The following is a 244,371-nucleotide window of genomic DNA, read 5'->3' as shown; positions in this document are numbered from 1 at the left end:
GGGAGGGACTGTAAAAGCCACCTCATGATGGGAGGAATGTCAACATCCATTGCTAGAAGAGCATACAGGATGGTAGATGCTGCTGTGGTCATCTTGTAAAGTAAGATGCACCACATTCCCCCTCTGGCAACAATAATTTACATTCTCCCTACATACAAAATGCATCCATCCCTTCCCCCAAAGACCCCAAAATTCATCCCACTCCGGCCTCAGGTTGAAGTCCAGCATCTTGTCAACTAAATCAAATCCGGGTGCAGATGGGGCTCCTCAGATGCAATTCCTTGTGTACAGCTCCTTGAGTACCATCCCTCTGGATCTGCAGATCCGTGAACTAAAGATACAAGTTATCTTCAAATGCACAACTTACAATGATGGAACAGGCATCAGATAACCACTATAGATGTTTCTGTTCAAAATGCTGGAAAATGAGTCATCAACCCAGTGACATAAGTCATCCCCTGGAAAAGTTTTCCCTCTGAATCAACTAATAAAAGGAGAAATCCCACTTGCTCAGGACTCTGGAGTATGAGAGACACTGGACAAGGACTCCACAAATGCTGAATCAAAGAAAAAGAAAAATAATCTCCAAGATCAGGTAGGAAATTTCTGTCCCAGACCCACCAGTCCAGATCCCTCCCCCTTACTCAGTTCCCTGCAGCTTGGGAGTCACACAGAGGCAGTACACCCAGATCCCTCCTGCCACAGATGCAGACTGTAGAGCCACTGATAGCAGTGGTTAGAACCCCACACACATCCAGGCTCAGGGACCTAAGTCCATAGAGATCCAGGGTAGAACACAAGCTGCTATAAGTCATGCTGCATACAAAACAGCCCCCAGGGCAGGAGGAGAAAGAGACTTGGCAGAACTGTTGGCAGGAGGTGTGCATGCTCAATCCAGTTTCTTTTGGCTGTACTACCTAAATGCAAAATGGACTTTTCTGGAGTGACCCACCTTTCAGGATTGACCCCATCTCACTCCATGGGGCAGGATAACCTAACAGGGGAGAAACTGGAAGCAGAAAAGCCTCAAAGAAAAAAAAGATGGGGGGGGGGGGGGTTTAAACTGAACTGCTAGACAGGACAGGTCCCAGAGCTGGAAAGTGTAAGGAAATGGGGCACTGAGTGAGGGAGAGAATTTAAACAAATCACAGGACCTGGGGAGAAAATTCTGCACAAGAACTAATAGAACAGATCAAGATTCCCAGAGAAGAACAGAGAAAAGAAAGCTTTCTCATGGAGGTGAAATGATTGCACAAAAAGTGCAGTCTTAAAAATTAGACCACACATCCAGGGCAAGAATCAGTTAAAGAGCTGAGAATATCTGAACAGTCAAACACAGACTATTCTAAAGGTCTAGAATAAGTTGTCTGAAGCATCTAAGAAGAGCCTTAATACAAAGCCAATCAACAATAAAATCCAAGACAAGAGGGAGAAATGGAACTTCAGAGTTAACTCATCAAGATAATCAGATGCCCAGATATCAGAAAAAATTACAAGCCATACTAAAACAGGAAGATATGGCTCAGTCAAGGGAACAAATTAAAACTTCAAAGGAGACAAAGAATTTGGAATAACTAATCAAAGAAGTTCAAACAAATCTAAATGAATTCAAAGAGATAAAGGAAAATATGGATATGGAGTTAAAGAATATTAAGAAGACAATGTTTGAGCATAAAGAAGAATTTGGAAATACAATAAGAAACATAACAAAAACAGAAGAAAGATAGAGAAAAGAATAGGAAAAAAATTGAGCAGTGTCTCAGGGAGTTGACTGTCAGCATGAAATGCACAAAAATATGTTTCGTGGTGTCCCAGAAGAAGAGAAAGGAAAAGGGGCAGAAAGAATAGTTAAGGAAATAATGGCTGAAAATTTCCTAACTCTTATGAAAGACATAAATATACATGTCCAAGAAGCACAACATACTTCAAACAAGATAAATCCTGACAGACCTACTGTGAGACACATACTAATCAGAGAGAGAATTCTGAGAGCAAGAGAAAATGATTTGTCACATACAAGGGATCATCAATGACTAAGTTCCGATTTATCATCAGAAACCATGGACGCAAGAAAGCAGTGGTATAATATATTCAAGGTACTGAAAGAGAAAACTGCCAACCAAAAATTTATTATTCAGCAAAACTGTCCTTCAAAAATGAGGGAAAGTTTAAAATATTCATAGATAAACAGAAGTTGAAAGAGTTCATCAACAAAAGACCTGCCCTACAAGAATTATTAAAGGGAGTTCTGCGGGTTGAAAGAAAAAGGCAGGAAAGAGTGGCTTGGAATAGTGTAAAGAAATGAAGGTATTCAGTTAGGATAGAAAATGGTAAATGCAAAACCCAATACTGAAAAAAATTGGAGGAGGACGGCAAAATGGTGGCATAGAGAAGAGTGGAATTTAGTTAGTCCCCTGGAACAACTCTGTCCACACATCATACACCAACCTGGATTGGGAGGAATACCTGAGATGGCAGCATAAAATCTCTAAGTAGAAACTGAGGAATTGTACCATGAGTCCCCTCCCCCCCATGGCAGGCTTAGCTGCAAAAGCTCGCTGTAGTAGAGAGTGGCACTCTCCCAGAAAGCAACTATAGCTCAACCAAGCTCCAACTGGGGTTTTAATTAACAAATGTGGACTGCTGAATACAAGCTACAAACCCATGACAAGCAGAGAGAGGCTTTTAGCGATGACTGAGCTTAAAGAACCAGAAGACTCATCAGTGCTGGGAAGGGAAGCCCAGAAGACCAGGTGTTACCTCTGGCCAACAAGTGAAACTGGAGGGCTGTGTACTGGCTCTAAAAGGGGGCTTTCTGTTCCTTTTTCTCTCTCTCAACCTGACGGGTCAGTGGAGAGAGCCGCAGCCATTTACAGTTTGCAGCACTCTGACCCAGACAGGAGTGGAGATGACAGAGTCAGAGAATCTGTTCAAATGCAAATGATAACTCCCTAGGGGGTGTATCTTCCCTAAGATTAAGGAGGTGGGGCCCAGCTTTCCCTTCAGAACCAGACCCCAGAGCCTGGGGGAAAACAGCAAAAACAGAAACTGAAGGGGCCACATCTCCTTACACCAGTCGGGAGCGACAGGCTGACAGGCTCCACCTGCTGAGCAGGTTAGGAAAAGCACAGCAACTGGAGACCTCACAGGAAAGTCTGTCAAAACTTTAAGATACACCCTGAATATAACCCCATTCTGAGATCTGAACCCATTCTGGTCTGGGAAAATCTGACTGGGGTGGCCAGGGAGGCCAGATGCCTAGACAAGAGAAGGCTGCAATCTATACTGGGAGGGGCGAGGATGTGGCCTAGTCGAAGAAACAGACTTACACCTCAATCAAGATATAGTTGAGATATTGTTTCACTTTAATGAAACAATCTATTAAAGATTTTCAAAGAAATGTGCTGGATCAAATCAAAAACCAAATTGGTGAGTTCAGGAAGGATGTAACAAAAGAGATGAAGGCTATGGAGAGAACACTGGGTGAACATGGGGTGGAAATCGGAAGTTTGAAAGAGCAGCTGGCATAATCTGTGGGAATGAGGGGCACAAGACGAGGTGGAGGGCATGAGATATACAACAGCAGATTTAAGAGGCAGGGGAAAACACTCAGGGGCTAGAGGGCAGGACACCTGAAATCCTACGCACGGGAGCAGATGGGGAGAAGAATGGAAAGGTATGGGTGACACCTCGGGGAATTGGGTGACAGCATGGGATGCATGAATGTGCATGTTGTGGGTATCCCAGAGGGAGGGGAGAGATGCAGGGGGCAGAAGCAATAATAGAGGAAATAATCAATGAAAATTACCCATCTTTTCTGAAAGACGTAAAATTAGAGATCCAAGAAGCTCAGAATAGATATAGATAGACCTATGCCAAGACACTTAGTAATCAGATTATCAAACATCAAAGATAAAGACAGAATCCTGAAAGCAGCAAGAGCAAAGTGATCCATCACATACAAAGGAAGCTTGATAAGACTAGGTGCAGATTTCTCAGTGGAAACCATGGAGGCAAGAAGGAAGTAGTGTGATTTATTTAAGATACTGAAAGAGAAAAACTGCCAACCAAGAATCCTTCAAAAATGAGGGAGAGTTTAAAATATTCTCTTGTAAACAGACAATGAGAGAGTTTGTGAACAAGATACCTGCTCTATAGGAAATACTAAAGGGAGCACTACAGACTGATAGGAAAAGATAGAAGAGACAGGTTTGGAGCACAATATTGGGTGATGGTAGCACAATAATATAAGTACACTGAACAAAGATGACTGTGAGTACGGATTGAAAGAGGAAGGTTAGGGGCATATAGGACACCATAAGGAGAGATAGAAGATAAGGACTGGGACTGTATAACTTAGTAAAACCTAGAGTGGTCGATGATTGTGATTAAATGTACAAATATGTCTTTACACGAGGGAGAACAAGCGAATGTCAATGATCCTGAGTTGTAAGCTCTTGCAGCAGTCACATCTATTCCTGAGTTGCGATGGTTATTTCTAAATTCTAAGATGCTGAGCTCTTTGTGTATAACCTGGTCAGTTCCTGGAACTTTGGGTATATTTTTGACACTTGAGATTCAGCATTACCCCATATGGCAAATATTGAGGAGTCTAAAAAGGGAGATCAGACTTCAATTAGAGATACAAATGAAACAGACTTGGTTAGGACTAAGGTAAATCACACTAAAGGATAAAGGACAATAGTGATGGTGTTTTTAAAACTTCACCTTCTGTGTGAGACCAAAGCAAGAGATGTTTATTAGGTACAAAATCTATATTTTTTGTAACACACTATACAATTTAACTTGTATGGCCAGTTTATTCAAACAACATAATTACATGGAACGTTGAATAGGGAGTGAAATCTGGTTGGTTTGTACAGGTTAGTGTGAAGCTTCAATACATCCAGAGTAATTTGGGCAGAGAATAAAAATGTATTTACAAAGCCCCATTGAGGGATTGGGGGGAAATGTGGAAATATTAAACTTCCCCACCTGGGGAATTAATGACATTCTCACAAGCATTGGGGTATACCAATTTAAAAGGCCGAGCCCTCAATCTTGGGGCTTACTCTTAGGAAGTTTGTTACTACAAAGGAGAGCCTAAGCCTACTTATAATGGTGCCTAAGAGTCATTCCCAGAGAACAACTTTTGTTGCTCAGATGTAGTCTCTCTCTCTAAGCCAACTCTGCAGGTAAAGTCACTGTCCTCCCCCCTACATGGGACATAACTCCCAAGGGTGTAAATCTCTATATAGTGTTACTGTGAACAATTGATTGTACCCTGTGGATGACTTGTGGGGTTGAGCTTGGCCCTGGCATCATGTGATTGAGGAGAAAGCTTTCTTGGACCAAAAGGGGGAAGAGAAATGAAACAAAGTTTCAATGGCTGCGAGATCTCAAATAGAGTTGAGAAGTCATTCTGGAGGTAATTCTTATGCATTATATAGCTATCTCTTTTTAGTGTTTAGCATACTGGAATAGATAAGAAGGAAATACCTGAAATGATTGAACTGCAAGCCAGTAGCCTTTATTCTTGAAGACAATTGTATAACTATATAGCTTACACTGTGTGACCATGTGATTGTGAAAACTTTGTGACTCCCACTCCCTTTAGACAGTGTATGGACAGATGAATAGAAAAATGAGGACAAAAAGTAAATGAATAATATGGAAGGACGGGGGTGTGGGGTGTTTTGGGTGTTCTCTTTAACTTTTATTCTTATTCTTTTTTGTATGTGGTAATGAAAATGTTCAAAAATTGATTGTGGTGATGAATGCGCAACTATATAAAGGTACCGTGAACAATTGATTGTACCCATGGATGATTGAATAGTATGTGAATATATCTCAATAAAATTGAATTTAAAAGGAAGAAAAAAAAATATCAAAGACCTAAATATGAGAACTAGGACTATCAAACTCCTAGAAGAAAATGTAGGGAAGCATCTTCAGGATCTTAAGTCAAGCAATGGTTTCTTAGACCTTACACTTAAAGCACAAGCAACAAAAGAAAAAATAGATAAATGGGACCTCCTCAAAATTAAAAAAAAAAATTGTATCAAAGGACTTTATCATGAAAGTGAAAAGACAACCTATTCAGTGGGAGAAAATATTTGGAAACCACATATCCAGTAAAGGTTTAATATACAGAATATATAAAGAAATCATACAACTCCACAATAAAAGACAAGCAACTCAAAAAATGGGCAAAAGACTTGAATAGACAGTGCCCCAAAGAGGATATACAAATGACTAAAAACATACGAAAAGATACTCAACATCACTAGCTATTTGGGAAATGCAAATGAAAACCATTTCACACCCACTAAAATGTCTACTATTAAAAAAACAAAAAATTACAAGTATTTGAGAGGATGTTGAGAAATAGGAACACTCATTCACTGCTGGTGGGAATGTAAAATGGCACAGCCACTGTGGAAGATAGTTTGGTAGTTCCTCAGAAAGCCAAGTATAGAATTACTATATGAGCCGGCAATCCTTCTACTAGGTATATATGCAAAGGAGTTGAAAGCAAAGAGCTCGAACAGATATTTGCATACTGATGTTCATAGTGAAATTATTTACAATTGCCAAAAGATGGAAACAGCCCAATTGTCCATCAGTTGAAGAATGGATAAACAAAATGTGGTATATACATACCATGGAATATTATTTAGCCATAAAAAGGAATGAAGTCCTGATATATGCGAAAACATGAATGAAACTTGAAGACTGAATGAAATAAGCTAGACAGAAAAAGGCAAATATTGTATTTGTTACTAATATTAAATAATTTGAATAAGCAAAATCATGGAATTAGAATCTAGAATATAGGTGACCAGGGGCTGAGTTGGGGGTAGAGAATGGGGAATTAATCCTTAATTGGTTCAGAATTTCTATTTTGGTTGAGTGTAAAGTTTTGGAAATGGATGGTGATGGTAGCACATTATTGTGAATGTAATTAACAGCACTGAATTATATACGTGAATGTGGTTAAAAAGTGAAATTTTAGGTCATATATATGTTACTACAATAAAAATTAAAATACAAAACATAGGAATGTACTACACAATGAACCCTATTGTAAACAATGGACTATAATTAACAGTACAAGTATAAAAATGTTTTTATGAATTATAACAAATGCACCACACTAATACAAGGTGTTAATAATAGGGTGGCACATGGAAAAAATACACCTAATGTAAACTGGACTATAGTCACTAGTACAATTTTTTTAATGTAATTTTATTCAGATCTATTCACACACCATACAATCTATCCAAACTGTACAATCAGTGGTTCACAGTATCATCACATATTTGTGTATTCATCAGCATGATCATTTTTAGAAAATAGTCCAATTTTAATATTCTTTCATCATTTTTAACAAAGGTACCACACTAATGCAAAGTGTCAACAATGGTGGAGTATATGAAAACACTATATTTTTAAAATGATTTTTCTGTAAACCTGCTACTTGTCTAATTTTTTTTTAAATGCTTTTAAACTAAAGAACTTGGAAGATGAGAGACACACAAGAATCACTGGTCCATTCGATTCTGAAATCCAGCCAAGCACATGTGGCAAATTCCTTGCTTAGTGCTCAGTCCTACAGCCTGGGAATTGTTCACCAAGGCTCTTGTCTCCATCCGCTGAGCTCTTGGTTCTTGCCTCTGAATCTTTCTTCCTGTTCCATAAGAAAACTGAGTTTGAAACCAAGTAGACTTCTTAGTTTATTTCCAGTTCTTAAAAATTGGTTGGAGTCCCAAAACTCTTTTTTTGTGTTTTACTTTCTCTGTTCCTTTTCATTTAAGCAGAGGTACTTTCACCAAAACAATTCTCTTAAAATTTTATTGGTTTTCTATGAATCTTACTGGAGTTTACTCTATTGGGACAAAAGCCACAACCACAAATCTCTTCAAGACAAGCCATTCTCTATTCTGGGTTTCCTGCAAAGCTGCTGAGAAACACCTTCAAGAACCTCATAATTACTCGTCCAGTTGAAAGGCACCACCTTCAGTCTTTCTGACGTCTTAATAAAGGGTTTCACACATACGTTCTTGGCTTTCATCTTTAGACTATATTCTCCTGACAGTGCTCTATACTTGCTTGCTGCCCAGAAGCCCTTTCTTAATTTTCTAATCATTTGCCAGCTGTTTGTTCTCACATTTTTTCATGGACAGTGAGAAGAAGCCAAGTAGCACTTTCATTTTTCTGACCTGAAAACTCCTTAGCTAGGTCACTTGTCCAAAAGCCAATGCCACATGTCTTAGGCTTTTGTTTCACAGCACCCACTTCCAGGACCTATATCTTGCTGCTAAACAGGTCTCCCAGATTTAGTGGCATCAAACAGCAACTATCATTTATTTGTTCATTTTTTAAAAAGCATTAACAGGGTGTTCTAGTTTGCTAATGCTGCAGAATGCAAAACACCAAAGATAGATTGGCTTTTATAAAAAGGGGGTTTATTTGGCTACACAGTTACAGTCTTAAGGCCATAAAGTGTCCAAGGTAACACATCAGTAATCAGGTACCTTCACTGGAGGATGGCCAATGGCATCTGGAAAACCTCTGTTAGCTGGGAAGGCACATGGCTGGCGTCTGCTCCAAAGTTCTGGTTTCAAAATGGCTTTCTCCCAGGACGTTCCTCTCTAGCAAGCTAGCTCCTCTTCAAAACATCACTCACAGCTGCACTGAGTTCCATCTCTTTGAGTCAGCTCATTTATATGGCTCCACTGATCAAGGCCCACCCTGAATGGGTGGGGCCACGTCTCCATGGAAATATCCCATCAGTTATCATCTACAGTTGGGTGGGGCGCATCTCCATGCAAACAACCTAATCCAAACGTTCCAACTTAATCCCCACTATTATGTCTGCCCCACAAGATTGCATCAAATAATATGGCTTTTTCTGGGGGACATAATACATTCAAACCAGCACACAGGGTTTCTCTTGTTCACAAGCAGGGGGATCTCAAACAGAAAAGGAGCAGGAGTCTCCACCACCATTTTATTATCGTCTTGTGTAGTTCTGGGGTTGACTCAGCTCAGGGCAGTAGTCTCCACTCTGGTCTCCTGGGTGGTTGCAGTTAGTTTGGTGGCTGCAGCTGGAGCCATCTGGAAGGCTTCCTCACTCACGGCTGGCTGTTGGCTGGGACCTCAGCTGGAGCTGGCCGCTGGCACTCCACCATGAGGCCTCTCCATGCTGCTTGGCTTCCCATTGTATGGTGCCTGGGTTTCCCGGAGCTAGCACCCCAAGAGGACCAGGCTGAGGCAGATCCCCTTTTATGACCTGGCAGCCTCAACAGTCACCTTGCATCACTTCTGCTGCCCAGATTTTAGAGGAGGGGACATAGACCCCAATTCTCAATGGGAAGCATGTCAACATTGCTTTGTAAGAAGAGAAGGTAAGAAGGGCTCCTTGCAGCCATCCTAGAAAACAATCTGCCACACAGGTTTCTCCCATCTGTAAATTACCTGACCTTATCTATTGGGTTTCCTGCTCTTTTTCTTGCTGTTTTGTAAGCATTCTTTTGTACTTTCTTAACTCAATCTATAATCAGTTTCAGATGTTGTGAATATCTTGTCCCAATCTGTTATCACCTGATAGCTTTGTAGTGATCTCCTTTTTTGAAAAGAAATTCTGAATTTTAATTTTGTTATATCTAATTATATTTTTACTTGTGGATGTGGTTTGAGGAACTTACTGTTTTGTATTTAATCTTTTGAATAGGGACTATGTTCATGTAGTTCAAAATTTAAGACTTACCAAAGAGTATCAAGAGAAAAAATTGCCTCCTCCTTCCCACCCCTGACCCCAGACTCCCAGTTCCCCATCTTAGATACAATCCCCATTACCAGTTTCCTTTTACAACAGAAATGGTAGTACTATACTGTCTGCACCTTCTTTTTTGCACATGAAAATATACCTTGGGATTTGTTTTTGCTTTTTCAGCAGCACATTCACCTAGAGATCACACGTTGGCTGATTCCAATCTTGGTCACCTCCAACAGCACCACAGCAAATAGCCTTGTAAATAAGCATGTGTCCAAATAGATGTTAAAATAAACTCCTAGCAGTAGAGTATATGGAATGGTAATTTTGCTATATTCCCAAATTGCCCTCCACTGGGGTTGTGCCATTTACATTCTCACCAGCAGTGTATGAGAACCTCTTCTGGGGGTGTCAGGGAAGGTTTCTGAAAAGTGTCATTTCAACCTCAAGGAAGTAAAGGAGATCCGTGGGAGGGATCGTCCAGGCAGTGGAAACAGTGAATGCAAAAGCCCCACAGCAGGAGTGCTCCTGTTATGTTGGATGGCAGCCATTCTTACTGGTGTGAGATGGTATCTCATTGTGGTCTTGATTTGTATCTCCCTAACAGCTGGCGAAGATGAACATTTTTTCATGTGTTTTTTAGCCATTTGTATTTCCTTTTCAGAAAAATGTCTTTTCATATTTTTTGCCCATTTGGTAATTGGGCTGTTTGTACTATTGTTGTTGAGTTGTAGGATTTCTTTATATATGAAAGATATCAGTCTCTTATCAGATACATGATTTCCAAATATTTTATCCCATTGAGTTGGCTACCTCTGTACCTTTTTGACAAATTCCTTTGAGGTACAGAAGATTTTAAGTTTGAGGAGTTCTCATTTATCTATTTTTTCTTTCGTTGCTTGTGCTTTGAGTGTAAGGTCTAACTAAGAAGTGACCTCCTAATACTAGGTCTTGAAGATGTTTTCCTACATTATCTTTGAGGAGTTTTATGGTACCGTCTCTTATATTGAGGTCTTTAATCCACTTTGAGTTAATTTTTGTGTAGGGTGTGAGGTAGGGGTCCTCTTTCTTTCTTTTCGTTATGGCTATCCAGTTCTACCAGTCCCATTTTTTGAAGATACTGTTATGTTCCAGCTTGGTGGATTGGGGGGCCTTATCAAAAATCAGTCAACTCTCTAGGGCATTGAGTTATGTTGAGTGATTCAATGCATTGGCAGAAATAGCCACCTCAAGAGGGAGGTATATTTTGTGGGGAAGAGCACAACTTTGGGTTTGGACATGTTAGATTTGAAGAACTGGTGAGACATGTGGATGGGAATACAAATTGGGAGTAAAGAATATTAGAACCAGAGGTAAAGAACTGGGAATCATCTTCATAATATTGAGAATTGAAGCTGTAGAAATGGATATTACTGAGGGAAAGATTGTAGAGAGAGAAAACCAGATGGCTAAGGCATAGCCTTGGGGAAGTTATGTTGTGGAAAGCAAAAGTGGGGATGTAGTGAAAAAGACAAAGGAGTGGCCAGAAAACTAAAAGGAGCTTGAGAATAATATAGGATTTTAACCAAAAAGTTAGGATTTAAGGACTGATTATGATTACTGAATCATTTATATATAAATACTCCTTTTTACTTTCTGGTATATTAGAGTAGACAGAGGAAAGTACCTGAAACCTGAACAGTCATCCAGCTGCCTTGATCTCTGATAATGATTGTGTACCCTTTATCTTGTGCCCTTGGTATTGTAAAAACCTTGTGACTTTAAACCTACAAGTCACCTATACCTCATTATACTACTAAAAATCACGCCCATCATCATATTAAGGCCACCATTTGCTTACACATGTTCTGTGACTGAGCATGTAATCAATCTGTGCATGCTCAATAAAAAAAAAAATCAGTTGACTGTAGATGGGGGTCTTTGGTACGTTTAAAGAACAGCAAGGAGGCCAGTGTTGCTGGAAGGAAGTGAGCAAGGCAGCCAGTGGTAGGAGATGAGGTTTCAGAAATTGGGAAGAAAGGAGAGGTGATGGCTACACATTGTATACCTTTATATGACTTTCATTTAATGTGATCAATTCTGGCTACTGTAGAGAATGGATTGAAAGGCAGTGGGCAGGAGTGGAGACATGGAAGTAAGAAGACTGTCAACTGAGAAATTAAAACTAGGCTGCCAGGCAACAAAGGATTTATTTGGGGTCTTAGACTTGCACCTCGGGGGGTACAGATTCAGATCACAATCCCAATTGTGTCTGTCTTGGCATTTCCAGGCAAGGGTTTTTAAAAGATTAGTTAAGTCCTTTGTAGTTGGTTGGTATTTGGGGTAGTCCAGGTGTCCTTCTGGTTAGATAGTGAACTGACTCCTTTATCTTGTGGTCTGTTTTATGGTATCCCAATGTCGGGTTTTGAGGAATATTGTTGCTTGACACTTTGTATACTTTTGCAGTTTGTGATATCTGGCTGTTATTTGCCCAAGAATAATCTCCAGAATGATCTCCCAACTCCATTTTAAATCTCTTAGTCATAGTAACTCCATTTTGTTCTCTTTCTTTTTACAAGACCAACTGGAAGGCTACTGTGGAGAGCCAGGAAAGAGAAAGTAGAAGCTGAGACAGCTGAGACCTGAGCAGTGGTGGCAGAGGTGGTGAGATGTGGTTGCATTCTGGGTAGAATTTGAAGGTAGAGCCTAAAGAATGTACTGATTGATTACACATGGAGGATGAGACAAAGAAAAGGATTAATATCGACCCTAAAACTTTTTGGCTTGAACAATGGGAGAGATGGAGTTGCCATTTACTGAGATGGGGAAGACTGAAGGAAGAGTAATTTGGGGTAGGGGAATTCAGTTGCTTCATTTTGTTCATTTTAAATTGAAGATGATTTTAATCATCCAAGTGGCCATGTGGAGGTTTGTGGGAGATAGTACTTTTCAAGTTATGGAAGCCTTTTTCTATTACTGAATTTAAGAAAGGTTCCATGTTAAATAGATATTGAAATTTATCAAAGATGTTTTCTTCAACTATTGAATTAATCATGTGATTTTCACCCCTAGACTATTATTCTTGAAAACTATGCTGTCAAACAGTTTTAATATTTAACCATTCTTGCATTCCTACATTACTGGTTTCAGTTGGTCAATATTTTTTTTAGGATTTAAAATTTTTTTAAAATTCAGTTCTATTGAGATATAAAAAAAATTTTTTAATTCAATTTTATTGAAATTTTTCACATACCATACAGTCATCCAAAGTGCACAATCAATTGCCCACAATACCATTAAACAGCTGTACATCCATCAACACAATTAATTATTTTTCAATTTTTAGGACATTTTCATTACTCCAGAAAAGAAATAAAAACAAAAAAAGAAAACTCAAATCCTCCCATACCCCTAACCACACCCCCTCCATTATTAACTCTTAGTATTGGTATAGTACATTTGTTACTATTGATGAAAGAATGTTAAAATACTAACTGTAGTACATAGTTTGCAATAGGTATGTTTTTCCCAATATACCCCTCTATTATTAACTTCTAGTTATAATGTCATACATTTGTTCTAGTTCATGAAAGAGATTTCTAATATTTGCACAGTTAATCATGGAGATTGTCCACCACAAGATTCACTGTTTTATACATTCCCATATTTTAATCTCCAGCTTTCCTTCTGGTGACATACATGACTCTAAGCTTCCCTTTTCTACCACATTCACAAATCATTCAGCACTGTTAGCTATTCTCACAATAACATGCTACCATCGCCTCTGTCCATTTCCAAACACTTAAGTTCAACCTAGTTAAACATTCTGCTCATAATAAGCAACTGATTCCCATTCTTTAGCTTTGTTCCATTTCCTGGTAACTTACATTTCATGTCTATGACTTTACATAATATAATTAGTTTATATCAGTGAGACCATACAATATTTGTCCTTATGTGTCTGACTTATTTCACTCAATACAGTGCCCTCAAGGTTTCTTCATCAACTCATTTTTTTTAAGATGGTTTTGTTCACCCACCATACATTCCATTCTAAGTGGACAATTGATGGTTCCCTGTATAATCATGTATTTATGCATTCACCACAATCACCACTATCCATATAAGAACATCTCCATTTCTTCCACAAAGAAAGAGGAAGAGTCAAAGAACATAGAGAGACGAAACAAAAAGGAAAAGAAAAAAAAATTACAGCTAAAACACAACAAAAGGAAAGACAAATTAAACTAAAGTACAATAAAAAAGTCAGGCAACATCACCAATGCCAAGAGCCCCATATCCCTCCCTTACATCCCCCTCTTATAGACGTTTAGCTTTGGTATATTGTCTTTGTTACATTAAAGGAAGCATAATACAATGTTTCTGTTAACTATAGTTTCTAGTTGGCATTGATTGTATTTTTGCCACAATACCACCCCATATTTAACACCTTACAAGGTTGACATTCATTTGTTCTCCCTCATGAAAAAAAAAATGTATTTGTACATTTTATCACAATGGTTGAGCACTCTAGGTTTCACTGACTTACACAGTCCCAGTCTTTGTCTTTCCTCTTTCCTTCTGGTGTCCCACATGCTCCTAACCTTCCTCTTTAAACCATACTCATAGTCATCTTTGTTCAGTGTACTTATGTTGTTGTGCTACCGCCACCCAAAATTGTTTTCCAAACCTCTCACTCCTGTCTTTTCCTTTCTTTCTGTAGTTCTCCCTTTAGTATTTCCTGTAGAGCAGGTATCTTGTTCACAAACTCTCTCATTGCCTGTTTGTCAGAGAATATTTTAAACTATCCCTCATATCTGAAGGACAGTTTTGCCAGATATAGGATTCTTAGTTGGCAGTTTTTATCCTTCAGTATCTTAAATATATCATCCCACTTCCTTCTTGCCTCCATGGTTTCTGCTGAGAAATCTGCACATAGTCTTATCAAGCTTCCTTTATATGTGATGGATTGCTTTTCTCTTGCTGCTTTCAGGATTCTCTCTTTGTCTTTGATATTTAATAATCTGATTACTAACTCTCTTGGTGTATGTCTATTCAGTTCTATTCTGTTTGGGGTATGCTGTGCTTCTTGGATCTGCAATTTTATGTCTTTCATAAGAGATGGGAAATTTTCATTTAGTATTTTCTCTACTATTGCTTCTGCCCCTTTTTTCCTTCTCTTCTCCTTTTGGGACACCCATGGCATATACATTCATGCACTTCTTGTTGTCATTCAATTCACTGAGACATTGCTCACATTTTTCCATCCTTTTCCCTATCTGTTCTTTTGTGTGTAAGCTTTCAGGTGTCTTGTTCTCCAGTTCCTGAGTGTTTTCTTCTGTCTCTTGTGATCTGCTGTTGTATGTCTCCATTGTGTTTTTCATCTCTTGTGTTGTGCCTTTCATTTCCATAGATTCTGCCAGTGGTTTTTTTCAAACTTTCAATTTCTAACTTATGTTCACCCAGTGTTTTCTTTATACCCTTCATTTCTTTTGCCATATCTTCCCTGAACTCATTGACTTGGTTTCTGAATTTATTTAGCATATTTCTTTGAAAATCTTTAATTGTTTGTTTTATTAAAGTGAAACAGTATTTCTACTGTATATATATATATATGTATATATATATATATGTGTATATATATATATATATATATATATATTAATTTTCATGCCTCCATGTTCATCTGTATTTTAATAAGGTGTAAGTTATTTCCTTTGACTGGGCCATATCTTCATTTTTCCTAGTGTAATTTGTGGTTTGCTGTTGTCTACACATCTGGTTCCTTGGCTACCCCAGTCAGATTTCCCAGACGAGAACGGGTTCAAGTCTCAGAATGGGGCTATATTCAGTGTCATATCTCCCTGAGGGTGTGTCTTAGAAGATTGACAGACTTTCCTTTGAGGTCTCTAGTTGCTGTGCTTTTCCTAACCTGCCCAGCAGGTGGCACATGTCAGCTTGTCGCTTCCAACTGGTATAAGGAGGTGTGGCCCCTTTAGTTTCTGTTTTGGCTGTTTTACCCCAGGCCCTGGGGTCTGAATTCTGAAGGGAGAGTCGGCACTAGAGCTGGGCCCCACCTCCCCCATCTTAGGGAAGATACAGCCCTCTGGGGAGTTATCTTCTGCATTTGAATTACTCCTTTGTCCCTCTGACTCTGTTAACTCCACCCCTGTCTGGGTCAGAGCCCTGAGAAAATGGATGGAGTTTTCCCCACTGAGTCACTCAGGTTGACAGCGAGAAAAAGGGAACGAAAACCCCCTTTCAGAGCCAGTTCACAGCACCCCTGTTTCGCCTGTTGGTCAGAGAGAGCACTTGGTCTTCTGGGCTCCCTTTTCCAGGGCGCAGGCATTTTCTGGCTCTCTAAGGTCAGTTGTCTTTAAAAGACTCTGTATTTTTCCTTCTTTTTTTAAATTAATTTTTTCCCCATCAGCCCTACCTCCTCTCCTCAGGGTACTTTGCTGCTTGTTAGGGGTTTATCTATGTTTGGAGCTTGTATTCAGCAGTCCACATTTGTTAATTAAAATCCCAGTTGGAGCTGGGCTGAGCTATATTCGCTTGCTCCGGGACTGCTGCTTTCTCCTACAGCGAGGTCTTGCAGCTCAGCCTGCCATGGGGGGAGGGAGCTCTCAGCATGGTCCTGCAGTATTTACTTACAGATTTTATGCTGCGACCTCAGGCATTCCACCCAATCCAGGTTTGTTTACGATGTGTGAACAGTCATGGTTGTCCCCCAGCAGTTGTTGTGATTATTTGCTAGTTGTTCCTGGTAGTTTATTAGTTGCTACAGGAGACTAACTAAATTCCACACCTCTCTATGCCACCATCTTGCCCCTCCTTTTTATTTAGGATTCTTGCTCTCATGAGTGAGGGTAAAATGAGCCCAGGTTTTCCTTTTCCAGTTTGGAATCAGAGTTTTTACTAGTTGAGAAGCTAGTTTGCTAAAGTTGCTGAAATGCAATATACCAGAAATGGGCTGGCTTTTTTTAATCATATTTTTTATTGTAGAATATAACATATATACATAAAAGTGATAACTGTCCAAGTGCTATTTAACAAGTACTTACAGAGTAAATTTCAAAGAATATTATAGGTTACAATTCCACAGTTTCAGTTATTTCCTTATTATGAAATATAACATATATACAAAAAGGTAATATCTTTCAAAGTATGATTTAACTAGTAGATATATAGGAAATTTCCAAAATTATTATGAGTTGTAGTATCATAATTTCAGTCATTTCCTTATCGTGAAATCTAACATATATACAAAAAGTATAGCTTTCCAATTACAATTTTAACAAATAGCTATAGAACAAATTTCAAAGGATGCTATGGGTTACAGTTCCACCATTTCAATTCTTTCCTTCTAGCTATTCTAATACCCTAGCAACTAAGAAAGAGAAAATTGTATAAAGACTCAGTATTCATAATCCTTTGTTAAATTCCGTCTTGTCTGCTGCTACCCCTTCCTCTAGTTTAATCACTTTCCCAATCTTCAGGGATGTCTAGGCAGTGACCACCGTAACCTGTCATGTTGAAAAGGGTGTCAACGTTCTGAGCAAAGGAAATACATCTAGTCGATGTTCTTGAAGAGGATATTACCTCTGGGTTTTGGGACTTAGCTGGCATAGGGGCATTCTGAAGAATTTAAGTTTCTGACAAATAAACTTAGTGAGTGAAACTTTTATAGAGTATGGTATTCCTATTAATTATAGTCCCTTGTATGCAATGTATAGATTTTTCCCAGGTACCCTTCTGTTGTCAACTCTCTGTGCCAGTGTCATACCTTAGAAGTATATCATGCAAGCACCTGTCTATATTTGTGGTGCTGATCTGTGGGAAACATGCCTGTAAACAACCCCATTGATTCCTGTTTACCTTCAGTACAGCTCTGATACTTATAATCCTAGTAACAAACACACCTTACTGAACATATTAGACTATCATTCCCCCTCACTAGCTACTGTCTAAAAAATATGGAATGTTTCATGAATTTGCATGTCATCCTTAAGTAGGGGCCATGCTAATCTTCTCTGTATTGTTCCAATTTTAGTATATGTGCTGCCGAAGTGAGCACTGGGCTGGCTTTTAACAATGGGGTTCGTTAGCTTACAAACTTACAGTTCTGAGACCGTGAAGATGTCCAGATCAAGGCATCAATAGGTGATACTTTCTCCCGGAAGACTGGCTACCAGAGATCCTCAGCTCCTCTGCCACATGGCCAGGCACATGGCGATGTCCGCTGGTCTCTCCCTTCTCTCCCAGGTTTCGTTGCTTCCAGCTTCTAACTTCAGTGGCTTCCTCTCTGTTTCTGTGATTTTCCTCTGTTTTCTGTGTGTGGTCTCTCAGCTTCTCTGGCTTTCTCTTTGAGCTTCTCTGGTGTTTTTCTGTATCTTCCCTCTGTCTTTTATCCTTTTATAAAGGTCTCCAGTAAGAGGATTAAGACCCACCCTGAATGAAGTGAGTCACATCTCAAGTTAAGATCCTACTCACCAAAAGATCCAATTACAATGGGTCCACACCCAGAGGAATGGATTAGCTTTAAGAACATGACTTTTCTTGGGTACACACAGCCTCCAACCATCACAATCACAACTAGCTTTCAAAAAATTAGATGAAGATCTTTTATTCAATGAACAAATAAAAAAAATTTATTGAGAACATTCTATGCAAAACTATTCCAGGTGCTGGAAGACAAGCAAAAATGCTGTCCTCATGGAATTTAAGGGAGGAGACAGACCATAAACAAGAAAAATAAGTACAATATATAGTATGGTGGATGGTGATAAATGCTAAGGAGAAAAATAAAACAGAGAAAAGGAAGAAGCATGCTGGGAAGGTGGATGAGTTTCAAGTTTCTTTAGGGTGGGCAGGCAGGACCCAACTGAGAAGATGACAGTTGATCTTTCCCCTTTTTTGATTTTTGGAATATCTTGTAGATGATAGGGATCATTTAGGCTTTGAAAGCTTGATAGAAAATTTCTTGTAAAGCAATCTGAGCCTGGGGCTTTTTGTTGTGGGATAGTTCCAGTCAGTGGAAAGATCTAAGGACCATTTCGTTTTCCATAATGGTTATTATAGATGAATAGTTGGGCATAATAGTCCCTTCATTATATTATGCCCAGTTATTTTCCTTTTTTTCATTATGAATTGTATTTATTTCCATCTTTTCTCCTTTTCCTTATTATTCATGAATGATGTTTCTCTAGGTCATTAGTTTTTTTTTAAGGACCCAGCTATTTATTTCATATTGAAGCATCACATGCCTACAGAAAAGCGTGCATATGCTAAATGTACAGCTCAGTGATTTTGCATGGACATAACCAGGTAATCAGCACCCAGATCCAGAAGGAATATTCCTGGCATCCCAGAAGCCCCCTCCTGCTCATTTCCAGTTACCATCCCCTCAAGACCTCAAGATTTCCCTCTATCCTGACAAAAACCAACTTTTGATTTGGTTAATTTTATTTATTATAGTCTTTGTTCTCTGTATAGTCAATTTCTGTTTTTAACCTTATTCCTTCATTTTTGTTCTTTGGGCTTACTCTTGCTCTTTATCTTAGTTCTTGAGTTGAATACTTACCTCATTTGTTTTGTCCTGTTTTATGATAAGTATTTTAGACTTATATAAATTTTCCTCTAAGTGCTGCTTTAGCTGTATTCTACCAATTTAGACATATAGGTTTACATTATTATTCATGTCTATGTCTTTCATAATCCCCCTTAGCATTTCACTTTTAAGTACTATTCAGTGCTATTTTAAAAATTTCATTATGCACATGTATAATTGTACATTTATTCATTTAAAATTGATTTCTAATTTGAATGCATTGTGCTCTGAGAATAATTGTCAGAATGATGTTGATTCTTTGGAATCTTTCAAGCCTTCCCTGTGGCCTCATACATGATTTAGTTTTGTTAACTGTTCCGTGTCTCCAAACTGAGGTGTATTCTCTGTTTATCAGGTGTAAATGTCTACATGTATTTATTAATTATAGCTTATTAATTGTGTTATTTAAATTGTCTCATTTTTGCTTACTTTTTTGCCTGGCTTCTGGCTGAGCTATTCATTTCCAAGAGTGTATGATAAAATCTTGTATCCAATTGTTGATTTTTCAATTTCTCTCTGGTTTTACCAGTAGTTGCTTTATACCTTTTGAAGTTATGTTGTAAGGAGAATATATTCAACATTGCTACATTTTCTTGATTATCTTTCTTTTTGCCAGAATATTAACACTAATTTGCCAGAATATTAACACTAATTTGCCAGAAAATTAACACTTCTTTTTTGTCTCCTATGAAATTTTTCATATTAATTTCTATCTTGTCTAATATTAAAATTGCTACCCTGGCATTGTTTAGGTTGATATTTGCCTAGTATACATTTATTTTTCCTTGTTTTTTTCCCCACCTTTTTATTATGACATATAACACCTATTCAGAAAAAATACATAAAACATAGATGTACAATTTGATAAGTTATTTTAAAGCTAATACTTGTGTGACCACCACTCAGGCAAAGAAACAACTTTTCCAGGATCCTGAAGCCCACTGAGAGATTGTTCCCAATCCCAATCTACAAGCCGCATCCAAAGGTAAGTATTTTCCTGATTTCTGTGGTATGGTGGTTAGGTTCATGTGTCAACTTGGCCAGGTGATGGTGCCCAGCTGTCTGAAGCAAACACTGGCCTATCTGTTGCTGTGAGGACATTTCATGGACTTAAATCATCAGTACGTTGATTGCATTTGTGGCTAATTACATCTGCAGTCAGTCAAGGGGAGTGTCTTCCGCAGAGAGAGATGTTTAATCTAATTAGTTGAAGGCTTTTAAGGGGGAGGTGATAGCTTCAGCAGACAGAAGAGAGAACTTTTGTCTCTACTTCTGCTAGCCATCCTCTCCTGGAGAATTCATCGAACACCTTCATCAGAGTTGCCAGCTCACAGCCTACCCAACGGAATTTGGGTTTGTGCATCCCCACAATTGTGTGAGACACCTTTATAAAATCTCATACTGTTTACAGATATCTCCTGTTGGTTTGTTTCCCTAGAGAACCCTAACTAATACATTTGGTAATCACTGTCTTACTTTTACTTATAGTTTTGTCATCTACGTATACATCCCTAAATACTGTTTTGCCTGTTGAAAAATTATATATTAATGAACTTAAATCTGACTTTTCTTGCTCAATATTACATTATAAGAGTGAGAGTACTTAGTATTGCTGCATGTACCTGTGGTTCATTCATTTTCATTGTTGTTTGTATCCCGGTTGCATAAATATACCAAAATATTTTTCATCCATTTTACTGTAGACGGACATTTGGACTGTTTCCCATTTGGAACTATTACAGACAATGTGGCTGTGAACCTTCTTGAATTTGTTTCAAGGTCCATAAGTGCATGAATTCTTTTGGTTCTATACCCAGGAATAGAAATACTGGGCCATAAGATACTCATATCTTCAGTTTTCGTAGATAATGCCAAAATGTTTTCCAAAGTGGTTGTTTCAGTCTACACTTCCCCCAGCAGTGTTTGAGAGTCCCCATCCCTGTTAGCACTGTGTACTGTCAGCCTTTTAAATTTTAGCCAATCTAGTAAGTATGTAGTGGTGGCTCATTTTATTCTTAATTTGCATTTCCATCATTACTAATGAAGTTGAGCACTTTTTCATGTCTTTACCTATCTGCTTTAATAGAATGTCTGTTCAAGTTTCTTGACTATTTTTCTATTGTGTTTATATCTCTTATTGAATTATAGGAGTTATTTATACAAAGTGGATATGAGCCCTTTATCAGTAATATGTATTGCAAATATCTTCTACTCTGTGGCTTATCTTTTCACTCCTATAATGTATATTTTGATCAATAAAAGATTTTTTTTAATTTTCTAAAAATTTAATAGATCACATACCATACAGTTCACACACTTAAAGTGTAAAATTCAATGGTTTTTAGTACATTTATAGAGTTGGACAACCATCACCACAGTTAATTTTAGAATATTTTCATCACCTCAAAAAGAAACCCTGCACCTTTTAGCTGTCATTCCCCTGTTTACCCTTTAGCTATACCCCCCTCCCCAGCCCTAAGAAACCACTAATCTACTTTCTGTCTCTATAGTTTACCCTATTCTGGACTTTCATATGAACAGAGTCATTTAATATGTGGCCTTTTGTGACTGGCTTCTCTCACTTAGCACAATGTTTTTGGATTCATCCATGTTGTAGTGTGGATCAGTACTTCATTCTTTTTCACAGCTGAATAATACCCATTGTACAGATATACCACATTTTCTTTATCCATTCATCCACTGATAGATATTTTGCATTGTTTCCATTTTTTTAACTATTATGAATAATGCTACTATAAACATTCATGTACAAGTTTTTGTCTGGACATATGCTTTTATTTCTCTTAGGTATCTAGAGAATAGATTGTTGGGTCATATATTTGTATAAACACCTTATAGGTTACCTCTGGCCCATGAGCCACCTTTTTTTAAAAACATGGTAATATAAATACACCATAACATTTCTTATTTTAAACATGTTCCAGCATACAATTCAAGGATGTTAATTACATTAAAAATATTGTGCACCATCCATTTCCTAAACTTTTTCATCACACCAAATGGAAACTCTGTACCCATGAAGCATTGACTCCCCATTTCCCACCCCCCACTCCTCCCAGTAACCTGTAATCTACTCTCCGTCTCTGTGAATTTGCACAATCTAATTATTTCATCTAAGTGAACTCATACAGTATTTGTCATTTTGTGTCTGGCTTATTTCACTCAGTGTGATGTCTTCAGGTTTACCCCTGTTGTAGCAGGTATTGAACTTTCTTTTTAGGGCTGAGTAATATTCCATTGTGTGCCGTATGTGTGTTTGAGAGAGAGAGAGATGGAGAGAAAGTGTTGTCACAGCTTTCCTGGTGACTAGGTCCCTCTACTCGCCTTGTTGGTGGGTTGTTGGTCTCTTTGGAGACTTCTGGTCTCTTTGTAAAGTGATCATGATCCCCGTTAACCTTAGAGGAGTGGAGAAAATTACTGATGTTATGAGTCTTTTTGTTAACTTTGAACTCTTTTAAAGAAAAGCACATTTTAAACAAAAAGGGTTAACATTTGGTTATAAACACAGAGTCGGTTGTTTAAATTCTGTAGACCTATACGCTTAGCTCCTTCCTTGGAGAGGCCCTATCCTACAAAGCTGTCATGTATCACTCTTTCAAACCACTGCCTACTGAGGCTGTCACCAGTGATGTGAAAGCAGTTTTCTTTTCCAGTAGATTTCTTTAGGGTGATTCAGAAATACCATGGCAGCTGGGGGTGCCTCGTCCTCAGTTCTCTTCATGCTAATATATTGCTTTGGCAGATGATATTTTATTTAGAGCATTGCAGACCATCCATGTTTAGAACAACAGAACATCATAAAGGCTATTATCTTGCCATCACAAAACTTCATGCATATCCATTTAAATGCCAAATAAAAGGAAGAAAAGTTGAATGAAGTTGGTGGATGGTGGGGGGAAGGGGCACTGATGAATGTAAGAGGCTCCAAGAAAGTTTAATGAGTGTTGAGTTTGAACCGAAGGTCCCTTTCCTACAGAGAAAAATATGGACTAATTTATAGATTAGGATTAAATTCAAGCCCCAAATTCTGTTTTTCCCGTTAGTTGACCTGCTTGAGAATTCAGACAGTTAAGACAGTAGTAAGTGAGGGGAATAAAAATAAAGTTTCTTAGTCCTTACTCATTTTCTTCTTGAGAGAACTGAGGACAGAGTTCTGATTAAAGAAAAGAGGGAAACATACCCTTTAAAAAGATAAGCAGCTTTTGTTTCTCTGATTACCCAGAATGGAATAAGTTTAAAGTTGCTGCCAAGTAACCTCTTTAGCTGTAAACCAAATACATCATCTTTTTTCTTTTTACAAACTGTGTCTTCTAATTGAAGTGCACACATTCTTGGCTGTGATGCAGGTATGACCCCTGATTTCATGTAAAGTATGTGGGAGAAGAAACTTTTAAAGTAACCTTTCTGAAGATATGTTTGTGATAGAGGGAATAAATTTGGTTGAACCAACCACTTAGGATGCTGCCTTGCAGATGATGGAATTTCAGATGTTTCTTCCTTCTTCTTTTTGTCAGCAAACAGTCGATTTCTGTTTGTTTCACGTGTTATAAGGAGAATGCAATGTTGTCTTAAGATCCTGGAGTTTGGAGTGAGACATTCCCCTATTTGAATCCTGGCTCCACCACCACTTATTGACCAGGTGCACAAATCACTTAACCTCTGGATTAGTTTTCTGTGGCTGAGCTAACCAATTACTACACATTTAGTGGCTTAAAGCAACAGAAACTTATTCTCTCACAGGTCAGAGGCAGAAGACCTAAATCAGTAATGCACTGGGTCAAAGCCAAGGTGTCAGCAGGGCCACCGTCCCTCTGGAGGCTCTAGGGGAGGCTCCTTTGGGCCTCTTCCGGGTTTAAGTGGCTGCTGGCATTTCTTGGCTTGTGGCCACATCACTCCCATTTCCACATCTGTGTGTGTAGTCAATTCTCCCTCTGCCTCCCTCCTACAAAAACACAGAATTGCCTCCTGATAATCCAGGATAATGTCCCCATCTCAGGATCATCCATTTAACCACATCTGCAAAGAGCTTATTTCTATATAAGGCAACATTTACAGGTTCTAGGGATATGACCTAGTATCTTCGGGGAGCTGTTTTTCAGGCTTCCACCTCTTTGAGTTTCCTTCTACGTGGATTGGGGACAATGAGGGCACCTACTTTATAGGACTATTGTGAGGATTGAACGAGAATTAATGTGAAGTGTTCAGTACACTTCTTGATGCATAGCAAGAACTCAAAAAATACCAGCTGCCTGAAATAAACCAGACACAAAACGACAAATACTGTGTGATTTCTCTTATATGAAATACTTAGGATAAGCAAATTCATGGTATTTGGTTACTGGGGTGGGGGAAGAAGCGAATAGAGAGTTATTGCCAAATAAGCATGCATTTTGAATTGACATGATGAAACTAGTCTGAAAATAGATAATGGTGAAAGTTACATAGTATTGTCAAGGTACTTAATATCAAAGCACTGTCCACTTAAATATTGGTTAAAATGGTTTTTAAATTATGTATACATTACCACAATTAAAAATAAATAATTTTTAAAAAGAAAAAAAAAAACCCAGCTGCTATTGTTACTACCATCTTCATTATCACGATAATCCATCCTCACTGTCATTATCATCATCTATTTAAGTTCTTCCTCTTTCTGGAAAGGAAGACAAAAAAATCCAGCAAGTACAGAAGGCTAAGATATTAGAACCTGAAGATACTCTTGAACTCGTCTCTCTGCTTTATTAGATGAAAATATTAAGCCTAAAGGCGTTAATTGACTAGCCCATGGGTTAAGACAATAACAGATTCAGTTCATCATAACATTGTAGCTATTGTGTCTCTGTAATCTGTGGGTAGGGAAAGGAGGGAGGGGGGAGAAAGAGAGAGAGAGAAAAGGGAGAGAAAGTAAAAATTCAACGAGCTTCAGTCCCCTGACTTGAATGAATCCATGGCTTTCTTACTAACGTGACAGGTGCACTGGACACTCACGCTCTCACTTAATTTTTTTTTTTTAATCTTCATTTTATTGAGATATATTCACATACCACACAGTCATACAAAACAAATCGTACTTTCGATTGTTCACATTACCATTACATAGTTGTACATTCATCACCTAAATCAATCCCTGACACCTTCATTAGCACACACACAAAAATAACAAGAATAATAATTAGAGTGAAAAAGAGCAATTGAAGTAAAAAAGAACACTGGGTACCTTTGTCTGTTTATTTCCTTCCCCTATTTTTCTACTCATCCATCCATAAACTAGACAAAGTGGAGTGTGGTCCTTATGGCTTTCCCAATCCCATTGTCACCCCTCATAAGCTACATTTTGATACAACTGTCTTCGAGATTCATGGGTTCTGGGTTGTAGTTTGATAGTTTCAGGTATCCACCACCAGCTACCCCAGTGTGCGTAAGAGTGCCCACCAGAGTGACCTCTCGGCTCCTTTTGGAATCTCTCTGCTACTGAAGCTTATTTCAATTCCTTTCACATCCCCCTTTTGTTCAAGAAGATGTTCTCCATCCCACGATGCCAGGTCTACATTCCTCCCCGGGAGTCATATTCCACGTTGCCAGGGAGATTCACTCCCCTGGGTGTCTGATCCCACGTAGAGGGGAGGGCAGTGATTTCACCTTTCAAGTTGGCTTAGCCAGAGAGAGAGGGCCACATCTGTCTCACTTAATTTTCACAATATGAGCAGGGAGGTGGGTATGGCCTTCAACCCCATAGAGATAAGAAATTGAGGATTATGGAGGTTATGCAACTTCCTCAAGGGCATATAGCAAGGGACAGAATTAGAATCCAAATAGTCTGAGAGTAAAGGCCAGATACTCTTAACCCCTCTGTGCCCCCTCCTTCCCAGCAGATGCTTTCTCTTGGCATGAATTATAGAATCATCTCAAGCGCCTGTGCTCTAAGCACATAAAGTGCATTCCTGGGAGGCCCTGTCTGAGAGTGGGAGCTGTGGGGCAAGGGATCTCTTGAGGAGCGCCTCCACTGAGCGGGGATTTTGGGGATGGTTGAGGGGATGGGGCCAGCTGGCATCAGGGAGCATTCTGCTCCCAGCCTCCATTTTGTCTGGAATGTCCCCATGATTCCGTCCCAGGCTGGTGGCAGGGATCCCTGCTGGCCTCTGGACTCGCGGGGCTGGAGGGAGCTCATTTCAGGCACCGACTCCTGCCCATGTGTTGCAGGGCCATCTGTTACTGGCACAGCAATTCCCATAAACAACAATTTGGTTTCTTTAATCACAGCTTTAAGACCCAAGTTAATGGACTCAAGGTTGTTCCTAATCAGTAAAAATGCCTGTTACAGGAAAATCATGCACAAACTGCAATTCAGAAAAGGGGAAACTATGCAAGAGAATTCTTATTCAACCAAAATAATGGAATTACAGTAATACCCAGGGGAAGTGGCAACACACACTGATTACAGGGCCGACTGCGTGTGCAAAGAGCCAGGACCTGATTCAAATGAAATCTCGTATTAATTATTGGGAATTAAGAGAATACCAAATTCAATAGTTATTACAAAAAGATCAGTGTTTGGTTCTTGATTCTTGACTTCTGCATGGGTTGTTTGTTGTTTGTTGTGTGAGCCTCAGGGACCTGGTGATCTTGTTGATTGTGCTAATTTGCAGTGTGATGTGTTTGTTGCTTGTTAAACTGATATTCATTGAAATATAATTGAATGTTGGAAGAAAATTGGGGGGGGGGGGACAAGAATTGATTTTGCTCCTGTCTTAGGGACTTTAGAAAATGTGGTCCAGGCAGAATTTTTTTTTCTTGGCAAAGCTTTGGGAAATTAGAAACTTATTTTCAAAGGTGTCACCTTTGCCCTTTACTCAAGATGTTTTTGAAATTATTTTTCTAGAAATGTGTTCACATCCTGCAGTATTATTTTTTAACTATCCTAGCCTGTATCGGACATTTATTTATAAATTAATTTGATTTTTGAAAATAGCCAAAAGCCATTTGGATTAAATGTTCTCAGAGAGCTGTTTTTTGAGACCTTATATATGCTTTTTTTTAAAAAAATCTTTGTTAGAATAAGCCTAACTTCTTTTAGCATTGCACTCCCCCATTTCCAATTTGTTCCTACCAATTTTGTTGGCTAAGAATTCAGACAATTGAGCTTGTTAGAATTAGTGGTAGAATATAAATATAAAGAACTATTGCATGCAGGCCTAAGGAAATCGCCAGGGTGCATGAGTTTTTTAATGTCTGTTTTAATAATTTTCTTTTTCTTCCTTCTGGATTCTGGGTCGTTTAAGTCAGACCTCAGCATTCTAGAGATTTGCTCTGTTCATCGGTTTCCTGACTGGATGGACTAAACACTTCTAAAGTATCTTCTAATTTTGATTCTCTGGTTCCAAATAACCTCAGCATAAGTGGTATCACTGTATATTAATATTAATGACTTAAATTGCATCCTGCTTGTTAAAGGATTCAGTGGGAAAACCAAAACCTTCATCGATTTGTCTCAAGCTTTGTATTAAATGATGTCTATACATTCTGTACACACATATATAAAATAGACATCAGTTAATTAATATTTATAAGGACTTTCTGTAGAAAAATGTTATGTCCCACCCTTAACTGTGTAGCCTGCTAGTTCCAAAAATATAAGCAGTTCCTATTTTTAAATGTGCAACATGATCCAAGACTTCAGTACATCTGTTACCCGACCTTGGTTAAAATGACCAGAAAATAATTCCCTTTGAGGACAGGGATTGTCTTGCACAGGTTTGTCCTTCAGGAAACAAAAATGGGCTCTTCCTACATTTCTGTTTGCGCAAGTGGTGGGAGGCAGCAATTTTAAGTGTTGTTAGACTCGGAGTCGGGGAGGGATTCTGTTACTCAGTCACCCAACGTTTGGCCAAGACGCGGTGGCCTTTCACAGAGCAAGGTGTGGGTTTAGGGTCTGGTAAAACTAGGTCAGAGTGGGGATTATGGCTGACCATCTGCTGCCTGCTCAGCCCCCACGCTTGGCCCAGCTGCCAGGGGGCTGTCCCCGTCCCCTCTGACCCAGCTGCTGACCCCGCCTGCAGAGGATTATGGCAAGATCACAGCTGGGATGCTTTGGACAAATATATATAGTTTTCCATGTGAAATATTTTTTTAATAGGCAGTAGAGTATAGGAAATAATATAATAGTATCTGCCCATGTACCCACCACCCAACTTGATCAACATTTCTTTCTGTCCTTGTTTCATGTTTTTTTTAAAGAAACAAAATATTACAGCTCCAGTTGAAGCTCCCTATGCCCTGCTCCTTCCTTTCTTTCCTCTCTCCTGGGGTAACCTCTACTGCGAAATTGGTGACTGTCGTTCCCACACCTGTTTTCATACTTTGCTGTACATCAGTGTCATCCTAGACAGAAGAATGTTCTTCATGTTTTCAAGCTTTGTGTCCAAATGGCATTATACCATCATTCTGTATATACATATATTTTTTTCTCAGCATTATGATGTCAAGATTTTTGAACCCTGGAGTCACCCTTATGCTCTGCATTTCTCAGGCTCCGATGCCAGTTAGTTTCCCTTTGGGTTCTGCCAGTAGGAGATACTGAGAACAGAAGGAAGAATGCGGAGAAGCATCTTAGTTCTTTCAGTTTTGCTCTTTCCCTTCTCATGTTGGTTGTTTCGGAGGCAGCAGTCTCTCCCACTCACCCCCATCTCCAGTGGTGGCCCCTCCTCAGCTCTCTAAGCTTCAGTAACACCCCCTCCTCATTTCTTCTGCCAACCCTAGAGATGGAGCGCCTTGCTGTGGTTTCTAATTTCTGTTATCGTCTTTTCTCCTTAAGCTTTGAAACACCTGGGTAATCAATTCCTGTATTGAATCACCTGCATTTGTAATACCACCATGGTTTCTGTTTTCTGACTGCATCATGACTGTTACAGCCATGTCGTTAAATGTAGCTCCTATTTATTCATTTTTAGCTGCTGTATAATCTTCCATTGTGTGACCATATCACAACATATTCATCCGTTTTCTTGATCATGATGGAAATTTCAGTTTTCCCTATTACAAACAATATAGCAAAGGCCATTCTTGTACTTGTCTTCTTATCCATCTATGCAAGAGTTTCTCTAGGATATATAGCTAGAAGAAGAATTGCTGGGTCAGAGGGCTGTGCTTATCTTCCACTTGTCTAGTCTCTAAAAAAAGTTTCAAAGTGGTTGTACCATTCACGCACACACCCTCCCCCAGCCCTCTGCTTCATCATTTGCTATTTTCAGGCTTTCATTTCTGACAATCTCATGGAAGGGGCATAGTATCTCATATCCAGTGAGTTGTGCCTTTTCATACCTTTCCTCTGTGAATTGCCTGTTCATATCTTTTGCACGTTTATTTTTTCTATTAGGTTGTTTGTATTTTTCATATTCATTTGAATTATGTTGATATATTTATAAATTCTGAATGCTTTGCTGGTTAAATGTGTTGCAAATATGTTTGTCCAGTTATGTGGCTTGTTGTTTGCTTTGTTTATAATATCTTTTGTTGTTCAGAAGTGTTTTTTAACTATTTATTTTGAAATAATTTCAAACTTTCAGGACAATATAATAAAATAATAAAACCCCATACAGAGAACTCCAACATACCCCACACCCACCCCTAAATATGCAGATCCATCAATTTTAACATTTTGCCAGGTTTGCCTGCCTTTCCCTCCTTCCTGTTCTAGTTTGCTAAAGCTGCTGGGATGCAAAATACCAAAAATAGATTGGTTTTTACACTGGGGATTTATTAGTTCACAAATTTACAGTTCTAAGGGCATGAAAATGTCCTAATTAAGGCATCAAAAGGTAGATCCCTTCTCTGAAGAAAGGCTGATAGCATCTGGGTTCCTCTGTCACATCAGAAGGCACATGGCTGGCTCTGCTGAAACTTCTTTCCTGGGTTTAGCTTTTGGTTTCAGAGGCTTTCTCCAAGGTATCTTTGGACTTCTGTCTTAGCTTCTCTCTTAGCTTCTCCCGGGGGCAAAATTTGGATTACATATCTTAGCTTCTCTCCAAAATGTCTCTCTCAGCTTCTCTGAGCTCTCTCTGTCTATGAGCTCTCTTAAAGTACCCCAGTAAAGGATGAAGACCCACCTTGAATGGGTGGGGTCACATCTCCATGGAAACAATCTAACCAAAAGGTCCCACCCACAATAGGTCTGCCCCCACAAGATTGAATTAAAATAACCTGGTTTTTCTGGGATACATAATAGATTCAAACTAGCATACTTCCTTCCTTCCTGCCTTCCTTTATCCCTCCCTCCCTCTTTCCTTCCTTTATTCCTTCTTTCCTTCCTTCCTTCCTTTATTTCTGTCTATCCATCATCTATCTATCATCATCAATCGAATCTCTATTTACTAATCTATTTTTTATTTTTGGAAAAAATATTGATTTTATCTATAGTCAGATAAAAACTATTTTTTGTTTATTAAAAAAATAAAATTTTTAATTTTTATCACAGGTTTCACACATCATACCTCTTGAACTTATACTACTTCCACGTATATTTCCTATGAACAAGGATATTCACTTATGTAATCATCTTAAGTGTGGTTATTAAGGTCAAGAAATTTAACATTGGTATAAAACTTCCATTCTATATACCAATTTTTTTCTTATATCCCAATAATGTCTTTTTGAGCATTTTCTCCTTGTTTGTAACATTGGTATAAAACTTCCATTCTATATACCAATTTTTTTCTTATATCCCAATAATGTCTTTTTGAGCATTTTCTCCTTGTTTGTATCATGTATTGCCTTTAATTGTCATTATTTCTTTAGTTTCTTGTTTTGTTTTTTTTTTATAAATTGTGGAAACATATACACAATATAAATCTTCCCATCCTGATCCTCCTGTACATACCATTCAGTGGGATTATTCACATTCACAGTGTTGCAATATCCTCACCATTATCCATGACTAGAACTTTTCCTTCACACCAAACAGAAACCTTACACTCATTTTACATTAACTCCCCATTACCCCTGCTCCCCACCTCTGGTAACCTGTACTCTACTTTGTATCCCTATATATATTCCCTGACATTTTCTTTATAGTTACCATGGGGCTTAAAGTTAACACTTCAAATCTATAGCATTTTCATATGCTTTGATAACTTAACTTTAGTAGTATATACAAACTATGTTCCTATATCCCTCTGCCCTCTGACTTTTATGTAGTTCTTGTCACAAATTATATTTATACATTATGAGTCCAAAACCACTGATTTATCATTATACATTTTTTGCGTTTGCCTTTTAGATCCTGTAGGTGGTAAAAAGTGGAGTTACTAATAAAAAATACAATAGCACTGACATATTTATCCATGTCATTTTCTTTATTGAAGATTTTTATTTCTACATGTGCCTTCAGTTGTTTAGTGTCCTTTCCTTTTAACCTGCAGAACTCTCTATAGCATTTCTTGTAGGGTCAGTCTAGTGGAGATGAAGTTCCTCCGCTTTTACTTACCTGGGAATGTCTTAATCTCTCCCTCATTTTTGAAAAACAGTTTTGCCAGATATAGAATTCTTGGTTGGCAATTTTTTTTTTTTTACTTTCAGGACTTTAAATAAATCATCCCACTGCCTTCTCCATGGTTTCTGATGAGAAATTGGCACTTAATCCTATTAAGACTCCCTTGTATGTGATATGTTGCTTCTCCCTTGTGGCTTTCACAATTATCGCTTTGTCTTTGGCAGTCAACCATTTGATTGTAACATGGCACAGTGTGGGTCTATTTGGGTTAATCCTGTTTGGAGTTTGTTGAGCATCTTAGATGTGTATTTTCATCTCTTTCATTAAATTTGGGTAGTTTTCAGCCATTATTTCTTTGAATATTTTAAGAATTCTCTTTCATATAGGTGAATATTCTCTCTTCTCTTTCTGGGATTCCCAAAGGGCATATATTGGCATGCAAGATAGTATCTATCCCACAGGTTCCTCAGGCTCTGTTCACTTTTCTTCATTCTTTCTTCTTTCTGTTCCTCAGACTGGATGATTTCAATTGTCTTATCTTCAAGTTCACTGATTGTTTCTTCTGCCAGCTCCAATCACCTGTAGAAAACCTCTAGGGAATTTAAAATTTCTGTTACTGTGCTCTTCAGCTCTGTTTGGTTTAATTTCATAATTGTCACCTCTCTATTGATGTTCTCTTTGTGTTCCTCTATCATTTTCCTGATATCCTTTAGTAATTTGTCCATGTTTTCCTTTATCTTTGAGCATATTTAGGACCTTTTTTAGAAAGTCTTTGTCCGGGACTTCAGGGAAGATGGCAGAAAAGATGAAGCAAAGCAGACTTCTCCTCCATGAAAAAATCTAGAGAAAAGGCAGAAAATGCCTGGGACAGTGGTTCCAGGGTCCAAGCAGCCGGAGAAGGACCTCTGCAATACGTGGTGTGAACTTGGATGAAAAAGTGGAGAAATTATGACTGAAAGGAAAGGGAGAGTTTATTCAGCTGGGACCTCTGCTGGGGACTGCCAGCTGTGAGCTGGCCACTAAGCAAGGGAGGGAGCAGCTCTCCACTCCTGTGCACCCACCTCAGCAATTAGTTGGGGAGATAATCCTCCTCAGCCCCATGACTGGGAGCTCCCATGAGGCAACACAGGAAACAGCAGACCTGTGTTGATCCCAATTTACTATTCACAGTGTGCATGGGAAAGAGAAACTGCTACACAGAAGCACCTGGAGCCCCCCCACGCCACCCCAGAGGGTCACGGAAGAAGGCAGGCAGGGACCAGGGCCCATTTGAGCTGGAGGGTGTGACACACACAGACCCACAGCCTGAGAGTGATCCACTCAGGGACCTGGGAATCACCAGAGCCACTGTGCCCATATGCAGACTCCCTGCCAAACTGCACAGGGCCCATCCACACCTCAGGGCTGGCAGTCCCCAATTAACATGGAGAACTGGTGCACTGATTGGATTGCCACCTGGTTTGGACCCTGCTTAGCAGGTAGTGCATTTGGGGAAAGGCTGGCTTGAGGATAAGAGGTGGCTCAAGGGCTCCATCTGCTGGGATGACAGGGAAAGTGCACTTTGGCATGAAGTGGTTCTGCCAAATTTTAAATAAATGTCCAGGTAGTCCTGCATTTCCCAAAATAACCATATCAATATAAGCAAATGCCCCAAAGTCAACAGAAAATCACAAAGCACACGAAGACCCAAGAAGATGTGGACAAGCTGAAGGACCAAATTAAAAAGGCAGAGGAGACACAGAATTTGGAGGAATTAATCAAAGAAGTACATACAAATCTCCAAAACAATTTCAGTGGGTTGGCTAAAGACATAAAGGACATCAAGAAGACTCTAGAAGAGCATAAAGAAGAATTTGAAAAAGCAAATGAAAAATAGCAGATCTTATGGAAATAAAAGATACTGTAGAACAAATTAAAAATATACTAGAGAAATACAATAGCAGATTTGAAGAGGTGGAAGAGAGCATAAGTGAACTAGAGGACAGACCAATTGAATGCAAATGCACAAAAGAACAAATGGTGAAAAAAATTAAAAAATTTGAAATGGATCTCAGGGAAATGATGGCATGAAGCGCACAAATAAAGAATCATTCGTGTCCTAGAAGGAGAAGAGAAGAATAAAGGGCTAGGAAGAGTATTGGAAGACATAGTTGGGGGAAACTTCCCAACCCTTATAAATGACAAAAATATGCAAATCAAAGAAGCCCAGTGAACTCCAAATAGAATAAATCAAAATAGTCCCACCCCAAGCCATATAATAATCAGATTGTCAAATGATGAAAAGAAGGAGAAAGTCCTTAAAGCAGCAAGAGAGAAGCAATTCACCACATACAAAGGAAAACACATAAGACCAAGTACTGACTACTCAGCAGGCACCATGGAGGTGAGAAGGCAGTGCTATGACATTTAAGATTCTGAAAGAGAAAAATTGCCAGCTAAGAATTCTTTATCCAGCAAAGCTCTCCTTCAAAATTGTGGGAGAGCTTAAAATTTTCACAAACAACTGCTGAGAGAATTTGTTAACAAGAGATCTGACCAGCAAGAAATGTCAAAGGGAGTTCTACCAGCTGAGAAAAACCCACAGCCAGCATGGTACTCAATGGTGAGACTGAAAGCCTTCCCCCTAAGATTGGGAATGTGACAAGGATGCCCACTGTCACCACTATTATTCAACATTGTGCTAGAAGTTCTAGCCAGAGCAATTCAGCAAGACAAAGAAGTAAAAGTCATCCAAATTGGGAAGGAATAAGTAACTGTCATTATTTGCAGATGATATGATCTTGTATTTGGAAAATCCTGAGAAATTGAAGACAAAGCTACTTGAGCTAATAAACAAATTAAACAAAGTGGCAAGATACAAGATGAATGCACAAAAGTCAGTGATGTTCCTGAACACTAGTAATGTCCTAACTGAAGAGGCAATCAAGAAGAAAATTTCCATTCACAATTGCAACTAAAAAAAAAAAATCAAAATACCTAGGAATAAACTTAACCAAGGATGTAAAAGACCTCTACACAGAAAATTACAAAACTTTACTAAAATAAATCAATGAGGACCAAAATAGGAGGGAAAATATTCCATGTTCATGGATAGGAAGGCTAAAGATTGTTAAAATGTGAATTCTCTCCAAATTGATCAACAGATTCAACACAATTCCAATCAAAATTCCAACAACCTACTTTGCAGACTTGGAAAAGCTAGTTATCAAATTCATTTGGAAAGGAAACGGGCCTCAAATTGACAAGAACATTCTAAAAAAGAAGAAGTGGGAGGACTTATACTTCCTGACTTTAAAGCCTACTATAAAGCCACAGTGGTCAAAACAGCAAATGGAGCTGGGAGAACTGGATATCCATATTCAAAGGAATGAAAGAGAACCCATACCTCACACCCTATACAAAAAATTCACTCAAAGTGGATCAAAGACCTCAATATAAGAGACAGTACCAAAAAACTCCTAGAAGATAATGTAGAGAAACATCTTCAAGAACTAGTATTAGGAGGTAGCTTCTTAGACCTTACACCCAAAGCACAACCAATGAAAGAAAAACTAGATAAATGGGAACTCCTCATAAAAAGCTTCTGTACCTGAAAGGACTTTGTCAAAAAGGTGAAGAGGCAGCTAACTCAATGGGAGAAAGTATTTGGAAACCATATGTTCTAGTTTGCTAATGCTGCCAGAATGCAAAACACCAGAAATGGATTGGCTTTTATAAAAGGGGGTTTATTTGGTTACAAAGTTACAGTCTTAAGGCCATAAAGTGTCCATCAACAAAGGGTACCTTCACTGGAGGATGGCCAATGATGTCCGGAAAATCTCTGTTAGCTGGGAAGGCTCGTGGCTGGCGTCTGCTCCAAAGTTCTGGTTTCAAAATGGCTTTCTCCCAGGATGTTCCTCTCTAGGCTGCAGTCCCTCAAAAATGTCACTGTTAGTTGCTCTTGGGGTGTTTGTCCTCTCTTAGCTTCACCGTAGCAAGAGTCCGCTTTCAATGGCTGTCTTCAAACTGTCTCTCATCTGTAGCTACTCTCTCAGCTTCTGTGCATTCTTCAAAGTGTCTATCTTGGCTGTAGCAAGCTGGCTCCTTCTGTCTGAGCTTATATACTGCTCCAGTAATCAAGGCCTACTCCGAATGGGTGGGGCCACGCCTCCATGGAAATTATCTCATCAGAGTTATCACCTCAGTTGGGTGGGTCACATCTCCATGGAAACACTCAAAGGATTCCAAAATCTAGTCAACACTAATATGTCTGCCCACACAAGATTGCATCAAAGATAATGGCGTTTTGGGGGACATAATACATCGAACTGGCACACCATATATCTGATAAAAGACTGATATCCAGCATATATAAAGAAATCCAATAACTCAACAACAGTAGTACAAACAGCCGAATTATAAAATGGGTAAAGATATAAAGGCATTTTTCTGTAGAGGAAATATAAATGGCTAAAAAAAATGAACAACTGTTCATCTTCACTAGCTATCAGGGAAATGGAAATAAAAACCACAATGAGATATCATCTCACACCGATAAGAACGGCTGCCATTAAACAAACAGGAAAATACAAATGCTGGAGAGGAAGTGGAGAAATTGGAACTCTTATTCATTGCTGGTGGGAATGTATAATGGTACAGCCACTGTGGAAGACAGCTTGATGGTTTCTCAGAAAACTATAGAATTACCCTATGATCAGGCAATTTCACTTCTTAGTATATACCCAGAAGATCTGAAAGCAGTGACATGAACAGACATTTGCACACTGGTGTTCATAGCAGCATTGTTCACATTTGCCAAGAGAAGGAAACAATCCAAGTGTCCTTTAACAGATGAGTGGATAAACAAAATGTGGTATATACACACGATGGAATACTATGCAAAACTAATGAGGAATAGATAGAAGGAACAAAGTCCTGAAAAACATGACATGAATGAACCTTGAAGACAATGCTGGGTGGAATAAGACACAAAAGGAGAGATATTTTATGTTATCACTAATACGAACTCCTGGAACTATGTAAAATCAGTTTCTTATAATGTAGAATATAGGGGACCTAGAGACAGACAGAAGATAGTGAAAGAGGAATGGTAATGAAGGTGAACTTAAAGGTATAGGAATGAACAGGTGCGATGACAGTTCGTTAATGAGATTATAAGTAACAGTGCCACATTGAAGGCAAACCTGATTGAAAGGGGTTGTTTAAAGGCATGTATCCCACAGATCAGCACTACATGTATAGATAGGTGCTTGCATCATCTACTTCTAAGGTATGACACTGTACAAATGGCAACAGAGTGGTATATGCAAAAAATTACCTATTGCATATTATAGACTATATTTAATAGAATACCTTGCTGGTACCACACTAATACTAGGGATAAATAATTAGGGGCTGATGAGTGCTTTGGTGTGTTTTGGGTTATGATAATTGTTTAAAATTGAGACTAATGATGATTGTACAACTAAGTGAACATAATGTGAGACATTGATTGTTTATCTTGGACAGAATATACCCTATGTGAAATTAGGAACCCCCTACTTAATAAGTCAAGTCCTCGATCTTGAGGCTTGCTCTTGTGAAACTTATGACTGTAACTATAATTATGCCTAAGAGGCACCTCCATAGAACCTCTTTCATTGCTCAGATGTGGCCTTTCTCTCGCTAAGCTAAGCCCAACTCTGCAAATAAGTTCATCACCCTCTCCCCTACATAGGACATGACTCCCAGAGGAGTGAGTCTCCCTCGCAACATGGGACACGACTCCCAGGAATGAGCCTGGCCCTGGCATCGAGGCATTGAGAATACAGAAAAGGGGGAAAAGAAAGATAACAAAATAAGGTTTTGGTGGCTAAGAGATTTCAAATATAGTTAAGAGGCTATCCTGGAGGTTACTCTTATGCAAGCTCCAGCTAGATATTCCAAATGACCACAGTATGCCAAGTCCTAATCAACAGTAGTCCCCCAAATACTAAGGAATACCTAAGTCCCTATCTGAGACTCTATAAATGTTTCACTTATTAAGTTTATTTTTCAGAAACTTAAATCCTCCAGATTGTTACTATTCCAGATAAGTCTGAAAACCAGAGGCAACAGCCTCTCCAAGAACATCAACCAGATGCATTCCCCTTCCCCTAACATCGACACGCCTTTTCAATATGAACAAGTTAGGGTCATTACTGCCTAGATATCCCTGAAGGCTGAGACAGTGATCAAACAGGAGGGAGGGTAGCAACAGACAAGATAGGACTTAGCAAAGTTATTACGAATACTGAATCTTTATATAAATATATATTTTAGTTTCTAGGGTACTAGAACAGCTAGAAGGAAATAACTGACATGGTGGAACTGTAATCCATAACATTCTTTGAATTTTGCTCTATAGCTGCTTGTTAAATTATACTTTGAAAGTTATCACCTTTCTGTGTATATGTTATATTTCACAACAAGGAAATAACTGAAATTGTGGAACTGTAACCCATAACATTCTTTGAAATTTGCTAAGCATTTGTTAAATCATACTTTGAAAGTTACCAATTTTCTGTATGTATGTTATATTTCACAATAAAAAAATGTAAAAAAAAAAAAGAAAGAAAAAGAATATTTGTCTGGAATGTCCCAGGTCCGATCCTCTTCACTGATGGTTTCTAATGCTTTCATCTTCTCCTTTGCCATCACTACCTGCTTTGTTAGATATTTTGTTATCATTTGTTGAAACCTGGACATTTTGATATTTTAATGTGCTGTTGCTGGAGGTATCTGTTCTTAAGGTTGTATGCACATAGTGTTACATCAGAGCTTTCCTTGAATGCAAAGAAATAAAAAAACATAAGAAGGAAAAAAAGAAAACACCATTCCTAGTCTTTGCAGATTGACCCGTACCTGTGCAAGTGCTCCACTTCAGAGCTCATCCACACGATGAGTTTAGACAACAGCTTGAGGCCAAAATGCAGGGGCCTCCCTAGTCCTCTCTGTGCATGGGCTTGTGCGTTTGGAATTCCTCTGATTACACAGATCCATTTACTGCTTGATAGACAATTGGGTTGTTTCCACCTTTTGGCTATTGCGAATAATGCTGTTATTAACATTGGTGTGTAAATATCTGTTTATGTCCCTGTTTTCAATTTAAGAAATCTTTCTTTACCTTCAGGTCATAAAGTATTCTCTACTTTGTACTAAAATTGTTGAAGCTTTGGTTTTCTTTTTTAGGTTTTTAATTGACCTGAAATTTATTTATTTATTTTTTTATATGGTGTGAGATAAGTGTCAAATTTTTACCATAGTTAATTTTTCTAGCACAATTTGTTGTTTATCATTTCCCCACTGTTTTGCAATGCCAGAGCTGTCATATGTCACATTCTCATACATGTGTAGGTCTGTTTCTGGGCTCTATTCTGTTCCAGTCCTACATTTGTATATTCTTCTGCCAAAATTATAGAATTATAATTAGTACAACGGGCAAGTTCCTGCACCTTATTCTTCAAAGTTGCCTTTGATATTCCTGACTTCATTCTATCATATGACTTTTTTTAATGGACATGAAATAAACTTATATGAATTTTAAAATCACCTTTTCAAATTTCATGAAAACCTCTATAATTGCATAAAGTTTATAGATTAATTTAGGAGTAGTTGACATCTTTATAATTTTTTTTCTGGTCAAAAAATATCTCTTCATTTGTTTAGGTCTTCTTTAATGTGTTTCAATACAATTGCATAATTTTTTTCCATACAGGTGTTGCTCATCTTTTGTCCAATTTATCCTTAGATAGTTTATGGTTTTTATTAAAATCACTGTTTTTAATTGCCTAGTCCTAGAGAAAGGAGATGCTTTGGATATTTGTATGTTGATCCTGTATCCAGAAACCTTAATATTTCTAGTACTGTGGCTGCATGTACCACATTAATAGATCTTCTGACATTATTTTCTCCTTGCATTGCTGGGACGACTCTAACGGCCATGACTGAATTCAATTTTCTAGTTCTTTATTTAGGATTTTTAAGAAATGCTCTGTACAAAATCTGTAATCAGAGAAAGTCAATGGCTGTGCAAAGTGACTTCATCTGTCAGAGGGGCAAAAGGCTTATTTATGCAGGGTGAGCCACTTTGGCCTTGAAACTCAGAGTAAGTTTATCTTTCTGTATGGACTGGCCCTTTTCTCTGTGTGCTTTTGCTTAATTGCCTAGTGCTGATTACCACCACCATCCTTTCCTAAGCATCCTTTTTAAATGGAGATCCTTTGAGAGCTCAAACCATCCAGTTTTGGGTAACTATTCATGGTGCTCATCATAGTGCTTTTGCAAGGATCTGCAAGTTAGGAGTAAAGCTTGTGTCCACTGATGAATGGAGGACGTCCAGTTTATTAACCCATGGTAGTTTCATCTTTGCCCTGTCCTTCAGGAAGATGAACACTGAGTTTTGTGCTCAGAGGTTGCACCTTACGTTGACATGGTTTCATTAACATTATTTTTCTTTCAGTGTGCTCCTTTTCTTCATAAGGCCTTGTCTTTCATTACTTGTTTTGTATTATTATTAATTTTACTCCTATTTTAATGCTATACAGTTTTATTGCTTGTATGCTTTCCTGTAAGCTATGTCAAATCCTTTTGCAGGTAGGTGGAATTTAAATTTTAAATAAAACTAGGACTGTTGAGTGCATGGGAGTATGAGGATTTTAGCATGGGTGGAGAATTTCAAAATCATTAGTGTAGAAAATTAATTTCCAGCTATTAGTGCCTACGCTTATAAATAAGGCCTCTTATACCCAATAATACTATATTGTGTTCAGGAGGAAAACCTGATTTTGTTTCTCTGCTAGTAAATCTAAACGCGTTTCACAACCATATAAAATAATGGTGCTTGGCATGATAATTGCACATATTACCGTTGAATATTATATTTTATTAAATACTGAATTCAACTACTCATGAACGGTTGTGGGTTTTTTCTTTTGAGCTGCATCTAATCTGATTTATAAAAATCGCTACAAGAGCTCTTGTGTTCTCCGGGTTTCTGTATTCGAGCAACCCTCTTTCAAGGGCATCTCCCAGAGCGGAGCTCGGCTCATTAACTCACGGGCTAAACAAAACATTTTGTTCCTTTACTCACAGCCCTTACGCGGCACCCAAAGGAGACAAGTTGAATGCCCACTAAGTCATGCTTTTCCATTACTCATTCCGCCTTTTTTTTTTCCCAAGGTGGCGTGTGGGAGGTGTTGTGATCGGGTTCGATAAGAATAGGACAGGGTGCCTTCTGCGGGATACACTCATCCCTTTGCGTGTTTCAGACCCCACTGCGCCGCGCTGGGTGGGTTGAGCCGGTGAGAGGCTTTCCAAACAGACAATGACTCCACACCCTGCCGCCTCCCATATTAAATCACAGCTCCTCCGCCACCATCTAGGACGCTCCACAGTTCTGCCCCACCCCACTTGGCCAACCTTTTGTCATCCTACAAGGAAGATTATCGGGTTGGCTAGGCGAGGCTGTCGCCGACTAACGCCCTTTGCGGGGGTCACTCGGAAGGGAACTCCCTCGCACCCCCACAACCCCCGCACCCGCGCAAGCTTCACCGCCCCCAGGGGGCGCTGCATTATCTTCGCAGCTCCTCGCAGCATTCCCCGCCCCCCGCTCCCTGCCTCCACCTGCGATTGGCCGCCCACCTGAACTCTGCGTCTCGATTGGCCGCCGCCAGCGTCAGTCGCGGGCGCCGAGGCGGGCTGAGGTGACGCGCGGCGGTCGGGCTCCGGGCGGTGTCCGGCGCCGGCAGCTGCGGGCGGGGTTTCGCGAGGACCGACGCGGGGCAGTCAGACGGCGGCGGACCCGGGAGGCGTCAGTACGCGGCCGAGCCGCTCTCCGCCCGCTGCAGCCGCCGCCGCCGTCGGCGGCCAGTCTCCGCGCTCGGTCTCCTGCCCTCCCGCCCTTCGCCCGCCGCGGTCCTCGATGCGGGGTCGGGCCGCTGCGTGATGGGGCTGCGGAGCGGCGTCTTGCGGCTCGCGGCGGCCGCTGTTCGCGCTGAGGTGCGTCGGTGCCGGGCCCCGCGCGCCCCCGCGCGTCGCAGCTCCTGCTGACCCGGCCCGTCCGCCCGCCGGTCCGCAGCGCGGCTGAGGTAAGGCGGCGGGGCGGGCGGCGGTTGGCGTTGCGGCAGCCGGGCTGGGGAGGGGCCGGCCGGGTCGGGGTCCGGGTGGGGTTCGAGTGGGGCTCGAGGGGAGGAAGCCCCGGGAGCTGCTCCGCCGGCCCTTGGGGTGCGGTGAGGTGGGAGAGGCTTTTCCTGAGGGGCGGGGTGGTGGGGGCTGAGTCGTGTTCAGGGCTGGGGATCGGGGCTCTCCGGGCCCGCCCCGAGCTCCTCGCCGAGGTGCCGCGGCCCCTCACCAGCCCTGCTTTCCCCGCTAGTGGCCAGGCTCCGGCTGTGCCCAGCGGGCGGTCGACCCGCCGCTGTCTGCTCCGTGGGCTCTCTGCGCAGTTTGCAGCCCCGTGGAGACAGGCTGCCCGGTCTTGAAGCCATCCTTTCTTGATTCCCCCATCCCCTCTCCCATCATGGATGGTTTCGGGGCTCAGGCTGGGAATGTGATTGCGCCTTTTTGCCAGGTGAAGGTAGGGAAGCGCATCGCAGGGCAGCGGGGAAGCCGATGGCGCGAGGACTGGAAAGAAGAGCGCAATGGAAAGGGAGGGGGCTTCTTGGATGTCGGCCAGCGGTGGGGAAGGCTGGCGTGGTCTCGGCGTTGAGCGGAGCAGGATTACTATGGCAGCCATATTGGGAGGATGATCTGACAAATCCTTTAGGAGCCAAGTCCGGTTGCTGGAAGGCACCGAGTGACAGCCCTGGCAGCTTTCAGGGTGACGGGCCTCACCAGAAGGAAGCCAAGTTGTGGGGGTTGGGAGCCTGCTCGAGCAAGCTAGTTATTGTTCATGCAGCACAACACATTCCCGGCTCTAAAACCAGAGTTGAGCCCCCAAAATACTTTTTTCTGCTTGGTGAATTGCTAAATTAGCTTCCAGAGTAAACTGCCTTCAGGATTCCCTTCATGTTGGTGTGAGATGTGTTTTGGCGTTCGCAGAAGGCCTCATGGTGCCTTACATGTACATAGGCGGGTCTGAGGATTGCTAAGGCCAGTTTGCTAGTATGGGGGCCTTGAATTAGAAAATTGCAGTGGATGGATAGCTTTTCAAATAACATGCGGGGATTCAGTAAGCCGGAATATTCTGATAGTGATGAAGGCTTGCAGCAATATTTCTGAAGACGCAGGTTGTCATCTTTGTGGAATCTCGAGATAGCTGAAATTAGATAGTCAACACATCCCCTGCTCGCGTATCTCTTACTGCCCCAGGCAGCTGTTCTGCCGTCACCCAACATGCTGCTCTGTATCATAGATGTGTCTTTCTGAGTCCCATGGAAGTGCTGCGATTGGATTAGAATCTCTCTTATGAAGTGATATCATGGTGGAGATTTATTTAAAGTCTGGCATGTTGTCAGCTTAGCTTAGTCGTAATAAAATTTTAGCTTCTATTCTCTAAGAAGTAAGGTGGTGTTTTCTAATTAAGGTGTTGGATTAGGAAACAAGTGAAATTGTTCATTCCTGTTTTAGGATGGAATATGTAACACATTGGCATTGTCTAGTAGATCTCGAAATGATCAAAAACTGAGTTCAGTTTGAGGCTGTAAATCTGTATTTTCTTCCATGCTAGACCTGGAAAGGTCCTGCAGAGATGGAAAACCCTCATTCTTTGTGCCCTTTGCTCTCATTCAAACTCCATTTCTTAATGAATGAATTCCTGTAACTCTTAAGTTGAATTACTTAAACAATTTTCTGAGGATTTTATAAGAAAAGTTTTAACACACTTCGTTTTTGTTAATTTTACCCTGAAGCTTTTCTTCTAAAACTTGGTTGAATCAAATGTGACTTCAACAGAAACTAGTGTGCTTTATTTTGAATTATTTACTGTGAGAGAAATACAGAATGTCTATTGTAAAATTCATGCCCCAATTAAGAAATATTTCTATTTTAAAAAATTTTAAACTTAACTTTATTAGTAAAAAGATTTGAAGAATTGTGATTAAGTATAATTTCAACATTTGGTAAAAATACAGCCTGATTGTAAATCTGATATGGAGGCAGTATTTGTGCAGCTCTGCTGTGATGAATTTTTCCAAAATTTATCCAATTAAAAACAGCTTCTAAGGCTTAAAACTATTTTTTATTTTCAAGACCAGATATGAATACAGTTTTCCTTTTTTCCTTTTCTTTCCTCCTTCCCACTTGGAATTTGTGCAGGAAATAACACCCAAAAGAGTCTGCCACCAAGGCCAAAGCATTCTAGCCCATTTCCCTCAGTCTTGCCCCTAGTATAAAGTATAGGACAACAAGGGGCCCCTGCCTTCTTGTTTGTAAACCCTGTTCCAGGATGAAAATCACAGTGGGTTTTTTCCAGTAGTAAGCATATCCCTTTGGTCTTGTAAACATGACTTAATTTCACCAGGCTCTGATGTTAAATGTATATCCTGTCTACTTCTAGAGTTCTCCTTGAAAGATGGCCTTGTTTGAACAGATACTGGTGAATTTTTGGACTCCATAAAAGAATGTGAATAAAGATACATACATGGGGTAGAAGAAAATTAAACAAACGTGATTTGTGATAGGAAAAACCTGCAACAGGTACCTTGGACTTCTCTCTGAGTTAAATTTTCTGGTTAGTGACCCAGTGATTCATTTATGCTCACTTTTACCACAGTCATTACCAATTAATTGAGAATACACATGGAGTTTTAGTTCTTTACCCTCAAGAATTTAGAGTTAATCATTTGTATATAGATATGGTGAGGTAAGATTATCCCTAACTTCTTTCTATTTTAGTACAACTTAGTATACTGGAGCAAATGCCACAGTGGTTTCCATGGTATTCACAAGCAGAGCCTTTTTCCTTTGTACAATGCCTTATATATCTTATTACTTATTACTCAGTTGGTGCTTTTATGATTGTTTTGTGATTGTTTACATTTATGTTTTAAGTCACAAGACTGTAAATGTTTAATGGATTTTAAAATATGTTCCCTATTTAATATTACATTGTTTACCCCAAAGCATGTAATTCAATTATACCATTCTCTACATTGCTGTATTTCCTTTCAAGCTTTGATATAATAGCTTCCTTGAGCACAATTTTCTAAGATCTTTACATATATTAACTTTACATATATTTGCATGTTGTTATTAGTCCTTATAACAAACATGAAAAGATACTATTATCCCTATTTTACGGATGAATAAATTGAGACAGAGGCTAATTGATTCCCCCAAGGTCACTAGATTGTTCTTTTCCACTGTCTCAGTTTTGTGGCCACATCTTCTAACATGTCATCACTTTCAGGTCTCAAATTCCTTGAACATGCCAATCTCAAAAGCCTTTACTCAGCCTCTTTCTTCTGCCTGGAACACTCTTCTGAAGTTTACTCAGCTAACTCTACTTCATTCTTCAAGTCTGCTTAACTCTCATCACTCCAGAGGCCTACCCTGACAACCTCAATTATGCACCTGCCCAGCACCCTCCCCACCACACTTCCTTTCCCCTAACTGCTGTTTTTCCCCCTCTTAGTGCCTATTATCACCTACCTTGAGAAACTGACTTCTTTCTATATAAATTATTATTTTCGGTGGCCCCCTCTCCTACTGAAATGTGAGTTGCTCTGTGATAAGGATATTCATCTGTTTTGTTCATTGATTTATCCCAGTTTCCTGGAACACTGCCTGTCCCATCATAGGCACCCAATAAATAGCTGTTGAGTAAAGCATAGAAACGTGCAAGTCTCCTGCTTTGTTCCCATTTCCTCCTAGCTGCCTCTCTCCTGCCCCTCTCAACCAGGTTCTAGAAATCGTGTGGATACTTCTATTTTTACTCTTTGCTTCCCAAGCACTCCACTACAGTTTTACTATTGTCATTACAAATTAATTGAGAGTACACATGGAGATTTAGTTCTTTACCCTCAAGGAACTTACAGTTAATCATTTGTATATAGATATGGTGAGATAAGATTACCCCCAACTCTTTCTAGTTTAGTACAATTTAGTATTTCCATCATTTCACTGACTTTGCTCCTGCTCTGGTTTCCAACCCTTTATTGCTGAAACCAGGCTACACGTTTCCACCTCACCCTGCTTGCTGCCTTTCCAGAACTGTAAGTATTGCTCACTTCACTCCCTTCATTGGACTTCTGTGTGCTTCTGTTTGGGTGGGGCTGGTTTCAGTCTCCTGGGACTCCCGCTTTTCTGGCCACCCACACAGTCCTCATTCATTCAGTGCAAATTTTTGAGTACTTTTGCCCATTTTAATAATTTAATTTTGTATAACTTTTAAAGGCTTGCTGCATTATTTGGTTTTGATTGTTTTTAGGAATCACAAATTTGACTACGTATTTCTAATGTTAAATAGAAGACTAGGCTATTACAGGGAAGTTTTATTTATTTATAATTTATACTGCTACTGCTTCTAAAAGGATTTGGGTAGCTTGCCACATATACCATATATATAGGAAGGTTGTTGAAATATAAATAAACAAAAATCTGTGTAACGGGGAAAAAATTGTCTAGGCTAATCTGGTTACCGTAATTTAGTTTTTTACCTTTTGGAAATCAAAGCAAAAAGGGAAAGATAAAATATACAATTTTCTTTCTAGTAAAAGAAAGTCTCATGGTTTGTCAAGAGAGAAGCTTTTTTTTGATAAATTATTAAAAAAAGATGTTATAGGCATCCTATTAGAAAGTTCACGTTGTGTATGCTATGTATGTACAACAGGTCTTTAAATAAAATGAAGAAATGTCCTTCAAAGACCTTTTTAAAAAAAGTAGTACATCTGCTTTACAAACTGAGACTTTAGCATTAAAATATAACTTAAGTCATTTCCATGAGGGATTTAACTAATGGGGTTCAGGTACGTAACATGATATAAAGATAAACCCAGTATCCTAGTAGAAAACTAACACTGATGAGAGCCTGAAATACTTGTATTCTATGTTGTCATCTGAAAGAAAACATACATATTAAATTTTGAATGCTGGTGTATCATGTGGCAAGATTTACACATGACTGACACACTGAAAAGTCTGACTTGCGTTCTTGCCCAGGCAGTGAGCTACCTCCCAAGTATGTAGTTGCAAAGGTGTGGTCAGGTGCCAATTTCAGAAAGAAGGAACCTTGACTCAATCGAAAACTTGAATTAACCTCTGATTGTAACTTAACCATTTCTACACCATGGCTGAATTGAGTTCACTTTATCACGGATAACTTCTGGAGCAGGTGTCATTTGTTACTCACTTTGACATTAAGAGAACTTTAGTGGAATGTTGGGATTTGAGTGGCAGAGGTTCCGGTGGTCCTCTCAAAGAGAATCTGTAGGATGCACCTTCAGATACTGGAATTACTTGGTTTAATAAATTGAGTTTAGTATTAACTATTCCAGCATTGGTGATTCAGCCACATCCAAAAAGAAGAAAGAAAAGAAAAATGAAAAAATCACTTTCATTTGGTATAGTTTATTTTAAGCCATGGGCCACAGGAACTGTTTTTCCATGCACCTCCTGAATGAGAATAAAATCATTTCACCAGTGAAAAGGAGAATACTTGATTTCTTAATTGCAGTGGCAGAAGGACATATATCTAATAAATATAAAATTTGTATCAGATTATTTTAGATAGAGGTTAAAAGAGAACAATTGGGGAAGCTGACTGAGCTTGTTTAGCCACATTTGAGATTGAAATTCAGCCTGAAGACTTCCTGTACATCCTGGCTCTTGACTTTGGATTAGAATGCAGAAAGAAGCTTTTCTAACATTTGAGCTGTGTTGAGCTTACACAGCTTGGCCCATGGCTGCATTTTATCCAAAGAATCAAAGGCCAAGAATAGTTAATATATATATACACACATAAAAGATTGTTTTTGGCCATTTTATCATTAAAATGGTGACATAGCGTTGAGCCTTAAAACCTGCTTTGTCTTCATTGAAAATATTAGACTGAGAAATGCGAAACCTTTACAATAAGGAAATTGTCATGGCACTCTGGCTACAGAGATTTACTTTTGGGTACCCATTTCTTCTTTAAATTATAATTCAGTTTTTAAAATGTGGAAAAGTTTATCTTTTTAAAAAAACTATTTGTTGATACTGTAAATTTGTTGCTGCACAGCAAATTGTGCTAATATTGAACCTACAAGACTGCATTTCTTGGTTAAAATCTATTCTTAATTTTAGCAAATAATGAACTGAATGAAGCATCAACCATGATAGTTAAATGAACCCCTAACTGTAGCAGGGCAGAATGAAGTAGGAAAATGAGGTGTCAACAGAAGAAGAAATAGGTATGACTTTTGACGCTGACAGAGGGATATCAGGGAACCTCTGGCTTTGTGCTTCTGGCCTCATGGTGACATTTGACTTTGTTCTTGAAAGATTCAGACTTGGGAAGGGAAATTGGGCCTCCAGGAGTCCAAGTGTATTGTGCAGTAAGAGGCGAAGAACACTTAGAGTTGGGCAGTGAAAACTGAGGTGGAGAAGGGAGGTTGGATTGTGGAGGCCCTTGAAGTTTTAGGTTATGTTCTAAAGTGATGGAAACCAGTTGAAGTTTCTTGAGAGAGAATGACATGAAATTACCTTTGTTTTATAAATATAATCTTGATCGTTTTCTGTAGAAAAGGAGATATTACAGAAACAAACCAACCACTAGACAGAGAGAGAGTGATACAACAAATGTGGCAAAGTGTGAATAGTGGGGTATTTGGGTGGAAGGGACATTACAAGTTCTCTCTGTTGTTTGTATATTGTTTTTGCCACTTTACGTTTGAAATTATTTCAAAATAAAAAATTCAAAAAGAAACGAACCAACCAAAAACTAGTATTTTATTGTTTATTCACTTTGCTGATCAATCAGTTTGAGAATTAATCTTCTCCTTAGACTCCTAATATTCCTGTCTACTTCTGACAGCAAGTGAGAATTTTGCAATATCACTATCAAGCAAATGGGCAAAAATTAGTTGAGCAAAATTTAAATGAATTAGATTTAAATGTTTTATTATCCCTTTAATGTTAGTGAATGCTTCTGGAATTTTTGCTCCATTCCGATTTCCTAATGCTTCTAATTGTATGTCATAAGGAAGGACAGCTGGTCAGAGGAACAGTCTAGAACTGAGGCTCACAGCTTCAGTTAGTGTAAGTGATTTGAGTACATATGGTTTCCTTTCCTACTGCTTTGTTTCCTGTCTCTTTAAAACTTGGAAAATGTATTTTATGCTAATTATTTAAAATGTTTTTCTGTAACTTATTAAAATACTAATTATTGTTTCTTATTAGATTTAACTTGATTTCAGCTTTATATAATGAAATAATTTTTTTAAAGGAGCAAGGAGTTTTGAAGCTTTAATGGCCAGCTGTTATAAGGGAGATACTTACATGGTAGAGAAGTAGCAAAGTTAACTCTGTATTCCACTTAACTGTAGTTCCTATTAATATGTGAAATTTTAGCTCATTTTTGAAAATAGTTGCAGTTTTGTCACAGGACCGTTAAATCAGAAAAAACTTATTTAGGTCCAGGTTGTTTTGGAAAAGTAATTGAAAAATGTATATGTCACTTCTCAAAATGATGGCTATTAGCTTTTTTAATTAGGAATGAATTTTAAATTAATCTTAATCCCTTTTCCTCTTGATAAATGATCCTTCTCTTCTGGAACAACTTATGTTTTTTAATTACTACCATTCAAATACTAGTCTCTCGATACACAGTAACTAGGAGTTCAATCAAAAATTTAAAACTTTTTAAATTCAAGACCCTGTAATGTAGGGGATTAGAAATATGAGTAACAAAAGTAAATAACTTCTGGCCTGGGCGAGGTCAGTGAGTTGAGAAATGTTGGATGGAGAACATTTGGTGTGGAGAGTGGGTAAAGTCTATGAAGACTTTAGAGGTAGCATGTGAGAAGGACCTGGAAAAATAAATTAGATTTTGGGACATACAGGAGAGAAGAAAGGGCACCGTGAGTAGAGGACAGTGGAACAAAGGCCAAGAAACAGGAAAACATGAGATGTGTTCAGGAAATCCTTCAGTGGGTGGTTGTTAAGGAATGTGGATGGAAGGCAGTGTTTTGTGGGCTTGTAAAATAGGTAGTTTTTGTTTCAAAACACCTTGAATGCAGGTGTGGGGAGTTAAGTCATTGGTAGATAGTAGGGAAACTTTGAAGGTTTTTAAGTGGGGCAGTGATGGGAATAGAGTTGTGCTTCAGGAAGATGAATCTGGCAGTATTGTGTTTTATGGATGGAGTAAGAGGCAGAAAGAGAAAACTGGTAGGAAGGTTGGCACCTCCGGTGAGAAGTGCTGAAGGCCTGCTGGGTGGAGGAGGTAGAAATAGAGAGATTCCATTAGTAGAAGCTGGAAGCCTGTGCTGGAACAGGAGAATGGTGGGAACTTTAAAAGAAACAGAGAAGAGGCAGAAGAGCTGGTATTGTTTGGGGGAGGTGGAGAGACATTTTGGTTTTGGCTGTGTTAGGTTGAATGAAATGCTCGCAGGGTACCTAGGCAGAGGAATCAAATCTTCTGTTGAAAATGTATGTTTGGGGACATTCAGTAATAGAGATGTTAGTGTTTTGGTTCATGGTTACAAATGCATGGTACTTTATATCTGAAACCCAGCAAAGAGGCTTCCGCCTTTGTTGTTTTGTTTGTAAGTCAATCAGCAGCATTTAACACTTTGCTGAACCCTGGGTAGAACACAAAAGAAAAAAGTGTGTGTGTGTGTGTGTGTGTGTGTGTGTGTGTGTGTGTTTAAATTTAAACATTCACAATATTCAGTACTTATCAACATTTTGTCAGTATTGTTTGCTCTTTCCTTTCCTAACAAATTCCTTAACATCATCTAATACCCATTTATAGTTAAATTTCCCCGATTATCTGGAAAACGTCTCATTACAGATTTTCTTGATTGAAAAATCTTTGCATTTGGTTAATAAGTAACATATCTCTTTTCTGTTTCCCTCATCCCCATTATGCCATTTATTTGAAGAAACTGAGTGATTTGTCTTGTAGATTTTTCCATAATTTGGTTTGAACTGATTACCTCTTTGAGATGTCTTTAAAATTGTGTCTTTGTTCCCTATATGTCCTGTAAACTAGTAGTGAGGTCTGAGGTTTGATTTGATTCGGGGTTACTTAATAGGTGATACTGTATGTTTCCTATTGTAGCACATTAGGAGGCAGGTACTGCTTAGGTGTCCCACCTCTTAGTGATGCTAAAATTGACCATTTGGTTCAGGTATTGCCAAAACGTAAGAATTTCAAACAGTGATAATGCTCTTAAGAACGTAAGACAGTGACTTTGGTGTTCTGTTTTATTTTTTGCTTTTTCCTGGGAAAACATTGGTAGCTGTCCAGTTGAAGATTAGCTTTCTGATCTCTTCTTCAGTATGTGGAAAAAAATGAGTCAGATGTAAGTTGGGGCTCCCTGGTAATGGGACTCAAACCATAGCACTCTTTTTAAAGTATTTTCTTTTGTTTGGTTCTTTTGAAGATTTTATATAATGGATATAATTTCTTCCCCTGTCTAGAGGGATCTGTTGTTTCTTGTGGAAATTATTACATGGGCTCTTTACACAGAGTAGTATTGGTTTTGTTCTTTTGGGGAGAAAACTATTCCTCTAAAAAATTTTCACTTTTTTTTCCCGTGGCTTTCTTAGTGGTAGAATGTAGTGATTTGATTCTGCTATGAGTCAGTGGCACATTTGAGGATAGAACCTGAGTCTCGGATCCTTCTCTACTTATTTTACAAATTGGTTGTGAAGACTGAATGAGATACATATGAAAGGATTGTTGTAAATTAAAGGAAATCACTGGATAGTTAGAAGTTAAAGGAACTGAGTAGAGCTTATCTTTTTCCTCTGCTGTTTTATTATACATCATGTAACTGAATGTTTTCAAAACTGTAATTGAAGTATAGAAAGTTCAGTGCGTTTCTTTAAAGAAAGTAACTGGCTTTGCAGATGGAAAGTTAGTTGTTTAAGGAGCTGTCTTCAGATAAACATATTGTGCTTCTCATATATTTCTGAAAATTAATCTAGAAACAGAGAGTAAGATACCTGTTACTTTCCAGTTTGTTTTTATTACTGAGTTTAGGGACTTCTAGGTATGGGAAAGAGATAATAGAATAGTAAAACATTTCAGCCTTTAATTTTCTATTTGATAATTTACTGTTGAGAATATAAGATTTCCAGGTGAGAAAAGGGATAAGGATTTTAGAAATGGAAAGAAATAGTTCTAAGATAGTAGCTCTTATACTCAAGTTAGCCCAGGCTTTCTTTAATTCTGACTACCCTGTATGGATTTTTTTTTCTTTTTAAAGGAAACTTGAACGTAACTTCAAAAGAAGATTTGATTCTTTATTTCTGGACTGCATATTCTAACAAGGCCATCGGCATGTCAGGAGCCTCAGTAAAGGTGGCCGTCCGGGTGCGGCCCTTCAATTCTCGAGAGACCAGCAAGGAGTCTAAATGCATCATTCAGATGCAGGGCAGCTCCACCAGTAAGTACACGTTGTTTTCTATTGGCTCTGTCTTGCCTCCTCTCCTCCCTCCCTTCCCTTTTTTTTGGTATGATAAGAATAAATTGACATTTGGGTTTTGGCTATAAACTACTGCCCATCTCTCTGTCCACTACCAGAATGCTCAGAGACCTCCAGTATCTTGTTTGCTAGTATTTAGAACAGCACCTGATATAAGAACTCAGTAAAAGTTTGTTGAATGAATGAATGGTTGTATTTCCCAGTTGTAGGAATTATCTGTTCAAATCCTTTGCCTGATTATTTAGTGATTTTATTTTTTGTTTCAAATGATTAAACATTATTGCTATTAATCTTTTTATATTTTCTGCAGTTTTTTGTCCAGTCTGTCTTCCATTTTATTTTACATTGAATACAGCTTTCTTTTTTTTAATATATCAAATATTTTTGTGATGACATTTATCAAATGAAAGCTTAGAGTTATTAACTCTCCCAGTCAATATAACGTAGCTTATCTTCCCTAGTTGAGTATTTCTCACTACAAAAAGGCATTCAAAAAAGCAGGATATAAAACACATTTCAACCCCCCAGAGCTCACTTTGATATATAGCCATATCTCAACATTCAACATATAAAAAAACCCAAATATCTTCTCCCCCAAACTAGTGATCCCTGCCAACCTTCCCGTTTCTATCAACCTTATTCTCCTAGGCACCCATGCTATAAATCTTGGAGTCATCTTTGACTGTTTCTTTCTTCTTTGAATCTTTGTGTTAATGTTAACATTCTTAATGAAATACCATACAAAAACTTTTAAAATATAAATTTTCATTATTCTATTCCTCTCTTCTTCTCAGTCCCATTACCCTAATCCATGATCTTATATCTCATGCTTAGAATACTTGCAAAAGCCAAACTGTTCTTTGAGCTTTTAATCTCTAATCCAATAGTCCTTAAACAAGGTTGCACAAGACAGAATCACAGAGGTTTCATTTGATTAGCAGATGAGCCTAGATTTCCCTAGTCTGGTATTCAGCAGATTTGAAGTATGTTCCAGGTATGGTTATTTTTTTTAAGTTTTCCCCAGATTATGTTGCAAATCCCCAGTTGAGAACTACTACTTTAAATAATTGAATACCCTGCTGACAGAATAACCCCTCTAAAGCATGATTTTCAACACCACTATCAAACTCAAGATCCTTCTCTTTTTCCCCAGTACTCACAAGACCAAGACCAAAGTCAAGGTTCTCCATGTTCTAGCCAAGCCCATTTACTCTTCCATGTGTGTGCACAAACATACATGTTCCTTCATATTCTGAATGAGCCATCAAATGCTTTTTCTCCTATGATATTGCTGTAGTATATTTAAATATGGACTATTTAATTCTTTACAATTGAGAAATCCTGGATAATTGAACTAATTTAACTAGGGTTAATTCTTGTTAATTTGAAATTTTAATGATGATAAAGGTATATGTGGTGATTTTTATTAAATGCTAAAGTGAAATATACCTGTGGAAGCCCCGAGGTTCATTATTTTTCTTTCTTGATTTAGAATAGCACTTGAGCTTACCAAGATGGTTTTAAAACTTACTCTTTCCTTACAGTGGTTCTTTGAGTTGAACAACAGATATAGCTAAAATATGTAATAAACTTGTAAACTTTTCCCAAAATTACAAGTCATGCCATCTAACTTGTTTCTCTGTAGAATTGCTTGGGTGAAAAATAACTTAGGCTGGCTTCCTTTGTACCTGTACTACTAAATTCGTTGATATGGTTTTGTAGCAAATTACTACTTAAAATAGTGGTAGACTCGACCATCAGTAATTCTGTAACTTGGGCAGTACACCACAGATGTGCCCCATGACCTGGTCTGAGCCGGGTGGTGTACTAGTTGGTGGTGGCACCCACTAGTGGGCTTCTGAGGATGCTTCCTGGATGGGGATGGAATTAGATACAGGAGATGCCAGCCAAGTTCCTATAGCATTCTTGGTTTACGTGGACCTCGTGGAGAGTGAAAGTTGGCATGAAGTAAACTGTGTGGGATTACCAGAACTCCAGCTCATCTGCCGTGTTGGTATTGAGCTAGAGGGAGGAGGCTTACAGTCTGTGGTGCCTATGCCCATCAGCGCGTCCCTCAGCCATAACAGGATAAGGGAAATTTTGAAGGCATCCCGAAAATTGCAAGGTGACCCAGATTTGCTGACGTATTTTACTTTAGCCATAGTGGAGTCTGATTCCACAATCGTCTGTTGTAAACTTAATGATGGGTTTATACTGCTGGACCCTCGGAATGTTTCTCTTAGAAGATCACAGGTATCCTTCCGATGCTTATTTTATTCATACAAGATTGGGTTTGGGTCCAGTCAGCCTGCGTCATCTTTCATCATGGAGATAGTTGGGGTTGACTTCTCTGGTCTATTCCTTAGGTTTTCTTTCTGAAGGATAAGACATTCCTAGATGGAAAAAAAATGTTTTCTTGGTTCAAAAATATAGGGTAATTGCTCTAGGACTTTCTTGTCTGGAGGTAGTGTAATTACAGTTCGGTACAGGTTTATGCCAAGGATATGTTCCGAGGGTTGAAGTGTGTGTTTCTCCTGTCATCTCACACTCACAGCTGCCTCTTTGTTCACTGCTGCCTCAGATGGCTCATTTTTTTTTTATCTTCATTTTATTGAGATATATTCATATACCACGCAGTCATACAAAACAAATCGTACTTTCGATTGTTCACAGTACCATTACATAGTTGTACATTCATCACCCAAATCAATCCCTGACACCTTCATTAGCACACACACAAGAATAACAAGATTAATAATTAGACTGAAAAAGAGCAATTGAAGTAAAAAAGAACACTGGGAACCCTTTTTAGGTTCTAAAGAATTGGGGTAGCTGGTGGTGGATACCTGAAACTATCAAACTACAACCCAGAACCCATGAATCTCAAAGACAGTTGTATAAAAATGTAGCTTATGAGGGGTGACAAGGGGATTGGGAAAGCCATAAGGACCACACTCCACTTTGTCTAGTTTATGGATGGATGAGTAGAAAAATAGGGGAAGGAAACAAACAGACAAAGGTACCCAGTGTTCTTTTTTACTTCAATTGCTCTTTTTCAGTCTAATTATTAATCTTGTTATTCTTGTGTGTGTGCTAATGAAGGTGTCAGGGATTGATTTGGGTGATGAATGTACAACTATGTAATGGTACTGTGAACAATCGAAAGTACGATTTGTTTTGTATGACTGCGTGGTATATGAATATATCTCAATAAAGTGAAGATTAAAAAAAAAAAAAAAAAAAGACATAATGCTGAGCAAAATAAGCCAGGCACAAAAAGAGAGATATTGTATGTTACCACTAATGTGAATTCTGTGAAAAATGTACAATGTTTTATACTGTAGAATGTAGGGGACCTAGAGATACCAATTAGGGGAGGGGGAATGATAATCTAATAAGAACAGATAAACTATGGAGGGTAATCTCAAAGTTATGGGAATGCTCAGGAATGATTATGGTTTGTAAACTTTCTTGGATATAGTAAGATCATGTTGGAAGCAATAGAGTTATTTTAGGTTTTTTTTTTCTCTTATTCCTTTGTTTTCTTAGGGGTTGTTAATTTTCTTGGGGTATGGTAGGAACATGTTGGAAGCAATGTAGCTATTTTAGATTATTTGTTTTTCTTACTTCTCTGTTTGGACATGGTTTATTAATTTTCTTTGGGTATGGTAGGAACATATTGGAAGCAAAGTAGTTATTTTAGGTTATTTGTTTTCCTTAATCCATTGCTTTGTTTGAAATGTTGTGAGGTTTTTTTGGTTGATGTTTGCCTGTTTGTTTTTAATTTTTTGATAAACAAAGTTAAAAAATTGAAAAAAATCAGTAGAAAAATGGGAGTAAAAACTAAATGACAAATAGGGTGGGATGGGGGGATGGTTTGGGTATTCTCTTTTCACTTTTATTTTTTATTCTTATTCTGATTCTTTCTGATGTAAGGAAAATGTTCAGAAATAGATTGTGGTGATGAACGCATAACTATATGATCATACTGTGAACAGCTGATTATATACCATGGATGACTGTATGGTTTGTGAATATATTTCAATAAAACTGAATTAAAAAAAAAAAAAAAAAAAAAAGAACACTGGGTACCTTTGTCTGTTTGTTTCCTTCCCCTATTTTTCTACGCATCCATCCATAAACTAGACAAAGTGGAGTGTGGTCCTTATGGCTTTCCCAATCCCATTGTCACCCCTCATAAGCTACATTTTTATACAACTGTCTTCGAGATTCATGGGTTCTGGGTTGTAGTTTGATAGTTTCAGGTATCCACCACCAGCTACCCCAATTCTTTGGAACCTAAAAAGGGTTGTCTAAAGTGTGCATAAGAGTGCCCACCAGAGTGACCTCTCGGCTCCTTTTGGAATCTCTCTGCCACTGAAGCTTATTTCATTTCCTTTCACATCCCCCTTTTGGTCAAGAAGATGTTCTCCGTCCCACGATGCCGGGTCTACATTCCTCCCCGGGAGTCATATTCCGCATTGCCAGGGAGATTCACTCCCCTGGGTGTCTGATCCCACGTAGGGGGCAGGGCAGTGATTTCACCTTTCAAGTTGGCTTACAGATGGCTCATTTTTGAGACTGCTACCCCTTTCCTTACCCGACTCTCCATATGCCTTTTGGCTTGTATAGCTAGCCTGGAATGATATTTCACATATACCTGACACCTGGAGAGTTTACTTCTGTCTGCTTTTTCATCCCCCATGTTAAATCAGAACTAATGGAAACTTACTTGTCTAGGTTAGCAGGGACCAGAGAAGTGCTACCTGTAGGAGAATCAGGCCTTCCTTTCCATTCTTATTGCCACCAAGGACTTTTACAAGAGGATAAAAAGGATATTACAAGAGAGATGTTAGAGGACAGGATCAGCCTTAAAAATATCTTTAACAAAACCCAGTTATTCCACTTTTTTTAGTCTCTCGCAATTAAGTTGCCCAAACTATGAAAAATTATATGCATAAAGATCTTTCAAATAGCATTAGAAATAGCCCAAATTAAAAACTACTTTAAAGTTTAGGGAGGTTCAACAAAATTTTTCTGTAAAGGCCCAGAGAGTAAATATTTTAGGCTTTGCAGACTATACAGTATCTACCACAGCTATTCAACTATGCCATTTGTAGCACAAAAGCAGCTGTAGACAAAGTGTAAACACATGGGCTTGGCTGGGCTCCAGTGAACTTTATTACAAACGTGGAGGTCATAGTTTGCCACCCCTGGTCTGGGGCAAGGGTTGGCTAACCTGTTTTTTATAGACTATATATTAAATATTTTACATATTCTTTTTTTCTTTATGACCTTTTAAAAATATAAAAACTATTTTTAGCTTGTGGACTTTATAGAAATAGACCCTGGGCCAAATTGAATCCATGACCATAGTTTGCCAAACCCTGGTCTAGGGAGATAGTCAATAAACAAAATATATGTATACCCCAAATTAGTAATGAATATTTTAAAAAACATGAGAAAATGTTATAGTAAGTTAAAAAAAAAAAAAGGCACGATGTAGTGTATGAATAATAATAAAATGACAAAGTAAAATTGTTAACTGTGGTTTTAGTGGGATAGCAGGACAGTAAATGGATAACTTCTTTTCACAATATTTCCGTTTTTATTTGGTCTGTTTAGTTTTATTATAAAAATGTTTTTAAAAACAAAAATCTAAATTTGTGATAAAGCAGAATCATTGCACTTTGAGATACAAGTTACTGCTGAAGTGTTGGGTAAACCATTCTGACCTCTTCTGCTTGTGTGGGCCATTTGTCAGTGTTCTGTGCAGAAGGAGCTTGCAAATGGGAAATGTTTGTTTCACAAAAAGCCAGCTAGATATTACAGCTCACATTTCGGGGTAGTTCATGCACAACTTTGAGTATTCTATTGCTTAGACATTTCTATGAACTTGGTAGACAGGGCTTGCAAGAAACTATTTTAAAAAAAGAAAGATTCAAAAGTAGGGGTCTAAACTACTGTACCATTGTTTTTATTTCACCTTTCTTTGTCAGTTGTGCCAATTATTCTATGAAATATATCCTGTGAATAATTATCAAAGAAAAAGACTCAAATCAGTATTGAATTGTATGCTTAAAATGGGTGATCTTTAGGTTATATAAGTTATATCTCTATAAAGCTGTATAAAAAAGTCACATTGATCATTTACTCTTAAAGTTTAAGCTAGACTTACAATTGAACCAGTGAACAACATATGAAATAATTGTTTGTCCTTGAATGTCACTCATTTAAAGTATGTTATTTTCTGTTCTTCAGTCTTCGTAGTTAAATTTTGCATAATATATAACTAAATTTTTGTTATTAAGCCTGTTTCTCTTTGTGAAAAAAACATTTAATTATGCTTAGTTTGGAGGAATTTTTGACTGTTGCATTGGCTCTCAGTAGCACAAATTCTTTTTTAAAAGGTGGATTTCAGGAAATCCTGGATCAGTAGCAAGAATTGATGTCAAAAAGAACTAGTCTTCCCCATGATAGGTTCACATACTAAATGTCAGGGTTAACACATCAGTGTCGTGGGGTGGATTTTCACTGATGCTTAGGGGTTCTGCTGCTACTTTCCTTGTAGGTTTGTAAATATTGCTGAATTCTTGTAAGTGGAAAATGGGTGTTAAACTACATCCCTGAAACACAAAAATCAACTTAAAATGAAAATAAATGGAAAATTTTATTAGTACAAGTAACGATACTAATGTATTTTCTTAATGACATCATTTTAAAACGCACAAATCTTAAATTTTTTATAAGTTATATATTCATTGTCAGGTTAAAAAGCATTATCTTTGTTTCCCCCCATTGTGCTTTATTTTTGTGTCTAGGTAAGACAGTCATTCACATGGTGTAAAATTCAAAAGTGCAAAGAATGTGCAGGAGAAAGACTTCCTCTTACCTGCCACAGAGTCAACCAGTTCTCCCCAGAAGCCACTTGTGTTAGGTTTCCTCCCAGATATAGTTAAAGCAGGAACATGTTTTTCCTAAGATAGACAGTTTTTTTCCCTTTTAATTAGTAATAAGGTATAACAGCAGCCTGTTTTTCAGTCTTGCCTGTATTATATATTTTAAATACCTGAGTAATACAATTCAGGTTTATAACTTGTAAAAGTTGGTTCCTTTGAGATTTGGGCCTGAAAGAATATCCATATGAGTTAATATAGTTTTATGTATTAGCAAGTATCTATTATATGCATAATGGTAAGCCAAGTACTAAATAGAATATCAGAAAGTTATCCATTGGGGGAGGTCCTTCAGTGGGTTCTTCCAGGGGGTGACATTTAGTGGGCTGTTTGGGGGCAGCAGACATTCCGTCTTAGAACCATGGTCCAATTTGTCTGTAACCTTGCGGAAGGCTCTGGTGTTGGTAAATGCTGCTGTGACTTACTCAAAACCGCAAGTGGCCACATCTTGGCACTATGCCAAGGTTTAGCTGGTGTTTCTCAGTCCCCACAGGGATCCCTACAGCTATTCAGAGGCTGAAAAAAATAGAAAATAGTGCTCAAACTGGTAGTTTCAAAGAGCTCCTAGTTAAGGAAGCTCTGCTGAATGGTTTGGTGGCCACCGAGGTGTGGATGTGGTTTTATATCAGTGAGATCATAGGTGAGCCTGGCTTCATTGGCTGTTATGTTTGAAGACCAATTTAAAACCTGGTTATGTTTGGTTTGTTATTCAAGTGTTCTTGGACCATGTGTGATCAAACTGCTATCTGAATAAATAAGGTGTGGGGAAGAGTAATCCATTGTCTGTCCAGGAGAAAAGACAGAGTTAAAACTGTGAGAGTATGTAGTGAAATTTAGAAGCTTTTCTGTAGTTCTGGATTTCCAAAGTTATAGATAGTTAAGAGAAATGGATCTGCATCTGCTTGAAATTCTGACTTTGCTAATTTTTGATCATCTGTATTAAAACTCATTAAGAGGCTATTGATGGCTAATAAAGAAGGTGTTAGGTCTCATTGTTTCTAAGATACATAGCTCTCTTTTTTATTTTATTATTTTGATTGTATAGGAAATAACATCAGTTTAGGGAAAAAAGTAGCATTCTCTATATATGATATTCATTCTGGATGAAGGATTTCACTTGTGGCAGAAAGCACACTGAAGAAGAAAGTAAGATCCGCAGTTAAATACCTTTTGAGGAGAGGCCATCAAATTTTAGAGTTTGTGGGGTGTAAGTTCTATATTCACCCATTCTTGCTTATCTCCCACAAAAACTTCTCCATTATTATTAAAAATACCAATATGTTTTTTTTAACTTTTTAAACTTTTTTTAAAAATTGAGGAAGTTATGGATTTACAGAGCAATCATGCATAAAATACAGGATTCCCATATACCACCCTATTGTTAACGCCTTGCATTGGTGTGGTACATTTGTTAAAACTGATGAAAGCACATTTTTATAATTGTATTATTAACTATAGTTGATGGTTTAACTAAGGTTCACAGTTTGTGTCATGCAGTTCCATGGATCTTTTTTAAAATGTTTATTCTAGTACTATATACACAACCTAATGTTTCCCTCTCTTAACCATATTCAGATATATATTTCAGTTTTGTTAATTACATTCACAAAGTTGTCTCAATGAAATATTAAAGAAGAGATGCCTGATATTTTTATTTTAAACTTTTTATTTTGAAATAATTTCAAACTAACAGGACAGTTATGAAAATAATACAAACTTCATATAGAAAACTCCATCATACCACTGTGCTCCTAGATATTCAGACCCACTGATTTTAACATTTTTCTACATTTGCCGTTTAACATTCTGTCCATCTATCCATGTATCCATCTATCTACGTATCAATTGATTTTCTGAACAATTGAGTGTATTTTGTATGCATCATGCTGTGTGAACACGTAAAACTGCCATGTTAATTTCCTTAGAACAAGGATACTCGCTTAAGTACAGTTATCAAATTTAAGGAATTTAACATTGATATAAAGCTTACATTCCATATTTCAATTTTTCATATGTCTCAATTATGTCCTTTTGAGCCTTTTCTCCTTCCTTGGTAGATTCCATCCAAGATCAATATTGCATTTAATTGTCATTGCCTCTTTAGTTGCTTTTTTTTTTTTTTCTTTAATTGTGGGAATATATATATAAAATATATTAGGAATACCTATATTCCCAAAATAGATGCCTAATTTTTATCAAACGTAATTAATAATTTGGTTAGAATACACATGGTTATATTTTATCTGTCATAAAAACCAATCTTTGGACCACCTTAAGCACGGTTCTGAACTACCAGTGGTTTTTCCATCATTTTTGTCTACACCTTTCTAGAGAACAGGCTCAATGGCTCTGCCCTGCCTTGCCCATCCTTTCTGTCCCTTCTTCCCTTTCAAGTCTGATATAATGTGGGCCTGTGATCACTAACTTGTATGTACCATAGTGCCCTGCCCTTAAGGAGTTTTTAAAATTTGTGGTAAAGAGTCAGGGCATACTATAATTACCTCAATACAAGGTGAAAGTGACCAAATCAATAATCGCCTTTTAAAAAAGGATTTACAAAGTGCAGATGTGAGTTTGTCACAGAGGACTTCATAGATGATACGGCATTGAAGCAGGACCTTGAGTAGTGAGTAGGACTTTAAATTTAACACTGTTCTATTGAAACAAAAATCCTCATTAAATGAATTAGCTTTGGAGAAATTATGGTTGATTTTCTGGCACAATACTTACTTTCAGAGTTGATGGCTACTTTGTTATGGCTTCGAGGGCTTTAGGTCATTTTGGTTCTTTTGAAGGTTGTCTGTTCTTGGAAGGCTAATTGTCTAATCGTATGAGAAACCTTTTCCTCTAGACTCTTTTACATTTCCTATTTTCTACTTGTTTACTATTTCTGTTTTCAATCATATTTGGCTGTTTCTTAGTAATTTGACTAACATCTAATCCAAATAATTTTTAAGTGCTAGGAGAGGCAGTTGGGTGAAAGATGCTATGTTTAGAAAGTATTAATGGCTTGTGTTTTTTAAAAAAAAACAACAAAAGAATGGGCTTAAGATTGGGAGAAAGTGTGTGTTTTGAACCAAGAATTATTGCAAAAATTGAAATGAGTTTGCTTTAATGACGTGTTAGCTGTGTTAAAAGACGGCTATGCTGGCAGTAGGCCTGGACTGCTGCTCATGGGGATTATAGCTGATTGCAGATGGAATGCAATGGAATGTTCCTGCTGTAAGGTCTCTTATGAAAATGTGGAGGAGGGTGAAGAATATTTTAGGGAATGTGACAGATTTGAAAACTGAGTAATAGCAGTTTTATTTAAGCACTTTCTGATCTCCAAGGGAATTTTTTCCGTGGCACAAATAAATGTTACCGCCTTAACATTTTGGGGACCCAAGCAGATACAGATGGCTTTGTTTAATGATATCCCGTAATATTCCAAGTTCTCCTACTTCCATTGGAAGCCTTCTTTTTTTTTTTTAACATTGTTTTACTGTGGAATATAGTTACAGAAAAGTGATAACTTTCAAAGTATGATTTAACAAGTAGCTATAGGGCAAATTTCAGAAAATGTTATGGGTTACAGTTCCACCATTTCAGTTATTTCCTTCTAGTTTTTCTAATACCCTAGATACTAAAAAAATATATATTTATATAAAGATGAAGTATTTTTAATTCTTTGTTAAATCCTATCTTGTCTGTTAACTACCCTTCTTCTCCTTTGATTGCTGTCTCAATATGCAGGGATATCTGGGTAGTGACAACCCTAACTTGTTCATGTGGAGAAGGAATGTCGACATTATGGGGAAGGGGGCTGCATCTGGTTGATGTTCTTGAAGAGGCTGTTGTCTCTGGATTTGGGGACTTGTCTGGCCTAGGAACACTCTGGAGGATTTAAGTTTCTGAAAAATAAACTTAGTGAAACTTTTATAATCTCAGGGACCTGGGTATTCTTTAGGATTTTGGGGACTACTGTTGATTTAGACTTGGCATATTGTGGCCATTTGGAATATCTAGTTGGAGCTTGCATAAGAGTAATCTCCAGGATAGCCTCTCAACTCTATTTGAAATCTCTTAGTCATTGAAACCTTATTTTGTTACCTTTCTTTCCCTGCTTTTGGTCAAGAAGGCATTCTCAATCCCTTGATGCCAGGGCTGGGCTCATTCCTGGGAGACTCACTCCACGGGGAGTCATGTCTCTTGTTGGGGGAGGGTAATTAATTTATTTGTGGAGTTGTTGGAAGCCTTCTGTTTGTTATCAAATTGCTTTTAAAAATGAAATTGGGGCCTAGTTAACTGCTCACATTTGTGGTTAATTTACATATGTAAATCTGGAGACTTTGTAAATTCTCCCTGAAAAACAGGAGGTGGATAAAGCTGTTTCTCACTCAAGAAGTGAGAGGTACACTGCTTCGGGTGATTGAGTTGTGGTATTCTGCTTTGCCGTTACCACAGGATCTGTCTTTTGCCCTTTGGTAAGTCTCCTTCATGTATTTATTAATTTTCTTTTCTCAGAGTCTTTTTTATCCCAATTCCAAAATCTTAGTGGCATAGAAGTAACCGTATTATTTTTTTCCTGTTAATTGTTTACTTTGTACTTTTTTAAAGCTTTTTCATTCACATGTACGCATTTCTAAACCAAATGCTGCACATCATAACTGCCACAAAAGAATAGTGACTTCAAGTCCACTAATAAAAATTTGGGGTGGAGGAAGGGCAGGGCCAGAATGGAGGTTTGGAAAGGTAGGCTCTTAAAAGGAATGTTTTTAAGTCTATATACTTTTTCTAGCATAAGTTAGTAAAACTACATGAAAATCAGTGCAAATGTATATAATTTATCTTTATTAACATTCTGGAAAATAGAAGGAGAGAAAAAGTCTACCTCTATTCTTACCTCCTTACCACAGCTTACTGTTAGCATTTTGATAATGTCTTTTTGTTGTTCCAGTTTGGTTAAATGGTTAAAAAATTTAGAGTCTTTATGTAACTTTGTAGTCTAGTCTTTTCTTGTTGGTCTTCAGTTCTTTCACTCAGTATTAGCTAATTCTTTCTTGAATTTTAGTCTGAGTTTCTTATCCAGGGGTCTATGGATAGACTTCTCAGTGTCTATTCTTAATTACCAGCCAGTAAAGAAACAGACTATTACCCTCTCCTCTGCAGCTCCTCTGTATGAACCTCCCAGATCTCTTTTCCCACCAGTCCCTCTCTGAGGCACCACTCCCCTGAATTCTGTGTGTTTGTATATCATCTTAGGTAGAGGATAGTCACTTTGAACACATTTTTAGAGATATCTGTGTTCCAAAAAAGGTTTGAGAATCACTGGCCTTCAGAATGAGGTCTTCCCAAATCTTTTCCAGGATAAACCAAACCATAAGTACTTAAATCAAAATAAGATATTAACTCTGTAGCATAGAATCCAAAGTAGCCTATGGAATGCTTGGAAAAGTAAGATAAGACCAGCTCTTCAGCTGCTATTTCATTGCCTCTCATACGCTTGAACCTTAGAGATGGAATTTCCCGTTTTTTTTTAACCTATGCTTTGTCAGTATTCATTCTGAAAACTGCAGATCTCACTCATACCCAATCATGTATCTCTCCATAATCTCTGTCAATTTCTTATATTTCACTGAGAGTCACTAAAGCTGCTAAAGATTTGGGCGTTTAAATTCACAGCCAAAACTGGAAACAATCTTAGTGTCCATCAGCAGGGGAATGGGTAAATAAATCATTGTATGTTTACATAATAGTATACAGCAAAGAAGAAAAGAATTATCCCACCACACACAAACGTGTACACACACACACACACACACACACACACACAAAGAAATCATAAATGAATTATAGCTACACATGGATGTTTAGTTGAAAAAAAAGTTGAAGATACTGAATGTTTTATTTACCTCAATTTCAAAACATGCAAAGCTATTCTGTGTACCTGCACGTGTGGTAAAAATATGTAGAAAGCGAAGCTATAATCTCAGAATTCGGTGGAGTGGTGCCTTAGAGAGGGACCAGTGGGAAAAGGAATCTGGGAGGTTCATACAGAGGAGCTGCAGAGGAGAGGGTAATAGTCTGTTTCTTTACTGGCTGGTAATTAAGAATAAGAAGTAGGTTTTTGTTTTCTTATTTTTTATACTCTGTGTATTTTATAAATAAATACACATTTATTTGTATATTTAATATTTGGTTTAAACAGTATAAAAACATTTGGTTTAAACAGTATAAAAACATAGGAATAAACAGTCTTAATCTTAAAAATAGAGATGCTGTGGAACCGTGCCCATCCATACCAGTGGACAGGGCATATCATACAGGCACAAGTCCACAAAATTTGCCCCTGCCTTCCTTTTCCAAACAGGAATCTTTCACTTTTGAATTTACTTGTCCATGTTGATTAAATGACTGATGTAGTCATTGGGAATGTAAGAAGTTAAGCCACAAGAAGATAAAGAGGCTTCTATAGCATAGGAAGAAGAGTTCAACAAAATATATTGAAATCAGGTTGGGTCCCAGTAGCATTAAACTTTAAACATTTTTGAAATGAAACAGTTTTTCTGTAGTCAGGACTTGGAGCCCTAGGAATGAGGGCTGTGTGTGTGTGGAGGGGTGGGGTTGTGTGTGGAATAAAGGTGTCCCTGAAATGGTACCACACTAACCCTACTAGAGTTGATTGAAACTGGCCGGTGGATGAGGTCCAGGACTGGCACTGCTGGTCGACTCCGCTTCCTTTAGGAAGGTGGCTAAGGCTCGTGGCAGAGTCCCTCAGCAGGAGCAGGTGATCCTCCAGGCCCCCTGCCTTAGCACAGGCCTGTCTGCTGGCTGCCAACTTTGCTGTGGACCTTCTGAACCCTGATCCTTCTTCTGCTACCTCTTGTTCTCTGAAGAAGCTTTGCCTTCCCTTCCCTTAGACCCAAAACACACTTTGCTTTTTCTTCTTCATCTGACATGACCTTTTTTAGTATTTCTTGACTTCTTATGTGGTAACTTACTAAGGTGATATTCTGGAATGAATCCCTGTATTTCTTATGTTGTTTCTTCTGCTGGGATAAAGTTTATGTTCATAAAGAATATCATGGGATTGCACTCTTTTCTAGATGAGATATTGGGTGTTTTTCCTTTTGTTTTCCACTATTTTAAAGCTTTTATTACATTTGGTTATTTTGCAGTGTCATAGCGAGACATTTTTGTATGTGAAAAAAAGGAAAATTGTTTTTGGTAAATTATAAGCATATCTTTGAAATTCTGCCTGTCTGCTTGATTCCAGAAATGCTGACTTCTAACGTTTGTCAGTAGAGGTTTGGCTGGTTGTATGAACAACACTTAATGGCATTTTGGTGTTGAAGTCTTGATTTTTTGCCTGTCTTGTAGTTTTTCACAAGTGCCGGCTGGGCATTCATATTTATAGCACTGGATCTGAGAGCAAATGAGGATGATGTATACTGGTGTTTCGATGAACAAAGAGGCTTTTTTTTACTTGACTGTCAGTTTACTGTAGTAGTTGCTCCCTGTGTCATGTCGTTGTTGTTGTTGTTGTTGTTTTTAAATATTAGGAAACTACTGAAGTTGGTGTACAGGGGAAAGAATTATTCTGTAGTTATCTTGGGTCATTTATCTATTTTTAAAGCAAATTAGAATAAGTAGCATGTATATTTCCTCTGTCAATTGTTTAATGTGACATGACAGTTTTTCCTTTGTAAAATTTGTCTCATAAGAAAAAAAACCTGGTGGAGAAAGGAATAGTTCTGAAACTATTTCATATCCTTGTACCTACCTAAAACAGTTCTTGGCACATAATAAGTGTTCCATAAATTTAATTTGCTTTGCCTTTCTCCTGTAATGTGCTATATATAGTAGCTCCTCTACATTAAGAAACTTTCTTTAAATATCTACAGATCAATCATATTTGTTTAAATACTTTTGAAATATATCAGTTATACTAACTTTAGTTGGTAAAAGCATACAAAAGGAAGGTAATTTGTTTGCTATCGCAGATAGAACAAGTTCTACCTATCCTTACCCCGGACAGAATAATTTATTGAACATATCTATTCAGTATATCTACAAATGACACAAACCAGTCAGCTCTAAAAAGACATGTAATGTCTTTTCTGAAAATAAAAGCAATTGAAAAATTGGAAAATACAAAAAGCACACAGAAAGAAAAATTACTTCTGCTTCTGCCACTCAGAGAAAATTACATTTTGATGTATATTCCTCTGATCCCTTTTTGGAACCTTTGCACATACTAGTTTTTTTTTACACAATTGGGTCATAATATATGTACTGTTTTATGACTGGCTTTTTATCTTGTAGTCTAATTTTTTAACGTAATTAAGTATTTTGTACATGACTGTTGGTGACTATATGAAATACCATATGAGTATACCATGATTATTTAGTTTCATTGGTTGTGATTTTTCTTTTTATGTAACACTGTGATACAATCCTTGAAGGGAAATATTTGGGTACATTTCTTGATTGTTTCCTGAGCAAAAATTCTTAGAATAGAGACAATTTGATCAAAAGTATCCACATTTTAAAATATTTTTTTACAGATCCTTAAAGGGGAGAAATATATCTACTAGGTATTTTTTATGTTATGGAAAGTTTTTTAAATGTTTTAATATTCAGAATAGACATTGGAAACCTGTAGGATTTCTAGATGCTGAGCCATTTTTAATTCCATGGTGATCTGGATGTGCTATCTCAAATAGTATCCAAAGGGGATTACATGGAGTTAGATGGCTAGAGAAAGGTGTGGACATTGTCTTAAATATTGTTTTCTTCTTGTGATATATCCATTACTTTTAATAGTAAGTGACAAATTGATATAAAGATGAATCGATGGGACTTTGATTTTAAAATTTGAGTGTAGTTCATTCTTTCACTGATTTATATCATCGTAGTTCATCCAAAAGCTGACCCTGGTTATGTCCTCTTGCAATTTGAGGTTAACTGTTTTTTTTTTAGAGTGATATGTTATTCCTTATTGCCCTTTGGGCAGTAGAAATGACCTCATCAAATGAATGCTGTACTTCAATACTAAATATTCTCTATTTTGTTTTGTTCTGTAGTATTTATTGTCTTAATACATGTATCATTCTTACAGCCATATCACACAATTACAATTGCTTGTTAAACTGTTGTCTCTTCCTAAGTTGGGAAATTAGTTGTGAGTGTAGGGGCCATATCTGTCTTGTTCTCAGTACTTAGCATAGTACCTGTTATTCAGTAGGCATTCAGTGAACAAACGAATGAATCAATGAATGCAGAGAAAGATCTGAGCATATGTACGTAGAGAGAGTCTTTTTCCCCCTTTATCTGAGCACAAAGCTTATAAATTAGTAGTAAATAGTAAAATGCCTAGTTATATATTAATTCAACTCATTCTTAATTATTCTTAAGTATTCTTCAAGAGCATGATTTTAATAGCTATATGGTATTCTGTTGTATTTGTGACCCCTACTTTATTAGGCCTCCATGATCAGACATTGAGCCTCAGGTCCTGCATTTATTAAATGCAGATACTGCTGGTGCCCACCCAGCCCACTTTCCCAGGTTACCTGTGAGGATCGGATGCACTCATGAAGCAGTGAAGGGCCATTTAGAACCAGAGAGCACCATTCCCTACAGGGCGATATTTTAAAAATTATCTGTTAAATTGTTTTTTGTGGCTAGTTTTGGTGCTAAAATTATTTTCAGTGGGAATATGTTTAAAGGAAGAAATAATTGAATCTATCACCAAGTTGGAGGTGGCCTTTGCTCTTGTGTTTGAAACTGCTTTTATTACAACATATAATTTAAACTCCGTTAATTACCTAAATAATTTTCACATGAATAGTTTTCACATCTAGGTACCAAAACAGAAAAAAGAGTTGACTGGATAAAATCTTCCTTTGCATTTGATTGTTCTAGTCTTGAGATTGTCTTCATTGAAATCCAAACTGTATTTCATGCAGCATTTATTTGTGCATTTGTTGATTTCTCATAGGAGAAGGCAATGATGCCTTTTTTAAAATACCTTATTTGCAATTCTCCAGACATGTTTGGAGTTCGTTTTTAGAAGTCCATGACAATAATGTAATGCTGATTGTTTTTCTTAGCTACTCAGTGGACTGTGAAGTGCTGTCCTGGGGGATTGCCAGCTCTGGAGGGCAGCTAGTGAGACTGTGGGAGGGACTGCTGCCTCCCCTGGTCTTAGGCTTTCAGAGACTTCATTTTTCAGTAGTATGTCACGAAATATGATTATTTTATAGAAAACATTTCTAGTGGGTCAAAACCTTTTCTTGTATTGTTTAGGGATGAATGCTGTGTACATATAGGTGGTGGGAATAAGAAATATGATAGGTTTTTGTGGGGTCTATAGGAGGTTAGGTTTTGTTATCAGCAAGCTCTCAGAGAGTTTTTGGTCTTTTCTTAGAGATGAGCAATCTGCTCAGTGGGATGACTGTTAGGAACGCATCGAGGAGGGGCATCTGAGTAACTGAGCTGAGACGGGGAGAGGTAGGGAATCTCTGGGAGAAGCAACACAAATGAGGAAATTACTGAACTGCACTTATTGTTTCCCCATGACATTGTTCTGGTCTGATACCAAAGAGCTCCTTTTGTTAACTATGAATATCCTGAGGAGGCAAAATGGGTGAAGGGATAAATAAAACAGCCTTACTTTTTGAATTGCCTTTTAGTGGGAAAAAAAATCATGATGATTAATAATAAACCACAATAATAAAAATTTATTGAGCACTTACTATGTGCACTTACATTTCAACTCATTTAATCCTCACAATACTCCTATGGGAGGTACATATTCTTCCTTCCCCCATTTCACAGATGAGGGGACTAAGGCAAAGAGATACTAGGTAACTTGCCTGGGTTCACACATCTAGAAAATGGGAGAACTAGAAAATGAATCAAGTTGTCTGGCTTTAGAGCACTCACTTTTAACCATCTTGCTACACATACTGCCTCTCATAGTAGTTACTTAGTGTTATTGTTCTTTGCAGTAATGCTGAATGTCTATGTCTAATTTGAATTTAATTTTTAGATTAAAATTTATTTTGATGTCTCTTTTTGATGCAGGGAAATGATGAAAAAAAAAGAGCATTATCAGTTCAGATATATTTGGGCCACTTGAATTGAATGACTTCTAGGCCTTCCAAGTCATTTCCCTTCAAAAGCATTCCCAATTTCCTTAGGAAGAGCGGAATTGTTGTTAATTGAATTTGTTTAATGTTTATTATAACTAGCATATTTATTTTAAATCAGATTGATGACCTGTGATACTGTAGAGTTGTAGTAAATAGTGAACACATGGTATATTTATGCCTTTGGTTATAAGATTTGGAATCTAAGTTTGTTATTTTACATGAATAAGAAACTTTATGATTAGAGATCTTTGATCATATCTGCTTTATGGCAATATGCTTTATATCATATCACTTTCCAGAAATATATTACTGTGAGAAGGTAAAGGAACTGTCTTTGAATTTTGGTTTTGTGGTTTTAGAACATAAGTGATATACAAAATACTTTTATTGTGTGCCATTTTTCTTAATTTTGGTTAGAGGGAGCTTTTGGAAGAGGAAGGTTGTGCTGAGGATGTCACTGAGATTTTTTAACAAGCCCCAAACGTTCTTTGTTAGGAAAGTTAATATAAAGTTAAAGTGTTGCCACAGTGGTATGTTAATTATAGTTGCAGGCAAAATCTTAAATAGTGTGCCAACAACAGTGTAATTGCTACATAGATACTTTGAGATATTAGATAAACAAATTTATTCTGGAGAATAAAAAGGCTTTTAAGTACACTTCTTGTTTTGACTGCCTCATTTTCTAGAGCTCAGTAATTAAAACATTATTTCTGAGTCTTTATGCTGAAGTAACCAAGTTGGAAAGAGGGCGAGGAAAAAAGGGAGTATAATTAGATTTAACAGACTTTCTAAGGCTAATTTTTTTTTAAAATTCAGTTTTATTGAAATACATTCACACACCATACAATCATCCATGGTATACAATCCACTGTCCACAGTATGATAACATAGTTATGCGTTCATCACCACAATCTATCTCTGAACATTTTCCTTACATCAGAAAGAACCAGAACAAGAATAAAAAATAAAAGTGAAAAAAGAACACCCAAATCATCCCCCCATCCCACCCCATTTGTCCTTTAGTTTTTATCCCCATTTTTCTACTCATCCATACACTAGATAAAGGGGGTGTGATCCACAAGGTCTTCACAATCACACTGTCACCCCTTGTAATCTCCATTATTATATAATTGTCTTCAGGAGTCCAGACTGCTGGATTGGAGTTCGGTAGTTTCAGGTATTTATTTCTAGCTATTCCAATATATTAAAACCTAAGAGGTGTTATCTGTATAGTGCGTAAGAATGTCCACCAGGGTGACCTCTTGACTCCATTTGAAATCTCTCAGCCACTGAAACTATTTCGTCTCATTTTGCATCCCCCTTTTGGTCAAGAAGATACTCTCAGTCCCACGATGCCGGGTCCACATTCATCCCCGGGAGTCATATTCTGCATTGTCTAAGGCTAATTTTAACTTGAAGGGTCTCTGAGAAAGAGAATCTGGTCAACTGTGTTCTTCAATAAACTACAACCTTTGAAACATTTTATGCTAGTCATTTTAAAGGCATTTACATTTTTCTTGGGTAAGGTGTTCAAGTGAATCCTTCGGTAAAAGATGCTGTCCTGTTCTTCTCCAGCTCTCCTAAGATAATGAATATCAGCCACAACATGAGTAATAAAGAGTTTGGCGACAAACTCAAGTTGTATGGAAAGGATAAGTGGTAACCATCTTCCCTTTGGGCTTGGTAAAAAGGTATAATTAGGTCTTAGAAGCTGAGGCTGCCTTTCAGCTTCATAAAGGAAAATTCAGGAAAATAGCCTTGAAACACAGGTTTTGGATGATGATGAGGAGCCAAGGCCAGAGGTAAGGATGAGCAGAGCAAGTGATTGGGGAAGTCAAGAGAAAGCCTGAACAAAGACCCATTCTTCTAGGGAGTCCAGAAGATGGTTATGATAATCATTGTAATGCTAGTAGCTAACATAGCTTCACTTCCTTATTGAAACATTTTTGCCCCTTGGCTCTTGGGACCCCAGGCTCTCCTGATTGCCTCCCTTTGGCACAGGTCATTCTCCACACTTCCTCACCTTCTAATGTTAACAGTTCACCCAGGTGTGAATGTGGTTAACAGCACTGAATTGTATATTTGAATGTAGTTAAAAGGGGAGATTTTAGGTTGTATATATGGTGCTACAATAAACAAACGCACACCATAGGACTGTACAACACAGTAATGAACTTTATTGTAAACGATGGACTATAGTTAATAGTGCTCATGAAATGGTCGTTCATGAATTATAATGAGTGTACAACACTAATTCAAGGTGTTAATAATAGGGTGGTATATAGGAACTCTAATTTATGTATGATCTTTTTGTAAACCTACAACTTCTCTTATTAAAAAAAAGTGTACCAGGGCTTTGTCATCGTATCTCTTCTCTGTCTGTAGAGAAGACAGGTTTCCTAGGTGATTTAATCCAGGCCAACATCTTTAAATGTCATTGAGGTGATGATAACTCCCAAATATAAATACTCCAGCCTGCATCTCTCTCTAGAACTCTAGACTTGTACCAGGATGCCAACTTAACTCACCTTGACGGTAATAAGCATCTCAAACTTAACATGTTCTAAACAGAATTGTTTTCTCCTCCCTGCCCATCTGAAGTGGCTCCTCCTTCACTTTAACCCATTCTTCAAGTTGATCAGACCAAAAATATTGGAGTCCTCTTGCCATATTCCTTTTTCTCATAGGCCACATGTAATCCATCAGTAAGTCCTGTTGCCTCTGCCTTTAGAATCTATCTTGAGTCCATTTACTTTTTATTGTTTCTACCATAGTCCAGATCAATATTGCAATAGCCTCCTGTTTCTCTGCTTCCACTTTTGCTCCCATCTGTAGCCAGAGTCATATTTTGGAAATGTAAATCAGATCATGTAGCCCCTCTGCTTAAAATCCTTTATTGGGGTCTTCAGGCGGGGCAAGATGGCAGACTGGTGAGCTGTATGTTTTAGTTACTCCTCCAGGAAAGTAGGTAGAAAGCCAGGATCTGCGTGGACTGGACACCACAGAGCAATCTGACTTTGGGCATACTTCATACAACACTCATGAAAACGTGGAACTGCTGAGATCAGCGAAATCTGTAAGTTTTTGCGGCCAGGGGACCCGCGCCCCTCCCTGCCAGGCTCAGTCCCGTGGGAGGAGGGGCTGTCAGCTCCGGGAAGGAGAAGGGAGAAGTGCAGTGGCAGCCCTTATCGGAAACTCATTCTACTGATCCAAAATCCAACCATAGATAGACTGAGACCAGACACCAGAGAATCTGAGAGCAGCCAGCCCAGCAGAGAGGAGACAGGCATAGAAAAAAAACAACACAAAAAACTCCAAAATAAAAGCAGAGGATTTTTGGAGTTCTGGTGAACATAGAAAGGGGAAGGGCCCTGAGGCGCATATGCAAATCCCGAAGAAAAGCTGATCTCTCTGCCCTGTGGACCTTTCCTTAATGGCCCTGGTTGCTTTGTCTCTTAGCATTTCAATAACCCATTAGATCTCTGAGGAGGGCCCGTTTTTTTTTTTTTCTTTTTTTTTTTTTAATCCTTTTCTCTTTTTCTACAACAATTACTCTAAGAAGCCAATACAGAAAGCTTCAAAGACTTACTATTTGGGCAGGTCAAGTCAAGAGCAGAACTAGGAGAGCTCTGAGACAAAACGCAATAATCCAGTGGCTGAGAAAATTCACTAAACACCACAACTTCCCAAGAAAAGGGGGGTGTCCGCTCACAGCCATCATCCTGGTGGACAGGAAACACTCCTGCCCATCGCCAGCCCCATAGCCCAGAACTGCCCCAGACAACCCAGTGTGACGGAAGTGCTTCAAATAACAGGCACACACCACAAAACTGGGCGTGGACATTAGCCTTCCCTGCAACCTCAGCTGATTGTCCCAGAGTTGGGAAGGTAGAGCAGTGTGAATTAACAAAGCCCCATTCAGCCATCATTTCAGCAGACTGGGAGCCTCCCTACACAGCCCAGCAGCCCAGAACCGCCCTGGGGGGACGGCACTCACCTGTGACATAGCACAGTCATCCCTCAACAGAGGACCCGGGGTGCACGGCCTGGAAGAGGGGCCCACTTGCAAGTCTCCGGAGCCATACGCCAATACCAAGGACTTGTGGGTCAGTGGCAGAGACAAACTGTGGCAGGACTGAACTGAAGGATTAGATTATTGCAGCAGCTTTAAAACTCTAGGATCACCAGGGAGATTTGATTGTTAGAGCCACCCCCCCCTCCCTGACTGCCCAGAAACACGCCCCATATACAGGGCAGGCAACACCAACTACTCACGCAAGCTTGGTACACCAATTGGACCCCACAAGACTCACTCCCCCACTCACCAAAAAGGCTAAGCAGGGGAGAACTGGCTTGTGGAGAACAGGTGGCTCGTGGACGCCACCTGCTGGTTAGTTAGAGAAAGTGTACTCCACGAAGCTGTAGATCTGATAAATTAGAGATAAGGACTTCAATTGGTCTACAAATCCTAAAAGAACCCTATCAAGTTCAGCAAATGCCACGAGGCCAAAAACAACAGAAAATTATAAAGCATATGAAAAAACCAGACGATATGGATAACCCAAGCCCAAGCACCCAAATCAAAAGACCAGAAGAGACACAGCACCTAGAGCAGCTACTCAAAGAACTAAAGATGAACAATGAGACCATAGTACGGGAGATAAAGGAAATCAAGAAGACCCTAGAAGAGCATAAAGAAGACATTGCAAGACTAAATAAAAAAAACAGATGATCTTATGGAAATTAAAGAAACTGTTGACCAAATTAAAAAGATTCTGGACACTCACAGTACAAGACTAGAGGAAGTTGAACAACGAATCAGTGACCTGGAAGATGACAGAATGGAAAATGAAAGCATAAAAGAAAGAATGGGGAAAAAAATTGAAAAAATCGAAATGGACCTCAGGGATATGATAGATAATATGAAACGTCCAAATATAAGACTCATTGGTGTCCCAGAAGGGGAAGAAAAGGGTAAAGGTCTACGAAGAGTATTCAAAGAAATTGTTGGGGAAAACTTCCCAAATCTTCTAAACAACATAAATACACAAATCATAAATGCTCAGCAAACTCCAAATAGAATAAATCCAAATAAACCCACTCCGAGACATATACTGATCACACTATCAAACACAGAAGAGAAGGAGCAAGTTCTGAAAGCTGCAAGAGAAAAACAGTTCACCACATACAAAGGAAACAGCATAAGACTAAGTAGTGACTACTCAGCAGCCACCATGGAGGCGAGAAGGCAGTGGCACGATATATTTAAAATTCTGAGTGAGAAAAATTTCCAGCCAAGAATACTTTATCCAGCAAAGCTCTCCTTCATATTTGAGGGAGAGCTTAAATTTTTCACAGACAAACAAATGCTGAGAGAATTTGCTAACAAGAGACCTGCCCTACTGGAGATACTAAAGGGAGCCCTACAGACAGAGAAACGAAGAAAGGACACAGAGACCTGGAGAAAGGTTCAGTACTAAAGAGATTCGGTATGGGTACAATAAAGGATATTAATAGACAGAGGGGAAAAATATGACAAACATAAACCAAAGGATAAGATGGCTGATACAAGAAATGCCTTCACGGTTATAACGTTGAATGTAAATGGATTAAACTCCCCAATTAAAAGATATAGATTCGGGAGACAGCCCACAGGGAGCCGTGCCTGACGGCCGCATAGAGGTTGTTCTCCCACGGGGTGTAAAGCCTCGTGTGGAATATGTAACAGAGAAAGTTTTCTTCCTGGCTCCAGTAAAAGGCTTGCATTCACTGCCGCTGTGTGCCTCAAGTGTCAGTTTGTCTGTGTCTCTCCCTCTTTCCCTCTGTTCTCCTTGCCGGCCGAGGACAGGACGCGTGGGACCGAGCGAGAGGGCGCCGGGCAAGTGGTGGCCCGTACGGGGAATCGAATACTCGACCAAGCTCTGACCAGCTGAGCTGGTGGTGGACAGCGGACTTCCTGCGCCCGGCCAGCGCGAGAAGGTGAGTGCTCCTTTTACGTGAGAGTCAGGGCCCGTGGATTCTCAGGCGGTCCCGGGGACTCGGAAGAGCTCTCCGAGTGGTTGAAAGTACAGTGCCGACTGCAAGCATGGGGCAGTCTGAAAGTTTATCTTTGTTAGCTAAAAGTACAGTGCCGACTGCAAGCATGGGGCAGTCTGAAAGTTTACCCTTGTTAGCTCCTTTAAAAGCCCTCCTGAAGCAGAGGGGTATTTCAGTTAGGAAAAGCTCCCTACAGAAGTTTCTTAATGATGTTGAAATTTTTGCCCCCTGGTTTCCCTCCTCCGGCAGCCTCGGTCTGCCTTCTTGGCTGAAGTTTGGTCACGATATAGATTGGGCGCGTCGGACTAACGTTTGTCTGAATCCACCTTTAGTCCCTATATGGGAGACCGTTCGCGCGATCCTTGAACTGGGGGTTGGCCGCGAGCCACCCGGGAGGCGAGAGTGTGTGCAGCGGTCCAGGCACTTAGAGGAAGAGAGAGCCGGCGAGAAAGGGTGGACTGGATGCAGATGGGAGCTCCCGCCTGGGCAATGTTTCCTTGACATTGAGAGCACACTGCTGGGGGCAGCCACGTTCTTGGAGTTGTGTTCCGTGTGTTGCTTGGGAAACTCTCCTTTCTTACGGTGGGCATTTCGATGCTGTTGACTGGAATGGATGCATTCATGTTGTGGTGCTGCTTTGAGGAAAGACTACATAATTTTATTCTCAGGGAAACATAGTTCATGATGACAACCATATAGAAGAGGTGCTGAGTATATAAATTATATAAACAAAAATTTGATCTGGACAAAGGAGCCACGTCTTTCAGTTTGCTGTTGAATTGTACTATTAAGAAAATTTCCTATACTAGTAAATAAAACAGTATTTGTCTGCTCATACTTTTGACTCCATGTAAGACTGGTCGGGTGCGGTGGTGAGAGGGGGGGAGGGAGTGGAGCAGGGAGATCGGTCTGTGGCTGACTGTGGGCAATCGATTGAGATGACTCACTGCCTTCGGACTGTCTATTTGCATATGAGAAGGAAATGTCCTGATAAAGAGTTTGAGGTCTTGCTTTCCAGAGAGATGATTTAGAATTGTCTTTAAAACATAACATAAAACAAAACAAAAACCTCATTTTACTATCACAGTGCAAATCATTTCCATAACATGCACTGGAAAGTTTTTCCCTGATGGATTGTCTTTAGAGTTTAAAGGAATCTTATCATATAGCTGCATGCACTCTGTACTAAAATGGTGAACTCTTTTAATTTACAGATCTTTGTTTGCTGATAATTTTATTTTGCAGCGGCATAAAAATTTAAGATTGTGGATTAAAAGAAACTCTATAAGGTGGAAAAGGAAAAATTTGCTCTGAAATAATATTAATTTGATTTAGAAGCATTTAAAATCTTTAGGAGACATAACAATTCGAATCAGGGCTCTGGTTCAAATATGATTTTGATATAAAGCACATGGTGAGCTTTCTGTTTGAAAACAACCCTGTGTTGCTCCACCATTACTTAGGTTTTAAAGCTATAATTAAAGGCCTTAGCCATGCCCCAGATTTTACGCTGGCCATCTTGTAATTTCACAAGTAAACTAAAACAACATATTATTATAAACTTCTTCACATGTATCTTTTGGTTCTCATAAGAACATATTTTGTAGGGCAAATACCAAGGAGCAGAAATGCTGGTCATGGGATATATGTGTCTGACTTTGCAAGATAATGCCAATTGTTACCTAAAGTAATTGTATCAATGTGTGCGAGTTCTCATTGCTCATTGACATGACTTGATATTGTCAAGTCTTAAAAATGTAACCACCCTATTGGGTTTGGGGAGTATCTCATTGTTTTAAAGAATTTGAGCACCATTGTGTTCGTTGTTCAATTAGATTTTCTTTTTTGTGACATTCTTGTTCAAGTCTATTGCTTGTTTATCTACTGGGTTCTTTCTTTTTCTTATTGATTTGTTGAAGTTTTAAAAATACATATTCTGTATATGAGCCTTTTTTTCAGTTGTTCATTTATTTAATGGTACAGAATTTTAATTTCAACTCAGTCAAATTGATCATCTTTGTCTACTGCTATTTAGTTCTGTTAAAAAATATTTCCATATCCTATATTATATTCTAAAAGCTTCATAAGTTTGCTTTTTACTTTTACATTTATAATCCAACTGAAATTGGTTTTTTGCATGTTGATGTTATTATTAATAATTATTATTACCTAACTTCCCTGAAATAACAGGGATTTCTTTAGGTTCCTTCCTGTTCTAAGACATGCAGTATATTCTTAAGCATCATGTTGCTCTCCTAGACTAGTCTGAATTACCATGCATTTATGAACAATGTTATAAATAGATGATGACACAGAGAGGAAAGCAGGAAAAAAATATAAGAAATTCAAACTAAGACAGCATATTTTTCATGTTCGATTATGGAGATTTATGGAAAAGAGCATATTTTGCGGTAATGAGTTGACACCAAGGAGCTATAGGTTAACAAAGCTGGGACTCAGGTGTGCTATTATTTGCTGAGACAGATCATGAATCCTATTCCTGAATATAAAAGTTAATATTTACCAAATGGGCATATGCTGAAAATTCAGGTTTATTTTTACATTTAATCAGATAAGTATGGTGTGTAATTAAAAAATTTTTTTAAATTTAATTACAATTTTAAAAATTTAAATAAAAATTATGATATTTAATTTTTATGTTTTTTTTAAAAAATATGATCAGTGATGCAGATTTGTCAAAGAGGTAAGACTAATTACATTCATGGCTTCTGTGATGATAAAAGTTAATAATCAATCTGAATATATTTTGAAATAATTCTGAATAGACATTATGAGTAACGACAATAAACCCAAAGCTGTTACAATAAAAAAAAAAAAAAAAAAAAAAAAAAAAAAAGATATAGATTCGCAGAATGGATCAAAAAAAATGAACCATCAATATGTTGCATACAAGAGACTCATCTTAGACACAGGGACACAAAGAAACTGAAAGTGAAAGGATGGAAAAAAATATTTCATGCAAGCTACAGCCAAAAGAAAGCAGGTGTAGCAATATTAATCTCAGATAAAATAGACTTCAAATGCAGGGATGTTTTGAGAGACAAAGAAGGCCACTACGTACTAATAAAAGGGACAATTCAGCAAGAAGAAATAACAATCGTAAATGTCTATGCACCCAACCAAGGTGCCACAAAATACATGAGAGAAACACTGGCAAAACTAAAGGAAGCAATTGATGTTTCCACAATAATTGTGGGAGACTTCAACACATCACTCTCTCCTATAGATAGATCAACCAGACAGAGGACCAATAAGGAAATTGAAAACCTAAACAATCTGATAAATGAATTAGATTTAACAGACATATACAGGAAATTACATCCCAAATCACCAGGATACACATACTTTTCTAGTGCTCATGGAACTTTCTCCAGAATAGATCATATGCTGGGACATAAAACAAGCCTCAATAAATTTAAAAAGATTGAAATTATTCAAAGCACATACTCTGACCACAATGGAATACAATTAGAAGTCAATAACCATCAGAGACTTAGAAAATTCACAAATACCTGGAGGTTAAACAACACACTCCTAAACAATCAGTGGGTTAAAGAAGAAATAGCAAGAGAAATTGCTAAATATATAGAGACGAATGAATATGAGAACACAACATACCAAAACCTATGGGATGCAGCAAAAGCAGTGCTGAGGGGGAAATTTATAGCACTAAACGCATATATTAAAAAGGAAGAAAGAGCCAAAATCAAAGAACTAATGGATCAACTGAAGAAGCTAGAAAATGAACAGCAAACCAATCCTAAACCAAGTAGAAGAAAAGAAATAACAAGGATTAAAGCAGAAATAAATGACATAGAGAACAAAAAAACAATAGAGAGGATAAATATCACCAAAAGTTGGTTCTTTGAGAAGATCAACAAGATTGACAAGCCCCTAGCTAGACTGACAAAATCAAAAAGAGAGAAGACCCATATAAACAAAATAATGAATGAAAAAGGTGACATAACTGCAGATCCTGAAGAAGTTAAAAAAATTATAAGAGGATACTATGAACAACTGTATGGCAACAAACTGGATAATGTAGAGGAAATGGACAATTTCCTGGAAATATATGAACAACCTAGACTGACCAGAGAAGAAATAGAAGACCTCAACCAACCCATCACAAGCAAAGAGATCCAATCAGTCATCAAAAATCCTCCCACAAATAAATGCCCAGGGCCAGATGGCTTCACAGGGGAATTCTACCAAACTTTCCAGAAAGAACTGACACCAATCTTACTCAAACTCTTTCAAAACATTGAAGAAAATGGAACACTACCTAACTCATTTTATGAAGCTAACATCAATCTAATACCAAAACCAGGCAAAGATGTTACAAAAAAGGAAAACTACCTGCAAATCTCCCTAATGAATATAGATGCAAAAATCCTCAACAAAATACTTGCAAATCAAATCCAAAGACACATTAAAAAAATCATACACCATGACCAAGTGGGGTTTATTCCAGGCATGCAAGGATGGTTCAACATAAGAAAATCAATCAATGTATTACAACACATTAACAAGTCAAAAGGGAAAAATCAATTGATCATCTCTACAGATGCTGAAAAAGCATTTGACAAAATCCAACATCCCTTTTTGATAAAAACACTTCAAAAGGTAGGAATTGAAGGAAACTTCCTCAACATGATAAAGAGCATATATGAAAAACCCACAGCCAGCATAGTACTCAATGGTGAGAGACTGAAAGCCTTCCCTCTAAGATCAGGAACAAGACAAGGATGCCCGCTGTCACCACTGTTATTCAACATTGTGCTGGAAGTGCTAGCCAGGGCAATCCGGCAAGACAGAGAAATAAAAGGCATCCAAATTGGAAAAGAAGAAGTAAAACTGTCATTGTTTACAGATGATATGATCTTATATCTAGAAAACCCTGAGAAATCGACGATACAGCTACTAGAGCTAATAAACAAATTTAGCAAAGTAGCGGGATACAAGGTTAATGCACATAAGTCAGTAATGTTTCTATATGCTAGAAATGAACAAACCGAAGAAACACTCAAGAAAAAGATACCATTTTCAATAGCAACTAAAAAAATCAAGTACCTAGGAATAAACTTAACCAAAGATGTAAAAGACCTATACAAAGAAAACTACATAACTCTACTAAAAGAAATAGAAGGGGACCTTAAAAGATGGAAAAATATTCCATGTTCATGGATAGGAAGGCTAAATGTCATTAAGATGTCAATTCTACCCAAACTCATCTACAGATTCAATGCAATCCCAATCAAAATTCCAACAACCTACTTTGCAGACTTGGAAAAGCTAGTGATCAAATTTCTTTGGAAAGGGAAGATGCCTCGAATTGCTAAAGACACTCTAAAAAAGAAAAACGAAGTGGGAGGACTTACACTCCCTGACTTTGAAGCTTATTATAAAGCCACAGTTGCCAAAACAGCATGGTACTGGCACAAAGATAGACATATAGATCAATGGAATCGAATTGAGAATTCGGAGATAGACCCTCAGATCTATGGCCGACTGATCTTTGATAAGGCCCCCAAAGTCACTGAACTGAGTCATAATGGTCTTTTCAACAAATGGGGCTGGGAGAGTTGGATATCCATATCCAAAAGAATGAAAGAGGACCCCTACCTCACCCCCTACACAAAAATTAACTCAAAATGGACCAAAGATCTCAATATAAAAGAAAGTACCATAAAACTCCTAGAAGATAATGTAGGAAAACATCTTCAAGACCTTGTATTAGGTGGCCACTTCCTGGACTTTACACCCAAAGCACAAGCAACAAAAGAGAAAATAGACAAATGGGAACTCCTCAAGCTTAGAAGTTTCTGTACCTCAAAGGAATTTCTCAAAAAGGTAAAGAGGCAGCCAACTCAATGGGAAAAAATTTTTGGAAACCATGTATCTGACAAAAGACTGATATCTTGCATATATAAAGAAATCCTACAACTCAATGACAATAGTACAGTCGGCCCAATTATAAAATGGGCAGAAGATATGAAAAGACAGTTCTCTGAAGAGGAAATACAAATGGCCAAGAAACACATGAAAAAATGTTCAGCTTCACTAGCTATTAGAGAGATGCAAATTAAGACCACAATGAGATACCATCTATCACCGGTTAGAATGGCTGCCATTAAACAAACAGGAAACTACAAATACTGGAGGGGATGTGGAGAAATTGGAACTCTTATTCACTGTTGGTGGGACTGTATAATGGTTCAGCCACTCTGGAAGTCAGTCTGGCAGTTCCTTAGAAAACTAGATATAAAGTTACCATTCGATCCAGCGATTGCACTTCTCGGTATATACCCGGAAGATCGGAAAGCAGTGACACGAACAGATATCTGCACGCCAATGTTCATAGCAGCATTATTCACAATTGCCAAAAGATGGAAACAACCCAAATGTCCTTCAACAGATGAGTGGATAAATAAAATGTGGTATATACACACGATGGAATACTACGCGGCAGTAAGAAGGAACGATCTCGTGAAACATATGACAACATGGATGAACCTTGAAGACATAATGCTGAGCGAAATAAGCCAGGCACAAAAAGAGAAATATTATATGCTACCACTAATGTGAACTTTGAAAAATGTAAAACAAATGGTTTATAATGTAGAATGTAGGGGAACTAGCAATAGAGAGCAATTAAGGAAGGGGGAACAATAATCCAAGAAGAACAGATAAGCTATTTAACGTTCTGGGGATGCCCAGGAATGACTATGATCTGTTAATTTCTGATGGATATAGTAGGAACAAGTTCACAGAAATGTTGCTATATTAGGTAACTTTCTTGGGGTAAAGTAGGAACATGTTGGAAGTTAAGCAGTTATCTTAGGTTAGTTGTCTTTTTCTTACTCCCTTGTTATGGTCTCTTTGAAATGTTCTTTTATTGTATGTTTGATTTCTTTTTAACTTTTTTTTCATACAGTTGATTTAAAAAAGAAGGGAAAGTTAAAAAAAAAAAAAAAAAAACAAGGGAAAAAAAAAAGATGCAGTGCCCCCTTGAGGAGCCTGTGGAGAATGCAGGGGTATTCGCCTACCCCACCTCCATGGTTGCTAACATGACCACAGACATAGGGGACTGGTGGTTTGATGGGTTGAGCCCTCTACCACAGGTTTTACCCTTGGGAAGACGGTTGCTGCAAAGGAGAGGCTAGGCCTCCCTATGGTTGTGCCTAAGAGCCTCCTCCCGAATGCCTCTTTGTTGCTCAGATGTGGCCCTGTCTCTCTAGCTAAGCCAACTTGAAAGGTGAAATCACTGCCCTCCCCCCTACGTGGGATCAGACACCCAGGGGAGTGAATCTCCCTGGCAACGTGGAATATGACTCCCAGGGAGGAATGTAGACCCGGCATCGTGGGACGGAGAACATCTTCTTGACCAAAAGGGGGAGGTGAAAGGAAATGAAATAAGCTTCAGTGGCAGAGAGAATCCAAAAGGAGCTGAGAGGTCACTCTGGTGGGCACTCTTACGCACACTTTAGACAACCCTTTTTAGGTTCTAAAGAATTGGGGCAGCTGGTGGTGGATACCTGAAACTATCAAACTACAACCCAGAACCCATGAATCTTGAAGACAATTGTATAAAAATGTAGCTTATGAGGGGTGACAAGGGGATTGGGAAAGCCATAAGGACCACACTCCACTTTGTCTAGTTTATGGATGGATGAGTAGAAAAATAGGGGAAGGAAACAAACAGACAAAGGTACCCAGTGTTCTTTTTTACTTCAATTGCTCTTTTTCACTCTAATTATTATTCTTGTTATTCTTGTGTGTGTGCTAATGAAGGTGTCAGGGATTGATTTGGGTGATGAATGTACGACTATGTAATGGTACTGTGAACAATCGAAAGTACGATTTGTTTTGTATGACTGCGTGGTATATGAATATATCTCAATAAAATGAAGATTAAAAAAAAAAAAAAAAAAGAAAGAAAGACATAACGCTGAGCAAAATAAGCCAGGCACAAAAAGAGAGATATTGTATGTTACCACTAATGTGAATTCTGTGAAAAATGTACAATGTTTTATACTGTAGAATGTAGGGGACCTAGAGATACCAAGTAGTGGAGGGGGAATGATAATCTAATAAGAACAGATAAACTATGGAGGGTAATCTCAATGTTATGGGAATGCTCAGGAATGATTATGGTTTGTAAACTTTCTTGGATATAGTAAGATCATGTTGGAAGCAATAGAGTTATTTTAGGTTTTTTTTTTCTCTTATTCCTTTGTTTTCTTAGGGGTTGTTAATTTTCTTGGGGTATGGTAGGAACATGTTGGAAGCAAAGTAGTTATTTTAGGTTATTTGTTTTCCTTAATCCATTGCTTTGTTTGAAATGTTGTGGGGTTTTTTTGGTTGTTGTTTGCCTGTTTTTAATTTTTTGATAAACAAAGTTAAAAAATTGAAAAAAAATCAGTAGAAAAATGGGAGTAAAAACTAAATGACAAATAGGGTGGGATGGGATGGTTTGGGTATTCTCTTTTCACTTTTATTTTTTATTCTTATTCTGATTCTTTCTGATGTAAGGAAAATGTTCAGAAATAGATTGTGGTGATGAACGCATAACTATATGATCATACTGTGAACAGTTGATTGTATACCATGGATGACTGTATGGTTTGTGAATATATTTCAATAAAACTGAATTTAAAAAAAAAAAAAAATCCTTTATTGGGGATGGTAGTGATTGTAGCACTAGATTGTGAATGTAATTTCCACCACTGAGTTGTATGCTTGGAAGTTATTAAAATGGGAAATTTGACACTGTATATATGTTATCAGAATAAAAATGAAAACAAACAAACCATAGAACTATACAACTCAAAGGATGAACTCTAATAAAAACTGTGAACTATGGTTAATAATAATAATAATATAGCTAATGCAAAATGTTAATGGTAGGGAAAACCATGCATGTGAGGTGGGGTATATGGGAACTCTGTACTTTCTGCATGATTTTTCTGAAAATCTTAACAACTGCTCTAATTAAAAAAAAAAAAAAAATGAAAAAAAAGAAAAAAGGCTTCCCATCACTTTTAAAATAAAATGCAGAATCCTCGCCTTGGCCACAAGGCCCCTTAGAATCTGGCCTCTTGCTGGCTATCTGATTTCACAGTCTTGTCACTATTTAACTCTGCTCTGGTTACCCTGATTGTCTTGCTGTTTCTTAAGCTTCATTCAGTTCCATGCTCCAATATCACCTCCTCAGAGGTGGCATCCTGCCTACTCTTATCTAAAATAGCCATCCCTGCCACTGCCACTGTCACCTTTTGTCTCCTTACCCTGCTTTATTTTTCTTAGTGATACTATGCTGTCTGTTTGCTGATTATCTGACTCTTCATTGGAATGTAAGCACTGTGAGCAGGGAGTTGTTTTTGCTGGATATTGTCAGGCCTGGGGCATGGTAGGCACTCACATATTTTTAAATGAAAGAATTTTTTAAACATTTACTTTGTGCTAGTCCCTGAGCTAGCCTCTTGTTATGGATTGGTCATTAATCTTCTTCTATAAAGGTAGACACTATATTATTGTACCCATTTTACAGATAAGAAAATTGAAGCTTACATAGTTTGTTATTTACCCAAGGTATATTATAGATGGAGCTAGGATAATGGATACTTAGGGTGAGGTCAGATTAAAGCCTCTCCAGTATTCTACTTCCTTCCTTGATATAATTCTTGGAAATGTCCTCAGGAATATTTTCTAGGTCAGCTCGCCTGTGAATCATTGAACATTGGATTGACTTACAAAGACAAAATTCAGTTTTAGGTCAAGAGACACACTGCTTTCAGTATAGGAGTGGACCCTTTTTTCCCCCCACCCGTACAAACACATACTGCCACTCATGGATTTCTGATGCCAGATGCAGTTCTCATGGGAGTTATACAAATGGCAAGCAGAAGTTCCCAGACATTCTGCAGTAGTTGACGTGTTCTGTCTACATAATTGGTCGCCACACTTTCAGTCCTGCCTTCCTGCACTCCAGTCTCCACACTGAAGCCTGTAAATGTGATTGAGCCATTCCAGTGGCTTCTCATTGCTCAGCGGCTCCCTGACCCCTTGAGAGCCACCCATGATTTGACCCAGAAATTTTAGTGCTTTTCTCCCCTTTCCTAGTCACTGCACTTGAGCCACACTGGCCTTCTACCAGTACCTGGATGTTCCATTCTTCTTTCTGACCCTGGGCTTCCTGATGCAGTTCCCTCAGCATTGAATGCACATTGCCCAGTGGTTCAGAGCTCTGGAGTCAGGTGAGGACCCAAGTTTGAATCTAGGCTCTGGCTTCAGGCTGTCTTCTTCATCTCTGTGTCTCAGATGCTTCAACTGTAAAATGGAGATAATAATGGTACCCACTTCGTTATGGTTATTGTGAGGATTAAACAAGTAAACACACGTAACACATGTAACAATTAGCACACTGCCTGCCACGTAGGAAGCACTCTGATTGTTAGCTGTGGCTCCTGTTCCCCCTCTCTATGTGGCTCACTCTATGTGGCTCACTCCTGCCCATCCTTCTCTGTCTCCTCAAACTAGTTTACTTGCTCAGAAATTACCTCTTTCATAGATTTTCTTTGATATTATCCCTTTTATTTGTTCTCACAGGACCCCATGCTTATCTAGCATGGCTCTCATTGTAATTTGAAAGCATGTATTTATATAGTCTGATTATATGTTTGTCTCCTCCTTTGGCTATAAGCTCTAGGAAGGCTTATAATGGTAAGCAAGTAACTCTTGCTTACCATTGTATCCTGAGCACCCAACACAGTGTCTAGTACATAGTTCGTGTTCAATAAATGTCCTCAGTGAATGAAAGTGCTGGGTGTACTTTCTGAAAACAGGATCTAAGGATCGTTTGCAATAACCTTTCCTTTGAGAAAGCATGGAAATTAGCACTATTTCAGACTTAGGACACGTGGAGAGCTGAGTGCATTGATTGAAAGTGCAGAGGGTGACTAGAGGCAGGGACTACTGAAAGGCAAGGCAGAAAAAGATTGGGAAAATGGATTTGGGGCCTGATGGATGCTGTGATGATGAAGTGTTTTTGTTGAGGGTCTTTGAGTGATAACCCCATCTTGGATGTTGTATGATGCTCAGCAGTGTTTGAGCCCATGCTTGTTGGGGCCCTGCTCTGTGCTGGGCTGTGAGCTGGGTGCTGAGCATCTCACCCTTCTAATTGAGTGTATGTCTCAGGAGAACAGCTTGGAAAGATGAATGCCGAGAAGATGAGCATTTATTTACATCTTTTGGTGTTCACCATACAGGCGTGTGAACTGAGTGAGGTCAAGTTTCTGTTTCACACTGACGTAAGAATCTTTATGCAAACAAGCTTGTCATATCTAGAACACTGGTGAAAATATTGAGCAACAAACATTTATGGTAAGATTGTTCTGTTTGCCAGGAGATTCCATATTTTCTGTGAAACACAAGTTCTAAGAGATAATTCTAAGACTTTGGGAAGAAGAGGGGTTTCTATTACCTGTTCTACTTTCCCTTCTCCATTATTTTTACCTTGGTCCTTGCCCTGCCTGGTGACCCATCAGCACGTCGTCTTCTGCCTACACTGTTTAAAACCTGTCATCTTTCCTCCCACCTCCAGTTTACTATTACTGCTGTTTCCTAAAAGTTGCAGTTTTACTCCCTAGAATGGAATTTAGATTCCCTGTCCCTCTAGAGATTAATGTTCCTTGCCAAATGCTGAATAAGTTGGCTGCCAAGGGAGAAAAGACTCAGGAAGCAACTGGTTTCCAGGGAGCTACATTCCAATTCACAAATAACCGTTGCCTGACTTCTTAAGTTAGCCCTGTGGGTGGTACAGAAAGAGGAGGTATGGTTTCTGGCTTTAAAGAAGTGACAGTCTCTGAGGAAAGAGAAGACTAATATTTATTCATTCTTCAAGTGTTTACTGAGTATTTACTATGTGCCAGAAACTGTTCTCAGAGCTGGGGATGTAGCAGCAGAAGCTTCTGGACTCACGAAGCTTACATTCTAGTGACCCATATAATAAATTAAGTAGGCATGAGAGCCGTGAAGCTCTTGATGAAAAATAAAGCACGGTAAGAGAATGGAGAGTGACAATGGGTGATGACTTTAAATAGGATGGTCAGAATAGTGCCTTCTGATGAGGTGATCTTTGAACAGAGACCTGATGAAGTTAGGGAGTGGGCTATTTGGATATTGGAGAAGATAGCATTCGTGGTAAAGCAGCAAGTGCAAAGACCTTGCAGCAAGAGTGTGTATTTAGTAAGAAGGCCAGTGGGACTGGGGTGGAGAAATAAGCCATGAGTCTTTTAAAAGAGATGAGGTCAGAGGGAGGGAGAGATGGGCAGGTTATAAAGTCTTGTGGGATTTTGTTCAGTGGGTGATGGGAAGCTATGGAAGGTTTTTAATATAGGCACAATATGGACAAAATCTGAATTATGTTTTAGAAGGATCACTGCCTGTGGTATGGAGATTTCATTGTTCAGGGAACAAGGGTGGAAGTGGGGAGACAAGTTAGGAGGTACTGTAGTAATCCAGTTCAGAGAATGGTGACTTGAACTAGGGTGGTAATGATGGAGATAGTGAGAAGCTGTGGGAGATGGGATATTTTGAAAGGAGAGCTAAGAGGATAGATCAGATGTGGAAGATGAGAGAAGAAAGATGACTCCAGGGTCATCTGTGAAAATTTTCTTATCAAGATGGGTCCAGGTCCAGGTCTGGAATATACTGTGTATCTAGAAAAATCCTTATAGGAGAGGAGGCCTCAGGTTCAGAAGGTGTTTAAAAGGGACATTTGAAAAAATAAAAGCAGTATAGACTGGTGGTTTTATAGGAAATAAAGCAATATGAAGTATGTAAAATTCTTAAATTAGAGTGATTTTCTACTTGCAGTCCTCAGAAAATGCCTGGAGTCTATTTCTTGAATGAAAAGTGGTGATTGATCCTAGATAAAGTCAGCATGCTGATGACACATGACCCTGGGGGTACACACTACATTTATGTAGTTTATGTGTTGAACATATTCATTAATGACTGTAATTCCATTTTTTTTATTAAAGCAGTTTTATTCACTGTTCATTCTATCCAACATGTACAATCCATGGCTCTCAGAATAATCACCGAGTTGTGCTGTCATTACCACATTCAATTTTACAACATTTTCATTGCTCTAAAAAGAGAAACCCCATACCCCTTATGCCCCCCTAGTATTGACACTTGGCATTGGTGTGGTACCTTTGTTATACCTGATGGAAGCATATAATGTTACTGTTAACGGTAGTTCGTAGTTTGCATTAGGTGTATTTTTTCCATATACTACTCTATTACTAATACCTTGAATGACATACATTTGTTCCAGTTCATGGAAGAACACCCCTATATTTGTACTATTAATCACCTTCATCATCCACTGTGGTTTTGATTTGAATTTCCGTAATAGCTAGTGATGTTGAGCATCTTTATATGTGCTTTTTAGTAGTTTGTATCCTGTCTGGAAAAAATGTCTATTCTAGTTTTTTGCCCATTTTTGAATTGGGTTATTTATCTTTTTATTGTTGAGTTGTAAGATTTCTTTATGTATTCTGGATATTAAGTACTCATCAGATATGTGACTTCCAAATATTTTCTCCTATTGAATAGGCTGCCTTTTCACCTTTTGACACAGTCCTTTGATGCAGAGGAGTCTTCTATTTTGAGGAGATTCCATTTATCAATGTTTTTTTTTCATTGCTTGTACTTCGGGTATGAAGTCTAAGAAAGCAGTGACTATCACAAGATTTTGAAGATGCTTCCCTACATTTTGTTCTAAGAGTTTTATGGTCCTGTCTCTATGTAGGTCTTTGATCCATCTTGAATTAATTTTTGTATAAAGTGTGAGATAGGGGTCCTCTTTCATTCTTTTGGATTTGGATATCCAGTTCTCCTCGCACCGTTTGTTGAAGAGACTGTTCTGTCCCAGTTGAGTGGACTTGGAAACCTTGTCAAAAATCAGTTGACCATCAATGTACAGGTCTATTTCTGAACTCTCAGTTCATTTCCATAGATCTGTATGTCTATCTTTATGCCAGTACCATGCTGTTTTGACCTCTGTAGATTTGTAATATGCTTTAACGTCAGGAAATGTGAGTCCTCCAACTTCATTCTTCTTTTTTTGGCTATTCAGGGCCCCTTTCCCTTCCAAATAAATCTGATAAGTGACTTTTCCATTTCTAAAAAGTAGGCTGCTAGAATTTTGATTGGGAATACATTGAATCTGTAAATCAGTTTGAATAGAATTGACATCTTCAAGGTATTTTGTCTTCCAGTCCATGAACATGGAATATCCTTCCATTTATTTAGATCTTCTTTGATTTCTTTTAGCAGTGTTTTGTAGTTTTCAATGTACAGGTCTTTTACATCTATGGTTAAATTTATTCCTAGATATTTTATTCTTTTAGTTGCTATTGTAAATGGAATTTTTTTTCTTGAATTTCTCCTCAGGTTGCTCATTACTACTGTATACAAACACTATTGAGTTTTTCATGTTGATCTTGTATCCAGTACTTTGCTGAATTTGTTTATGAACTGTAGTAGCTTTGTTGTGGGTTTTTTGTACCTTTGTGTACATGTTCGTGTCATCTGCAAATAGTGAGAGTTTTATTTCTTCCTTTCTGATTTGGATGCCTCTTATTTCTTTTTCTTGTCTAATTGTTCTAGCTAGAACTTCTAGCACAATGTTGAACAGCAGTGGTGACAGTGGGTATCCTTGTCTTGTTCTAGATCCTAGTGGGAAAGCTTTCAGTCTTTCACCATTAAGTAAAATGTTAGTTGTGGGTTTTTCATATATGCCCTTTATCATATTGAAGATGTTTCCTTCTCCTATCTTTCAAAGTGTTTTTATCAAGAAAGGATGCTGGATTTTGTCAAATGCCTTTTCTGCATCAATCAATATAATTGTGGTTTTTCCCCTTCAGTTTTTTAATGTGGTATATTACGTGCACTGATTTGCTTATGTTGAACCACCCTTACATACCTGGAATAAAACCCACTTGATCATGGTCTATAATTCTTTTAATGTGCTGTTGGATTCAGTTTGCAAGTATTTTTTTGAGGACTTTTCCATCTATGTTTATCAGAGAGATTTGTCTGTACTTTTCTTGTAGTATCTTTATCTGGCTTTTAGGGTGATGTTGGCTTCATAGAATGAGTTAGCTAGTGATCCCTCCTCTTCAGTGTTTTGGAGGAGTTTGAGCAGGATTGATATTAATTCTTTTTGGAATTTTGATTGGTAGAATTCACCTGTCAAGCCATCTGTTCTGGGCTTTTCTTTGTTGGGAGTTTTTTGATGACTGATTCAGTCTCTTTTCTTGTGATTGGTCTGTTGAGGTCTTCTATTTCTTCTAGAGTGGGTGTAGGTTATTCATGTGTTTCTTGGAATTTTCCATTTCATCTAGGTTGTCTTAATTTGTTGGCATACAATTGTTCGTACTATCCTCTTATGATCTTCTTTATTTCTGTGGGCTAGGTAGTAATGCCATTTTCATTTTTTATTTTATTTGCCTCTTCTTTTTTTTCCTTTGTCAGTGTAGCTAAGGGTTTGTCAGTTTTGGTTCTTCTTTTCAAAGAACCAACTTTTGGTTTTGTTGATTCTCTCTGTTTTTGTTCTCAATTTCATTTATTTCTGCTCTAATCTTTGTTATTTCTTTCCTTCTGCTTGCTTTGGGTTTAGTTTGCTGTCCTTTTTGTAGTTCCTCCAGGTCTGCATTTGGGTCTTTGATTTTAGCAGTTTCTTCCTTCTTAGTGTAGGCGTTTAGGGCTATAAATTTCCCTCTTAGCACCACCTTCGCTGCATCCCATAAGTTTTGATGATTTCATTCATCTCAAGATATTTACTGATTTCTATTGCAAATTTTTCTTTGACCCACTGTTTAAGAGTGTGTTGTTTAACTTCCATATGTTTGTGAATTTTCCAGTTCTCTGCCTGTTACTGATGTCCAGCTTCATTTCATTATGATCAGAATCTTTAAAAATTTATACAAGTCCAATCTTATATGCATGCTTCCTGAGAAACAAAATGGAATTCCTATGTGCTGTATTTAACTCACTTGACCTTGATAGAAAAACCATTGTGTTAAGTATTATTACCCAATCTTTCTATATTCTTTCTGTGAAAGCTGATAAAATCCACTGGTATTTTATGTATATATTGCATGTGAGTGCGTGTTTTGATTTTTCTTTTTGTGTTCCTGAAAATGGTACAGGATTTAACAAAATTAAAATTGTAAGTGACATATGGAGGTCATTGATGTGAGTGCCTGTTTGTTGTGGGATAGTGTAGATGATCTGTAAGACATGGTACATTGACTTAGTGATTTGGGAGTGATTGACTACAAATGGGCACAAGCGTAAGAAAGGGGAAAGGGGACCCCATTGTAGTATTTGAACTCTAGCCAAGAAATAAAATTCTTCTATTTACCTTTAAGTATTATTTCAATTTTAGAGAGTACACACAGTTCAATAATACCCAAGTTCACAAAAAAATCTAAATGTAGTCATTTAAATTTTTATGTGTGTGTTTAGAATGTTAAAAGATACCAGTATGTAGATCCTGATTCTGGTCTCTTGATTCTGAATCCTGTACCCTTTCTATTACATGTGTTCCCACCCACCCACCCACCCCTTTTTTTTTTAGTGAGTGGAAACATCCTTTTACCTAGTTGGGTTAAAGGAAGTGAGTGAGATCTCAACCATTATTAATTCAGAAAGAAAAATCCTTTGACATATTTGAAATCACTAATTCATTGTCAGTGGATGTAGTAGTGGAGTTCATGGGCTTTAGAGGGTTCTGAAGAGCTCAGTTGCTCTCATTAATATTTTATAAGAATCTTTTTCATTTGCAGAATTCTAGGATTTTAACATTCTAGTGATATATTTCATATATTCAAGATAATACAATATATATGTAAATTTAAAGAATAAAATAAAACTAACAACACCCAAGGCACAAGCAACAAAAGAAAAAAAATAGATAAATGGGACCTCATTAAAATTAAAAACTTTTGTGCATCAAAGTTCTTTGTTATGAACGTAAAAGTATTGGAAAGTATTGGAAACCACATATGCAATAAGGGTTTAATATCCAGAATATATAAAGAAACCCTACAAACTCAACAACGAAAATACAGTCGACGCAATTTAAAAATGTGCAAAAGATGTGCAAAGACATTTCTGCAAAGATGATATATAAATGGCAAAAAACACATGAAAAGATGCTCAACATCATTAGCCATTAAGGAAATGCAAGTCAAAACTGCAATGAGATACCATTTGACTCCCACTAGAATGGCTACTATTAAAAAAAAAAAAAAAAAAACCCAGAAAATTGCAAGTATTGAAGAGGATGTGGAGACATAGGAACACTCATTCATTGTTGCTGGGAGTGTAAAATGGTGCAGCTGCTGTGGAAGACAGTTTGGTAGTTCCTCAAAAAGTGTGGAACTACTTTATGATCTGGCAATTCCACTTCTAGGTATATACCCAGAAGAATTGAAAACAGGGACTTGAAAAGATGTTTGCATACCAGTGTTTATATTGGCATTATGCACAATTGCCAAAAGATTTGGAAGCAACTCAGGCCTATCAACCGATGAATGGATAAACAAAATGTAGTATATACATGCAATGGAGCATTATTCACCTGTAAAAAGAAAAGTTCTGATACATACAGCAGCATGGATGAACCTCAAAGATATCAAATGAAATAAGCCAGACACAAAAGGACAAATATTAAATGATCTCACTGATATGAAATAATTAGAAAAAGCTAATTCACAATTGTGAACAATTAATTGTATATGTTTTAAAAAAAGCAAATTCAAAGAGTAAGAAACTAGAATATAGGTTACCAGGGCCCAGGGTAGGGATGGAGAATGGTCAGATTGTACAGAGTTTCTATGTGGGATGGTGAAAAAGTATTGGTATTGGATGATGGTAATACTAGTGCAACATTGTGAATGTAATTAACAGCACTGAATTATATATTTGAATGTGGCTAAAAGGGGAAAATTTGGGTTGTATGTATGTTACTAGAATACACATTTTTTTTTAAAAGAAAAAATCCATGGGACTCTATAACACAAACTGTGAACCCTAGGGTGACCATGGAGTATAGTTAGTAGTAAAGTTATAAAAATGTTCTTTCATCATTTGCAAAAAACGTACCATACTAATGCAATATATTAATAAAGGGTGGTATATGGGAACTCTATTTTCTGCATGTTTTTTCTGTAAACCCACAACTTCTGTAATTAAAAAAAAAACAACGAAACAATACAACCCTGTAGCTATACTTAAGAAACAGAAATTGCCAATGCTTTCTGAAGCTGGCCCTCCATAACTTGTCCCCCCCCCCCCAAAGAAGTACAACAATACTGAATTTTGCATTGTTTTGAGGTCTTTTATATTTGGGAATTGAGTTATTTTGAATATTGTGGGTAAATTTAATCTTGCTTGGCAATACCATTATATAAATGGCTTTTTAAAATTGTTTTGATTTACTTATGTTAAAATACACAGGGTTTGTTATTGTCGATTAGAGTCAGTTATTTTTAAAGCAGCTTGGTTTCAAAGCTGGAAGTTAGGAAAACCTAGTTTCAGATACTTGAAGATCTAGGAGAAGGGACTGTTGAGGAAGAGGAAAAGGATTTCATGTGAATCGGAAGTTACTCACTGGTGTACTTTTTATTTCTTTTTCTTTACTAGGGAAAAGAGAACAAAAGGATAGGATCTGAGAACTAGCTCTTTCTTAAGTTGTTCTTGATAGATTTTGTACCACCAGTGAGTAGTTAAAAAGGCTGAATGAAATAGGGTTAAATGGTTTATGTCTGCAACTTTTCTAGTGGTTAGAAGTGTTGATTTAACTATGTTTTTGCTGCTTCAGAGGTCAGGCCCTGCATCTTGCCATTGCCATTATTGCTGAGCCACTAAAACCTGGAACCTGGCTCACACATTCTGACACTTATTTCCCTTTTCTTGGCAGAGTTTGTGTGTGCGTGTGTGTGTGGTTTTTCATCTTTTAAGAATTATTATCTTCATAGTTTCCTGTTTTAAGTCGGTAAAGAGAGTTTTAAACAGTATCTGTGGTATAATTTGGGGGATGTAATAATATACATATAAATAAAAATGCCTTTCTGTCTTTTCTTTGGAAATCACTGCATATAGAGAATAAGCATTTAAATCATGGATGTCTTGACTAAAGCGTAGGGCGCTGTAGCCTTGGGTAAGTGATTTAACCTCTCTATGATGGTTTCTTTATCTATAAAATGGGGATAATGAAACGTCTGCCTCATTGTGTAGGTGGGAGGATAAATAGCTTAGTATAGAGAAAGTACTTACAACTCGAGTAACAGTGCTCTGTGCTTGTTGACTATTCCTTAAATCTTGGATGTGCCTTTGGGTTAGAAGTACAGTTCGTTGCTAGATTACCGTTTGTGTGTGGGGAGATGTTTTTTCTAGAACCAAGTCTCCTTGTCACATGATTGTGAGCAGCGTGAGCCTTATTAATACTCTGTCAGCATTTGAGGTTAGAACACATGTGTGTGGCCACACCCAGTGGAATCCAGCAAGAGAGAGAACTAAGCACAGTAGCAACTGTTGCTGTTTGTGTCCAGAGCAGCAGCTGCCCCAGACAGATTTATTTTTTAATCCTGATCTCACTTTTAGCCTGGGATGTGGCCCTGCCTTAGAGAAATGGGTTGGCTGAGCTGTCCCATCTTTAAGGAGATTTTGTGACCATATGTTGTAAAGAATTCTGTTCCATGTGAAATATGAGGAGCTGAAGCTTCTATCTATGAGAAGGGAAGAGAGGTTAGGTCCCAGTGTTCTCAGTCAGTCCCTGAAGTGTATAGTGTAACTGGATGAATTACATGAAAAATGACTTTTAATACAGGCAGGGAGACTCCATGCTTGTCAGTCAAAGAGTAGTATTTCTAAATGTGGAAACATTAAACTTCCCACCCTTATTCTCACGCATTAGGGACTCCCAATTTATTAAGTCAAGCCCTTGATCTTGGGGCTTGCCCTTATGAAACTTATTCCTGCAAAGGAGAGGCTAAGCCTACTTATAGTTATGCCTAAGAGTCACCCCCAGAGAACCTCTGTTTTAGCTCAGATGTAGCTTCTCTCTCTCTAAGCCCACTTGGCAGGTAAACTCACTGCCCTCCCCCCTATATGAGCCATGACTTCCAGGGGTGTAAGTCTCCCTGGCAATGTGGGACATGACTCCCAGGGATGAGCCTGGTCCTGGCATCATAGGATTGAGAAAGTCTTCTTGACCAAAAGTGGGGAAAGAAATGAAACAAAATAAAGTTTCAGTGGCTAAGTGTCCGGCGCTGCCCCGCTCGGTCCCCGGTTCCCGGCCGGCGAGGGGAAACAGGGAAGGAGAGAGAGAGATGCAGACTGCGCGAACTAACCTGGTCATGAATCACGACTCGAACCACACGGCAGTTGTGAAAGCAAGCCCTTTACTACAGCTAGATGAACATTCTGTGTTACTGGTTCCCACACGGGGCACGGCGCCTCGTGGGAGAGCAGCCTCGATGTGGCCGTCAGGCACGGCTCCTTGTGGGCTGTCTCACCCTACCCCGTCCGGGTAAGACCTTTTATACACAATTAACAACCAATAAGCTTCTAGGCTAGTATCGCGTATACAGGATTTCGATTGGTAGGAGCGGGTGGCGGATACATGCGTCACTATGCGGAAACAGGATGCAGGCGCCATCTTGGCTCACTCGATGGGCGGGGGTAACTCTAGAGCAGGCTGCAGCGCATACGCTAGGCCCGATTCGGGAGGCGGCTTTCCACATCTCCCCCTTTCTTATTTATTTTTGACCCAGTGTCTCCAGTGATGAGCGTGCTCCCGTGAACCCAAATGGTTCACAACCTCTTTGGTGCTTTGGGGAGTCTGGACTAGGCCTCAGCCATCCAGCGGCGGAGCCTCTAGCACCAACCAGAATGCTCACGTCATATGGAGACCGGAGAGTCCGTAAGCTGGAAGCAACGTGACTCTCCCTGCAGTGCTTTGCCTGGCAACTGGGGAACAACGACGGGGGCAGGAACAGCAGTAACCAGAGTCGGGGGTGTCACTAGGTGTCTCTGTGCAATGGCTAGGGTCCAGTCTGGCCACAACTAGGACTCTGCCCTAGAGACCCACCTGAGACAAAATTATGACTACTGGTGTCGCCTTTTACACCCGAGAAACAGCCATGCGATTCGCTACAAATTTGCTCCAAAGCGCCCCACCTGAGGCGACCAGGAAGGGGTATGGTTAATAAATCGGTCACTATCGAGGGTAACAGAGGTGGGAGTCATAGCCATCATAGTGGTAACACGCAATTGCTGCTGCGCTTGAAACAGGCGTTCTAGCAAACATTTAACAACGACTAATCCCACCAATAATCCCACTGCAATGAGGATCCAATTAGTTAAATTGGGCCAAGAGAACCAGGAAGAAACACTGTGCAATAGTTTCTGTAGAACCTCGCCTAACCCGGAGAGATCGACTTTAACGGGTTTTAACTTGATCCCCCCAATTGTGTCTAAACTAGATTCCACCTGTTGGGAGAGATTAACAAATTCAGGAAAATATGACCTTTTCAGCCAATCAGAGACTCTGGAAATGCTTCCGGTCACGTTGGCCCTGACAGGAGTGACACAGAGTTTAACCGTAAGCCACCGGGTGTCACATGTTTGCTGAAGCACTCTCCAGAGTCCATCTATTTCCAGTCCAAGTTCATCTATCTCCGCTTGGAGTTTCTGAATGGCCTGGAAATTTAAGTTCAGCATCTGATTGTGGCGGCGTAGCACGTCTCGGGTAAGGTTGACCAAGCCATTTACCGTTTCCATCGTTATGGCGAGCTGCCGATCTGTCCATGCTTGTAGCACAGCCTGCCCGATCGTTGGGACAAACAAAGAGGAAGCTACACTGGCAGCATTCGATAGCCATTCTTTTATGCCTCTTGGACGCCTAGACTTAGAGAAGGGGATATTGTTAAGTGAAACAACTTGAGAAACAGGGCCAACCCAGTCGGTTGCCTTGACGGGGAGCCAGACATAACTTGGGCGATACACTAGGATAGCGGGGCGGCGAGGCATCCGGGTCTTTGGAACGGTTGCAGACTGTAGGAGCAAGCCCTGGAAGGAAAAGGCACCTTTGAGTCTCCTTTTTACTCAAGATCCCTTCACAAGACTGGCGGCTCTTCCCTGTAACGTTAAGAAATTCAAGCAAGACTCCCTTACTTAACTCGCCATTACCAGTTTCACAAGTAGCATTCGCCGCAACTGTGGTGTTGACAACCTTGACAGAGAGGTTAGCAAAAGAGAGGATCAGTGTGTCATTGGTGAGGGGGAAGGACTCGTTGAAGCTTGTGGAGGAAATATAGTTCCACTAAAAAGAAAAAGGCAGATTAGAAGGATTGCTATAGGAGAGCAAAGAACAGAGTTACCGATCCTCTTTTTGGGCAACCGCGGGGTGGTCAGTCCTACTATTATCGTCTTGTCGGTCGTCGCCATCATCAGCAGGGTCGGAGGCTTGGTCTAATGGTTCAGGTTGTATATTCGTTGGCGTTTCTGACAGCTGTTCCTTGGCTTCTTCAGGTGATGTCACGGTTCTCACCAGTCTTTCCGGAACCCACACTGGTTGACGTCCTGGTTCCTGGGGAAAAACACAAACAGAGCCTCTGGCCCAGCTGAGCACCGGGTCAGGGCCTTTCCACTGCCCCGACAGGACATCCTTCCAACGGACTAGACCTCTATGCGGAGGACTCGGGGTGGTGTGTTGCAGGGCAGGTGTCATTCCTTGTGAATTTTCGTTTAAAAATTATATGTGAGCAAGGCTACAGACAGTCGAGCTTTTGGGGACAGGCCGTGGCCTATACCCTCTTTCTGTTTTTTAAGCAAGTCTTTGAGAGATCTGTGCGCTCTTTCAATGATTCCTTGCCCCTGAGGGTTATAGGGGATGCCATGTTTTAATTGGACATCCATGTTGTCACAAAATTTTTGGAAGGATTTACTAGTGTAGGCAGGCCCGTTATCCGTCTTTAACGTCTTTGGCTTACCCCAAGCTGCCCATGCAGCAAGGCAGTGTGCAATGACGTGGGAGACTCTTTCTCCTGGTTCAGCAGAGGCAAATAAAACTTGGGAGCATGTGTCCACCGACACATGTAAGTACTTGATCTTACCATACTCTGAATGATGAGTGACATCCATCTGCCAAGTATCCCCTGGGGTGAGACCCCTAGGGTTGACCCCAACCGAGGGGACTGCTCTCTGCTCTGCACAATTGTTGCAGGCTCGGACAATATCTCGAGCAGCTGCACGTGGTATGCTGAACCGCTTAGCTAGGGTACCTGCATTGATGTGAAACTTGGCATGGAATTCTCGGGCTTGTTGATACGGTACCAGCGTCGGAAAGATGTGCAGCTGTCGAGTGGCTACATCTGCGCTATGGTTCCCCTGGGCCATAGGGCCAGGCAAACCTGTGTGGGCTCTAATATGGGTTATGTAAAAAGGGTGTTGCCTGGTCCATATAACCTCCTGTAGTTTGGCAAAGAACGTCCTTACTGTAGAGGAATGTTTAACAATGCCCACCGTTTCTAAAATTTGTACAGAGTTCACAACATAAGCAGAATCCGAGACGACATTTAAGGGCTCGGAAAGGCTTTCCAGGACTGCAATGATAACCTGCAGTTCTACCCATTGAGGCTTTTGTGGTTGGAAGAGCACTGTTTTAGGAGTGTCCCCCTCCACACAATACGCCCCTGTTCCAGAGCTGGAGCCGTCCGTGTATACGGTGGGGGCGCCTGCTAGTGGCCTAGGAGAGGTTACTTTGGGAAAAATCACTGGGTGCCGGGTGACAAACTGCAAGAGAGGAGCCTTAGGGAACTGATTGTTAATGGGACCAAGAAATGTACACCGGAGAATGGCCCATTGATCTATGCATCCGGTGAGTATCTCAAGCTGCTGGGAAGAATAAGGCACCCTGAGATTTTTGGGCTGCTGACCGAAATGCTGCACAGCCCTTTTAATGCATTCTAGGGCCAAGTCTGCAACCGCTGTAGGATAGTGCTCTAGGACTTTTTTGGGGGAAACTCCAGGGTGGACCCAGAGCAGCGGCCCCCGCTGCCACAGTACCGCAGTGGGCTGTAATTCTGTCGGCAGCACGCAGGCTTCAAAAGGCTCATCAGGGTCTATTCTCTTCAATGCAGCGCCACTGAGCGCCTGTTCCACCTGGCATAGTGCTCGCCTTGCCTCTGGAGTGAAGCTTCGAGGTGAGTTTATATTAGAATCCCCCTTCAACAGGTCGAACAAAGGTGTTAGTTTGACATTGGGTATTTTAGGTATGGACGGATCCAATTGATATCCCCCATGAGTTTTTGTAGATCATTGAGAGTGTGTATATTGTCTAGCCTGAGAGACACCTTTTGGGGGGAAACATGAGTGGGTGCGACTTTCGCCCCCAGGAAAGTGGTAATGTCAGTCATTTGGATTTTTTCAGGGGCAATCTCTAGGTTAGCTTCTCTAAGACTAAGGACTAAATGTGACAAAACTGTTTTAAGAAGATCTGTGTCTCTATGGGCTAAGAGAATGTCATCCATATAATGGATGATTTTCACTTGAGGGAACTGCTGCCGAGTGCTAGCTAGCTTCGCAGCGACATACAGCTGGCACATGGTAGGACTATTAGCCATGCCTTGGGGCAGGACTGTCCATTCAAAGCGTTGACAGGGCTCCTCTTGATTACTAGAGGGCACAGTAAAGGCAAACTTAGGGGTGTCTTCAGGGTGGAGCGGAATAGAAAAGAAGCAATCTTTCAGATCTATGATGAAAATCGACCAGTGCTCCGGTAATGCCGAGAGGAGGGGCAGTCCCATCTGAACGGGCCCTAAAGGCTCCATGCAATCGTTAATAGCTCTTAGATCATGTAGCAGTCTCCATTTACCAGATTTCTTTTTTATTACGAATATAGGGGTGTTCCACGGTGACGTGGAAGGGGCGATATGGCCCTTTTCTAGTTGTTCTGATACTAGGGCGTGCAACGCTGCAAGTTTTTCCTGTGGCAAGGGCCACTGAGGCACCCACACCGGAGCCTCGGTTTTCCATTTTAGTTTTATAGGTGTGGGTGGGAATCTCTCCTCAGTGGCCCCTATGAAAAACCCAAGCCTCGTCTGTCAGACTTGGGGGCAGCTTGTATAGGCTCCGCACGTCCGTGCAGTGAAGCTCCTAAACCCTTGCCGGGGGTATACCCCATTTCTTTTAGCAGTCGCTTAGAGGTTGGGGAGTAGCCGCTAATTAAAGTAACGTCCATTTGGGTCAGAATGTCTCTTCCCCACAAAGACACAGGCAGGGCTAATACATAAGGCTGGAAACTGCCTTGGTGTCCTTCTTCATCGGCCCAATGAAGGGCAGCTGCACTGAGCATGGGCGCTGAAATTTGGCCTATTCCTCTAATGGGCTCTTCCGCCCTGCTCGTTGGCCAGGTGGGGGGCCATTCTTGTTGTCTTATGATAGACCGATCGGCCCCTGTATCGAGCAGGCCCAAGAAAGATCTGCCTTGCACCTTAATGGTTAGCATAGGTCGAGACTCCAGGGACATATGGAGTCCCTCAAAAATCGCTCCACTGGATCCGAACCCTTTTTCCCCTCTCTGTCTGATTCTGCTTGGAAAGACTGCATGTAAGCTGGGTAAGAGCAGGAGCTGCGCCAGCTTATCACCTTCTGCAATGACTAAGGTGCCCCGCTGAGATTGAACCATAACTTGGGCACGGCCTGTGAAATCTGAATCTACAAGTCCTGGTATAACTGTTAATCCTTTCAGGGCCGTGGATGCTCTTCCCAATATGAGCCCTACAGTACCAGCCGGTAAGGGCCCCTTGAAGGAGGTCCCTACTAACTGGACACCCATGGAGGGGGTTAGTACGAGTCTGGAGGTGGCACAGAGGTCCAGTCCTGCTGAGCCGGGGGACGCACGAATTTGATCGGATCCTGTGTTGTCGAATGGCATGCAAGGGGGTCCGTCGAAAGGGCGGACCCCCTCTTCCCGTTTTTTGGAATCTGCTCGGGGCGGCCAGAGAGGCGTCTACCCTGCGCATCGAAAACCGATTTACAGTCTTCTGCGCGGTGGGGGCCTTTGTGGCAACGGCCACACGGCCTGGTTGCTGCACCTGGTTCGCCAAACCGTTGAGTGGCAGGGGGTTGACGTCTATTGGGACAATCTCTCTTAAAGTGCCCTGATTGGCCACAGCCATAGCACCCGTTAGACTTTGCCCCTAAGGTTCTCGGGCTTTTTGTAGCCACCTGTAGGGAGCTGGCTAGCATGGCAGCTAGACCTGCATTAGTTAAAGGGCTGCCAGCATCTCTACAGAGCCTGACCCACTCTGTCAAATTTTTTGCTCTGTTTTGTGCCAGGATAACTTTGCACTCCTTGTTGCACTGCTCAAAAATCATTTGCTTAACCACAGTCTCTGCTACTCCTGGATCTGAGAAGATTCTCTCAGCTGCGGTTTGCATCCTGGCTACAAAATCCGCAAATGGTTCTGTGGGGCCTTGGTGTATATTGCTGAGTGAGGCCTGAGCCTCTCCCTCACCTGTTAGCTTTTTCCAGGCACCCACAAAACAGCGGAAGATCTGGGCATAGACCTCTTGTGGGAAACCCGTTTGGTTCTGGGCATGGGCGCCTCTCCCCAACAGCATGTCAGCATTCCACCCGCCACGTCTCCCCCGCCGCATTCCTTGCGGCCTGCTCTTCAGCTAACTCCTCAAACCATGCTTTCCAATCTATGAATCGGCCTGACGGCAAGCAAGCACGGGCTAGCTGAAAAATATCTGCGGGTGTATGATTTAGAGCAGAGAGGTTCTCGATCATGTTCAAGGTATAAGGGGCATTGGGGCCATACTGATGGACGGCCTGCCTCAATTCCCTCAATAGTTTGTAATCATATGATTCGTGCCGATTGCCACCTTGGGGATTGATAATAACCGGGTACATTTCTGAGACTGGCTGCGGCTCAAGTGGCTGGTAGCCACCCAGCATGCCAAAAGGTCTAAATGTTGTGAAAGGGTTCCATCTCCAGAAATGTCTCCCACCACTACCTAATGGCAAAGGGTCCTGAGGGCCTGTATACTCGGGCGGGGGGTACGGCAAAGGTTGCCCCTCCCCTGACCGACCCATCGGGGGTTTCCGGGTCTGGCAGCAAAGGATAATTACATTTACTGGGCATGGCCACTAGAGGGAGCTCTCGGCAAGGTCCTTTGGTGGGACCGCCCAAGGCGTCAGTTGGGAGCTGGGGTGTCCCTGGGGGTGCAGCGGTAGACATTGGCGGGGCGGAAGGCCGCACGGGTGTGGCGGGAGGCTCCTCCCACTCAATTAGCGGGGATGCTTCCGCCTTCTCGTCAGTATCGCTATCTGACTCTGAGTCAGAGTCACTGGACTCCGGCGGTTTGCCCTTACAGGAGCCGTCCGCTGACGAAACTGACTGGGTTTCTTGGAGCGCGCACCGTGCTTCTTGCAAGACAGAGGACGGGCTTAGGCCGGTAGCCGATTCTAGTTCAAGGACCGCACGGACGGTCTCCCATACGGGTACTAGAATCGGGTCCATACACACGCCCGTCTGGCGCGCTCGGTCTATGTCGCGACCGAGCTTCATCCAAGAGGGTAGGCTAAGGCTGCCGGTGCAGGCAAACCAAGGGGCAAAAGTATCAACATCATCAAGAAAACGCTGAAGGGAGCTTTTCCTGACCGAGATACCCCGTTGTTTCAAAAGGTTCTTTAAGGGAGCTAAGAGAGGTGAACTTCCGGACTGCCCCATGATTGCAGTCGGCACTATACTTCAGTCACTCGGAGAGCTCTTCCGAGTCCCCCGGGGTCACCTGAAAACCCACGGGCCCTAACTATCATGTAATAAGACGCACTCACCTTCTCGCGTTGATCAGGCGCGGGAAGTCCGCCGTAAGCTCGACGCGCAGCGCTGCTCTCCTCACAGAGGGACCGTCGAGAGCGAGGCAGGAGGAGGAGCGTCCCCGTACGGGCCACCACTTGTCCGGCGCTGCCCCGCTCGGTCCCCGGTTCCCGGCCGGCGAGGGGAAACAGGGAAGGAGAGAGAGAGATGCAGACTGCGCGAACTAACCTGGTCATGAATCACGACTCGAACCACACGGCAGTTGTGAAAGCAAGCCCTTTACTACAGCTAGATGAACATTCTGTGTTACTGGTTCCCACACGGGGCACGGCGCCTCGTGGGAGAGCAGCCTCGATGTGGCCGTCAGGCACGGCTCCTTGTGGGCTGTCTCACCCTACCCCGTCCGGGTAAGACCTTTTATACACAATTAACAACCAATAAGCTTCTAGGCTAGTATCGCGTATACAGGATTTCGATTGGTAGGAGCGGGTGGCGGATACATGCGTCACTATGCGGAAACAGGATGCAGGCGCCATCTTGGCTCACTCGATGGGCGGGGGTAACTCTAGAGCAGGCTGCAGCGCATACGCTAGGCCCGATTCGGGAGGCGGCTTTCCACAGCTAAGAGAATTCTAGAGTTGAGAGGTCATTCTGGAGGTTATTCTTATGCATTATATAGATATTCCTTTTTAGTTTCTGGTGTATTAGAATAACTAGAAGGTAATACCTGAATCTGTTGAACTGTAATCCAGTAGACTTGATTCTTGATGATGATTGTATAACTAGGTAGCTTTTATCGTGGGACCATGTGATTGTGAAAACCTTGTGAATGACACAAGAGCAGGTGAATAATAAAGACAAAAATATATATAAATAATGAGGGGGGCGAAAGGGTTGTGGGATGATTTGGGTGTTCTTTTATTTTTATTTCTTTATTTTGGAGTAATGAAAATGTTTTAAAATTGATTATGGTGAATGCACAACTATATGATGGTACTGTGAGCAATTGATTGTTTACTTTGGATGGATTATATGGTGTGTGAATATATCTCAATAAAATTGCATTTTAAAAAAAGTAATATTCCTGTTTATGACATTCTGCAGATGATTTATTAGTTTGTGGGGGTGATGGTAGGGGGAGTATGTATGTACATAATGTATGTAGTCAGTCTATTGTGGATATCAGAAATAGGACCATGTTTCCAGTGAATGCTTTTCTGAAGTAGGTAATAGGATCTTTTAAAAAATTGTTTCAAATTCTAATTGGAGTAATTCACTAATTTTCTGATTTTTATTTCTTGTTTGCTGAAATATTCCAAGCCTTTTGAGGCACATTAACATAGTAACTTGTCCTATTTCCAAATTTTGGTACTAACTTCCTAAAGGAAGGGTAAATATTTACTCACAAAATATTTCCTGAGCACATACTGTGTATGTACCATGCCCTGTTGTGAATCTTGGGGTTACCCAGTAAATATTGTTGGCCTGATTTTTTCAAGTGCCATATACAGATCACCTCTTCAGACTTTGATTTTTTTGTTTTTCAATTGCCCTATCCAGCTTCAATGCTATGAATTTATTGATTGGGATGTTTTGAACATATAATATCCATGTTGAACTAAAATGTAAGTGTGAGTTACTTATACGATTAAAACATTTTCATCCTCTAGGTATTATAAACCCAAAGAACCCAAAGGAAGCTCCAAAGTCTTTCAGCTTTGACTATTCCTATTGGTCTCACACCTCGGTAAGTGAACCCGTGGTGCGGGTGCTGGCAGCTGTCTTGGAATATGCCATTGTAGCATCTCCTGCCTCCCCTATCCTTTGGTTTTGTTTTGTGTGTGTGTGTGTGTGTGTTGTTGTTTTTGTTTTGCCTTTTAAGAGAAATCTTAGCAGAGCAGATTCAGTTTTTGTTCTGTAAGTGTCGTCTAGCATGAGTTCAGTTTTTAATTTAATAAACACTAACCTGAATAAAAGTATTCTCCTTAATAAAGTATTTTGTTTGATTGAAAGTTGATACACACACACATCCCAAACTGATTTAGTTTACCTTAAATTTATACTGATCCTGATTTCATCTGTGGTTTAGTCACTCCTGAGGAGATTATCAACATCTCAGGGTTGTTATTATGTACATCACTGTACCTGTAGATCTTAGGAAGTGCCAAATGAAAGATTATTTAGTATATCATTAATTGTGAGTTAAAATTTGAGGGAATGGGGAACACAAGTAAAGAAGGATTGGAATGCCCATGGTCAAATTGTTTTTTTAAATCATGTTAGGATGATATGTTTTTGAACATTTTGAAAGGGCCTGCAGGTCCACAAGGAAAACAAAGGTTACCAGCATCTAGGAAAATAGGAGAGTCAGGCCCTATACAGTACCCTTAGACAGTAGAGGACCCAAAATCTTGCTGACTTGTAGAAATTGTTCCTATACTAGAGTTCTCTTCTCCACTATCCGTCTGTTTGTTATGAGGTTTGTTTGTTTTTTCCTGACGTGTGTTGGGAAGTAGATTTTTTTAAAACTAGTGACAAAGCCTAGTGCTGGAGGGAAGGACCTATGAAAGGGATTGGAAACATTCTTCATTGAAAGCTGTGTTTATTGAGTAATAGCCGCAGCACCTGGAACAACTTCAAGACGTATTTTTATATATGAATTTTACCTTTGATCTTTTAGCCCCATTTTTCACTTAAGAAAATCTTGTCAAAGCTCCCTATAAATGGAAGAGTGATAACTTTTAAAGTTACAGAAAATGAAGTGTAATCATGCCAGATAATTTTGTGTAGATGTTTTTATGTCTGGCTGACTTGGATAACTCTAATAGTGCCTCCGTATGTATGTGTGTGCGTGCATGTGCTTTTAATGAGAAAAATAATCTATGTGCAGAGAGGATTTTAAAAATTTATGGTATATTTTAGGTGACTGTTAAGATTCCAAACACTTTTATTATAGAGACAGTCAATTAAGTGTAAGAAAGACTAGGATAAAATGTAATTTATTTCTCCTTTTAACCTTCGCAGTCTGAAGATCCCTGTTTTGCATCTCAAAACCGTGTGTACAATGACATTGGAAAGGAAATGCTCCTCCATGCTTTTGAGGGATATAATGTCTGTATTTTTGCCTATGGACAGACTGGTGCTGGGAAGTCTTATACAATGATGGGTAAACAAGAAGGCGGCCAGGCTGGCATCATTCCACAGGTGAAAAACCAAAGCCAAAACAACAAACCTGTGTTCATCATTACTTTTGGTCTGAAATGGCTTTAACAGTTGTTTTATTTAGCAGACATTCAATCAGGGACTTTTTTTGCAAGGCCCAAAGAGGAATAATCTGTTTCTTTCCCTCAGAAGAGTTTGCACATGTACATGTCTGTCTTTAAGGGTGGGAAAGTTAATGTTTGTAAAGGTTTGGCTGTACACATGGTGTGATTTTATTTTATACTTTGAAAAATGTTACCAGCTTCTTAATCTATTAAACATGTCTGTGATATTTACTAAATATAAAACCTTAATCTCATGAAACGCTTCTTTAAAATGTTAACTTTTCTTACTAAAGATAGTAAAACATCTGAGACATTCGTGTAGTAAGATAAGCCTTTCAGAAATCCTTTTATCTTAGTAATTTAATAGTATCCCTTTAAACTTTGAACAATCCAAGGTTTCCTTTTTCAAGAGCAGTTGATGTTTCTTGTTTTAATCTCATATTCTTAGGTAATAAAGAAAAGTTTTGACTTAGATATTCTTCCTTTGTTAAAAGCAGAAATGTGGTCTGCTCTTATTAACTGCATTTGGGGTTAATTTTAGTATTGTTTTACTCTAGGCCAAGTGCCACCATCTCTATATTCTGAGAATAAAATACATAAGAGGACAATAGTTGCCTTTTTAAAATGGGTTATTAGATGATAATTTAAACAGCTGCATAATTGAAATGTTTAATTATTAATAAAGATTGAAAAATTTTCAGAAAAAATTGCACATACTACATATGTGTTTTCTGTGATTAAATACTTAAGACATGTATTTGGGTGTCGTCCTTTGATATAGTAGTAATAATAATTTTTATACCAATTAGAGAAAGCATAATGTAGCTCTCACGTGGGCCAAGCATAGGTCTAAGTGCTTTACAGATGTTGGCTCACCTAGTCCTCATCTGACTCTAAGAGGTAGGTTCTTTTTTTACCCCGTTTTACAGACGAGGAAACTGAGATGCATTGAGTGCATGTCACTTGCTCAAGTAAGTGGCAGAGTCAAGATCCAAATGCAGGAACAGTAGTTCTGAAGTTTTTACTCTTTATCACTATGGGATACTTCTTCAGCAATAAAATAATTGTTGGTAGATTATAACACGTAATGCTAAGTAGCCATATTTGTTTTATCCTGTTACCACACTTAGTGTCTCCTTCCATTCCCCTTAGCTTTAATTTGTTCATTATTGGAGTTCTTGTCTAACTATACTTGTATCTCTTTTCTGGTAGAATTTTGGAGTACTTTATTTTAATATAAAAGCATTTTTTTTAAAAAAAAAGATGATTATGCAAAAACTGCCATTTGTAATAAATTTTAAATTCTATTTAGACTTCTAGAGAATCATGTAGGTATGGTTCATTTTCAAAATTTATATTGATTGCCCTAATCCTAAAAGTATAGCAAATTAAAACTCAGTTGAATTTTTTTATTAAAATATCACATATTTTAAATAAGAAATCCAGGGGATAAGGAAGATTATGTTTTGTAACTTATGCTACTCCTGTGTCTTCCATTCTGCTTCTGTAGTTGTGTGAAGAACTTTTTGAGAAAATCAATGACAACTGTAACGAAGAAATGTCTTACTCCGTAGAGGTGAGTACAGTTGTGGGTTGAAAGCGGAGGCTGCTGCACATATCCTCTCAGAGGCGACCTTTACCTGGTTCCAAATCTTGACTGCACTGTGGGCCACTTACTTATTCCCCCAAGTTTATTCTTTTAGGGTCTTCTAAGTTTTGGCTGTAATGAATAATGTTTCAATTAACCCTTAATTCATGACTCTATGCCTTTTTTCCCCCCAGTTGTCTCCTTTGAATATATTCTTGTAGTCAAACAGTACATTTGGATTGACAGTTGGCCCTTTAGAAAGGAGGGTTGTACCAATTTTCAGTCCTACCGAGAGGGTGTAAGCACCCATTGTGCCATTGCCACTGTTTAGTATTAACGTTTTTTAAGTCTTTGCCAATTTGATAAAGAAAAATTTGTCACTCTTATTTAAATTTGAATTTCTTTGATTAATAGTGTGGTTGAATATCTTATAAAGTATGCATAGGCTTTTTTATGTTTTGGGATCTCAATATTTTTCTTATTTATTTGTGTGAACTCTTTAATACTACTAATAGTGATTTTGACAGGCATGGGTTTTTAAAAATATATGTTATCAAGTCTTTTTCCCCCTTTGTAATTGCTTATAAGTTTGGAAGTTCCTCTCCATCCAGTGTTGACCTTGGTTCTTTTAAGAAGAGTTCTATAGAATTATTTTTATACACATTAGTTTATTTGATAGTCTTACCCCTTTTTGTGTGCTTTATTAAACTTATTTTAGCTCCCCTTTTTTGGAATTCACTTTCATGGTAATTAAAAATCTGTAACTAAAATTCTGTTTCATCCCTGAGGAATTAAGATGTCCTTTAAGCAAACCATATATATATATATATATATATATATTTTATTTTTCATGTGTTTTGATTTCCTGTAGGATTTAACATAATTCCTAATTTATCCACTTAGCTTCTTTGGTCTTTTTCTTTACCTATAAAATGTCCATAAATATATAAATTTTAAAGAATTCTGCCTTGTGACTATCATGCATCAAAAGGGGAATGTGCTGCTCTAAAAATATTTTGTGCTAGAAAGAATTCTCTAAATAGCTTGTCTCATCGTCTAATCACTTTTCTTCTTAAATCTTCATTTTATTGCGATATATTCACATACCACGCAGTCATACAAAACAAATCGTACATTTGATTCTTCACAGTACCATTGCACAGTTGTACATTCATCACCTAAACTAATCCCTGACATCTTCATTAGCACACACACACAAATAACAAGAATATTAATTAAAGTGAAAAAGAGCAATTAAAGTAAAAAAGAACACTGGGTGACTTTTGTCTGTTTGTTTGTTTGTTTGTTTCCTTCCCCTGTTTTTCTACTCATCCATCCATAAACTAGACAAAGGGGAGTGTGGTCCATATGGCTTTCCCAATCCCATTGTCACCCCTCATAAGCTACATTTTTATGCAATTGTCTTTGAGATTCATGGGTTCTGGGTTGTAGTTTGATAGTTTCAGGTATATACCACCAGCTACCCCAATTCTTTAGAACCTAAAAAGGGTTGTCTAAAGTGTGCATAAGAGTGCCCACCAGAGTGACCTCTCGGCTCCTTTTGGAATCTCTCTGCCACTGAAGCTTATTTCATTTCCTTTCACATCCCCCTTTTGGTCAAGAAGATATTCTCCATCCCACTGTGCCAGGTCTACATTCCTCCCCAGGAGTCATATTCCACGTTGCCAGGGAGATTCACTCCCCTGGGTCTCTGATCCACGTAGGGGAGAGGGCAGTGTCTAATCACTTTTTGAATCATGTAACAGAAGTTTTGCACTTGAAGGTGATAAAAGAAGATGGCATTTTCTTTCATATTAATCAGTTCAGAGGCTTGTTTGGAGTAGAGTGTAGACCCCTTGTTACCGTGGTTCCTTCCTCATTTGTGGCGCCTCTCTAGCCTCCTCTCTCCCACTTCCCTCCCCTTATTCACTCTGCTCTGGCCACACTGGCTTTCTTGCTTTTCTCAAATGCACAGGAGCATTCCTGCCTTGGGCCTTACCATTTACTTTTCCCGCTGCCTGAAACTTTTTTCCCTCAGATAGCTCTTTGACCAAATTTCTCACATCCTTTAAGTCCTTGATCAGATCTCACCTTCTCAATGCGGCTTACCTTGACCACCTTGTTTAATGCTGCAATTTGCCCTCCACCACAGCCCTCTGGGTCTCCTTTGTCCCATTTTCCTTTTTTTCCATAGCACTCATCACGTTCTACAATACTATATGCTTTTACTTATTTTTTTATGTTTATTTCTTATTGTCAGTCTTTCTTGCTAGAGTTATAAGCCTAGTAGGGCTGGGATCTTTGTTTTCTTTACTGATGTATGTCAAGTGCCTAGAACAATGCCTGGAACATATTGGTGTTTGGTGATTTGAATTTGCCAAGTGGAGTCAGTAATGGTTGACTCCGAGTTAAAAAAAATAATGATGGCTTTGGACGGATTCGCATATTAGGCAATAAGTAGTGGAGCACATCAACCTTTAACTCTGGGTTATTTGGAATTTCTTAGTTTCACACCTTGTATGAAAAGGTGCAAGTTTTCCAAGAAGATATAACAGCTTCCTGGCCTTCAGTACACATTTAAATACATAAGAATGATTGAAATACCATCTCACTTTCTGGGTGACCCTCCCTTGGAAAGAATATTTGTTATCCTGTTGTTTTACTGTTGTAACAGCTCAATTCATCTTTCAAGGTTCTCAGATTTTTGCTTTTTTTTTTTTTTTAACCAATTTTTAAAGTACAGCATAAAAATGCAGATCAAAGAAAGTGGGGGAAAACGTCTAAAGAAATGGAGATAGGGTTCTATTTCCATTTCTCTGAAAATGTGTCTGTAGAAATTTAAAGTTGAAAATGCAGAAGTTTTTTTGTGTGTATCAGTGATGCAGAGGGTGTGATTTCTGGAGCGTATCATAATGTGGCTTACTATGGTGAATTTACCCCAGTTTAGAGCTGTTTGCTTAGTAGAAGTTTCATTTTGTAGATAACATCGGGAACAGAACCATCCTTTTCAAATCAGACTCTTAAGTGAGACTCATTTTAGTCATGTTATAAAGCAAGTATTTTGCTTAATTACTTTCCCATAAGGAATAACTATTACCCAGCTGGAACACTTGCATTAGTACTAATGCATTCTCTTCCTGTGGGCAGACCTATATTGGAACTTTGTTGGTTGATAGGTGAATATGGAATGATAATGAGGGGAGTTAAAGTCAGGAAATGATACCCTAACACATTCATCTCCATAGGAGTGGTCCTGCTGATGGGTCAAGTATTCCTGAAGTGTAATGTCTGAGGCTTCCTCTCCCCAGCAAGGCTTGGATAAGTCCTGCTAAAATCAGCTTCCATGCTGACCATCACTCACACGTCCTGGTGGCTACATTGTTTGTCCGAATACAGTCAGTCTTACAGTAGTAGAATCACTGGTGTTGTCTTCCTTGCTCTGTAATATTGATGTTCTTTGTTTTTAACTGTTAGAAGTCTTATTTCCAAGCTTCTGGGGGAACATTACTATAACCGTCTATTACTGACAACAGTGTGCATTTTTAAAGACATATTTATAACTGATAAATTGCCACTAAAAATTTTTTTTCTGCCCAAGACAAGGAGTAGCCACTATGTGCCATACATAGCCTGTTTACTTCCTTTTCCTCCCTGACAAAGTCAGAAGACTGGTTCTAATCTATGTGGTATAATCTCTGTGTGTATGGTTGATAGAATAAAAATCTAGAACCATGGCATTTCACTTCATAAAGGTTGCTGATCTGTAATTGTAGAGCTTTTAATAAAAGTTTTTAAAAATCAATTAAATTTTTTTTTTATGTCTGGGATTTCTTTTTCCAAGTCCTGTAATTCACTTTAATAATTTGAACCTAGGTGAGCTACATGGAAATTTACTGCGAGAGAGTACGAGATTTGTTGAATCCAAAAAACAAAGGTAATTTGCGTGTGCGTGAACACCCACTTCTTGGACCATATGTGGAGGATCTGTCAAAGCTGGCAGTCACTTCCTATACAGACATTGCTGACCTCATGGACGCTGGGAACAAAGCCAGGTACAGTAGGAAGTAGACTGATGACTGAGTTCTTTGGCACATTTTGGGGCCCTTTGTTTCTGTTAAGGGTTTGAAACCACTTTTATAGCTATGAAAGTTGCTTTGATTGTGAAGTGTTCTGACCCTTTGGCTTCATCGTGTTAGGTATCTCCTCTCAGTTAAAACAATGCACTGCTGAAAACACATGAGAACTTGCTTTCAATTTTACTCTTAGATTTGGATTGAGTCTGGTAAAATGTTAGTCTTCATGTCTCTATTTGGCTGTTGTAGTAATTGATTCTGGAAAAAATGAATACCTTATAAAGAATAAAAATTAAATGCTTTTATTGGTTTCTAAAGGGACAGCTGGAATATGAAAATTCTGATGGGGTCCCTTTGGAGTTGAAGGGTAACTTGATAGGCTCATAAATAAGGCAGTGTTGAGAGCAGTTGTTTAAGTGACAGTCTTACAGTCTGTGAATAATAAAGCTGTTGCTTGTGATTGTTGTGCTTATAATGTGGAGCCTGCTGTCCATTTGAACTTTTATCTAAGAACTCCATTGTCACCTTTATGTTTATTTAGGACAGTAGCAGCCACCAACATGAATGAAACCAGCAGCCGTTCCCACGCTGTGTTTACCATTGTTTTCACCCAGAAGAAGCATGATGCGGAGACCAACCTTTCTACTGAGAAGGTAGGGGAGCAGCAGATCCTGGGCTTGCAGTGTGAAGTCTGTTCTCGGTATTTTGTGGAAGGGAAGAAAGTTGCTGTTTACTTAATGAAGAGTGTGTATAGCTTCTGCTTATCAGTTTTTCATTCTAAATCAATTTGAGCACAGGTTTTGAAGTAAAATTACAGGATAGAAAATAGAGTAAGAAAAAACAATCCAAGACTTTGGGTCTCAGAAACTACTCTATGCGAGAGAGTTCTGTGGGGAGAAAAATCTTCCCTTTTCTTCTTGACTAGACCTCCTGTTTACCTTATTAGTCTTTTTAAGTGTGTGCTTTTTTTTTTTTAGGTATGATAATGTTATCATAGGATTGAATGTTAAAGCAGATGATTAAGTAGACATGATGTGTTTTATTCCTAGAAAAAAAAGAACTGCACAGCAGTTCTGTTATTCTTCAAATACCTTTGCTTGTTAATTTATCATTTTCCATGATGATTAAATATTGTGGACTTTGAAATTAGGCTGCTTGGCTCTGCCTCTCTGCATCTGACCTTGGGCAGGTTATGTAATCTCTGTGTGCCTTAATTTCCCCATGTGTAACAACCTCAACCTCATGGGGTTGTTGAAGTATTAAGTATCATTATAGGATGAGTGCATATACTAGTGTCTGACACAGAGTACCAATTCAGTAAATGTTAGTTTTATTGCCATTATTGTTAGTTTTATTGCTATTATTGTTAATAATAAATTATGTTGAATTCTGCTCGGCCCAGTTTGCTAAGTAGCATGCAGCTGGATTTTTAAATCTCAGGTTAGATTTACTGTACTGAAAGTTATAAAAGAGTCCTCTTTGCCTTATGAACTGAGCACTTTGCAATACCATTGTCACTAAAAACCAGAATCCCCTTTTACCTGGTGACTTTTTTGTCTGTTTCTAGCTGAAAATTATTTTTTTAAAATACACTCCTCATGTAAGTTATCAGATGACTTGACGCTGCTAAACCAGAGGTTACAGTATTATTGCTATTTAGTAGTCAGTATTCTTTGTGTGAGTGGCATCAAGGAACATTTTATGTGAAAGCATTTCTACCCTTCTCCCAAGATGTCAAATATAGAAAATTAAAGATGTTAATCCATAGCCAGGACTTCCATAATAATCCATTTTGGATAAATTTGTCTAAAATTTATTCAAGCTGTATTTATTTTTAACTTTATTGAGGTATTATTGAAGTACAATAAACCACGTGTATTTAAAGTATAAAATTTGACATATGTATATATCTGTGAAACCAGTACCACAGTCAAGGCAATGAGCATTTTCATTATCCCAAAAAGTTGCCTTATACCCCTTTGTAATCTGTATATCCCTCTTCCCTACCCCATCCCCAGGCAATCACTGATCTGCTTTCTTTCGTTAGAGATTGGTTTGCATTTTCCAGAATTTTATATCAGTGGAATCATACAGTATGTACTATATTTTGCTTGGCTTCTTTCAGTCAACATAATTTTGAGATGCATCTGTGTTGCCTGTATCAGTATTCATTCCTTTTAATTGCTGAGGAGGATTCCATTGTATAGGTAAACCACAGTTTATCAGCTTACCTGTTGCTGGGCGTTTGAGTTGTTTCCAGTTTTTGATTATTACAGTGAAGCCATTATGAACATTTCTGTATAAAATTTGTATAGTCTTTGTGTGGATACATGTTTTAGTTTCTCTTGGTAAATATCTAGGAGTAGAATGGCTGCATTGTATGATAGGCATATGTCTAATTTCTTAAGAAGCTACCAAACTGTTTTCCAAAGTGGTTTTGCATTCCCACTGGAAGAATGTGAGAGTTACAGTTGCTTGAAGCTTAATTTTTAATATGCCATTTAATGGGTTGAGGAGTTTCATGTATTTTTTCTTTATCAAAAAATTTAAAAAAATTTAAGCAAAACGTTACGAAGGAATAAGAAAAACAAATAACCCAAAATTACTGCATTGCTTCCAACATGTCTCTACCGTACCCCAAGAAAAAATTTTTTTTGTAGTGGATTTTTTTTGTTTTTTGTTTTTTTTTTTTTGTTTTTTGTTTTTTGTTTTTTTTTAATCATCATTGTATTGAGATATATTCACATACCACGCAGTCATAGAAAACAAATTGTACTTTCGATTGTTTACAGTACCGTTACATAGTTGTACATTCATCACCTAAATCAATCCCTGACACCTTCATTAGCACACACACAAAAATAACAAGAATAATAATTAGAGTGAAAAAGAGCAATTGAAGTAAAAAAGAACACTGGGTACCTTTATCTGTTTGTTTGCTTCCCCTACTTTTCTACAGATCCATCCATAAACTAGACAAAGTGGAGTTTGGTCCTTATGGCATTCCCAATCCCACTGTCACCCCTCATAAGCTACATTTTTATACAACTGTCTTCGAGATTCATGGGTTCTGGGTTGTAGTTTAATAGTTTCAGGTATCCACCACCAGCTACCCCAATTCTTTAGAACCTAAAAAAGGTTGTCTAAAGTGTGCGTAAGAGTGCCCACCAGAGTGATCTCTCGGCTCGTTTTGGAATCTCTCTGCCACTGAAGCTTATTTCATTTCCTTTCACATCCCCCTTTTGGTCAAGAAGATGTTCTCCATCCCACGATGCCGGGTCTACATTCCTCCCCGGGAGTTATATTCCACGTTGCCAGGGAGATTCACTTCCCTGGGTGTCTGATCCCACGTAGGGGGGAGGGCAGTGATTTCACCTTTCAAGTTGGCTTAGCCAGAGAGACAGGGCCACATCTGAGCAACAAAGAGGCATTCAGGAGGAGACTCTTAGGCACAAATACAGGGAGGCCTAACCTCTCCTTTGCAGCAACCGTCTTCCCAAGGGTAAAACTTATGGTAGAGGGCTCAACCCATCAAACCTCCAGTCCCCTATGTCTGTGGTCATGTTACCAACCATGGAGGTGGGGTAGGTGAATACCCCTGCATTCTCCACAGGCTCCTCAAGGGGGCACTACATCTTTTTTTTTTTTCCTTGTTTCTCTTTTTTCTTTTCTTTTTTTTTTTTTTAACTTTCCCTTCTTTTTTAAATCAACTGTATGAAAAAAAAAGTTAAAAAGAAAACAAACATACAATAAAAGAACATTTCAAAGAGACCATAACAAGGGAGTAAGAAAAAGACAACTAACCTAAGATAACTGCTTAACTTCCAACATGTTCCTACTTTACCCCAAGAAAGTTACATAATATAGCAACATTTCAGTGAACTTGTTCCTACTACATCCATCAGAAATTAACAGACCATAGTCATTTCTGGGCATCCCCAGAACGTTAAATAGCTTATCTGTTCTTCTTGGATTATTGTTCCCCCTTCCTTAATTGCTCTCTACTGCTAGTTCCCCTACATTCTACATTATAAACCATTTGTTTTACATTTTTCAAAGTTCACATTAGTGGTAGCATATAATATTTCTCTTTTTGTGCCTGGCTTATTTCGCTCAGCATTATGTCTTCAAGGTTCATCCATGTTGTCATATGTTTCACCAGATCGTTCCTTCTTACTGCCGCGTAGTATTCCATCGTGTGTATATACCACATTTTATTTATCCACTCATCTGTTGAAGGACATTTGGGTTGTTTCCATCTCTTGGCAATTGTGAATAATGCTGCTATGAACATTGGCGTGCAGATATCTGTTCGTGTCACTGCTTTCCGATCTTCCGGGTATATACCGAGAAGTGCAATCGCTGGATCGAATGGCAGCTCTATATCTAGTTTTCTAAGGAACTGCCAGACTGACTTCCAGAGTGGCTGAACCATTATACAGTCCCACCAACAATGAATAAGAGTTCCAATTTCTCCACATCCCCTCCAGTATTTGTAGTTTCCTGTTTGTTTAATGGCAGCCATTCTAATCGGTGTTAGATGGTATCTCATTGTGGTCTTAATTTGCATCTCTCTAATAGCTAGTGAAGCTGAACATTTTTTCATGTGTTTCTTGGCCATCTGTATTTCCTCTTCAGAGAACTGTCTTTTCATATCTTTTGCCCATTTTATAATTGGGCTGTCTGTACTATTGTCATTGAGTTGTAGGATTTCTTTGTATATGCAAGATATCAGTCTTTTGTCAGATACATGGTTTCCAAAAATTTTTTCCCATTGAGTTGGCTGCCTCTTTACCTTTTTGAGAAATTCCTTTGAGGTGCAGAAACTTCTAAGCTTGAGGAGTTCCCATTTATCTATTTTCTCTTTTGTTGCTTGTGCTTTGGGTGTAAAGTCTAGGAAGTGGCCTCCTAATACAAGGTCTTGAAGATGTTTTCCTACATTATCTTCTAGGAGTTTTATGGTACTTTCTTTTTTTTTTTTTTTTTTTTTTTTTTAATCATCATTTTATTGAGATATATTCACATACCACGCAGTCATACAAAACAAATTGTACTTTCGATTGTTTACAGTACCATTACATAGTTGTACATTCATCACCTAAATCAATCCCTGACACCTTCATTAGCACACACACAAAAATAACAAGAATAATAATTAGAGTGAAAAAGAGCAATTGAAGTAAAAAAGAACACTGGGTACCTTTGTCTGTTTGTTTCCTTCCCCTACTTTTCTACACATCCATCCATAAACTAGACAAAGTGGTGTTTGGTCCTTATGGCTTTCCCAATCCCATTGTCACCCCTCATAAGCTACATTTTTATACAACTGTCTTCGAGATTCATGGGTTCTGGGTTGTAGTTTGATAGTTTCAGGTATCCACCACCAGCTACCCCAATTCTTTAGAACCTAAAAAGGGTTGTCTAAAGTGTGCATAAGAGTGCCCACCAGAGTGACCTCTCGGCTCCTTTTGGAATCTCTCTGCCACTGAAGCTTATTTCATTTCCTTTCACATCCCCCTTTTGGTCAAGAAGATGTTCTCCGTCCCACGGTGCCAGGTCTACATTCCTCCCTGGGAGTCATATTCCACGTTGCCAGGGAGATTCACTTCCCTGGGTGTCTGATCCCACGTAGGGGGGAGGGCAGTGATTTCACCTTTCAACTTGGCTTAGCCAGAGAGAGAGGGCCACATCTGAGCAACAAAGAGGCATTCAGGAGGAGATTCTTAGGCACAAATACAGGGAGGCCTAGCCTCTCCTTTGCAGCAACCGTCTTCCCAAGGGTAAAACTTATGGTAGAGGGCTCAACCCATCAAACCACCAGTCCCCTATGTCTGTGGTCATGTTAGCAACCATGGAGGTGGGGTAGGCGAATACCCCTGCATTCTCCACAGGCTCCTCAAGGGGGCACTACATCTTTTTTTTTTTTTTTTTTCCCTTGTTTGTCTTTTTTCTTTTCTTTTTTTTTTTTTTTTTAAATTTCCCTTATTTTTCAAATCACCTGTATGAAAAAAAGTTAAAAAGAAAACAAACATACAATAAAAGAGCATTTCAAAGAGACCATAGCAAGGGAGTAAGAAAAAGACAACTAACCTAAGATAACTGCTTAACTTCCAACATGTTCCTACTTTACCCCAAGAAAGTTACATAATATAGCAACATTTCAGTGAACTTGTTCCTACTACAACCATCAGAAATTAACAGACCATAGTCATTTCTGGGCATCCCCAGAACGTTAAATAGCTTATCTGTTCTTCCTGGATTATTGTTCCCCCTTCCTTAATTGCTCTCTACTGCTAGTTCCCCTACATTCTACATTATAAACCATTTGTTTTACATTTTTCAAAGTTCACATTAGTGGTAGCATATAATATTTCTCTTTTTGTGCCTGGCTTATTTCGCTCAGCATTATGTCTTCAAGGTTCATCCATGTTGTCATATGTTTCACCAGATCGTTCCTTCTTACTGCCGCGTAGTATTCCATCGTGTGTATATACCACATTTTATTTATCCACTCATCTGTTGAAGGACATTTGGGTTGTTTCCATCTCTTGGCAATTGTGAATAATGCTGCTATGAACATTGGCGTGCAGATATCTGTTCGTGTCACTGCTTTCCGATCTTCCGGGTATATACCGAGGAGTGCAATCGCTGGATCGAATGGTAGCTCTATATCTAGTTTTCTAAGGAACTGCCAGACTGACTTCCAGAGTGGCTGAACCATTATACAGTCCCACCAACAATGAATAAGAGTTCCAATTTCTCCACATCCCCTCCAGCATTTGTAGTTTCCTGTTTGTTTAATGGCAGCCATTCTAACCGGTGTTAGATGGTATCTCATTGTGGTCTTAATTTGCATCTCTCTAATAGCTAGTGAAGCTGAACATTTTTTCATGTGTTTCTTGGTCATTTGTATTTCCTCTTCAGAGAACTGTCTTTTCATATCTTTTGCCCATTTTATAATTGGGCTGTCTGTACTATTGTCATTGAGTTGTAGGATTTCTTTGTATATGCAAGTTATCAGTCTTTTGTCAGATACATGGTTTCCAAAAATTTTTTCCCATTGAGTTGGCTGCCTCTTTACCTTTTTGAGAAATTCCTTTGAGGTGCAGAAACTTCTAAGCTTGAGGAGTTCCCATTTATCTATTTTCTCTTTTGTTGCTTGTGCTTTGGGTGTAAAGTCTAGGAAGTGGCCTCCTAATACAAGGTCTTGAAGATGTTTTCCTACATTATCTTCTAGGAGTTTTATGGTACTTTCTTTTATATTGAGATCTTTGGTCCATTTTGAGTTAATTTTTGTGTAGGGGGTGAGGTAGGGGTCCTCTTTCATTCTTTTGGATATGGATATCCAACTCTCCCAGCCCCATTTGTTGAAAAGACCATTATGGCTCAGTTCGGTGACTTTGGGGGCCTTATCAAAGATCAGTCGGCCATAGATCTGAGGGTCTATCTCTGAATTCTCAATTCGATTCCATTGATCTGTATGTCTATCTTTGTGCCAGTACCATGCTGTTTTGGCAACTGTGGCTTTATAATAAGCTTCAAAGTCAGGGAGTGTAAGTCCTCCCACTTCGTTTTTCTTTTTTAGAGTGTCTTTAGCAATTCGAGGCATCTTCCCTTTCCAAATAAATTTGATCACTAGCTTTTCCAAGTCTGCAAAGTAGGTTGTTGGAATTTTGATTGGGATTGCATTGGATCTGTAGATGAGTTTGGGTAGAATTGACATCTTAATGACATTTAGCCTTCCTATCCATGAACATGGAATATTTTTCCATCTTTTAAGGTCCCCTTCTATTTCTTTTAGTAGAGTTATGTAGTTTTCTTTGTATAGGTCTTTTACATCTTTGGTTAAGTTTATTCCTAGGTACTTGATTTTTTTAGTTGCTATTGAAAATGGTATCTTTTTCTTGAGTGTCTCTTCAGTTTGTTCATTTCTAGCATATAGAAACATTACTGACTTATGTGCATTAACCTTGTATCCCGCTACTTTGCTAAATTTGTTTATTAGCTCTAGTAGCTGTATCGTCGATTTCTCAGGGTTTTCTAGATATAAGATCATATCATCTGCAAACAATGACAGTTTTACTTCTTCTTTTCCAATTTGGATGCCTTTTATTTCTCTGTCTTGCCGGATTGCCCTGGCTAGCACTTCCAGCACAATGTTGAATAACAGTGGTGACAGCGGGCATCCTTGTCTTGTTCCTGATCTTAGAGGGAAGGCTTTCAGTCTCTCACCATTGAGTACTATGCTGGCTGTGGGTTTTTCATATATGCTCTTTATCATGTTGAGGAAGTTTCCTTCAATTCCTACCTTTTGAAGTGTTTTTATCAAAAAGGGATGTTGGATTTTGTCAAATGCTTTTTCAGCATCTATTGAGATGATCAATTGATTTTTCCCTTTCGAGTTTTTAATGTGTTGTAATACATTGATTGTTTTTCTTATGTTGAACCATCCTTGCATGCCTGGAATGAACCCCACTTGGTCATGGTGTATGATTTTTTTAATGTGTCTTTGGATTCGATTTGCAAGTATTTTGTTGAGGATTTTTGCATCTATAGTCATTAGGGAGATTGGCCGGTAGTTTTCCTTTTTTGTAGCATCTTTGCCTGGTTTTGGTATTAGATTGATGTTAGCTTCATAAAATGAGTTAGGTAGTGTTCCATTTTCTTCAATGTTTTGAAAGAGTTTGAGTAAGATTGGTGTCAGTTCTTTCTGGAAAGTTTGGTAGAATTCCCCTGTGAAGCCATCTGGCCCTGGGCATTTATTTGTGGGAAGATTTTTGATGACTGATTGGATGTCTTTGCTTGTGATGGGTTGGTTGAGGTCTTCTGTTTCTTCTCTGGTCAGTCTAGGTTGTTCATATGTTTCCAGGAAATTGTCCATTTCTTCTACATTATCCAGTTTGTTGCCATACAGTTGTTCATAATATCCTCTTATAATTTTTTTAATTTCTTCAGGATCTGCAGTTATGTCACCTTTTTCATTCATTATTTTGTTTATATGGGTCTTCTCTCTTTTTGATTTTGTCAGTCTAGCTAGGGGCTTGTCAATCTTGTTGATCTTCTCAAAGAACCAACTTTTGGTGATATTTATCCTCTCTATTGTTTTTTTGTTCTCTATGTCATTTATTTCTGCTTTAATCCTTGTTATTTCTTTTCTTGTACTTGGTTTAGGATTGGTTTGCTGTTCATTTTCTAGCTTCTTCAGTTGATCCATTAGTTCTTTGATTTTGGCTCTTTCTTCCTTTTTAATATATGCGTTTAGTGCTATAAATTTCCCCCTTAGCACTGCTTTTGCTGCATCCCATAGGTTTTGGTATGTTGTGTTCTCATTTTCATTCGTCTCTATATATTTAGCAATTTCTCTTGCTATTTCTTCTTTAACCCACTGATTGTTTAGGAGTGTGTTGTTTAACCTCCAGGTATTTGTGAATTTTCTAAGTCTCTGATGGTTATTGACTTCTAATTGTATTCCATTGTGGTCAGAGAATGTGCTTTGAATAATTTCAATCTTTTTAAATTTATTGAGGCTTGTTTTATATCCCAGCATATGATCTATTCTGGAAAAAGTTCCGTGAGCACTAGAAAAGTATGTGTATCCTGGTGATTTGGGATGTAATGTCCTGTAGATGTCTGTTAAATCTAATTCATTTATCAGATTGTTTAGGTTTTCAATTTCCTTATTGGTCTTCTGTCTGGTTGATCTATCTATAGGAGAGAGTGATGTGTTGAAGTCTCCCACAATTATTGTGGAAACATCAATTGCTTCCTTTAGTTTTGCCAGTGTTTCTTTCATGTATTTTGTGGCACCTTGATTGGGTGCATAGAGATTTACGATTGTTATTTCTTCTTGCTGAATTGCCCCTTTTATTAGTATGTAGTGGCCTTCTTTGTCTCTCAAAACATCCCTGCATTTGAAGTCTATTTTATCTGAGATTAATATTGCTACACCTGCTTTCTTTTGGCTGTAGCTTGCATGAAATATTTTTTTCCATCCTTTCACTTTCAGTTTCTTTGTGTCCCTGTGTCTAAGATGAGTCTCTTGTATGCAACATATTGATGGTTCATTTTTTTTGATCCATTCTGCGAATCTATATCTTTTAATTGGGGAGTTTAATCCATTTACATTCAACGTTAAAACCGTGAAGGCATTTCTTGAATCGGCCATCTTATCCTTTGGATTATGTTTGCCATATTTTTCCCTCTCTCTATTAATATCCTTTATTGTACCCATACCGAATCTCTTTAGTACTGAACCTTTCTCCAAGTCTCTCTGTCCTGTCTTTGTTTCTCTGTCTGTAGGGCTCCCTTTAGTATCTCCAGTAGGGCAGGTCTCTTGTTAGCAAATTCTCTCAGCATTTCTTTGTCTGTGAAAAATTTAAGCTCTCCCTCAAATTTGAAGGAGAGCTTTGCTGGATAAAGTATTCTTGGCTGGAAATTCCTCTCACTCAGAATTTTAAATATATCGTGCCACTGCCTTCTTGCCTCCATGGTGGCTGCTGAGTAGTCACTACTTAGTCTTATGCTGTTTCCTTTGTATGTGGTGAATTGCTTTTCTCTTGCTGCTTTCAGAACTTGCTCCTTCTCTTCTGTGTTTGACAGTGTGATCAGTATATGTCTCGGAGTGGGTTTATTTGGATTTATTCTATTTGGAGTTCGCTGAGCATTTATGATTTGTGTATTTATGTTGTTTAGAAGATTTGGGAAGTTTTCCCCAACAATTTCTTTGAATACTCTTCCTAGACCTTTACCCTTTTCTTCCCCTTCTGGGACACCAATGATTCTTATATTCGGACGTTTCATATTATCTATCATATCCCTGAGGTCCATTTCGAGTTTTTCAATTTTTTTCCCCATTCTTTCTTTTATGCTTTCATTTTCCATTCTGTCATCTTCCAGGTCACTGATTCGTTGTTCAACTTCCTCTAGTCTTGTACTATGAGTGTCCAGAATCTTTTTAATTTGGTCAACAGTTTCTTTAATTTCCATAAGATCATCCATTTTTTTATTTAGTCTTGCAATGTCTTCTTTATGCTCTTCTAGGGTCTTCTTGATTTCCTTCATATCCCGTACTGTGGTCTCATTGTTCATCTTTAGTTCTTTGAGTAGCTGCTCTAGGTGCTGTGTCTCTTCTGGTCTTTTGATTTGGGTGCTTGGGCTTGGGTTATCCATATCGTCTGGTTTTTTCATATGCTTTATAATTTTCTGTTGTTTTTGGCCTCGTGGCATTTGCTGAACTTGATAGGGTTCTTTTAGGGTTTGTAGACCAGTTGAAGTCCTTATCTCTAATTTATCAGATCTACAGCTTCGTGGAGTACACTTACTCTAACTAACCAGCAGGTGGCGTTCATGAGCCACCTGTTCTCCACAAGCCAGATCTCCCCTGCTTAGCCTTTTTGGTGAGTGGGGGAGTGAGTCTTGTGGGGCCCAATTGGTGTACCAAGCTTGCGTGTGTAGTTGGTGTTGCCTGCCCTGTATGTGGGGCGTGTTTCTGGGCAGTCGGGGAGGGGGGGTGGCCCTAACAATCAAATCTCCCTGATGATCCTAGAGTTTTAAAGCTGCTGCAATAGTCTAATCCTTCAGTTCAGTCCTGCCACAGTTTGTCTCTGCCACTGACCCACAAGTCTTTGGTATTGGCGTATGGCTCCTGAGACTTGCAAGTGGGCCCCTCTTCCAGGCCATGCACCCCGGGTCCTCTGTTGAGGGATGACTGTGCTATGTCACAGGTGAGTGCCGTCCCCCCAGGGCAGTTCTGGGCTGCTGGGCTGTGTAGGGAGGCTCCCAGTCTGCTCAAATGATGGCTGAATGGGGCTTTGTTAATTCACACTGCTCCACCTTCCCAGCTCTGGGACATTCAGCTGAGGTTGCAGGGAAGGCTAATGTCCACGCCCAGTTTTGTGGTGTGTGCCTGTTATTTGAAGCACTTCCGTCACACTGGGTTGTCTGGGGCAGCTCTGGGCTATGGGGCTGGCGATGGGCAGGAGTGTTTCCTGTCCACCAGGATGGTGGCTGTGAGCGGACACCCCCCTTTTCTTGGGAAGTTGTGTTGTTTAGTGAATTTTCTCAGCCACTGGATTATTGCCTTTTGTCTCAGAGCTCTCTTAGTTCTGCTCTTGACTTGACGTGCCCAAATTGCAATTCTTTGAAGCTTTCTGTATTGAGCTTCTTAGAGTAATTGTTTTAGAAAAAGCAAAAAGTATTTATAAAAAAAAACAAAAAAAAAACGGCCCTCCTCAGAGATCTAATGGGTTATTGAAATGCTAATAGACAAAGCAACCAGGGCCATTAAGGAAAGGTGCACAGGGCAGAGAGATCAGCTTTGCTTCGGGATTTGCATATGCGCCTCAAGGCCTGAGCTCCGCCCTTCCCCCCTCTGCGTTCACCAGAACTCCAAAAATCCTCCGCTTTTATTTTGGAGTTTTTCGTGTTGTATTTTTTCTATGCCTGTCTCCTCTCTGCTGGGCTGGCTGCTCTCAGAGTCTCTGGTGTCTGGTCTCAGTCTATCTATGGTTGGAGTTTGAATCAGTAGAATGAGTTTCCGATAAGAGCAGCCACTGCAATTCTCCCTTCTCCTTCCCGGAGCTGACAGCCTCTCCTCCCCCGGACTGAGCCTGGCAGGGAGGGGCGCGGGTCCCCTGGCTGCAAAAACTTACAGATTTCGCTGATCTCAGCAGTTCCACGTTTTCATGAGTGTTGTATGAAGTATGCCCAAAGACAGATTGCTCTGTGGTGTCCAGTCCACGCAGTTCCTGGCTTTTTACCTACTTTCCTGGAGGAGTAGCTAAAACTTACAGCTCACCAGTCTGCCATCTTGCCCCGCCTCCGCTCTAAATCTGTAGTGGATTTTTTAAACTTTATCAAAAAATTTAAAAACAAACAACAAAAAACCACATTTCAAACAAAATAAACCAAAAAATTAAGAAAAACAAATGACCTAAAATAATTGCATTGCTTCAACATATGATACCCCAAGAAAATTAAACCATAACCAAAGGAATAAGAAAAACAAATAATCTGAAATAATTACATTGAGTCCAACATGTTCCTACCATACCCCAAGAAAATTAACAAACCATAATCAAACAAAGGCATAAGAAAAACCAAATAACGTAAAATAACTCCATTGCTTCCAGCATGTTCCTACCATACCCAAGAAAATTTGCAAATTGTAATCATTCCTGAACAATCCTGTAACATTGAGATTACCCTCAGTAGCTTATCTGTTCTTATTAGACTATCATTCCCCCTTACCTAGTTGCTGTCTTATCGCTAGGTCCCCTACATTCTACAATATAAAACATTTATTTTACATTATCACAGAGTTCATATTAGTGGTAACATACAGTAGCTCTCTTTTTGTGTCTGACTTATTTCAGTCAGCATTGTGTTCAAGGTTCATCCATGTTGTCATGTGTTTCTCAACCTTGTGCCTTCTTACTGCCGCATAGTATTTGTTCTGTTTTGCTAATGCTGCCATTATGCAAAACACCAGAAATGGATTGGCTTTTATAAAGGGGGTTTATTTGGTTACACAGTTAAAGTCTTAAGGCCATTAAAGTGTCCAAGATAAGGCATCAACAACAGAGTATCTTCACCGAAGGATCGCCAGTGGCGTCGGGAACACCACCTCTGTTGTCTGGAAAGATACGTGGTTGACGTCTTCTTCCTTTGTTCCCCGGTTGTGTTTCAAAATGGCTTTTTGTAAAATGTCAGCTTTCAATGGCCGTCTTCAGAATATCTCTGTAAGCTGCATCTCTTTTTCAAAATGTCACTCTCAGTTACTCTCATGTCCTTGTGTCTGTGAATTCCTTTATATAACTACAGTGATCCAGTTAACACCCACCCTGCATGGGTGGGGTAACACCTCCATGGAAATTATCCAATCAGACCTTTCACTCACGGTTGATTGAGTCACATCTCCATGGAAGCAATCAAAAGATTCCAATCCAGTCAACACCAGTACATCTGCCCCCACAAGATTGCTTCAGAGAACATGGCATTTTGGGGGACATAATACATCCAAACTGGCACGGTATTCCATCGTGTTTATATATATACACATTTTGTTTATCCACTCATCTGTTGAAGGACATTCGGATTGTTTTCATTTCTTAGCAATTGTGAATAATGCCACTATGAACATTGGTGTGCAAATATCTGTTCGTGTCAGTGCTTTCAGATCTTCTGGATATATATACCGAGAAGTGAAATTTCTGGATCAAAGGGTAACTCAAGATCTAATTTTCTAAGGAACCGCCAGACTGTCCTCCAGAGTGGCCGTACCATTATACAGTCCCACCAGCAATGAATAAGAGTTCCAATTTCTCCACATCCTCTCCAGCGTTTGTAGTTTCTTGTTTGTTTAATGGCAGCCATTCTAATTGGTGTAAGATGATATCTCATTATGATCTTAATTTGCATCTCCCTAGTAGCTAGTGAAGATGAACATTTTTTCATGTGTTTTTTAGCCATTTGTATTTCCTCTTCAGAGAAGTGTCTTTTCATGTCTTTTGCCCATTTTATAATTGGGCTGTTTCTACTATTGTTGTTGAATTGTAGGATTTAACCAGGATATTAGTGTTTACTTTGTCCATGCTCTTTAAACGAAAATGTTTGTCTTACTCTTCCTGTGCATATTTAAATGCTCTAAAATTTTTAGTCCTCTCAGTACCTTAATATCTTAGTTCCCTGCCTCTAAATGTTTTCTACTTCTACCTTGCCTATTTTTTAATTCCTCCAATGTTATTGTTCTTTACTAGGTTAGTAAAATCAGCTTGGTGGATCTAGCAGGAAGTGAACGAGCTGATTCAACTGGTGCCAAAGGAACTCGATTAAAGGTATTTATGCCAAATACATGGCCTAGTTAATAAATGTTATAACAAGAGTTCACATACTCTAGTCTGTAGGCCAAATCTGACCCACTGCCTGTTTTTTATAAATAAAATTTTTACTGGCACACAGCTATACTCACTTGTTTATGTATTGTTGATGGCTGCTTTCATATATAATGGCAAAGTTAAGTAGTTGCAACAGAGACTGTATAACCCACAAAACCTAAAATATTTATTATCTGTTCTTTCACAGAAAATTTTTGCCAATTCCTGATCTGTAACTTCAATGAAAGGATAAGTTATATAACAGAATAGTTAGGGGGGACTCATGAATAAGGCAAGAGTTGAATTGGATTTTGAGGAATAGGCAGAATTTGGCTAGATCAAAGTAAAGAACAGTAATTGGTGTAGGATATACAAGATCCAGATGTGAGAAAAGCATGGACTTTTCTAGAGCTACTGCTTAAAAAGAAGAGAAATTTCACGTTGGCAAGTTTTAAAGAAGGTACTTCTGTAAGGTTTTGGAGCACAGACATCTTGATACTTTAGGACTGTGAGTTAAGCATGTGGTCCTGGTATGTCATCAAGTGGAGAGAAGGAAAGATTGAGGAGTAAAGGATGTTCCTAGAACTTGTGGTCATAAGTAAACAAGTAATGTCTAAATATATTTTATGTAGTATATATGATATCTCAGTAGTAGAAATTCTTCATCATAATTCTTTCATGTTTGGTATTTATTTTAGGAAGGAGCAAATATTAATAAATCTCTTACAACTCTGGGCAAAGTCATTTCAGCCTTGGCAGAGGTGGTAAGTTTCATATTACATTAATAAGGTCTGAAAAGTATCTGTTCAACAAATGTACTTGATGTTATTTTAGGATTGTGTATGAAGTCGGTCCATTTTTGGCCCTTTTATGCAATCTTGTCTTTCTCCTTCTAGAACTTTTCAGATAAGATACCAGGTAAAACACACTTTGACTTTGTAATGAAAGTAAAAGAGGTTAAGGAGAATGGATGTAAATGTAGATCTGGAAAGGCTAGAGCAAAGACCTAAGATTTGGCTAATGTTTTCAGCCTATTTTCATCTCTCACAAAAAACAAGTGTATTCATTGCATATTCTTATCCAATGACAATATTTTCTAAGTAGAATGCAGTATCTTCTGTAGTATTTTGAGCAGTTTGGCTTTGGTGAATGTTGTGAATTTGGGGGGTGGGGTGGGCAGCAATAATGTAGAAAGAATTTTTAAAAATAGCTTTATTCTTTTCTTGAATTCCTTCCAGAGGAACAGTCAGGCTGAAGCAGTTTTTTATGAGGGGCTTCATTATTTAGGTTAGAAACAGAAAATATTAGTTATTGTGTGTTTTTATTTAGTTTAATACCTCATTTGAATCCCTAAAAAAGAATTAAATGCCTTTTTGCTAGTCTCTGAGAAATCGTTTCAATCTATGACTTAAAATTTAAACCATATATTTTCTATCTGGAGCTTATCCCGTGTTCTTATTCTCTCCTTTAAATGCTTTCGTCTGTAGGATAACTGCATCAGCAAGGTACGGTGAGATTTGGTAGAAATGAACTAGTTACAGAATCAACTGTTACGATATCACACCTTTAGCAGGATGTGTGGAGGCATGAGTAGGAATGGAACCTTCAGAAACCTTATTGTCATTTGTCTTCTGTGTCTGGAGTTTCGAGTGACTATGAATCATGGAACTTCACACCAAAATTAATTTAGGGAACGTAATGTGTTTTGGAGAAGGATTCAGAATAAAGGAACAAGAAAAAACTTTGAGGAAGCTTTTATGTTGTGTTATCTTACAGTATTTCTCCCAGTGATCTGTAGGACTGTTTTTTTGAAGAAGTACCTATATAACACTCGAAAGAGCATTAAGAGAAATTTCTTAAGAGTACCATTCCAGAATATAGCTGGCTTCTTGAAATTATTACTAGATTAAAAAAAAAAGCTTCTTTGAATTACCTTTACCTATTCCCTACCATAATATAAATCATTACCTTTTTTTTTTTATTTTTTTTTTTTACTACTTGTGACTTATACATAGACTGAAGGCTGTAGAATCAAGTTTAAATTCTAACTGCATCTAGAAAACATATTATCTGCATCCTTTTTACCCAAATACTGTAGATTTTTCTCTTTCGTGTATTTCTATACAAATACTCTAAAGTTTATACTTAAGGGTATATGCCGTATTTGTATTGAAATATTTTATAGTCCTATTTTCAAATATATAGATTTGCCTATTCTTGCTCCCCCTATAAACAGAACTTAATACAAAATAATGCCCTTTTGCTGTCTTTCTCCACATGTTGAAGAAAGCTGTGTAAGACTGAGCAGTCTTTCTGATATTTGATATTGTCCATGTGTGGGCATTCTTCCCATTTCTAATCTGAGTCCAGATTGTTAAAATTTAGGGATCATTCTAACTTGTCCTCTCATTTGCTCATCTATTACATCAGGAAGAGTTTACAAACTATTGGTATATTTCCCACATTGCTCTGTGCCACAATAGTTCACAAAGGGTTTTTTTTAATAATCAGTATTGTAAAACCCATTTAGTACTTTGCATTTGTGTCATAACTATAACTGATCAGAACTAAATTTTAGTTTTCATATGTAACAAGCATGGGCATAATTTTTGGTGAATCATGATGTATTGTTATTTCCACTGGGGAGAGAAACAGGTTGATTATTTTTGATACTTAACAGCACTTCTTTTTGAGAGGTTAATGCTTTTTATTTAACTTCTGAAGCATTTATTTAAAAAAAAAAGTATGGATGTGATGCAACAAGAGCAAACAGAAAAAAAATGGCTAAAATTCTGGAATATTTTCAAATGGAAAGAAGTGAAGTTCTATTTATGTTCCTTCATTTAGCTATTCCTTTATAATTTAGTCTAATTGATAGAAATGAAAAAGGGATATTTTTGACAAACCCACATTGCTTATTTTTATAGTACTGTCTGCAATCACTGTATCTGACATACCTTAATTCTTGTGGCATTTTTAGTACTAACAATGGACAAAGTGGGGTATTTAGATGTGGTGAGGAACTACAGAAGGATAAACTGAGGTCCCAGGCCTCAAAGATTTTCTAATGGAATGAAAGTCCCACTAAGCTGTGAATGACTGAAGGGCTTAATTTTCGCGCGAGGTCTGTGCAATTTAAAAATAGAACCTGCTGTTGGAAGTGACTTTCTCATTAGTGGAAGGTGGGGATGAGGTGGGATGGGATGGTGGGGCCGTTTGTGCTAAGAGATGGAAATGGAATTAAAGTGCCGCTTGCCCATTCTCTCTCCTCAGTAAACAAGGGAACAACCACTTAGTACTCCTGAATATCTGTGCTTTTCCAGAAAGTAGATCATCCTTAGTTTAACCTCATATTATACCAGGCATGGATTATAAAACTGTTGGTTGCTAGGGAGATGTTTATCAACAAGCCTGGCTTTCCCTTTATAGCTTCCTAAAGCATCACGACAGTAGCCAGCCGGCAGATCTTTGAGTAGCTGTGATCTGTAAAGCATTTGCATTAAGTGTTACTTTTAGAGAATATCCTATCATCCCTTTCAGCATTGACTTTGACTTAGTGCTTTTTCTTGATCCTGTGATAATGAGAAGGGTCATGGAGAGAATAGTACAAGGAGACCCTTGATAGATAACAGAAATTCATCTTGCAATCTTTACAAATCTTCCTGTTAGCAAATTACATCACTATTTTAGACCTTTTCACTTTTGGCCTTCGCTCTAATGATTATATTTATTTGGGGTATGATTTCTTATCCAGGAATCCAAGTGTGTATTACTTTACAAGAGTTACTAGATCTACAACACCCTACTTGATGATTTCATTGGTGGTTGGTCAAGTAAATTCATTAACTAAATGGCTTGCTTGTACACACCTGATGTGGACTGCACAGGATTCCTATTTGTCCTTCTTAGAAATCAAAAGTATTGTTCAAAGACTGGGTATTAGATGCTATTAAAGTATCATTGTTAATTTTGTTAAGTGTGATAACGGTCTTGTGGTATATTGTTTACAAAAACATCCTTTTCTGTTAGAGATACCTACCTGAAGTATTTTTAAGTGAAATGTTGAATTTGCCTTAAAACACTAGCAGCTATAAAAGACATCATATGAACAGGATATTGGATAATAGTCTTGTGTTGTTGCTAAATTTCCTGAATTTGGTCATTGTACTTAACTTTGTTGGAGAATGTCCATCCTTATCTGCTTTTTAGGGGTAAAAGGAAACGATATCTGCAACTTACTTCACAAAGGTTCAAGGAAAAAAGCATAGAAAAGTGTTTTGGGGGCAAATGAAAGATGATAGGCAAAATATTGATAATGGTTGAAGCTGCTTGTTCATTATACTACTTTCTTAACTTCTGTATTTATTATAAACTTTTCAAAATAAAACATAAAAGAAAAAATTACTTTATTTCATGAACTTTGGGTATTGTGAAGAATTACAACTCTGTTTGTTTTAAATTCAACAGTAACAGGGTTCTACTGTAATTTGATTTACTTTGGAATTTTAGACTTATTTACTTTTCTTGTGAGTTTTTTCCCCAAACAATTCTAAGGCCATGTCTTTCTCTTCCATAGAGTAAAAAGAAGAAGAAAACTGATTTTATTCCATACAGGGATTCTGTACTTACTTGGCTGCTTCGGGAAAATCTAGGTATGTTCAATCTAACCGCTGGTTAAATTTCCCTTTGTAATTATCTTTTTAAAGCTGCTCACCAATTACCTTTTGTGCTAATTGTCTTTGTAAGCCTGTTTTGGAGATGAGTAATCTCTGGCTCTTCACTAACTTGAGTGCTCCTTGCTCTTTTTTTTTCGTTTTTGTCCTTGATGACTTGATCACCATTAAGTCAGGGCTGTCTTCTATATCTTAATTTATTTCTGGACATGAACTGAGGAGTAGTTTTCTTCCTGATTCCCCATGCTTGCTCCAAATGATTGCACCTTCTTCCTCTTTCAACACCCCATGTTCCTTTGTGGTGCACCTAATAAGTTGCTCCCAGCCCTCACTCATTTTTGTTGCTGACATGCTGACATTTTCAGGCTTTCAGATCACAGTCCTTCATTTACTGTTCCTTAGTCCCTTTCTCTCCTTCTCGTCAAGGAGGGACTAATGAGCTGTGTCAAACATTGCTAATAGAAGGAAGAGACTAAGACTGGGCTATTGGACTTTTCACTTTGCTAAGAATAGTTCTGGTGGAGTGGTGGGATTGAAATCTTGATCGGATTGGGTTAAAGAGAGAGTGTAAGCAGAGGAATTGGAAATGGTGGATCTAGACAACAAAGGTTGAGTACAATAGTTTCTGGCATGAGAACGTTCAAGAAATTTGTTGACTTTTGATTAGATCTTAGGATCTGAGATTGTACTGTCAAATTTGACGTACTCAATAAACTTCTTCCTAAAATGAGTGTGATTTGAGATAATTGTGATTTATCTTTTCAGGAGGCAATTCTCGAACTGCAATGGTTGCTGCTCTGAGCCCTGCGGATATCAACTATGATGAAACTTTGAGCACTCTGAGGTACTCTTGTTTGATCTTGGTAGCTAAATAGAACACAGTGCCTTCATATGTCATTTTTTATGCCCTGACTTTTCTTATATTGTATGTGTAGCCATTTGTAATGATCCATCCTCTCATAACAGGGAAAATGTGAGAAAAATTTTTTTATTATAATAGAATTTATCTGTTTATGGTTTTTTATTTCATTGTGAAAGACAGGAACTTTTCATAGAAAATATTTGAATTGTTCAAGTAAGATTTTTGGATAACTTTTGGATAATAGTGAAAGTTTATTGTTTTCATTTCTATAAAAATAGTGGCCCCTTCTTGTGGTATTTATTATAGAAATGTTCATGTAGTAAAAAAAGTAATAAAATTATGAGTACATTGAAGAAACATTACTGACAATGTTTATTAACAAAATATTTTTATCTATGAATGTGTTCTCTTAACTTTAACCCAGAATTTTCTGCCCTTTTCCCATTAAAAGCACTTTTGATATAATGGAAGGAACACTGTATAGTCTGATAAATTGGGTTTGAGTCCTCTGTCTGGTGTTTATTTTCATTGTGGTTTTGGACAAATAATATTTATCTGGGTCTTTTCCTTCATTTTTGTAAGGTATTGTACAGTTTTATACAAATGTTTTTTATTATCAAGGCTCATAATGTGTAAATATGCAGGATGTATAAATATGCAGGATGTTTGGTTTAGAAATAAAGGTACGTTTCTTATGAGAAGTAGAGGATCTGAGCATTGGTAAAAATGAATTTTCTTTTTGGATCTAGATATGCAGATCGTGCAAAACAAATTAAATGCAATGCTGTTATCAATGAGGACCCCAATGCCAAACTGGTTCGTGAATTAAAGGAGGAGGTGACACGACTGAAGGACCTTCTTCGTGCTCAGGGGCTGGGAGATATTATTGATAGTAGGTGGCTTAAGTATCATCTCAATCTCCTTTTCCTCTTTGGAGTTCTTACATTTAAAAGAAACTTAACTTTAAGGAATCAGATGAAGCTAAGTGGTAGTGAAAGGGTATTTTGGGTTTTCTTCTTAAAACACTTAATGAAAATGATCTCAGAATTTCTTTTTATCATTTCTGCCAGTCTTCTCATTGAAATGATGAAATTATTTTTAAAAAACATGAATATATCACTACTTAGACTTTTATTAGAATTCTGATTCTATAGAATCAGAATTAGAGCACCGGTGACATTTATTTGGAATGTGAAACTTAACTTTCACTGAGAAATTAATCACTTCATAAAAATATCACTTGAAATTTTTTTTTATTTTGTTATGGATTTCTCTAGATTAGTATAGTGATAGTGATAAATATGTTAATAACCATAAATATGAATGGTTAAGAACCATTCAGTTCTACTTTCAGATAAGATTCACTTTTGAATACCTCCCCTGCCTCCCAAAACCTATGATGGGAAAAACCCAATTGCTTTCAAGTTTGAGAATTAGAATTCCATAGAGTATTGTTTTATAATGTTGTCATAAAATACATTTTTTAACCTCAGTGTTCTAAGTACATAATGTCTAATCAAAAGTTCTCTTAAATGTGTAAAATAGATTATTTTACACATTTAAGAGAATGAAGTTATTATTCTCTTAAATGTGTAAAATAGAATAGACTGTGGTAGAATATGGGTTTACTTAAGAAAATTTATTTTTAGTTTTTGAGTATAAAATTAAGATTGTATTTATTAAAATCCTAATGAGATTTTCAAGTCCTCTTCTAATTTATATCTTCTTATTGGTTAGATTTGGAGTTTGGGGTAAATATAGTTTATAAAAATGATATCTGTATATTCTAAGGATGAACTTTACATCTTTCCAAATGCCAAATATTGCTCTGTTCCCTGTCTGTGTCACTGCTGAACCTGAACTTTGACCCTTCTCATATTTTCCCTCCTGCTTACCTTCAGTTGAGCCATTGATCGATGATTACTCTGGAAGTGGAGGCAAATGTGTGTATTTCATGTATTGGGTATTTCCAGTACTCTGATTTGCTAATCTGCCTCTGCTGGATCAGCCTTGAAGTGAATTTTGCATGCCAGCAATCCTTACAGGGAAATCCCAGACAGAGCATACTGTAGAATCAGTGATGATCCCATTTTTGCCCTTCTCCATTTAGCAAAACAGTCTTTGCTGAATTTCAGTTTGTGGCTTGAATAAAGTCAGGAGACTTGAGAACCTCTTGCTTTTTCTACTCTTCAGTTTTCCCCTCGTGTGAATAACTAAAAACAAAGTCATAGATGACAGCGAAGATGATGACGATGATGGTGGTGATGAGAGCAGCTAACATTTATTGAGCATTTTGCAGTGTTCTGGGTCCGATTGTAGACACCTTGAATATAGCATATCACTTAATCCTTTCAGTAACCCTGAAAAAGTTCCTATTTAGCAATGAGGACACTGCAGCCTAGACTGGGTTCGCCTGAGATCCCATGATTTCTACATTATCAGGTTGGGTAGTGTAACTCAGAGCCCTTTCTTTTGATCCTTAGTAAACTAACACTTTTTTTGGCCTTTGAGTTGCTCCCTTCAGAGTTTGTTTATTTAATAGAGAAACACTTTTCAATTTTCTATGTAATTATGAACCTTCATGCATATATAATTGGAAACAGTCACTTCCACTCTGTCAAACTACCCATGATTAAGTAGTTCTGTATGTGTTGGGTTAGCACTCATCTATGCTTATGCCAAGATGGTTCCTTCTGAATCTTGGGCCCCAGCTTACTTTATGGTTTGATAAACACTTTTTTTCTTTTTATTACAAATAAGTTTTTAAAAACTGGGTATCTAGAATTGTATTTGAAATGGATACAAATTATAAAGGATTGTACATTATTCTCTCCATATTTATCATTACGTTGGTGAAGAAATAACTTATTACCCTTTAAAAATATCAGGTTATTATGAGGGAACTGTTATTTTGGAAGAAATGGAGGGTCTTGATTTTGGGGGGTAATTTTTAGATTTTTATTTATTTGTTTATTTCTATAGGAGGGCATATAATGAGACTGGACAGTGAGGAAATATATAGGGAAGTCAAATATAGGCTTGGCTGCTGTGTTGCGTTAGGCCTCGATGACACTATACTGTCCAATACCGAAGTTACCCTTGGATTGGAATAGCTCTGTCTGAGATTTCCAAAGCTGAATGACACTGGTGTGGAAAAGACGCCATCTTGTTCTTGCTTTTGTGCTCAAGGTTTTGCTGCTACCAGCTTGTTGCTTAACTCTTTTCTGAGCAGCTGTGGCATTTCCCAAAAAAACAATGCATGACTAAGTTTTAATGCTGTATTTGTGCAGGAAAGCAGTCTGGACTAGTTCTGAATATCTGTTTCAATCTGCTACTCTAATACTCTTAGGGCTTGCATGTGTCCAGGGGACCTTCTAAAGCCCATGCATCCTCTTCTTTCCCACCCTGCTGCCATCGCTTGGTGGCTAATTTTTTTGCTCTCGCCCCTATTCCCCTTTTAAAACTTGTCTCTTTGCTTATTTTCCTATGTTCTGTACTTGCAGATGGTGGTTTTCAAACTGTCTTGAAGCAGCTCCTGGTTTTAAGGGGCTTCAAGAACTAGCTATGATGAAATACTCGAGATCATAGACCCAGAGAGAGCTAACAATATTTTATTGCCTGTTATTTGTATTGACTCATACCTTTAAGGAAAACTTACTTGTAAATTTTAAGCAATATGTATTTTCTCAAATTTAAAAATGAGTAAATTTAAAAATAGGAATGCAGTAACACCTATGGTTTTCCTCTGGTACCTATTTGAGGATGAGTAATGACAGAAAGTACACACAGCAAGTTTATGAATTTTGCTCTGTTTGTGGTTCTTTTACCAATACCGGGTTTGAAAGCACAATTTTCATCTCTCCTAGAGACCTTACTAAATGAAAAGTGTGTCCCTAAAACTTGTACTTCATACAGGGAACCAGACTTACAAGGGACTCTTGGTTGTACTGTTAGATCTTATTTAAATTAGCCTTAATTTTTGCTTGTTCTGATAGATGAATGTAAACTACACCAAAATTTAACAGTTTGCTAATTTTGCTCTTCCGTGTTGAGAAAATCAGTCAGCCCTGAGTTTTTAACCAGGACTTATCAAAATTCCTGTCACTTCCACAAATGCCCCTTCTTTTAATTTAAGACATATCTAAGCAATTTTTTTAGCATGTTGCAATATTGTTATACAAAGGACACTGTAGTGAGTGATCAGATTTTTGTTTTAACTGTAATATTTTCTTGGAAATTTTTGCTGAGTCTGTAAACTCTGAGCCTGGTGGATATGCATTATTACTGATAAATAAATGATCATTTTTTCTTTACTGTTAAAAACTTGGAATTTAAAGAGTCGTATAAATCTGAAGCCATCATAGATTTGGAGCAATAGAAGGACTGTATATGGCTGTTTTGGAAGAATGCCTAAATTCTCTAAGATACCAGTGTTAAGTAAAGACAGACATGTTTTAGAACTGCCATCTAAAACAGTTGTAACTTGGCTTTTATTATAACGTGTCTTTGGCGCTTTGTTGCTATCCTTTCTTACACTGGTGTTCCTTCCTGTCTTTTTTTTTTCTTCTTCTGCTCCTTTCCCTCTTTTCTACTTTTTCTGCCTTCCCTTCTTTCTATCTCCCAGATCTGAAAGATTTTCAGAACAATAAGCATAGGTACTTGCTAGCCTCTGAGAATCAACGTCCTGGCAATTTTTCCACAGCATCCATGGGGTCCCTTACTTCATCTCCATCTTCCTGCTCACTCAGTAGTCAGGTGGGCTTAACGTCTGTGAGCAGTATTCAGGAGAGGATCATGTCTACACCTGGGGGAGAGGAAGCCATTGAACGCCTAAAGGTAAGTAATAATTCAGACTGAATGCATGTTGGTCTCTGTGGCTCCAGAAGGCAGAACTAGGATCAAAAATCACTGAGATTTTGGGTCAGCATATGGAAGAACTTTCTAACTCTTAGAGCTGCCTCGAAAATGGAATTTGCTGCCTTGGAAGATGATTAATTTCTTTTCACCAGAATATTTGAGGCTTGGCAGCCAGGCAGAGATGGGGGAGATGTATGGCAGGTCATGGGTTGGCCATGCAGAGTAACTGATAGATATACCCATTAATTCTGGGGTAGTTTAGAGGTCACAGTGAAATTGTTTGGTTATACATTTAGTTGGAAACTAAAGTTAGTTGGAAACATTTGGTTTTATTTGAAGATGAACTGTGTTCAGCCATACTTCTGTTAGTAAAATAAATATAAAATTAAATTAAAATGGTTTGAACATTTGACTAGCTGTATCAGGTTAATTCAGATACGTGTGAAACTATCTCCTCTAGAGGTTCCTAGAAAACCCTGAAACTGTATGCTTATTTCAGTGGAAGGGCTGTCCTCTCTTCTGCTGGTGCTTGTGGTCATGAGGCCATGGTGCTGTGCAGGGAGTTTGAGTCTTGCTGGTTGCAGAGCACCTGCCGGTGGCACCCAGCTTTGCTTCTTGACATTTTTCCCAGCCTGTTGCTGGGTCTGTCAGGGACTAGCTTATCTCGTCTCCACGAGTATGAAAGTTAGGAGCTGCAAAACCTTCTGACTCATAGGCTCTTTCCTTCCCCCTCAATGACTGAACTGAGAGCAGATAGTTGTCACCTTTGGTGATGTGGTGATGTGACAGCATCCACTGCTTTGAAACAAATCCTTTCTTCCCCTATACTTGGCACCTCCGGGAAGATAGTTTGATCCATACTTTCTATTCAGAAACTTCTGAAGATGCTGGTGAGTTGCAGTCCTGCTTCTGGCTCTTCAGGGTCTCCTTAAGGTGCACTCAGTCCCCCCTCCCCACCCCCTTCCCATTGTTGCTCATTCAAGGATGATGAAGAACAGTGACACACTTGGACAACTTAACAACTGCAAAGGCTTTTCACCACTAAAAGTGAATTAAGCTTTTCAGTTGAAGATGGCAGGTGCTTTCGTTTTGGTTTTCAGTTGATGCTAAAAAAAATTTTATATAAATAGTCTGCTTTTTCTTTCTTAATCTCTATCTTCCTTTTCCTCAGCCTTCCTTTTCCCTTGGCAATTTGTTCTCTTCTAAAATGAGGTGCTTTCGAAGCAAAAATAATGATTTGTTTCTTTCTTCAGAACAGGTTAGTAGAAAGTGGGTGTGCCAGTTTGAGTGTATTGTGTCCCCGAAATGCCATTATCTTTGTAGTCTTGTGTGGGGCAGAAGTTTTGGTGCTGGTTGGATTTGCTTGGACTGTGTCCCACCCAGCTGTGAGAGATGATTCTGATGAGATGTTCTCATGGAGGCGTGGCCCCGCCCATTCAGGATGGGCCCTTATCGGTGGAGCTATATAAATGAGCTGACTCGGGGGGGAAGAAAGAGAGTGCAGCTGGGAGTGATGTTTTGAAGAGAAGCAAGCTTGCTAGAAAGGAAAGTCCTGGGAGAAAGCCGTTTTGAGGCCGGAGCTTTGGAGCAGATGCCAGCTGCCGCCTTAGCTAGTAGAGGTTTTCTGGATGCCATTGGCCATCCTCCAGTGAAAGTACCCGATTGCTGAGGTGTTACCTTGGATGCTTTGTGGCCTTAAGACTGTAACTGTGTAGTGAAATAAACCCCCATTTTATAAAAGCCTATCCATCTCTGGTGTTTTGCATTCTGCAGCATTAGCAAACTAGAACAGTGGGTGACATTCTGAAATACCAGGCATAGGGAGAAGAAGTGAGAAGTATTTTCATTAAATGTTGAGAATTAGGGGTAATTTCTGCTGTTGATAAAATTGCATTTGAAATTTTTCTAAAGATGTTTCTTAGGCTTTATTGGCACATTTTATCATGATATGCATCAGTGATAAAGTTGCTTTGCTGGGCTATATCCAGAGCCAGTGTGGGAAATACTTTAATATAAAATGTTATTTTTCTTTGGGATGTTTGAATCTTACTATTTGCTTATTAAGTCTTAGTGTACAAGTGAGAGTATGCTTTCCTTTGATGTGCATCTTGATGTAAGAGAAAATTCTTCCTAACTGCCAAATGGACCAACTGAAAAAAATATAGAATGCTAGGAGTCAAGACATTAGCCAGATTCTAAGAATTAGGTCAACCCATGTGTTCCAAATAGTTTCTAGGGAATAACCCTCTCATTATGCAAAAAAAAAAGCCTCCCCCACCACCTCCCCAGTCTCCCTACTTCCCACTCTGCCCCAAAAGTCTGTATTACTTTAGTCAAAAAATAAATTCCTCTGTTTTAATTCTCCTTTAAGCCAACCTGAATGAAATCTTCCATTTAAATCTCTGGCTTTATTCTAGAGAGAAAATGGCTTCTTTATGGGTTTGTATTCAGTCTTGAGTTCTTGATGCAGCCTGGCAGTTCACTGAAGCGTGAGCGCCTTAGTTCAGCTCCCAGTTGTGAATGGTGAGCATTTCTTTCAGGCAGACCTCCTGCATTTTAATGCTGCAGGCAGATAACTTCTTGCCTCCACAGTGCAAGGCAGTGAGTGGTTGTCTGACAGAAATCCTTGAGAAATTCTAATCTTTTGGACCATTTCATTGTTTTGAAAGTGAAGGAGCTGCATTCCTAAGACATGACACTGCAGGAGAAAAATACTATAATGGAAAACAGCAAAAGAGGAGATTAATTTTCCTAACATTTTATTTCCCTTTGCTTCTCTTTAATTTCAAGTTAAAAAAATGAGTACCATTAGGTAGACCACTACTTTTACACAGGGTGTTGCTGCTGCCTCGGTCACTGAATTACCTGTTGCCATATGTAAGAGACCCGTGTTAGCGAGTCACAAGTATCTGGAGTCCCCCACAGACCTCTGAGGCAAAAGAGAGTGATATGTAACTGCTTTCAGATTTTAGTCACAATGCAGAGCAGACGGAGTTGAAACGTACACGTAGTGCCTTAATCCGGATTCCTGTCTGAGAAGGTTTTAGATATGCAGCTGCAGCCACTCTGTTGTTGGCTCTGGTGTTTTTTTCTTAGTCTGGCATCACAGTCAGTACCATGAGTGCCGCTGCTTAGGCCACGAATACCCACAAATATCCGTGGCAGACGCAAGCGAGGGCAGATGCTGCGTGAGGCAGCCTGAGACCCCACACTTGGGTCTCGCTTAGGGAGAATGCTGTGTTCGGTACAGTAAAACCTTGGTTGTCTGATGGCCTCAAGGAGTGTTCTGTGCAGTAATCATTTAACCTTTTAAAATATCACAACTTAAACTAATTTATTTTCATGGAGGTATTTCTCATTTATTCTATAGATTTCTCTGCCTCCTTAACTGAATCATCAAGAAAAGATTTAATTTTGTTGAGCTATGTGAACATAATTTATTATCCAGTGCTCTACACATGGCTAGAGATGCAGGCATACCTGAGATGAGGCCGGAGAGTGATCACAGCTTGGAGCTTTAAAAAAAAAATTTCTTGCTGTCAGTGTTGTTTTGGGGGGGATTTTTTTTTTTTTTAAGGAAGGATCCTTAAAGATTATCCCCTCAATTCCTCATTTCTGAAGCACAAATCTCCATTTCAATTTAGTCTTACATTGGGCATTGAGAGTGACTTATGTCATGGCCAGCCTTCAGAATTAGTTGCTGACCCAGAGATGGAAAGCTGTTTTCCTGTTAGTATCTCTATTTCATTTATACTAAGTTTGTTAATCAGGCTTGAAGAAAGAATATCCTTCCCTTTTTCATAATTTATGGTGAGGTGTTTTGTGGAATGTTTACTCTGAAGAACAAACACTGAGCGAAGAGTCAGGAACTCGGTTGTAGACCTGACTTAGGGAGGAGTCTGGCTGCGGATCCTCAGTTTCCTCATCTCTAGGATGGTTTTGGAATAAATGGTTTCTCAGGCTTTTGCTAGCTCTGAAGTTTTGCATATATGACACTAAATTATCATTTTCTCAGACCTTTCCTCAAAAATTTAAAAAAGAGCTTTCTAGACAACAGAAAGATTGTAACTTGAAACTATAATGCAGAATAAAACTCTGCTGTAGCACATTACTCAGCTTACTCATTAAATCTTTCTTCCACAAAGAGTTCATATTCTGATTTACCCTCCAGCTCACAGGTAACATTTGAAGGGATCACATTAGAGTGGGCAGCCAAATGGTCAGTGGATTCCTAGACAGCACTTTGCTTCCTTAGGGTGAGTTCTATAGTTGCCCCCAAAATAGATTAGTTTTCATGTGACCGGGTAAACCTCAGCTCTGAAATGATCTGAAATACACTTAAGTATTTCACGAATGGGTTTTATTCCATGATCAGGTTAGTGGTTTGTTGCCGACATGGCAGTCAGCACTGGCCTAGATACACTGTTAGGTTGCTCAGGTATGTCCTGGTGTCCTGTTCTTTGTTTTTAACGTCATCACTTTGGGATGGTAAAGGATTCTACCCTCCTATTTTTAATGAACCTCAATATCATAAACGTTACACTGTCAGATTTGTTTCGGATTTGCCCTCATAAAGTCGTAGGCAGAGGTATTTATAGCTGCTGTTGAACAGCTTTGTGATGCTCTGTAGATGCAGTGTTGTACATTACTTGGTTCCAGGTACGCTTAGTCTCCTGGCCTTTGCACTCCTTGCAAAAATTGTGTGGGTTTGTTTTTGTTGCTGTTCCTTTAGCTTGGCTTGTTTGTTCCTCAGTTAGCTTTGGAGTGGCGTTTGCACTGGGTATTAGTGATTCCTTTTCAAGGACTGTTACTGTAGAGATGCCATGCAGGTGGTGGCTGTTTCTGCTGTGCAGCCTCTGAGTGTGTTTGAAGGTAATGAGGGCCAGTTTGGGTGTTTTCTGTGATTCTCCCACCCCTCCCCCACCTTCATGACCCCCATCCCCAACCCACCGTGGCAGACTTGCTCTGGCTTCTCCACTTTGTATTGGCTTTTTTCTTTACTGAAAGAGCACCTGTTAGAGCCACCTCTACTTCTCTGCCAAACTCACTGATGCCTATGCGATTTCTGTTACCAGTTTTGTTCTTTGTCTAGCTTTGCTTCTATTTTTTTCTTTTTATGCTCTCCTGTTTGTTTCTCCTACTTTTGTACTTCTTTGCTTTTGTAACCGCTGCTTTGAGTCTTTATTATAGGCTTTTTAAAATGCTCTCTCCCCTTTGCTGTGTTTCTTGTTTTTAGGTGACATCTTGTATGTAATTATTCTGGAAACCTAAGAGTTCCAGAAAACCAACTGCTAGACACCTTATTATGTCTTACACCATTCACAGTGTCTTTTTATGTATATTATCGTGTTTTGGGAGCCCAGTGGCTTCCTCAGTAGCCTGTTGAGTGAAACATACGTAATACTGTTTTGTGGATGAAATACTTTTCGTTGTCATTTACAACTGCTCCTGTTACCACTGCTGTCATCTTCAGCATCACCACCATCACCAACCTTCTGATTTTTCTCCATGACTAACACTTTCTTCTGCTTTTGCGTATGTCTGTCTCCCTTTCCCTCTGTTCTTCACTTAGTTAATTCCTGCTTGTCCTTCATTCATCTGCATGGCATCGCTCCCTCCTGGGAAGCCCGCTTTGACTCACCGACCTTGCAGCGATCTGTGGGTGCTTCAGTTCTAGCATTTCACACACCATCTCTGTGCAAAGCTACACCATTATGTGGTGCACGGTGGCCACGCTGTGTTTCTTTCCTGACTGTTCCCCCACATGCCCACAGGGCACCTCCTGCTCTTCCTTTGTCTCTGCTTAAATATAACCTTGTCCAGAAAACCCCACTTCACATAGCTGTCTCATCCACCCCTCCCTCTGCATTCTTTCTCCCCCTGCCTTGTTTTTCTCCAAAGTCCTTATCACAGTCTACCATACTATTTACTTGACTTTCTGATTAAAAATTGACTGATTGTTTCAGTTTCCTTACTAGAACGTAAGTATTGTGAAGGAAGGGGTTTTCTCCCTGCCATATCCCTAGTTGCCTAGGACAGTGCTTGGCGCGTAATGGGGGCATCTCTAATTATTGAATGAATGAATCATCAGTTGCTTTCCTCTCTCCCTAGCAGATAGTAAGCTCCTTGAGAGCAGGAAACATTTTAGTTCTTATATTTCTGGCATGTAATATAATTACTCAGCAAGTGACTGGTAAATTGTCACCTCAGTGGCTACATGCCTTCAGATGAACCTTAATACTACCTAACGGTACCTTTTTATACTGTTTTTAGTTGTGTTCAGGAAGATGTTGGTTTATGGTGAAATTATAGTGAAACAAAAGGAATGAATATCTTTAGAAACTTTATTCTTTTGTACAAGTATCTGTTAGAAGAAGTACCTTGCAGTTGAGATGTTGATATTACCCTTGTGCATGCGCGTGCACACACACACAGATTCACTATTATGATACATTTGTTAGGATTTAGAGGACTTCTATGGACCAGTAGTCTAGGGCTGGTTTTGTTTCAGGCCTAGCGTTTGTGATTTTTCACTTTACATATTTTGGGCGGGGGGGGGGGCATTTTTTTAAAATTCAGTTTTATTGAGATATATTCACATACCATACAGTCATCCATGGTGTACAATTAACTGTTCACAGTACCATCAAATAGTTGTGCATTCATCACCCCAATCTATTTTTTGAACATTTTCCTTACACCAGAAAGAATAAAAACAGGAAAAAAAATTAAAGTAAAAAAGAACACAGAACATCCAGATCATCCCCCCCATCCCACCCTATTTTTCATTTAGTTTTTGTCCTCAGTTTTCTACTCATCTGTCCATGCACTGGGTAAAGGGAGAGTGATCCACAAGGTTTTTACAATCACACTGTCACCCCTTGTAAGCTACATACTTATACAGTCATCTTCAAGAATCAAAGCTACTGGGTTGGAGTTTGATAGTTTCAGGTATTTAATTCTAGCTATTTTACGTATTTTTTAAAAAAAGTAATATCTCATCAAATTAGATTCTGCCTAATATTCTCAAAGGAAACATGAATCTGTTTCCTGCTCTTCTTTGTAGACAAGATCTGTTAAATTATAACACTCTGCCACTGTCGCCTTTCTCCCTCAGGAGTCGGAGAAGATCATTGCTGAGTTGAATGAAACCTGGGAAGAGAAGCTGCGTAAAACTGAGGCCATTAGAATGGAGAGGTAAGGAGCTTAGAATTTGGGAATGTTTCTAAGCTTTCTAGGGAATCTGGATTTCTTTTATAGTAAGAAAAAAATGAAATAGAAGTTAAAATCAAAGAACCCCCCCCCCAAAAAAAAAAATTAAACGTAGCTGGGGAAAATGGCCAGTAGAATTTATATTTTGAAGTGAAATATATACATTTTTGTGTTTTCTGAGGAGTCCTGTGGTTAAATAGTACCACGCTGCATGTTGCTAAGGATTCATCTAAAAATGGAAGGGATTGAGGGATAGAGTTTTTCATCTGCAAAGAGGAGACTGCCTTTGATAAAGGCCCAAATCAAAATACTGTTCAGTCTTTCAGAGTTACATTCTCTAGAATGTCCTCTTTGGTAAGAGGTGAAGTAGTTTGGATTGCAACTTTTAAGTTCCTATTCTAGCTTAATCCCCATAGTTCTCTACCCTGTAGGTGATTGTAAGCCAAAATAATAGTTTTGCTATTAGAATAAATATACTTCTGAAAATTGTCAGTTCCTGTCTTCCTCCTCCTTGGGAGATGAGGCAGAATTGAGTTTTAATGCCCCAATGCAATGAAAGTATCCAACAATTAGAAGTTTCTCATTGATTATAGACATTTAAAGCTAGCATTATTGAATTAGAATGATGGTGGGCATGGAAACATAATACTTGAGAAAATGATATTTAGAGACCTTATTCCATATACCTAAGTTGCTTACTATTTGCTTCTTAGAGTTTGAAGAAATAGTTCTTTCAAGTTGGCCTTTAGGAAAATCTTCTTTTCCTTTTTTTATGTAGGTGTTATTTATGAATGATTGCCAAAGTCAAGATGAGACAGGATTCCTTATTTTGGTGGATATAACTTTATCTAACATAGAAGCATATCAATTTATTTTAAATGTGATGTTTCTCTAAAAAAGAATTACTCATTAGTGATAGGATAAGTGATTGTTTCACATTTGCATCACCAACTTTAAATATGGCCAAACGTTTTTGCTTTACGCGCTTTATTTTCTAGTTCGTATTAGACTGCCTTAATTGAAATTTTGGTACTGGTGTTCTGATGTACTTGCTTTTTCTAGAGAGGCCTTGTTGGCTGAGATGGGAGTTGCCATCCGAGAAGATGGAGGAACGCTGGGAGTTTTCTCACCTAAAAAGGTAGGAAGCAGTGTTTTGTGAAATTTAACCAAGTACTTTTTGTTTGTCTTAGTTGTTGAAGCATTTCAGGTCTCTCAGGGCTGCTCCCATATGCCCCCTTTTTTTAATCTTGAGACTTGGCTTAATTTCAGTTATTTATAGAATGTCTATCATGTTTACTATTTTAAAAATGAAAACCCAAGCCAGTAAATCTATTAACTTTGGCCATTCTAAAGTGTGTTTTACCATCTTCATTGTTGCTATTCCTTAAATTCCCAGCCTAACCCAGTATACCTTGCTTCAGTTTTGGCTACTCTTTTTATGTAAATTTTCCCACAGGGGCCACCAACCCTGTATAATAACTCGTTAGAAGCGTTTCCAGCTGCTCAGGTTTGTGTAGAAAAGTACTGCTTTAGTGTGCTTCTCCAGTTTGTATTATTATAGACAACATTCCCATCCCCAGCCTTTCCCATCCCCAGCCTTCAAGCCTCCTCTGCTCCTTTCTCAGTTCTTTAAAAAATGGTTCCAGTATTTACCTTTCTGCTTAGATCGTCATAGTTGTAAAATAGTAGGTACCGTTTAGGTAATTAGAACAGTAAAGATTTTTTTTTTTAAGTTGCTGGTTAGTTATTGTTAGATACTGAAAAACTATTATCAAATGATTGTTTTGTGTGTATACTTATATGGTGATGATGGAACAGATACTGATGTACAAAGCATGTATCTCTTACAACTAATAAATGGGCCTTCAGTTCAAAAGAGCTCAAATTGGCCATTGGAGACTTAATCTTCCTTAGGCATAGAGTCTGATGATGACCCCTCTGGGTTAGCCTAGAGGGTTAGGCAGTTTTGAATTGGTACTTTTGTTTTATGTGATATTAAATATATTCCTGTGGCTTTTGCTAGGATTGTTTAGGCTAGGTCTTTCTATCAAGGTCACACAACTGTTCTCCAAATTCCGATGTGTTATTTTCAACAGAGAAGGTAGGTTTAAAGGCACTTTAGACATACATTGTAGAATTGCAGCAGTAAGTATTTTATATGATTATTTGGCCAAAGATCAGTGATTTTCACACTTTAGTAATATTTTTCTTTTGGTGCAGAATGTATTTATTCAGATATATTACAAATGATTATAGAAATTTTAGCACTTATAGTTTGATAGAATTTAGATTGTGCCTTTGCGTTATATCTAAAGGTTATTTTATGTTCATCTTTCAGTATTAAGAATGGTGGGAAAAAATTTTATAGCAGCTTATGAAAGTATTGTGGCATTTAACAAAAATCATAAATAATTTGAACAAATCTTGTGATATAAACAACATAGAATTCCAAACCGAGATCTCTGTTTCTGAAGCTTTTTCTTACTTTAATTTTACTCGTTTTGCTTTAAATTTCTGAACTTCCTCAGGAAAGGACGGGATACCTCACTGACCACATTCAAACTCAGTTGTGGAACCTCTTGCCGAGATTCCTTTTTTCTTATGCCACTGTCATGACAGGTTTTAAAGAACACTGCCCACAGAGTACTTTGACTTTCTTAAAGCAGCAAAGCTTTTAAACTACAAATGTAGACACTAATTTAGAAAATATAGAGGTTATTTTAATTTTCTTTTTAATCATGTTTTGTAGTCCCTTTTCTTAACCCCCTCATCTGACTCTTCTTTCATTTCTCCACTCTTGCTGGCACTAACTTGAGTAGATTTTGACCCCAAGATCATGTGACTTATTTATGGATTCCAATGGGGTATTTTCACCAAAGAAGGTTGGTATTTAAAAGATTTTAGAAATATTACAGTTTAAATGAAGAAGATTTTTAGAAGATGTTTATATTGTTGAATGTCATGAATTTAAATTTCTCCTTTAAGGTCAAGACTAATAAAAACTAAAGACAATATACTGGCACCATGAAAGGTAGAGGATGAATATTATAGAGGGAAATTGGCAGAGGGTAGAAGGACATTTTTATTAAATAAATGGAAAACTAAATATTTTGGTGAATTTTTGCCCAGGCATTTACAAAAATAATGATGAACCTATCCAGAGAATCAGCCTGTTCGAATTTTTCTTTTGTGCTCTCTTTGTCCCTGTGAAGAATTGGTTCTTATTCTTTAGCCCAGAACTCATGTGTTTAAATAGAATTCATTAGTGTAGTTAGGGAAGGCCTGAAGAGGAGTGTTTTTCCTTTATTGTGGAATTGCAGCTAGGAGTAATACGGAAGTCCCTCTGCTGTGCACTGTGGGGAATCAAAGAAGCTGTCTCAGGCTCCTGCAGGTCTTTGTTATGGCCCCAGCCCTCTGGTGCCTTGCCCCAAATTGATCTTCTGTAACCTTTTTCAGACCCCACATCTTGTTAACCTCAATGAAGACCCACTGATGTCTGAATGCCTGCTTTATTACATCAAAGATGGAATTACAAGGTATGTTTGTTTCTTGTTTTGCTCCCTTAATGCTTTCTTTTCTCTTAGATGATTCAGTAACTAAAGGAAGGTTATGTGTTAAAAAATTTATTGTTAACGATTTGCTGTTTTTCCTGTCTGAAATAGTTACAAACAATCCTCTCTACCCTTCCCACATTATGTAAGTGTTTTCGCTAAACTGTTGAACATGTGGTTTTTTTCCTAGAAGATCCTAAATAATAATATTTCTTCTAAGATCTTAGATGAATTTGTTGGGGAGTTTAGTTCACGCATGTCTTTTTATAAAGCATTGGTGTATCGTTGCTCCTTGATTTCTTCCTCTGGTAGTGAAGTTGATCATACGAATATAGACTGTTTAGGTGAAAGCTTCTGATACAACAAGGTGATCCCTTTTTTTGTACCCACCAAAGAATATTCTTTGGGAAAAAGAGGTTCATTGTTTATAGTGCCCTTTTTTGTCTGAATTTCCCTGAGAAACACTTTCTCTTGCATTCAGGGTCGGCCAGGCAGATGCTGAGCGGCGCCAGGACATAGTGCTGAGTGGGGCTCACATAAAAGAAGAGCATTGTGTCTTCCGGAGTGAGAGGAGCAGCGGTGGGGAAGGTGAGGGTTCCTGGCTTGAGCTTCTCCAAGAATGTTTTCATTCTGTGTTAGGAGAAGTCCTCAAGCCTTGGTATTCCTTGCCTCTTTCAGTAGGACTTTCTTGTACAGTCTAATATTAAAATGGGGAAACCTGGACTGCTTATAAATGCAAGGACACACATAGCTACTATACATAAAAATAGACTAGACCAAAGGAACCCTTCTTTTCCTGCCAAGGACTGAGCAGGACACAGGCAATTAGGCAATTGGTCTTGAATGTTAATTATTTAATAGAAAAGTAAGAAAGGAACAAATAGGCGTGGGTAATAAGGGAGTTTAAGGACCCCTAGTCTTAACCCAGTAGAATTTATTCTTATGTTACCTAAAAGGGAAGAAAAAGTCAATCTTGATTTTGCCAGGTTATTGCCTAAACAGTAACAACAATCTAATGGTATTTTTGTGCTATGTAATTCACTTCTTCCTAAACAGAATAAAAGTTTTTAATTTTAAGTTTTGGCTGTTACCAACATCTCATACTTAAGATTGCTAATGGTTTTCAATTCTATTTAACCGTCTTCAGATATCACTAAAACTAATATTTCCTGTCTTGTTCTGAGGTCTGTCAAGATCTTTAATTCCAGTTCAATTAAATGTTTCTATCATAGCCACAGTCCCAAATAGCCTTTTGTATTGGAGTGGTTCTGGTACCCTAAAATGAACTGATGTATACATGCTTCAAGCACTTAGTTAGTTGCAGGACTCTCTTCTAGTTACCATGAATCCTGATAGTCACTGCTTTCCATTATTTGATTTCAGTTGGTTCTGATCCTAACATTAGTTTGTGTTGCTCTTAGTTATCGTGACCCTAGAACCCTGTGAACGCTCAGAAACCTACGTAAATGGCAAGAGGGTTGCCCAGCCTGTCCAGCTGCGCTCAGGTGAGATGGGGAGAGGTTCAGATCTTCAACAATGTACACATAGCTTGTGTGAGCAACTCTTTTATTTTTGGCTGTTTTTCTAAAGTCTGAAGTGATAGTGGTAGGATTTGTGTTCCTGCAGAACTCCAAAACTGTCTTTTTGCATTAGGAAGAGTGAGGTTGTTAACCTATGTGCTATACATTTCAAAAATGATTTCTTTTTTTTAAATGCAATTTATTGAGATATATTCACATTCCATATAATCATCCAAAGTGTATAGTCATTTGTTCACAGTATTATCATACAGTTGTGCATTCATCACCGCAGTCAACTTCTGAACATTTTCATTACTCCAAAAACTAAAAAGTAAAAAGGAACACCCAAAACATCTCATACATCTCCTCCCCCCTATTATTCATTTACTTTTTGTCCCTATTTTTCTACTCATCTGTCCATACACTGGATAAACGAAGTATGAGCCACAAGGTTTTTCATAATCCCATGGTCACACCATATAAGCTGTATTGTTATACCCAAAAATTATTTCTTAACCGTTTTTGTCTTGTACTAGGAAACCGTATCATCATGGGTAAAAATCATGTTTTTCGTTTCAACCACCCGGAGCAAGCACGGGCCGAGAGGGAAAAGACTCCTTCTGCTGAGACCCCCTCAGAGCCTGTGGACTGGACATTTGCCCAGAGAGAGCTTCTGGAAAAACAAGGAATTGATATGAAACAGGAGATGGAGAAAAGGTAATACACAGATATTATGTGGCCCACGTGCTTGACACTTTTTTAAACATATAAGAGCATTCATGAAAGAGGTTAGTGATTTCAGAATTATTTCCTCTCTCTCTGTCTTTTTTTTTAGGCTACAGGAAATGGAGATTCTGTACAAGAAGGAGAAAGAAGAAGCAGATCTTCTCTTGGAGCAGCAGAGACTGGTAGGGGTCCATCCTGAATCTGCTGTTAGGAAAAGGGTAGCTTGTTTTCATACCCTCCCATTTTCCACAGATGAGCCCTCACCCAAAAATTGCTTATCTGAGCTCTCATTGATACCTCACACTTACTTCTTTCATTTCCTTAATGGAGAACAAACTCACATCTCCTGGTAGCCTTAGCCTGGAAAACTGCCCATAAAGGTACTCTTTTGTGCCTTTTATGTCTTAAGGCCAGATCTTTGCTTCTTTCAAAACCAAGTGCTTTTTGAGGAAATAGTGGGAGCCCTTCTGATAGCCTCTGCCTCTTGACAGTGGTTTGGGATTTGCATCAGTGGTGGATCTTTTAATGATAATTACTCTGAATATTGATTTCGATGGGTGTTTGCCTTGGTTTTGTTTCTGATCACCTGATAGTACTAATTCTCTGCTCTTGGGCTGACTTGGAAATTGTTCTTGTGCTGGGCAGATTTTTTTTTTTTTTAAGTTAAACTGTCTCTGAAAGTGTTGCCACACAGTTGCATGTGTTAACCCTTTCTGTTCCCCTGCATGGAGTCTGAATTCTCAGTAAGGTTCTCAGTGACATGTGTGGTGACAGGAGGAACAAGGGCTGCCTCACTGATTCAGAGAGGAGGGGGAAGCCTGGCTTCTCTGTGTTGAGAGAGGATTTGGGTGGCAGCGAAAATTCACTTCAAGGTCACAGCTATAATGCTAATAGTGTTAGCATTTTATAATGTTAATTGATTTTCCAGGTTTGATAGAAGTTAAATCTCGTGAATAAATAAGTTGATTCACCAGTTAGATTTTCATTTTTAAAGCCAACCAATTCTGGTGAACTAAGCCGTGGTTATATTGAAGTTTCTCGGGATTCATTTGATGCATAAGAGAGAAGTATAATTAACCTTTGGATACTGTGGATACAGTTTAGGAATTTCTCATTTTTTTAAGAATCCTGGTCTTCATTTGAAGATAATGGGGTATTAGGGAGAAAGCTGGGCATTGGCTTCTTCCGGTAGCATAAAATATAGCATGTAAACTGCAGCCATATAGCCATCCTCTTGTTTTTTGAAAAGAGGGGCTATTGCTAAATGAGCCAGAAAAGCCCAAGGCTCTGGGCAGAAGCAGCCGTATCTCGGAGATAATAGTAAAGCCAAAAAAAGATTGATTATAAGAATCAATCAAGTGTTTGGGAGAAAATAATGGCAGTGTTAGAGATAGAGTCTCTTTAGGAGGCCCACTTGGCGTTTAGTTTTTCATGAAAACAGAAAGATGATTTAGCTACAATGTGATTAGGGGCTTGAAAGGTTTGTGACACACAAAGGAGCCTTTTATCTTAATAATGTAGTATAATCTAATAACATATCTCTGAAGGTCTGTGAGAGATCAAACGAAGACAGGTATAATTAAGCTGTGTTTATTAACAATAGTGCCTTGTATTTGCAGTGCTTTATAATTTACAAAGAGCTTTAACGTTTATCATTTTTTTTTGACCCCTGAAACAACCCTTTTTAGTAGGTGTGTATGTAAGTAAAACCAGTAATATTACCTCCAGTTATTAGTCAAGGAAACCAAGGCTAAAAAACGTCTTGCCCACTCTTAAACATATGGTAAGTCCTGTTTCTGAGGCTTAAAACTTGGGTCTTCTGACTTGCTTCGTGTCCTGTCCATTAGAGCCATGTGCTTCTCAGTCACATGGGTCTCTTGTTAAAATGCAGCCTCTGATTCAGTAGGTCTGGTGGGGCCTGAGATTCTGCATTTCTGACAAGCTCCCAGATGATGCCAGTGCTGCTGACCCAAGGTCCAAACTTTGAGTAACTAGGTGGGAAAGAACAATGATGCCTGGTGCTCTTCATCATTCTATGCCCTAAAATAAGACGACCATTAAATAAAGAAAAAGTAAATGTCTCTAAGACATACTTAGTTCCCAGGGGCATACTAAGTCTGCAAATAATCAAGTTCTAGTTATTTGCTCTGTGTATCTGAAAGCAAACAGGATTTCAAGAATAGTGCCTTAAAGCAAGGAAGTAGCATTCTTCTCATAAGTTCAGCTCTATTCCACTTAAATTTATTTTTCTCAAGAATAATTGATTTCTAATACTTTAGCCTGAAGAATACCTAGCAGTAACAGTACTGAATAGAAAATGTATTTTTATGACCCTATATTGTTCATCCAACAGACATGTTTCAAATACAGTCTGTGAATATATATTGACAGGATACAAAGAAATCAGATCATTTATTTAATATTTATTATAGGTAATCATTTTTGCACAATGACACCATTGAAAAGTGGAATTCAGGCCCATGAGTTTTCTTCAATGAGAGTTCCCCAAATGCATCACATTGTTGTGTTGCTGAATATTCCTTTAGAGTTAATGCTCAGTGCCTCTGGTCCTTTTTGTGCTTCTATTTCTGGATTTTTTACATGTTTTTAGGGTATATTCTCTTTTCTTACTTGCATAAGCTCCTTGCAGAGTCTCTTCAGGAGGCCCACTTTGCATTTGGTATTTAATGAAAACAGAAGGAACGTTAGTGACCTGTGAATTGGCCATACTTGAGTAGTTTTTCCAAATCTGTAATAAATGAGTCTAAATATCTTTAACATTTTTTATTTACATGAGATAGAATTTACTTCTAGGCATATGCACTTTGCATACAGAATCTTCAGTGTCATGATCAGTATGATACAGAGTGTACATGTTTTGAGTTATAAGAAGAACATAAAGAACATTCTCTACAGAGTCAATATGGCAGTATTTTAAAAAGAAGGAAAATGATAGCCACTTGATTTAATTTGGGTTCTTTAGAATTTATGTAGACTCTCTGTTTATGTTTTATTTTAGAGACTGAAGGTATTTCTTATCCCTCAAGCATCATATTAAAGCAATGACTAGAGTATTTGTCATTTCCTAAAGTAGGTAATATTCATTTCATCCTTAGACAATTTGAAGAAGAAAATAGAAGAAGCCAGGGGAAAACACTGATCGTTGTCAACTGTTTGGGAAAAAATCAGAGAGAGTTTGTGTTCTGTAAAACTCAGTTTATGTGTATTTGCAAGAAAACCTTTTCAGTAGTCCTACATACTTTTTTCTCTCTTTATTAATGTCATCTTTTATTGCTAAAAATTAGCCCTTCTAATTTTTTAAATTAAATATGAAAAGGAAAACAAAATTATCAATGTAGAGTCTGTAAATTTAGCTTTATTTTGTTTTTGTTGCTAAGTTTTCAAATAGGTGGAGGTTGTAATGGGCTTAGTACCCAGGTATAGGCGAATAGAAACGATGCAGATTTTTCTACTGAGAGAGAAACTTGTAACCCTTCCAGAAAAACTATAATAGCAACATCTTCAAATTTAGAGGCCAAATTATTGTCATTATTGTCAAAGGCTATTTATTCATGCCCTAGAAACTAACTGTACATAAAAATCTTTGGCCTAGAAAACAAGATATGATTTTATCAGCTTCAGTAACTTTTTTTTTTTTTTTTTTTTTTAAGCCCTTTACCAGAGATCCTTTTGGTACTCTTAGCCACATGAAAGAGACTGTTAAGTAACAATATTTTCAATTAAAGACTATCTTGAACTACTTACCTAGTGAATAGATTGTTTTCCCAGGAGCTTTTATTTCCTGAATAGAAATTCTTCCTTAATGCTATCCATTATATGGAATTCTAAATGAAACGTTGCTTTCATTTAGAGCTATGTTATCAAGATTTACTTATGTTAGGAATCATTGTTAATATCCAAGTCAGGCTGCTGTTCTAGCTTAAGTAGTGTTATTTTTAAAATGAGTATTGGTGCAGAGACAGCTAGAAAGACAGAGTTAGAGATACATTTTAAAGTAGATCCATTTTACACAAGCAAAATGAAATCTCATTTGTTGATTGGAAGAGTTGTCAGTTAAAATGGTCTTCCTCAAATAGCTAGAAAAGCTGTGGGTTTTCATAGATAAAAATCATCTCTGAGTTTTATTTGTTAAAATATTACTCAGAGAATTTTGAGCAGTGATTAGTGGAGTCTATTTACCCAGCTTAATTTTTTTCTGGTAATTTATTTTTTGAAATATTTGAGATGAAATGTTTATTGGTTTAAGTGTATGGAAAACAAAAAGCAGACCCACCATAAGGATCTTTTTCTTATGCTTCTTTGTTCTCTGGATAACAGACTTTAATTGTACAAATGAAATGAATCAACTTGACATAACTTAAGAAAATAGCAAATCCAGTATATGCTCATGGAAAGACTAGTTTTCAAAGCCTCTTGTCTTATAAGAAAAACAAAATTGGTTGAGAAGAACCTCACATGGTCCATTATTAGGAATTCTCAGCACTTTTAACATCATCATGTTTGCTTCTTTTTCTACTTTCTCATCTTCTAACTCTTTTCCAGGGCTGCTCTTTTTAGTAAAGCTAAACAAAACTTGGCGTCCTCCAGCCTTACTAACCTTTGTTAATCTGCCTGCTGGTCACATCTTTGTATGGCATCTGTGCTCACTCATGGGGGAAAGAGTTTCTGGAAGAAGCAACAGCAATAACCAAGGCAAATGTGGGGAAGTGGTTGCATGGGTTTTTTTTAGCATGTCTGGGATGTAGGTTTACTTCATTTTCTCGAGATAGTGAAGACATTATTTCACACCATTTTGTTAATTTCATATGACTTTAAAGTGAGAAACTCACTATGTCATGCCTCCTAAAATAATTTGATTGGTGATTTCATCATTAAGCCAAAAAGTGGAAATTTGGATTAGGGATACTAAATAAACAAACAAATCTGTTTTTAACTAGTAGTAACATATGCGTATGTCTTAATAAACTTCCTCATCATTTAGGGTTTTTTGGTTTGGGGGTTTTGTTTTGTTTTGTTTTTAGTTTTGTTTTCTTTTTAAAATTTTAAATTTGGTTAAGGCTTTTTTGCTTGCTTTTTCTTCGATTTGATTTTCCTTTTTTACATTTTAATTTTGGTTATTTTGGGGCCATTTTTGATTTTGTTTTTCCAAAGGACGCGGATTCTGATAGCGGGGACGATTCTGACAAGAGGTCCTGTGAAGAGAGCTGGAAACTGATTACTTCCCTCAGAGAAAAGCTACCTCCCAGCAAGTTGCAAACCATTGTTAAAAAATGTGGCCTCCCCAGCAGTGGGAAGAAACGAGAACCAATTAAAATGTATCAAATCCCCCAAAGAAGGCGCCTGAGTAAAGATTCCAAGTGGGTCACCATCTCAGATCTTAAGATTCAGGCTGTAAAAGAAATTTGCTATGAGGTTGCACTCAACGATTTCAGGCACAGTCGGCAGGAGATTGAAGCCTTGGCCATTGTTAAGATGAAAGAGCTTTGTGCCATGTATGGAAAGAAAGATCCCAATGAGCGGGACTCCTGGCGGGCAGTGGCCAGGGATGTCTGGGACACTGTTGGTGTCGGTGATGAGAAGATTGAGGACATGATGGCCAGCAAAGGTGGAACTGATGTAGATGACCTCAAGGTTCACATAGACAAGCTGGAAGATATTTTGCAAGAAGTCAAAAAGCAAAATAATATGAAAGATGAGGAGATAAAAGTGTTAAGAAATAAAATGCTGAAAATGGAAAAAGTCTTGCCACTGATTGGATCTCAGGAACAGAAAACCCAAGGAAACCACAAAGCAAAGGAGCCCGTTTGTGTTGGTGTCAATAACAAGTGTGAGAATGATATAAGTAAAGGAGGGAATGGGGAACTTGGGAAAGAAGAGCGTGTTTCCCAGCTGATGAACGGGGACCCAGCTTTTCGACGTGGACGCCTGCGCTGGATGAGGCAAGAGCAAATCCGGTTTAAGAACCTACAGCAGCAGGAGATAACGAAGCAGCTTCGTCGGCAGAATGTACCCCATAGGTTCATCCCTCCTGAGAACCGGAAGCCCCGGTTCCCATTTAAGAGCAATCCTAAACACAGGAATTCTTGGAGTCCTGGGACACACATCATCATAACAGAAGATGAGGTTATAGAGCTTAGAATTCCAAAAGGTGAAGAAGGAAGTAAAGGAAGTAGAGACGAGGGCCAAGAAAAAGGGGGTAGGGCAGCTTCTAAGGATCCCCAGGTACCCTGGGGCTCTCAGGGCACGCGAAGTCAAGATCACATCCAAGTTAGCAAGCAGCCTATTAATAATCAACAACAGCCACCTCAGCTACGCTGGAGAAGCAATTCACTCAATAATGGCCAACCGAAAGGTGTGCGCTGTCCGGCGTCTGCCTCCTCAGAATCATTAAACTTCCACAGTGGTCACCCCACTGCTGATCTGCAGACTTTCCAGGCAAAGCGTCATATTCATCAGCACCGTCAGCCCTACTGTAATTATAACACTGGAGGTCAGTTAGAGGGCATTGCAGCCAGTTCTCATCAGAAGCAGACTGACAGATCCAGCCACTGTAGCCAGTTTGTGACACCTCCTCGGATGAGGCGACAGTTCTCAGCACCCAATCTCAAAGCTGGTCGAGAAACCACAGTATAAATTTCTGGACAAACTTGAAATCTTGATGGAGGAAACGGGCAATGTTAGCTGATGATTTGAGTTGATACTTTATGATTTTAATGTTGTGTTCCTACAAATATTACCTGGTTTTAATACTGTTACAACATAAAACACTGGTAAATGTTTCATCACATCCCTTTTACTTGTATATCATAAATGGGCAGTTTCTGGAATATTGGATAAAACATTGAGACCTCCCTTATTTTTCTGAGGCTTTTCTCCTTTCTTGGTGCCTAGATAATTAATATACTTACTTACACAGACTTGTCTTGTTTTGGTGTAAGTTTGTTTTATTTTTTAATGCCTATACATTGATCTAATATCCAGAAAGACCTGCCTCTTAGTTTATACAAACATTCAGAGGGGAATTTGATATGTAGAATTAAACGTCTGTTATTTCCCTGTAAATGTTAGACATTGGTTTAAAAAATAACAGTGTGCAACTGTGTGGGCACAACTTTGTATTTTTCATCCATGTCTAGACCTTTTTTTTAAATATAATTGGAATTTTTATAAGCCACAACTAAATCTCTACAGACGTATTTTGTAAGATACAGCTTTGCATCTTCCACAGAACTTTCAGATCATCTTCTTCTAAATTTTACAGAGAGCTGACTCGATAGTTGTTTTTTTCTTTCATGTACGAAATTTGTCCAAATACCGAAATCTTTAAATTGGCACTATGTATGTGTTTCTGTTTGTGGTTTGCATTTTGAAGTTTAACGTATCATTTTATACACACACGTACACACACAAAATGAACTGTTCACCAAAGTTGTGCCAACAGAAATACCAACAAAATATTTGCATAAGTGCTTTGGGCAGTCTATATAAGTTTGTAGGGCGGTTATTTGGTGAGGAGAGGGCAAAGGTAGGGGACATAGGGAGAAGCCTTCAGCAAACACCTGTGTGCCACTTCCTTTCAGGTGGTGCTGAGATAGTGAAAGAACAGTTGATGCTGGTTGTGTTTGGAGTAAAAGAGCAGACACATAATCCACTGCCTTTTGGAATAGCAGTAGTAATGCTTAACAAATACTCCAGCAAGGAAGGAGAAATGCTGATGAACTTTTATTGTATCAATACCTCATTTTACTGTGTTGTGGTCTCAGTCTGCCTCACTGGAGAATCCACTATAACAGATGGATTTTAATAGAAAGAAAAGAATAGTTTTCTGCATCCTTCCCCATCCTTGAACTTATCAGAACCTTTTTTTAAAAAAGGCAGTGTGAAGAGCCAGATATGTTGAGATTCCCTGACTTCACGTTGTTGAAGATTGATAAGTCACACAAATTCATCTTTTAAACCCTTGTCTTACAGATGGTGTGAAAAATTGTAGCCAATATAGCAATTAGCATTCAAGAGAGCCTTAAAGATTGTGATTATGTGGTTATTTTTTTTTTCCTTTGTGTGTGCCACAGTGCTTTATTAGGACACATTTTTAATCATAGTATTTGTTTCTTTGCTCCTAAGAAAATGCTTTCTTTCTTAATGCACAGAAAATTGCTTCCAATTAACTTTTTTTTTCCCCGAAGAAGAAAAGCTTTGGGGGATAGTTTTGCTTTTAGTGCTGGAACACTCCTTGTCTTCAACTGAGGTTTTATGGCAGATTAGATATGCATGAATGATGTTTATAATGGGTTGACATAATTGAGATGACAATCTCCTATGCCTTGTGGTTTGAATGTACTCAGTAGGCTACTTCAAATCAGTCACTTCAGTGCATCTTGTGTAAACCTGTTATCCTTCTTAATTCCTGTTTAGACATAGGTATGTTTACTTCCTATTTTCTAATACTCATTTTCTAATATTAAAAATAATAATTACTTAGCTTTCAACTCTGTAGCAACAGTGGGCTCTCATTTCCCTAAGGCGAGATAACATAAGATAGGCCCATGTATTTTCATTTTAATGGTGGCCTTTTAATCTTGTTATGGACAAGTGCCAACCTTCCCCAGCAACCAGTGGTTGTGAATTACTTTCTACTAGTAATCAGATGATGCTATCAAATGTAGAGTTATATAATATTTTCACTTGCAAATATGGGTTGCGGTAAGGACCATATCCACAATGATATTTCAAGGAATTAGGTATGTGTTTGTGTTTCATCTGTGGATCCAGGCACCTTCTTATTTGAAATGTTTAGCTCTCTAAAGGAGCCCTTTATTTCATAGACAACCAGGAAGAAATGAAATCGAGCTTTGATTGATTGCCATATATGTCTTGATATCAGAGCTTATTTTAGAAAATAATTTTGCATGAATAAAATTGCTTCATTGAATCTGTTACTAAATAAATAACTAGTGTCATTCCTTTGTGAGCTATTGGTATAGCCTCTATTTCTTTGTTGGTTTTTTTTTTTTTTTTAATTAAAAGGTATCTTTCCCTAAGCTTAAATATTACAAGACCAAAAAGAAGTGGTTATTATTAAACCATTATTATACTATTGAAGTATTTCTAGCTATTATAAGAGCAAATGAGGATGTGTGTGTGTGCTATCGAAATTATATAATGATCTGACAATAATGGAAATGTAGAAGAGTCCTAATTAATTGGGATAGCTTCACAAACCAGAATGGTATTCCTTAGAGAGTTAACGACATTCAGTTTATCTAATAAGTCTAAACCAAAGGGCTTTTCCCTTATGTACTCTTGCTTCTGATTCTTACCAGCACTGCTAATTGTTTCTCCTTTCACGTGATAATACAATGACTAGCAATTGTTTAGTACATTGAAGTGACTTGAAGTGACCTTGCATGCTTTAGGTGCAAGTTGATGGTGAACAAAACAAAACAAAATACTGAATTCATCACACCAATGTCTGCATTAAAGGCTATCAAACTGCAGGAAGTTACAAAGACTTCCTATAATTGGCTGCTCTACCCCTAAGCCTTACTGGTCCTTTGTAGACTTGCCTTAGTGATTTGGACAAAAGACTGAGGAGGGGAAGATGCCTGTGTCCTGGTGTGCCTTAATGAAGAAGGCTTCTTAGAAGCAATGCAAACCAAGAATTTGTTCTGTAATATCAGGGCCAGGTTCTTTATGATGACCAGTTTTCCTCTTTGTCCATTTTATGTCATCTTTACCAGATTTTAAAATCTGTAGATACTTAGTTTCAACCACTTTAGGTTGTGAAATAAATATATTGGTTTTCTTCCCTTTATTCCTGTAAAAAGAAGTTGTAAATCTTGCTAAAGAACTGTGGACTTTTCCACCCCCCACCCCCAGTATCTTAAACAAAAAAAAAAAATGCTTGAAGATTGTCCTTGAGTGTAAGATCTGCCTTTTCAGAAAGGGAGAATTAGTTTGTAATGTTCAGAAATAAAGTTCTCATTCAATAAAAGCTGAAGTCCCATCTTTTCAGAGTGTGATTTCTCTGATGTGGGAGGAGGGAAAAGTAAAACAGGATAATGCTAATTAAACATGGTCTTGACTTATTTATTACTTTTTCATCTGAAGATGCTTACAAACCAGATCTTCTTAAAATAATTCTACATGAAGTTGATTAGTTTAAAGCTTTTGTCTTGCTGCCCTCTTCTATTTAACAAAAATTTTGTCTTAAATTGGGATCTTTAAGCCCTACTTTCTGCTACATTTCACTTGAATAAAAACTTTCCTAGTGTAAGATGAATGAGGATATATATCACTTTCTGATTTCTCTGAGTTTACTTTAAACTGTTTTCAAGATTTTTGTTTTATAGCCTTGATTCCAAGTTCTTTTAAATGAAATGATACACTTCCCTTCAGTAGGGGAAGTTTGAGTAGCTCTATACAGCTTTAAAAAAAAAAAAAAAATCCCTCCTTTAACCTCTCTTTTTCTCCACCCAAAGTATTGATAGTGTGCTAGGGAGAAAACAGGAAAAAGAGGAATATATTCCTGGAGTAGACCATCAGTCTTACTGAAAATTTGGACATGATGTTATTTTTTATATTGAAAAGCAATACAGTCGTCCATTATGGAGTAGAACACAAAGTCTGCGTGAGTTTTTAATGTGAATTTAGAATTGTACAGATAATTTAAGCTTGGATTAGTCTGTTTCAGGCCTCATATCAAGGTACCGCCTTTTATTTCTCTGCTATTGGAGAAGCTGGTGGAAAAGTTGCCAAGAGATCACATTTATAGAGTGGCACAGACAGTTACAGTACAGTGTAACACATGCAGTGATACTTTGTATGTAGAGGATGAGAGTCACATCCTAAGGGGAGAGTAGGAGTTTTTTTGAAGGAGGAAGCCCTGAGCCAGAAGCAGAGCCCCAAAATACAACTGAGAATTAACCCAAGTGAAGAATGACAAGGGGTATGGGGAAGCATGTTAGAAAAAGGAATGGCAGGGAACCAGGCCTTGAGGTGAAAGACAGCAGGCACCGTGCAGGTACCGGGAAGTGTGAGTGATTTGGGGTGGTCAGACCACCAGCTGCCTGTGGAGGAGTGGGGAAGAGATGATGGGAGATCGGGAGGCAAGGGGGGGAAATCCTGGCATGGTCAGTTGGAATTTTGTCTTGAGTATGAGGGGAAAGCTGCAGGATGATTTTAAACAGGGAAATTGCATTATTTGACTCACCTTTTAGAAAGTTCACTCTAAGCAAAGGAGAGGGTGGGTTGCAGGGAGGCGAGTTCAGAGCTAGTGTGTCAGTTGGGAGATTGCTGTGTGAACCAAATGAGAAGTGCTGCTTTTCCAAACTAAGGTAGGGAGAAAGGAGAGAGGGGTTTGCAGGTAGAATCAACAAATCAGTTTGTCAGGGAACAAACCCTGGTATATAACCCACAAGAACATGGAGGCTGTTAGTTGGATCATAGGTGGAAAGCGAGTTGCCAAGTGGAGACTCAGAGATTAGGAAAAAAAGGGAGCTGTTGAAGTCTAAGAGCAGGCCTCATGGAACCCTTGGAGGAAGAGGGCAGAGGCTGTGGCCACAGTGCTGCTGGGGGTGAGGAACAAGTTTAGGTGTTGACAAGAACTGGGGTATCACCTTGTGTGTGGTGTTACTGCTTGCTAATTGTAATCTGCCATTAAAAGAGGAAGGGCAATGTTAGCAAAAGGAGCCAAGCCCTGTAACATCAAAAACAGCCTAACCAGAAAACCCAGAATGGTGACATTGATTTTCCACCTCCTCAGAGATGCCCTGTCTGCTTGTGCCAGTTTGTCTCTCACCTACAGTACAGCAGTGGCCTCCTAACTGTCTCTTTGCTTCTATTCTTGACCCCCATAATTCATTGTCCACACGGCAACATCTTTTAAAAACATCATCTTTTGAAAACAAAGCGGATCTTATCAGTGGCCTGCTGTGGCTTCTTATTACACTTAAAAATTCAAACCTCTTGCTATAGCCTACGAGGCTTTACATTGTTTTTTGGCTGCTTACCTACCTCTCTAGCTTCATCTGTCAACACTCTCACACTGCAGATTCCCTGGTCTTTTGTTCCTTGAGCACGCCAAATTTGTCCCCACTTCAGGGCATTTGCACTTCCTCAAGGCTAGGATCCTTTTCCATCAACAGCAACAACCCCTCTTTCAGATCTGAGCTCACAGGCCACTTTTCCTGCCTCAGCCCACTCCAGGCAGCGTCTCACACAGACGCTATAGGCTATCCGTTTGATAGTGATATAGTGTCTGTATCTTTTTTCTTCCATGGTGATGTAAACTCACCTAGAATAAGTACCTTATATTTCTTGTTCATTTCACCATTCATCTATACACATTACCCAGAAAATTGGTTCTCAGAGTGCTGTGTGCATCAGAATCCCCTGTTCAGGAGCTGGGTCCCATCCTCAGGGTTTGATTCTCTAGGTCCGAGGTGGGTCCCTATAATTTGTATTTCTGATAGTTCCCCTGTACCACCAGTGCTGCTGGTCCAGGGACCTCCTTTGAAAATCATTGATCTAGTAAAGGGATCTGCAAGCTTTTTCTGTAAAGGGCCTGATAGTAAATATTTTAGGCTTTGTGGGCCATGTGGTATGTGTTGCAACTATGCAACACTGCTGTTGAAGTGGGGCAACCACCATAGGCTGTATGCAAATGAAGGGGAGTAGCCGAGTTCCAGAAACTGGTGGTGGGCTGGATTTGGCCTGCAGGCCATAGTTTGGGGACCCCTGATCTAGAAAATAGTCACTTTTGAGAACTGTTGATCTGGAAGATCAATATGTGACTGCTTGTATTGTGTGACAGATGCCTCATGGAGTTCACAGTGTTGTGGAGGACACAGCCTTTAGACAGACAATCACAGAAATAGTCCTTCAGTACATCTGTGGAAATTGCCAACAGGGAAAAATCCAGAGGGCTCTGAACATTTACAGCAGGGAGACCTCTTTTCTTCTGGGGGATGAAAGACAACTAGTCCCTCCTTGCTCTCAACTGATGATGAGCTTTCTTTTTATTTCACTAGGAAAAAAAGAAGCAATCAGAAGAAAACTTCCTTTTTTTCCCACCTGTAGTTCTACATGCATCTGCGCCCTCCTGTTAATGGATGAACTGCCCTTGTTCCTGTCTTAGCGCAGCCTTGTCTGCATGCATCTTGCGTTACCTTCTCAAGGACTACTGTGCATTTATGCCCTTCTCTTTGACAACTTCAGTTTTTCTCTGTCAGCATACAAACATGTCTTCATTTCACCAATTTCAGAAAAGTCCCATGTCCCCTGCTAGCTCCCTTTGCGTTTCTGTGTTCCTTTTTATAGAAATACCCTTGAGTTTTCTGTACTTATTGTTTCCTGCTTGTCCATCTTTCATTCTCTCTTTGTAGTTTTTCCTATCCCCAGTTTTGCTTGAGTCACTCTCTCAGACTTTTATTCCCACTTTGTCACTCTAGCCACTTTTATTGGGGTCATCCAAGAGCTCCACGGTGACAAATCTCAGTCCACATCTTACTAAATCAGCAGCATTTGACACAGTTGCCTACTCTTTACTTCTTGAAGCACTTTCTTCTCTTGGCTTCCATGATATCATACTATTGATTTTCCTCCCACCATACTGGCTAGTTCTTTCCTGGTCTCTGTGGCCTGAGACCTTGGACTACTTCCATATTTGTATCCATTCCATCCCAGGTGATATCATGCATTAATTTCTACAGCTCTGTCTTCCATCTTTACACTAATGATGATGATGATGATAATGGTAGCTCGCATATGTTGAGCCTCCACTATGTGCCAGTATACCTTTTACATGTATCAACTCATTGAATCTTCACAACACCCCTCTTCTGTGAGGGGTAGGTATTTTTCCCATTTTACATATGAGGATAGTGAGGCACAAAGAAGCTAATAACTTTGCCAGAGTCACACAGCTAATAAGTGGGGGAGCCAGCTTCAGCCTCAGGCCATCTGTCTGCAAACTACAGTCCTGCCTTGCTTCTGAGTAGATCTCAGAAGATCTACTCTCTCTGCCTGGGTTCTCTGTCCTTAATCCTAGATACAGACATACAATCTACGACCTGAGGTCTGGGTAGTTAGTAGGCATCTCACAGTTAAACTATCTAAACCTGTCTTTTCCCTCTGTTTCTCCGTCCTAGTAAATGGCAACACTATTCACCACCTAGTTGGTTAGGTTAAAAATCCAAGTTATCCTCAGTTTCTCCCTTTTTCCCCACACCCCGCCATCAAATCATCAGAAGGCCCTGTTTCCTCTGCCTGTAAAGCACATCCCACCTCCTCTCTATTTTCACAACCTTTACTGCTGACACCTCAGGCCAGGCCATCACCACACTGCTGTGACAGCCTCAGAGCTCCTCTCCTTGCTCCCACAATTGCTCCCAAGCCCTCAGGCTTTTCTCCACAGAGTGGGATTTCTTAAGCTTACACTAGACCACATTACTTCCCAGCTCTAAAACTGTCAGTGGTGTCCCTTAGAACAAAATCCAAAGTCCTTACCTTGGCCTCTAAGGCCATCTGCAATCCAGTCCCTACCTGGCCACTCCTCAACTGCCTCTTTACTCCACCCACATGGGTTTACTTGCTTTTTAACATACCAGGCTCCTTTCTATCTCAGGACCTTTGCACTTGCTGTTCAGTTTTACTTTGTTTGGAATCCCACCTCCCTCCACCGCTCACCCATAGATCTCAGGTCTCTGATTAAATGATCTCGTTAGAGGGGCCTTCCCTGGCCATCTTATCTAAAAGTCTCCCTTCCATTCCCTCCTTCTCCCATGGCCTCTAATACCTACCTTTTTTTTTTTTTTTTTTTTTAATCTTTCTAATCTTTCTTATATTTCTGTCTACTGAAATCATAGTGTTATACTGCATTTGTTTACTGTTTATTGTCTCTCTCTCCCTCACCAATGGGACCTTCATCTTACTGGCTTGTGTATTCCCAGCATTCAGTACAAAATAGGGACCAAAAGTTATTTGTTGAATAAATGAATTCATGGTCAGTGGTTGAAGAAAGCATGCTTAAGAGTCTGATTGCCTAGTTTCAAATCCCACTCCACCACTGCTAGCTAGCTCTGTGATCTTTGGAAAGTTACTTAATTTCTTCCTCTTTAACATGAAAATAACAATAATTACCATCTTTGTAGGATTATTTGGAATAATCCGTGTTAAACATTAAACACAGCTCCTGGTGTAAAATAAGCTTAAAAACAAGGGTGAGTGGGTGGGAAAGAGCATTCCAGAAGAGGGAACAGCCAGTGAATGCTGTGCCTTTATAAATATGAAACATGTTTTGAACTAGTCAGGAGTTTTTCAAACACAAAAGGCTGCCGCTGAACATTTTTTAGTTAGCTTTCCAAATTATTCTAGTTTACACCATGAAATGGAAAGAACAGTATCTCAATCTCTATCCATTTGTTATAGGAGAATGCAACACTTAGAATTTTTCTGATGATCTATAAAATGTCTTTTTTGGAAGCTCATAAGCAGTCTGGTTTTGTGGGATGGGGGAGAGGGGTGATGCAAGAAATGGTGTTGTTATTTGGACCTCTAACTACTCATAGGAACTTGTCTCTGGTCAAAATGCATTAAAATTTTTAGGTCCATAGAGTTATAGAAATTTTTTTATGTTGGAACCTTTAGGGAAGGTCATCCTAACACCTTTGCTGTCCGAGTCTAGGGATTTTGTTTTCATTGGTAGTTTGACCAGCCCATAAACCTATTCTTGAAGAAATCCTCAAGATAAAATATTAACAGTTCTCCATCTGATGCCTTATAGGTAAACCAGCAGTCTTTTTTCTTTTTGCTGGAACAATGCCATACAATATATAACTTTATAGAAAATAAACCCCCCACCCCCATCAGCTTTTTATTTGGGAACATTTCAAACCTACAGAGAAGCTGAAAAAGTAGTACATTGAACGCTTGTATACCTGTATTTATGTATTTTTGCTTAAAAGTAAGTTGCAGACATCATCATAGGGTACCCCTAAATATTGCTGTATGTATCTCCAAAGATAAAGGATATTCTAATACCATTATCCCATTGGAGAAGGGTAATACTGATTCAATATCATTTTCAAATTTTCCTAATTGTCTCAAAATAGAAATGTTTTTGATGTGTATGTTTTAATTCAGTCAAGGTTTATACATTGCATTTGGTTGTGATGTTTCTTATTTTTCTTGTCTGATATTTTTGAAGAGATCAGACTCCATTCTGGATTTGTCTCTTTCCTCAAGCTTAGATTTAGCTTAAACACTTTTGGTAATAATGTAATAAAGGTGTGGATGTGTACTTCTCATTGTACCACATCAGTAGGCACAAAATGCCAATTTGTCCTAATAGTAATAAGTTTAATGATTTGGTTAATGTGTTATTTCCCAGATCTCTCCATTGAAAAGAAGCGGTTTTCCTTTTTATTAGAAGATCATATGGGGGTGGCACTTTGAGATTGTATGACTATTCTGTATACCATCCATCTTTTGCTCAGTTGTTTTAGCATTTATTGATAATCTTTGATTCATTTACTATGTAGAGATCGCAATACGGTGATTTTCTAATTGTCATTCTATATTGATTAGCTGGCTTTTTCCTGTAAAGAAAAGCTTTCACTTCTCTCTTTAAGTATCACTGTGGACTCATGGATTCTTTTTATAGTCAACACATTATATTATTTTTCTGTTCTTATTTATCAGCCAGCAGGAGCCTGCATCCTTTTGAAATGGCCCCATCTGTCATTGAGTACTCCCTTGCTTTCTGGCACAAAATATTTGAGGCTCACCTTGTACTCTTCTTGCTGCAAACCCACACAGTTGGCCATTTTCTAAGGATCCCTGGTTCCTTTTCATGGGGAATGGTATTTAGAACCCAAGGATCTGGGTGCTACAAATAAGCTTTTTAAAGACATTGCCTGTCATTTTGAGAGTGCTGTGCCGTTTAAGAGGACTTTAACATGTACTTTTAAGTGGTTCATCAGAAGTCCTTCTGCAATCTTGCATGGTAGGCAGGTCAAATACTAAAAATCTTCATTTTAGTGGGAATGAAAGTGAGGTTCAGAAAGGATTGAACTTTCCCAGGGTTGTATGGCTAGTAAGAGCAAGTGCCAGGCCAAAACCCAGGGCTTTTTACCTGCTAGTTTAATTTGCTTTTCTTTTTTTCTTCCACAGTGTGTTTCTCTGTCTGATAAAGCCATGTCTCTTGGCTCTTGGTCACTGCCAGCCTCACTAGATAAAGAAAGCTTCCTTTGTGAGACTAATGATAAATGCCCAGAGCCTCAGAGAATATTTGCATCCTTCTTAGCATTGCAATTGGGAGCTCCTTTCAAAAGGAGTCTGCTCCAGAGGCTTTCACTGGTGCTCTGAACTGCCTAGGGTCTTGGATTTGTGGCTTGGAGAGCCCTGTTTGAAAACAGAATACATGGTTATACCTAAACCCTCTGACTCTTGATAGCCTGTAATTGGGTCACTCCTTGGGAAGCAAAGGTAGCAGAAAACCCAGGCAGTATATTTTAAAATGCTGTGCTTGCGCTGTGATTTGATACTTTATTATGCGAAGATTTCTTTTCTTAACTCTACTTGTTTTGTTTTCATTAAAATTCACTAAATGATGCTTCCTTCAAAATATGTTGATATTTATTCTAAGAAAAAAAGGTGAATATAGCAAATCCAGTTCGTCATTAATTTTAATATACATTAGCAAGTTGAACAAATTAAGGAACTATGCTCAGTTTCTCTCCAGATTTTTATATGTTAAAATGTATTCATTACTAGATTACTTTAGCTAATTGTTTGGTTATGTGTTAAGATTTTTTTTCTTATTTGTAAATCATACTTATGATGGTATGTAAATACATTATATTGGAAACATTATATTTAGACCATCTACGCTTTAAAAATGAACTTTTTTTTCTTTTTTAAAGAAATCTGCACTTTGGACTATTTTTTTTTCCTTCATTTTCTGTCTATTTTAAGGAAGCTCTTTAAGTTAGACTTCTCTAATTCCTTTTTTACTCTACATCTCAAAATTGAGCACTTGACAGTGGAATGCCTTAAATCCCATTAGAGTGGATCAGTGTTTGTCAACCTGGGAAGGAATCATTTTAGGCATTTTTTTTTTTCTATTTAATGTCTCCCTACCATGAAATATTAACACCAGAAATATACTGAATATTTATTTATATACTGTATGTATATCTGTGCTTTATACAAAAAAAGAATTTTTTTTTTCATCCCCCAAGAACCATTTGCTCCCCTCAGAGGTGATAATTACTTTCACTGAGAATGCCTGGAGTAATGAAGGATAAATCTGATTTGTCTCATAACGATGTATTTTGTATTACAATAGTATATTTTAAAATAAGCTATCTTTCTTGAATAACTAAATGCAATCTATAAACTATGACTGTCCTACTAGCACTGTGAAATTTTGGTTAACTGAAGGCTAAACTCATCCTGTAGCTGCAAAAATATTAATTTTTTACACACAGGAACTTCAAATACTACAATCCTACTCTTCCACATCTAAACGGATAATTGGGATTGTTGGTGTACTCGTAGGCTTAATCTTTACCAGTTTTGTTTCCCTCTGGAATTCCTTGATGTGTAATATTACTTAAGTGTATTTTAACATTTAAGGGACACATACATTTTTTCCCCCCAAATCACCCCTTTCTCCTACCCCTATTCCAAATCAGGAATGCTTGAGTCTTTGAGGAAGTAGAAGGAGAGAGCCTGCAGTTAAATTCTTTTAGTGAGAACCCACTGGAGACTATCGTATGTGCCTGTGCTTTTTATCTCTGTGGGTCTATTTGTTGTTGTTTCTTGCCTCTGTCTCTCTTTCTTTTCTTTGCCTTTTGCTTTCTCTCTTTCCCCGAATATTCCTTTCATTTCTCTTTTTTCTTTCCTCTGATTTCCTCTCTCTCCTACATGTTATCTCCTTTCTTTTTGTTCAGGATTATGAGAGTAAATTGCAGGCCTTGCAGAAGCAGGTGGAAACGCGATCCCTCGCTGCAGAAACCACTGAAGAGGAAGAAGAAGAGGAAGAAGGTGAAACCTAGAGAACAAAATGCTCCTATGCATATCTTTGGGATCTGTGTGACTAGCAGATTAGTCCTTTATCTCTGATCAGTATTGGATTCCTGGAGGTTGGCTCTATTATTTATTGACATTTTCCTGAGCGAGTTTGAAGATGATGTTAGAAATGTTCAATGCTGTGGACCCAGCTGTATGTTGTGTGAAGTGGGGTGGGATTGATGGTGTTCCTTAGAACTTTACACGGTTTCTGACCACAGTCTCCGTATAGTAAACATCCTGATAGATCTTTTGGACAGTACATATACTGTCTCCTATTATTGTACATATGAAGTTCATATATTTGTTCAAATAAATATAGATTTTAGTCTTTGGTAGATAGTCTGTTCTGGTTGCTGGGTTTTGGTTTATATCAGAGACTTTCCAGCTAGAACTTTGGGATATATCAGTGTATTTTGAAGCCATTTCTGATAGATTTCTAATCACATTTAGTCATCCCTACCTGTGTTATGTTTTCTAGAATTTCTTAGCTGAATTAAGATTTTCATTGTTAGTTATTGATTTATAATACAGCATGAACATTCATCCCTTCTCATGTCTCCACCCAAACTCTCAGTAATCTCGAGGCTTCAGATTAACTTTGAAGGAACTCTTAATTTATGTACTAAATTCTTTATTTTTAAATATCCAAGTGAAATATGACTCTGTCCTTTAGTCTTTTTTTCCCCTTTACTAAAAAGAAAAAAGGTATATATAAGTTGTACAACATACCAGGGGTATTATCTTTATTATAAGCCACACATTGGAAATGTGTCTTAAAAAAAATGAAGATGAAACACAAAACACAGCAAAATTTTTTAAGGTTTTCTGAAATGTATATACCGCTTTCATAATACCAAAAGAATTCAGTAAACTCCACCAAAAAGAAGCCAAACAAAAGCACCCACATGGGGAGAAACTTGAAAATACCTTAACTTGATAAAAGAGAGGAGGGATGTAATTTCTAAATAGTTATCAGATCACTATTAAATATGCTTTGTTTGCTCTCTCAGTTTCTTGGACACAGCATGAATTTGAGTTGGCCCAATGGGCCTTCCGGAAATGGAAGTCTCACCAGTTTACTTCATTAAGGGACTTACTCTGGGGCAATGCCGTGTACCTGAAGGAGGCCAATGCCATCAGTGTGGAATTGAAGAAGAAGGTATGGTGGGGTGGTGAGAACGCAGACGATCTGGAGGCAAGGCTGGGCCTGCTCTGGGTTCATCTTGACTCTCATCTTGAGCTAACCTCGCCCTAGATGCTTTATGCTATGAAACAGGTTTATGCCTATACATGTGTCTGGAACATAATAGGGACTAATTAAATTTTTGTTGAAGGAAATAAAAAAAAAATAACGTGTTTTCTAGCCTATTTTATGAATGGGGAAACTATTTCTGACAAGAGCTAAAGAAACACAGTAGAAAAATACTTGTCTTGGGTTTCTGGAAAAAGAAAAAAACCTCAATTTTCTTTTAGTTTTCCACACGTTAAGTTTGTGTCTCTAAGCCCCAAGTGGCCTTTTCCCATGAATTTGCGCCTTTTTTGGAGCCTGAGAGGCAGCATCTGCTGTGATCAGGCATGTACACCCTGCTTCCAGACTGCCCGGATTCCCATCCCAGCTCTACTAGTTGTGTTGACCCCATGCCTCTGTGCCTCCATTCTCTCATCTAGAAAAGGAGGTGGTAGCAGCACCGGCTCCCCAGGGGTTTTATGAGGAATGAGAGAGTAAATCACTTAAAGCAGTGCCTGGACGTGATAAAAGGCAATACATGTTACCCTTTTTCTAATTATTACCAAAATTTCATGCCAAATCTTAGATTCATCCTTCTGTATGTCCCACTGTTAAACAGTCTCTTGACTACTAAGATCTCAGTGGGAGGCAGTGTTGTGTAGCACAGAAGAACACATGGATTGCCTGACTTCGGGAAGATTCTTTATTTCTCTAGGGCTCTATGTTCTAGTTCTCTAAAATGTGGCAATAAGATGTATTCTTCATTGATATCTTCTCCACCCACTCTAAATAGATGGCCCCACTCCATTGTTCTCTGTCAAGCTCCATGTTCGTAATTTCAGTAACCCTTCTCATTTTTTAATTATTTCTTAACTGTTCCCCCCCTCAAGTAGACTAAATGAAGGTGAGGACTGTGTCTTTTTTTTTCTTACTGCTATATCCCGTATGTAATCAATATTTGTTGGTAAGGTATAGGGTGGTAGGGATAAATAAAAGACATGCTGTATGCAGCACTTACCATATGCAAACACTTTTAAGGGTAGGTGTAATCTGCTGACTGTAAATGGAAAAGGGATTAGACATGCATTCTTGGGTCCACCTTTGATCTCCTATGTAAGTTCTACCAAAGTCTTCATTCAGTCAACCAAAATATATTTGTTGAGATTTTAGTTGGCAAAAACTCTGTGTTAGTCTGGGAAAATAAGGTCTGTAAATAATTTGGTTTGAAATTAGTATTATTCCACATAATTAATATGCAAGTGGCCATTTTATTCAGTTAGTCACAAACTCTTTGTTGACCACATACTACATGTTTAACCTTTTCCCCGTTGGACATGATTATATCATCTTGTCTCTGAGGCTTTGTTGCTGAAAACAAAAAGGCCATTTGTTGATGGTTATTTTTTCCATGTAGGTGCAGTTTCAGTTTGTCCTGCTGACTGACACACTCTACTCCCCTTTGCCTCCTGAATTACTTCCCACTGAGATGGAGAGAACGCATGAAGAGAGGCCTTTCCCTCGTACAGTGGTGGCAGTAGAGGTCCAGGATCTGAAGAATGGAGCAACACATTATTGGTCTCTGGAGAAACTCAAGTATGAAAACATTATTCATGCTTATTAAAAACCATTTGTTTTAGGAAATACTAATGAATTGTTCAGATGGGCTCCCTCAAATTCTCCACTCTCTGAGGACACCGTTGCTTCCTTTTCCGTGCTTCCTAAATGCCTGTTGCTAGTCAATGGTATTAGCATCCATCTGTTTTCTTTTATATTTTAAGTGCATTAACCCCAACCCTACTCTTCAAACACCTTGTTTTAATCTGTATAAGATTTAAATTTACCCTCCATAGACCCTCTTTTAAATTTAAGTGTTTCAGTTTCATGATACCCATTTCTGTCTTGGACCTAGCAATAACTCATCTCTTTTGCCCGGGATCTCATGATGGCCAATAATAAACAGGAAAATTATAATCCAGCTTCCTTTACATTTAGTATGATGAGATATTTCCCACTGCTTCAGTATATTTGATGTGTCATACATCATTGAATCACAATTTTACCTATGACAGTTGATTCAGTAGAGGTTAAGTGGCCCTTCTTGACTTTTGGTGGTTTGTCTCTAGACTCAGATACTTGGAATACTGAGTGTTCTGGTCTCTTTGACCTTTGTACTTTTTTAATAATGTTAAATGGAAGGAACAGCTTTTTTTTTTTTTTTTTTTTTTTTTAATCTTGCAGGGAAGATGCTTCCAAAGCAAAGTGTTAATGTAATCTCATGATAGTAACCAATTGCTCTATGTTTATTAAACAGGCAGAGGCTGGATTTGATGCGAGAGATGTATGACAGGGCAGGTGAGATGGCCTCCAGTGCCCAAGATGATAGCGAAACCACTCTGACTGGCAGTGATCCATTTTATGATCGGTTTCATTGGTTCAAACTTGTAGGAAGGTATGTGATGATTTTTTGATGTCTTCTTTTTAAAGTAATGAATGGTTTTATTTTAATTATTTAAAACCCCAGCAGACTTTAAGAAAGATAAGAGAAAAAAATGTATTTAAAAAGCCCCATCTATAGTCTTACCCACTCATACACAACTACTGTTATCTTTTGGTATAATTCACTTTGGTTTTATTCAGTGTGCGTATTTGTTTTACGTCTCAAACTTCAAAGTATTTGACACTCTTCCCTGCCTCTCAAGTCATTCATAAAATTGGCTTACAGTTGAACAAGATAGATTTAAAAGAAAAAGAAAAGCTGAGTCTCTGATATCATAGTATGATTTATCAGACTGCAGTCTCTCCATGATCTGATTTGTCCTCACCTTTTTAAAGCAATTGATCTCCCTCAGTTTTTGCCAAGGATGAATTAATTGCACACCTTGGTAGTGTAGCTGAGCCTCTTTTATGTACACATTATTTTCAGCAGTTAATGAAAATAGGCCAAATGTCTTACAACACAGTATTTACCTGGAATATTCTCCTCGTGTATTGCCTTTGCTACTCTTACTCTAAGGATCAGTCCTTGCATAACTTTATTGACCTGCCCTTGTTCCCTTTCATCTGACCCAGATGATTTATGCTTACTTTATCCTTTTGCTTTTCTACTTGCTTTTATTGTATGGACTCCCCAGTGGGTTCTGTCCCATTGGCACCCATAGCCTTCTGTTTAACCAACTATTCCTCTCTCCCTGACTGTGTTAATCGTCGTGTTACCTGGCGTCTAGCTCCCCCATTTTCCACGGCTGTGTGAATGAGCGCCTTACCGACCGCACACCCTCCCCCACTTTTTCCACCGCTGATTCCGACATCACTGAGCTGGCTGACGAGCAGCAAGATGAGATGGAGGATTTTGATGATGAGGCATTCGTGGATGACACCGGCTCTGACGCAGGGACGGAGGAGGGATCAGATCTCTTCAGTGACGGGCATGACCCGTTTTACGACCGATCCCCTTGGTTCATTTTAGTGGGAAGGTTGGTGAGGTTATTGTGAGAAAGGCAAAAAGGGACCAGCTCTTGCTGTAAAGGCCTCTGTGCAATTTTGGATAATCTTGCCCTTGCCAGTTCAGTTGATGAACACTCAGTCCAAGTATTCCAGTGCTTTGAGCTCTTTATAAATGCTGCTCTGGCTAGAGAGAGACCTTAAGCCCTGTTTACAAGGTGCTCTGCCTACTCAGTACAGCATGCAGCAGTGTATGAAGACTCTACACAAAGGACCCCTTGTCTCAAATAGTCCAGTAATTTTGTTCTGAAGGAGGAAACCCCAAAGGAGAAAGTAATTCAGGCTAAGAGTCACAGGTAATGGGTTCCAAGCATGGTATTGGGGCCTGGGTGTTTCCTCTTTAAAGGAATGTGAATAAGGAAGCATACAGGATAGCATAAGAAAGAGAGCAGAGCAAGTCCAAGTTTAAGCTGAAGGACTTGTGGCACCAGAAGGAGTCAAGAGGACAAAAGTGGAATCAGGAGTAGTGTTAGGATTATTTTTTGTTTAGTATATCGAATCCTAAAAACAATCAAGAGAGTCAGGTTTCCCCTTTGTCTGAAGTGGATTCCTTCCTGTGGCCAATTTCACTGAGCCTATCTGTAGGTCTTTGACTTCTGCTAAAATTTTACCTATAGGCTTTAAAATGATAAATCTCAAAGAAAATTATCTGTTGACACTATCAACAATGGATATTTGTCCAGTGCTTCATGAAACTGCTTTGTGTCAAGTTTAGTTCACCAAACTGAGGCATTGTTTCTGCCTCTCAGTTTATGCATCATCTGTCATTAATCCAGAACTCCCCATGCACGTTTTCCTACTACAGGCATCTTTGTCTTCATCCAGTTTTTATACTGAGGTAATTTTAATTACAAATTCAACAGTGCAGCACTCACTGGATTAACTAAAAAGCATGTCCAAGTTTTAAGGTATTTAATTTTAATGATGCATTAGAACCACATATTATTGAACCCTTTTAAAATAAAGGAATATGACAGTGTTAAATGGGCAAGCACCACTTATCTAAAAATGTAAGTGCAGCAAGCCTCTCCTGACCGGTTAAGGATGGAAGGTTGTAAAACTTAGGTCATAGGACAGTGTTGGTCACTTGGAGGGATCTTAATAAAGATTGTCACTTTCTTGTAAAGTGGAAAAGGAAAAACTTTTTAATAAAAATGAAAGCCTCAGTTTTGACTATCAGTTACAATACTAGGCAGTCTCTGGGCTTTGCAATGGCAAAGAACATTTAGAATTCAGTTTTCCATGAATAAGTAATAAAGAAATTATATAGTCATGAATGTCAGTTCCTATCTCGGAGAGCGTCTTAGAATTTCAGGAAAGATGATTTTATTTTAATGTTAATTAAGAAAGGTAGTTATGTGTACAAATAATAGGGCAGTAATGCCTTTTCTGTTTTATAACTGCCATATACTACAGCATGTTTCCATCTTATTCTGAGACGGTCAGAAATTAGAACCAAGTTTCTGGCCGCAAACTCTCTTATCACAGTGCCAGTCACAAAGCTTCTAAAGCTGCTGACTTGTGCTCTGCACCACTGCACAGTGAAGGGACACTACCCCATTGTCAGGAGGGACCTTGAGTCCTAAGCCATGTCTGTCACTAACTTAGGACCAGTGACTTTAACTGGGCCCTATTAATTTTTCAAGTGTAAAATGAAGAGCTAGGTAGAAAAAAGAGAAGACCGCTTTCATCTTTTAGATTCTGTCAGCCACACTCAAAATGAATATCCTGGTTAATATTTATATGAAGAAGGATTTATATTTTGAGTTCAGCATATGGGAAATTTAAGTCAGAATCCCACTTATGTAGCAATTCACTGGCTCTTAAAATACATGTATGATTTTCTCCCTAGTTTAAACTTTACGGTTTTATTCATTTTGATCACGTCAGATTTCAGTGTAGGTATAAAGCAATCAACTCTGCTTTGATTTTCAAATAAAGAATTAATGGAGCTATGGCTCAGGAATTAACCTTTCCGTTTGTTTGGATTCCCAGATTCTAAAACTAACTTTTTGTCCTGAGCACATTTCTCAACTATAAACAAAATTTTTAATAATGCACCATCACCAGCTGGTGTTGTGGTCATTGTATGTAAGAGGAGTAAATTCTTTCCTGTTTCGGTGATCCACAGGATTGGATTTCCCCTATTGGCATGTAATTACAACTATAGTTTGCTTGTAAAATTTTCCAGTTTCTTGTGAAAATATATTTGTGGGTTGTTTTTTTTCCTTGGCCTTGGCTGTCTCTGGTGAATCTTTATATGAAAATTAAAAGAGCTTGTCCCTTTAGCTATTCTCTTATGGCATGCTGGGATGTTATGAACCATCCATCATAATTTGGGATGAAATGTAAAATACTTAGTCTAGTCTTCTGGGTTGAAAGGGGGCAAAAGATGGCTGGTTATTCTGTAAACTCTCTAAGTACCCAAACTGATATTCTTTCTGTAACTATCACCATAATTATGCTGATTTTTCTTATCTTTATGTTGATAAAATTTGTTTCTCTTTTTGATGTAACTTCACAGAACTTTCTGCTAATATATCCATTACGTCTTCCCCTCTCTCATTCCTGTTCTCCTTCAGTCTGCTAGGTGAAGGTATAAGGACTTTCAGGAATGCGGAGCAGTTATACAAATTCCACTTTAAAAAGTTTCAGAAGGGAACTTTGATAAGGCATTGCTTTGGGGCTAGGGACTATATTCTGATAATAGAACTAGGAGCTGTCTAGTGATTGTGCAATTCTGTAGTCACAGTGGTGATGCCCCTGCTACTGCCACAGAGTCACAGAATTATCTTTTCTAAAAAGGAAAAGCTACCCGAATACCTTGTTAGATTCTATACTTCCACACCGGCAAAAAGATTGTCATCTTCAATGTGTGCTCAAACAGTCCTTTATTGTAACGTGTGTGTGTGTGTGTGTGTGTGTGTGTGTGTGTGTGTGTGTGTGTGTGTATGTGTATGTGTATGTGAAAAGGAGATACTGTCCTTCAAGTGATAAGCTGTCTTAGAGAGCGGTGGTTCCTGTTTTATTAAGACTATTTTTTAAGACTTTATTTTTAAAGTAACATATTAAGTATAGTTAAGAATCTAAACATGTTTATCTAGTTAATATCTATCATAAGAATGGCTTTGAAAAGTCAACCTAGTATTCAGTTGGATGCCTTTGCTTCTCTGCCTCTGGTGTATCCTATTTTCATGGAAACTCTTCCACTTCTACCTAAAGATAAAGAACAAATCATTTTCCCATTCATTTATATATATGTGTATGTTCAGTTGCTCACCAGATATTTACTGTTCATCAGGCCCTCTGCAGACAATGGTGAGCAAAACCAGCCGTGGTTCCTGCCCTCACAGGCTTACAGTCTGGTGGGTGAGACAAACATAAATTAAGTAATTACACAGATAAATATCAATTATAGCAACAATGAAAGAATTGTGTGTGTTACTGAGAACATAAATCATTGAGGTGGGAGGGCGTTATGAGGGAGTGGTGTTTGAAATAAAAACCTGCAGATCTGAAATCAAAGACATGAGGTGGGCGGGAAAGAGCAGGGAGTGGTCGAGGTGAGGCTTGGTAATGGCCAATGAGTGGAGAGTAGGTGAGTCCAGCTGGAACGTCATAAGATGAGGGTGGTGTGTGTGTACGCAGACTCTAGAAGTGAAATACCCATTTGGTGCCTTATGCCAAATTCTTAGTCTTCTCAACTCTGTCACAGTAGTTGGATGGTGTGTGATAAGTCTTGCTTATATTCCTTTTTAGAAGATTTTTCATGTCCTTATTTTTGTACAACAAAGCTTTAACCCTCTGTTTCTTAGCATTGCCCTGCCCTCCCTTTGGAGCAGACTGAAAGGGAAATGGACATCATCTGATCTGCTTCAGTGTTCACTTGCAGATTTTTTTGTTACACTGTTCATTCATATTCATTTATGCTCTTAAAAGTTTTATTAACATTTGTTTTTCTGTGATGCATTTTGCCTGTTTTCAGAATTGTTTTCATTACTTTGAGTTAAAATCCCAAATATCCACTTCATCTTCCTTTTCTCTTTGTTTTAAAGTAGATTTGAGAGCAAGAGAAAACAGAAAGGCATATTTGTCACATGAAGTTATGTTTGATTTCTTGATGCCCACTTTATTTATTCTTTGCCTGATGTTCAAAGGCCAGCATATACCAAGTGGGAAGACAGAAGTAACAGTGGGAACTGGATTCTATTTCTCAACCACTAATTGGAATGAAAACTCTTTAAGTTTTGTGATTTGTAATTTTTATTGCTTAAAAAAAAATGGTAGCTGCAAAATAATGAAAGAAAAAAAAGAGTACAAACGTGATGGGACTTTGCTAGTTCATTTGAAATATAAAATGTTAGATCTCTAATTTACTTTTTTTTTTTAGCATTTCTGTATTATGCTTGGGACTCTAGGAGCAAAAACAAACCCTTTAGGTAACAGCTCTCTTCTCCCTTAGCATTTTATTTTGATGCCCTTTCAGAGTCTCCTATAAGCTCAATACTCGGAAATTTCTGGCTGCATAGCCTCCCTGCCCGCACGCATCTGTTTTCCTCCCTGTTTCAGTCATCCTTCCTGAAGATGACAGTCATTTCTTAGACTGAAAATAAAGACTGTGCTGTGATGTCAAATCTATTTTAAGTTATTAACTATATTTCAGTCACGTCTCCCTGCCTTTTTTGTCTCCGGATTCCTGTTTTATCTATTGAGAAAAACAAAACAAAATCCCTTTATAATTCCTTACCTTAAAAGGTTAAGTTTTTAATGGGCTCCCTTCCACCACCACCCCCACTCCGTGTTCCCCAGCAGTCTTCCAAGTCTTCAAAGAACAGTATTTTTAAAGTCTACTTCCAATTGTTACTCTTCTACCTACATTAATAATTTTGGTGTAAGTTGGTCTTTGTTAACTGCTTTACCAAGCATTTGCTTTTGTTTATATATTATCTGTGCTGAGAAAGCAAGTAGAGGCCATCTGAGAGTGCAGAACAATCAAGAAAGTCAGGTGATCCTGAGAGAAGGCCAGAAGCCAGCTCGCAGGTTGATGAAGATGTTCTCAGTGAATCTGAAAGCCAGCGTCTCTCTCCATTGGATGCTCTGATGTTTGTCTCCTGGCTTCTGTCTAGGGCATTTGTTTACCTGAGCAATCTGCTGTATCCGGTGCCCCTGATTCACAGAGTGGCCATTGTCAGTGAGAAGGGCGAAGTGCGAGGATTTCTGCGTGTGGCCGTACAGGCCATTGCAGGTAGGTGACCCTTTTCTGAAATAAGTGAGAGCTGTGGATACTTTGCCTAAAGACAAGCAGGCCAGTTCTGTGTGGGCTGCACATCAGTTACGCATACAGACTGCGGAGAGTTTTTGTTTCTTCAAGCTATTGCTCCCAAGTGTCATAAGTAGATTTGGTTTAGTCCTGGACTACTGCTATTGTGGAATAATGGTTTAAAGGACTTTTCTTTAACATGAAGTAAGAACCTAACTCCTGTATTTATTTTTGTAAAAGTCATTTGCATTTTAAATAGTCTCTTAACTGCCTCAGAAGTAACAAAAATTTTCAGGATTTTTCTTGCCCGATTTTCTCTCAGAGTACTTCTAATAGACATTTGCCCTTTGGCTACTGTTTTGTAATTTATCAATCAAGATACTGATATTTGCCACTTTTCCACCACCCACCCTACATTCTGAGGACAGAATGCGTGTTCCATTTCTTGTAATTTTTCTGTCTAAACACTATGCTGTGTTTAGTGACCTTTTGCTCTTTCCCCCATGGAAACGTATGACCAGTCACCAATGTTGAATTAATAAATAGTGTATTATTTTCAAATATGTGTTGTGAGTTACTGAATACAATCTTGCCAAGATGGATGGTCAGTATTTCTATGTATGAGATTTGAACAATCACAAGAATAAGACTGATTCTTCGTTAACTAGTCTCTTGAGCTAAAAAGGTTGTCAGTTTAAATGAGTTTAAAGCAGCCCCTTTTAATTTTGCTACTTTGGTCTTATTCATTCTTTCTTTCTCTGCAAAAAAGTCTTCTTCTTTAGCATCTCTTCTCATGTTAAAGTTCTTAAACTGTTACTGGACCAAGGTAGTTGATTCTTTACTTGATGCACTCAAATGACCAATTCCTGAGATACTGGGGTTTCAGAGAGAGAGAGAGAGAGAGAAAGAGTTTTATTGCCAGGTGCGAAGCAGGAGAGCAGATGGCCTATTGGCCCAAAATTTGTCACCCCTAATGGCAGTAATTCTGAGAGTTTTATAGTATCAAAAGATGGGCAGGTTTCAGGATAATGAGCACAGTGGCTCCAGATGATGTAATTAGATGTGATCTAATTATTGAGCATGTGCAGACTGATTACATGCTTAGTCACAGAATGTATGCAAGAAAATGGCAGCCTTAAGGTGATGATGGGCATGATTTTTAGTATTATAATGAGGTACAGGTGACTTATAGGTTAAAGTCTGAGCTACTTCACATGTCAGGTGGGCCCATTTTGGTTAGATCCAGCTTCGGTTTTCAAGATGACTTTGGACTTGGGGTGGGTTAGTTCTGGGCTAACCCAAGGCCTTTCGTTAATAAACATTAGGGGCTGTCTTTAGTGATCACAATACTCCATAGTCAAAAAACTGGATAAATGGGTACAAGTGAAGGTTAGTCAGAGGTTTTGCAATCAGGGCACAAGATAAAGGCTATACAATTATTAGTAGAGATCAGGGCAACTGGATTACAGTTCAGAGATTTCGGATATTTTCCTCTGTCTACCCTAATATACCAGAAAGCATAAAAAAGAATATATATATATAATGATTCTGTAATCGTAATCATCCCTTAAATCCTAACTTCTCAGTTACGAAATAGTAGTTTCCATACTTTTCTGTTTATTTTATAATCCAACAAGTGATATTCTCCTCCCCATATGTCATCTCATTCAGTCCTTGCTTACTGTTTTTCTCCTTAGCGGATGAGGAAGCTCCTGATTATGGCTCTGGAATTCGACAGTCTGGAACAGCTAAAATATCTTTTGATAACGAGTACTTTAATCAGGTGAGAAATCTTCCAAAAAGAAGGAAAATCTTGTGGAAGAAGAGAGAAGTTGATGCGTTTATAAGGAGAATGTTTGGCATCGGAGACCAGTTTCCCTACCTAAAGCTAAAAAAGTGTAGGGTGCTGGTAACTACAGAGTTGTTTAATTGAATATGAGACGTCCCTAACAATGGCAGAGGTAAAGACCTAAAATTATAAAAGAGGAAGACCAACATTTATATTTAATTTTATCTCTTTTCTTCAGACAGCATTTAATCCACATAATTTTCCAGTCACTATTACTTATTGGGCAAATAAACAAGCAAGGAAACTAGGAAAAAATATGTTGCTATATTGCTTTATCCCATGCCTCCCCTGCTTTGTTTCCAGACTGACTTTCCTTCAGTTGCAATGACTCGCTCTGGTCTTTCCTTGGAGGAGCTGAGGATTGTGGAAGGACAGGGTCAGAGTTCTGAGGTCATCACTCCTCCAGAAGAAATCAATCGAATGAATGAGTTGGGTACGTAAACAGAATTTACTATGATTGTGGACATTTTCAAAGAGGAAAAGTATTGACTGTTGGTAAGGGAGGTAGTCTCTTTCATCAGTGGGAACGGGAGGAATGCCCAGCTGTCTCTACCTTGAAAGGCAGCATGTGTAGTATCTGAACCATGTGTGCTCATTTTGCCCTCTTTAGATTTGAAGTCAGGCACTTTGCTGGATGGTAAGATGGTCATGGAAGGATTTTCTGAAGAGATTGGCAACCACCTGAAGCTGGGCAGTGCCTTCACTTTCCGCGTAACAGTGCTGCAGGCCAGTGGAATCCTCCCAGAGTATGCAGATATCTTCTGTCAGTTCAAGTAAGCCGCCCCTTTGCTCTGCTGTTAACCAAGGTCGTGTGTGACGGAATCCTTTGTGTACTGTGGAATGCTTTACATTTGGGAGGTTTAACCCTCTTGAAAGATAAAAGATTACCAGTCTCAGAAGATGGGAATAAGAATCAGAAACCTACAGGGTAAAGAAACAGGGCTCAGTGTGGGGGAAGAGTGTGCCATGCATTCTGCTGCTGCCCTTTGGCAAAACACCAGAAATGGATTGGCTTTTATAAAGGGGGTTTATTTAGTTACACAGTTACAGTCTTAAGTCCATAAAATGTCCAAGGTAACGCGTCAACAATCGGGTACCTTCACTAGAGGATGGCCAGTGACATCCAGAAAACCTCTGTTAGGTGGGAAGGCATGTGGCTGGTGTCTGCTCCATGTTCTGGTTTCAAAATGGCTTTCTCCCAGGATGTTCCTCTCTAGACTGCAGCTCCTCTTCAAAATGTCACTCTTAGTTGCTCTTTGGGCATTTGTCCTTTCTTAGCTTCTCTGGAGCAAAAGTCTGCTTTCAAAGGCTGTCTTCAAAATGTCTCTGTGAGTTGCAGCTTCTCTCTCAGCTCCTGTGTGTTCTTCAAAGTGTTGCTCTTGGCTGTAGCAAGCTCGCTCCTCTGTCTAAGCACTCTGGTAAACTAATCAAGGCCCACGCTGAATGGACAGGGCCACACCTCCATGGAAATTATCTCATCAGAGTTATCACCTACCGTTGGGTGGGTCACATTTCTATGGAAACACTCAATCAAAAAATTACAATCTATTAAACACTAATAATCTTAGTCTGCCCACACAGGATTACATCAAAGACAATGACATTTTGGGGACATAATACATTCAAACTGGCATAGGGTCCTTCTGTGGGCTCTCCCACCTGTCAGGATAGAGTCTGGTCCACGTAAGTCTACTGTTGAGTCCATTTAGTGTTCCTCCTGCTGAAATGTCTTATTAATAGGCATGTCTGAAAGCAATGAATAATTATCCAGCCACCAATTATACCTATTTAACACTTGGGAAGAGGAAAATTTTAATCATTTAAAGGACACTTAAGGTTCTACATCAACTGAAAAAAATTAGTAGAGAATGTGTGTCAGGTTTCACTTTTCATCCACTTACAGGCTTTTTTTTATCCTGTGACCCCTCTTTCTTCTTCAGACTTCCCTAGGAAAACACTTTTTGAGAATCTTAAATTTTATTACCTCCAGAGATCATTATATCCTTCCAGTACTTGGAAAGGGGGGCAGTACAAGACAATGAAGAAGTGTGACGCACCCCATACCTTAAAGCCATAGTTAGCCAGTAGTAGCACCAAAGGGTGCTCTAGAGTTCTGCCGTCTCCCCTTAAAATATGCTTCGGCCTTCCTTGGGGTTCTAATGAAGTTTCTAAAGCATCACTTTTATATAGATTTTAGCTAAAACCTGAATCAAATGGATTACTACATATAGTAAGCAACTAATCTCATTTGCTATAACTCGTAATTATTGAATATTACCCATTCAGGATTGATTTTTCCCATTTAATGTGTTTTGTTTTGTTTTTTTTGTATTCAATTTTATTGAGATATATTCACATACCATACAGTCATCCAAAGTGTATGATCAGTTGTTCACAGTACCATTATATAGTTGTGCATTCATTACCAGAATCAATTTTTGAACATTTTCTTTACCACACACAAAAAAAGAATATTAAAATACAAAAGACTACCCAAGACATCCCGTCTCCTTCACCCCTCCCTATTATTCATTTTTTTTTTCATTTTTATTGAGATTGTTCAGATACCATACAATTATCCAAAGATCCAAAGTGTACAATCACTTGCCCCTGGGTACCCTCATACAGCTGTGCATCCATCACACTTAATTTTTGTTCAATTTTTAGAAACTTTTCATTACTCCAGACAAGAAATAAAGTGAAAGATGAAAAAAGAAAAAAAGAAAAGGAAACTCTAATCCTCCCCTATCCCTAACCAACCCCCCTCAATTGTTGACTCCTAGTATTGATATAGTACGTTTGTTACTGTTTATGAAAAAATGTTGAAATACTACTAACTGTAGTATATAGTTTGTAATAGGTATATAGTTCTTTCCTATATGCCCCTCTATTATTAACTTCTAATTGTATCGTCATACATTTGTTCTGGTTCATGAAGTGATTTCTAGTATTTGTACAGTTGATCATGGACATTGCCCACCATAGGATTCAGTTTTATACATTTCCATCTTTTGACCTCCAACTTTCCTTCTGGTGACATATATGACTCTGAGCTTCCCCTTTCCACCTCATTCACACACCATTCTGCACTGTTAAGTTATTCTCACGTCTTGCTACCAACACCCCTGTTCATTTCCAGACATTTAAGTTCATCCTAATTGAACATTCTGCTCATACTAAGCAACCACTCCCCATTCTTAAGCCTCGTCCTATATCCTGGTACCTTATATTTCATGTCTATGAGTTTACATATTGTAATTAGTTCCTATCAGTGAGACCCTGCAATAATTGTCCTAATGTGTCTGGCTTATTTCACTCAGTATATTGCCCTCGAGGTTTTGTCATCGACCCATTTTTTTTTAATATGGTTTTGTTCACTCACCATACACTCCATCCCAAGTAAATACTCGATGGTTTTCTGCATGGTCATACATTTATGTGTTCACCACCTTCACCACTATCTATATAAGAGCATCTACATTACTTCCACAAGGCAGAAGGGAGAGTCAAAGAACGTAGAGAGGCAAAAGAAAGAGGAAAAAAAGAAAATGACAGCTAGGAAGCAGCCAAAGGAAAAATAACCTTAAATCAAAGTGGAATAAAGAATCAGACAATACCACCAATGTCAAGTGTCTAACATGCCTCTCCTATCCCCCCCTCTTATCTGCATTCACCTTGGTATATCACCTTTGTTACATTAAAGGAAGCATAATACAATGATTCTATTAGTTACAGTCTCTAGTTTATGCTGATTGCATCCCTCCCCCGATGCCTCCCCATTTTTAACACCTTGCAAGGTTGACATTTGCTTGTTCTCCCTCGTAAAAGAACATATTTGTACATTTTATCACAATTGCTGAATACTCTAGATTTCACCAAGTTACACAGTCCCAGTCATTATCTTTCCTCCTTTCTTGTGGTGTCTCACATGCTCCCCATCTTCCTCTCTCAATTGTATTCATAGTTACCTTTGTTCAGTGTACTTACATTGTTGTGCTACCATCTCCAAAAATTGTCTTCCAAACCACACACTCCTGTCTTCTATCACCCTGTAGTGCTCCCTTTAGTATTTCCTGTAGGGCAGGTGTCTTGTTCACAAAGTCTCTCATTGTCTGTTTGTCAGAAAATATTTTGAGCTCTCCCTCATATTTGAAGGACAACTTTGCTGGATACAGGATTCTTGGTTGGTGGTTTTTCTCTTTCAGTATCTTAAATATATCACACCACTTCCTTCTTGCCTCCATGGTTTCTGCTGAGAGATCCGCACATAGTTTTATTAAGCTTCCTTTGTATGTAATGGATTGCTTTTCTCTTGCTGCTTTCAGGATTCTCTCTTTGTCTTTGACATTTGATAATCTGATTGTTAAGTGTCTTGGCGTAGACCTATTCATATCTCTTCTGTTTGGAATACGCTGCACTTCTTGGATCTGTAATTTTATGTCTTTCATAAGAGATGGGAAATTTTCATTAATTATTTCCTCTATTATTGCTTCTGCCCCCTTTCCCTTCTCTTCTCCTTCTGGGACATCAATGATACGTACATTACTGTACTTTGTTTCATCCTTGAGTTCCCGGAGACGTTGCTCATATTTTTTCATTCTTTTCTCCATCTGCTCCTTTGCGTGTAGGCTTTCAGGTGTTTTGTTCTCCAGTTTCTGAGTGTTTTCTTCTGCCTCTTGAGATCTGCTGTTGTATGTTTCCATTGTGTCTTTCATCTCTTGTGTTGTGCCTTTCATTTCCATAGATTCTACTAGTTGTTTTTTGAACTTTTGATTTCTGCCGTATACATGTCCAGTGCTTCCTTTACAGCCTCTATCTCTTTTGCAATATCTTCTCTAAACTTTTTGAATTGATTTAGCATTAGTTGTTTAAACTCCTGTATCTCAGTTGAAGTGTATGTTTGTTCCTTTGACTGGGCCATAACTTTGTTTTTCTTAGTGTAGGTTGTAATTTTCTGTTGTCTAGGCATGGTTTCCTTGGTTATACAAATCAGGTTTTCCCAGACCAGAACAGGCTCAGGTCCCAGAGGGAAGAAATATTCAGTATCTTGTTTCCCTGAGGGTGTGTCTTAGAAAATTGCTCCACCCTTTGATGCCTCGGGTCAGCGTGCTTTTCTGCCCAGCAGGTGGCGCCTGTCAGCCTATAATTCTTGACTGGTGTGAGGAGGTATGGCCGTGTTCCCCCAGGCTCTGGGGTCTGGTTCTGAATGGAAAGGGCCCCACCCCTTTCCTCCTAGAGAAGACAGACCCCCCAGGTGGAGGTCATTAGCATTTCAATGGTCTCTCCCCCTGCCCGTGCTGTCTCCGCCCTTCCCCTAGTCACAGCCCTGGAAACTTAAAATGACTGGGGCTTTCTCCACTGAGCCAAAAAAGAAACAGATAGTCCCCTTCAGACCCAGTCAAGGCGACCCTCCGGCTCTCCCAGGTCAGTCGTCACCCAAAGCCTTTGTCTGTTTTTTGGGGCTGCGTACCTGTAATGAGCAGTTCACACTCACTACTTAAAACCCCAGTTGGAGCTCAGCTGAGCTGTATTCGCTTGCTGGGAGAGAGCTTTTCTCTGGCACCACGCGGCTCCGCAGCTCGGGCTATGGGGGAGGGGGTCTCCCAACCTGGTTCCACAGGTTTTACTTAGATTTTATGCTGTGTTCTCGGGCATTCCTCCCAATTCAGGTTGGTGTATGATGAGTGGATGGTCTCGTTTGTCCCCCCGCAGTTATTCTGGATTATTTACTAGTTGTTTCTGGTTTTTGTAGTTGTTCCAGGGGGACTGCTTAGCTTCCACTCCTCTCTATGCCGCCATCTTGCCCCCTCCATTTAATGTGTTTTGCTCAAGCCTAGACTTACAAGAGGGTGGAGGTGGCTAGATGACTCACTTTTTTAGAACTCTGTTATTCTAATCAGGCAACTGATATATTTCATGGAAAATACCCATTTGGCTGGCTGATATCTGAAATGGTCATAATGGTATATTGACCTTTCTCCTAAAATCTAAAAAGAGGGCAGCGTCTCCAGCTGGAATTTGCCCAAGAGGAAAGGTCATGTTGTAAAACTCAGGCTTTGTTGGGTTTTCATAAACGCTCATCTTCCCTGTGTAGGGACACTACAGCAATAGAGCAATGTGGGTAGTTTCTTGTGACGCCAGTGGAATTGAGGTATTCGTACCTCCTATGGCCATACATTAAAGGGGGAGAGATCAAAGGTCAACCAATGCCCACAGGGACTTCTGGAGGTAAAATGTACAGTCAGGAGAAGAAAAAATGGAAAAAAAAATAAAGAGTAAGAAAAGAGGATGGAGAGAGAGATGGAGAATAATGAAAAGGAAGAAAATAGAAAGAGGCACATGTGGTATGGAATACTATAGTGCCAGCAATATGTGTCAGCAATATTGTACCCTCCTGCCCTCAGACGGAGGAGGTTCAGAATTCTGGTCCCTCCCCCCTATCCAGAATATTTTTTCCCTTTCTGTAGAGGGAAGGGGATATCCTTCTTGATGGGTTTTTCTGTCCAGGAGTAAATCTCTGTGTTGCTTATTCTTTAATTCTTCGCTCATTTTTACTTCAGACTAATAAAATCTCCCTATTTGTGAGAATAAATAAACCTAACCCATCAATTCAAAGAATAATTCTGGAGTCTCTTCTGTGTGTCACCCCATGCCAGAGGCTGGGAGACACTCACTTGTCTGTTGGAGAGACAGGCTATTCTGGTTTGCTAATGCTGCCATTAGGCAAAACACCAGAAATGGACTGGCTTTTATAAAGGGGGTTTATTTGGTTACACAGTTACAGGCTCACGGCTGTAAAGTGTCCAAGGTAAGCCATCAGCAATAGGGTACCTTCACTGAAGAAAGGCCAGTGGCATCCAGAAAACCTGTGATAGCTGGGAAGGCACGTGGCTGGCATCTGCTCCGGAGTTCTGGTTTCAAAATGTCTTTCTCCCAGATGTTCCTCTCTAGGCTGCAGCAGCGTCTGGGCCTTTGTGGCTCTTTTTAAAGTGCTCCAGTGATTCAGTAAAGATCTGCACTGAATGGGTAGAGCCACACCTCCATGGAAACATTCAGTCAAGAGGTCACACCCTAATTGAAGGTGTTACTCAACAGTTGGGTGGGTCACATCTCCATGGAAACACTGAATCACAAGGTTCCAACCTAATCAACACCAATACATCTGCCCCCACAAGATTGCATCAAAGATAATAGTGGGGGACATAATACATCCAAACTGGCACACGGGCATATAAATACATTACTGCGAACAGTGAGGTCATTGCTATTGGAGAAATAGGTCCCTAGCGCTGTGGCAGTAGAACTGTCAGGGTAAGTCAAGGCAGACTTCCTGGAAGAGGTGACATTTGAATCTCCTGTTGGGTGGGTGTTAGAGAAATTCCTAGGCAAGTGTGCCATCCACAGGCTTTGGAAGCTTGGGGCTGCCAAATCTTTTCTATACAAATATGGTTTCATAATTTTTATTCTCAGTAAGAAACTTTTACAGAGGAGTTCATGGAATTTATTACTTCATTCTCACCAACGCATTCTTGGATCTGCATCTACGTAGCCAAGTGATTGGGATCAGTTAATTTTTCAGTGGTTTTAGAAATAAAATAAAATTACAAGGAAATTAAAAAGAACTTGGCTCAATTAAAGAGTCTGCTTAAAAGTAAAACTCTTCAAAAAAAAAAAAAATAAAATAAAAGTAAAACTCTTCTGACTGTAGGACCTAAGTTGGGCTCTTAAAGCAGATCACAATGAAACCATTTAATGCAAAGTTCACGTCTTTTTTATTTAAGCTTTTTACATCGCCACGATGAAGCATTCTCCACTGAACCACTCAAAAACAACGGCAGAGGAAGTCCTCTGGGCTTTTATCATGTGCAGAATGTAAGTCGCACAGACATTTTTGCCAAATATATTGTGGGTTTGTGGTACCTTGAAGCTACTAGCGTGAGGAAGCGTGGCCTTGTGTGGGCTCCCTTTGGCTCTCTTGGTCCGAGGATTTGCTCCTGTGCCTGGGAAGCTCAGTGGGGAGAACAGATAATAGAAGAGAGGCCAGAGCAGTGCGGCAACTCCCGGTGGACCGGGCGGCCTGCTTGCTTATCTGAGTTACAGCAGGCCTTGTGGATAGTGTAGGGGCTGAGCTGCCAATAAATCTTCCATCCATTTGAATGTAGTGAGTTGTTTTTATTGTTTGCTCCCTGGAAAAATAAGTCTGTTTAATATGTCTTGTTAAAGTTAATATACTGTCCTTTAAACTCCAAGATAATTTCATCTTCAGTCGCAAATAATATAGAAAATATTGAGTATCTTTTGTAGGTAAATTAAGATTCAGAGTTCTGAGTGCAGCTGATACTATAATTAACCCATTAATACCTTTTACAACTCTCATACATGGAATAACAAAACAGTCCTCCCTCTTATAGGAAGTTGTATCAAACTATATTCAAAAGTTCCCATCCTCATCACAATAGCTACCATTCATTGAGAGCTGATTTTGTGTTGTTCACCATTCCGAGTGCTTTTGGTGTCTTAATTCATTTAATCCTCATCATTACACCACCTAAGCTATAATAATCTTCATCATGCAGTTGAGATAACCGAGGCACAGGGCAGTTAAACTCAGTCACCAAGATTACAAAGCTAAGAAGGGCCTGCAGGGATGGGATTTCCAGAGAAATCTGACTGTTTTGTCCATGATCTTCACCAGTACATGAAACCATCTCATTCTCTTGCTAACTAAATGTATAGTCAATAAAGTCAGAAAGGGCTGTAGCCTGGGCCAGTCCTCAGGCACGACGGAGGAAGGAGCTGGTGAAAGAAGAAGCCGGCACATTTGATTGTGCCTGGCAATAAGAGTGAAGGGCAGCATTTGAGGGGTGGGTGGGCAGAGGTCAACTGGGGCAGTTTGTGGGAGGGTCTTGAATGCCAGAAGATTGGTCAAGTTACTCAAGAATAAAAACCAGAGGGTTGCCCCTATCTTGGTATGGGAGGCCTGGCTAGTATAATACCTCGCACATACTGCGTACTCAAAAGTGATGAAGTTCTAATGCCACAAAATAAGTAGTTTCTTATAATAAATCTTTCCCTCATCTTGCTTGACTTTATTCCTTATTAGATTGCAGTGGAAGTCACTGAATCCTTTGTGGAATACATCAAAACTAAGCCTGTCGTATTTGAAGTCTTTGGGCATTATCAGCAGCACCCTTTCCACCTGCAGGGACAGGAGCTTAACAGGTTTGGATCAAATGAGCAAAGATTTGGGTTGTTGTTTTGTTTTTTTAGTTCTGCATCTGTGGGAAGGAAGAAATCTTTTGAGGGACTCTGATAACTAGATAACAATTTTATATATTGCCCTATGTTTCCTCTTTGAAAACGTCATCACCTTTTTTCTAGCCCCTAGTCACTAATTTTTGGTAGAGCAAGTGGAGTTGTACCCAGGTGACCCTAAACACTATCTTTTTTGTAGGAAGAGACTTTACCTTGAATATGGATAGAAAGTTGAGGTAACAGAGATGTATCATGAAAATTATCTATAATTGTTCCTAATGATCCAGAACTTTATGAAGCATAGCCTCTAAAGGGAGTCATCAAAATTGCTGAGGATAGTAATGACGGGGACTTATTGATGATGGCAGAGGGTTGGTGTTAACACAAAAATTTTATTTCATTTCTTAGCTAAAATTTCCAGGGGTACTTTTAAAATGTTTTAGCCTCATTTTCACTGTGTGGAATTATGTCTGATATGTTATGCCAGCATTGAAAATGCAAAAGGTCTGTTTCTAAAGGGAGTTTAACATGCCATTCCTATCAACACCAGACTATTTTGAGTCTGTAGGAAGTCTGTCTTCCTTTCTCCGCAGTCCGCCTCAGCCGTCACGACGCTTCTTCCCCCCACCCATGCCGCTCTCCAAACCAGGTGAGCAGGAGCCAGTTTGCTGCATGATGACCTTGGAGTGCATCTCCCTCTTCTTCTGAGTAACTTTTCAGATAAAATCATGCTCACGTGTCTGCTTCCCTTCAGTGTATCCTTAGCAGCTCTGATTAGAATTCTTAGTTCCTGACTTAAATATGGAGTAATAAACAATAGGGCTCTATCCCTGCCAATTCTCTGGTCTCGTACATGCTTCTTAAACCTGGAGCAGATTTTTGATAATTTCCCTGTTCCTAAATTTCTCTGCTTTGTAATGTCCCCATTACTGTCAGGTGACTGAACATTTCTTTGCATACTAGATTTATTCTGCATGTTCAATTATCTTGTTTTGGTTTTTTTTTTTTTTTTCTGTTTATTTTCGTCCTATTTCCTCATTGCCCACTCACCAAATTCCCATCCCACCTTGTGCTCACTCTCTGTCCTCTTTACTCCTCATCTCCATCCTGTTTTCAGACCATGAGAGAAAGATTGAGCTGATTCGGTTTCTCGTGTCTGGCTATGTGAATGTGCACGTGTTGGACACATTTTCTGAGCATGCCAACATGCTTGCATCCTCGGCTGTTGCCACCTTCCAGGATGGGGCTGACCCGTGGCCACCTTTTCTCTTTCTGCCAGTTCCCAGCTGCCAGAGCGAGAGGGTACCTAAACGAGATGGTTAGTAGCTAGATTTAGCTCTGCCTTAGATGTAGAACCATTCTCAGGTGCTTGCCCTAAAGCTTGGCTCTCTCTGTGGATAAAACACAATGTTTCTCTTTGCTACTAGAAGCTGAATACAGAGTTCAGCACATCATCAAGACCATATCACATTTCTTTCAGAGAGATTTTAGTAAGCACCTTCTCTACTTGTGCCTCTGACATCACCCCTAGGGATGAGGGCTCCAATATTTGTTTTTTTAGATTCTTTGCAACAGTATTGTTTTTAAAAGATTTTTACTTGTGAATGGTTTTTTTCAATACTTTTTGTTTTGCTTTCTGACTTGGATGACTGCCAGAATCAATATATTTTGTTCTTGATTGATATCACTAACTCATGTGGCATTCCTGGGGCAAATCATACAAACTATACACTTGAATAGTGCAATGTAATTCATCAAGCCTCTACTTTATATCCTTCATGTCAGTGGTGCTTCATAATACAGTTTGAGATAACAAGCTAAATACTATCTATCATCCACATTTTATAGATAGGAAACAGTTACGGAGGTTAAGTGATTTAATTCAAAGGCACATAGGTAGTTAGTGGTTAAGCAATAGTTAGATCCAAGTCATTGGACTCGCACTCCAGTACTCACAGATTCTGAATAGAGAGCCCTCTTTGTGCTGCCAGATTTAAACATTCCTATGTAGTGTTTCCAAATGACTACCATGTGGAATCTGAAATCAATTTCATCAGTACAATTAAGAATATGAAATTTTACAAATGTGTAGTATGAAATCATTTATAGAATCCTGTTTTTATAAGCATGTTAGAACAGTGGGTCACAAACTTGGCTGCACACTGAAGTTTCAGCAATCACTGATGCCTGCAAGGTTGTGATTTAGTTGGTCTGGGGTGTGGCCTGGGCTTGGCAGTCTTTAAGAACCCCAGGTGACTCTTAGGTGCAGGCATATTTGGAAAGCACTGGTTTGGGGGATGGTCTTCACTGCACCACCCTAGCTTTTATTTAGGCCATGCATAATGTGAGGCACTGTCTCAGGTGCTTTGCAAGCCTTGCCTCTTGGGGATGCTCTGCATGCCACAAAATGTGCGATTCTAGAATGGGAAGGTTTTAACTGCTTTGTGAATAATCCATTTTGCACTGAACTTGTCTTCTTACCTTTGGAGACAGTTTCTTGAGAGGAACAAAGATACTGACTTTACATTTTCCTTGTTCTCTGAATTTAGAGTTACTAATGTGGTTGGTAACAATCTCTCTGGGCCCTCTCTATCTGATAATATCCCCTCACTCTTGCTGCCTTTCCCACCTGTGTCCTTGAAGACTAATGTTAGAGAAGTACGTGCTTTTGCTGAGTAGAACTGAGGCAGATTTTGACCTTCTCTAATTTTTTAAAAAAGTTCCAGCCACCAAGTTAAACACCATGAGCCAAACCAGCCTTGGCCAGAGCATGAGCAAGTACGACCTTCTGGTTTGGTTTGAGATCAGTGAACTGGAGCCTACAGGAGAGTAAGTCCAACTTTCTACTTTTTAAATAAGGTGAAGGGTTTCAAAATTAAGAAATGTCATTTTGAATCTTCTTGTATTCAGGGTGATGAGCCATTATCAGTATCAAAGTCCAGTTTTAAATTGAGTTTTAGTGGTTTTGGTATTATTCCTTGGGACACATGTTTGTCTGAGAACTGACCATCCAGTATAATTTGCCTTCTTATTAGCAATGGTAAGATTTTGAAAACTGACACTTTGTTCTGTAGGAAGATAACTTACATAGTGGGTTTTTATGAACAGCAGAGCTGTTACAAGTGGAGTCAGAAGCGCTGGTGGTCAAGTGGTCAAGACTTTATCTCAATAAGGGAACAGAATGTTTCTGTAGATCAGGGTTTCTCAAACCTGGGCACTATTTTGTGCCAGATAATTCTCTTTTGTGGGGCCTGTACTGTGCATTGTAGGATGTTTAACAGCATCCCTGGCCTCTACCCATGAGACGCCAATAGCATCTCCCCCCAAAATATCTTCAGACATTGCCACATGTCCTCTGGGGGCAAAATCATGCTCAGTTATGAACTACTGTCCTAGATTTAAATGATGAACATCTACTTACTTTATCTGTATGAGCTGTAGTAGAGTAAGTGATGAATCTAGTGTTTATAGTTATCTCTAATGTGCTTTTGGAAAACATCAAGTGAAAAGAGATCCTACTCCTGAAACAGGCAAGGGCCTTTATCAGTTAATGTAAAGGGTGGGGAATAAATATTATCCTAATGATCCTCTGTATTTATAATCCTGAGTACCGCCATCACGATAATTGCCATGAAACGTGAGTTCCTGCCACAGAGGACACTGCATCAGTCCTGTGTGTAGTTGCTTTGCTTTAAGGAATTTGACTTTCCATAGACAAATCTATGATGTGATTATAACTTGCATTATGAGGGATAGATAGTTACAGTAATTGCTTCTACGGAGTTAATTGCTTTCTGGATTCTTTAAAAAGTGTCAAGAGTCTGAAATTATCCCTGTTTCTTATATCCTGTCAATTGCAGTTATACATTATTTATTGAACACTTGTTATGCAGGGGTCTGGGATGAAGCCAAAAATGTTACTGTCCTTGAGTACTTCAGTTTAGTGAGGATAATGAAACATAGATATGTCAAAAGGTTTAGTAAATGTAAATGACTGGATGATTAAATGCCAAAGTGAGTAAGGAAGACATAGACTCAGAGTTTAGAAAAAGAAAGATCATGAGGGGCTTTAGCAACCAGGGAAGACCTTGCAGGTGAAGTGGGACTTAGTAAGGATTCCATCTCACGTCTTTCTTTTGTATTTCCTATCTTTATAGGTATATCCCAGCTGTGGTTGACCATACAGCAGGCTTACCTTGCCAGGGAACGTTTTTGCTTCACCAGGTGCTAATGAGGGGCTCGGAGGGAACACCAAAAAGAGTTTAGAATAACAAATGTCACTCTTTCTGTTTCTCTTACTGTTCTCTCTGCTTTTTATCTCTGTTTCAAAGGTGGGGAAGAGGAGGGGCATTATCCTGTTGTCCTGTCCTTTTTTCCCTTTGTTTCTTTTTTTTTGTATGTTTGTTTTTTGTTTCTCTCAGATCTTTATTTTTATATATTAAAATGTTTTAAAAGAGTTTTTTTGAAATAGTTTGTTTCATTCAATTACTATAATTTGGGGCAGCTCCCGTGTCATTTGATGTTGGGAAACTCCATGCTTTCTTAATGGGGGTAGAGGAGGAAGGTTTCAATGGACTAAATATTTGGTTATGAAATATAGACCCCTCCTTTGTTAAATCAAAAGTATATTCAGTCAGCACACAAAAATGCTTGTGACTCAGGTGAGCATTGGAGCTGGGGCCCATTTCCCTTTGCTTAGAATAATGGCATGTGGTCAGCATCTGCCCACTCTATTCCATTCCTTTCCTTCCTGCCTCACCCCCAATCCTCATACCATAAAAGCCAGAAAACAACACAAAAAAGGAAATAGTAGATTGCTCCAGCTAAACTGCAACCCTGCTCCATTACCCAGGGCATCCAGCGAAGGATCACAGTGACGATTATCCATGAGAAGGGGAGTGAGCTTCATTGGAAAGATGTCCGTGAGCTGGTGGTCGGTGAGTACATTCCATCGGCTGGGGGAGGAGCCAGGCTTTTTAGAGATGTCCTTGTTCTCTCTCTGGACTGCCAGGAATGTGTGGAAGACTGCGATGGAGAACGTGGAGGCCTTGGACTTGAAACAGCTCCCATCATTATTAGCTGTATTATTCAACCAACTATTATTTTACTTAGTCCCCACGTGTATGGTTCTGTGATAGAGGCTGTGAGACGGCATCATGAAAGAAGTCCCTGTTCATGGTGAAGTTGCAGTTTTGTTGGGGAGGTGGTGTATATGTACGAAGCAATTTGATGACTTCATACCAAATGATTAAGTACCAAACGAGAACAGATGAAAAAGACCTGTGCTAAGAGAGTTACCAAAAAAAAAAAAAAGATTGAGGAGGACTGCTTGCGCTTTGTGAAAAAGGATTTGAATGGATTTAGGAGAATTAGAGACTTTGTATATTTTAGTTTTTTGTTTTCCAGACACATAAACATTCTGAGTAAAAGAGTCAGGAATATTTCTAACATGCATATAACTATAAACCCATGTCCAGAGTGGAAAAATTAAATTAAGATGTAGTGAGAGAGAAAATGGCTGAACAGTATAAGCTTTTTTTTAGGGGTTCTTAACTTTTTTCTGTGCTATGTACCTTGTTGGCAGTGGTGAAGCCTATATACCCCTTCTGAGAATTATTTTCTTAAATGTAGAGAATAAAGTACTAAGATTAGAAAGGAAACTAATAATATTGAAATACAATCGTTAAAAGTATTAGATTTGTTATTGAAGATTTTGACCCAGCAAGTCCAGCCCCAGAAACTTTGCTCTCAACCTCTGTGGAATGCTGCATCTCCTGGTGTTAGTTTAGAAACAGAGTTCTAGGATTTTGAGCAACACACAGTCTGATGGAATCAGTGGTTGAGTCATTTACATAAGATGAGTGCAGGATGCATTGGAATGGGGGCGAAGTGAATGGCAGAAAGACCAGTTAATGGCTATTGCATTATTCCAGATTGGAAGTGAAATGGGCCAGACAGTGATAATGGAAATAAAAGCAGAAACTGTTAGAACAAAGAATCCATAAGGTTTCATAATTGGTTAAATGTGGGAAGTAAAGGAGAGAGAATATGGAGAAAAATGGAGGACCCTCTGATTAACCACCTGATCCTTCTAACACCTGAGGTCCATGAAAATTTAATAGTCTTTTGTTGCCTTAATGAATTTATGGATTTAATTTTTTTTTTGGTTTTCAAATATGCCCCTGTTCTGATTTCTTTATCCATTCTTTTAGGCCGGATTAGGAATAAGGCTGAGGTGGATGAAGCTGCAATTGATGCCATCCTCTCCCTAAATATTATCTCTGCCAAGTACCTGAAGTCTTCCCACAACTCTAGCAGGTGAGGCCCCCCGAGGAGTGTGATGCGCCAGCTTCCAAAGGGACGATTGGTGCATGGGGAGGGTCCTTGTTCATTAACGGCCCCTGGTGCAGATAAAGAAACCAACTCTCTTCTCACCAAAAAAGTCCTGATTTCCTCCCCTGCTCACCCTGTTCTCCAAAAGTAAATAAATAATTGGGACCGGTTCCCCTTACAAAATAGAGATGTTTTATCATGTATGGAGTTTGAGTAGATATACAGGCATATGGAGAAAGCAGAAAAAGAAAATAGCACGCTACCCAAGGATTTAATACTACAAGTAAATTATTACTAAGACTGAATGTTTTCCTGTGAAATGGTTGCTGTGGAGAAAGGTTATCTCACTCCTAAGTATCATGGAAACGTGCCCTCCAAGGTATATGGAAGCCTCTAGTGTGTAGTCATTACTGCTGAGTATAGGCTCAATTAGTCTTAGTACAAAATTTACTTCTCATTTTCATTTATGTGTAAAGGTGATAAATGAATATAAACTCTTCTGACCAAGATTGGTTGATATAATAGCCAATTTTGTTTTATTTTAAATTTTAAATTAGTTTCCCTTAAAATTCCCTTTCATGATCCACCCATTCTACTTTCCCATGTTAGACTGGAAATAAATCTGTGAGGGCCCTCTTACCTCATCCAGCAAAGGAATTAAGTCAGTTGTACATGGAGACTCAATGTCTTTATCTAGTCGGGGCTGGGAAACAGCGTTCCCATTTGGGCTTAGGAAACTGCCTTTGCATAAGAGGACTTTGCTGTGCTTCTCTCTGCTCCTGAGGAACTTGCTCACAAGGGAGAGGATAAATAAGACAAGAGGCAGAATAGAACAGGCAGAACTCACTCCTGCACCGTAAAGCAGCTTGAGAACAGGCAGGAAGTGACCAAAGCAGCAGTTCCAGAGTCTGAATGACCAGGGAAGGACCTTGCATTATGTAAGGAAGACCTGGATGGAAAAGCAGAAAAACTTGGACTGAGAAATTGGGTGAGTGTACTCAATCGTGACCACCCCCAAGGTTTGCCGCTGTGCAACTGTCCGATCAGGCAGCCGAAAAGCGGCACACCCCTGCTTCGGAGAAGTGGGGAAGCAGTCCTCTCAGTCCTGCAGCCTAGCATCCCCGTGCAGGAATCTGGGAGCCAGTAGACTCATTTTATCCACATGTAGAGACCCTGCTGCAGTGCTAGTGCTTACCACCCCCGCCCCCATCCCTGAGGCAGTCCACTGCAGACACCAGGCTTGGGGGAATCTGGGAAGCCCTCCCCTCCAGAGGAGAAGGGAACACAGAACAGAGCCTGTCTGAAAATTGGCTTGCAAGACAGACACTCCAGGTCCCGCTCAACCCTTTCTACATGGGCCCGGGGCACTCACTGCAGAAACTAGCAGGGAAGTAGGAGAAGGGGAGCTGCATTGCAACACCAAGCACCCTTCCCCCACCACTGAGGAGTTCTTGCTGGCCAGCAAAAAGCAAAGAGCTCGTGTGCCAGCTGCTAGCTGGTGAAGTCGAACCTCCAGTCCCACAGCCCAGAGTCTTTCCACACAGGAGTCTAGGAATCACCAGAGCCATTGCACCTACAAGCTGGAGTCTTCACCATTGTACATAGTGCCCATCTCTCATTCCCAGAGCCAGCGGCCTGCAGCCTTGACTGGATTTTCACCTGGTTTTGGACTCTGCCCAGTGGGCTGCCACAGTTGGGGAGAGGTGGGGTTGGGGGAAAGAGGTGGCCCAAGAGTGCTATCTGCTGCGAAGACAGGGAAAGTGCATTCTGGCAAGCTGCTTTTCTGAACGGCCTCCAACAGACTTCTGAAAAGGGCAGCACCCCCTGAGTTAGGCCCTGGCTTTGGTTTGGCTTGGAATTATAGACAAACCAAGTGCCACAGGAGACCTTCAACACAAACCTAAGCAAAAACAAAATATTAGACAAGGGAGGGAAACCAGCTTTCAGAATAACTTTATCAAGATAATCAAATCCAAGAAACCAGCAGAAAATCACAAATCACATGAAGAAGCAAGAAGATATGGCCAAGCCAAATGATCAATTTAGAAAGTCAGAGGAAACATAGAATTTGAAACAACTAAAGATTAAGTGAACTAAAGAAGAGACAACTGAATTCATTCACAAAAGAACAAATTGTGAAAAGGTTGGAAAAATTCGACTCTGGTCTCAAGGAAATGATGACAAACACAAAGTGCACAAATATAAGAATCATTGGTGTCCCAGAAGTAGAAGAGAAGAGTAAAGGGCTAGGAAGATTATTTGAGGAGATAATTGGGGAAAACTTCCCAACCCTTATAAAAGACATAAATGTGCAAATCAAAGAAGCCCAGTGAACTCCAAATATAATAAATCCAAATAGACCCACTCCAAGACACATACTAATCAGACTGTCTAATGCTGAAGAGAAGGAGAGAGTCCTGGAGCAACATGAGAAAAGTGATTCACCATGTACAAAGGAAGCCACATAAGACTAAGCACTGAACACTAGTTGGGTGCCATGAAGGTGAGAAGGCAATGGTATGATATATTTAACTTTCTGAAAGAAAAATTGCCAGCCAAGAATTCTTTATCCAGCAAAGCTCTCCTACAAAAGTGAGGGAGAGTTTAAAATTTTCACAGAGAAACAATTACTGGGAGAATTTATTAAGAAGAGACCTCCTCTAAAAGAAATACTAATGGAAGTTCTATTGGCTGAAAAAAAAGACAGAGAGAGAGACTTGGAGGAGAGTATAGAAATGATAATTGTCAGTAAGGGTAACTTAAAGGATAAAAAGAGAAAAATACTAGATCTCACAAATAAAAGACAAGGGATAAAATGGTTGAGGTAAGTACTGTTTTTACAATAATAACATCGAATGTTAATGGCTTAAACTCCCCCAATCAAAAAACACAGATTGGCAGAAGGGATAAAAAAAAATATCCATTTATATGCTGTTGACAGGAGATTGACTTTAGTCCCAAAGATACATATAGGTTGAAAGTGAATGGATGGAAAAAGATATTCCATGCAAGCAGTAACCAAAAAAAAAAAAAAAGCAGGAGTAGCTATACTAATATCAGATACAATTCACTTTAAATGCAAAGATTTTTAAGAGACAAGAATGGACACTATATATTAAGAAAAGGGGTAATTTAAGAAGAAATAACAAGCATAAATGTTTATGCATCCAGTCAAGGTGCTCCATAGTACATGAGGCAAACACTGGCAAAACTGAAAGGGACAATAGATGTTTCTACATTAATACTGGGAGACTTTAAAATAACACTCTCTTTAATAGATGGAACAGCTAGACAGAGGATCAATAGGAAATAGTGAACCTAAATAATATGATAAATATATAGATATATATAGATCATTTCATCCCCAAAACAGCAGGATATACATTCTTCTTAAGCTCTCATGGAACATTCTCCAGGGTAGATCATATGCTGGGGCACAGAATAGGTCTTAATAATTTTAAAAAGATAGAAATTACTCAATGCATTTTCTCCAATCACAATGGAATGAAGTTAGAAATTGTTAACACCGAAGAACTGGTACTTTCACAAACAAATGGAGGTTGAACAACACACTCTTAAACAGTCAGTTGGTCAAAGAAGAAACTGCAAGAGAAATCAGTAAGTATTTGTAGACAAATGAAAAACGAACATACAACATATCAAAACTTATGGGATGCAGTGAAGGTGGTGCTGAGGGGAATTTATAGCTCTAAATGCCTACATTAAGAAGGAAGAAAGAGCTAAAACCAAAGGCCTAACTGACCAACTGAAGAAACTAGAGAAAGAGCAGCAAACTCACCACAAAGTAGGTAGAAGAAAAGAAATAACAAAAATTAAAGCAGCAATAAATGAATTGGAGAACAAAAAAACGGAATCAGTAAAATCTAAAGTTGGTTATTTGAGAAGATCAACAAGATTGAGAAACCCTTAGCTAGAGTTACAAATTCAAAAAGAGAGAGAAGCTGCAAATAAAATCAAAATTTGAGGGTGATCATTACCATGGATCCCAAAGAAATAAAAAAGATCATAAGGCTACCACGTACAACTGGATGCCAACAAATTAGACAACTTAGATGAAATGGACAATTTCTTAGAAGCACACTAACATCCTATACTGACTTGGAGAAATAGAAAACCTCAACAAACCAATCACATAAAGAGACTCAATCAGTTCATTAAAAACCTACCTACAGAGGGCGGAAGAAGATGGCAGCATAGAGAGGAGTGGAAGCTAGTCAGTCCCCCTGAAACAACTAATAAACAACCAGGAACAACTAGTAAATAATCTGGGATAACTGGGGGGGGGACAAGCGTGACCGTCCACTCATCATACACCAACCGGAATTAGGAGGAATGCCTGAGATCACAGCATAAAATCTGTATGTAAAAACTGCAGATCCAAGCCGGGAGCCCCTGCCCCACACCACCCAAACCGCAAAGCCTCGTGGTGCTAGGGAGCAGCACTCTATGAGCCAGCAAATATAGCTCAGCTGAGCTCCAACTGGGGTTTTAATTAGCAGGCGTGGACTGCTTACTACAAACTATGAATTCCCAACAAGCACACAGAGGCTTTTGGTGACGACTGACCTTGGAGAGCCAGAAGATCTCTCTGGGAGGTGGGGGAAGCCCAGAGGACCAGGTGCTATCTCTGGCTAACAGGTTAAAGTGAGGGGGTCCACAGACTGACCCTGAAGGAGGGTTTTCTGTCCCTTTTTTGGCTCAGTGGAGAAAGTCTCAGCCATTTTCAGTTCCCAGTGCTCTGACCCAGACAAGGGTGGAAATAGCAGAGTCAGAGAGACTATTCAAATGTAAATGATCTCTCCCTAGAGGAAGAGTATCTTCCCTAAGAGGAAGAAGGTGATGCCAAGTTCTGCTACCCGCCTTCCATTCGGAACTAGACCCCAGACCCTGGGGGGAAAAGCCACGCATAAGCCACACCTCCGTACACTAGTCTGGAGCTACAGGCTGACAGGTGCCATCTGCTGGGCAGAAAAGCACAGTGACTTAAGACACCCTCAGGGAAACCGGATACTATTCCCTCCTTCCAAGACCTGAGCCCGTTCTGGTCTGGGAAAACCTGATTGGGGTAACCAAGGAAACCAGATGCCTAGACAACAGAAAACTACAATCTACATTAAGAAAAATGAAGTTATGGCCCAGTCAGAGGAACAGACTTACACTTCAACAGATACAGGAATTTAAACAACTAATACTGAATCAATTAAAAAAATTTAAGGAAGATATGGCAAAAGAGATGAAGCGTATAGTGAAAACACTGGGCGTACATAAGGTTGATATCGAAAGTTTGAATAAACAACTGACAGAATCTATGGAGTGAAAGACACAGCACAAGAGATGAAAGACACAATGGAGACATACAATAGCAGATTTCAAGAGGCAGAAGAAAACACTCAGGAACTGGAGAACAAGGCACCTGAAAGCCTACACACAAAAGAACAGATAGGGAAAAGAATGGAAAAGTGCGAGCAACATCTCCAGGAACTTAAGGACAAAACAAAATGCAAGAATGTACAAGTCATGGGTGTCCCAGAAGCAGAAGAGAAGGGAAGAGGGGCAGAAGCAGTAATAAGAGGAAATAATCAATGAAAACATCCCATCCCTAATGAAAGACATAAAATTACAGATCCAAGAATCACAGCATACTCCAAACAGAATAGATCTGAAAAGGCCTATGCCAAGACACTTAATAATCATCTTATCAAATGATAGAGATAAAGAGAGAATCTGGAAAGCAGCAAGAGAAAAGTGAGCCGTCACATACAAAGGAAGCTTGATAAGACTATGTGCGGATTTCTCCATAGAAACCATGGAGGCAAGAAGGAAGTAGTGTGATATATTTAAGATACTGAAAAAGAAAAACCACCAACCAAGAATCCTGTATCTGGCAAAATTGTCCTTCAAATATGAGGGAGAGCTTAAAATATTCTCTGACAAACAGATGATGACAGAGTTTGTGAACAAGATACCTGCTTTATAGGAAACACTAAAGGGAGCACTACAGACAGATAGGAAAAGACAGGAGTGAGAGGTTCGGAACACAGTTTTGGGAGACAGTAGCACAGCAATGTAAGTACACTGAACAAAGATGACTGTGAGTATGGTTGAAAAAGGAAGGTTAGGAGCATGTGGGACACCAGAAGGAAAGAGGAAAGATAAAGATTGGGACTGTATAACTCAGTGAAATTTAGGGTACTCAACGATTGTGATAAAAGGTACAAATATGTTTTTACATGAGGGAGAACAAATGAATGTCAATATTGCAAGGTCTTAAAAATGGGGTGGGATTGGGGGAAAAATACAATAAATGCAAACTAGAGACTACGATTAACAGAAACAGTGTATTATGCTTCCTTTAATATGACATAGGCAATATACCAAAGCTAAATGCATGTGGTAGGGGGGGGGACATAGGGGAAGGGTATGGGACTCTTGGCATTGGTGATGTTGTCTGACTTTTTATTCTACTTCAGTTTAATGCTATCTTTCGTTTTGTTGCTTCCTAGCTTTCATGTTTCGTTTTGTTTCTCTGTTTCTTATTTTTCTTTTTCTCTTGTCTCTCTACCTTCTTTGACTCTTCCTCCTCCTTTGTGGAAGAAATGGAGATGTCTTTATTTAGATAGTGGCGATAGTGGTGAATACATAAATACGTGACTATGCAGGGAACCATCGATTATTTACTTAGGATGGAATGTATGGTGTGTGAACAAAACCGTTTTTAAAAAAACGGGTTGATGAAGGAACCTCGAGGGCACTATATTGAGTGAAATAAGACAGACACATAAGGACAAATATTGCAGGTCTCACTGATATGAACTAATTATAATATGTAAACTCATAGACATGAAATGTAAGTTATAAGGATATAGAACGAGGCTTAAAGAATGGGGAGCTGTTGCTTATTATGAGCAGAATGTTCAACGAGGGTGAACTTACACATTTGGAAATGGACAGAGGTGATGGTAACACATTGTGAGAATAACTAACAGTGCTGAATGGTGTGTGAATGTGGTGGAAAGAGGAAGCTCAGAGTCACGTATGTCACCAGAAGGAAAGTTGGAGGTTAAAAGATGAGAATTCATAAAGCAGTGAATCTTGTGGTGGACAATGTCTGTGATTAACTGTACAAATATTAGAAATCTCTCTCATGAACTAGAACAAATGTATGACACTATAACTAGAAGTTAATAATAGAGGGGCATATAGGAAAAAAATATACCTATTGCAAACTATCTACTATAGTTAGTACTATTTTAACATTCTTTCATCAACAATAACAAATATACTATACCAATACTATGAATCAATAATGGAGGGGGGGTTGTTAGGGGTATGGGAGAATTTGACTTTCCTTTTTTGTGTGTGTCTTTATTTCTTTTCTGGAGTAATGAAAATGTTCTAAAAATTGAAAAAAAATTGTGATGGATGCACAGCTGTATGATGGTACCATGGGCAATTGATTGTACACTTTGGATTTTTGGATAATTGTATGGTGTGTGAACAAACTCAATAAAAAAACAAACAAACAAAAACAACCTACCTACAAAAAAAAAAGCACAAGGCCAGATGGCTTCACAGAGGAATTTTATCAACATGCCAAGAAGAATTAACACCATTTCTGCTCAGGCTTTTCCAAAAAATTGAAGGAAAGTAACACTACCTTAGTCATTCTGTGGAGCTAATATCACTCTTATACCAAAACCTGATAAAGATACGACAAGAAAGGAAAACTACAGGCCAATCTCCCTAATGAATATAGTTGTAAAAATTCTCAACAAAATACTTTCAAATCAAATCCAGCAGTGCATTAAAAGAATTATACATCAACCAAGTGGGGTTTATTCCAGGCATGCAAGGGTGCTTAAACACAAGAAATCAATTAATACAATAGAACACATTAACAAATCAAAAGGGAAAAAAATCACTTGATCATCTCAGTTGACACTGGAAAGGCATTTGATAAAATTCAGCATCCTTTCTTGATAAAAACAATCAAAAGATAGGAATCAAAGGAAACTTCCTCAATATGATAAAGAGCATATGTGAAAAAACCCACAGCCAACACAACATTGTACTCAGTGGTGAGAGACTGAAACCCTTTCCTCTAAGATCAGGAACAAGACAAGGATGCCCACTGTCACCACTGTTACTCAACATCGGGCTAGAGGTTCTAGCAAAAGCAATTAAGCAAGAAAAGGAAATAAAAAGTATCTAAATTAGAAAGGAAGAAGTAAAATTTTCATTATTTGCAAAGGACATGATCCTATATTTGGAAAATCCCAAGAAATCTACAGCAGAGCTACTTGAGCTAATAAATTCAGCAAAGTGGCAGGATACAAGATACATGCATAAAAGTCAGTAGTGTTTCTGTACATTACTAATGAGCTAACCAAGGAGGCAATTAAGAAAAAATTCTGTTCACAGTAGCAACTAAAAGAATCAAGTACTTAGGAATAAACTTAACCAAGGATACAGAGGACCGGTACTCAGAAAACTACAAAACATTGCTGAAAGAAATCAAAGAAGAGTTAAATTGGTGGAAAGACATTCTGTGTTCATGGATAAGAAGGCTAAATGTCATTAAGATGTCAGTTCTACCCAAGTTGATCTACAGATTCAACACAATACCAATCAAAATTTCAACAACCTACTTTGTAGAATTGGAAAAATTATTTATCAAATTTATTTGGAAGGGAAAGGGTCTGAATAGCTAAAAACATCCTGATAAAGAAGAATGAAGTGGGAGGACGTATATTTCCTGACTTTAACGCATATTATAAAGCCTCAGTGTTCAAAACAGCATGGTACTGGCACAAAGATAGACTTATTGGTCAATGGACTTGAATTGAGAGTTCAGAAATAGACCCTCGTATCTATGGTCATTTGATTTTTGACAAGACCCCCAAATCCACTGAATTTGGACAGAATAGTCTCTTCAATAAATGTTGCTGGGAGAACTGGCCATCCATATCCATAGGAATGAAAGAGGACCCCTCCCTCACACCCTATACAAAAATTAACTCAAAGTGAATCAAAGACCTCGATATAAGGGCTAGTACCATAAAACTCCCAGAAGAAAATATAGGGAAACATCTTCAAGACTTACTGATAGAAGGTAGCTTTTTAGAAAAGCACAAGCAACAAAAGAAAAAATAGATAAATGGGAACTCCTCAAGAGTGAACACTTCTGTGCTTCAGAGGATTTTGTCAAAAGGGTGGAAAGGCAGCCAGCTCGATGGGAGAGAGTATTTGGTAAGCACATATCTGATCAGGGTTTGATGTCTAGAATATGTAGAGAAATCCCCCATAGCTCAACATTAAGAGGACAAACACCCCAATTATTAAATTGGCAAAAGATATGAATAGATATTTCTCCAAAGAGGAATACAAATGGGTAAAAAGCACATTGTGCTGGTTTGTAACTGTTGTGTACCCCAGAAAAGACCATGTTCTTTCAATCCATCCCTGTGGGTGCAGGTGGAACTTTTTGATGAGGTTGTTTCAAGTGAGATGTGGCCCAGCCACATTCTGAAGCCTGCAACAATGTGGATGGAGGACGTAATGCTGAATGAAGTAAGTTAGATAAAAAGGACAGATCCTGTATGATTTCAGTAATGTGAACTAACTAGAACATATAAACTCAGAGTCTTAAAATGTAGAATATAGGATACCTAGAGATAGAAGCTAGAGAATGAGGGAGCGGTTACCTAATACGTTCAGAATGTATAAAGAGATTGAACTTAAAATGTTTGGAAATAGATAGGAGGTGAGGGTATTCTATTGTAGGTGAGTTTGCTTGAAAGGGGTTATTTAGAGTCATGTATGTCCCTGATTATACTACAAATTTAAATAAGTTCTTGCATGAACTAGTACAAATGTACCACACTGGTACGGAGTTCATAGTAAAGTGGTGTTCTGGTTTGCTAATGGATTGGCTTTTATGAAGAGGGTTTATTTGGTTACAAAGTTACAGTCTTAAGACCATAAAGTGTCCAAGGTAAAACATCAACAATAGGGTACCTTCACTGGAGAAAGGCCATTGGCATCCGGAAAACCTCTTTTAGCTCGGAAGGCACATGGCTGGCGTCTGCTTGCGTCCAGGTTGCTTTTCAAAATGGCGTTCTCCAAAAATGTCAGCGTCAGCATCAGTGTCAGCTTTCAACAGCCATCTTCAGAATGTCTCTAAGCTGCTCTGAGTTCCTTCTTTTTGTCAGTTCTTTTATATGGCTCCAGTGATTTAATTAACACTCACCCTGAATGGGTGTTGTAACACCTCCATGGAAATTATCTAATCAAAGGTCTTGCCCACAGTTGATTGAGTCACATCTCCATGGAAACAATCAATAGGTTCCAACCTAATCAATACTAATACATCTGCCCCCACAAGATGGCATTAAAGAACATGGCATTTTGGGGGACAAAATACATTCCAACTGGCACAAGTGGTATGTGGGGGAAAAAATACCTATTGCAAGCTACAGACTAGAGTTAGCAGTAATACCTTAAAATTCTTTCATCAGCAGTAACTGGTGTACTACACCAAACTAGGGGTCAATAATAGGGCGAGATGAGGGATATGGGATGCTTGGGGTTTTCTTTTTTGTGTCTGTCTGATAATTTTCTTTTTGGAGCAGTGAAAACAGTCTGAAATTGAGTATGATGATTGCACAGTAGCTGAAGTTACTGAGATACTGATTGTTTACTTTGGATGGAATGTATGATAAATGAACATATCTCAATGAAATCTGCAAAAGAAAAAAAAAAGACAAGAGACAGAAACAGAATTATAGAAAAGTTTGGGCCAGCATTAATTTCTTTCCATTGTTTACTCATATCATAGTTTTGCTTAAGAAGGAGGGAAAAGGAACAAACTTCTGTTTGCTTTTTTGCACATAAGAGCATCTGGCAGGGGTGTGTGAAGAGAAGTGGAAGGAGTGGCGATGGTGTGTATGTGTGGAGAAGCAGAGAGGAAGAGATGAAGGGTGCTCTGACCCTCCCTTGCTCAGGCCTGGGCAGGGTCCATTCTCTGAAGTCAGCCGTAACTCCACAGAGCCCTCTCTCTTCTGCCAGACATTGACAGCAAGTGCTAGCTGGCATTCACCACCACATTCTCCTTGCAGCTGTGAGAAATGTGATTTAAATTTCCCTAGGTGCCTTAGCAAAACACACAGGGAAAGATGGTGCTTCGTTGTGTCAAACTTGCCTACATTAATGTCACCTTGAAAAAGTCTTTTGATTCATGCCCAGCAGCAGGTCAGATGTTGTAGAAGATGATGAATTTGCCTTTGTTAGAAGCAGCTTATATTTTATGATAGAAGCTTATAGTGAGTTAATACCAAAAATTTGCTCAAGTCAATAATAATAAGATATGTTACTGTATTAGCATTTTCCAGGGAAACAGAACCAACAAGAGATATCTGTAAATATAAGATTTTATAAAAGTGTCTCACGCAACCGTGGGGATGCACAAGTCCAAATTCCATAGGTCAGGATGCACGAGATAAATTCCATAGGGCAGGCAGTGAACTGGCAACTCTGCTGAAAGTGTTCGATGAACTCTTCAGGAGACGCTGGCTAGCCGAAGAAGTGAAGGTTCTCTCTCTCTTCTCCCTTAAAAGTCTTCAACTGATTGGATTAAATCCAGCTTATTAAATTCGCTCATTGCGGAAGACGCCTTTCGTTGATGTAGTGATCAAATGGCTGATGGTTTAATAAACCAGTCTTCTGCTTTATTAAGCAGCCACAAATGTCCTTGCAGTAATGGTTAGGCCAGTGGTTGCTTGACCAGACACCTGGGCACCATCACTTGGCCAAGCTGATGCATAAACGTAACTATTAAACATAGCTTAAAAATTTGTTTTAATTTAAACCATATAAATGTACATTAATTTGTCAAGCTCTTGCTATAGAGCCAATGCCTTTTTTCCAATTGTAGGCTTTTTTACTGGATGTACTTATAATTGTCTTTATTGCAAAACTGTACCCATAGTTCATTATCTATGATTTTCAGTGTGGGAGAGCAAAGACTAGACACATGAAGAAAATCTTAAGTGCAAAATCCTTTAAGGTTTTTATCATTCTTCCCCTTTCTTTTATATTCTCCTCACCCAAACTTTAACAGTTTTTTTAAGCAGCTTTTTATTTTGAATTCTTTTTAAAATATTCAAGTTAATTTTCACAGAAACCAAGATTCTTTTTGCCCACACATGTCAGTGGTTTGCCTAAAATTTAGTTAAATTAGATAATTATAATAACAAGTACAATGGCATAAATGAGTTTGGAACCGAATACGTACGATACTTGATAATCACTCAGTTAAACTCTTAGAAATGAGTTGTCTGGGCATCTGAGAGAAGAGTTCACCAGTCCTCGAGTTTAGAATATTTGATGAGAAATGAATATCAGTCTTTATCTTTTAGGGATATGGAGAGCATAGGTTAGTACGGTAAGTTGCTAAATGGTGTTGGTTAAGAGGGCTTCTGTTCTGTTTGTCTGAAGTTTAATGGTTAAAGTTGAACTCATAGAACTCCAATTTGGGTGTTATGTATGTATGTTAGAGGTTTTTTATGATATATTGATAGTGAAGTGTAACACCTGGGTACTATCACCTGGCCAAGTTTTTCTTTTCTTCCCATTCCTACATTTATATTAACTAACTTTATTTTTGCTTAATTCCACAGCACCTTCCTTCCATTCCCAATGCCAAGTCACCTCTGAAAGGGCTGTTAGTAGAGGAGTTCTCCACATTCCTGTCTATGCCAAGCATTGTCCTTAATTCATTGTCTCAGGAGGGAGACTTGTGTCATTGTATGCCCTGTTTCAAATTGTGGTCCCTGGGACTCTATTTAATTGTCTGTCCACTTGAATTCACTTTGCTTATCAGCAAATTTGTTAATTTTTATATATTTGTTTCTCTTCCGCTGTTCTTTCTTTTTTTTTTTTTTCTTTTTTTTCCCTGCACTAACAAAAACCTTTTCTATGTTTTTGCAGGCTCTTTCTTGATAAGGATATTCCTAGGTATTTTCTGTTTGTTTTTTTGCACATAAAGAGTCTAGTTTATCAGAATGCTTTACATCTTGTGTTGCTTTGATTGCCATTTTAACTAACTGGTTTTTACCTAAGCTATACTTAGGATAGAGGAAGACTTTATTTTGTCACCATAAGACACTTCTCGTTTATGCCCAGGGTCTTTGTGATGTATGTACAGTTGAGCATATAGCTTCTTAAATGATTTGTAGAGTTCTGAATTATTTTCTCATTTCATTCACTAACCTTGCCCATTTTATTCTCATGCCCCTTCAGTTTTTCCTCTTCTAGTACAAAGTAGAATCTTTATCCCTTCATTTCATGCAAAATCTCAGGCTTTATTTTCTGTTCTGTGTGTCCTCTCTCTGCCCAAAGCTTGAAAGGTTTGTTGCTATGTAGTATTGCTTAATTTTCACTTTTTACTTTGTTTTGTCTGTGTGACAATAGAAACCAATTTGGTTATTAAATGGATAGCTGAATCTGTGAGAAATATTTTATTTAATTTTGAAATATTTCTCTTCCTGCTGTCAGGGCTGCATTGTCTCATCTACTTAATCTCTTATCAAATAGAAAAAATCCTGTTTCTGTAGTGAGGGAAGTTTTTTCCCGTCTCTCTCATTATCTGATTTAGTGAAGAAAACTGAAGAAAGCAATACATGGTGTATCATATACATATTAAATGTATATATATATACATATATTTGGTTAGTAAATCTGACTTAATTAACTTTTGGCTCATGCCATTGGTAAGAGTTGATTACTCCATTTAGTTCACTTCTCAGAGATTCTCCTAATGAACTCTCTTTAGAGGATCCATCAAGTGTGATTATAGTGTAAGAAAGTGGTTTTTAAGTTTTTCAGAATAAACAAATTCAAGGGAATATGTTTTTCAAGATTGTCACCTTGAAACCTGTTCCTCTACTGATGCTGCTCTTGTTTGGAACATCTTGAGAAATCTTTTTGGAATAATTTCCTTATCACCTTAGGAGCCATATAGGAAAGTATGTCTCAGGATTCAGCCCTGTTTTTAACCCCAAATTCTATCACCAAATTTGATTCAGTTGACCTTTCTCACCAGTCTCGGTTCTGTTTCTTAAAACCATCTCTAGAGAGTTTCTACCTTTTGACAGTATTACAAAAGAATGTGCTGCAATAACTCAAAAAAAAAAAAAAAAAAAAAAAAGTGTTTTCCCAATACAGGAAGATTTTAATGGAGTCAAAAATTCATGCAGTCTTTCTTTATGTTGACCAGGTTTTACTGGTGAAATTTTTTCTTTGGCATCAGTGGGAAATTGAACCTGGAAACAGAAACATGAAGAGGCTTTCCTAAACAAATTCAGAACATTTGCCTCAGTTCAGAGTCAGAGATATGAAACTTAAATAGTAGCACTAGGAGGTCTAAAGTTATGGTTTGGAACTTAATGAATCACAGATTATAGGCTGCAGTGATAGGAATTCCTGTCAGGCATCACCAAAGTAATAAATGCCCTCACCCCCAGAAGCAGGGTTCATTTCATTTCAGCACAGAGGAACCAGGTATCCAGCCTCATGATGGGACAGCCAGACCCTGTTCCAGGTGCCTCAGCAAACACGAGGACACCAGAGAGTAGCAGTTCTCAGGGTGATGGAGTGAGTGCTCGCTCGTGCAGGCTCTGTTGAGGTATCATCACCCAGTATTAGAATTTATCTTAAACCAAATTAAAATGAAGATCTAGTCTAAACTGGGCTTTCTGGTTGTATAAAGGGATTCTCTGCCAAGCCTGCTGAGCCCAGGAGATGTGGAAAGGTTTCCGTTGTCCTTCATTAGGGTTACTATTTGGGTCTCTTGCTTTTCTGTCTGTCTTTGTTTTGTTAGTTGTCTTTGTATTCTTTTGATATCTTTGTAGAGAATTTCCTTTTATCCACACTCAACTGCCTCAAAAGCTAGATACCACATATATCCAAAAAGACTTTTAGATCTAGAAGCAGCTACAAGGTGAAATGATCAGGCTTCATACACTGGCACTTGGAAGATCAAATGTGTTGAAGGAATTAGCTTTTAGCAATTTATTATTTTCTCTGTAATACTTTCTAAAGGAAGTAGCATGAGAATTAGGTCTAAGGGGAGGATATGCCAACTGTTTGTCTTAGGAAATCTGGAAAAGGCAGCAGTAGTGAGTTGACTGTTCTGGAAGGAGTAGGGAGGAATGTATTGGGCAGGAAACAGTGTACAGCTACTCTGTCTAGTTGAATTGGGTGAGCTGTATTACACCTTCAGAAAGCTGTGAGGGGAAATGCACTGCACAGGGGTAGACATGGCATCTTTCCCCGGTGTTTGCCATGGGGATCTGAAAAGAGAAACCTGGGGTAGAGTTGGGAGTTAATCTGTAACACTGCCATTGAACTCAAGTCTCAGATAAGACTGGCTGAAAGGCAGGTTTCATGACAGCTGGGGTCTCTGGTGTTTTACCAGTGGGGGGAGAAAAGATAGTAGGACAACTGGAAATAACAATTTATGGATATCTATTAAATTAAGCTTCTAGTTGTTTAAATGTGATACTTAACTGATTTTAAAGCTCAGAAATGGTAGAATTGACTGGTTCTGGGGCTAAAATTATTCTTTTTTACTGAACCCTTCATTAAGAATGCCCTCTTTTTGTTTTATTTAAAATAAGACTCTCTGTACTTTAATTCCTCTACCGTTTTCTGCCATTAACCCTTCCACATAAGTTTGTGACTTTTCTGAGGCTTGGCAGAACTGGATTGTATACTGGTTAGAGCTCTCGTTACAGGAAGACTGAAGCTAACACATTACTATGTCTTTGCTTCCTGCTCTCGTTATTGACTGACAGGACAGCTTACTTAGTCTTCTTTCAATTTCTGCCCATACTCACTTATCCCTTTCACCTTAATCCCTTTGATTATTGCATTATTTTCATTTTTATAGGCAGAAGCAGGCTTGTGAGAAAAAAAATTACCACAGTTAAATGTTCCTTGATGGGCGGGGGGGGGGGTGCTACTTTCTCCTCCTAGAAGATAAAGATTCTACTTTGTTATTAGATTAAAACATTTTTTTTATTAGAGAAGTTGAATGCTTACAGAAAAAAATCATGCAGAAAACACAGAGTTCCCATTGTTACTAGATTTTGGTTAAATGAGAGTGTGGGTTGATGTAGGGTTCTGTAGCATTACAACGACAGTACCTGGTCTGATAAGGTAACTTCAGCTTCTTTTGGATGACTCCCTGTTGTCTTTCTTACCTTAGGACCTTTTACCGTTTTGAGGCTGTTTGGGACAGCTCCCTCCATAACTCTCTCCTTCTGAACCGAGTGACACCCTGCGGAGAGAAGATCTACATGACCTTGTCAGCCTACCTGGAGGTGAGGACTTGAGTTGCAGCAGAAGGGGCAGAGAGGGCAAGGTACAGCAGGAAATGGTGAGGGGAGATTTGACTTGTTTTGGCCTCCTTTCTTTGCTCCATATCCTTAAGTTATTTTTTTTATTATACCTTGTTAACTGCTCTGGTTATATAAGATTCTTTACCTGATCTCTGTTCAGAAAGTCACATGACTTTTATTATACCTTCGACTTTAGTAGCCTGATCACCCTTCTTCGAAGATTGTATGATTTTAAGAAAACTTCGCCTCTTGTTTTATAGTTATGGACAGAGCCTAGTAGTGGGTCATAGAAAAACTTAGAACCAGCCTGAGTTCAATCCCTCTGCTGCCCAAACTGCCTCATTTTGTAAACAGAGTTAATAACATTTACCTCAAAAGGTTGTTGAGAGGTTGTATGATAAGGTTTAGAAAGTGCTTGGCTCCATAATAAATGTAATAAACATTACCTATTATTATAAAAAAATTTTTTTAATTAATGCATCTGCAAGGACTACCACCTAAGCTTGCCCATATTATCCACTGAGTTGCAGTTGAGATAATTGGTAGATCTGAAATCCTTCAGCCCCCACCTCTCAGACTAGCTTTCCAGTCACCTGTGGTATGCACACTCTGACCATGTGTTCTCTGCCTGCATTTCTGTCGGAGCTCATTACTGTCTGCTTTCAGCTGGATCACTGCATTCAGCCCGCTGTCATCACCAAGGATGTTTGCATGGTCTTCTATTCCCGGGATGCCAAGATCTCTCCGCCACGCTCTCTGCGCAGCCTCTTTGGTAGTGGCTACTCTAAGTCACCAGACTCGTAAGTTTTGGAGACAAGTTTAGCTTCTGGTTTGTTTGCCCAGCAGAGAATTAGCTGGTATCCATGGCTTGTTGTGTCAGGGTTAATTTATAATCTATAAGCTATTTTGGTATCTGGTAACTATCCATAATAAAATGTTGATGAATGGACAAATTTAATGAACAGTGAGGAATGTTACATTGTGAACAATTTTTCAGGGCTAAGTATTCTTTTAATTGTCATCATTATTATTACTCCTCACAGAATTGGTGGAATATTCTTCTTTTTTAAGATTTATTATGTATATTTAAGGTGTACAAAAATGTCATGTATAATACGGCAAATACCTGTGAATCGCTACCAAGCTTGAAAAATAAGAAGTGTATTACTAATACAATAGAAGGTTCTTAAATACCTCTTTCTACCCACACTCCCCCAGAATTTGATGTTTACCACTTCACTGTAGTCACCGCACCCAATCTTTTCTCGTAAGATAAGACAGATTTTTAGTTTCACATTTGTACTATTAAGTTCCTAGATTATCATTGTATTTTATTTATCCTATTGAAATAGGAATGTTCAGAGACTGAGATGAAAACTGGCTCCTTCTAGGAAGAAGATATACTTCTCAAGTTCAGCGTATAAGAATTTCTATAGTTATATTTGGGGGAAGGTTGCAGTCCCATTAGGGGAGACAGTATCTTAGTTAGAGAGAATTGGGGTTTTCCTGTTTTTGTGCTGTAGGAAATTAAGCAATTGTATTTTTTTCCTGAAAATAGCAATCGAGTCACTGGAATTTACGAACTCAGTTTATGCAAAATGGCAGACACAGGTAGTCCAGGTAAGTTGTGTGGACCAGGAATGTGAGAGTTATCTTTGCACATGTTTGGGGCAGAGTGCTTCAAAAAGTTGGAGAGTCTACTCATGTAGGATAGATATTAAATCTTCTAGAAACCATGTATATTTTAGGAGCTAGTTTTATTAGTGGTAGTTGGTAGTAGGAGTTAACTTTTTCAAAGAGTTGTGATATATTTGGTCTGTGACATGCAGTGTAGTTACAAAAGTTGTAACAAAGTGTTGCTGGGCTATAGAATATTAGGAAAAATTTGGGTTAATTAGAATGAATTTGGCTTAGGAAACTTTATAACCATTTCCTACCCAACCTTATCCGGAAAGATAAATTGGGAGTATGATTTTACAAGTGCAGTAAAACTAGAATTTGAACTTCCTGTTTCTAGAAAGATAAATTATTAAGTTGAATTTGTTCAGTGTTCTTTTTGATCCATATTTGGACTGCTGTTCCTCCTCTAGCTCTGTGTACTTGAGCAGCACTTTGCATTTCTGTGTTTGTAAACTGGAACATGGACAAAATTCTAGGGGTTTTTAAAAACATTTAACCAATGTGAGTTTGAGTCATTTTAGGGAACATTTATGGAAAAGAGGTTAGGATCCCGCAGGTAAGATTTAGATAATAGAAAACTTTGAGTATGATTCCAGGTCCTAATAGCAGCTAGTTCCTTGAGAAACTTCTTTTAAACTAACATTAATTCATGTATTTTATACATAAAACCATTTGAACGTTTTTGAAGATAAATAGCAAAGGAAGTCAGGCTAAAGCCACCTGTAATTTCCCATCCCAGTTACTAAGTTTGCGTGTGTGTGTGTGTGTGTGTGTGTGTGTGTGTGTGTGTAGGTAAGTGCAGTCCCTTCCCACTTTTTCATACAGCTGTGTTTTTCTATATTTGGAATCATAGTGTATAGATGATTTAATATCTCTATATTTTCACTTAGCAGAATTACATACGCGTTTTCTCAAGTTGCATTGCAGTCTTCATAATTATCAAAGAACATATAACTCAGGTTTAAAAGACATTCAGAGAGTTGCTTGGGGGGTGGAAAAAGAGATAAATTTTTGTTAATAAACAAAATCTCACGTATCTAGAGACCCAAGTATGTTAGTTTGCTGTGTATATGAATTATTAATTCATTTTAAGCTAAAATTGGAATTGACTTTCTCTCTGGGGATTTTAAAAAGCTTCCTCTTATCTTAGGCATGCAGAGGAGGAGAAGGAAAATCTTGGATACATCAGTGGCATATGTGCGGGGAGAAGAGAACCTAGCTGGCTGGCGGCCTCGTGGAGACAGCCTCATCTTGGAGCATCAGTGGGAGTTAGAGAAGCTGGAGCTTCTCCATGAGGTATCCAAGGGCAGGGGATGCTCAAATACAAGAGCTTCTGGGTGAGATTCCCAAATTATCAGTCTTACACCCATCCTCACTATGTGATCCTGACTTTTCAGTTTTCAGTCACAACGGAGGCATAATTTGCTTATAACACCTTAATGAGGTTTGCATTTGCTGAGGCAATAGTGTTGATCTTCTCAGGTGGAGAAAACCCGCCACTTCCTCCTGCTGCGTGAGAGACTTGGTGACAGCATCCCCAGATCCCTGAGTGACTCGTTGTCCCCTAGCCTCAGCAGTGGGACCCTCAGCACTTCCACCAGCATCTCCTCTCAGATCTCAACCACCACCTTTGAAAGTGCCATCACCCCCAGCGAGAGCAGTGGCTACGACTCAACAGACATTGAAAGTCTGGTGGATCGAGAGAAAGAGTTGGCTACCAAGGTGTGAATCTTTTCCTCTTGGCTGAGCATTTTCCTCCCATGAGGTTCTGTGAGCTAGTCTTTCACTTTATTCATTCTCAGCAGCATTCTTTGAGGTTTTCTGTGTGAAGGCCTATGCTAACCCTGTAGATATAGAAATAAATAAGACTCGATTCCTATCCTTAACTAGCATATAGACTACTGGGTGAAAACATGATGGAGGTGTGCAAAGAATGCTATTGGAGCCAGAAGAGAGGCCCACCTGGAAGGGATCAGGAAGAGACTGTCCACAGGTAGGAGGACTCCTGAACTGAGCTTTGAAGGATGCACAGGAGGTATCTAGTGGTCTCCTGCATGACCAGCATTAGGGAATTCATGGGGATGGATAGGAGATGGACAAGGGCTAGATCTTGAAGGGTCTTGTGTACTATACTGAAGAGTTTAGATTGTGTCCTGGGAGTGATGTGGGACCACTGAAAGATTCTGAACAGGTATTTGTGTTTTAGAAAGATACCTCTGTCAGCAGTATGGAGGATGGATTTATGTTGGAGAGAGAGACTGGAAGTAGGAGAACTCTTTATTGTGAGAAATAACTTTTTTTTAACTAAGGCAGTGGTATGTGGGATAAAGAGGAAGGGGAAGTGCACTTCTTGGCATTCCTTGTTGACTAGATATGGTGGGAGAAGGCAGGGGGTTATTGAGGGTGACTTCCAGATATTTGGTTGCTGGGCAGCTGGCTGAAAGGAGAATAAAAAATTTGAGGGTTTTTGTGTTTGGTTTTATTCTGATAATCAAATGGTCTTCTTTTAATTAGGAAATAAAGTTTATTTAGGAAATAATATATCACCCAGAAGTCTCAGAGATTAGCATGCCTTTTAATACCAGGGTGAATTGAGAATTAAGGAAGACTATTGGATTCTTCAGTACTTTCTAAACTGTGATGTTTGCAATAATTCACTTTTGTAGTTTTCAGAATGGTTTTTTAATCCACTTATTTTATTGTTTTTGTCAGGCATATGCCAGATTTTCCTTGCTATATGCTTGGTTTCCAGAGCTGTTTAGGAAACTCATGAGCTCCGTTGTAGGTCTTAGTGATGTTTTTTTCTGCCTTCCCTGACATATGCCCAGGGCTTGTTTAGCCATAGAAATGATGTGTCCCCCTACGCCTTTCTTTCGCTTTCGTAGTGCCTGCAACTTCTTACCCACACGTTCACCCGAGAGTTCAGCCAGGTGCCTGGCAGCGTCAGCGACTGCAAGGTGAGCACCATGGGTCTGCGTTTGCAGCCAGCATGCCTGGGCCTGCTTTCTCCAGAGTGGCTCAGATTATGCTGCTTTTAGGGGGCTTGAGATGAGTGTATCATTGTATTTGAGAATTTATGACGTCTGCTTTTGTATTTATTTTAATATTTCAGAGTCAGAACACTGACTTCCAAAGATATAAGTATTCATATGAGGCTCTTAGAATAATTATCAGATGGGAAACACCTTGACCTTCTTTGCTGTTCCTTAAATATTCCAAACTTCTGTCTTGGGGTCTTTGCTCACTTGCTTTCCTTTGCCTGTAATAGTCTTCTCCCAAATTTTCTGCTCAAACATTACCTCCTTAGAGGGGCTTTCCTTAAGCACCCTACATAAAGTTGACAACTGCTGAACACTCTCTCCCCACTTCCCTGCTTTATATCCCATAGCACTTATTACTACCTGACACTTTGTAAGGTATTTTTTGATTGGTTTATTGACTGCCTTCCTCATTGGAATGTAAGATCCAAGAGGGCAGGGCCTCTGCCATATTCTTAGAATAGTGCCTGGTACATAGTAGGTTCTCAGCACATGTACGTGAAATTATTTAGTTAGTGAAGGGAGCCAGTGGCAATATAAAAAGCCAGCCTTGCCTTTATTATAAATGTCTTAATTCCCAATGTGGCCCTTAGGCCATAAAGTCTTTGTAGGCTTGTTTTCTTGAATTGCCTTCTGAAGCACGTGTATTTAGGTGAGGTCATTGGTTGTCAGAGCTACTTATTGCAAAAGCACCTTTTTTTCATCCAAAATTCACTTGCCTTGTTCGTTTGTTTCCAGTTGTCTGATATCTCTCCAATTGGACGAGATCCTTCTGTGTCCAGTTTCAGCAGCTCTACCCTCACCCCCTCCTCCACCTGCCCTTCTCTGGTAGACTCTAGGAGCAGCTCTTTGGATCAGAAGTAAGTATTCAGATCTCACTGAGAGAAGCTCACCCAAGAACTAAGGAAAATGTCAACATTCCTCCAGCTCAGTGGTTCTCAGTTGAGGGCAGCACCAGTCTCTGAGGCAGCATTTGAAAATGGTGTGGGGCCTTTTGGCTATTATCCTTCTGACTAGGGAGCTGCTACCCACATTAAGGGAGGGCCAGGGCTGCCAGAAGTCCTGTAATCAGGGTGGACAGTGAAGAACTGATCCACCCAAAAGGCCACCGGCACCTCCTAGAAAAACGCACAGCAGCTGGGATTCATTTTCCATCGTTTAGTGTCATGTCTTACTGAGTTTCTGTATCCAATCCTTGATTCCTCCTTTTATCCCTTTTGGCTTGGTTTGTCCTTCCATCCCCACCCCCGCTTATCCCCCAATCATAAAATCAGACACAGGAAGCCCCATCTCGGAAAAAAATATTTTGAAATTACTTTGGATGAAATATTTTGATGATACCATCTATAGATACAAACTATTTATGTAAGTAAGAAAATCAAAGACAAACTTAGCTTACATTAATAAGCTCATTTCTTTGCAGTGCATACTCAAACCCCTTTGCCCCCCTGCCTTCATTCATTATGCGCCCCTAGCAATACCTACCTTCTTGTCATCCAACGCTCTCTCTTACTGCGTTGACACTGACACAGTCAGCTGTGGCCAGAGGAAAATACCCAACCAAGTAATTTCACTAAATTTGGGATGCCTTCATTGTAAGACATTATTTTACGTGCCCCTAAGAAAGAATAACCACTAACTAAAATGTGATATGCCATCAATTTTTGATGTAAGATGTGCCCCAATTTAAGAAATGATAAAGTATGAAAAAATTTAGAATCTATACAATACAATTAATTAGGCTAAGCTGCTCCACAAGGCCACCTAAGGATACAGAGCAGAGGAATTTGTTTCTCTCTACATACCAGTCCTCCCAAGTGGTCCAGGTCACTAGTGCAGCCCTGCTGTGTGTGGTCATTCTGGAATCCAGATTCTTCCCATTTGTTTGCTCTGTCTGCCATTCCCTAGGGCATGAGAATCACCTGGAGGGTGTGAAAGCTGATTGAGTAGGTCTGGGAGAGGCCTGAGAATCTGAATTTCTGTCAGGTTCCTGAGTGAAGCCAATGCTGCTGGATGGAGATACTTTGAGACCCCTGGCCTCGGTGTTGGCCATGTGACTCAATTCTCACTGGAGGATGGTAGCAAAGGCAGCCTGTGCCACATTGGGGTCTCGCCTCTGAAACACCGGGCATCTGCTCCTCTGAGTACTCATTCCCTTCCGTGAGCTGGAAGGATTCACCCGGTCTGACCATGCAGATGAGGACACTGACTTCAGGCAGTGATGGGAGCCCTCTGTGATTTGGAGGTTTTAAAAAAAATAATAATTCCCAACTTCAAGGTGCTTCCTGATCATGCAAATTTATAATAAAAACAGATAGGGTATGAGGTTCATATTCTTGTGGAAAGGGCTTCCGTATAGGAAGAGAGGCTGTGTGATTCGGTGGTCATCATTTATCATTTTCCATTGTAACTTCTGAAGGATTACACCAATTGAATTTAGAATTAACTTTCTGAAAGCAGCTTGTCTTCTCGGCTGAGCTCTCTCAAACTGATGTTTGCAAAGCCCCTGGGTGTTTAAAAAGAGAGAGGCATTGCATTCCTCCTAGTAAGATGGTTGCACACAAGATGCACTGACCTTAACTAAAGGTCTCTTACCCCTTTCTTCCTAATCTTTCTCTTTTAAAGGACCCCAGAAGCCAATTCCCAAGCTTCTAGTCCCTGCCCAGAATTTGAACAGTTTCAGATTGTCCCAACTGTGGAAACGCCATATTTGGCCCAAGCAGGAAAAAATGAATTTCTCAATCTTGTTCCAGATATTGAAGAAATTAGACCAGGGTGAGTACTATATTGACCAAGGATGCTGGGTATAAAAGAGAAATCAGCAAGAATCATTTACATCTGGCTTGTGTGGATGAGGTCATTGTTATAGTCTTGTACAAACTGAATTTAAGATGAAAAAACTGGGCTGCATTTCTGCTCCAGTTATATCTTTTAATGCCATCTCCATCCTGGCATTAGCATGTTACTGTTTACTAGACAGGGTTCTAGGCAAAATAAATCACTTACCTGTTTTGTTGAATCCTGGGACGTAGCCTAGGTGAGACATATTTTGATGGTCCCCAGCTCATGATCATTATCTTTTTATGAGGAACTTACATCTTTTGTTGCTATCCTTTTTAGCTCAGTGGTCTCTAAGAAAGGATACCTACATTTCAAGGAGCCACTTTGCAGCAACTGGGCTAAGCATTTTGTTGTGGTCCGTCGCCCTTACGTCTTCATCTATAACAATGATAAAGACCCAGTGGAGCGTGGAATTATCAACCTGTCCACAGCACAGGTGGAGTACAGTGAGGACCAGGAGGCCATGGTGAAGGTTAGTCCTGCCCTTTTTTGTTTTTCATTGTCACACATGCCCTTACCTTTTGAGTTTTGAACCCTCTTTTGTGTGGTTTGGAATCACTATTCTGTCTGGCCTCCTTGAACTTCCACTGGGAAGTGCTGCATGCCCTGTGACTATGGCAAAGTGGTCCATGTTGCTCCTTATTTGCAGTGACTTTCTTATCTACCTGGGTCTCTTTCAGACACTGAACACCTTTGCCGTGTGCACAAAGCACCGTGGGGTCCTTCTGCAGGCTCTCAATGACAAAGACATGAACGACTGGTTATATGCCTTTAACCCACTCCTTGCTGGTACAATACGGTAAGAGGTTGTTCCTGTGTTTCCTTTTCTCCTTGGCTTTTGGTCCCAAGGACGGCAATATGAACAGGGAAGGAATTATTGTTCTAAACAGACTTAATAGAGGACAGACAGGAGTGTAAGTGTGGTTGAAGGGAGGCAGTGGGACCTCTGCCTCTCATAATGTTATCATATTGTGTCCTGAACTGTTCAGGAAATTCTGGTCACATTTGCATCCAATTAATCTCCTCCTTCTCTTTTGGTTCTTAAAATGTCTGCAGCAGGGTTCTAGGAGACTAAGGGAAGATTGTGAGCACTTCTTAATGGTCCCCCAGTGTTCAGCCCCAAGAGATCCTCTGTGGGGCTTGTGTCACAGGATGCCCAGGGTTGGGGGAGAGCACAGCGTAGGTTTGTTTAAAAAACCTAGAGACCTGGGCCTGCGGTGAAGCAAAATGCAAGGAGGGAACCACAGAGGAAACGCCTACGAGGAGAATAACACCTGAATCCAGTTCTCTAATCCTATCTCCCCACTTCTCTCCTATAGGTCAAAACTCTCCCGCAGACGCCCAAGCCAACTGAAATACTAAGTGACTCTCCTGAGCGTTCTCACTCACCTTCAGAGAGATAAAGAAAGTGTTACCTCTCATTTCTTTTTGTGATTCTTGACGGTTACTCTTGTATGTAATCCTGTGGCTTAACTACTTTTGCCTCCTTGTCCAGCACTTTTTCTAGCTCTCCTGTTCCCCATCTCCATTGCTCTGTACTCTTTTCTTTTTTCCTGTGCTGAGGATCTTGTTAGTAGCATGAAAGGAAAAAAGAAAAAAACAAAAAGCCCAGAGGGAATCCAGTGAATCTCCCAATTATTTTTTTGGTGTATTCTGGCTTCCTTTTGTATGATAGGCTCCCATATGACACCTCTGATGTCTATCCTGCTGTCTTTAGATCTCTTTGGTCTGTCTTTCATGACAACATAATACTTTCTTTTTCTTTTCTCTGTTTGTGATGGTGGTATCACTTTGATTTTTCTTCGGTGGTTTAGAGACTAAGGGAGGAAACATCTGTTTTTTTTAGAATATGAGGAAACAACTGCCCTTTTTCCCTCTGTCTCTTTGCCATGGTTAATCCCTGCATTTTCTATAAAGGGAAAGTGTTGTGGTAAACTTGGAAATGGGACAGTTATATTCTCTGCTTTGAAATCAGGGCTCACCTAGAACAGTTATGGAATTTTCATTTAGTGGAAGAGAGAAGCGAAGACTTTTTATAGTAGGTCTGAGATAGTGGCTGTTACTGACCCTGTAAGGGAAGAGTCCAGGATATTGCTAGTCCACCTCAAGGGACCACGGGATTTGGCAGTGGAGCTTGACAGCAGATGGTAGAACGCTTATACTTTGGCACAGCGGGATTCTTGTGAACTGTTTATCTCTGTTAGGAGGGAGGGACTATCACAGAGTTTCAAAATTCTGTTTTCGTTAGCATAGTTTTTGAATTGGTGCAATGCCATACACAAATTGACCATAAGGGGGCAGTGTTTCACTTTCTGGTGATGAACTTAATAATGGACCTTGTCATTACAAGATAATGCTGAGTTAGTGACCTTGTGGTTGTTGTAGCTCCCTTTGATCAGAAATGTAGCTTTAAGTACAAACTTGAAGTCTCACTCTGAATCCAGTGGTCATTTTCAATGATGCTTGTCAAAGAAGATGGAGATACAGTTTCCTTATACTCATAAATAAACCAGTATGGCAAGCTTTACTTTCCAGATACCAGGATTAAAACCAACCCCTTAATGCCACTTAAAAACAAACAAACAAACAAAAAATACCTGGGAGCAGAGATAGAGAGTCCACCTGAGTCCTGGCATCAGATGTTCATTTCCTTGAAAAGAAGTGGTTTCTTGCTGACATCCTGCTTTCTCCGTCCTCCTTGACTACCCTTCTCCATAAAGTATGGGAAAGGAGGAAGCTCCCTGCTGACACTTTTCCCCACTGACAGTCAGAGTCATCTGGCTTCCAGGGGCATCAAAGAAGAGACTTCCTCCCAGCCACCAGGAAGCTTTAGGTGACTGACATGGGGAAAGAAGGCCTCCAGATTACTTAGCCAGTAGACTTGTGGTTCCTTTACCTCCCTGCTCAAACCTGTCTGTTTCACTGTCCCTCAGGCATTCAGCATCTTGGCCTTGAGGTTGCTCTCGGGTGATAGAACCTGGATTACTTTCTACTTCAGGCAGCAAAGGTCAAGTGCTCATGTACCTCTTTGGAATAGTTGCTGGGGAGGCTTGGCGTCTCCCAGACCCTCACTTCCGACTTCTTTGTTGGGCTTATGTCTTGAAGAACAGGTCTCTCAGCTCCTTCATTCTAATTGCCTTGCAAAGAGGGGGAAAAGTGAAGCAAAGAGCTTAATAAAAGAAAGGCTAGAAATCAGAGACTGTGACCTTACCTGAAAAGTGATCAGTAAAAACTATAGTGGATTTTTTTTTTTTAACTTACTTCTTCTCCTTAAAACATAGACCACTAACTGTAATATTGTTTCCCAAGAGGTCTGTGAGATTTTAATGTAGTCAGAGGTTTCTTCGTTGTCTAATGGACACAATATGTGCTTCTGGTGTATGCTCAAATCCAGAATCTGTTGGTGCTTAGAGATAGCTTCCTGGACCAGAACTAAATCAAATTTTAGGGGAATGAAGATGAAATTTGAAGGTTACTTTTAAAATTAAATCACAGATGCTGCTGCTCATATGAAGTCTAGTAGAAGGATCTTTGTGACAAGGTGGAGAAGGCTGAGAGAGAATGAAATCACACGTTACATCAAAATGACTTATATGTTTTCTTCTGACTCAAGCAAAACTGGCTTGGAAAGTCTTTGCTTTGGAGGTGTCAGATGTTAGAACAAGCCACCCTGGACCATTTGTCCATAATGTGCCCAGATATGAAGGACTTGTTAGGATGCCAGAGGCACCAGAACATGGAATGTTCTGCAGGGAATTGAGTAGGTGTGCTTCCACCATTCTGAGGTGTCCCCACCCTGCGGCTGGCCACAGAGACAGCCCTGTTGGGCCTCCCCCTCTTCTCTAAGGGTGCTTTTCAGATTGGAATTGAAACAGTCTCAGAATTGTGCCCTTTCCGTATGGGCCATCCCCACTTTGAAACTCTGAGAGAGAGGGTTTAGGGCAAGGACTGTTTGGGATGCTTTAGCTGTAGCGATAATGGCAGGAAAGTTAAGAATTTCCTTTGGAGGTAGTTTTTTTTATTTATGTGTTCCTAAACCACTTCTGGTTTATCCTTACATCCTTTGAACAAGTAAAAAAGAAAGAAACCTCTCACGAAAATAAAAGAGAAAATAATGTTAGCTAAAACTAACCATCTCTTCTCCCCCTCACTCTCCCAGTCCTCCTTTCTCCTGCCAGCGGAAAGTGTGTCCTCAGGAGAAACATCAAACCAGTGCTCAGATCTCCCTGCCTGTGCATCTTCCCGGGAGTCGGTCAGCTCTCCGGCAAAGACTGTGCCCCAGGCCAGCCAGCCCATGTGCAGGCACAGTCGGGAGCACAGGGAGGGCTGCCTCCTGTACTGGGCGGCCACACAGTACCGGTTCATTGGTAAAAAGTGCTGAATGCAAGGGAGAATAATTTTTCCCAATCAAGAAACCACTGTCATTTATTTTTTCCCCTTCACATGAATAGAACTATTCAACTACTCATATTTTAGATGAAGGCTTCGGCTTTTTTTAAGATAAAATAAATGAAATCATGAAAGGGCTTTTTGGATTTCAGATTAAGATGCCCTTTCCTGGCACATATTTCAAAGCAAAGACTTTGTTGCCTGCTTCTTGTTGTCTAATTTACAGGGATATTTAATTTTGTAAGGTATATGTATATTTATACAGCTGTAACTAATTGCACATTGGACTGGAAAAGAAAGGATTATCTGGCACGGAGCACCTGTGGGACCTGCATTCCCTCAGGCTGGTTCCCACTCAGGTTCTCTTGGACAGTTTGGGGCTGTTTGATTTGGGTCCTTCGTTTTTCCTTTTACTTCCCTTTTTATAATGTGATTCTTAACCTGCTCCTTAAGGAAAAAGACTAATTCTGTTGCTGCTCTCAGAAGGTTTGCTGAATGTATTTTAAATGAGACTCTTAACTCTTGTGCACTGCAGCCATCCACTGTGGCTGATGGTGACTCACCCAGGGTGCAGGCTGAACCATGGCTGTGTGGGGCAGGGATGTGTCCATTTGTGCTTCCTCAGTAAACTGAAATAACTCTGAGAGATTATTTGTTGTTGTTGTTCAAAAGGCCATTTATGAATTGGGATTTGAGCCTTATAAAATCTTAGGAAAGCCTCCAATCATTTAAAAGACTAAATTGTAGTGGATATAATATTCATGTTAAAAACTCACAGCCAAGCTGCTGTGCTCAGATGGGAAGTCCAAGCTGAGGTTGGTCTCTTGCCAAAGCATGGCTGTTGTCTGTTGTTATTCATGTCACTGAGTTAATTTTTTTTCATGCTGTATATTCTGGCATCAGTTGACTTGAGGAATCCATCAGCCTTCTCACATTTAGGGCATCGTCTTAGACTCTGTGGCTCTAAAGTACTTGTCGTTGAGAGTCAAGTCTCTTGTCACCACCCTCATATACCACAGCAAAGCCCATGAAGCATAAGTGGCCTTTTCGAACCAAGACTTTGCAAACTGATCTCTCCCCAGTGAAGAAGTTGAGCACATTCACAACAATGTACATTATTAATTTCAAATTTTCATTTTCATGTTTTATTTTGTAAATATTATCTGATGTTTGGAGCTTGAGTATACAGATTGTAAATATAGTTCTTGTATTTGTACTAATTCTGATTCTTTGGCTGTATAGCCCTAGATGTGCAATGCAGACATTATTTAACTGTATGGTAACCTTGCGTCACAAAACTATTAGTGAACGAGGTAAAAATAATAAAGGTACAACCAGTGCATCAGAAGGCTCTTAGTGGGCATTTATTCTCACACCCTTTGAAAGGCATTTACACAGGGATTTCTTCTCCTGACTTGGAAAAAAAAATATTACCTTTCCATGACAAAAGTCAAAATGCCATGTCCTAACAGTTGTTCCTTTCTGATATTCTAAACAGTGTTTTAGATACATACATACATACATACATACATACATATATATTTCCCCAGTACCATTTCTTTGGGATGAAAGTGCCTTCCTCACAAATCTGGAAGTGAGTATTTAAGTGGAAGATACATCTTTTTTGTCCTGAAGCCTCTCTTTACATATCTTTATATATATCTACCAATGTTGTGGGTTTTTTGTTTTTTTTTTGTTTGTTTGTTTGTTTCTTTTGCAGGGGGTGAGTTGGGTTGAAAATGTCACCATGTCCCCATGCGCAGGGCATGTGCAGGGGCCACCATTCTGGGGTAACTGAAGAAGAGGGAGCAGCAGCATTCAGGCAAGAAGCAGTTATTTGTTCAACAGATATCTGAGAGCCCACCATGTGCCCCAGGTGCTGGCTGGGTGCTGGTGACTCGGCAGTGAAAGGAGTAAGCCCCGGTGCACTTGGGGCCCCCCATCCCGGTGGGGGAAGGACATTGATTAACCACATTTACAGTGTGAAGTGTTAGTATTACAGAGAAAAGGAAAGCTGCATTAAAGTAGAGAGGGATGGGAAGGAGACAAGGTGGTCAGCGAAGCAGACTCCTGAACGATGGCGGGTGAGCCACACAAACCCCGTGACCCAAGGGGAGAACCAAGCCCTTGAAGCAGACGTCCTTAGGACATCCCAGAAATGGCAAAGAGGCCATTGCTGGGGACCAAGGGGCAGAGCAACCAGAAAGTAGCAGGGGCCCGTGACTGGGGGCTTAAGTAAAGATTTGACCTTTTTAAAAAAATTTTTGAGTTTTATTTTTTTAAATATCATTGGAGAAGTTATAGGTCGACAGAAGATACAGAGTTTCCATGTAACCCCCTATTATTAATATTTTGCCTTAGTGTGGTACCTTTGCTACAATTGATGAAAGAGTATTATAATTGTACTATTAACTACAGTTCATAGTTTACATGAGTGAGTGTTCACTGTATTTTACAGTCCTATGGATTTTTTTTTTAATTTTTTATTCTAGTAGCATATTTACAACCTAAAATTTCTCCTTTTAACTGCATTCAAATATATAATTCAGTGATGTTAATTATATTCACAATGTTGTGCTACCATTGCCACTGTCCATTTCCAGTTTATTAATTTTTAATCATCCAAATTGTACAATCAATGATGTTGTGCATTCATCACCACAATTTTTGAACATTTTCATTACTCAAAAAAAAAAAAAGAAAATACAAGTAAAGAAGAATACCCAGAACATCCCATACCTCTTATCCACCTATTATTTATTTATTTAATCTTTATTTTCTTACTCATCTGTCCATACACTGGATAAAGGGAGTATCAGTCACAATGTTTTCATAATCACACTGTCAACACTGTGTAAGCTATATAGTTATACAGTCATCTTCAGGAATCAAGGCTACTGGATTACACTTCAACAGTTTCAGGTATTTCCTTCTAGCTATTCTAATACACTAAAAACTAAAAAGGGATATCTATATAATGCGTAAGAATAACCTCCAGAATGATCTCTCAACTATTTGAAATCTCTCAGCCTCTGAAACTTTATTTTGTTTCAGTTCTCTTCCACACTTTGGTCCAAGAAGCCTTTCTCAATCCCATGATGCCAGGGCCAGAGTCATCCCCAGAAGTCATGTCCCACGTTGCCAGGGAGATTTACAGCCCTGGGAATCATGTCCCACCTAGGGGGGAGGCCAGTGAGTTTACTGCAGAGTGGGCTTAGAGAGAGAGGCCACATCTGAGCAACAAAAGAGGTTCTCTGGGGGTGTCTCTTACGCATAATTGTAAGTTAGGCTTAGCGTCTCCTTTGCAGGAATAAGTTTCATAGGGGCAAGCCCCAAGATTGAGGGCTTGGCCTATTAAATTGTTAGTCCCCAGTGCTTGCAAGAATATTAGGAATCCCCCAGGTGGGGAAATTTAGTATTTCCACATTTTCCCCCGTCCCTCAAGAGGGCTTTGCAAATACTTTTTTATTCTCTGCCAAATTACTCTGGGATGCATTGGGGCAGCACACCAACCTGTACAGACCAGCAGGATTTCACTCCCTGTTCAAGGTTCCATGCAATTATGGTGTTCAAATAAATTGACCATATAAGTTAAATTAGATACTGTGCTACAGAAAATACAAATTTTGCACCAAATAAACATCTTTTCCTTTGCTCTCACACAGAAGTTGAGGTTTTAAAACACTATCAGTATTGTCCTTTACCTTTTAGTCTGATTTGCCTTAATCCTAACCAGAGCGGCTTCATTCATTTCTCTAATTGAAGTCTGGTATCTTTTTCAGCTTTTTTTAACAGTTGCTGTATGGGGTAATGCTACCTTTTATAGCTGCAGAGCTCCAGCTCTAGTCTCAGATGTCACACAGATACCCAAAGTTCCAGGGAATGACCTGGTTATATACAAATCACTCAGCATCTCAGAATTCACAAATAACCGTAACAACTCAGGAATAGATGTGACTGCTGTAAGAGCTTACAATCTAGGAACCTTTCCAATAACCCTTCCCCTGATAACCTGTGTTCTCAAATTCAGTCTCAGAGTTTGCACATTATGTTTAGTTCATATTAGTGAGGCATTATAATATTTGTCTTTTTGTTTCTGGCTTATTTCACCAACATACCCTCCTCACGGTTCATTCACCTAGTTGCATGCCTCACAAAAAGACTGGACTTTGTTAGGGTGCAATGGGAAGCCGATGAAGGTTTTTGAGAAGAGGAGTCATAAAAGACCATTTTGGTTGCTAAATGGAAAACATTTGACGTGTGTGGTGCTTGGGGGCACAAGAGTAGAAGAAGGGAGATGAAATAGGAGATTATTATCCAGAAACCTCCAAGAGAGAGATGACGGTGGCTTCGAGTCAGCTGGAAGAGCAGTGGAGGTAGAGAGAGATCAGATTCAGGATCCAGTCAGAAGTCAGAGCTGGCACTCGTTTGCTAAGAGACTGCGTGTAGAACGGAGAGGAAGGAGACAAGCATGACCCAGAGGGTTTGGGCTTGAGAAAAAAGAATGGATTCACAATTTCCTAAGTGAAGAAGAGAGGTTGAAGAACAGTTAAGTGGTGTGGAACTGAACTACGAACTTCATTTTGGCCGTGTTCACTTTGCGATGTCAAGATTTTCACCTGAATGTGCAATCAGTGAGGTGGTTGGATTCAGGGGAAGCAGGGGGGACAAAGATGAACATCTGGGAGTTATCAGCATGGAGACAGCAGTAAAGGCTGGAGACAGGATGAGAACGCCTGGGGAGGGAGTGTAGTTGGAGAGAACCCAGGGCTATCTTGGAGCAGCCAACACTTCACTGCCAGGAAGAGGAAAGTCCAGCAAAAGGGGGGAAGGGCGGCTGTGGGGGGAGTGGTAACTGGAGTCCACGCTGCAGGAAGTGTTTGAAGATGGAGAACTGAAGACTGTCCAGTGCATCTGGTAGGTTAAAATAAGGACGAAGTGGCAACCGCAGGTTTGGCAACAGTCTGAGAAGTCTGAGAAGTTTGAGGGAACCCATGAATACCATCGTGATTTCCCAATTTCAGAAACAATTGAGAAATAAAAGAATAAGGCAGATGGGAGACCAAAATATCACCTTTTTATTACTGACAAAGTTGATGTGGAGAATGTGCCTTGCCTGTGTGGGCAGATAGATTTTCTAATACTGAACATGAGAATTTGAGGCTTTGAAGCAGGGCTTTTCAAATTTTTACGTGCACCAGAGTTGCCCGAAGAAGTTATTAAATTGCAGATTCTGATGGAATAGATCTGGGGTAGGGCCTGACGTGTGTTTCTCAAAGCTTCTAAGTGACGTCAGTGCTGCTATGGAAGGGACCACACTTTGAAAAGCAAAAGTCGTAAGTATGGAGGCACAGCAGTCGCCTGTTCCCGGAAGGCAGCCTCGGTTCTGGGGGGGCGCAGTGGCTGGCTGTCCATGCCTAGGGGCTCCTTCCAGGCTCACAAGGTTGTCATTCCTCTGGGGAGCAGGGAGGGGCTGGCAGAGGCCTGGAGGTTTCCAGTGGTGGAGCTCACTCACGAGGGAGAAGCCAGAGGAGATGAGAAAGGAGTAGCCAGAAGAGGGTGTGGCATCAAGGAGAGGTTTGGTTTAAGAGAAAGGAGATAGCACTGCAGGGTTTATGCTAACTGGAATGAATGAACCAGAACGGGAAACCTGGTGATGCAGGAGAGAATGGAGAGAATTGCTGGAGAGAGCCTGGAACAGGCCAGCAGGATTGGGAGCCATCACCAGGAGTAGATCTTAGACCAGAGTGGAGCACAGAAGGTTTATCGTAATGCTGGGAAGCGAGGCCAAATGCATGGGCGCCGGGCAGGCAGAGGCAGGCCTGGGGAGAGGCACTGAGTCCCCTTCCGAACCTTGTCTTTTCTCAGGAGGACTTAGCACCTCCAGGGGTTACCTCAGGCCATGCCTTCCTCGAACTCCACTAGACCTACAGTTTAAACAGAGTTATGGTTTATAAGGCTGCTCATGCCTCATGCAGGGCTACATAAAATTGGTCCCCAACTAGGCTTGCTCTCCCTGGGTGGCTGCAGCTCCCACAGAGCTGACAGTTGAGATAAATGGGGCTGTCCTGGGGAATCTTGCACATATGCAGTGCCTCCCTGTGCTATCTGATTTCCTTCCATTCCACTGCTATTTGCACTTCCCCATAGAAATGCCTCGTCCCTGCACACACCTTTTTAGCCAGTCTTGGCACACCACGCTCTTCTTGATCTTCTGGCTTTTGAATAGATGATCTCTCGGGTTTTTTAAAAATTCCTATTTCTCCTGAGCATGTGTCCAGCCATTTGACTTCAGTTACAAGAATTACACAGCAGGTGAGTGGCAGAACTGGAATTTTCCTTTCTGCCTCAATTAGTATGTTGCTTACATACTTCCTTTTGTAAGGCAAACAAAGCTTCCCTGCCCTGCGTGGTTGGCCTCAGAGCGCTGTTTTTGTAGAATTCATGCCCAGGCTTTGATTTGGGAATTGTGGAGTTAGGGAAAGCAGAAAATTATTAATGTGAAGAGTAATTGACCTTCTCAGGCATAAAGCAAATGTTTAAGGATGTTCTAAAAATGGAAGGGAAGGGTCAGCAGGGCTCTCCAGCTCACCCAGGCCCTGGCGTTACTCTGTCATCCCCGGGAGACATTTGCCTTTGTCCCAGCCCTGCTCTCCCGAGCGTTTGCTGTAATTTTCCAACAATCCTGGGAAGCAGTTTGTTTTGTTTTTGTTTTTTGTTTTTCGTTTTTTTTTTGCTGCCTACTAACACCTTAACGTAGAAATAGAAAATCTGTGTAGCATGGAACATTAATTTAAAACAAATAAAAAATTACTGGCTATTTGATTAGATATTTAAACATGTTTGCATAAAATGATGCCTATTCCCTAGTGGTGAGTCCGGAAGTCTAGTCACATTGACTCAGCATAATTTCTCCCTGGCCAAATCTCAGACCAAAGCAATCAATTTCTTCCTGCAACAAAAATCTGATGATAGTTTTTCCTTGTAACTGAGCACCACAGAATGAGGATGTATCGGCAGCAAAGTTCAAAAGTGTACAGTCTCCAAAGTTTTCTTAAAGGGAGCCATTGTGCAAAGTTTTACTTGCGAAATTTCTAGAAGTGCTGTTTGTTCTCCAGAACTAGTCCCTTAATTTCAATTTTGTCTTTCCACTAAAGTAAACTAAACATTTCTAATATAAAGATATCCTCAGTTGCTGGGAGAGAACTGGGCTTGGCACTAATAGACTTGGGCTAAAGATCAGTTCTGCCACTAACTAGCTGGGAAAGCCAACATGCCTGAGCTGGGTTTCCTTATTTGTAAAATTAGGTAACAGCAAAAATGTCTCCTTAATATTGTAGCACAATTTTACAGTTTGCAGGGAGCTTTCCTAGACATTTCCTCATTCTGATTGGCCTCCCTGAGGAGGTGGGACCCTGTACTCAGGGAGCCTGCAGCCTGCCATTAGTCTCTGGAAAATGACAGGAGTTTGGGGGAGGTTCCTGATCCCTTTGTCCTTCTCTTTGAAGCTGCTCCCTTCAATTTTTGATGCTGGGTCTCTGTTTGCTGTGGTCCTGGGTGCCAATTCCAGGCTGTGAGGGGGGCAGCACAAAGGACAGATGTAGTTCATATGCTCTGTTACTGGGGCTTTGGTATAAGCCACCAGTTCCTGACCAGTCCCCTGGGGACTCAGGATAAAGGCCTTAACTACAGGCAGAAGCGCAGTGCGGAGGGGCTGCTGGCTAAGGCAGCGTGAAGAGGACGGTGGATCCTGTTTGCAAAAAAGGGGGGGGGGGGCATGAAATATAAAATCGGGCAGAATTGTAAAAAACATTTCAGGGCTTTGGAAATTGACCAAAGACAGACAAATTAAGAGGTATTTATTTTTTTAAAAATTGCCAGAGCTTTCAGGTCAGAACAGCGAGAGTCTGCATTCCTGCCTGTGACTGCTCACTCTGCTCCCCTCCTCTCCACCAGCTCCTTTGGTATCAACAGTAGCTCCAAAGGGGGCAAAGTTGATTGGGGGTGGATGGAGAACCCGCAGCTTTTTTAAAATCAGCCCAAAGCCGCAAACTTGGTAGGAAATGAATGGGAAAGACCTGCAGCTTGTAAAGCTGCAGCTGACATCTCAGTTGGGCAATCAGTGAACCACCCAGAAATTTAACAGGGAGCCCCAGGAAACTAGAGCACCACAGAAGGGTTAGATACCTACTCCATGCATCCCTCGCTGACCGGGAAACTACCTGCATGCACATGGGAGACGCCAGAAAGTAAAAGCCAGTAGACTCGGGCAAGCTATAATTGCTCTCCCCAACCCACCCACCTAGAGAAGATCGGAGAGAGTGGAAGGTGCCTGAGGACAGCGTCTGGCCAAACCATTGGGCTGGTCACTGAGCTATGGAAATACAGGGCCTCCCTCAAGAAACCAGGCCAAAAAAACAAAAATGAAAAAAACTGAATGAGTACAGGCACACCTCAGAGAGATTGCAGGTTCAGTTCCAGATCACCACAATATAAAATGAATACCACAATAAAGTGAATGACACAAATTTTTTGGTTTCCCAGTGCATATAGAAGTTATGTTTATACTATACTGTAGTCTGTCAAGTGTGCAATACTATCATGTTTTAAAAAAAAAAAAACACCATACATTAATATATGACACGAAGTCATGAAGTGAGCACATGCTGTGGGAAAATAGCACTGAGGGAGGCGGGGCAAGATGGCGGACTGGTGAGCTGTATGTTTTAGTTACTCCTCCAGGAAAGTAGGTAGAAAGCCAGGAACTGCGTGGACTGGACACCACAGAGCAATCTGACTTCGGGCATACTTCATACAACACTCATGAAAATGTCGAACTGCTGAGATCAGCGAAATCTGTAAGTTTTTGCGGCCAGGGGACCCGCGCCCCTCCCTGCCAGGCTCAGTCCCGTGGGAGGAGGGGCTGTCAGCTCCGGGAATGAGAAGGGAGAACTGCAGTGGCAGCCCTTATCGGAAACTCATTCTACTGATCCAAACTCCAACCATAGATAGACTGAGACCAGACACCAGAGAATCTGAGAGCAGCCAGCCCAGCAGAGAGGAGACAGGCATAGAAAAAAACAACACGAAAAACTCCAAAATAAAAGCAGAGGATTTTTGGAGTTCTGGTGAACATAGAAAGGGGAAGGGCAGAGCTCAGGCCCTCAGGCTCATATGCAAATCCCGAAGAAAAGCTGATCTCTCTGCCCTGTGGACCTTTCCTTAATGGCCCTAATTACTTTGTCTGTTAGCATTTCAATAACCCATTAGATCTGTGAGGAGGGCCCTTTTTTTTTTTTTAAGCCTTTTTTCTTTTTCTGAAACAATTACTCTAAGAAGCCCAATACAGAAAGCTTCAAAGACTTGCAATTTGGGCAGGTCAAGTCAAGAGCAGAACTAAGAGAGCTCTGAGACAAAAGGCAATAATCCAGTGGCTGAGAAAATTCACTAAACACCACAACTTCCCAAGAAAAGGGGGGTGTCCGCTCACAGCCATCATCCTGGTGGACAGGAAACACTCCTGCCCATCGCCAGCCCCATAGCCCAGAGCTGCCCCAGACAACCAAGTGTGATGGAAGTGTTTCAAATAACAGGCACACACCACAAAACTGGGCGTGGACATTAGCCTTCCTTGCAACCTCAGCTGATTGTCCCAGAGTTGCGAAGGCGGAGCAGTGTAAATTAACAAAGCCGCATTCAGTCATCATTTCAGCAGACTGGGAGCCTCCCTACACAGCCCAGCAGCCCAGAACTGCCCTGAGGGGACAGCATTCACCTGTGACATAGTACAGTCATCCGTCAACAGAGGACCCGGGGTGCACGGCCTGGAAGAGGGGCCCACTTGCAAGTCTCAGGAGCCATACGCCAATACCAAGGACTTGTGGGTCAGGGGCAGAGACAAACTGTGGCAGGACTGAACTGAAGGATTAGACTCTTGCAGCAGCTTTAAAACTCTAGGATAACCAGGGAGATTTGATTGTTAGAGCCACCCCCCTCCCTGACTGCCCAGAAACACGCCCCATATACAGGGCAGGCAACACCAACTACACACGCAAGCTTGGTACACCAATTGGACCCCACAAGACTCACTCCCCCACTCACCACAAAGGCAAAGCAGGGGAGAACTGGCTTGTGGAGAACAGGTGGCTCGTGGATGCCACCTGCTGGTTAGTTAGAGAAAGTGTACTCCACGAAGCTGTGGATCTGATAAATTAGAGATAAGGACTTCAATTGGTCTACAAATCCTAAAAGAACCCTATCAAGTTAAGCAAATGCCAAGAGGCCAAAAATAACAGAAAATTATAAAGCATATGAAAAAAACAGACGATATGGATAACCCAAGCCCAAGCACCCAAATCAAAAGACCAGAAGAGACACAGCACCTAGAGCAGCTACTCAAAGAACTAAAGATGAACAATGAGACGATAGTACAGGATACAAAGGATATCAAGAAGACCCTAGAAGAGCATAAAGAAGACATTGCAAGACTAAATAAAAAAATGGATGATCTTATGGAAATTAAAGAAACTGTTGACCAAATTAAAAAGATTCTGGACACTCATAGTACAAGACTAGAGGAAGTTGGACAACGAATCAGTGACCTGGAAGATGACAGAATGGAAAATGAAAGCATAAAAGAAAGAATGGGGAAAAAAATTGAAAAAATCGAAATGGACCTCAGGGATATGACAGATAATATGAAACGTCCGAATAGAAGACTCATTGGTATTCCAGAAGGGGAAGAAAAGGGTAAAGGTCTAGGAAGAGTATTCAAAGAAATTGTTGGGGAAAACTTCCCAAATCTTCTAAACAACATAAATACACAAATCATAAATGCTCAGCGAACTCCAAATAGAATAATTCCAAATAAACCCACTCCGAGACATATTCTGATCACACTGTCAAACACGGAAGAGAAGGAGCAAGTTCTGAAAGCAGCAAGAGAAAAGCAAATCACCACATACAAAGGAAACAGCATAAGACTAAGTAGTGACTACTCAGCGGCCACCATGGAGGCAAGAAGGCAGTGGCAAGATATATTTAAAATTCTGAGTGAGAAAAATTTCTAACCAAGAATACTTTATCCAGCAAAGCTCTCCTTCAAATTTGAGGGAGAGCTTAAATTTTTCACAAACAAATGCTGAGAGAATTTGCTAACAAGAGACCTGCCCTACTGGAGATACTAAAGGGAGCCCTACAGACAGAAAAACAAAGAAAGGACAGAGAGACTTGGAGAAAGGTTCAGTACTAAAGAGATTCGGTATGGGTACAATAAAGGATATTAATAGAGAGAGGGGAAAAATATATATGACAAACATAAACCAAAGGATAAGATGGCTGATTCAAGAAATGCCTTCACGGATATAACGTTGAATGTAAACGGATTAAACTCCCCAATTAAAAGATACAGATTCGCAGAATGGATCAAAAGAAATGAACCATCAATATGTTGCATACAAGAGACTCATCTTAGACACAGGAACACAAAGAAATTGAAAGTGAAAGGATGGAAAAAAATATTTCATGCAAGCTACAGCCAAAAGAAAGCAGGTGTAGCAATATGAATCTCAGATAAAATAGACTTTAAATGCAGGGATGTTTTGAGAGACAAAGAAGGCCACTACATACTAATAAAGGGGGCAATTCAACAAGAAGAAATAACAATCATAAATGTCTATGCACCCAATCAAGGTGCCACAAAATACATGAGAGAAACACTGGCAAAACTAAAGGAAGCAATTGATGTTTCCACAATAATTGTGGGAGACGTCAACACATCACTCTCTCCTATAGATAGATCAACCAGACAGAAGATCAATAAGGAAATTGAAAACCTAAACAATCTGATAAATGAATTAGATTTAACAGACATATACAGAACATTACATCCCAAATCACCAGGATACACATACTTTTCTAGTGCTCACGGAACTTTCTCCAGAATAGATCATATGCTGGGACATAAAACAAGCCTCAGTAAATTTTAAAAGATTGAAATTATTCAAAGCACATTCTCTGACCACAATGGAATACAATTAGAAGTCAATAACCATCAGAGACTTAGAAAATTCACAAATACCTGGAGGTTAAACAACACACTCCTAAACAATCAGTGGGTTAAAGAAGAAATAGCAAGAGAAATTGCTAAATATATAGAGACAAATGAAAATGAGAACACAACATACCAAAACCTATGGGATGCAGCAAAAGCAGTACTGAGGGGGAAATTTATAGCACTAAACGCATATATTAAAAAGGAAGAAAGAGCCAAAATCAAAGAACTAATGGATCAACTGAAGAAGCTAGAAAATGAACAGCAAACCAATCCTAAACCAAGTACAAGAAAAGAAATAACAAGGATTAAAGCAGAAATAAATGACATAGAGAACAAAAAAACAATAGAGAGGATAAATATCACCAAAAGTTGGTTCTTTGAGAAGATCAACAAGATTGACAAGCCCCTAGCTAGACTGACAAAATCAAAAAGAGAGAAGACCCATATAAACAAAATAATGAATGAAAAAGGTGGCATAACTGCAGATCCTGAAGAAATTAAAAAAATTATAAGCGGATACTATGAACAACTGTATGGCAACAAACTGAATAATGTAGAGGAAATGGACAATTTCCTGGAAACATGAACAACCTAGACTGACCAGAGAAGAAATAGAAGACCTCAACCAACCCATCACAAGCAAAGAGATCCAATCAGTCATCAAAAATCTTCCCACAAATAAATGCCCAGGGCCAGATGGCTTCACAGGGGAATTCTACCAAACTTTCCAGAAAGAACTGACACCAATCTTACTCAAACTCTTTCAAAACACTGAAGAAAATGGAACACTACCTAACTCATTTTATGAAGCTAACATCAATCTAATACCAAAACAAGGCAAAGATGCTACAAAAAAGGAAAACTACCTGCGAATCTCCCTAATGAATATAGATGCAAAAATCCTCAACAAAATACTTGTTAAATCAAATCCAAAGACACATTAAAAAAATCATACACCATGACCAAGTGGGGTTCATTCCAGGCATGCAAGGATGGTTCAACATAAGAAAATCAATCAATGTATTACAATACATTAAAAATTAGAAAGGGAAAAATCAAATGATCATCTCAACAGATGCTGAAAAAGCATTTGACAAAATCCAACATCCGTTTTTGATAAAAACACTTCAAAAGGTAGGAATTGAAGGAAACTTCCTCAACATGATAAAGAGCATATATGAAAAACCCACAGCCAGCATAGTACTCAATGGTGAGAGACTGAAAGCCTTCCCTCTAAGATCAGGAACAAGACAAGGATGCCCGCTGTCACCACTTATATTCAACATTGTGCTGGAAGTGCTAGCCAGGGCAATCCGGCAAGACAAAGTAATAAAAGGCATCCAAATTGGAAAAGAAGAAGTAAAACTGTCACTGTTTGCAGATGATATGATCTTATATCTGGAAAACCCTGAGAAATTGACGATACAGCTACTAGAGCTAATAAACAAATTTAGCAAAGTAGCGGGATACAAGATTAATGCACATAAGTCAGTAATGTTTCTATATGCTAGAAATGAACAAACTGAAGAGACACTCAAGAAAAAGATACCATTTTCAATAGCAACTAAAAAAATCAAGTACCTAAGAATAAATGTAACCAAAGATGTAAAAGACTTATACAAAGAAAACTACATAACTCTACTAAAAGAAATAGAAGGGGACCTTAAAAGATGGAAAAATATTCCATGTTCATGGATAGGAAAGCTAAATGTCATTAAGATGTCAATTCTACCCAAACTCATCTACAGATTCAATGTAATCCCAATCAAAATTCCAACAACCTACTTTGCAGACTTGGAAAAGCTAGTTATCAAATTTCTTTGGAAAGGGAAGATGCCTCGAATTGCTAAAGACACTCTAAAAAAGAAAAACGAAGTGGGAGGACTTAACACTCCCTGACTTTGAAGCTTATTATAAAGCCACAGTTGTCAAAACAGCATGGTACTGGCACAAAGACAGACATATAGATCAATGGAATCAAATTGAGAATTCGGAGATAGACCCTCAGATCTATGGCCGACTGATCTTTGATAAGGCCCCCAAAGTCACTGAACTGAGTTATAATGGTCTTTTCAACAAATGGAGCTGGGAGAGTTGGATATCCATATCCAAAAGAATGAAAGAGGACCCCTACCTCACACCCTACACAAAAATTAACTCAAAATGGACGAAAGATCTCAATATAAAAGAAAGTACCATAAAACTCCTAGAAGATAATGTAGGAAAACATCTTCAAGACCTTGTATTAGGTGGCCACTTCCTAGACTTCACACCCAAAGCACAAGCAACAAAAGAAAAAATAGATAAATGGGAACTCCTCAAGCTTAGAAGTTTCTGCACCTCAAAGAAATTTTTCAAAAAGGTGAAGAGGCAGCCAACTCAATGGGAAAAAATTTTTGGAAACCATGTATCTGACAAAAGACTGATATCTTGCATATATGTAGAAATCCTACAACTCAATGACAATAGTACAGACAGCCCAATTATAAAATGGGCAAAAGATATGAAAAGACAGTTCTCTGAAGAGGAAATACAAATGGCCAAGAAACACATAAAAAAATGTTCAGCTTCACTAGCTATTAGAGAGATGCAAATTAAGACCACAATGAGATACCATCTAACACTGATTAGAATGGCTGCCATTAAACAAACAGGAAACTACAAATGCTGGAGGGGATGTGGAGAACTTGGAACTCATATTCATTGTTGGTGTGACTGTATAATGGTTCAGCCACTCTGGAAGTCAGTCTGGCAGTTCCTTAGAAAACTAGATATAGAGTTACCATTCAATCCAGCGATTGGACTTCTCGGTATATACCCGGAAGATCGGAAAGCAGTGACACGAACAGATATCTGCACGCCAATGTTCATAGCAGCATTATTCACAATTACCAAGAGATGGAAACAACCCAAATGTCCTTCAACAGATGAGTGGATAAATAAAATGTGGTGTATACACACGATGGAATACTACACGGCAGTAAGAAGGAACGATCTCGTGAAACATATGACAACATGGATGAACCTTGAAGACATAATGCTGAGCGAAATAAGCCAGGCACAAAAAGAGAAATATTATATGCTACCACTAATGTGAACTTTGAAAAGTGTAAAACAAATGGTTTATAATGTAGAATGTAGGGGAACTAGCAATAGAGAGCAATTAAGGAAGGGGGAACAATAATCCAAGAAGAACAGATAAGCTATTTAACGTTCTGGGGATGCCCAGGAATGACTATGATCTGTTAATTTCTGATGGATATAGTAGGAACAAGTTCACAGAAATGTTGCTATATTAGGTAACTTTTTGGGGGTAAAGTAGGAACATGTTGGAAGTAAAGCAGTTATCTTAGGTTAGTTGTCTTTTTCTTACTCCCTTGTTATGGTCTCTTTGAAATGTTCTTTTATTGTATGTTTGTTTTTTTTTCCATACAGTTGACATAAAAAAAAAAAAAAAAAAAAGAAGGAAAAAAATATGTACAGCCCCCTTGAGGAGCCTGTGGAGAATGCAGAGGTATTAGCCTACCCCACCTCGATGGTTGCTAACATGACCACAGACATAGGGGACTGGTGGTTTCATGGGTTGAGCCCTCTACCATAGGTTTTACCCTTGGGAAGACGGTTGCTGCAAAGGAGAGGCTAGGCCTCCCCATAATTGTGCCTAAGAGCCTCCTCCCGAATGCCTCTTTGTTGCTTAGATGTGGCCCTCTCTCTCTGGCTAAGCCAACTTGAAAGGTGAAATCACTGCCCGCCCCGCTACGTGGGATCAGACACCCAGGGGAGTGAATCTCCCCGGCAACGTGGAATATGACTCCCGGGGAGGAATGTCGACCTGGCATCATGGGACGGAGAACATCTTCTTGACCAAAAAGGGGATGTGAAAGGAAATGAAATAAGCTTCAGTGGCAGAGAGATTCCAAAAGGAGCCAAGAGGTCACTCTGATGGGCACTCTTACGCACAATTTAGACAATTCTTTTTAGGTTCTAAAGAATTGGGGCAGCTGGTGGTGGATACCTGAAACTATCAAACTACAATCCAGAACCCATGAATCTCAAAGACAATTGTATAAAAATGTAGCTTATGAGGGGTGACAATGGGCTTGGGAAAACCATAAGGACCACACTCCGCTTTGTCTAGTTTATGGATGGATGAGTAGAAAAATAGGGGAAGGAAACAAACAAACAAACAGACAAAGGTACCCAGTGTTCTTTTTTACTTCAATTGCTCTTTTTCACTTTAATTATTATTCTTGTTATTTTTGTGTGTGTGCTAATGAAGGTGTCAGGGATTGATTTAGGTGATGAATGTACAACTATGTAATGGTACTGTGAACAATCGAATGTACGATTTGTTTTGTATGACTGCGTGGTATGTGAATATATCTCAATAAAATGAAGATAAAAAAACAAACAAAAACAAACAGAAAAAAAATAGCACTGAGATAGTTGCTTGACACAGGATTGCCACAGACTTTCAATCTGTAAAAAAAACACATTATCTGTGAAGCACAGTAAAGCAAAGTGCAGTGAAATGAGGTATGCTATGCTGGTCTACCAACACAGGTGAAATGGGAGATCTAAGAGAGAAGAGAAAGAAAGGGGCAGAAAAATGTATTTGAAGAATTAAAGGCCAGAAACTTACCAAATGTATTGAACAACATTCATCAACAGATCTAAGATGCTCAATGGACCCCAAGTAGGATAACCAGAAGAGATCCACACCTAGACACTGCATAAAGTGCTGAGAGCCAAATCAAAGGAAAAGTTTTAAAACCTGCAAGAGAAAAACAACTTATCATTTACAGGGAGTGTGACAATATGATTAAGAAGGACTACCCATCAGAAACAATGGAGGTCAAAGCCACTGAAGTGAGAACAAACAACTGTCCACCAAGAATTTTATATCCAACAAAACTGTACTTCAAAACTGAAGGCAATCCCCTACGTGGGACATGACTCACAGGGTGTAAATCTCCCTGGCAACATGAGAATGACTCCTGGGGATGAGCCTGGACCTGGCATCATGGAATTGAGAGTCTTCTTGAACAAAAGGGGGAAGAGAAATGAAACAAAGTTTCAGTGACTGGGAGATTTCAAATGGAGTCAAGAGGTCATTCTGGAGGTTATTCTTATGCACTATATAGAAATCCCTTTTTAGTTGTTAGTGTATTGGAATAGCTAGAAGGAAATAGCTGATACTGTTGAACTGCAACCCAGTAGCCTTGATTCTTGAAGACGATCGTATGACTATATAGCTTATATTATAGAAAACCTTGTGCTCACACTCCCTCTATCCAGTGTATGGACAGATGAGTAGAAAAATGGAAACAAAAATTAAATGAATAATAAGGGGTGCTTTCGGTGTTCTTCTTTACTTGTATTTTTATTCTTATTTTAATTTTTTTGGAGTAATGAAAATGCTCAAAAATTAATTTTGTTGATGAATGCACAACTGTATGATGGTACTGTGAACAACTGATTGAATACTGTGGATGATTGTAGGCTATGTGAATATATCTCAATAAAATGGAATTGGGAAAAAAAAGAAGGCAAAAATACATTCCCAGATACACTAAAAAGAATGTGTTGCTAGCGGTCCTGCCCTACAAGAAATACTAAAGGAAATCCTTCAGGTTGAAAGGAAACGACACAACAGACAACAATTTGAATACACCAGAAATGATACCTATA

At 39.1% G+C, this 244,371-nt stretch overlaps 1 protein-coding gene, 1 non-coding gene and 1 pseudogene across 12 annotated transcripts; 2 read left to right on the top strand and 1 right to left on the bottom strand.

Annotated features, from left to right (window-relative positions):
- Positions 1-17,730: 17,730 nt before the first annotated feature.
- LOC119528421 lies at positions 17,731-17,837 on the bottom strand. Its single transcript, XR_005215719.1, has one exon. It is a non-coding gene; the product is annotated as a U6 spliceosomal RNA (small nuclear RNA).
- A 23,880-nt stretch (positions 17,838-41,717) lies between these two features.
- On the top strand, positions 41,718-227,967 carry KIF1B (kinesin family member 1B). 11 transcript variants are annotated; one of them, XM_037828552.1, is made up of 49 exons: positions 41,718-41,981; positions 52,245-52,424; positions 106,202-106,278; positions 107,556-107,735; positions 109,308-109,373; positions 113,259-113,437; positions 114,000-114,111; positions 128,215-128,292; positions 129,030-129,095; positions 129,819-129,836; positions 132,908-132,983; positions 133,770-133,848; positions 134,616-134,758; positions 135,768-135,809; positions 138,491-138,702; positions 145,841-145,920; positions 146,998-147,073; positions 149,392-149,471; positions 149,968-150,074; positions 150,908-150,991; positions 151,543-151,723; positions 151,842-151,914; positions 170,710-170,803; positions 171,841-171,989; positions 173,473-173,651; positions 174,370-174,507; positions 175,283-175,531; positions 180,686-180,804; positions 182,517-182,602; positions 182,972-183,101; positions 183,279-183,441; positions 190,450-190,540; positions 191,772-191,890; positions 192,517-192,572; positions 194,644-194,752; positions 196,081-196,147; positions 196,776-196,860; positions 198,136-198,241; positions 214,545-214,659; positions 215,344-215,477; positions 216,236-216,297; positions 217,508-217,653; positions 217,840-218,079; positions 219,243-219,314; positions 220,134-220,255; positions 222,021-222,170; positions 222,516-222,708; positions 222,917-223,035; positions 223,556-223,598. In XM_037828552.1, the coding sequence occupies exons 2-49, from the start codon at positions 52,319-52,321 to the stop codon at positions 223,596-223,598; spliced, it is 5,451 nt and encodes a 1,816-aa protein (XP_037684480.1). In that variant the 5' UTR covers positions 41,718-41,981; positions 52,245-52,318. The 11 variants fall into 11 exon arrangements, with proteins under 11 accessions (XP_037684480.1, XP_037684483.1, XP_037684481.1 ...); XM_037828555.1 differs by having other exon boundaries at positions 41,719-41,981; positions 138,569-138,702; positions 223,556-227,967; XM_037828553.1 differs by lacking the exon at positions 129,819-129,836 and having other exon boundaries at positions 41,719-41,981; positions 223,556-227,967.
- LOC119527981 lies at positions 59,781-60,313 on the top strand (annotated as a pseudogene).
- Positions 227,968-244,371: the final 16,404 nt, after the last annotated feature.

This window comes from Choloepus didactylus, chromosome 2, assembly GCF_015220235.1.
Source record: "Choloepus didactylus isolate mChoDid1 chromosome 2, mChoDid1.pri, whole genome shotgun sequence".
In the NCBI taxonomy this organism is placed as follows: Eukaryota; Metazoa; Chordata; class Mammalia; order Pilosa; family Megalonychidae; genus Choloepus; species Choloepus didactylus.
Note: the sequence above shows the minus strand (reverse complement) of the source record. Positions and strands in the feature narration are given on the sequence as shown.

Bases quoted from the DNA above. Each gene is read 5' to 3' on its own strand.
- KIF1B (XM_037828551.1), top strand. From the start codon at position 52,319: ATGTCAGGAGCCTCAGTAAAGGTGGCCGTCCGGGTGCGGCCCTTCAAT. The intron at 138,703-145,840 runs GTAAGTAATAAT...TTTCTCCCTCAG, and splicing joins AAGCCATTGAACGCCTAAAG to GAGTCGGAGAAGATCATTGC. The intron at 217,654-217,839 runs GTATCCAAGGGC...TGATCTTCTCAG, and splicing joins AGCTGGAGCTTCTCCATGAG to GTGGAGAAAACCCGCCACTT.